The sequence below is a fragment of the Dasypus novemcinctus genome, chromosome 15 (genome assembly GCF_030445035.2).
Source record: "Dasypus novemcinctus isolate mDasNov1 chromosome 15, mDasNov1.1.hap2, whole genome shotgun sequence".
Classification (NCBI taxonomy): domain Eukaryota; kingdom Metazoa; phylum Chordata; class Mammalia; order Cingulata; family Dasypodidae; genus Dasypus; species Dasypus novemcinctus.
In genome coordinates this window covers 101,788,553-102,076,910 of record NC_080687.1, presented here as the reverse complement: position 1 = coordinate 102,076,910, position 288,358 = coordinate 101,788,553, and the positions used below count along the sequence as shown (strand labels likewise).

The 288,358-nt window shown below is 43.2% G+C and overlaps 1 protein-coding gene across 2 annotated transcripts; it reads right to left on the bottom strand.

Moving 5' to 3' along the window:
- Nucleotides 1-125,123: 125,123 nt before the first annotated feature.
- DLEU7 (deleted in lymphocytic leukemia 7) lies at nucleotides 125,124-218,718 on the bottom strand. 2 transcript variants are annotated; one of them, XR_009180742.1, is made up of 4 exons: nucleotides 218,281-218,718; nucleotides 203,759-203,968; nucleotides 172,555-172,613; nucleotides 125,124-128,955 (listed from the first exon to the last, which is right to left on the bottom strand). XR_009180742.1 is itself a non-coding variant. In XM_058276780.2 (2 exons), exons 1-2 carry the CDS (start codon nucleotides 218,716-218,718, stop codon nucleotides 203,762-203,764), a joined length of 645 nt encoding a protein of 214 aa, XP_058132763.1. In that variant the 3' UTR covers nucleotides 203,668-203,761. The 2 variants fall into 2 exon arrangements, 1 of the variants encoding a protein (XP_058132763.1); XM_058276780.2 differs by lacking the exons at nucleotides 125,124-128,955; nucleotides 172,555-172,613 and having other exon boundaries at nucleotides 203,668-203,968.
- Nucleotides 218,719-288,358: the final 69,640 nt, after the last annotated feature.

The following is a 288,358-nucleotide window of genomic DNA, read 5'->3' as shown; positions in this document are numbered from 1 at the left end:
CGAGCCTGGTGCTGCTCATGCGTCAGTGCTCTCACACCTGATTGAGTGTGCTAAGGTGTAACTGGACAAAATCCACTCTCTGCACTAGTCGTAACTTGCATTACTCTCCCTCGTCTACCCGAATGGGTTTCTGACCCACTCACCCAGCTGGGCCACGACAGAGGTGGGGCTTGAATGCAATTATCTCCCAACTCTTTGCTCCTCTCCTTTCTGTCTCAGTGTGCTCCCTTCCGTTTAAGCCAATCTCTTTACTACAGGTGAGTCTTATGCCTAAAAGGAAACTGGATTCTTGGGTGCCGAGTTCAGTCTTCAACACAGGTAGGGTAGGATTATGTGGTGTCATAAGAGCCCAGAAACCCCTCAGCTCAAAATCTCCAGAACCCTTGGCGTCCCCTGGCTTGCAGCTATGCACTCCAGTCTCGCCTCATTGTCCCCTGGCTTCTCCCCATGTGTCTGTCCCTGATCCAAACCTCCCTCTCCTTCAAGGGACACCAATCATATAGGTCAGGATCCACCCCAACCCAATTTGGCCCCATCTAAGTGGCTGCATCCGCAAAGGCCCTCTCCTAAGTAACGTCACATTCACAGACACAGACTTGAACGTGTCTTTTTGGGGACACAGTTTAACCCATTACAATCAGGTTCCCATCTTCCTATCCTATGGAGGGGCTGTGTTTGCCAGTAGCTTGAAGGGGAGGAAGCCGGCACAGCCAGACCCGAGAGGATGGGGAAACTGGACAATTCGCTTCCAAGGAATTGAGAGTTGCCTGTCTTAGTTGGACTCTCAGATTCTGGAGTTAAGTGTACATCCAGAGAATCAGAACCTCCCAAAAAACGTGATTATCAATCAGTGGTTTGGGCCAAGGGGGCACTTCCCAGATGGATATTCTATTTCCTTCCTGCCAGAGCTGGATATTTATATTTCTATAAATATATATGTTCTTTTTTTTTTTTTTTTTAAGTGTAATTCCCTGTGTCCTAAGGAGGGGTGAAAACAAATTAAAACCTCTGCCTGCCAGGGAAGTCACGGACACACTCTCAGCGGTGTCCCCAGCCCTACGCCCCCGCCTCCTCTTGTGCTGTTTCCATTTCACAACCCGGGGAGATGTTGAGTCTAATGAAAAGGCCTGACCAGACCTTAAACACAGAAGCTGGGAGCGAGCAGGCCAGGTGCTAATCGAGGCAGGGCCCCTCCCCCAGGTGGACAGATGCCACACTCAGACAGTCCACACTGCTCTCCCTGCTCCACACCAAGTGGGGTAGGGGCGCTCCTCTACTGACCCCAACCTGAGCAGTTCTGGGCACCCCAGGAGACCGGCCATGATGGACCTCTGCCCTGCTCATTGGACCCCTTGTGCTGGGTAAGTGATGAAGCGGTCATTTGCTGAGCGTTTCCGCTGTGCCTGAGCCTGTGTTCCCACGGTGCACCACGTCGCAGCTTGCTTCATTGATTTTGGTACAAGGAGCAGGGTGCATGGGGAAGTGTGGAGTGGCTTGACTTCTCGGCTTTTCCTTTCATTTGTGTTCCTTTAGTACAGGAGCATCTTAGGTAACACAGGACTCATGCCTTTGTGGGCCAAGCAGAGGGGTCACCCTGCCCTACCACCTGGTAAAGGTACCAAGCAATGGCTGGGGGACCTGCTGTGTGCTTTCTCCATCCTTTGGGGGAAAGGAGGGAATGAATGAGACTTTGAAAATCTCCCCCATGAAGGCCAGGGAGTTGGTGAGCTGGTTGCACCCTGAGTTCAATGAGTTGGGGCACCCCCTGCCTGGCTTCCAGTCCCCTGGTCTAATTCTGAAAGCCGGCATACCCACACTCAGGCCACCCAAACTGATCTTGAGGTCTGTGTGAGGCTGGTCATTGTTCAGGAGGCCATTAGCCCTGAAGACGGGGACCCAGAGGTGACAGCAGAAGTGCGAGCTTTTACAGAGGAGATGCAGGATTGAAAGCTAGATGTGAGCAAAAGCCTGGAGAGGGTGTCCTCTCCTGACTGCCTCTGCTGTACTATGAGGGCGGGTTCACTCCCTGGTCAACCAGGCTAGTGGAAAAGCCTTGGCTGCCTGCTGTCCAAGCCCATCCTCCTGCAAACTCTCAGGCCATTAGAGTTGAGAGAGGAGGAGCGAGGCTCCAACTAAAGCTTGGAGTAAGGAGGAAGAAGCCCTGATCCTGCTGCAACAGCTCGGTGTTGGTGCGCAGATGTTGCCCCCCCTGGAGGGATTTAGCCCCTCTCCAGATTTCCCTGTTAGGATGGGGCATTAATGGTTTTATTGGAAAGGGCCCCCCTGAGTAGGATGACAAGCTGATTTTGCTCCTCTCCTGAGGGCTCCCCTGGGAGATTCAGTTGAGTGGGTTTACTCTACCCTCCCTGCTTAGGGAAGGGTCTCCCATGCTAGGGGAGTGGTTACCATGGTGACTGGCAGGGGAGCTGGGCCGGAGGGTGTTGGGTGCATGCCTGGTGGACTCTAAGAACCAAGGCGAGGTTTGGTGGTAGCCCTTCCTCTCCCCACTGTCGAGCTATGTTTCTGTGGTCACTAGAGCAAAGGGTCCCAAAGGACACCATAGACAGGATGCCCTTTGGAGAATTTTGGGAAAATATGAACTAAAGGAAAGGCCATGGCTCAACAGGGACAATCTGCCCCTGCCTGACTCCCACCCTACAATCTCCAGATCTGGGGAGTAGAGGAGGAGGCAGGGTCTGCAGATTTCCCATCTCTTCCATTTGCCCTGACTAAGGACTGTAGTCCTTGGAGAGCCTGGATCTCCATTTGAGCTACAGGTTTCTGTCACCCACACCCATGCTGGCTGGTCCCTCTGGCAAAAGGGGGGAGCAGCAGGAATATGCAGATCCCTGGGCTTCTGGACCAAGAAGTTCCCAGATGTACCCCAGCACTGCCGTCCCTTTGAAGGCAATTTCTGGCATGCTATATTGTCTTCTCAGAAATGGAATGGATCACCCAGAGCACTCAGGTTCTCCTGAGACCAGACATCTCCATCATGTCCTGGGTCCTCCTCACCCAGGCAGATACACCGCTTTCAAATGGAGTGGTACATTCAGGATCATGTCCCCCTGAGCTCCCAGAGAGTGGCCTGCCTACCTGAGCAGATGGTGGAGGACCCTCTCAACCATGATCCTGATGCAACTCCAGATGAGGACCCTTCCTTCTCAAAGTGCTGGCTCACTGATGGAGAGGCCAAGCTGAAGTCATCTGGTGTCCATTGGGTAGCAGCTGCCATTTTCTTTACCTTGGGCACAGCATACAACACGTTGGCTCTGGTGAAAATGCTCAATGGGCCAAACTGTGAGCAGTTTGGAACACTGGGACCCAAGTACCTCTGTGTACCTGGTTACTGATTCATAGGCCATCACCAATAGCACAGCAGTCTGGTCAGGTTTATGGAATGAATGTAATTAGAGAATCAAATGTTCCCCAGTGTTGGGAAGGGAACTTGGAATAATTGGTGGCATTGAAAGACACCATCTGTGTAATCCATGTTGATAAACATGGAAGGGCTTGAGTCGTGATGAACACCATTGGAATGATATAGTCAATAGGGAATGCCCTGAGCTGCTTTTCACACCTGATGAGGCTGGAGATCCTCCTGGGAGAGAGGCCAAGGACAGTGAACTGACCTTTGATAACATCTGTGAAAAAGCTGAATTTCCCATGACTGCTTCTACCACTGGGTGGATCCAGCACCTAACTGGGTGTGGAAATTCTGACACCATGAAATTATGGGCCCAGGGACATGGAATTCCTCAGTCATTAAGAGGCCCTATCTACCATGTGCCAATATGAGAGATGTAAACTACAAGCCAGAGCCCAAAACAAGTATTTAGGGGCTATTTCCAGAAGGGTTGCACCAGCACTTATGGCAAGTGGACTCTATCAGCCATTCCAAGGTATGTCCTTGGTCATGGTAGACACCTGTTCAGGATATGGCCTTGCCTTTCCAGTTGGTCATGCAGGTGAAGAACATATGGGCAATACCTTTGAAAAGTGGTTCTGCCATCCTTTGAGTAGCCAGATGACATCTCCTCTGACCAAAGATTCACTCAATGATGGTTCCAGACTCACAGTATTGGATGGCTCTTCCACAGCACCCACCACCCACTGGCAGCCGTCATTGTGGAGAACTTTAATGGCCACCTGAAAAAGGACCTTCTAAGCCTACACCTGGCACCTCTTTTATTGGATGGACTGTCTGCCCTGCTCATGCCCTATGGAAACTGAACTCAGCAGTTCTCCAGAAGGGGAAGATGACCTCTTCCCACTTCTTATCTTGGCGAGGGGGTAAGGGTCTGGCCCAAACCCAGGATTTGCAGCATATCTGCCCTTACACCCATCAGGATGAGGACTGGCTCCAAAAAGGGGAACAAGGACACACAGCCACGGTCTGAGGATCATCCTGCATTGTACCCCATTATACCCTTGGCAAGATGTTCAGGATGGAGGGAGGGTAGGCCCACCAGGTAGAGGGTGGGATGACAGAAGTGGGCCTAGAAGTGCTTACCGCACATGGCGTGACAGTCTAGTGGGCAGGAGCTGGGGTCTGACACATGCAGACTGGAGGCCGGTGGGTAATGCCTACCCCTGGTTGGTCCATCAGTCCCCTTGGGAACAGTTATAAGAGACACCCTTGTGCAATCCTGACATCGCCCACCTACAGGAAGGGGTGGAAGTGGGCCAGGAGACATGCACGAGGCTCTCAGATCAGTGGGAAAGGGGAAAGTTATAGCTCAGGAAAAAGGGCAGACAGCCTGGCAGGCCTCGGAAGGAAATAGGACAAGAAAAGTATCTCCCATGGGAGTGGTTGCACGAGCGCCCTGTCAGGTCTAGTTACTGTTCCTTTCCCCGTATTTCCTACAAATTTGACCCGACATCAACCTGGAAGGAAAATACCTCCATCCAGCTGACCTGGGCCATCAGGCAGCAGGGAGCCCGACTGACAGCTGGCACCTGCCACCTGATCCACTGCTCTCCCTCTCCTCTCTGCTGAGTCTGGTTTGACATGCAAGGAGCTGACCCTTCCTGCCTCCCATTTAAACTATCACCAGGAAGTACTTCACTTATGCCCAGTGACAGAGGTAGCACAGCCGTTGGTGGTGTACTCTTCTTCTCTACACCCTGGACAACACCTCCTGATGCAATGAAACCGGCAAATGGCTCCATCATCTTTCCACTTTATTCCACAATGCACACATGATACGCGATCTGTCGCTAACTTGACTTTCAGGCTCAGCAAAACTCATTAGACTCACTAGGCAAAGTGGTGTCTGGTAACTCCATTGCCTAATGCTTCTTCCGAGCCCAGGAAGGACACCTACGTGCTACACTAACATCTCCAGCTGTATGTGGGTTAATACCTGAGCATGTGGAACAGGCAAGCCACTGGCTGCAAAGGGTACCCGCAGGTTCTGTGGGGGACCTTTTCAGCTGGCTCCTGGGGGGTAGGGGAGTATGGAGGCAGCCGTGACTTCAGACAGGCCTGATCACCCTGCTTGGGGTAACGGTACGGAGGTGAAGCCCGCCTAACGCGCTGCAGCTGCTGGTGTTCCCCAGCCTTTACTGCCAACGCCATCGAGAGCCACGGGCCTTCCCGTTCGAGGTGGGAGGGGGGCTTATGCTGTGAAAGCTAAAGGGGAGGAGCAGGCTGAAGTCAAGGGCGGACTGCCTGGGACGTCATGGGCAAACGCTCAGCTCTCCCCACCCAGCTCCTCTTCTAGTGCGCCGATTCCATTGCACAGCGCCGAGGAGATGTGAAGTCTTATGAAAAGGCCCTGACGGGACCTGAAACCCGGAAGCTGGGAGCGAGCAGGCCAGGTGCTAATCGAGGCAAGGCCCCTCCCCCAGGTGGACAGACAGCACTCTCAAACAGTCCACGCTGCTTTTCCCCTGCTCACACCAGGCGGGTGGGGGCCCTCCATCCACTGACCCCGACCTGAGCAGTTCTGGGCACCCCAGGAGACCGGCCAAGATGGACCTCTGCCCTGCTCTCCTAGGTCCTTCGTGCTGTGTAAGTAACCAAGTGTCATTTGCCCAGAGTTTCTGCTCGGGCTGAGCCTGTGCTCCCAGGATGCACCGCCTTTTGGAAAGGGGCGTCTGAATGTTGTGCGGGGTTACTGGAAATGGGGCTAATGGAGAGGGTTTCTGTCAGTCACGGTACAGAAGATTTTAGGGTCATTCTTAGTACTTCTCCTCTGAAGGTGATTTCAGACTGTCTTGATTAAAGGGTAAGTCCTGCTTGTGTGGTCAGCTTTCTACTGTTGGGGAAATAAAAAGCATAACCTTGCAAAAATATCCAACGCGCCACTCCTGCCCCCGCTTCTGTACATCAGCCTGTGAGAACGTGGCCTTGCAGAAGAATATTGAACGAATGACTCCTGCCCCCTGCTTCTGTGATCTAACAAACCACTCCTGCCCTCCCCCTTCTGTAAATCAGCCCGCAAAATCACGGCCTTCCACCTGCATTCTGCTTCTGTAACCCCACTTGCAAAATTTCACCTACCAGTGCGTTAGCCAATGAGCAAAAGTCATGCTGATCCCACCTAAAATCCTATAAGAACCTATGAAAACTGAAAAACAGGGCTCAGAATTTGGACATTTACTCTCCTCTGGGCCCGGGTGTAGTAAATCTGTTCTTCTGCCTCTCCGAGTGCCGTCTTGGGTTTCTGCTGTGGTTCAGAACTCCTGGCTTTGCTGCAACACTATAACTTGAAAGTTCAGATTTAGTATACATTTTAAAAATCATCAAATGGTGAGGTAAAATCATGCCTTTAAAATTTTACATTATCTTAGGTGTTAATTGTAGAAATTTTGGGTATTTACAAAATAATAACATTTTTCACCATAGCTATGTTAATATGTATTGGAGTTATGCTTAGATACAGTTTTGTATCTGTTTTACTTAATATTATGTGAAGAGCATTTCCATCTTTCAATAAACATTCTTCAAAGCATGCATTTTATGACTGCAATATTTTAGAGTATAGCTAAAGCATAATTTATTAAGCCCTCCCCATTTGATTGTCTCCCATTTTTGTTACTAATATATATAAAGCCACAACTAACATCTCTGTATTTCTCTGTCCACTTCTCTAGTTCAAACGCATAATCTGAGAATACCTCAAATCATAGACTTTACTAAGCATGTAGGCATGAGCTGATCTTCCAGTATCATTTGCCAAATGCCGTCTTCTTTTAAGCCCCTATCATGTGTAGATTCCCAAGATGCCCACTACTGCCAGGATGTTGCATCATTGTTTTTATCAGCCATCTCAGCCAATGAGGAGCGGAGGTGATACTGTGACAGTGAAGCAAAAGGAAGAGAAGACAGAGATGCGTGGGCTGCCACTTACTTTGCAAAGACCAGCAGCTATTTCTTCTCATACTTGAGTCTTATCTCACCCTACCAAAGTGTTGAGCCACCCAGAAACGAGAAAGCACTTTTTAAAAGCTTGATACCAACGAGCTGCAAGGCACTTTCACCATCAGTATCACATGTAAAATGCCCAAGTTCTTTACACCTCCCACCACCAATGGCCATCATCTCTCTACTGGTTCCAAGCTGCATCACCCACTCCCTGGCACTGTGCATTTCATCGAAAACAGGGTGACATGGAAATGTAGATAACATCAGCAGGGATGGAATGGAATAAACTTTTCATCCAGCTGAAAAGTCACCCCGAGCTACTGAAATGTAATAGTCTACATCATAGTCAAGTTGTCAGAGGGGGATATTTCCCAGCTATGACCTCATAGCTGTAAAATATAAGCCGTGTAATGTATAAGGAAACCCAAGACAACTTTTCCAGGTTTTTTTTTTCTTCACCTAATAAGATTACCATATGGAAAATAACTTCAACTCGTTCTAATAATCTAATGAAAGGAATACTTAGAAATGGTCTAGAATTTGCCATTTTCGAGGGCTTACATTTCTTAGTTATTTATTTGTTATGACAGCGTGAAGCTGTATTATTGCTTATCTCCACATCAGATGCTCAGCTCCAGCCCATCCAGTTAAGGCACCGTGGGTCTTTAGTTAAGGGATCGCGGGTCTTTTCACACCTTGATGTCCAAGGATCCATCCCAAGCCGCCTAATTACTCCCCATTACAAAATGAGCCAAGCAGCAGGTGGGTTCTGGCAAGTGAACTCTCAGTCACGGCAGAGCTGTGCCGCAGCTGTCAAAGTCAGTCTGGGGCAGGCTTTAACAAAAACTATCCTTTTGACCTTTCCCCCCACACGGAATTACATCCAACTCTAATAATTCATCAAGAACTTTCGATGGCAGCTCTGTTCCTTTCTGAGGTTGCTGTAGAAATCCCTTCTACTTAAGTGTCTTTGCTTTTCTTCAGAGTAAATTCCATGACAATTTTTTCTTCTTTGCATCTGGGTTTTTTATTTAAGATTAACAAGCCTCATGGCAAAACTCACAGTCCTGCAAGCACTCGTTACTCTCAGAAGCAGCCTGTCTTCTCAGTCATGGGCATTCCCACCACTCCTGGACCGGTGCCCTCCTTGGACTTCTCTAGTGCCTCCTTAAGCACTAGCTGATTTTAGGTGACCTCCAGGGAGGAGGGCCTTTCAGTGGACCAACGTAGATGTTGGCTGGCAACACACTGTCCCCAGCAGCAAGTAATGCCCATCCCAAGCCTTGTGAAAAGCCCCACACTGTCACCAGGATTTCTACACGTGCCGGAGGGGTAAAGTCAATTTGACTTCAACTTGTATCACTACTGCATCCTTGTTCTCTGCTCGGTCTTATTCTGTTGCTTGGTCCCTGCCTTTGCCATCGGCTCCAAGGTGAAATGCAGCACATGTAGTCCATTTTCACAATTTGTGAAAAAAAAAGAAATAAGACCCCAAAAGACCATATTCATGTAAGAATTTACAAAAGGTTTGGAGAAGGGCAGGGTTTTTTCATTTTGTTTTTTTTTTAACATTTAAATATATATGTGATGCCATTTCACATGTATGTATATACATATTTTATTTTATCTTTTTAAAAAGATACATAAATCACAAAAAATGTTACATTAAAAAATATAAGAGGTTTCCATATACCCCACTCCCCCCACACACACGCCCCCCTTCCTCCCACAACAACAACTTCTTTCATTAGTGTGGTACATTCATTGCCTTTGATGAATACATTTTGGAACACTGTTACATAGCATGGATTATAGTTTACGTTGTAGTTTACACTCTCTCCTAGTCCATTCAGTGGGTTATGGCAAGAAATATAATGTCCTGCATCTGTCCCTGCAATATCATTCAGGACAACTCCAAGTCCCGAAAATGCTCCCATATCACACCTCTTTTTCCCTCTCCCTGCCTTCAGCAACTCCCGTGGCCACTGTCTCCACATCAGTGATACAATTTCTTCCATTGCTAGAGTCACAATCGTTCTATAGTAGAATACCAGTAAGCCCACTCTAATCCATATTTTATTCCTCCATCCTGAGGACCCTAGGATGGCAATGCCCACTCCACCTCTAAATCGAGAGGGGGCTTAGATTCCACATGGCTGATGGATGCAATTCTCCTGCTTACAGTTGTAGACTCTCTCAGTTCCTTGCTGTGGTGGTTCACCATCCTCACCTCCTTGTTAACTGACCTGGGTAAGTTCAACAAACTGGAGAGTTGGTGTTACAACTCTCCTAAGGCTCAGAGCCCAGGTCTCCCAGGCATACACCAACCCTAGCACCAACCACAGGTTCAGTAAAAGTGACAGAAGAGGCATGTGTAGAGAAGTCACATCTGAGTTCAACTCTATCACAATCCGGGAGCACAAATTCCAATGTAGGGTCCACTGGCAAGGCACTGAAATCCAGAGCCATCTGCCATGACCATGGGCCCTGGGTATCTCCATAGCCCTCAGGAGCACCTCTACCTGGGGTTGTATCTACTTTGGCTCTCTCTGGGATTCTGCTGAGATGTGCATAAGTGCAACCACTCTAATGAACTCCCAACTCATTTTGAAGTTTCTTAGTCATATAAACTCATTTGTCTTTACCATTTACCCTTTTATTTAAGGTCTTTTTCTAGTTGCATCATGCTGGTGCTTGGTAGTAACCCCCCCAGTGCCAGGGAGGCTCATCCCTAAGAGTTATGTCTCATGCTGGGGGTAAGGTAATGTATTTACATGCTGAGTTTGGCTTAGAGAGTAGCCACACTTGAGCAACATGGAGGCTCTCAGGAGATAACTCTTAGGCATCCTGTAGCTCTAGGCCAAGTTGAAATTTCAAGCACACAGGTTCATAAGCATAGTCATCAGTATCAAGGGCCCATCATTGGACCATCCTTCCTCACTGGTCTTTACCCTTGCACTTGAGGGATTGTTGCTATTCCATTGGAGAATGAGACAGAGCTCCCCAGGATTGGAACTCAGCATTCCCTCAGTTGTTGTGTGAAACACTACCCACTGTGTCAATACCCAACAAACATACGAACATATCTATATACCCTACATGCATGCCCTGGAGAATTCCCTCCCACCCATGTATCCCCCATCAATGACACCCCACACCAATACTCCTCCCCTGAAGAGCTGGGGTTTTACATTGCAACAATGACTGACGTTCTTTTTGTTAAATGTCTTCTGGTTCCTTTGTCATCTCTTCTCACTTTTGTCTTTAAGCATTCTCACTCTATTCCACCAACTTCTTCCATTTTTGTAGATGGAGCCATCAGCTTCCCTTCACTCTTCCCCAAACACAGAACTGGATCAGATGACCCTCTCTTTGTGCTTTCAGGGATTTCACTGAGGCTTTGCTCTTTCTTATAAAGTACATTCTTAGACAATGGCCATGCTTCACCCCACACTCCTTCTGGAGAAATGGGAGATGTCACTTATCAAGACAGAAGTTGGGTTCTCACTTGATTGCGAGTATGACCTTGATTAGAGTTCACACTGAAGAGCTACTAAATATGCATGTTACAAATTTTGGTTTGCTTTTTAGAATTTTTTTCCCTGCCCCCCCTAACTTATTCTTCCATTGGTTCAGTCCCTTATAGATAATCATTCCTTAAAAATTGAGCCAAAATCCTTTCCAGATTAGTAAACATGAGTCTAGGTAGATTCATTGGAGACTGAGCTGGATAAACTGGTGCAGAGTAAATCACTGCTCAGCTCCTCGACTGGGGATCTCACCAGCTTAGCTGCAAAGTGATTGATGGATTCAGACAGGAAAATGTGTGTTTTTGCTGCCTAGCAAAATAATGAGTAAAAATACATCACTTTTTAATGGATGTAGAAGAGGTGAACAATTCAATCTGGTTAGCAGATAAAAGGAGCAAACTCTTACATGTAATAAAAAAGCTATTGCTTTTGAAAATGATCTATTGCTTTGCTATTACCACCAAAATGAAAAGGAATGAAGACAAGCTCTATAAAGTGTTGCTGGAGTTTGGGAGGAGAGGGAAACTGAAATGACAGGGGAAGTCTCACAGGGAAAGCTCAGCCATGCTCTTTAGCCTCCCAGTAGTTATTACTAATATCTACTAAACACTTATTAGGTACTCCGTATGCATTTTCTCATTTAACCCCATGTCAGCCCATGGGGGAGGCAATATGCTTAGCTACCACTGAGGCACAGAGAGATTAAGGAACTCACCCAAGACAATCCAGCCAGCAATGGAAAGTAAATGAATAATGCATTTCTACTTAGGGTGATGGGAAAGTCCTGGTAATGGATGGTGGTGAGAATAGCACAACATTGTAAATGTGATTTATCCCACTGAATAGTATGCTTGGGAGTGGTTGAGATGGGAAAGTTTATGTTACATATTTTTGTTTTCCCATTTTAAAAAAGGGCAACTTAAGAGACAATGACAATTAAATGAAATGCATGAGTCTAGACTGGATCTAATAATGGAAGAGAAAAGACCAAAAAGAGCAGTACTGGGACATATAAAAAAAAAAATAAAAGGAATATAGCCTCTAAGTTTTACATCAATGTTAGAGTTCTTGAACTTGAAAACAGTACTTAATATGGTTACGTAAGTAAATATCCTTGTTCTTAGGAAATGTACGTAGAAGTATTATGGCAGGATGAATACAACCTACTTTCAAATGTTTAGAAAACTGATAGATAGATGGATTGATGATAGATGGATGGATAGACAATTATGCAGAAAATGTGGCAAAATGTTGAAATTGGTGAATCTGGGTATCTGGCAGGTTGGATTTCTCTGTATGGGTTTTGTATTATTTTTGCAACTTTCCTGAAGTTAGAAATTATTTCAAAATAAAAGTTTAAGGAAAAAAAAAAGAGTTCATGAAAAGCCACGCTGAAATGCCAGGGAGGAAGTGAATCTCCCTGCACTATCCCTCCAAAGCGGCTTCTGTTCCCTCCTCTCCCGGGTGTAGATCTCAAATGACATCTCTCCCACACGTGGCTCTTCCACAGCACTGTGAGCTCCTCGAGGACAGGATTCTATGCGGGCCTCTTTCCTCAGAGCCTAGGGCAGCGTATTAGTCAGCCGGAGGGGTGCTGATGCAAAATACCAGAAATCGGTTGGTTTTTATAAAGGGTGTTTATTTGGGGTAGGAGCTTACAGACACCAGGCCATAGAGCCTGAGTTACTTCCCTCACCAAAGTCTATTTCCACGTGTTGGAGCAAGATGGCTGCTGACGTCTGCGAGGGTTCAGGCTTCCTGGGCTCCTCTCTTCCCGGGCTTGCCTCTTTCTGGGCTCAGTTGCTCTGTTATCTCCACGAGGCCAGCTGTAGACTTTCAGGCAAATGGCTCGATCTCTCTCCCTGGAGCTTCTGCTGTGTCTAAGGAGCCATCTCTATTCCTCTGTGTTCACTTCCTGGACTCCAGCTCAAAACTCCAGCATCAAAATCTTCACCTCTGTCCTTTGCTATGTCTTTTATCTGTAAGTCCCCACCCACCAAGGGTGAGGACTTAACACCCTACTGACATGGCCCAATCAAAGTCCTAATCATAATTTAATCATGCCCAGGTACAGAGCAGTTTACAAACATAATCCAACATCTATTTTTGGAATTCATAACTATATCAAACTGCCACAGACAGTCTTGGGCACAAAGTTCCCAACAGATGCCCATGGAAAGAATACATTAATGCAGACAATTCAGGTTTCCCGCACCCCCTATGAAGGCAGGGGCAGCCACAGAACTTTGGCTGGGAGAGGATTGATTTTCATTGGCCTATTGCGACATTTGGGCCCTTGAGCAAATTTGAATACTAGGGTGATTTGTTGAACGTGTCTTCCCGTGGGCTTTTTATACCCTCCCTGGGCTTTCTGGAAGAATCTAAGGTTCAGCGCCCTGTTCACTCTGCCCAGGGCTCTGTGCCAGGTGCTTGGGGACTCAGCTGACCGTCGGGGGCTGGGGCAGAGCCGGCATCAGGCCCAGTCCCCACTGGCCAGCTGCCTTCCCTCACAGCCCGCCTGAGCCTCCGTCTTCCCAAGCTCTCTCTGCCCCCTCCTGTGAAATGGAGGCCGCGTTCTGTAAACACGAGCCCGACCCTGCAGCCAGAGCACTTGACATGTGTCTAGGCCAACTCAAGATGAGCGATAAGTGTGAATCACACACCAGATTTGAAGACTTAGTCTTGACAAAATGAGTGGAAGGTACCTCATTAGTATTTTTACAGTGTTTACATGTTGATATGGTCATATTTTGAACACATTGAATTTTTTTTTAAACCTACTGTTAAAATTAACTTTATCCCTTTCTTTTTTAAAAATATGAATACCAGAGAATTTTAGAAAGCTAACATGGCTCCCCAATTTTATTTCTGTGGAACAGTGCGGCTTTATATATACAACATAAGCAGATTTTTTTCTTTTTAGAGAAGCAACAAAAGCATTCTTGGAAATGAGATATTATCTGATTTTAAGATAAGAGAAAGGCTCTAAGTTAAAAAATAATCCTAATGATGATATTAATAAGAAATAACAACAACAGCCGGCATTTGCTTAAGGATTCTTGGTGCCAGGTGTTATACCAAACACTCTTTAGGCATGAACATTTTAAAAACTCATGACGGAAGTGGCCGGAGCTCAGTGGCTGAGCACCTGCTTCCTGTGAATGAGGTCCTGGGTTCAATCCCCGGTGCCTCCTAAAAACAAACAAAATTCGTGACACCCTTTGGAGTGGACCCTATAGCTATCCCATTTTACAGACAAAGAAACGATGGTGCAGGCAGAAATGACAAGTCACTGCTTACGGAGCAGCTGACGGGCATCAGCCCAGGTCCTTTGCTTCCCAGGAGGAGTCTGGACAGAAATCATCCTGTGGCAGCCAGCGGCTGGTGTGACTCTGAATACATGGAGGGGGGCAGAGGCTGGCACGTCAAAGGAACGTTTGTCTTGTGTGACATCACTCTAGTTTGCTGGCCAAGCCTTTCTGGCTTGCAGTGGGGAGATGTCGGTGTCAGCTGGTGAGCGACTCTGACTCCAGGGCCTGCCCTGACAGCTTCCAAGCTCATCGGCCTCGGAGCCAGGCCTTCCTGCATGGGTCTCTGGAGGAGTTTGCACTTCCTACAGAGTGGCTGAGGGACAGAGTGTAAAACTCCCATTGCAGTGGACCCCACAGAGTTAACAGCCATCCTTCAGGAAGAGGAGAGAGAATGGAGAAGAGGGAGAAATTGTTCCTCCAAACAGGTTTTTGGGAAAAATTAGATAAGTTATGCCAAGGCCCTGGTCCCAATGTCTGGACTATAGTAAGTGCTCAATAAATATCTGTTCCTTTCTTTTCTGTTTTCTCACTAAAAATGTAAAGTTTAGGGTCTGCTAGTAATTTTGGTAAATATTACATGATTCAGTGCATTCATTCTCAAATGCAAACAGACTATTCAAGCATATACTATTTAGCTGAAATCAGGTGAGAAGCCAGGAAGTACATTCATTCCTTTTCTCAGTTATATTATTGCTGTGTGAAATAGCCTCATTGTCATAATTTCCTACATAAAACAAAAAACAAAAAACATGCTTATGTTTTTCTCTCCCTATTCCTGTCCACTCTTTTTTTCTGGAGTAAAATTTGAAGCAAACCCCAGACATAAATTTCACTTATAAATAATTCACTACGTATTGATAACATGGAAAGATTTAAAAATAACACCTTATCGTTATTACACCTAGAATTTTTTTTTTTTAAATTTATTTTAATTCCCCTCCCCTCCCCCGGTTGTCTGTTTTCTGTGTCTTTTTGCTGCGTCTTGTTTCTTTGTCCGCTTCTGTTGTCGTCAGCGGCACGGGAAGTGTGGGCGGCGCCATTCCTCGGCAGGCTGCTCCCTCCTTCGCGCTGGGCGGCTTTCCTTATGGGTGCACTCCTTGCGCGTGGGGCTCCCCTATGCGGGGGACACCCCTGTGTGGCATGGCACTCCTTGCGCGCATCAGCACTGCGCATGGGCCAGCTCCACGCGGGTCAAGGAGGCCCGGGGCTTGAACCGCGGGCCTCCCATGTGGTAGACGGACGCCCTAACCACTGGGCCAAAGTCCATTTCCATACACCTAGAATATTAATAAAAATGCCTATTTTTCCAGTTCCCCTTATTGCCTTGAAAATGTCTTCTTACAGTTAATTGGTTTGTTTGGGTTACGTCCTTTCCTTTTAAATTCCATTTTCCTTACCCTCTCTCCTCTTTGCCTATTCTAGAAAATATTTAAAGGATCTTTCAATAATACGTATAGGACAGTGAGACAAATTAATTCCAAAGTAAGTGAAAAAAACATGACAAAGTGTGAATACAAGTATAAAGGAGAGGTGGCATCAAACTTGTGATAGGGCAGAAGACATTAGTTTTGAATTGGCATGAGTTTTTTTCCCAGGCACCAGATATTGCCTTCTGAGCTTCCTAGCAGGCATTGCAAAGATTGCTCGTGTGTGTCTGTGGACCTCAAGCATTGATAAGCACGACCACACGGGGGACAGTGGGTGACCAGAAAAACCACGTCTTCCAGAGAAGCTATGAACTACAAGAGCACTGAATTTCACAAGGATTTCTAAAACTTACATTCTGCATATTCTAATGCTACTTCTTTTAATCAGTCTCCTTAGAGCATGACATTTCTTTAAGTTCAATGGTAAATTCATGCCTGGGTCCCTGGAGCAGCTGCCTGGCTATTCTCCTTGGAGCAGCTCCCTGCCTCTACTAATCAGCTGCTTTATCCTGAAGGTCTCTGCCAGCTGATTTTCCTAAGTGACTGCTTTCTCCACTGCTCTCTGCCTCAAGGCTTTTCAATAGCTCCTGTTGCAATGTCAAGTGCAGGTTCAAATTTCTCTGCTTTAGGGAGGCTTCTCATCTTAATCTTCCAGTTTCTAGGAAGCCGAGGGAAGAAAGAGTTTAAAGAAGAAAGATTTGCTCAAGGGTATCAAACATTTCAGAGGGGTAGAGGAAAATGAACTCCTAGAGAAACCCATGGGTTTGGTGACTAGGAAATAATGGAGTGATCATTAAAAGAATAGTTCTGAAAAACGGCTGGGTGTGAGACTATACTTAAATTTAGGACCATCTTGTTTTAGTGCTTAAATGCTTTTGCTTGTTTCACGTGAGCATTAACTTTGTGATCCCAATACCTGGGCTCCAGTCCCATAGTACATTGCACCCATTACCTAAGCTCACCATGCCTCAGTTTCCTCATCTCTAAAATGGGGATAATGTAACAGCACCTCAATGGGAGGCACCACTGGGAAGACTGAAGGTAAGTTTGAGCTATTCATCCTTCTGGGTAGAGGGCCATGCCTCTTTGCACCTAACGCTGCAATACTTAATGTTTGCCACAAATGTGTCCTTTGTATTTTTCAAGTATTTTCTTCTGCCTCTTTCAAGTGAGTGTCTAAAAAAACATTTTTAAAGAATAAAGCAAGAGAAACAGTAGCTAGGATTAGTTCTTTCAATTTAAAAATGTAGGAAATATAGTCTGAGAGAGTTACAATTTGATTTAATAGAACCCTTAAAATGCATAAAATGCACACAATTAGATATGCTGAAAAGATTACTGGCAGAGAAGAATTGTGGGAAAATGGTGGAGTAGGAAACTCTAGGCATAAGTCACTCTACCAAAACAACTACCAAACTGTTTTGAATCAACTATTTTGAAACTCTGGCATCTAGTGGAACAGTGTTCAACATCCAAGGAGGAGTGGAAGGAAGAGGCTGGTAAGTTGTGATAAATACTAATGAATTTCAGCTTCTCTGCAGTGACTACCAACCCCCCTCCCCAAACCTCAGGGCAGGTAGCAGCGGGCCTGCAGCTTGGGCTCTGGTATCACTTGCTGTGCCAGGGTGGGACATAAAGACCCACTCCTCCAAACTCCAAGCATGTGTGGTCTAATTGCTGATCATTACTTTTACCAGATATATCAGATTGCTGGGGGCTGGCTCTGAGGAAATCCATTTTTCCAACAACACTCAGGCAAAAGCAGCAGAAGAATCTTAAAGACAGTAACTTTACTCAAAATTACAGAAAACAGTTCAAAGGCTGTATTAACCAGGTGAGTGCTGAAGTTAGAAAATACAGCTTCAAATGCCATAGAAGAAGCTCCTGGCACCATTTCTGGCCCCTGTCCTATCCCTTCTACAGCATGGGATGGAGTCATATTGCATTCCCATTTTTGGTACCTTGTCTTCTTCCAGAGGGAAAAGATACATATGTCAGTGCCCATCTATTGGGGGGAAGTTTGAGAGACTAAACTGGGGAGCATGCTTCAGCTTGCCCTCTCAGAGTTTGTCCTGAAGGCAAGGAAACTGCTTGCAGGCAACTGGGACAGTGTGAGAAACAATTAGGTTGAAATGGGACAAAGGACCATTTGCATTAAGTCACTCCAAAAAGCACACAGGAGGAGCAGAAGTCTGTTCCAAGGGAGTAGAGGTGGTGTTCACTCAAACTCCTGTGGACTGTAAGCAGGGAATGCCTCCAGGGGCTAGCCAGCATTGACCCAGGAAAAGAAGCAGACTCCTGGTTCTGACTCCACGCAGGCTTGGATAAGACAGAGAAGACACTGTACTTCCCATTGCCCGGGGCTGATCTGCTTGATAGGAGGTCTTAGCTCTGAAAGAGACTAACAGCCAAAGCAGGGGCAATTTGCAAAGACAGTTGGGTGGTGCCTTTTGCCTCGGTTTTTATTAACCTTTTGTTGGTTTTTATTAACACCTGTCATTCAAGAAAATCATGTCATATCACTAACTGAATACAAACTTAAGAGACATCCTAAGGACTAAATCCGAGTTAAGATTTTAAAGTATGAAAATGTACAGTGAGCAATAAAATATCACAAGGAAAAGAAACAGAAAATTATAGCCCATTGGAAGAAACAAGATGAAAATCCAGAAACCATCAAGGAAGAGAACCAGACTTTATATGTACCAGAGAGAGACTTTAAAATAATAATCCTCAATATGCTCATGGGATTAAAGGAAAATGCAGAGAAAAAACTAAAAGATATGAGGAAAACAATGAGTAAATATATGAATCTCTCCAGAGAAATACTGGAGTTGAAAAACATAGTAAATGAAATGAAAAATTCCATAGATGGGTTTCAACAGCAGATTGGAGATGACAGAAGAAAGAATCAGTGAACATAAAGACAAAACAACTGAAATGATTCAGGCTGAGGAGCAGAAAGATAAAGGAATGAACAGAGCCTAAGAGTTGCCTGGGACACAATATTTGCATTATGGGAGTCCCAGAAGGAAAAGAAAGATAGAAAGGCAGAAAGGGGCAGAAGGGAAATTCAAAGAAATAATGGCAGAAAGCTTCCCATGAATATGCACATTCAAGAAACTAAACAAACCCAAAGAGGACTAAACTCGAAAAGAACCACACCCAGACACATAGTAATCAAGTTGTCCAATGCTAAGGGCAAGGAGCATTCTGAAAAATGCAAGAGAAACACTAGTTATGTACAAGGGAATTCCAGTAAGATTAAGTGCCAATTTCTCATCAGAAATCATGAAGGTAGAAGGCAGTGGTATGAAATATTTATAAATGCTAAAAGAAAACAATTCTTCTAACTCATTTTAAGAGCCCAGCCTCACCCTCATATGAAAGCCAATAAAGATAACATAACAAAATAAAACTGCAGACCAAAATCCCTTATGACTATAGATGTAAAAATCCTTAATAAAATACTAACAAAGCAGATCAAACAGCACATCGAAAGAATTATACATCACATTAATGTAACCTATGGCTTATTGTTTATAACACTGTAATATTCTTGCATCAATGACAAAGGGTTACTGTGTTAATAATGGGGGGAGGGCTTGGAAAAACAATACCAAACGTACACTATAGACCATAGTTACTGGTAACAGTCTGATGATATTATCTCATAATTTGTAACAGATGTTCCACAACAATGTAGTATGTTGGTGGAGGGGTGTGTCATATGGGAATTCCACACGTGTGCATGATTATTTTGTAAGTTTACAATTTCTCTAATAAAAATATATTTAAAATATATTTTTAAAAAATTATACATCATGATCAAGTGGGATTCATTCCAGATATATAGCAGTGGTTCAACATAAGAAAATCAATTAATGTAATATACCACCACTTAACAGAACAAAGGACAAAAGACATACGATGATCTCAATTGATGTAAAAAAGTCATTTGACAAAATCCAGCACCCCATTTTGATAAAAATACTTAGGAACTAGGACTAGAAGGAAACTTCTTCAACATGATAAAGGGCATATACGAAAAACCCAGAGTTAACATCATAATCAATGGTGAAAGACTAAAAGCTTTCCCTTTAAGATCAGGAACAAGACAACTATGCCAACTGTCACCACTATTGTTCAACATTGTGCTGAAAGTTCTAGTTAGAGTAATTAGGGAAGAGAAAGAAATAAAAGGCATCCACACTGGAAAGGAAGAAGTAAAACTTTCCCTATTAGCAGATGATATGATTCTATATACAGAAACTTATTTTAAAAATCCACAACAAAGCTATTGGAACTAAGAAATGAATTCAGTAAAGTGGTGGAATACAAGATGAACATGCAAAAATCAGTAACGTTTCTATACACTAGTGAACAATCTCAAGAAGAAATCAAGAAAAAAATCCATTTACAATAGCAACTAAATGAATCAAATATCTAGGAATAATTCTAACCAAGGGTCCATGGGACTTGTGCACAGAAACCTGTAAAACATTGTTAAAAAGTAGCAAAGAAGGCCTAAATACATGGAAAGACATTCCATACCAATGGATTGTAAGACTAAAAATATGGTTAAGATGTCTGTTCTACACAAAGTGATTTACAGATTCAATGAAATACCATTCAAAATTCAAACAGCCTACTTTGCAGAAAGGGAAAACCAATCATCAAATTTATGTAGAAGGATAAGGGATCCTGAATAGCCAAAGCCATCTTGAAAAAGAACAAAGTTGGATGACTCACACTTCCCAATCTTAAAACATATTAAAAAGCAATAGTAATCAAAACAGCATGGTACTGGCACAATGACAGCTCTATAGACAAATGGAATCAAATTGAGAGTTCAGAAATCAACCCTCACATTTATGCCCAACTGATTTTGGACAAGGGTACAAAGTCCCTTCAATAGGGATGTACAAGTTCAAATTCCACAGGGTGGGCTACAAACCAGGGGCTCTGAAGAATATCCTTGATGAATTCCCAGGCATTGCTGGCTGTCTGATGTAGAGCTGGTAATTCTTTCTCTGAATGTTGAAATCATTTCCCCTTTTAAGACCTTCAACTGATTGGATAAGCCTTCACTCATTGCTGATGGCAATCTCCTTAGTTGATTGTAGATGTAGTCAGCCATCTATGCAATCAATTCATTGATTAGTAAAGTCTTAAAGTCCATGAAATGCCCTTGTATTACAATTAACCCAGTTCCTGTTTGACCAAACAGCTGGACATCATTACCTGGCTGAGTTGACTCAGTAACCTAACCATCACAGGTGCCAAGTCCCCTCAATGGGGAAAGAATAGTCTCTTCAACAAATCATGCTGGGAGAAATAGGTATCCATATGCAAAAGAAGGAAGTTGAGCCCTTACCTCATACCATATACAAAAATCAAGTCAAAATATATCATAGACCTAAAAATATAAGAACCAGAACTATAAAACTCCTAAAAGAAAATGTAGAGAAACATCTTTAGGACCTTATGTTAGGCAATGATTTCTTAGACTGTTCACCCAAGCAAAAGCAACAAAAGAAAGAAAGAAAAAAAAGGTAATTGGGACCTCATCAAAACTAAAGACGTTTGTGCCTCAAAGGACTAAAAGTAAAATGACAGCCTATCCAATTGGTGAAAATATTTGGAAACCACATATTGGATAAGGGTTTAATATCCAGAATATATAAAGAGACCCTACAACTCAACAATAAAAAGACAATCAATCCTTTTTTAAAAAAATGAGCAAAAGACTTCAATAGGTATTTCCCCAAAGAAGATATACAAGTAGCTAAAAACTACATGAAAAAGATGCTTAATATCATTAGCTATTTGGGAAATGCAAATCAAAACCACAATGAGATACCATTTCACACCCACTAGAATTGCTACTATTAAAATAAATGAAAATTACAAATGTTGAAGAAGATGTGGAGAAATAGAAACACTCATTCATTGCTGGTGGGAATGTAAATCGCTGCAGCCACTGTGAAAGACAGTTTGGCATTTCCTCAGAAAGTTATGTATAGAATTACCATAAGAACCAGCAATCCTACTTCTATGTATATACCAAAAGGGTGGCATATACATATAATGGAATATTATCCAACTGTGAAAGGAATGAAGTTCTGATACATGTGATAACATGGATGAACCTTGAAGACATCACGTTGAGTGAAAGAAGCTGACATGAAAGGACAAATATTGTATGATCTCACTGATATGAAATAATCAGAATAAGCAAACACATTGTGTCAGAATCCAGAGAACAGGTTATCAGGGGATGGAACAGGGGTAGGGAAAGGGGAATTAATGCTTAAATTGTACAGAGTTTCTATTTGCGTTGACCTTAACCTTTTGGTAATGGATGATAGTGATGGTAACATAACACTGTGAATGTAATTAATAGTGCTGAATGTGTTTTAATATTTAAATGTGGTTTAAAGGGGGAAATTTTAGATTGCATAAATAGTACTAGATAATAATTTGAAATAAACATAGGACTATTCAATACAAAGTAAGCCCTATTGTAAACCATGGACTATAGTTGATGGTACAATTATAAAAATGTTCTATCATTAATTGTAACAAAGGTACCACACTAATGCAAAGTGTTGATAATAAGGTGGTATATGGGAACCCTATTTTATACATGATTTTTCTGTAAACCTACATCTTCTCTAATAAAAAAAAAGTTGGTTCTTTGAAAAGATCCATAAAATTGACAAACTTTTACCAACCCTGACCAAAAAAAAAAGAAAGAGAAGAAAAAAATAACTAAAATCAGAAAAGAAAATGAGGACATTACTACCGATCCTATAGAAATAAAAATTACTATAAGAGAATACTATGTCTGCCAAACAATTTGAGGACCTAGATGAAACGGACAACTTTCTAACAACCCACAAACTACCTTCACTAATCAAGAAGACATAGAAGCACTTAACAAGCCAATAACCAGTAAAGAGTAAAAAAAGTTTCCCAAAGAAGAAAAGCCCATGACCAAAAGTCTTCACAGAGGAATTTTACCAAACATTACAAGAAGAATTAATGCCTCTCCTGCTAAAACTCTTCTGAAAAACTGAAGAGGAGAGAATAGACCTTAACTTAGTCTATGAGGCCAACATCACCCTCATAACAAAGTTGGATAAAGATACCATAAGAAAATAAGTAAAAATGAAAATAAAACTTAAAATGGAGGGAAGCGGATTTGGTTCAACTGATAGAGCATCTGCCTACCACTTGGGAGGTCCAGAGTTCAAACCCAGGACCTCCTTGACCCATGTGGAGCTGGCCCACACACAGTGCTACCAGGTGCAAGGAATGCTGTGCCACGTAAGGGTGTCCCCCATGTAGGGGAGCCCCATGCGCAAGGATTCCCCTCAGCGAGGAGAGCTGCCCTGTGTGAAAAAAGTGCAGCCTGCCTAGGAGTGACGCTACACACATGGAGAGGTGACACAGCAAGATGACGCAACAAAGAGAGACACAGATTCCTGGTGCCGCTGACAAGAGTACAAGCAGACACAGTACACACAGCGAATGGACTTAGAGAGCAGACAAGGGTGGGGGGGTGAGATGTGGGGAGGAAGGGGAGAGAAATAAATGAAAAATAAATCTTTTAAAAAAAAGGAATAAATGAAGCTAAATAACATAGTAGATCTGAGCAACACACTTCCATACACAATTTTGAATTCTATCACCTCGATGATGAATATGTCATCTTTGTAACTATGCAATATTTTAAAAAATTGTAACAAAGGAGATTTCAATATACCACAAGTTGAAAGCATGCCCAACATATTCTCCTAGCTTAGTGCAAAAGCCCTGTAAATTGACAGTGAACTCTGACAACAAAGTACTCTGCCAACCAGAACTTTATGAGTAAAACAGAGAAATCAATCTCTAGTACAGAAAACCTGAGTAGAAGAAGCCACCCATCTCATGCGAACTAGTTGTCATAGCAGCTGCAGTGACCACTACTTCATTTCCTAAGCATTTTTTTTTCCTTGAAAAAAGGCAGGTGGGGGGGACAAAAAAGAAATGTATTTCTTCTACACACTTGTTCTGGATTGGAAATTTCCTAATAAATGCATGTGACTTCTCTATTGTGTTCATCTCAATTCCTTATAGAAATGTTTTAAATCTATTTAGGATTTAATTATACTTGCCATCTATTACGATAGAATGAACTGCTTAGTTTTAGATTCTTTCATTGAATTACTGCCCTGGTTTCAAATAAACAGACCTACGTCCTCATAGAGTAAGCCACTACCAGTAACAGATTGGAGCGGGGGGACAGAGTGGCAGACAGGCTGTCGCTGAGCCTGAGGGAGAGCCTCTGCGTGGACCCGTCAGGGCCCGCCTGGGCCGTGTGCCGGTGGGGTTTCTGCTCTCCCCTCCGTGCTCCGCAGTTTGAGGGCGCTCTTTTCATCCCTCAGATGGAAGCTGCCTTCCCCACTCCTGAGGAGAGGAGGCCTGAGACGCTTCCGGTTAGCTCCTCCGGGAGCCTTCGTCTAATACAGAATAATTATCCTCTCCTCACGCAGTCTGGTTTGTGCAGACTCCTCAGTTTTGCTTTGTTGTTTTTTTTTAAATTTCATTCATTTTTTTTTTTTAGAATATAGCCTATAGTTTGAAGCAATTTTAGGCTTACAGAAAAGTGAGCAGAAATTACAGAGTTCCCAGTTCACCCCCCACTCTCCCCTCTCAGCTTCACCCAGATTCCCCTGTTACTAACCTCTTGCATTGGTGGGATATGTATTCCAATTGATGAACAAATATTGATATATTATTACTAATTAAAGCCTATAATTTACATTAGGGTTCATTCTTTGTGTTAGACTTTTCTGTGGGTTTGGACACATGTATAATGTCATGTTCCCACCTTTACAGTGTCATACAGAACAGTTTCACCATTCTAAAATTCCCATGTACCACCAATTCATCCCTTCTTCCCTCCTCCCAAACCCTTGGCAACCACTGATTTTTTCACTGTCTCTACCTTTTTGTATTTTCCAAAATGTCATAGAGTTGGACTCATACAACCTGCAACATTTCACTTAGCAATATACATTTAAAAGACTGCCATGTCTGTTCATACTGTGGATAATCGTTGGATAAGATTCCATTGTACCATAGTTTGTTTACCCATTCTCCCATCAAAGGGTGTCTTAGTTGCTTTCAGTTTTGTGAATTGTGAATAAAGCTGCTCTGAACACACAAGTGCAGTTTTTTTGTGTGGACATCGGTTTTCAACTCATTTGGGTCAATGCTCAGGAGTGGGAGTGCTGAAATGTATTGTAAGTTGATGCTTAGCTTTGTAAGGAACTACCAAACTGTCTTCCAAAGCGTCCTGCTTTGTGCTCCCACCAGGAACGAATGAGAGCTGCTCTTGCTCCACATCCTTGTCAGCATTTGGCATTGCCAGTGTTTTGGATTTGATCCACCATTGTTTAATTCAGGGTTTATATTAACCATCTTTCTCCTTCGCTTACATGTAAGTTGTGATTAATAAAATATTTGAGAAGATCAGATAAGCACATGGCCATTGAAATCCACCTCATTTCTATACCATGTGCTTGCTACTGGTTCCTTTGTCAAGAATGGGAGCCAGGCGGTGGTTGGAGAGCATCATCTGAAAAAATGCACCATGTTCACCGTAAGATGCAAACCCAACTTCAATATTTGGGAGACGTTCTTTGCAGCAAAATCATCCTGGTGCAATAGTACTGGTGAAAATCCTAAGAGAACCTACCTTCTTTAAAAAGACTACAGATCCTGAGTTTTCCTTAATATATCAGGGCACCATCAGTGCAAATGGTTTCACATCTGTAAAGCATTACCTTATACTTTCAAAAAGCGGTCGCCGACAAGACAGAACTCATCGATTCCTTTGTAGTTATTTGCAATGGTTCACAGAACAAGAATTCTTTGATCTCTTTCTCCTTTATGGACATCACAAACACAGGGAATTCCATCCAGCATCAAGTTCTGGTAACAGTGGAGCGTCTTCTTTGAGAGGACTAGCATGGTTAGCTTGTTCTTTAATGAATTCTAGGACAGGTCATGTCATTTTATCAGAGACCTACTGAGTGTTCTTTCTGCATCTGCTTCCAATATTATTTTTTGAAAATCTCTTTTCAATGTACAAGTTTTCGCTAAGGTTTCAACTGCTGTATGAATCTTCTCTCCCTTGCCACACAAATAAGCAGTATGATGGGAAACGTACAATAAACGAGGGCTTCGCAGGTGCCAAACCCAACGCAAACACTTTGAGGTATTCTAGACACAGTCTCATGTCCAGCTGCACAGCCTTGCTTTGTTGAAAGGTTGGGCAGCTCAGATGGTTTGAAAGTGGTTTGAAAATAATGAATTGCACAGAACACATTACAGTTCATTGCCATTGTACAGTGAACCTCTAAAGAATATATCCCTGCTCCAATTTGTGTTTCTGTCACTTGGCTCACCCCAAAATATGTGGATATTTCTCTGAAATGATGCAGAATTTTGTGGAGTGAATTAACCCTGGCATTGCTAATATTACTTGTGCAAGGATTGTAATAGTACTTAACCTCTCCTGAGCAGTTATACTGTGCTAAATGCTTTAAAAGTTTATTGTATATAATCCTCACAACAACCCAATATGGGTAAGAATTATTATCATCATCATTTCATAGAAACAAAAATGATACTTAAGAGAGTTGAGAAGATTGGGATCTTCAAGTACCATTTCCCACTAAATGGAACCATTTCTTCTTGGAGAATTTGGTAATCCAATCTGGAACAGGAAACATACATAATGAGTCTGGAAAGTCTCTTCATACCAGATAGTAAAGGAGCCAGCAAAGCCTAGTAACGTTAGGGTGACCAGCTCGCCCTGGTTTCCCGGTTTTAAAAGTGAAAATCATGTGTCCTGGAACCCCTTATTTGAGCATAAATATAAATAATAATTACTTTGACTTGAGATACATCAAATACACATAAATCTATGAGTTCATAATCATACTAAAAGCAAAACAAAACTGCTAAACGACTAATTGGTCACCACCATTGGAGCATGCTAAAGAATCAACTTGTTATTTTGAAAATCAAACATTCATTTAGAGTTTCTTAAATGGACAGTGCCACTGGGTATCTGAATAGTAGATGAGGGGAAGTTTATTTTTATAGAATTATGCAGACTTGAAGAAGAAAGATATATTTGGAATATCACTATTTTGCAAGTAATAAGAGTATTTTATTACTCCAGGGGGCACATCCATCCCTGGTAAAGAAACTCTCTTAACACTTAAGAATCTTCAAAGGAAAATCTGTCCCACTCTTTTAGTTTGTCTAAAAGATGAAACTTAATCTCCATCATTTCATGACTCTGCCATTTGCTTAAGCATTTTCTACACCAATGCAGAGTTAAGTAGTTGATTCCTTCCTGATTCTCAGTGGAACTCTATCTAAATATACAATGCCTCAAGCCATAAAGGGATGGATGGGGAGGAGGTGGGAAGGTGTCTAGTCCTTGTTTGCCATCCAACCATGCTGCATCTGCCACTGTATCCTCATATGATCCCATCTGATGAGAAGTCAGTTGGATCGTTCTGCACCCCTCTTGAGGACTCTCCAGGTCGAGGACTCTCCAGGTCCACTGCCTTCTGAGAGCATGGCAAACATTTGGATGTTCTTCTTCACCACTGAGGCAGTCTCAGGACCCCAGTGTCCAGATCTGCTGGGTGGCCAGAGCCTACCTAGCACCGCTCCATCCATGCAGAGTGTGAAGAGATTATGAAGCCTTCCAGCTTTTCCAGGTTCCACCCAGGAAACCAGACACAGGGCTCCTCTCTCAGATCTCCGAGTTTACTGAGGGCACCGCTGTTCTCCCCCATGTGGATTTTGACCCCAGGAAAGAGAGTGTAATAACCCTTCTCAGAACTCCCTAGCTCTGCTTTCTTTTTATTCTCTCTCCCTCTCCAAGCCCATGGAATTTTTATCTAGTATCCTGTGGACAGAGAAGCTTACTCTGTCTGATCATGCAATCTTTCAAGTCTTTTTGTCTCACATCTGGACCTCAGATTTGGAAGTGCAAGAGCTAAGAATGCACATTTTATTTTGTTCTCTGCAGTCAGCTGTGGCCTCCCTTTAGGCAATACCTTCTCCATTTCTAGCTGGCTAAACAGAGGAGGGTCAAGGGTTAACAGGGGAATATTTGAAAAAGACACATTAAAACACTATCTCCCCACATGGGGATAGTAATTATACTGGATGGGCTGGAGCAGAAGTCCATAAAACCCAGAATCCTTTCTCTTACATAGCTACTTTTTAAGCAAAGTGGTCACGACTGGTTCTTTCCAGCGCAAACTATAATGGCTCATTCCATATTCTTTTCAAGTGAAACTACGCTCTTGATCTAGCTACCGCTGATTCCACCGAGGAAGCTTATTGGACACGGGCGACCACTTACGCCTTGAACATGAGGGAAGCCTATGTCTCTGAGGTAGCTGGTGATGTTGACCAGTAAGGGTGCTCCTTACTAGCTGGGTACAAACTGACCAACCAAATCCTCCCTGCAATGGTTTGCTTGAAGAACAAAGAGAAGGCAGTTCCCTTGAACTCAGGTAGCCATCCCAAAGGATGCTGAGCAACCTGCTCGTAACACTGTAGCCCACTGAATACTGCAGTGTGGGGAGTTTGGATTATAGAGATGACCACGTAGCTGATGGGATAAATTCCCACACTGCCTCATGTTCTCATATATTCTTGCATTAAATCTCCATCACTTAGGTAACCTACCATGCCTCTTCTTTGGGGCTATAAAGAAACTGAAGAGTACCACACTATTTCTCTCATTGGGTTTTGGGAACTTAATGTAAGAAAATATATAGACTTCCTAACACAGCACCTGGGGCATAGAAAATAGTAGCTGACTAAATTTAGTTGCCTTCCCTTGACAATTTCTTATTGATTCATTCATTAACCTATTTCTACTGTGTATTTCGGTTGAACCAAAGGCCCTAAAATATTTTCACTATACTCAGGAATCCTCAAAAGACTTGAGAATTATTATTTGGTGACCATGATTAAACAGGTATTGAGGAGTCACTGTTTATTTGTCACAGTGCTAAGAAACTCAGGGCAAAATTATTTTTCATTTCTTTTGTCTTGAAGTTATGAATTCTCTTAAGAGAATTTCTCAAAATTACCTGATCTCTTCCAACAGGTAATTAATGTTGCTTTTTTTAAGTTGAGGGAAAAAAAAGAGCTTTCTGATTTGTTCAGAGTGATCTCAGAGCTGGTGACCAACTGAGATCGTCTCTGTTAATTATTTCTCTGAAAGATGGGAATTCCTGGCCCAGGCACATCTGTTATCTATTCCTGCATCACAAATAGCCCCAAACTCAGCAGTTTGTAACAACAGGTATATATTATCTCACATTCCCATGGGTTACGTATCCAGGACCATCTTAGCTGGTTGGGTCTGGTGCGGGTCTCTCATGAGGTTGCATTCCAGCTGTTGATCAGGGTTGCTGTCATATCAAGGCTCAACTGAGGCTCAAGGTGCTGCTTCAAAGTCCCTCACAAGGTGGTTGGTAGGCATCAGCACCTCGCAGGCTGTTGAACCAAGAGCCTCACGCTCACACTGGCTGTTGGCCAGAGGCTTTCTTCAGTTCCTTGCCAGTTCCTTGCCACATGGATGTCTCCAGAGGGGAGCACCCAACCCTGAGGTTGGCTTTCTCCAGACTGTGTGACCCAAGAAAGAACAAGAGACAGAATGAGCCAAGACAGAAGCTGCAGAATTTGATAACCTAACATTGGAAGTGTCATACCGTCACTTCTGTTACATTTATTTCCTTAGAAGTGACTCATGAGATCCAGCCCATACTCAAGGCGAAGGGATCACACAAGGGCAGGGGTAGCAGGAGGTGGAGATCATGGGGACCATCTTGGGAAGTGCCGACCACACAGGGGACATCCAACGTTTTCCTGGAAAAAGAAGTGCTGGGTCCCGGAAACCCTGTCCCGTGCTAGGCAGCTTGGAGGTTTTTCTGGCTAAACCGAGAGTTTCAGTGTGATGACTTCAGGTTGCAAAGACAGAACTTAGAATGGAAGAAGTATCTGTAACACCACGCCCCTGCATTCAGTTTAGCACAGATAAGAGTGGCAAGTGGAAGAGAAGGCTCTTACATATGTCCATATTCATTGAGTCTCAGGCCTTTTTAAACACACTGACCGCTCAGAAAATGGTGTTATGTTTTCCAAGATTATTGTTTTGAAAAGAATCCCACTCCTTTAGACAATGGGGGTGGAGTGTATGTCCTTAGAGACCATCCATGTATCCACATTTAGGGATCTGTCGTAGAGACACAGCTGTCACAGAAAGTACTAGGAGGACCTGCATCACACAAGGGTCAGTTGCCTCAGTATTCACTGGGAGTTTGTTGGTAAATATATGTTGATGACTGAACTTTATGTTTTCTTGAAATAATTATCTCTACTGTAGCACCTATATTCATTGTATGACTACCAGCAGAAGAGACAATGAAAGGAACATTTCTTCTTTCTAAGGTCTTTGGCTCTGTGTCTTTCTTAATTTTCAAGGATCCTGAAACAAAACACAACAAACTTGGTGGCTTACAGCAACATAAATTTATTCTCTCACAGTTCTGGATGCAAGAAGTCTAAAATTAAAGTGTCAGTAGGGTCATGCCTCCTTCAAAGGCTCTAGGGAAGTCTCCTTCCTTGATTCTTCTGCCTTCTGGTGGCCGCCAACCATCTCTGGTGTTCCTTGGCTTGTGGCCACATCACTCCAATCCCCGCCTCCATCTTCATATGTCTGTCTTCCCTCTGTGTCTGTACCTCTTCTCCTCTTCTTATAGGATCCCTAGTCATACTGGATTGAAAGACCAACCTATTCCAGTAGGACGTTATTTTTACTTGATAACATCTGTAGAGGCCCTAATTTCAAATCAGGTCACATTTACAGGTACTGAACATTTCAGGACTTGAACTCATCTTTTCAGGCAGGGCACAATTCAACTCAAATCAATGACCAAGACCAACAATGCACAGAAAAGTAATACACTTAGCTGGTCCTGTGTAGGGGCAATAGACAGTAGGTCTCCACTTCCTGAAAGAGCCATGGGAAGGAATGGTGAAGACGGGTGTCAGGTGAGAAAGAACAACAGTTCCCATGGGGGACAGACACTCACACACTTACAACTTCTCTGGAGGACAATTCGGCAATGTACGTCGATATTACAACATGCTTATTATACCCTTTGACCCAGAAATTCCCCTTGTAGAAATTTACTTTAAAATATATTTGCATATGTATGAGATGATATACGTGCAAAGTTACTCACCGAAACAGTTTGTAGTAACAAAAGACTAGAAATAATATAAAGGTTCATCAATGGGGGAATGGTAAAAAAATTAACTCATGTGTGCATAACATAAACTCATATAGCTGTAAATAAAAATATGAGGAAGTTCTTTGTGTAGTAACATCTCCAAAACATGTCAAGAGTTAAAAAAAAAAAAAAAAAAAAAGCAGGTCTCTCCTGTGAGATCATTTGGTGGAAAGAGAACTTTGCAAAGTAGTGTGCCCAAGTCTGAGCAAGTTTTGACATAATTTGCCATTTGGGCCTATTTGCCTATTGAAATAGGCTAAAAGTGGTGGAGAAAGACCACTCAAAATCCACCCTGTCTTATTTTTGAAATGTTGATTGGTTGCTAAGAATATCAGTACCCCATCCTGTGGGAAGTTCAGATGTAGCATCTCCAAAGGGCTTTAGCAGGTGGAACAGCATCAGGTTGCAGAGCCAAGTACACTTAGATTGGCCAGTCAAGATTGCTTCTTGACTCAGAAGCAAACAGTTCGCTAATCATAGTGTAACCCTCTCTCACCCTGCTTCCCTGTCATCTGCCTGGAAGGGAAGCCACATATTTATTTATAGAACAAAACTCCTGTTTCTAGCTAGTGGGAGCAAAGGTCAGATTGCCAAACCATGATGTAATCAAAGGGCCAATGGTAAATGACTCTGAGGTTACACGCATGGTATAGAACTATTTGGAGGAACAGTGGAGTCTCAGGCAGTTAGAATGCCCTAAATGGCATTGACGTGGAAAGAATGTGAGCACGTTAACAAAGCTAACTTTATGGGGAATCTTTTGGCCATCACCTCAGAGGGTCCAAACAGGCTTGAAACTGGTGGCACTCAGACCCAGGACCCTTTAGAAGAAGACAATAAAAAAGGGGGAGGTAGGAGAATGGAACTTTTGTTTCTGGGAGATACAGGAGGGGATTGTCACATTCTTATCCTTTGTTTTGGGAGTCATATTTTAAGAGGCAGAAGGCAAAGAGCATGTTCCCATTGGCCCTGATGCCCCTACTGATTCTCTCTAGAAGCCTGACTTCATGGAAGTTTCCCACATTAAAGCAGGGAGGAAGGGGGAAGTGGAGAAGTGGTGTTAAAGAGGAAAGTAGAGGGCAGAGAAGGTAGTGAGCAAGCAACAGGAAGATATGGGAAGAAAGTACTGTATATTTCCTTTGAGGATATATTAGTTTCAGTTGTCAGAAACATTTTTTATAATGTCACTGTAGCAGTTTGATATGGTTATGAATTCCAAAAATAGATATTGGATTATGTGTGTAATCTGGGCTATTACTAGGAGTGATTGAGTTATAATTAGGGCTTTGATTGGGCCACATCATTAGGGCATTGAGTCCCCACCCCTTGGTGGGTGAGGACACACAGATAAAAGGCATGGCAAAGGACAGTTATGGGTTTCTGATGTGGGGGTTTTGATGTTGGCGTATGATGCTGAAATCTTAAGCTGGAGCCCCAGGAAGTCAGCATGCAGAGGAAAGAGAAGCCAGCCCAGGGGAAAGAGAGGACCTGAGCCAGGAGAAGAACACAGAGGAATAGAGACGGCTCCTTAGACATGGCAGAAACCCCAGGGAGAGAGACAGAGCCGTTCACCTGATAGTCTACAGCCGACCTTGTGGAGGAAACACAGGAGCTGAGCCCAGGAAGCCTGAACCCTCGCAGCCATCTTGCTCCAACACGTGAAAGTAGACTTTGGTGAGGGAAGTAACTTATGCTTTATGGCCTAGTATCTGTAAGCTCCTTCCCCAAATAAGTACACTTTATAAAAGCCAACCAGTTTCTGGTATTTTGTATCGGCACCCCTTGACTGACTAATACAGTCACCATTTATTTTATATCTTCTTTTTATATCTATTGAAAGATTTTATGTTTCTACATAAAGTTCAGACACACCAGTTTGAGACATGTTCCCTGATACCATGTAGTTTTTTGTGGCTATATAGAATATCTTTTTTTTTTTCTATTACAACTTAGTTACTGTTGGTTTATAATGGTATTGATTTTTGTCCATTGATTCTTTGTATACAGTTACGAATCATATTTATTTTAATAGTCTCACATTAGATTATCTTGCTTTTTAATGTAGATGCTAGCTATCTGTAAGTAATGGCAGTTTTCTCTTCCAATATTTGAACCAAAATTATTTTTTTGTCTTAATATACTGGCTTGGATCTCAGGTATAATGTTCAATGTACCTGAAGGTCCTTGTCACTATACCTGGCCTTATTCCTGCCTTTACTGGGTTTGTGGCAGTTAATTGTAGAAACACTTTATAACATAAGGTTTTTATTCTTAAATTGCTAAAATACATGTTATGGAAAAATTCCTGAATTTTACTGAGTGTATTTTGACCCACTGTTGGGAAAATCATATTATTTTCTTCTTGTGATCTGTTAACTTGCTAATTATACTGATTTTTAAAATTTTATTTATTTATTTAAATTTTTTAAGACACTTAGAATACATAAATGTTACATAAAAATATAGTGAATTTTCATATGCCTTACTCCCTATCCCTTCCATACTTAGACAACATCCTTCATTTTTTTACAATTGATGAAGCTGTTTTGGAGCATTATCACTAAGTGTAGATTAAGGTTTACATTATAGTTTAAACTCTCTCCTGCACAATTTTGTAAGTTATGATAAGATATATAATGGCCTGTATCTGTCATTGCAATGTCATTCAGGACAATTCCAAAGTCCCCAAAATGCCCCCATATTACACCTATTTTTCCCTTTCCCTGCCCTCAGAACCTCCAGTTCCTCAGAACCTCCACTGCTTCCACATCACTGATAAAAGTTCATGCATTGCTAGAATAACAATAAATCTATAGTAGAATAACACTAAGTCTACTCTAGTCCATAGTTCATTCCCCAATCCTGAGGCTTCTGGGATGGTGATGCCCACTCCACCTCTAATTGAGAGGGGACCTCTATCCCATAGCGCAGATGGAGGGAGCTGTCTTCCTTGCATTTGCAGATTCTCTCAGTTCCTTAGAATGGTCATTGTCCATCATCATCTCCTTGTTAGTTGTCTTTTATGAGTCCAGTGAACCGGAGAGTAGGTGTTGCAACTCTGTTGAGATTCAAAGCCCAGCTGGGACATGGGCAGCCCAAAGATTTTAGTCTCTTGGACATACACCTATCAACTCTAGTACTAACTATAGGTTCAAATAGAAGGGGCAGAAAAGCCATGTGTAGGGAAATCACAACTGAGTCCAATTCTGTCACACGCGGGAGCATAAATTCCAAAGTAGGGCCCATTGGTGGGGTGCCAAACTCCTGAGCTATCTACCCTGCCTATGGTGTCTGGATGTCTCCAGAGTCCTCAGGAGCCCCACTATTTAGAGTAATATCTACTTTGGTAGTTTTTGAGATCCTGCTGAGATGTGCAAAAGCATAACCTCTGGAATGACAACTCTACTCACTTTGAAGTCTCTTAGCCATATAAACTCATTAGTCTTTACCCTTTCCCCCTTTTGGTCAAGGTCTTTTTCCAGTTGCACTGCTAATTATATTATTTTTAACCAATTTTGCATTCCTGGGGTAAATCCTAATCAGTCATGATGTAATTGTTTAGTGTTCTTCTGGACTTCATTTGCTAATGTTTTGAATAGCACTATGCATCTATGTTTATAAGTGATATCCTATACATTTTTTATGATACTTTTCTAATTTTGGAATCAGGTCTTATAGAAATATTATCTGAAAAAAAAAGCATTTGCGGAGCAATATATACAACTTTCAATATTTAATACCGTATCAGCTTCTGCTCTTATCAGAGTAATGAAGGGAATTCACTCAACATTTACTGAGTGTCTTTCAAGTTCCAGGTGCCAAGTCAGGGACTGAGGTACAAAGATGACACTGAGGCACCCAGACAGAGGAATCTGTGGCTGGCTCCCTGTAAAATCTGGTTTGTCTGTGCACGCCCAAGCTGGACAGTAGGTGGGTCTGCCGGGGCCTCCGTGCATTGAAGGGCAGAACAAACCATGTGGACATAGTGAGCAGATGTGATGGACAAGCAGGGGGCAGAGGCACAGGCAGACCCAGAGGGAAGACGGCCACGCGTGACGGAGGCAGAGACGGAGGAGCGTCAGGAGCGGGGCACAAGCAGACGCCCCTACAGACGCCACAGGGAGCGGGGCCTTGCCAACACCTTGATTTCTGTCCTCTGGCCTCCAGAACTGTGAGAGGGTCAATTCTCATTGTTTGTGGTACGTTTTCATGGGAGCCACAGGAAATTGACAACCCCTTTCTCCTTAAAAAAAAAAAAATATATATATATATATATACATACATACATATCAACATTGTATTTTGTGATTGCATTGGTATAAATAGGAACATATTAATATTATATATTAAATCACCTTCACCTGAAAGTTCATTTTTTTCTTCTTCTTATTTTAAAAGAAAGTAAAACATTTTCACGTGGGAGCCCTAGCACCGCGCCTGGTGGAGCAGTTGCCTGCGGCTGCCAGCCTCAGGTCCCCTTGGAGGGCTGCCACCAGGGGAGATGACAGCAGAGCGACGCCGTTCTGGATTCACTGTGGCATCATTTACAGACCAGGCAACTTGTAGAGGTGCCGGATTATTTCCTTCTTAGGCATGTCATCAGGTCTGTTGTGTCTTTTTCCTTGCAGTACCTGGAGGCCTCTTCACTGTCTTTTTCATCCTGCTGCTTGCTCTTTGCTCCTCAAAGGTATATGAAGAGATAAAAAGCAAGATGGTGTGGATGAGCAATTCAGCAGAACGATTCAGGCCATAGGGCACCATTCTGAAATATGAGGGAGACTCACATACACTTTTCTCATGGATTATCTGAGAAACAAATGAAAATTGTCAGGGTTTTATTCAATTCATGAACATTAGTGATGGAAAAAGTCAACACAGAGTAAAACTGGCAAAACCCAAAACTGCACAGAGTGAGATTGGTGATTGCCAAATTTTGATAGGAAAAATACAGTTTTGGTAAATTTGACCCAAGAAAATTGGATTTTCTAAAATTAAAAAAAAAAACAAAAACAAAAACAGAGAAATGGATGTGGCTTAAGCAATTGGGCTCCTGCCTACCACACGGGAAGTCCCGGGTTGCGTTCCTTGTCCCTCTTGAAGAAGGTGAGCTGGCGCAACAAGATGACTCAACAAAGAGACACAAAGAGGAAAGACAATGAGAGCCACAACAAACTAGGTTTGCAGAGGTGGCACAAGTGATTGAGCACCTCTCTCCCACAAGGGAGGTCCCAGGTTTGGTTCCTGGTGCCTCCTGGAGAGGGCCAGCTGGCGGGGTCGGCAGGCACAGTGAGCTGATGCATCAAGATGACATAACAAAAGAAACATAAAGAGGAGAGACAATGAGAGACACAACAAACTAGGTTTGCAGAGGTGGCACAAGTGATTGAGCACCTCTCTCCCACAAGGGAGGTCCCAGGTTTGGTTCCTGGTGCCTCCTGGAGAAGGCCAGCTGGCGGGGTCGGCAGGCACAGTGAGCTGATGCATCAAGATGACATAACAAAAGAAACATAAAGAGGAGAGACAATGAGAGACACAACAAACTAGGTTTGCAGAGGTGGCACAAGTGATTGAGCACCTCTCTCCCACATGGGAAGTCTCAGGTTTGGTTCCTGGAGCCTCCTAAAGAGAAGACAAGCAGATGCATTGAGCGCACAGCAAATGGACACAGAGAGCAAACAGTGATCTTTAAATCTTTTTTAAAAAAGCTTTAAAAAAAAAACAAAAAATGAACAAAAGCTACAGAATAAAATTCAACCTGGGAAAAAAAATCTACAAAATATACACCAGTATAAACCAAAAGTGAGAAAATGAGAACTATAACTGCATTGCATAGAAAATCGATCACAGAATTCAAATAACGGTGCTTTCATTGTGGAAAAATGAGAAATGTGAATATAATTCTAATTAAAGTGTTTATGGTCATACACATATACTCAACACATGTTTAGAAACAAAATGATGGAATTAATTAGAACTCAGAAAGAAATAGTGGAGTCAAAATATCTGCATCCTTCTCTTAGTCAAGAGACAGAGGGTGTGGCAACTTAGAGTTATGTACCCTAGAAAAACGTGTTCTTAATCTTAGTCCATCCCTGTGAGTGTGAACCCATTGTAAAAAGGACCTTTTAATGAAGTTACTTCAGTTGAGGTGTGGCCCCAATAATCAGGATGGGTCTTAATTCTATTACCAAATGCCTTCTATGAAAGTCCAAAGAAAGAAGCCATGGGAAGAGTGAGAACCTGGAAGTCAGTGGAACCTGGAGGAGAAAAGAACAGTTGTCGCTGCCTGCATTGCCATGGGATGGAGAAGACAAGGACCACAGACCAGGAGCAGCCAACTCCAGAGGGCCACAGTCTTTGGAGAGAACACATGGCCTTTCACATCGCATTCGGGACACTTTGATTCCGGACTTCTTCACCTCAAACCGTGAGCCAATAAATCCCCATTGTTTGGGCAACCCGTTGTATGGCAGTGCTTTAGCAGCCAGGGCACTAAAACACACAGTGTCCGAACGTTTGAAGCTGTGATCAGTTATTAGAAGAATTTATTTTCAAGTCTAGCTTCCAGCAACAGAAATTTTTAAATTCAGATTTAGTTATACATGCACATATACCATTGTAACTGCATAGAAATGTTCTAGAAGGATAGCTCCAGACAGATACCTCTGGGAAGGGATGTGGGGCCACTTGAGACAAAGTTTATGAAGGTGGACTTCTGCTTTGGCTTCTGTATAAGGATGCACTTGCCCCACCAGCCAGCTAGGGCTCCCAAGAGACAGATCTTATCTTTAAAAAAAGTGTCTGGTTGACACCACTGGTTCTGCTTTTTCACCATGGCAGTGTCCAGTGGCTTCATCACTTCCTTTTAACACTTTGCACACTTATTCTGATTTTCTGTAACTGCAGCAAGTCCCCTTCAGAGTTTTTTATTTTCCTCTCTTTTGTATGCAGCATCCATCTTGATTTATGCCCAGAAAACATATAGATCTCTATGGAGTAAGTAGGGTAGGTATTATTATCCCAATTTATAAATAAGCAAGTAGAGGAAGAATTAAAAAATACTTCTACCCAAAGACCGGGATTTTGATCCACACTGCCAGCTCAGAGTTCTCTCTTTTGTCTGATGATGCTTCCAAGCCTTTAGCCTAGTAGGTGTAATACAATAAATGTGCTACTTAAAAGAAGACAATTTCAAATATCCCTGACTCAGCATCCTATGCTCCCCGTGCCAAGGGGATTCTTTGCCTGCTGCTCTCGGTCGCATCTCTCTTGCCACCCACGTCAGCCCCTGTACGTGCAGTGGCCTGGCTCTAGGGTGCATAACCAGGTGCTCGGTGAGTTTGCCTCTATTTGTGATTTAGCTAGTGAAGCTGCCAACTGCTTTTCAGCCTAGGAAAAAGTCAAAAGTCATGTTGGGTGAGATATCTTCTGTTCTTCATGGACTTAACTAGTCCCAACTAGTTAGGCAAGGCCAGTGAGCACACCTGCTTGTTCTGGCAGAAGGTAATGAAACCTCGTCCACCACAGACCGTCTTAGTCTTTATTGGTATGCAGAGCTCTGGAGAGGAGTGGACGTTTGCAGAAAGAGCCCTGGAGTGTTCTGAGCGAGAAGATTCTAGACTCTCGTTCTTTCTCAAGGACTGAAGTTTGGGGAACCTGTCCAGCTAGGGCAGAGTTGCCCAGACCACGGCACTGTCAGACGAGGATAACAGGGTTTCCAGGAAAAAAATCCCATAAGGCTAAAAGAGGGGCGCAGTGAAGACTTCTGGGCACTGAGGTGGAAGGACTGTGGCCAAGAGTGAGAGGAGCAGCAGGAAGGGCAGTGTACCCCAAGCCAGCCTTTCTAAGGGGGAGTCAAAGGAAAGAACTCTAGCCTGGGGGCCTCTGGAAGCTTGGTCTGGAGCTCTCTTGACAAGGGAAGTGGGGCTGCCCTCCTTCAAAGAGTCCTCCTGGCCTGGGCAGCTGCTAAGAACGTGAGAGGACAACACCCCCTGGCCTGGCGCTCTGCATGAGACCATCCCCAGGCAGGTGCCGTGTGCTTCAGCCTTGGACAGCATGCACTTGAACTACCGTCTGAGCCCCTCCACCTCGACCTTTCCCCTACCATCACAGAGATTTCTGCATATTCAAGAGAGAAAGAGAGTCAAGGGTATAGAATAAAACCCTGGCTAAAAGGACTGTGGAGGCTGAGCATTATACCTTAATGCTGAGTGGAGGTGGTGGTAGTGGCGGTGGGGAGGATTGTTTTTATCCAAAACTGTAAAAGTTAATATGAGCAGAAATAATTTCCTTAGCGTCTTGAGCACAGCATTCTTAGGACTTAATTAACTTCTAAGGAAAACCAATGGGGAAATTAACAGAGAAATAAGTTAGGGCTCGATTTCCGAAAATAATCTTCTGATCATATCACACCAGGTACTTCTAAGGCTTAAGGACATTCACCACATTTTAAAAGTCAGGTTGTCTGGAAACATGTGTTTCCTAGCCTGCGTTGCTAACCTTGTAGCTCCTCACCTGCGATTCCGCAGCCTAGTCCTCAGCAGGTCTGTGGGTGGAGAGGGGACTCCTAAAGGGAGGGCAGTGAAATTCCAGGTCCCCTTTGTTCAGTTTTCCATAAGAGAGACTCTCTTCCAGGCGTCTCCTCATTCAAGACTTTGCCTTTGAATAGGCCTTATGCATTACAATAACAGCGCAATAATCACGTGCTCATATAACAAGACTTTCACCTCTACAGAAGCTAAAGGGTTGCCTGAAAAAGATCCCCAGAGTCTATCTACTCCTATCCACTCACTTCACACAAGAAGAAAGATTACGGAGATACAGGGAGATGAGAAAATGAGGGGAAGAATCTATACTCTTTTGCATCTTTAGGATATAAAACAATGGGCAATGAATAGGAAATTCTAGCCCCATGGGTGATGTCCTAGCTAGAAGGCTAATTCCATGAGCCATCTGGTTTGCTTGTTGCGGTATCTCTGGACCCTTTGATCTGCTAGAAACTAAACAAATCTTGTGTTATGAATGAATGACAAACTTAGTTTAAGAGAATAACCTAAACAGATTGTGGAGATAAGCCCAAGAGGCAGGTAAATGACCCCAGGTGGGGAGCTCTCCTTGGGTTCCGTGGCAACACGGTAGCAGAGTCTGTGTCTCCACACCAAGGAGGCACTGCTCAGTCCGAGGGGACCGGAGACCTCTCGTACCCTGGTAGGAGGAACTTCTCCCAAACTGCACCTCCCGCAAGTTCAGCATGCTCAAGACCTCCAGGTGCTAAACTGGCATTTCCAGAAATCCACTAGATGGCTAGCGCCAAGCTCAAGCAGCTCGGCAGCTGAGCCCAAAGTGGTCATTCCTGCAATGCCTGTTTGCTCTCCTGCTAAGGAGCAATGATCCAGACAGAGATTATAAAAATGGAGAACGAGCAGTGGGATCTCTGTCTTGATCACATCTCCACAGTGTGTCTATCTCGGCTCAAGCAAAAACACAGCTCCCTGTGGAAGCCAAGACAAGAAAGGATGCCTGAACCTGCTCACCTCCCGTCCAGGGATTTCATCCTGCTTGCTGCTGAGTGCCCAAGCCCAATTCATGTCACCAAAAGTGATAATGAGTCATAGTTTTAGAACCAGAAGGTTTTCTCATTTTATAAGCAGGTGGACTTAGACCCAAATAAATTGAGTGTCTGGCTGCAGGATTAAGTAACTGAAGGGTTAGGAGTAGCCTAATCCCAGCCTCCTGGATGCAGAGCCCCTGCTTTGTAGATCAGTTAAGTGGTCACTTAGGTTGACTGATGCAGTGTATCTGGCCCTTGGGTGGGAGGATCTTGACATAAGCTTATGAAACTGCAGCATCCCTTCCACAGACCATGGATCATAGGAAGTCTAGTGACCTCCCAAGGATTTCTGCAAATACCTGGGTTTAGAGTCTTATACTGATCTTTGGCAACCTGCTTCTGCTGAATAGTTGTGTTTAGAAAGCCAGGATTCAAATTTCCAGTGGTATCATAAATATTATAGGATTTTTTTACATTTGGTTTGTTGGAATCATGATTCAAATACGGCCCATGCATTGCAATTAGTTGGTGTCTGTTCTTACATAAGGAGTTCTACTTCTTTCTCTTGTTATGTATTCCTTTCCATTTATCTGTTGCAACAACCGCCTCATTTGTCCGGTTAAGTTTCCCACAGTTTTGATTTTCCTGATTTCATCTTTGTAGCATTAATTAATATGCTTATTAATTCTTTAAGTGTTGTTTAATGGTGATATTCTACCTTTGCCATTACTTCTTTGTTTATTGGCAAGAATACTTCTAAAAAGAGAAACTTCTCATCAACTGGTTCTTTATTCAGATGTATATTCCTTGTAGGAAAGGCAACTTAGATGCTTAATTCCTGTCTTTAATCTATCAATTTTCATAACTGATAAGTATCCGAACATGACTAATGAGTTTAAAAAATCATTAGGGGGAGCAGCTGTGGTTCAAGCAGTTGAGTGCCTGCTTCCCACGTGGGAGGTCCCGGGTTCAGTTCCCGGCGCCTGCTAAAATCAACAACAACAACAACAAACCAACAAAACCATTAGGAGGGAGCAGATGTGGCTCAAGCAGTTGAGCATCTGCTTCCCACGTGGGAGGTCCTGGGTTCAGATCCTGGCACCTCCCAAAACAACAAACAACAAACAAACAAACAAAAATCAACTCAGGGAATCTGTTGTGGCCCAGTGGTTGAGCACTGGCTTCCCACATACAAAGTTCCGGGTTCAATCCCAGCCCTGGTACCCCCCAAAAAACATTATGAAGTCACGAATTCAAATGTATTTGGCATCTTTTAACTAATTGCAGTCTCTGTTTTTTTGGATGCAGAAATTTCCACATCTTTGGTCAGTGGGAGCCTGTTTGAGTCACATCTTCAATCATGTGGCTCATCTTGTAAATTCCTGGACTGGAATCATTCATTTCCCAAGAGGAAACTGGTATCTGGAGACCATAACTGGGGAACTAGGGATATTCTTCCTTACTAGGCTATTTGTTGTTTCTCAGTCTTTTTTAAAAAGATGAAATATATCAAGAGTTTATAATGATACTTGCAACTAAAATTCAGTGCTATAGAGTCTTAATCTTTTTGATCTTACATTTCTTTATCCATTCACCATGTTAAGAACCTAGGTTCTCCATGACATTGAAAGTGATAGAAATAGAATATCACAAAATTACTCTTGTGCTTTATCCTGCCATAAATCCACAACAGCTTTAGAATAACAGTACCCAAACTACTATCAACGCCATGATTACTGAAAACAAATTTAAGGTATTTTTAGCAGTTGTTTTTGACCATAGGGTATATTCCAATGACTGAATTTTAAGGTCACTTGGAACAGTTGTTTACTTTGTGATCAAGGACTAACTAGATACACTTTCAGATTTAGGATCATTGGCTTCATTTTATTTCCTATTTTTAAGGAATTGCTTTTAATTTTTTTTTCTTTAAATAATGATCAGAAATTAAAAGGTAAAATCCTTAGTGTTTACATCTTAGGAATACTAATTTTTTCCTCTGCCCTCTGAAAGTCTGAATACATGCAAAAGGAGGATGGCACACTGGAAAGCTGTTTCCAACCTGAGAGCACCTGATGAGTACAAAGTCCCCACTGGTTCTTTCTCTGTGTGGCTGGTGGCCCTGACTGGTCCCAAACCGTCTTACACGAGAGAAGCTTGTTTTCATTTACCAGAAGACATCCCACATGGGGTGGGCAGTTGTTGATGTTGTACGGTCAAAACATGTGTCATCAATGAAAAAGTGTCATTGACTGAGCACGGGGTGAGAGCCTGTTACATGTGCTAGATATCACTAAAGTTTCAAATGTTAATCTAAAAAATATAAGTAAATATTGCCTCCTGCTTCGTCATATAAAATTACTTTTCAAAGACTGATACCATGCCTTTATTGGTGGTTTCGGTCTCTTGTACATATTGTTTCTTAGCCCTCAATTAGGAGGCAGCTGGCGTGAGCTATGGAATTGCTTCATTATACACTGTGCACACTGGGCGGGAGTAAATTGGGAATTTAGTACTAGTTAACTTGAGTTTGCAGACATGACTCTTGCTAAATATGCATTCTGATTGATTTTAGTATAGTCAAAAAGGGTTTTTGTAATAGAAACAACTATATTAACATTTCCAGAAAACTTAATATGCCCAGGCATGGCTGTTGATGCTTTTCAAGCATTAACTTATTTAATTCCCACAGCAAACCCATGAGCGCGTTACTATTATTTTTCTTACTTTGATGATGAAAAAGTGGAAACACAAAGAGGATCTAGAGACAACTTGCTGGCTTGAATATATCAGCCAGGATAGGGTAAGCAATAATCCCCAAATCTCAGTGGCTCGACACGGCCCAGGTTTATTAACACTACATGTTCAACAGGAGTCAACAGGAAAGCTCATCATAGAAGCAGTGATGATAAAGACCTATTACAGTCACTCAGGACTCTTGACTGTGGGAAGTTCCATCTCAACCTGTGTCTCCACAATTACTCAGTCAGGAGAAATAAAACAACATGGTAAATCATTCCTGTCTTTAAACTCCTGCCTAGAAGTGACACAGCAATATTTCTGTCCACATTACATTGGCCAAAGCAAGTCATGTGACCTAACTGAAATTTAAGGTGTTGTAATAAATAGATTAGTATCGCCCCCAAAATTCATGTCCATCCCAAACCTCAGATGTTACCTTATTTGGAATAAGGATTTCTGCACATAAACTTAAGGTAAGGGTCAAGATACAATCATACTAGATTAGGGTGCTGTGGTGGTTTGGAGATGTATGTAGCTCCCCCCAAAATGTTCTTAAACCTACCCCATTCCTGTGGGTGTGAACCCCTTGTAAGCAGGACCTTTTGATGAGGGACTTTAGATAAGGAGATGCACCATGTGCCTTGCCGTGTGACAAGCTAGGGACCAAGAATTGCCAGCAGTCAGTCTCAGTACACCAGTCTTCAGGGAGAAAGAATCACCTGGATGATGCCCCAATTTGGATACTTTTCTCACCTCAAAACCACGAGCCCTTAACTTCCACTGTTTAAGCCAGCCCATTGCATGGTATTTGCTTGAGTAGCCAAGGAAACTGAAACAGGTGGGCTTCAAAACCAGTGAGCGTGTCCTTAGGAAAGACAGAAACGATGTCTCAGAGGACACAGAGGCAAGGACCATGTGAAGAGGAGGCGAGACTGAAGCCATCAGCTACAAGCCAAGGCACCCAGGGCTGCCGGATCCACCAGATGCTAGGAGGAAGCCTCCAGAAGAAACTGACCTTGCAAACACCTTGATCTTGGGCTTCTGACTCCCAGGCTGTGAGAGAATACCTTTCTGTTATTTTAAGTCACTTGGTTTGTGGTTATTTGTTAGAGCAGTCACAGGAAATTAATACCCATAGGAATGCGCAATCCTTCTATGGCCCTGGATATATTCAGAAATACATGGCAACTAGTAAGTGGAAGACTGAGAATATGGATCCATGTAGATTGCCACCCAGCTTGCCGTTTAACACTGTGCTCATATTTTGAAAATGGAAAATCTTTTCCCTTATATCATCATTTAAAATGTTAAATTGTGTCCCTTCTTTACAATAGACATAATATACATTCTCACAGCAGTACGTGAGCATGGTTTGTTCATAAATAAATTATACATATGCCTGGGATTCAGTCCACCAGAAATACGACTGAGAGGAGTGCCCAAGTGTTGAAGTTTGGAAAATCACTGCTCCAGGCCATGGAAAGGCATCAAAGGTTTTCAGCAAAAGAGGATTATGCTCACATTTGTGTTCTTACAAAAATAACTCTGGGAAGGTGGGTTGCCCAAACCGTAGCCTCACACTGCAGAGACCTGTTGATGCAGTTTTGCCATGTCCTTGTATCTGCTAAATACTATTTAGGAGCTGTTTCTTATCTTTTGTATTCCAGTTGATGAGATGATAGATTTTAAGAGATCTGTTTCTTCTTATTTTTTAGAGTAACTTGGATTTGGGTTCTTGCATTATAGTTTCATGGGGGCTGAAATACCTGACTGTAAACCACATCACTCATCTGACTTTCCCTTCTCTAAGGCTCTCCGCCAGGGCTTTGGTTAGGGGTTATCCGTGAAAACAGGGAAATCTCGTTGGGGATTTTTGCGCCCGTGACTAGCGTTAGGGGAGGGGAGGACCCCTTCCACATGATAGCTATTTTAGGGGCCATCGGTCCAGTGAGGCTTGCCTTCACACTCGTGAAAGCGAAGCTCAGTAAACAACCAGAATCACAGAATCCTCTGCTGGGTGAGCCCCCTTTCAAGGGTGTTAAATGTCTCACTTGGCCCTTTGTCTTAGTTAACTAACTTTTCAGCCCGTTTCAACACGTGGTACCTCCTAAGAGTATCCGGATCGTGCTCCATTTCGTTCTAGTCTGACACTTTGGTGTCAGTATTTTCCTCCTCCTTGTTTCCAGTTTGAGTTATGAAACCATTTCAGTTCAGTTTTAATAACCTCCTTGGCATGGCAAGCTCTAAAAGAGCTGCCAAATTTAACACGTTGAAGCCCCGTGACGAGGGCTGCAGCTCTGGCCGGGAGGAAGGGCGGTGGATTTTCTACGAACGCATCCGTTTTCCATTACAACCCGCTCTGAGTTGGTAGCCGCCTGCCAGGTGCAGCCGGTTTTCGAGTCTATGCACAATCACTTTTGATTTGGGTCTCTAAGTTTCCTTGTCTCCTGACTCACTCAGGACCTCCTGACTAAACATACTCCCTCGTGACTGATCTTTCTGCCGGAGGCGTGTAGTCCCAAGGCTCAGAAGTAACGTGAAGACTTAGCTGCAACCTGTAGGACAAAACCCTGGGCGGCAAGGCCCATGCGCTTCTGGAGGCTTCTATGACCGCCATTGAAAAATGGCTGGTCTGGTGTAGAAACAGCAGTCTTTGAAGCAGGATTCAGTCGTTCAGAAGGATCTCCACGACCTGCAGGCATGCTGCTGAGGAGGTCCACGCTCTCTAAATCTTCTCCAGGGTGAACTTTCTCCCAGCTACCCCCTGGGACATAGAGCAAATGGCCGGCCAGGGCGGAAGTCCCAGCTCCTGCCTGCCTGACCTCTTCCTTTCCTCTGAATCTGTGTTTTTATTTAAGACAATAGAACTGAATGGAAGACTTGAACATTTCCACCTCTTCAAAAAGGTTCAGTAGACCGTAGACTTCATGAGCTAGTTTGCAATATAGAAACACCTTGCTCTCCACCAGTAAAACGTGTGAAGTTCCAAATGTATAAACAAATAGAAAGGATAAAGTAGCAATATGATCACTTGCTTTATATTAAAAAAAAAGGTGACCATAAGAAACTAAATAGCTATACTCTATTACAGCAATAATATACTAAATTTGCTTTATTCAAACAAGGTGAGCCATACCTATAACCAGGGTAGTTAGAAGAAAAATAGTGCCAGGTCCAGAGCCAAAAGACTGTCCAAAGCAGGTGTATAAATTCTCATTTGGGAATGTTGCCACCCGTAATTTCCTTTGGAACCTCAGCTTAATCTTATTAAATTTCCACACAGTTCTCTGGAGGGTTGGAAACGTTTACTTGGGCTTTGGCTTCTTGCAGCACATGTGTTTGGAGCCTCTGGAAATCGAGGGGAACAGAAACCCGAGAGGCTGCAAGCCCCGTTTCCCTGCCTGGAGTAAGGGCCGCCATCTGGGCCTCTCATCACCTGCTGCTCTCAAACTTTTTCTCCTTCTACGGCAGGTGGAGGGTGATGGTCTCTGAGTGACATAGTCCCTTGGACACAGATTACGGGCTGCTGCAAAGACAGAATAAACTGTAGACTCCACCACTACCTCCCCTGCTCGGGAAAGTGCATTAGAATGCAAGGGAGTGAAAATGGTGTGGATTAGAGGGACGACTTGGAATGCCCTCATTTGGAAGCTCATTTCCTAAAAGCTTTAGTATTCTCTGTAATACTAAATTAGGTACTCGACAATTTGGTGGCCTTAATTACATGCACAATGTGGTGCAACCATCATCACCATCCATTATCAAAAATATTTTCTTCACCCAAAACAGAAAATCTGCCCCCATCAAGCAATATTTCCGTATCCCCCTCCCCCCTCCTCCCTCCTGGCACCTCACAACCGGTACCTTACTTTCCTACTGTGAAGGATGATTTGCTTATGCTAGATATTTCACAGAAGTGGGGCCATGCAATAGTTGTCCTTTGTGTCTGCCTTATTTCACTTAGCATAATGTCTTCGAGGCTCATCCGTGTTGTTGCGAGTGTCAGAATTTTTTTGCTTTCCATCACTAAGTAGTATTCCCCTGTATGGCTAGACCACATTTTGTTTGTCATTCATGTGTTGATGGACACTTATTTTTTTTCCCACCTCTTGGCTATTGTGAACAGCTACTGCTGTGGACTGGTGTATCTAACTCTTGTTGGTGTCAGTTTGGTGACTCTAAACCTCACCACCAAGAGATGCGGTTGCCTTCTGCCAAGGCAGGGCTTTGGGGTGGGAGCCGTGGAGGGGTTACCCTGTCCTCTGACCACCCGGAGCTCAGCTAGTGGGGTTCACCCTGCCTCAGGCAAGCACGGGCAGGTCCTGGCAGGCTTTCGGAATGATCGCTACAGGAGGGAGGCGGAGGGGACGGCGCGCCCAGCCACGCTACTTGTACCAGATCCATGAGCCGCTGGGCTGCCCATGCAGGTGGCTGGACCTGCCACTCTGACCCTGCCACCTCTTCTTTTTTTCTTTTCTTTACTTCTTCCGTTGCCAGTGGTCTTCAAAGAACAGGGCTTTTTACATTTCTGGGGGAAAAAAGTCACAGAATCTTTTCATTAATTAACAATCTCTGATCATGAGGTCATGTCCCCAAATGTCCCAAAATAGACTTTTGGGAGTTTTTCGAATGCAAAAGTTGATCTGGGAAACATCCTTCATTTATTTGTCCTATGTTACAATGAGCACAAATTCTTTTTGGATATTGAAAATTATTTTCAAATTTACAGAAAATGTTCACTGAACGGTTTTCCTTTTTTCCTGAAAGGAAAAAGAAAAATGTTGTAACAACAGAAAGGGGTCTTAAAAAATGAAACATCTGCTGTTGTTCCAACTTTTCTACCCTCCCTGTCCGCGATCCCGGGGGCCACCTACGGAATTCCAGTGCCTTGAATGGGAACCCTTCTGGAAGCTGGGGGTGGGAGTGAAGGGCAGCTGCTTTGGCACAACAAGGCGATGTGTCCATTCGAACAAAGGGAAAAGGAGAATGGCCTCATTATCCTGGGCATGTCCCCACGAGAGAAGAGTTTATAAGGGGTCTGGGGTAGGGGTTTGGAATCCTGGCTCTGCACAGTTCCAGGTGGTGATGGGGAGATGGAGAGAGAAGTGGGGAGGAAAGGAAGAGAAGGGACAAGACAAAAGCTGAGTTCAGGGTGCCTGCCTCAACCAGAGAACTCCACTGCAAGGAAAAGAGGAATTCTTTCTTTATATTGAAATCATTATGTTTGTGTGTGTGCACGCACATGGATACTTTCTCAGTTTATTGTTTGATATTAATGCTTTATGTATTGTCATTTAATGCCAAATGCATTAAATTTGGGGGAGGAAATTATTACATTTCTAAGAAATTAGCAACGTTACAATCATACTACTGCTACTGCAGAACAGAGGGCAAAGGAAAGACTGGATTAAAAAAATTTAGAAGTAATGACCAAAGATCATTCTAATCGTTTTATGCCTCTGGTATGGACAACTTTGCACCTGATACTCAAGTGGAAGTTCACATGAAACACACTTTCAGGAACTCTTCCACCGAGAGCTAAACTAAGAGAGGAAATTCTTCACCATTGCATCCAAAGATGATTATTCTGCTATGTTTTTTCGAAAGACCAGATGCAAAGGGGCAGCCACAGTTGTGAGAACTCAAGACGAGAGAAGTCAAGAGTCTCACAGTCTATGAACAGCAACTCTGTCCTTGGTCTGTGCAAGTCTTGCTTCTAATCAAATGAAACACAGACTAACAGACAAGTAAGTATTAGCTTGTTATCCTCACAAACCATCCTGTAATAGACCAGAGAGAGGTGCTTTTGAGTGCTTGATTGTCAGTGATGCCTGTTGGCATCTTCCAAGTAGGTAAACAGTGCAGCATGTAATGGTCAATACAGACTATAATAGCATGCGGTATTATCATTTGGGGACTACTGCTTCAAAACAGGGAGCCCCTTTCTCTATGCTAGACGCTATGCAAAGTGCAAGTCTACCATGGTTTAAGCCCCTCAAAGTACATATGCCTTTCTTTTATAATTAAAATGTATCTTGTGACACAAATCCCATTCCCAATATCCTGTTGTTTCTAGTGAGAGACTCTGAGATGGGGTGGTGGAGGGAACAGTGGGCTTTGGAATGTGACAAGCCTAGATGCAAATCCCAACTCTTAACAGAGTCATCTAGGCAAGAGATTAACCTGCTTGGAGTCTGGTTTTCCTCATTTGAGAACACAGGTACCCATCTCACAGGGTGAAGTTAGATTTGGAAACCATCTAGCAGAAACATGCCTTGCCCAGAGTAGACAGTCACGTCTTTCTTCCTCTTTCTTTCCCTTCCCGGTGTAGTTCCAGAAAGGTTGCATCATCTTGTTAGGAGTGTTAAGGGAAGGAATCTTGAAGGATTCAGCTGAGCCTCCCTGAAATATTAATGGCAGTTGTTCCAAATGCCTCCTGTTAACTACAACAACTTTCTAAGGGTCTGATGAAGTGTGGTGTGGACATGTCACCCTACCCGGGCAATGGCCCTGCTCATCAGCAGCGACGGGACCCTTAGCTGAAGAAGCTGTTAGGAGGTCATTCGGTTCCATTTCCTTGGGAGATGAAGTCAGGAAAAAGTAAGTTTTCTTGGAAATTTTGGCAATCTGGCAAATATTTCAAAAATGATGGAAGTCTTGCAATTGGCTTGGAATGACCAAGCAGCTTTACTCTGTTTTAAATATTAGGCTTCTTCATGAGATTTTGCTGAAGAATAATTTCCATGGCTCCAAAGAATTTACACGCCACTGGCCTTGTGCAGGAAAGCCACAGTTTGAGAGTGGAGAGCTCTGTTCTAGACCAGGTTCTGCTATTAATTTGCTGCAGGACCCTCTCCTGCTCGGTGGCAGTACCTTTGGTTGTAGAACAGGGGAAAGATGATGTACCTCAGGGCATCTTAAGGGGGATTTTTTTAATGCCTAAAGCATTATATAAATCATAGCCTTCATCTGAACACCCAAAGTTCATTTTGTCCTCAAGACAGATTTTTTTTTTTGGTGGTTGTTATTTAAATTATCTCAATATCGTAATTGCCTCAGTGTTCCCTCTCAAAACAAAGCTAAAACTAATTAGTTCAGTGTGGAAGAAAGAGAACATATTCTTGCTTGCATTTGTTTTTTCACCAAGTTTCCTAGTTCTTTCAGTTAAAGAAAGGGTATCTCTATTTTTATATAACTTCCTCCGCCAACTCCAAAGAAATATTTTCGTTGACCAATTCCCAAGAGTAATTAGAAAAAAATTTCCCCTAGTTCCAACTAATCAGTGTTTCTTGTGACTTCATCAATCCAATTCTACTGAAGGTGAAACAGCCTCTTAAATTAAAGCATATGAGACACGGTCTTTTTGTACCTTTTTCTCTACTAAACAAAATGTGCAAACATTAGACAAGATGAGCACTGCAAACTTATATTATGCCGTCATCATGTATCTAAATATTCTCGGAGCAAGAAAGATTTGCCACAGCAGTGCTTTATAATTAATCAAGGATGCTTGTGAACATGCATAAGCACATTGTGCAATAAATATAAATATCTGATTATTTAATAAAGTAAATGTAATAGAAGAAAGCAACAAATGCCAATTTAAAAGCTGACATTAATTACCAATGGAAACTTAATTATGAGCTATTCATTTACTGTAACCTCTGGGAGACATGATTACAATTCCAACAATCCAAAATATTGCAAGCCACTACACTCAATTTAGAAAAAGCAAATAGTGGTGATTTTAATTTTAAGCTTTTGTCTTGCTTTTAAAGCATAGCCCTCAACAAATGAGGTCACAGTAGTAGATACCTTTCCTATTTTAAGAAAATGGTGGGTAGAGTACAGTTTACAGCAAATTTCTTTAAAAGTCAGGTTTGGAGCTACAGGGAGTATGGGAAGTTCCATTTTATATGTTTGTTATAAAGATGCAATTTGTGACATTTACATTTTTTGTAGAATGACCATTTGGTTAAGGAAAAATTTTAACCCCTTGGACTGAAATAACCAGACATGGTGGTCTCTAAACTGGGGTAGAATCTCTACTGGGAAGAGAAGGGGAGGTGGAAGGGAAGAGCAGTTTCCTCTGCCCTTCATCCCCCACCTTCCCGCTCCAGCCCGTAAAGGCGGTCTCATACCTCGTCCCCCAGTGTGGGCACGTCTCCAAGACCAAAGGAATTGCTCATCTGATTGGTCAGGGCTCGACATTCACCAGCCCACATAGGCAGGGGCAGGAAGAATGGAAAGGGGCACCCTCCCCCTGTCCTCCCTGTGACCACCTGGTCCAGGCAGGGGAAGTCCCCGGAGTGGGGCCAGGCAGGTCGCTAGCATCTGATGACCTTGTGGGGATCAGTCAGTCTGTCCTGCAGGCACAGGGCATAATTCCTCTCTCCTTACAGTTGCCTAGACTTGCCTTAGTTCTCAGTCACCACCTCCCACCCAGTTTACTGGAAACTTTGCCCTTTCTGAGTCTTGAGGTACTTAGTCAGATTCATAAACTGATATTTCATTTTCATTTGTCCGGTTCTTACCATACGCTTATCAGAACCTGAATAGAGATGAGCAAGTGATGCTCAGGGAATATCCAGGGGAGAAGGGAGATGGAGGGTCCAAAAGGCAGCTAGACTTTATTTAGTTCTCAAAGTAAAGAAAACATCTGGAAGAGACGGCCAAAGCTTGCCAAAAAGGCAAAGCAAGAAGAGAAGCCCTGAGAGGGTATTTTCTCTTCCCCCATCCCAGCTCTCCATTTCTTTTCCTGATTTGTTGAGAAAATATGCACTTATTTGTGGGAAAAGTGGAGGGTAAGGGAAAAGTATCACAAAAGGAAAACAGATATCATCTGCATCCTACCAACAGGAAGAGCGAGCTGTCTGCTTGCTGCCCTCTGGTCACTGCCAAGCTATTGGCCAGTGCCACCTGGTTCTGCTTCACCTCAGCTGCAGGTTAGAGTACAGGTGTCAAAGACCTCATTAGCTCAGTTTTGCTACTCACTTGGAGAATGAAATATCCTCAAATGACTCTTAAATCCTCCCAGCACAATCCATTTCTCCAGCTGACGAGCTCAGAATTTTAGAAGTTTGGATGTCCTCCTGAGCTGTTCTGATTTGTCTTTTACAAGGGGCATATGTAAGGGCTCTGCTTTAGGCCCAGCTCTTCCTGATTTCCTTGCTCCAGGTTATTCCCACAGAACATAGTACTGATTTCATTTTAACAGAGGTTTCGGGATGGAGAGGTCCCACCATCCTTCTTTCCTACCCACAACTGAACATAAAAACAAAGTTAACAAGAAGCAATGGGTTGAACCAATTTCTTCAAAGCCCTGTCCTAAATTGCGCAAGGAAATTAGGTCTTCAAATGGTAAGACTGTTGCCTTAGTTTCCCAGTTGCAATCAAAAAGATCACAAAATGAGTTAGCCTAAGCCATAGGGATTTATCGGCTCACAGTTCTGGCCAGAAGTCAAAACTCGAGCTGTCAGCAAGGCCGTCTTACTTCCCAAAGGCTACGGCGCTCTGGGCTGGCTGCCGGCGACCCTGGGTCCTTGGCTTTTCCATCACACGGCAACGTGCGTGGTGGTGTCTTCTTTCCAGCTTCTTTCCCCTTCACGAGGCTTTTCCTTCATAAAGTCTCCAATAATGGGATTAAGGCCCCACCTCCTTCAGCCGGGACACACCTCAACTAAAAACAACCTCTTCAAAAGGTCCTGTTGACAATGAGTCCACTACACAGGAATGAATTAAGATTCGGAACAGGTTTGCTCCTGGGGCACAGAAGCCAACCTATCCCAAGAGCTGCTTGATTCTTTATGTTCTATTGCTGGCTGAAAGGCCAGTAGAGAGCATATGGCATTTCTACTTGTCCGATATTAGCACCTAGCGCAGCCGGGACCCCGGGATTTGAACTGGACCCAAAGTGCTCCAACAAGCTTGTGTGCCCGGGGGGGGGTGACTGTGCTTCCTCTTCAAAAAACCAGGAAGAACCAAAAAACCAAAAAACACTGAGCAACACAGTCTGAATCACAGAGAATAAATGCATTTTCTTATAGTACTTGAAACAATAAATCCCATTACGTTATGTAGTTTTTCTCTGACCTCTGTCTAGTTTTCTTCTTTTTCCTCCTACTCCATAAGTATCTAGATTCTTTTCCTTACTCTTGTACAAACTCCCTCTCAGGCATCTCCTTTCTCACCTTGACTCCAGTGAACGCTGCTTGCTAAGGATTCGTGGAGCCTCCCAGACTTTTCCTGAAAGGCAGGTTTGCGAAACTATTAAAGATGGACATAGTTAAGCCCCAAGATTTTCAACTCAGGCTCTGTGCCTTTGGGAGAATCTTTTCAGTCTCTGCGCCTCAGTTTCTTCATTCATATAGTTGTGACCAATTCATGAGATAATACTGGAAGGCATTTGGACATTAACCAAGGCATGCTGGTGATAAATTACCTCAGGAGATTTTGTTTGCTTGTTTCAAAATGTCTTTATTTTGCTTTGAGAGATATTGATTTAGGATAACTTTATCTTTTGAATAAGTAATACAGACATGTGTAAAATTTCAAAATGTGCAACAGGATATATTGAAAAGTATGATTTCCTTAAAATTTATCTCTCAGCCACCCCTTCCAAAAGCAATCACTGTCTCATGCCTCACTCTAAGTAAGTAGCATTCTATTGCATAATCATGCCTATTTATTTATTATCCTGTTTATGGATACCAGGTTATTTTTCAATTTTGTTATTAAAATCAGTGGTGGGCATGTTTACATATAACTGAAGATACATTCCTAGAATGGATAGTGGTGGATCGAAAGATATATGTATACTTTCTAATTAAGTGCATTGAGGTACAATTTTGGTACATTAAAAGTCACCCTGGGAGAGAGTGTAAACTACAATGTAAACTATAATCCGTGCTGTGTAGCAATGCTCCAAAATGTACTCATCAAATGCAATGAATGAACCACACTAATGAAAGAAGTTGTTGATGTGGGAGGAGTGGGGGGTGTGGGGAGTGGGGTATATGGGAACCTTTTATATTTTTTAATGTAACATTTTCTGTGATCTATGTATCTTTAAAAAAAGGTAAAAAATGAAAAAAAGTCACCCTATTTAGTGTATAGGCTATAGGTTTTGACGAATGCATGCAGTTGTGTAGCACCAACACAATCAAGACAAAATAGTTCCAACGCTTCAAGAAATTCCCTTGTGCCTCATGTGTTGGAGTTAGCTTGTACTGACTTGTGAGAGAAAATGGTTCAGCTTTCAATGATTACAGTCCTTATTTGAAATCAAATGATAGAAATGTAACAGTCAATGTATTACATTAAAAACAAAGGTAATAAGTACTAAAAAACTCATTGCTTTTAGTTATTTAACACTTTACTATCTTTGATGCTCTTGAAGTTATTTATATCTAACGTATCCGTGTTGTGGGAATACCTAATAATAATGTGCTACTGCATATTTCCTCCCTGCTTTGAGTTTGGCAGCTTGAAATTGTCCATGGTGGAAATATTCTTACCAATTGGCAAATGCTATAAATTAGAGCTTTTTTATCTGGACGGCTGGTTGTTAAACATTTAGCAGCATGCCTCTGTTCATAGCCCATTATTGTCAACTTTCCTCAACCCACCCCTCACAACCACTGTTCTGTTTCATGCTCCTTTATGACTTTGAGACTGGTTTTTTTTCACTTAACATAATGTGTTTGAGATGCATCCATGTTGTATCAGTAGTGCGTTCCTTTACTTTGCTAAGTAATGTTTCAATATATGAGTGTGCCACAGTTTGTTTACCCATTGACCTGCCGACGGACATTTGGGTTGTTTCCAGTTTGGAGTGGTTATGAGCAAAGCTGTTATAAACATTAACATACAGATTTGTATGTGGACATGGGTTTTTATTTGTCTTGTAAATACCGAGGAGTGAGATTGCTGGGTCATATGATAACTTTAACAAAATTGACAGTTTTCCAAAGAAGCAGCACCATTTTGCATTATGATCAGTAATGGAAGAGAATTCTGCAGCCTTGCTAGCACTTGGTATGGTAAGCTTTCAAATTTTAAACATTCTAGAAAGTGTATAGTGGTATCTCATTGTTGGAACAGGAGCTTTGGTCTGCCATGACCTATTGCAAGCTTCTTGGAAGTGTAAGTTTTTAACCATTGTTTGCGAGGAATTTTTTCACTGAATACATATTTATAGGTTGGCTGTTATTTTCTTTCAGCACTTTGAAGATATTATTCCACTGTTGTTTGACTTTCAATTTTTCCATTGAGGAATCAGCTGTCTTATTATTACTCCTTTGAGGGTAATAGGTCTTTTTTTTAGTATCTGTTTGAGATTTTCTTTTTGTCTCTGATCTTCAGCAGTTTTACTATTATGTGCTTGTATGTGGTTTCCTGTCCATACTTCCACTTTGATATTTCCCTCTATTTTTCAGTTCACTAACTGTGACTCACACTGCTGTTAAACTTATCCACTGAGTTTTTAAAATTTTTGTATTTTTTCATTCATATTTTCATTTGCTTATTTGTTATAATTTCCATTCTTTCTGAAATTATCCCTCTCACCTAATTCCTTATACATATTAATCACAGTTATTAGAAGTCCATGCCTAAATAAATCCAGACATGGACTTTATAATAACACAACTATGAGTTTGTTATATCATCTGATTTTTCTTTGTTTTGAGTCAAGATTTGTATTTTTACGTATCTTGTTAGTTTGATTGAGTTATGGATATTGTATATAAAAAATTGTAGGGGGCATTTAAGTTTCTGGATGATGTTATGATGTTACCTTTCACCAGATAGAATTTACTTTTGCTTTAGGAAGGCAGTTAGACTAGATGCAGATCACCTTAGTCAATCAGGGAATGAGATAATTCTTATTAAGACTTCAGTGCTTGTTAGGGCTGTTTCTCCGTGCCTTACTTACTCCTAGTTTCAATTGGGGGGAGGAGTTCCAAAGGAAATCAAGGGGTATTTACCAGGTCTCCTCTTCCTTGGTGAGCTTTGAACTCCAGTGTTCTCTACCTCTTTGTCACCAATCTGTGGAACTACTGAAAACCCTTATCATCTTTTTCCATCTTGAGGGAAAAAGTTGCCCCAAATGTCATCTCAATTCGCTTGACTTTACTCTTCTTCTGAACCTCAGCTCCCCAAATTCTCACTCCCTTTTCTGCTCTCAGACACCCTCAAACAGATGTTTAAAGTATGTCCAGTTTTCTATTTTTCTCAGTAGGAAAGTAGACCTAAAATAGTCTAGATAGTTGCTTTCGGATGCAGAACTTCATCAATATGTTTAAGAAAATTCCCAGATGATTCAAATGGGGAGTGGAGTAACAAATCATAGGCATACAGAATAAATGGCATGCATGATTCTTCATGGCCTGCCTCGTACCAACCTTTGCAACCTTCTGTTTTATGACAGTCTTTTCTCCACCCACTGTCTCCAAAACCCACATAACTCAGCTACTGTTGTGCTACGTTGCTCTCTCTTATCTTCAAGCCTTTACATCTGCCACTTAATCCTCTGCCTGGCTCACTCCTGTTCACCCTTGTCCTCATTTTAAGTGTCATCTGCTCTTCACCACACTGAGCTATGTGTCTTCCCCATCACCGTGTGAGTCAGGGTTCCTAGCTTCCCAGCAACTGCTGCCAGCTATGGAGGTCAGACCAGCTCCTCAGAGTTTCGTCAGTCTCAAGTCCTTTCATTTTCCTTCAAGATGCTTCCAATTTCTTCCTCTTCTATTCCCCCACCTCCACCTATTCCCACTCATTAAGATTGTGAGCTCCTTAAAGGAATGACTGACAGAGGTATTCAATTAATGGACACTGAGTTGAATTGAATGAAACATTTTTTCAGAAATAATAACATTGCATGAAATTAAGACTCTCCTAGAAATCTGAGATCTGCATTTAACCTAAACACAAGCTATTGTTTAATTATGGACTCTGTGCTGACTTTGTGGAGAAAGCATAATATTAGGTAGCTTTCAGTTAGTATATAATATGTGGAAATACTCTATAATAATGTGCTACTGTGTATCAGGCATTGTGTTAGGCATTTTCCATGCTGTCCCATTTAATTCTCACAACCATCCTATGTAGTAGTTACTGCTATTATTTAAGGCTCAGAGATGTTAAATAAACTTACCAACATTATATCTGGTGAGTAGCTGGGCTATGCTGCAAATCAAGGTATAACTCTAAAAACCAGGCTCTTATAACTCTATACTATACATGGGTAGGGAAATCGTGGCTCTAGAATCAGCTATACCTGGCTTTGCTCTTAGTTCCAGCTCTAATTAATGGATTGTCCTAGGACAAAGCCACTTCACATTTCAGATCCTCAGTTTCCTCATCTATACCTGAATTCAATAATTCTTTGGAAAACTTCCAAGTGAAGGGTCTGGCACAATGTCAGGTGTCTTATAGATGCTTAATAAATGTGATTAAACACACACACACAATCACATATACATTTTGTCCATGTCTTTTTTCTTGTCTCATAGTTGCCTTTCTCATAAAAATCTCTTTTTTGGACTATATTTATTTTAATTATTTACATATTATTTTCTATACTCTAGGCAGTGATGGCTGGTTTTAACTAACTTAATGTGAATTAATTTCTTACCAGTAGTGACACATTTATTGTCTTTTGCACAATTGCTTTATGTAGTTCTAGTAGAACATTACTTCAAGTATAAAATATGTCTAGTTAAGAACAAATTACCCACGCTAATAAACAAATTTGACACAGGCCATTGTTTACTGAAGTTAAAGCTGGTAATTGCTGTAAAGCCTCGAGTCATTTCATTTTTGCTGAAGACTCATATTTAAGTAATTGTGTAATGTAGTCATTCATTACTGTCAAGCTACACTTCTCTCTGCCTTTACAACAAAGAAAACAGATCAGCTCTCAGTGACTCTTCTCCAGGAGTTATTTCTCATTGAGAAAAAAAGCCAGAGAGATTTCTAAAACTCCAGGATAAAAGAAAAAATAATTAGTAATGTTCACTATATTATTCATAAACCTGCTTGAAAAGGGGTCACATTTTAGCATTTAGTATTTTAGTTTCTCCATCTAGCTTTAATTTTTCAATCACCTGGATTTTAAACAACGGCCACACAGGCATAAATTCCCTGTGTTAGTTTGAATTTTAGAGTCCGTTTAGCAATCACTTTCTACACATTCATTTGGTTTGCCCATGCAAAGGATCCCCCTGTGCCACTGAAGTGGAGAAGACACCTGCAGACCATATGGAAAACTTTTCTTATCTTATTAATACTTTCTCAGACAGGGTTTGGTTTTCTAAAGCTTGCTGATAAGAATCACTTGGTCACTTGATCCCTTGTTAGAACACACAGCTTCCCAGACCTCTCTGCTAGAGAGTCTCATTCAATGGCCCTGGGCATTTAAAGAGCTAACCAGAACCTCACCGTGTTTCTTATCTTCCCTTACATTTGAAACACACCCTATAAAGTCAAGGTGGGCTTGAGTTTGGAAAACACTGTTATAAAGACTGAATTACCTCTTAACTTGAAAAAACGGTACTTACGACACAGGCTCTTTCGTCACAGGTATGGTTCTCCATAAATCTCCTCTACAGAGCATACCACACTAAATATACCTAGCTAACACCACTGGAGAAAGAAATGGACTTAGACCAAGGGCTCTGGAGAAGGGAAGGGAAGGAGCGGTTTGGGTCCATCCCTGGAATGGCTGTTAGGACCGTGCTAAACCCCACTTAACCTGCCCAACAACAGGTGCTGTATTTTAAGGAAGGCTCTTGTTACCCTGGCTCCAACTGGCTGAAATAGGGACCTTAGGAAAACCAAGAGCAGTGACACACGTACTAGACATACAACAGGCAACTGACTCCGAAAGGGCTTGGACAGAAGTCCTGCTCACTACTAAGGGTTCCTATTGGATGGATGCATGTCAATCCAACAAAATTGTCTTTTTGTAAAGGATAAACCCCTAGGGGAAGAAAGCAAAGGCAAGATTTTGAAGTTAGACTTTATACTCAATGGTGCTGGCTTCTTGCCCTGGTTTCCTGGAGTGCAGAGCCCTTCCCTGAGGGACAGAATAGCTACAGGGATGCATCACTTACTATGCCTTCTTACCACGCCATCTTAAAATAAAGGCTCTCCCCAAAGGAATCTATCCACATCCCTTTCTTGCAAGCCTAAACAGCCTACTGAAACAGGCACATAATTCTCCAAAACTGGGCACCAGCTCCGTGTCAGTCAACACCATCAGAGAGCTGTTGGTCTTCGTAAATTCTGCTGGCACCTAGCATAAATTAGCTCCTTTGCCTTTAACCCAGAAACCCAACTGTCCTGGTGCAGGTTTATGTAATATTCAGTTTAGATCATGACCAATTTGTCATGTGCCCCATCAGGATGGATGCCAGCAATCCAATACCACTTCGCTTAGGGTTGAGATAACAGAATCCACTCTAACTAGATTGAGCACAAAGGGATTTAGTAAGAGGTGCTGAAAGCTCATATGATCACTGTGAGGGTTAAAGAAACAGACTCTGTGCTAAGTTTTTAGGACAGTTTCAAAACAGCACTGCAGAACTGGAAAATTAAGGGAATGACTTTTCGGCTCTTCCCAGCATGATCTAAAGCTAAAGGATCAGGAAGCTCCTGCTACAGCGCCTGGCTAGAGATCCATTCTGCCCTCACCTTGATCCGCACCAGCAAAGAAGATGCTTGTGACCCATCAGTCTGTGGTGCACTACCCAGAAACACCTTTTAGGTCCAAAGCATGGTCTGGAAGCTTGACCCCTACCTCTTGGGAGTATTGGCTGCAGCTCACCATTGCATCCATCCCTAGAAATTGTCCTTGGCCATTGGAAGCTGCCTAGTCCAGGGGTATGCACCCTCCCCGAGATCAGCCCACGCCACTGGCTGGCTGTTGTGGTATACAAATACCCAGTTTCCTTGCCTCATTTAGGTATCTGAAAATTAGGTGACACTGAAATTAGGCAAACCTGAAAAGCTGTCCCAGCACCAGAGTGCCTGAGAGGATCAGCTATGGCATCTGTTGTTATTGCATCTCTGTTCAGCTTCTTTCTTTTCCCATTAGAAGCAAATTAATAAGCAACAAGCTCCAAGTGACAGCCAGGGAACATGACCCACAGAGAGCTGTGGAGATGATTAATAGAATATAGTGTGCCTAGGGGGAAGAGAGACAGGCAGCCAAAAAGGGCATTGCTTAATCTATAAAATCAAAAGGAACCAAGAATGGATGGTTAGGTGACTGAGGGAAGCTGCCCCCCAAAATAGGCATGGCCCCTTGCTCAGATCCTAGACTTGAGCCAATTCTCTCATCTGGAACTCACTGACTCAAGGAGAAGCTGAATAATCAAGAAGAAGGAACCCACAAAGCATGGTAAATGCATATGGTAACAATTCCCCAGGTACTTTCCCAAAGGGACTGATAGCTATTTACTTGGGATAACTGTACACTGGGAAAAGCGAAATATCCAGACATTTCAAGGCTGGTGGACATGGTTGCCAAGTTGACAAGTTGGAGACCTGAAGCTATATGACAACCCCCCTCTTAGATTGGAGTTGTATGGAGGATAGGTAATAAATAGAGTTCTGGCCCAGATCAGTTTCACAGAGTATTTATATGGTCCACAGATCCTTGCAGGGCTATTTCTGTGGTCCCTTAGTGGGAATTTTGAGTTGGCATATCTAATAATGGGCAACCCCTCCGCATGCGTTCGTTCCTTGGCCTGTTAGCTAAGAGCTACCATAACAGAGAATGGCAAATGAAAACTTCTGAAACTGCCTCCCATTTCCTGCCAACATTGTAAACAAAGAAACAGTATGGCATCCTGGGGCAAGTGACAAGGATGAATGCCAAGACAAAATACTTTGGAGGCTTTGGCAAGTATATGAGCTCCAGAGCTTGAGAGATAACCTTGTCAGATTCAGAGATCACATATCAGGATGGTTTTTAGTGCCCTGGGCCCTGCCAGGGCATCTATTCTAAAGGAGAATAGATATGGCTCCTTGCTCACTTCCTAGACCTGAGCTTATTCTCAGACCTGGAACCCATTCACTCAAGGAGAAGATGGCTCACCAGGAAGAAGGAACTGGCAACACCCAAGTATTGTGTCTTGTACCTCCTACCACTAAGAAGTAAACGCAACATCTGATAGACGTCTCTGGGTTTTGGATGAAGCAAATTCAACACTTAGAGACCCTTCTCCAATTCATTTCTCAAGTGGCCCAGAGCAGGGGTTGGCTCAGCACAGGGCCAGTCTGCTGCTCTAGCTGCCCTGCCACTTGAGCAACATGAGAATGAACACATCTCTGGTAGAAAAAGATAATGTGTGAAGTGTATGGAAAGTCCCTACTGCCATAACATCCACACCAGGGCTCCGGAGCAAGGCAATCACCAGCTACAACAGAATGCTATATGCCATTTGAAAAAAAGGTCCTAGTATGCCCCTGGGCCCTGACCGTGGGCAACCAGGGAACCGCCTGGCCACAGATATCCATATGTTAGATCCACCAGGTTATGGCGTTGGGTGGTCCCGAGTAGTCTAATGTAAGGTGGATGTGGTACACCTGGGATCAGGCACAAGTCGCACATGCAGGTGACTCTCCATCACTTTGCACTGGTGTCTCTCAGCTCACATGGCCATATGGTAAGTCCCTTATGACCAGCTGATAGAGAAGAAAAAAGACTAAGCTTCCTCCACAGATGGGAAGCTGTCCTCAAGGACGCAATATCCACTCTGAACCAACCGTCATTACCTGGTGCTGTGACCCCGATGGGTAGAATGCATCTACCTAGGAACTAAGAGGTAGAAATAGGAGTGGTCTCCCTTATCATCACTCCCAAGTTTCCCACTTGGAGACTTGGTGCTTCCTATCCTTATCATGTTAGCTTCTATGGCTTATCATGCCAAAAGTCCAGCAAGAAATGAAAGGAGTCACCATACAGGGGGGAATAATTGGTCCTGATCATCAAGAGAAGACGGGGGCTGTTACACAAAAGGTGCAGCGAACTGTAGACTTGGAGTTCCGGTGATTCACTGATACCTTTTGCTGTTCCCCTTCCCAACCTTGACAATGAATGGGCATGGGCAGGAGCCAAAGCCTGAGAAGGGCGTGCTGGCCAAGGACCCAGCCTTTCAGGGGTGACGGTTTACTGACCCCACCCGTGAGCCGCCCAGCCAGGGGTCCTGAGAAGCCAGACCATCCGTTGTGGCCTGGAGGCCAGTCCAGCAGCGGGGGCTGCAGTTCTCTCCACAAACCTTCCTTTTACAAATAAATATTCCCAGGAAACAAGCTCAACCAGAATCCTGGAGAGTTTGTTTGCAGATGGGGTAAATATTCTGTAAGAAGCAAGACGATCCGAGCAGCGCAGCCTGCTTCCTTCATTTCCTTCTGGGGGTTGTTCCTGAGGGTACTAATAAACCGACTGTATGCATATCTTTGTCTCAGAATTTGTTTCCAGGAAACCCCACCAGGTAACTCTTGTACAGCCTCTGATTACTACAATCTAAATCACATGTGAAATGCTAGCTAGAAGGGGCTCTGGGAGATGTAGGATTTAGTCTTCCAACTGAAAACAGGCCTGAATGGGGGTAGATTCTGTGAAAAAGAAACTGATCCACAACATCTGCCATGCCAAGTAACGAAGATGCTCCTAAGAAGCCTAAGCCGTGTGTGGCTCTTCCTTCTACACCAGGAGCCGACGACTGTTCATTACTATCTCTCAGAGTGGGGAGAACGTTTGCTTCTGCCTCATTGTCTTCATTCCCTTAATTGTCACAGAGTGGTTTCTCCTTTGGAGTCAATTAATCTCTGCCAACAGGCCCCAAGTAGTAAATGGTTCAGATTCCCGCCCTGAGTCATTATCATGCCCCCTTGTGTAGGAAACTGATATTTATTGAGGAGGAACACCTTGCCAGGCACGCTGAGGTGACTTTCTGATGAATATTCATAGCAACTCAAGTTTTAGGTATCACCAACTAGAAAAACGAAGACAGAGACTTAGAAGTTAGTTGTTTTTCAGTTACATGGCAGCAGGGGCGGAATTTGCACTTGCACCTGACGCCTAAGCCCATACAATTTCCACAGGAACGTGACATCTCGCAGGGAGCGGAGAGCAAGTCTTCCATTTCAACCAGAACCTACCTGAGGTGATTTACTCGGAGAGGGTGATGAAATAAAGGGCCCTGCTTTTATTTTCCCCAAGAGACGCTTCTTTCTTGTCTGTTCGCACGGTATGGCGTTATCCTGGGCAACGGTCCATCCCGCGTTCCATGGGGCACAACGGGAAGCCTCCTGATAGGGGCGGGAGGCTGAGCACAGTTCAGCACCAGGTCTGTGAAAACAACTTGGAAGTGAGGCCCTGCTGAAAGCAGAGCAGAAGCAGTCCCTCGGTGCCTTATAAGCAGTTCTTCCAGCGCTTTACAGAGAAGACCAGTTTAAAGCCAACACGTGCAGCTGGAATGTCTTAAGCAACCTCATCGTTCCAGAGGACAAGAGGTCAGAAACCCGTGTTGGCAAATTAGGAGGCAATTTGGACCTTGTCAATTGTTTACCTGAACATATGGAAAGAGTTTTTCCCATCTCTCTGTAATCTGGTCCATGAATTACATTTATGGGGCAGCAACTAACATTTACTGAATACGTACTGTGCACCAAGCCCTGAGCTAGGCAAACCTACGGAGGCATTCTCTCGCTCACGCTGTGACTTGGGGGTTGTGATCCTGCATGTAAAGAAATTGGGACTTGGAGACATTTAGCAACTCGCCAAAGGTTTCCACACCAAGAGCCTCAGGCTGGGAACTTAATGCAGTCTCTCTGGCCTGAAGGCCGCACTTTGCCTGGTTCACCATTTAGGAAGAAAATCCAGGCAAGGCAAGTGTGGCTGAGCTGGTTTCGTCTGCAGACCTCGTATTCCACAGGACTCCTGTGCCTTGTCGAGCTCAGGAATCAAGGGTGGTTTTACAGCTTCTCCACGAAAGTGATGCATTCCCAGATGGTGCAGAGCTCTCCCAGCCAAGGACTCTTAAGAACGATGCAAATATATTCTCTCACGGAGTTCACTGAGCACACTCAGTCTTCATGCCTCAGACTGCCTGCCGGGACATCTGCAGTCGGAGAACTCACAGGGCTCTTGCACGTTCTCTCACACACATGCAGACTGTATCCCCTTCTCCCTCTCCCTCACAGCACACCTGGTAGGGCCTCCCCACAAAGACAGTTTTGTAATGTAAAAGCAGCAATTCTGAAGACAAACATAAACCATCTGGAGAGAATGACAGAAGGGAAGCTCTTAAGCAAGTAAACAGCAGAACTTGTCTCAGGAATTTTCCCTTGGGGTGAAGGAAGTAAAGGGTAGTGGCTCTCACCTGCCCTGCTCCTCTTGCCAATTGCAATTAGTTTCCAGTTGTAATGGAGGAGAGCAGGGCCTCTCTTGGGACTGCCTGGCAGGGGCAGAGGGAGGCAGGGTCTGGAAATCAAAATCAGTTGCTAGACGAACTGAATGATACAGCAGATTTCTGAATATTGAGGGAAATTGGGATGCTCCTTTGCTGAGATTCTCTCCAAATCCCAGATAATCAAGAGAAGATATAAACTTGATGCTGAGTCACGTAATTTTCCAATTGTAGGCCTAGCGAAGCTATTTGCATCTGTCCGTGTACAAATTGGCAGTTCAATATGACACATTAAAAATTATCCCACTGACTAGAAAACACCAAGATCACATCCTGCAGGGAATTTTCTAGTTGCTCTTAATAAAAATGCCCTGAAAATCCAAGTGCCTGATGGGTCCCACCAATTCAAAACCAAACAGTAAAAGGGCTTTGTTTGCATTTTCTTTTGTGTAGCCTGCCCAGAGAGAAAAGAGAAAGCCTTAGTGAAGTGAATAAAAGCAAACAAGGAGGCCAGTGAAGAAAAGTCGTTGGCAGTGAGTTTTTAGCAATCAAACGTAAGAAGCCCAAGAAGTTGCCCCGATGGTTCTCCAAGGCCAGCACGGGGAAGTGCTGTGATTCCACTATAAGGTCTTGCCCTGAGGGAGCAGGGTCAAAGAGAAGCCCGGAACTTTCCCGCAGCGGTCATCTATCCATAACACAAAAATTAAAGACAATTGCTAAATTGACCCCATCTTCAAAATGACCCCCGTTTGCGTGGGATTTGGAGAGTTCTGAGTATTGAGGAGTAAATTTGGAGAACTAATGCGCTCTCCCCCGTGCCCTGTAATGGCTCAGATGGTACCCTTCTGGGCACTGCGTGGCCCCCAACCCAGCTCCTGGGAGTGTCTTGGGCACCAAGAAGGCTAGAAGCCAACACTTAGAGTTCCTGTCTCAAAATTGCATTTGCAGAGTCCAAGAATGTCTCATATTCTAATTCCATTTCTCACAAAACAAGCCAACATCTGCCTTTTGTTATTTCTAACCGTCGTTGCTTTTGAAATATGCACAGCACGTTTTTTGAGTACAACTCTCTTTACAGAATTTGCCTGGCGGGGCCTGAGGATAGCTGGGCCATCGGTGGAAGGGTCAACCCCGTGCCATCCTCCCCTTGGAACCCACACACCAAAGGGTGTAGGACACTGCAGCATTAAAATCTCTGGGAATGACAGAAAAAAGGAAAGAAAAAAAAAAAAGACCATGAACCAGGCAATTGGTGATGAAAAGGGATCTTATATGTGAGTTTTTCAAATCAAGTTTACTTTTCAAGGTGGTTTTGATGGGATTCTTATTAAATCGTGTTATTTTTCAGTCACTATAAGCAGTGGCTGGAAACGAAGGCTTGATTTAACTCTTTCAGAAGAGGCATTCACAGCTAGCTCCCATTTTCACTTTCTAGTTTGTCTTTCCCACACACTCTTCCGTTACACAGTCGGAGCGGCATCCAGGCACGGAACAGGGTCGCATTCTCCGTGTTTCTGGAACATACCTTGTCCTATTAGCCTGGACGTCAGAGGTGTCTCCTCTGCTTAGGAAAATCTCTACATATGTGAGATTAGGTAAAGACAAAATAGCATTCTCTTTCTTTTTTCTTCTCACACATTGCCAGCGTTTTTATTCTCTCCCTGGTGACCACTGTCAAGTAAAACTAAAGTCCTTCAAAGAAGATGCAGAGCAAGTTCTCCCCCATCCCAGTGCTTTAAGAAGGAAGGAGGGAAATGCTTAGAAGGAGGAGGAGAGGGAAGGTTTGTTCAGATTCCGACCAATGGGAAGGGACGGGCGCCTTTAGGAGATGGGGAGGAAGGAATCGAGCCAAGATTCTTCGCAAGAAGACTTTGGTGAATCTTTCTAAGATACAACACAGTGGCCCCTTTATGAAGAAGAGCCCTTCGTCTAGGTCCTGTTTTTAGTATCTTTCATTCATCCAAATCAGTCCATATTCCTTTGAAACAAGTGAGCCATCATTTCCCACTGGGGTCACAGGGAAAACAAGGCCTTGGGGAACAACTGGCACAAAGGCAGCCCCCACCCTGCCTTAAATGGAGTTGTAAAGAGTTCCTTTTTTAAATTCTATTATTATCTCTTTTTAAAGATACATGGATCACACAAAATGTTACATTAAGAAATACGAGGTTCCCATATACCCCACTCCCCACACCCCCCACTCCTCCCACATCAACTTCTTTTCATTAGTGTGGTACATGCATTGCATTTGAGGAGTACATTTTGGAGCACTGCTACACCACATGGATTATAGTTTATGTTGTAGTTTACACTCTCTCCCAGTCCATTCAGTGGGTTATGGCAGGATATATAGTTCCTGCATCTGTTTTTAAAGTCTTATTGCCACTTCACACATCCGACCTAATTCAGGACACGTGGGGATCAAGGGTAGACTGTATTTTAGAAAACGGGAAAACAAATTTGGAGCTAGAAAATTAGGGTGGAAATTCTGTCTCTGCTGGTTTCTAGCTGGGTGATCTTCAAGTAGCCTAACCTCTCTGAGTCTGTGTCTTCATCCATAAGTGAGCGATATTAAAGGTTTGTAGGATTTGGTTGAGAATCAAATAACAGTGGATGAAGAGGTTGTGAGGATGCCCAATCACCCTAAAGGACTCTATGAATACAGTGTCATCATAACACCTAGCTAGGTGCTGACCACTTCCCAGCAGTCAGCTCTTCCATGGAAGCAGGAGAGTCATTGTACTGATTTTTAAAATCTTATGAAACATGGCCTCATTGTGAAGTCTGGAACAAACCAAAGCTTTTCCACTCTTTTAGTGGCAAACATGGACGACATGTTCATTTGGTCCATTTTCTTGCCAGATTAATTAGAACATAATGGACATTATGGGCTCGATTTCAGCAGCATCACTGCTTGGCACTAAAGATGTGAACATGGAAGAGAACATTGCATGGGGAGGGAAGCAGAGAAGAAACTGGAGTGGGTGGGGGCAAGGCCAGTCCTCCAGATTCATCAGTCAGTGCCTTATCAGCTATGCCTCATCTTCTACTGACCAAACCTGCACCTACACATCTTCTCCAACACAGTAAATGGCAGCTCACTCCTCCTTTGGCTCTGGCCAAAGCTCCTGGAGTCCTCTTTGATTCCTTCCTCATGCCTCCACCCTCAGTCTATCAGCAAATCCTGCTGGCGTTTCCTGAAGGAAGTACTCAGAACCCTGCCACTGCTCACCACCTCATGGTCTGCCTCCCCAGTCCAAGCTGCCGCCATTTCTCCTGAGATGATTTCAATGCCTCCAAATTGAGCTCCTTCCTCTGCTCCCACCACCTTCAGTCTCTTCTTCACGTGGCAGCCAGCAGGATCCTGTTATAACGTAAGTCGGATCGTGTCTCTCTTCTATTCCAAACCCTCCAGTGGTTCCCCCTCTTGACCTGGAAGAGAAGCCAGAGCCATATCATGACCGCTCATTTTCTCTCTGGCCTCATCTCCCACCTCTCCTCTTTCATTCCTTTGGCTTCTTCCCACAGTTCTTTAAACATGCCAGAGACCCTGTTGTCCCAGGGCTCTTGTGTGTTGCTCTCCTCTTACCTGAAGGGCACTTCTACCTGGCTGGTTGGTTTCCTTGTCTCCTTTTGGTATGTATTCAAATGTTCCTGTCTCCATGAGGTGTCTCCTGGCCGCCTTGTCTGAAACATCCTCTCCATGCCCATCCACATTTTCTATAGCTCTTTCCTGCTTTATTTTTCTCTTTGACATTTATGATTGTAATATATCACACATTTGGCTTATTCTTATTGTTTTATTTTTCTCCCCCCACCAGAATGTAATCTCTGAATTTTGTCTACAACAGTGCTTGGCACAAAGTAAATATTTTTTTTTGAGTGGAAAAAGGAAGTGACCAAAATAGTCCTGACCACAGTAGCTTAAACAGACAGAGAATATACATCTCACACAATTAGAAGTTCAAGGTTAGGCAGTCTAGGGCTCTGCAACAATGCCATCAGGGATCCAGGTTCTTTCCAGTTTTCCATTCTTGCCTCATGGTTGCCAAGTGGCTGCAGCAGCACCAGACAACATATTATCTTTACAAGTGGGAGGGAAATGGAGTGGAAAATAGGAAATGGCAGCGTATGTATTAGGAACACAAAACCCCTCCCAGAACTGTTACATGGCCACCCCTAATTGCTACAGCAAACAAAAATGGGGATCTGTCAGTGAGAAAGAAAGGGAAGTGGATCCTAGGCAGGTGGCTTGCAGTATCTGCAATAGAGCTTAGGTCTCTGTCACCTTTCAGCATCACCCTTCAGCACCAGCTCATGCTTCCATTCTTAGATAGGGTAGGGAGGAACTTACAGAGCTCCAGCCAAGGGAAGAGATGCAGGGAAAACCTCAAATCAAACTGGTGCTGGAGAGAAACTTCAGTCCCTCGCAGGGAGTAGAGCTGTGGAATGGGATATTTAAAGCACTCTGACAGCCTTGGGATGAAGCTGACCTGAGAAGATAATGGAAATCTACAGAAAGAAAGGCACATTGAGCAGAGGGAGAAAGTCCCAGTAACCTTCAGGTCTTTGCTTCCAGGTGTTCTGGAGACCTCACTGCAAGTTTTCCAAGAGGTGGTGTCAGTGATACTTTTATGGCGTGCCTTGACATAAATGAGAGACACCTGAGTTTAGACATGGCCAGCTGTACCAACTAAACCAGTGGTGCTCAACAAGGAAGTCAGCTGGGGTGTACCTCTCCATCTACCTCCCTCTACAATTACACATAAAAGTGCGGGTCTGCGGCTCTCCCTTTCCCCCCAAGCTGTGAATATTTTTAAAGTGTTTTTAAAAATCTGCCCAGGTGGTTCTGATTCCCAACCCTCTGTGCACAGGCAGGGCTCTGTTCCACCCACAGACAAGGAGAGGTCTATGAAAGTGTTGTTCTGCTATGGGGGCAGGAAGCACCAAGACCTGAGCCGTCTCCCCAAAGGTGTTCAGTGATGCTGAGGACCCCAATTTCTCCACCCCCTCAGAGGACACTCGGAGGAGCTCCTGGGCCGCCTGGAGAGACTTCCTTTTCTTCCCAACCATGAACAGAAGGTGGCCAAGAGAAGCCTCTGTGCATGCTGGTTTGGTGAGAGGGGAACAGGGTAGGAGACCTACATGCTGTGACCGAAGAATGGGAAATGGTCTAGACACCTTGAAAAGGATCTCAAACCCCATCACAAAAGGGATGATGGAAGGACCTGAGGGTTTGATTTGAGAGAGAAGATACGGCGCACCCAAAACAAGACTTCAAATATCTGAAAGACCGTCACATAGTAGGGAAAAAATGGACACGCTCGCCAAAGGACAAGGGGGAAGTTACAGGATTGTTTCCTTTTTTAATCAGCAAGAGCTTTAAGACAATGGAACAGGCTTCCTCTGGAGGAAGTGAGTCTCGTTGTGTTTAAGCAAAGCCTGAATGGTCATCTTGCAGGCGTATTGTTGAGTGGACTTTTTATTCAGTGGCGGTATAGACCAGATGGCTTCGAAGATCACTTCCAACTTTGAGATTACTTAAGTCTATGATCCCCCTTTGCCCACATAATTTAATGCCTCAGCAGTGCCTGATGGTCCACACCGCAGATTTATTTATTCCTAAATTCTCTCTCCATCTCTCTCTCACTCTTAAATGCAAATGAGGTTGCAAACACACATACTTCTCTTGAGTGCTAATGCCTCAAAAGCCTTTCTCTTCTGACTTGGTAATGACTGGGGGTGGGGAGGAGAGTAGGAGAGGCTCTAGCCCTCTCCTGTTTTAGTCACCTCTTCCAGATTAGCAAATAATCTCAGTAAAACCAATGCAGCTCTTCTCCAGGCCAGCTCCAAAACAAGTTCTCTAGCTCTTGGAAAAACAGATCCCCAAGCCCCTGATGTGAGATGCTGCTTCCACAGGTCTGAGGGAGGTTTATAAGAATGCTTCCAGGGAATTCTGATGGTTCATCAGTTAGCTGAAATTTATCCTTACCCAGAAGCCCAGGAGTCAACGGGGGAGGATTATTTTTTACCTGATCTATCAAGTTTGGATGCTTTTGTTCTTATCACTGTGTTCACCTATCCCCAGAAAGCTGCCCCTGTTCTCTATTTCAATGATTTCCTAAGTTTTCATTCCAAGTCCTCCATGTTGTTGTGGTCTTTGATAGCCAACACTCTTCTATCCCCCCAAAAAACACCCCTCTCCTAGCCCCAACAACCTCTGTATCCATTCAGCCTACTCATTTCAACAGGCTCTGTGACCCCCAGGGGGACAACTGTTCGCCCGGGATTGGAACCTGAGGTGCCTCGTTTCACAGGATGGTTTGTTTGTACGGCCTCTCCCCATCCCCTATTAGCCTCCATTTTCTCAAGTGGCACAACTGTGCCTTCCCTTTCGGGATTTCCTACATCAAGCACAAGGACTAGGCACAAACCAGGGGCTGAAGAAAGAAGGAAGGAAGAGGGAGGGTATGAAAAAAAAACTATGCTTGACCCAAGGATTGTGTCCAGTTTCGACAAAGGCTCTTGAGTCCTGTGCAAAAATGCGAGAGAAAGAATATGTTGTGAAATGGGCAGGGCGTGGGGACTCTGAGTGTTAGTCATTTTTTCTAGGGCTCATCAGAGTCATAAGGCCTCATTGTGCTGAGAGCCCAATCATCACCCTTGCCTGCCCTCAGCCTCTCCCAACATGTTTTCTCCTTTCTATACCGCTCCCCATAAAGATAGCCAGTTATCCCAACCCGAGAGTTGTCTAAAGTCATTCACTTACATTTTTTTTTTCAGTAAAAACCATGAGTACCTTGAGACAAATGGAGACAACTGTCATCACAACCACATGTGGTATTATTTACTCACGTCAGTTTGAATGATTAATGTGGAAAATGGCTGGGCAGCTGATGTGATTGAGGGCTGTGCAGGACGATTTCCCCGGGGTTTCAAACAATGCCCCCACTGTACATGGCGCGTCACAGGCACCAGGCTCCCTCCCCTCTCCACTGCCTGCCTCTCTTGGCCGGATCCTCTCCCCATGCTCCCCCCGACCAGAGACTCTGGAAGGGAAAGTGAGGACCCTTTGAACTTCAGCAGCCTGGAGGGTGTGGGGGTGAACTGTGGCCGCCATCTGGGGACATTTCTGGGGGCTCCATGGCCAGCCAGAGAGTGGATGAAACTCTTGGGGCCTTGCAAGAGGACCAGGGTTTGTTGGCCAGTCTTTGCCTCTTCCAATGAGTGGCTACATAGACAATAATGTTATAAACCAAATGATGGCTTCTTCTTTAGATAAACATCATGGAAATGGAGAGTCTGGAAGAGAACAAGTTGAGACAAATTAGTGGAGGTTTATTTTGTAGTCTTGTCAGGGCTGTAATTATCTAGACCCCTGCTGACCAAGTTTTCGTTTGATGTTTATCTTCAGGGAATAAGAAGTCTCTGAGTTCTTTTCTTTGTGGAAAGCCTGCCGGACTAGACGATTAAATCTTTTATCAGCATCCATCCTTGCCCCCTGTGCTTCTATGACAATTACTGTTACTGCTGTGAGTTTCCTGTGGAGAACTTGCTGGAATCGTGCTAATTGTGTCTTATTCAAATCTTGAAGTTGATGAGGAAACTGAGGCTCAGGGAGTTGAAATAAGCCACTCAAGGCCACACAGTAAGCAAAATGTTGAGACTGGAATCCAGGGCTGTCTGCCCCAGAACTTCTCACGTAACTGTCTGGTCCATTATCTGCTTTCATTCCATTCCTTTGGTTTTGTGGTGAGTGGAAGGATGGAGCTGGGTTATGAGGAGAGTGATACAGTCTAGCTCCTTCAGACTGCCTTTCACGGGCTGGGAATGTGAGGATGGGAGCTGGGGGATACTGGGGGGCAGTCAGGCAGGCTACCAAAGAAGACTGTGAAAAGAAACTATGGCTTTGTCATTTTGGATTACAAATCATGGCACCAACCCCAGTAATTATGGTTGAGGAAGATTCTTTTCTATGACCTCACTTCTGCTTTGAGGTAAGAGTAGCCTGGCACTTAGATACAACAGCAGATTCCCCCAAAAGGGAATACTGTGCAAGCTCCTAGAAACTTCCTGCTTGGACCCTTGTTGGGGAGTTCTCTGACACCCTAAGAGGGATCTCACACAAACACGAGGCACACAAAGGGCACATTTGGCCATGGCTGGACTCCTCTAGGCGTCCTTCATGGTTGCGTACTGTTTGTGTGGTTGTCAAGCGGCTGGCTCTCTGAGGGGATAATCCTTGTGGAGAACACGCAGGGGGTGCCACGAGAGGCTGTTTGCCCAGCACAGTCACTTCCAGCCCCTGTGTGTGACACCTGCACTAGAACTTCAGACCGGGACTTGAAATTATGTAAAGTAACTCATATTCCTGTGAACCCAAAAAAAAAAAAGCAATACTTTTCACACCAGCATTCAGCAAGAAACAGAGAAGACTATCATTCTGCTTGGGAAGAGCATAAAAATCTTCAAGCAGGGAGAAGGAGAGAGAGGGTAAAAAATTACATACAAAAAGTCACACAATAACAAAAAACAGAATGGAGAAACAGTGAATTCCTTTATGACATGGGATATTAATTCCTGTTACTAATTCCTACGATTTTTGGAATCACTCATTTTTTTAATTCCTGTTGTCTTCCTGTTTTGACTTTTGGTTCTGCATTAGTCATGTTTGACGCGGAATGATTTCATCCCACGTTGCATCCACCGTGAATGGTTTCCTCTGTGCATCCTGCTTTGGAGGGGCAGGCGTGACTATACGTACATACATAATGCGCACATATATGTGATGTGCAGGGTGTAAGGTGGATATATCTCACAGAAAGGAAAGTTATTTTGACGTTATTTCTCTTCATGGAAATGGCTTTTTAATGTCACCTGACTTGAAGACAGCCCAGTGACAGTAACTTGATGGTAATCAAAGGAGCCACGAGAATCCAGGGAAGGAGATGACCACAGTCAGGGATACCATGATCCCTTTTGATTGATGCAGCCCCATGTGCCTATGTCTGGACATGGTGTTTTTCAAGAGAAGGTCCCTGGACCAGAATCTCCCAAAGTGCTGATCGAAAGGCAGATCCCTGTTTCCCACCAAAAACCTGCTCAGTAAGGCCCTCTGTGTACCCTCTGGAGGTACAGCCAGGGATACAAATATTTTTTGAAGTAGCCCTGGGTGTGATTCTTGGGCACACTATGATTTAAAGCCACTGACTTAGAGTCGAGGTGAATCGAGCAGCCCTTTTAGAGTTCTGCACGGTCAACATTGGCTGTCAACTGCTCATCCAGCGGAGCCTTCATCAAATACCTCCTGCTCTTCAGTCTTTTTCGTTGCTGTTTGTTTCTTAGGCTTTTTAATCAGGAAACCTTCACATATGTGAAAGATAATATTCGCTCTTGGACTGAGAAGACAAGTGTGGATTCTGTAGAAGTCTTGTTTGCTTATCTTTTAGATGGAGAAGTGGGTCTAGGGTAGTGGTTCTCAAACCTGCATTTTTTTTTCTTTAGGTACCAGGGGACGGGTAATGAACCTGGGACCTAGAATGTGGGAAGCTGGCACTCCACCACTGAGTCACATCAGCTCCCCTGAGATGGTTTTATTGTTTGTTGCTTGTTGCTTTGCTTTTGTTTTAAGATGGCACTGGGGACCAAACTGAGACCTACCCTGTGGGAAGCAGACTCTCAGTCACTTGAACCACATCTGTTCCCCATATACATTTTTGCATCATGAGGAGCTCGATAAAAACACATGGTCTCAAATACACATGTGTGCACACAGACACAGACACACAGACACATGCCACCTTGTGCCTTTGCAGGTGTGGAATGGTATTGGGCCCCTAAAAGTTTGAAACAGTGATTCTGCATCTTTGAGGAACTGTTTTATTAGAGAACGTCTGTGGTCCAAACACCAAGTGGGCAGATTTGCAGGGAAAGCCTTTTCTATAATAGGGACACAAACTTGCAGCATGTGGCTTCCTTTTCATCCACACCAATCACAGGTTTCCAATCAGAGGTTCCTCGCAGACGACACTGGTCTTAAGTAAAGCAATCTCCTCATTTCAAGAGGAGATTGCCATGAGTCACAACCCCCAAAGGGCTGATGAAGGCATGTTTGAAAGATAGTGGGGTATCTTCTCAGCTGAATGCAGGAGGTATGTGTTGTTATTTTCTGATTGGTATGAAAATCCTACCATCTTCAGGATTTAACCACATAATATCTGTGGTGCCTCTGGAACCACACTTGGGACTGCTCACGTCACAACATGGAAATAATCATAAGAGATACTGTGGAAGTAAATTTTAATCAATTATTTAAATAGATTTAATTAGAAACATGGAAGATTCAGGTTTATTTTTTTCTTCTAGAATCTTTGAAAAGGGAAAAAAAACACACTTAGTCTTACCACCCAGAAATGATCATAATTAACATATTAACAGATCACCTTTTTTTCTCAATGGGTGTTATACCGTGGTCATTTTTCATTTCATTAGTAATGATGCCGCAAATGATTTAAGAGAAAGAAAACAAGATAAACAACTTTGCAAACATTTAACAATTGGTGAATCTAGGTGAAAGGTCTGCCATTCACTACACTGTTCTTTCAACTTCTTAGTAGGTTTGAAATTTTATAACATACAAGTTGGGAGAAAATGCCACTGTAAGAAGTAGAGAGGCAAAGGGATAGATTATTCTAAGCATCATGTAGTTAAGGTCTGGAACTAAAGAATTTTTAAAAAATAATTAGGTATCTATTGGACTGAAAAATTGTACTCCATTAGGACTTAGTGGAAAAAATTAATCATAGGAATATGATTTTACATTTTTATCAGTTACCAATGTAATAGATAACTATGATAGTAATGTAATAGATAACTATTGAGAGGTTTCTTATTTGTGCTCATTATCCTGCTGACAATAACAATGAGTTAAAAGAGAATAATGGTTTCAAATTTATATTATTAAATAACAATTTAATAATATAGCACAGGGGCCAAAATAATAAAGGTCAAAATACTTTCCAATAAAAGGGTCTTCCAGCTGCAAACTAAATCAAGTCAGTGGGTTGTACATACACACAAACACACCTTTTCCATAGAAATATGATTTCCCCCCAATGGTAACACTTTAAATCCTTTCTGGAACAAGATCCAAGGTAGATGGCCTATATTTTAACTAATAATCTCTCTACTTTTGTTCTAGCTGAGCAAGTTCAATTTTTAGTTTCCTAAAGAACATGTCGCATTCTTTTCTGATCTCAGCATCTCTGACTCAGCACTTCCTCAGTACAGACAGCTATAAATGAATCCTACGTGTGGTAACTTCTCTGAAAGTTGACTCAGTCACACTTTCCAGGCTTGGTGCCAAAGACCTAGGGTGAGCCTGCATCCCTGGGAAGCGTGCACGGCTCCTTAGGCCAGACTCTGCCCCCAAGTCATGGGATTGTCGTGTGTGCTTGGAGTGGAGGCAAGCTGCTGTGACAAGGAAGTCCCAGGATACCGGGGCTGAAATCGGAGGGAAATTTAGCTCTTTCTCGCTCGCCCAGATGCGAATGGTTCAGGGCTGGGGAGGATGTTGTAGACGTGGAGAGAGGGTCAATTATTTGCATATAGAAAGGCCAGGACTCAGGAATGATTTTGAGAAGGAAAAAATTGATTTATTGATGGCTGACAGACTCAGGGACTTTGTTTCAAACCCATTTTATACAGGGTGGGGAGTCAAATGGTGCTTTTATGAAAGAAAACAATTTTCTTGGTTAGTTAAGTGTCTGCCTGAGTACCAGACAGGTTGAATTCACATATCGCACGTTTCAGGTGAGCTTGACTTAGCATCTCGCCCACATTCCGTCAGTGTTACACCCTTTCTGAACGGTCAAAGCCCACAGCGCCGCTATCACTTAACTGGATTCCTAGAGACTAGGCACACTTGGAGACAGAATTAGGTGATTTTGAATTTATGCGCAGGCTGTATTATATTTCCCATTCGAGGCCAAGTGCAAGCGCCCTTAAGCTTCAGCATCGCCACCGTCAGAGTCTCCTGGACTGACTGGTACATACAGAGTTTGCATTGCTAAATGGCCCCCGGGACTGGAGGCGTTGCCGTGGTCACCAAGGGCAGGACTGCAGCCTCTCACTGTCCCTCACCCACAGGTCAGGACACAGGCAGCTGAGGTTTTCTACGAAGAGATGAACAGCCTCCCACCCAGAGCCCACATCAGGGAGGCTCTCCATTTTCAGGACAAGGCCTCCATTTCCAGATCCAAAGTGACTGCTCCAGCTCTCGTTGTTTTCCCAGACCCTGGGAAGATAGGAAGGACCTGGGGGGCATACACCCAATTTATTTTAAGGACAAGATTCAAAAGTGGCACGCGCCATTTCAGATCACGTTCCACGATGGGCCAAGACCCAGACACTGGCTTCGCCTCACTGCAAGAGAGGACAGAACGACGAGATAACCCACACCGCCATGCGCTCAGCTAAATCCGGGACGAGAGATGGGGCTGAGGGGCAGGGATCAGCCACCACCACAGCTGCCAGCTGAGGTCCTGGGACCCGGAAGGGAGCAGCCGAGACCTGGTGCGACGGCTTCCTTCTTCCATCCCTGCAGTTCAGCCTCTACTTTCAACCTCTGGGACAGAAGCATCGGGAAATCTAGAGTCAGATAGGGAAAACTTTGCTGACAAAGAATCGAGGTTTGTAAAACTCCCAAATGTGGCGTTTTTCCTGGGTGTGACAAGCTGGAGATGGCTAAAGCCCCGCGGTGCGTTTCCCGTGCCTCACCATCCCTGCCTCCCCCTTCCTCCCTCTCATTCTCTACATTTCCTTTCTGCTTTTGAAACGCTCCTTTTTGCTCTCGCTAGGTACCCAAGGAAAAAAGTCAGTGTTTGAGTGGAAAAAGAACCCGTTTTTAAGTAGACTTCACAGCGAGGCGCCGAAGGAGCGATGGTCTACCCTCGCAGCCGAAAGCCCTGCTCACAAATCTCTCTCCCTTTTAGATTTGTGAGGAACGAGGGGTTGTACTCTCTGCATGGGACTTTGCTTCTGGGCTAGGGTTGACTGCAAGTTTATTGGAATGAGTGCTGAGTTTTGTTTTGTTTTTACCGTAAGGGACATAAGCCCCAGTGCTCAGTCATGGGCTGTGAGGAAAATGCACAGGGTTTACAGAGCGCTTCTTTCCCTTCACTCAAAATTAGGTTCAACCTGAGAAGCACTGGTGATTTTTCAAATCCCGTTTTGGATGAGGTAAGTAGACATACTTGAATTCGTTAACGTCGTAGGGCAGCAGCACTGAGAAGTCCGTGAGAGAGGGAGCACAAGTCAGGGGTCACAAAACCCTGTGCTAGCCTCGGTCTTGCTACAGATGCTCTGAGCGAAAATGGGCAAATAGCCAGCATTTCTCTGCTTGGGCCCCCAGTTCCATGAATTCAGAGATCTTTACAGTTCCAGAAGAAGAACGATTTTATAGGTACCCTCTTCCGACCTCGTTAAGATAATACAGGAAGACTGAGCTGCAGTGGCTCACGTTAGGTCATCCTCCCTCCTTTGAGCCAGGGGTAACAGACCATCCCCTTCTTAAGCACTTCTCAACCCTATACCCAGCACCCTATACTATAGCACCTGCAGTGTTTGGTGCCATGTATTTTATTTATGTGCCCACTTCCCCCATGGGCTTCTTAAAAACAGAGCCCATTTCTTACCTGTGTTGTCCCTGTGTGCCTAATCTATGCTGATAACAGGTGCTTGATATTGGAAAAAAGAAAGAAAGGACATCCAAAGTCACGTAGCTGGTTCACGTCAGGGCTGGGTCAGAAGTCCAGTTCTCCTGACTCCTGATCGGTTCTTTTTATATTCCACCTCTCCCAACCCACAAGAATAATGGTCAAAGGCGATATTAAATGTAGACGGTGCTTCTGGAGCTTCTGATGCAGAAGGAGAAGAGTAACCACTCTTCACCCCATCCTCTGCCCAGGATTGCTCTGCTAGCTCAGTCTTGCGGTCCTTAAGGATGATTTTATTTTCCATACGTGCTTCTCTCTCCCATCTTCTTCATCCCCTGTCTCTGCAGGATGCAGACAGACAGATGTGCCTCAGGCCAAACTGAGGGAAAAGAGATTGCATTGGTGCCCCCAGAATGTTGATGGGGCTTTAGATGTCAAAATGCCAAGCCCACAAAATCTACTCTCCAAGATAAGGGCCGACCATTCCCAACCAGCCACGAGATACCAGGAGAGCAGAGCCTGGGCTGTCACTCACGTCTTCACACCCTGCTCAGCCTGCTTACAAGTGGAGTCCACCATTGGAATTGGCCTGCATGACGGTGCAAGGACAGATACAGGCCATTATATGTTTTGTCACAATTTACAAAATTGTAGAGGACAGAGAGTAAATTATAATCCACGGTTAGTGGCAATGCTTCAATATGGGTTCATCCATTGTAACAAATGTACCACACTAATGAAGGGTGTTGTTAATGGGGGAAAGCGTGGGCAGGCTAGGGAGGGGGGCATATGGGAATCCTTATATTTTTTATGTAATATTTCTATAATCTGAAGTGTCTTTAAAATAAATAAATATATTAATTCATTAATTCATCAGGAAAATTAAGTGGACTCCAGGCTTTTGTTGCCAGATGACTGGACAGAGAGAGCCGGCGTCTCGGGGGGGACTTGAAAGGGGCTGCTTTCAGCACACAGAGGGGGAGGAGACCACCGCGGCCAAGCAGAGGAAGGAAGGCGGCTGCGGGGCCGCCAGGACGAGCGCTTCCTGCCATTGTCTGGCCATAATGCACACATGCATCTCGTGCCAGATCCGTGCAGAAGATCTGTTTGTGGTGTGGGGGGGGGGGGCCCTCGGAGAAATGGCTTTTCAGCCACGTGAAAGTGGGGCTCGTGAGGCCCTGCCTGTGTCACAGAGACCTGCGGAGGGGGGCTGCAATCCCAGCTGTGCCTTACGCCATCTGGAGAAGAGCTTCTCGACCCACGGGCCCATCCCAGCAATTTCTGATAGAACAGTGAGCTTTACAATACAAAACACTGGTGTGTGGAACAGAACGCAGGCGAGGCACGGAGACCGTAAAGTACTGGTCCATAAATACAGAGGAACACTTGAAAGACACCGTGCCAGGGGTTCTTACGCTCTCGTCCTGACTCCCTCAGATTTGCTGATGTCCGTAGAGTGCTATTTGGGGATCTTACATTCTTCTCAGGCACTTTTATTTTTTTCCTTCTTTAGTTTTTTTTTTTTTTTAACTTTTATGTCTAAGCAGAAGGTCAAGGATATGTACAAAAATAAACATAATATAATGAAACCCTGTGCAGCCATCATCCATCTTCAGCAAGTATCAACTCATGGCCAGTCTTATTTTACCCATACCCCTATTTATTTTCCCACTCTTGTATTATCATCTCTACCAAAATATTTCATTTCAGATTTCTAAAACATAAGGGCCCCTTTTATAAATACTTTACTATTCCACTATATGCCTGAAAAAAAAATCCTGTGATATTATTGACTACCTAGCGAGTGTTCACATTTCCAGCCCTTTCCTACTGACCACGTTTTCTTTATCATTCCCCTTGACCTGCTCCAGCCCCCATCAGAGTCTAGTGTTGGCCTCGCCAGAGAGAAAACCAAGGCAGAATTCACGCAAGGGAAGAGCTCTGATGCCCTGGCCCTGTGGACCTGCCAGGAACAGACAGGGTGACCCGCAAATGGGAGACAAGCACATTGGCAGCATAGAGCAGAAGTATCTGACAAATTCCTCCTTCTGGAAGATGCCCAGAGCACCTGGGCCTGGAGCCAGGAGCTTAACAAGTTTCCATTGTGGTTGGCAGCCACAAATTTAGAAGCATACAGGGAACCTTCTTATCACGGGGAACTTTGTTCGCTGAGGTTATGTGCATTTAAAAAGCACAATCAACCTGTAGCGAGCTAAGGGATTAAACATGATTTTTCTCCACTTGCATGACCCCTCTCTCTCAGTTAAGCTGCTTATTTAGCGCTCTTAATAAATACATAGATAATTTAAACCATGTGGCAGCAAATTGAAAACATGGGTTTTTCGAACTATGTACTTTCTTTCTTGTGTTGGAACACTTCCCTCGAGAAAATCTCAGGTCTCATGATTATGGGAAAGAAAGGTCTCTATATCTTTCTGATTAAGTGTTTCATGATACATGCACATACATACATTTATCAAGTTTTTTCCTCTTTCTTGGCTAAAGTGAAACACATGCTTCTGAGAAAAGTGTTCCATCGACACTTCTTTGGAGGCTGCTTGATCTATTTGTCAACAAAACAAAATGTGAAATGATTACATTTCCATAAAAATAATTAGATTTCAAAGCAGCGTGTCATTACATACTATGTGGCATTCCATTGAACCAAGATACTATATTCTGCCTGATTGTTAGAAGGAATAGTCTACATTTATGAGTCAGTAAAGTTCCCAAAATATGTCTTTCTGTTGCTTGATTGGGAAAAATACTACCTCCTGCTTGACTACCTTGAGATTTGAATTGAACAATTTGACATGCCAGTTTTCAGATATCTATATTCATCTACTGATTGAAAATACAACCTCCACATAAAAAATCACTATTTATTTTATTATTAGGAGTCTTGATTTGAATAAAAAAACGTTCATTATGAGACAAGGTTTTTTTTTTTTTGGTAAGATTTCCCACTTTCCTTGAATTAATGAGTCACATCAGAGAATGTCTCAGCTTTTAGGAGCTCTGTTACAATTTGCTTTGGGCTTCTTTCATGTATGTCCAAAAAAGGCCCATACACAGTTGTCTGTATTCATGGGCTCATGGACACATCTGGTGTCCTCGTCCTCTCTTCTCTGTGGTCAGCGTGCTTTCCGAGACAGTTTTCACCGCAAATCCCCTGGAGGTAAGCCCTGTAGCTTCCTGTGCAATCTCCAGCTTGGGACCCTCCCCATGATCAAGCAAAGAATCTCTGACAAAATCAGATGCTAGGAGAGTTCTTGCAATCCCAATTTTGATTTGCACTGACTTTCTCCTGCTACAAATATGACCAACAGAGTAGGCTATCGGTTGACTGTTTCGGGCTTCTGCAAAAAAACACCAAAGATATTTGAAAAGGAGCAGATTCAACTAGCCCCAAAATATTCCCTAAGGTGAATTTCGACTAGTTAAAACTTTTGTTTTCTCTTGGAAGGTGGATCTCGAAAAACTTGCCTTCAGGGCCAGACTTCATGGGGACTAGAGAGCTGAGCTGTCTGATGAAACATGTGGAAGTAGGAGGCTGGCCTTTTGAGCCCATGAATTCGTAATGCGCCAGGGAGTGAGCGCCCCGCTCTGAATCAGTTCTCTGCACGCCCACTGCCTCGTCTCCTGTGGCAGGCCGTCTGATGTTGGGAATCGATGGTGTCGTTTGAAGGAGCCCGCCTGCAGACAGAAGCATGCGTGCTGGAAGCCTTTGTACTGCAGCAGTTTGGAAATCTAAATATTGCGTGTGGCTCTTGTTTCAACAATGCTCCTCTTTTTCTAATAATTTGCTGAAACTAATCGGACACAGAACATAGCTAGTCGGTGGGCAAGTTGAGATGTTTCCATTAGCTTCTGAGGCAGTACAGAGTCGAAAGACGCAAAGCCCCGGTTGCCTTTTTTAACGGCATGATTAGCAGGAGAGTCTACAAAGCGTTCTTTAACGGGAAAGGGGCTCTAGATGCACCTCCAAAAATTACTAAGAGGTTATACATGGAAATAAATAAATCATTAGTAAGATAGTCATTTCATAGATCATCTGAAGGGCTAAAAAATTAAGAAAGGTAAAGGAAGGGTTATATGTAACTATGGTACATTCCCATGTTTACTTCATTAAGACGATTACGGAAATCTTAGATTTTATTAGAAACAAACAAACAAAAAACACTATTTGTGATGACTTTTATGTTGGATCTAGTGTCATTTGTGTACCAATGAATTTTCTCTTCACTTCCTTATATTGAACTCCTGGTATTTATAAAGGAAATATAGTGCAAGGCTACATATAACAAGTGGTACATTTTGGTAGTTTGGGCATGACCAAATCCTAGGAGAACAGTACAAACCTAGTGAATGGAATGGATCTAGATTCACTCTCTAAAGCTGTGCTGTCCGATGCGGGAGGCACTGGCCATGTGTGCCTATTTAAATTTAAATTAAATAAAATTAAAACTTCGGTTCTTCAGTTGTACTAGGACTAGCCACATTTCAAGTGCTTTAATCGCTACCATATTAGACATTTCCATCATTGCAGAAAGTTCCATCAGAAAGATATGTTCGAAAGAATCCTGAAGTCACTGAGTCATTTTCCCAGTTCTCTACACTTGATCTCCATGAACACTCATTTTCTCAACTGGGAAAAATGAACAGGGGTCTCCCAACCTCTAGGGCCCTCCCAGTTCTGAGATTCTCCCCCCAAGCCCTTTCCTGATGGCGGGGGGCCATAGCTGCACGGTAATTCTCAGGAAAGTTAGGTGGAGAGGCAGGGGGCAGCGTTGTGGTCGTGGATTAAACACACTGGAACCTAAAGGACTAGAACATACTCCCGGCACGGTAAGGGCCAGTACCATAGAACACGTGAAAACTTGCTCAATTACGTTGAGTTGCCAAACGAGGGGATTGTACTGAATGACCACCAAGGCTGGATTTGCTCTGAAATTCTAAAATGCTAGTGATAAAAACACAAAACAAAAAAACAACATCTCTCACTAATAAGGCTGAATAGACCAGAATCTGGTATTTTGCACTTGATGCTGTTTTCTTTGAAAACATCTGAATTCTCCCAACACTCATCTGAGAAGGGGGAAGCATTACCATTTTCCTTCCCATGAAAAGTTTCCACAGTGGAGTCTTCACTATCCCCAGCATTTAGAAGACAAGTGAAATATTGCCAGTCAAGCAGCGGCTTTCGACATAAAGATTATTGGCCCCTTGGGTGCTGGAGTCAGCGGGAAATTTGGGTGTCTTGCAGACTTACCACGGGGGAAATCCTTTGTTTAGTATTGAAGTCGAATCTTTGCCTGGTGAACCATGAACTTGACTCCTCAATATGATGGGCAAAATAGAAACCAACTGTCTTCAGTAATTTGATGGGGAGGTTTGGGCCTAAATGGATCCACCAGTGTGGGCTTTGCTCAGCTGACAGTAAACGACTGGCTATGGAGCACTTTCCCTTGGGGAAGGCAGCCCAGACATGAGAAGACTAGGGGTAAAATTGAGGAGACGGAGCTCTAGACTCATCCCAATGATATTGTTTTATTTTTTTTAAGATTTATTTTATTTATTTCTCTCCCCTTCCCCCCGACCCCAGTTGTCTGTTTTCCGTGTCCATTTGCTGTGTGTTCTTCCTTTTGTCTGCTTCTGTTGTCAGTGGCACCAGGAATCTGTGTTTCTTTTGGTTGCATCATCTTGCTGCTCTGTGTGTGTGCGGCGCCATTCCTGGGCAGGCTGCACTTTCTTTCACACTGACCAGCCCTCCTTACGGGGTGCACTCCTTGCACATGGGGCTCCCCCATGCGGGGGACACCCCCGCGTGGCAGGGCACTCCTTGCGCACATCAGCACTGCGTATGGGCCAGCTCCACACGGGTCAAGGAGTTCTGGGGTTTGAACCGTGGACCTCCCTTGTGGTAGGCGGACGCCCTAACCACTGGGCCAAGTCCGCTTCCCCCCAGTGATGTTTCACGACCACTTTCTACATGGTAGGAGCTATACTGGAATGTGAGCCATCAGCAAGAGGCAAGAAGCTCTCCTCTAAGGGGGCATCTTTTCTACAGGCGAGTTCCCGAAGCATGTTCCATGGAACTGGAGATTCCTGGGGTGTTACACAGGCAAACAGAAGCTGTGCTTAGGTAACGGTGGGAAACTGGGCGCTAACCAAAACTAAACAATATCATTGTTTGTTGCTGCAGGAATTTCCAGAGTTTTTAAAATACCGAGAGCCTTGCAAATTTCCAAGATAAGAATATGGTGTGCAGGGAAACAGGCTTGGCCCAGTGGTTAGGGCGTCCGTCTACCACATGGGAGGTCCGCGGTTCAAACCCCAGGCCTCCTTGACCCGGGTGGAGCTGGCCCATGCGCAGTGCTGATGCACACAAGGAGTGCCCTGCCACGCAGGGGTGTCCCCCGCGTAGGGGAGCCCCACGCGCAAGGAGTGCACCCCGTAAGGAGAGCCGCCCAGTGCGAAAGAAAGTGCAGCCTGCCCAGGAATGGCGCCACCCACACTTCCCGTGCCACTGATGACAACAGAAGCGGACAAAAGAAACAAGACGCAGCAAATAGACACAGAGAACAGACAACCGGGGGAGGGGAGGGGAATTACATAAATAAAAATAAATCTTTAAAAAAAAAAAAAGAATATAAGAATATGGTGTGCAGTGTGAAATGAACTCTTCTGATGACTGTACACTTTCCCCTCCCCCCAAAGACACACTTTTTGCTGTGGGAGATTAGTGAATTGAAAATATCTTTTTGCTGGGTGATGCTACCAAGCTTACTTTTCTCAGCTAGCACGAGGGCAATGCCTAAAATATTACAGAAATATGTTATGCTGACGTTATCCTTTGATTATTAGAAAACCTGGACTTTTGCCAGATGATTCTGCAGAACTTAGATATTCCAGCCCTTATTACAATTCTTTTTCTCAAACGCCTGTCTCCCCGACAGGAAGGCCAAGGAAAAAAACTGTTGAGTAAAATTCTCTTGTCAGTCCCAAGTGGCAAGCGCTGCACAGCAGGGCCCTTTGTATAAAGAGATAGTTCCCCCAACAGCTTTGAGAAGTAAAGGATCAAAAGCACACTCCCTCCAAAAATGGCATTTGTGACAGTTAGAAGGCAGAAGGGCAGAGGTTCGCTGACTTGACAAAGCATGATTACTTTCTACAGCCCATGCAACTTTTTCTTTTTTAAGGAGGCACCAGGATTGAACCCGGGACCTCATACATGGGAAGACCTGGCTACCCCGTTCCTGAAACCGTTCTTATAAGAGACGTGCCCTGTGACCTTAAGTCCATTGCACTCACAATTTCAGAAATGTTGTCATTTAGAAAGATGAGACGGCTCAGTGAGAAAAGAGAGAAGTCTGGTGCAGCCTGGCCGAGTGTGAAACCCCCGATCACGGGGGTGGGTGGGTGCTCGGGCCTGCGGCCTGGCCACAGACACCCTGCCCGCCCCCAGGACGTCCTTCCCAACAAGGTCTGGTAGTCTGCTTAGGTTTGGCCTGGTTTGGACGCTTCACTTCTTGAAGGGCTGTGACCTGGCGCACATCACTTCCTGACCTCTGACCCGCCGTTCCTTCTCGCACAAGAACTCCTTGAGAGTGGTGGTAATTGGCAGCTACGGAGACTCTGATGAGCTGAAAGTCACAGGACGTCACTGTTCTGCTCAAAAACCCCCGTGACTCCCTTGCGGTGGCCCACGAGAAAGCCCGCCCGGAATCTGGTGCCCCGGGCTCCTCTCTGACCACGTCACCTGTTAGCTCCCCTTCCAGCCACACTGGCCTCCTGGCTTTTCCTCACATTGGCCGGGTTCAGGCCAGCCTCGGGACCTTGACCCGCTCTGGCCTTGTCCACACACTCTTTCCCCAGAAGACCACATGGTGGGGTCTTGAACTCCTGGTGTCTCAATTCAAACCTTCCGGGGCATTCTCCTGATCCTGCGCAGAATCACACTCTCCAACCCCTTTTCTCCTCCCCTGCTTTATTTTTCTCCATATTGAAGCAGGCTAGTGAGATAGGGAATTAATAGGCGGATCTGGAACCTGCCAGAGAGTCCACTGGACATCAGTACCGCCAAGGTGGCTGCTGGAGGAACCCCACCCCCGGGATTCTGCTATCCATAACAGAGACTTCCCGGGGTGCAAGGAAAAGCCCCGGATATTCCCTAGGGACTTTATCATTGCGCCCTCACAGGGAATGGATGGGTGGGGTAGTTAATCAAGACCGCAAACAGCTGGAGCCCCCCCCTGCCATTAGCACAGGGGTGGAATAATTAACAGTTTATAAAGCAGACCGGAAGGCCTGCGTGCCTCCAGCCCTGCTCTCTTGCCTCAGGACCGGTTCCTGCCCTCTGCCTGCCGCTCTCACCATGTTTCCTCTGCCACGTGTCCACTCAAGTAAACCTGGGGATTTATAACCTATAATGGGGAATTGTAACTTGTAAATCAGCCCTCTTTATCCCTTTCACCCCCTTCCTCTCTACCTGGGACTGCTGCTCTGTTATTTTCTCCCGTTTCTCCTCCCTCCCTACCTAAATAAATTACTAACCTAACTCACCTAGCATGCTCTTGAAATTCATTTCTGCAGCATAGCCAAGACCCTAAATGAAATCCGGTAACGATAGCACTTTTCACCACTTAACACACATGTATTTTACTCCTTTCTTCTATATGTTACGTGTCTTCCCTTTACTGAACAAAACTTAGGAGTATAGATTGTTTCCTCTTCGCTGCTGTATTCCAAGCTCCTGGACAGTTTCTGGCACATGGGAGAACGGGGGATCCTGAATAAGCACTTGTGAGATGAATAGGTATGAAATTAAAACACAATTGACGCTCTGTGCCTTCGGTTAAAAGAAATTGTGGGAAGAGGTAGGGATGAGGCATTGATTTGAATATGTAACATGTTCAAAACTTTATCCCACTAACTTGTGGCAAGTGTCAGAGAACCATCACACAGATTATAAAGGGGGCGTGTATTAAAAAAGAAGTTTTAGCAAAGGGAAAATGCTTTTCTCACCAAATAAAGCTCTCCAAGCAACGCTGAAGCAAGGTCGAATTAAGGAGGCACCAGTTTACAGTCGTGGGGATAAGGCAGATCCCAGCTCAGCTCACCAAGGGAAGCCAGGACCACCGGATGAGAGCTGGATGGGAGGTGGGTGCTGGAGGAGGGCGGACCATCAGCCCACAGCTTTCTTGTTGGTCACAAAGGGAGAAATACCGGAAGCGATGATGCCGCCACCTTCCTTTGCTGTCCAGGAGCCTCAGGAGACGCGATGGAAGGGAAGGTGCTCTGGCCCTGCTGCAGTCAGCTACTCGCGTCCTTTGAACTCAGCCACGGAACGTCTAGTGGAGTTACACCAGCCAGTGGAGACAGCTTACACTACGTCCTGCTGCCCCTTTCGCTCCTCCTTCTTCTCCTTTTGCCCCTAGACAACTAGATTCAAATTCTATTTAAGTAAGAGAAATAAAAAGCCAGTGTGGAGGTCTTGGGGTGGGTCAGTGGTATGAGCGAGAGCCTCCCCAACCGCCCCCCCTTGAGTGTCCTGGGGCTGCCTTGGGCACACGTTGATTTTGCGATATAAATTGTACAAGCCTCAGGGGCCTTGCTTTTTGCAAAGAGAAAGAAGGAAGAATCCAGTTGTAAAATGACCCCCGAGGAGACCAGGAGTCCCGACTCTGCCCTCCTGCCCCAGGCGTGCGATGATGAGGCAAGCTGCAGCGCCATCCTTCTCAGCCTCTGTTCATTCCTCTTGAAAGGCATCGCAAAATATCTTTCCCTCCTCCGTGGAGAGTTTATCCTGGAGAATAAGATGTCAACAAGTCTTGAGAGTAGCCGGGCGCTGGACTGCTTGGGGACTTCCATGTAAGCGACATCATTTTAAAAACCGATATGAAACTTCCAGGAAAGCAGTATAGCGTCCAAGTGCACGGGGAGGTGGGGAGGGGGCAGCTGGCCGCCACGCGGCCCCCATTCCTGCTTGCTCAGGCCAGCCGTGACAACCCCTCGCCCGGGTCTGGCAGCTTGGCTCTGGATTAGGAAGGAAGAACAATGCAACCTATTGCCTTCTGGATTTGGGCTCGCCAGTGTTGGGGGAAAATGGACCAAGTCAGGAGTCGGTGCTTCTCATTAGGTCCCGGTTGGAAGGGCAGTTCTGCAGCGGCCCCATTGACCCCCCAGACCCTGGGCTCCTGTTCTTCTTTCCCTCTTCCAGAGCAGAGGCTGCCAGTTTTTATCACCATGGACCCTCTACATTAAAAGTTGGTTATTAAGCATGCCCTGTAGCTCCAGTGGCCTTATGATTTTCATTAGCTTTATAAAATAGCCCAGTCTGACATTCCTCCCGGATGGATGGATTGGAGCTTCCAGCTGGCGAGGTTCTGGAGAGCTTGTCAGAGTCCAAGTCAGAGGTGAGGTGGATGGATCCACCAGAGGTAGTCCTAGGAAGTTCCTCTCTCAGAATCAAGGCCGAGGGGAGCAGGTGCAGCTCACAGGTGAGGTGGGTGGGTCCACCAGATGCAGTCCTGGGAAGTTCCTCTCTCAGAATCAAGGCCGAGGGGAGCAGGTACAGCTCAGAGGTGAGGTGGATGGGTCCACCAGAGGTAGTCCTGGGAAGTTCCTCTCTCAGAATCAAGGCCGAGGAGAGCAGGTGCAGCTCAGAGGTGAGGTGGATGGGTCCACCAGATGCAGTCCTGGGAAGTTCCTCTCTCAGAATCAAGGCCGAGGAGAGCAGGTGCAGCTCAGAGGTGAGGTGGACGGGTCCACCAGATGCAGTCCTGGGAAGTTCCTCTCTCAGAATCAAGGCCGAGGAGAGCAGGTGCAGCTCAGAGGTGAGGTGGACGGGTCCACCAGATGCAGTCCTGGGAAGTTCCTCTCTCAGAATCAAGGCCGAGGGGAGCAGGTGCAGCTCAGAGGTAAGGTGGACGGGTCCACCAGAGGTAGTTCTGGGAAGTTCCTCTATCAGAATCAAGGCTGAGGGGAGAAGGTGCAGCTCAGAGGTTGAGCGCCCACTTCATATGCATGACAAAAGAAAGACCCAAGGCCCAGAGTGAGGCTGCGAGATACCAGCCCTAACAGAGAGGTCAAGATCGGGCCATGCTCGAGAGAGCAATCCAAGTAGAAGTTTAAGCTCAAGGCAGGAGGGATTCTCTGGACCACAGTCTTGTCTTCTCAGGGGCTTTTAACGTGCTACCTGGATGGGTGAATAATAAGAGAAGATAAAGAGGTGATTACTAAGGCATAGGGGTTTTTATTGTTTGTTTCTGTTTTTTATTATTGTTCCTTTTCTTGAATCAGGAAAATGCTGTAATATTGATTAAAGTGATGAATGCGCAACTCTGTGATTATACCAAATGTCCTTAACTGTACACATTAGATGGGTTGCGTGGTTCATGAATACATTTCAATAAAATTGAAAAATAAGAAAGAAGCTAAGGGAAGCCAACACCTCGAGGTGTCCAGGGCCAATTTTAAGGGTGTGAGTTCTGGCCAAGGGTATGAGACCAGTGGATAGCGACCAGGTACGCCCCACAACCCCTGTAGCCAGCAGGCCAGCCTGCTCCGGACTTGGCCACTGAGTGCCAGCTGCTCTGTTTGTGGCCCTCGCTTCCAGCTTAGAATCAGCATGAACCCCACAAACCAATCCCACGGGATGCCCCACTGCCAGTAAGCCAGGCCCCGGCTCCCCTGGCCAGCAGCCTCCGGGCAGAGCACAGCTGCAAGCGTCCCTTCTCTTCCACTCTCGCCTGCCTTTGTGCCTCCACCATACACAAGCGATGAGGACTGACTCTCTTGGTACAGCAAGGTCTGAATAAACAGCCTGTTTATTTTCATTTGGGTGGTCTTTGTTTGTGATGATGATCTATAATACCCATGTGAAGAATGATTATTTAAACAAATGTCCCGGAGCTTACACAACTAAACAGTGCCCTCCTCTTCAAGTAGTGCCTTTGGAGGATGAAGATATATTCCAAGAATACATCAGGAATAATCTTAAAATATTTTTGGCAGATTTCCTCTAAGCATTGAATTTAGCACCAAGACAGGGTAGTGTAGTGGGTTCACTCTCTCTCTCGCTCTTGCTCATGTGTTTACAATTTCTCCCCCCATCTACACACACATGCACACACATGTACACACACTCAACACACCCCTATACCCCTACTGCCAGTGGTACTGTTAATCCTGTTTGCTTTGGATCCAAAATGATTTTCAATTAATTCCCTAATCGACCTACTCCCCACACACTGTTAGGTACCAAAATGATATTCTAAAGAGTGATTCCAGGTTTTTCCATCTATATATACTAGTAGAAACTCGTCACAGACTGGGCCTGTCTTTGCATTTTGTGCAGATCCAGGGGACACAGGCACATGCTAAACAAATTTTGCTGGCCCCGAGTGCTGGTCCCAAGTCGGTTCCCCACCACGCCCTTTCTCAGATGGGCGGCACTGTGAGTGAGCAAGCCACCGGGGAGCGGGACTCCATCACCTGCGAAGCAGACGGCGTGTCCCCACTCCTTCACCACACTCTCGGGACCGGCTCTCTCGTGCTTGTTTTTGTCTTACCCGTACACAATATATCACTGGCTATAGCAGAGATCAGTTCAGGGGAATGTAAAACATGTGAACAAACGTGGATGGAGAGCAATCATTTTGGCTTTCATGCTCTCGTGAATTCCTACACTTAAGTGATACTCATTCTTATGCTCATTCACCAGGTTCAGGTAGGAGAATTCTGGCTGCCAGAAAGGAACTGAGCAAGAGCGGCGCTGGCGCAGCAGAGCTCGTTCTGCGGAAGCGCAGAGCAAGCAGATGCACGTTGGAGGGTTTATGATGTACTCAGGCTGGAGAGGTGAGAGTCCATGGAAGGACAATTGGTGGAAACTGTCTATAAACAGTCCACCATAAGCACATTCAAAATGGGTAACTTGGCTTTGAAATTATAAAATCGTTGCATTGTTTGGAGTGCCCACATTCAGCCTTTGAAATTCTTGGGCCATTCCCCTAAGTGTGGAATGCTGGGAGGTTGGAAATCACTAGAAGGCTATTTGAGCAGTTTCATTCTAATTTGTCATCCTCAGCTGTTGGGGGGTGGAGGTTGTTGGGGAGGAAAGCACCCCAATCTTTCTCTGGTCTGTCTTGTGGCTCCAGAAATTTCCAGTCCTTGTTAATTATTGTTCAGAGACATGCATATTGGCTCTCTCTTTCTGTTTGCTCAAATGACTTTGGGGGCGGACTGGAAAATCAAGGGGTCCCAGAGTCTGGTGGTTGCTTCCCTGCGATTATGATCTCCTGTCTGGGATACCACAGAATAATGAGGAATGCACATTTCTCCACTGACGTCACTGACTCGGGAATGGCGGCCACTTTCTAGGGCCCCAGGCAGCTCTGGGGAGAGGTCTGTCCTGCACCTCTGCCCTGGCCTGCCCTGACTCAGGAGCCAGCACCGCTCCTCTTCTCTCTTATAGACCCCGTGCTTGTCTGCATCCGAGCTCATCCTTCATTCTAATGGCTTGTTTACCCACGGGCCTCCTAAGAGACTACAGATTCCCTAGGGCAGAGCTGTAGCTTAGCATCATTGTTTTACCAGCTGAATCAAATCAGCAATTCTCCAGTGAGACGTGACCATAAACAAAACAAAACTTGGTGCTCATCATTTCAGGGAATAAAACATATAAATAACACGTACATACACACGTACATAGATGACTGTGTGGATGACAGGCTTTCTGTTCCTTGGGGAAATTAGTTCTCTGTTTTTAGGTGTAAGGTATAAATCAGGGTAAAATAAACCACAGCGGAAGTTTGACTTAAGACCGCGTGATCAGTTTCCAATTGGCTTCTTATGAAACTCAAAGGACTTACATATAAAATCATCGCTTTAAAACTTGGCAATTTGACGCCATAGATAACGCCTTATGAATACAGTGATTGATACGGTTTTTTAAAACCTCATCCATTTCTCTAGGAATAGCTGGTTTCAGGTACCAAAACTTTCTGTTGCTTCAGAAAACTGAATACCTGGACAAAATGTAATTTTGAGTACCTGTATGAAACCTATTTTGTCATCTGTGGGTTTGATCCCCACCATTCGCGGGTTTGACTCACTTTGTTTCTCTGTACCTCATTTGAATCAGAAGACCTCTAAGGTTCCAGGCAGTTTTGGAATTTTATAATTTATTTTTATTTGCTTTATTTCATGTATGTATATATATCTCAAATATCATGAAATGTCACTCATAAATACTTCGTCATGCATTTCCTAAGAATGAGGACAGTGTTCTTCAGAATATTTCCACCATTATAGCAGAGAAAAATTAACATTAATTTTAAAATATCTGGTATGCATACCATGTTTACATTTCCCCAATTTTCCTAAAAAAATTTTTTTCCTATCCAGGATCCAATCAAGACTCACACATGGCATTTGGTTGTTTTATCTCTTTAGTTCCTTTTAACATAGTATGGTTGTCAGTTCTCCTGCCTTTGCTTTTTTAAATTTTAAATGATAATCATATTTTTTTTTTTGTAGAGTTCAGAGAAATTGTCTTCCAGAATGCCTTAATGTCTGTTTTCATATGGTTGGTTCATCTTAATTGGATTCAGCTTAAACTATTTGGTAAAAATGCTACACAAATGATACTGAAAATATTGTTCATTTTGTGTTTAAATATTCTATAATATGATAGCAGAAATTTTGGAAAATAGGAAAAGAAAAGGAAATTATCCATCACCCTAATGTCCTAATTCACACAATATTAACTTTGGATAGATTTCCAGGCTTTTCTGTGTTTTTCTTTTCAGCATGGCTTTAATTATAATGCAGATCCAATTTTGTGTTCTGATTGTTTTTGATAGAACATCACATTATAAACATTTTCACTATAAATACTAGCAATGACACTGACAAAATTAACTACCATTTATTGAGTCCTTGTCAGTCGCAGACAGCATCACGCACCTCGTACCCAGGCTCTCTCCTAAGGTTTACAACAACCCTCTCACGTAGGTCCTGTTATTATCCCCGTTTTAGAATTGAGGAAACCAAGACTCATGTCCCACTGCCGGTAAGGGGCAAAGAAGGCATTTGAACCCGAGGCGAAGCGACGCCCCTGCAGCATTCTGGCTCCTCTCGCTTTATTGGCAACGCTTTGATTCAGCCGTTTCATGAGTCTAGTGTGGGCTATCCTCTTCGAGGCTGCCCTGCTTTGTAGAATATTTTGTCAAGTCTTGGCTTTTCTTTTCATGATCACCACCTTTGAATTACGAGCACAGGCCCAACCTGGCTTCAGAGATGACTGGGTTCCGTTTGGCCCCTAAGAATTTAATTTAAACCAAAGGTGGTTTCTCAAAGCCCGTTTGCCTTCACCAAGGAGACGAAGTCTTTCCTAAGTAAATAACGGCACGGGCAAGGACAACGAGCAGAGACGAAAGAACTAGACATGCCGAAGCAGACAACCGCCAGGGGCGACGTCCTGGGGGCCGCACGTGCCCTTGGGCCGTCCCAGGCACGGCTACGGCCGGGGCACCTCTCTTCTCCGTGGCTCCGTTAGGAGCCCGGGGAACTTAAGCCTGCACAGCCATCCTGGCTGCTCAGGGATCTGATCTAAGGACACCCTGCTGATTAGAAATGTGGGGGCTGCCAAAGCCCTCGGAAGCTCGGAGTCTAATACTTCCAAGTGCGCTTTCATGTGGGTTAGAAGCCTGTTTGTCTCACGGCCTGTGGTGCCAGGCAGGGAAGGGGCAGCAGCAGCAGTCTTCGCCCGGGCAGCCTTTGTCAGGGCTCCGGGCACAGCGGGGCAGAGCCGGCTGCATCACAGCTGCAGCCACGTTAGCAGTTTAAACTTCACAAGCATGTCTTAAACGTTAGGACTCTTATCTCTCCACCAGGGCATCCCTACCTCAAAGAAAGAGCTGTTAAACACCCGCAACACACACACAATTCAGCACGCTTTGATCAAACCAAAAACAAAGCTGATTAGTCATTTTTCATTGTCTTTCTTTTGAGCTTTTCCTGTAGAGCCATCCTATGACACAGCTGGGACAGTCAACCATTTACTAACAAAGTTAAGACAACTTAACTGTCATGTTATTGAAAAATAAAAAGGAAAGGACAGGAAACAGAGAAGTTCTCCATAGTTTTACAGTTTTACGTGATTCAGAGACTGTAAACGGTGACGGTGGCTTAGCAGAGTTTCTCTTATGATGGTTTGCTTTCTTTAACAGTTGGTTTCAAGGATGGAAAACCAGGAGCTGGGATTGAGTGTGATTTTCACATTTGGTGAAAGAAAGCCCCACCCCTGGGAGGTAGTTCCGTGAGACGGTTTGTAAAGAGCTTAACGGACCTGTGTATTGCCCAGATGTATTATCTATTACCATAACGATCTGCATGGCCAACAACCAGAAGATTTTCAGTAGCATCTACCAATAGCGCGTGCATTGGGAGTGGTGGGCTAGGCAGCGAGTCAGGAGGTTCTTGGCTGGGGCTGCGCGCACGCACAGGGGTCAGCTCACTGCCCGGTCACTGAGGCTGCTCTTGGTGGCAGGGACTGGGCCAGCTTGGCTCCATTTCACTTGCCTCTCATTCTCTGGCAGTGGGAGAGGCACAAGAAATGACGTCCTAAGGCATAAGTCTATTTCAAGTTATTGTATAACATCTGTTAAATTCCATGGGACACAGCCTAGTCACGTGTGGGGCCCAGGTCCAGGGCAGAGCATATTATTCTATCCAGAGTGGGAGGGCACTGCAAAGCTACATGGCAAAGTCGTGGCTAAAGGAGGGATGAAGACGTAAGCCCATAACTTCAAAAGCCCGCAGCAGGTGGTTCTGCACCCTGTAGGGTTAAAGAGTGCATGAACTATCTGACAGCAACGGAGGGCATGTTTAACCATGACACCAGATACGCAAACAAAGTAGTTATCTGGGTGGCTGGCCTCCAAGAAGTGATTTGGCATCAAAAGGGGGCCATAAAGACTCAATATTGTCAAGGTGTCAATCCTTCCCAAATAGATCTGTAGGTTCAAGTTAGTCCCGATCAAAATTCCAACAAGGTTTCTTGTAGAAATCAATGAGCTGATTCTAAAATTATATGGAAAAGCAAAGGAAGCAGAGGCCTGAAAACAATTTTGAGGAAGAAGAACAAAATTTAATCCAAGATTTAGGTATACTGCTACAGTAAAAAAGAGAGTGTACGTTGGTGAAAAGACAGACATGTAGATAGATCAATGGAATAAAGTTGAATCCGAATTATATGCATAAATATATGGATAATTGATATTCAACTAAGGGACCAAGGAAATTCAGTAGAGGAAGGTTAGTTGGTGCTGGAGTAGTTGTACATTCATATGCAAAAATACAAACCTGGGCCCATGCCTTGCATCAGATAAAAAAAATCAATTCAAAATAAAACCTAGACATACATGCAACACATAACAATAGGGTACGTCTGAAGGAAAATAAGAAAAGTATCTCTGCAACAATGAAAAAAGCAATGATTTTTCCTTAGCTAGGACACAAAAACCATGAATCATGGAAAAAAAAAAGGTAAGTAGGACTTCATTAAAATTAAAACATTCTGCTCTTTGAAAGACATAATTAAAAAATGAAAGAGAAAAGACAAACCACAGACTGGAAGAAAATATATGTAAAGCACTTATAAAGGACTTATATCCGGAAAATAGGAGGAACACTGACAAGTTAAAAAACAAAACAAAACAAAAGAACAAAACAATAAAAGGTAAAGGTTTGGACACTTCACCAAAGAAGATATATGGGACGCATATGGAAAAAATGAAAAGATACCCGGCATCATTAGTCACTAAGAGAATGCACATGAAAACCACAATAAAGTAATACTACATATGTACTTGATGTCTAGAATTTTAAAACTGCCAAGTTCAAGAATGATAAGGATCTGGAGCAATTAGAACTCACATTTTGCTGGCGGGAATGAAAATGGTATGGCCACTTTGGAAAACAGTTTGGCAATTTCTTATAAAGTGAAACATACTTATCATAGGGATAAGCATTCCCAGTTCTAGAGAAATGAAAACGTATAGCCACAAAAAAAGCTGTATGTGGATGTTTAGATCAACTTTATTTAAAATTGCCCAAAACGAAACAACTTAAATATTCATCAACTGGAGAACGACTAAAAAAACCCTGGCACATTAGTACAATGGAATACTACTACTCCACAATAAACATGAGTGAACTAGTGATACATAGATACATAGCAACAACATGGATATGTCATGCTAAGTGAAAAAACCTGGACGTAAAATGACATTCCATTTAAACGACATGCTGAAAAAGACAAAACTATGAGGATAGATAAAGGACAGAAGAGGGATTATCCAGGGCTGGTCTGGGGAGAGAGGATTGGCTACAAAGATACACAAGAGAAATTTTGGGGTGATGGAGGAATTCTATATGGTGTCTATGCAACTCTGTATGTGTTGTTGAGAACGCACAGAATTGTTCAACTAAAAACACTGAATTTTACTGTATTTAAATGATACTTTGAGAAACATGACTTAATAAAAGGGGATGCCAGGCAAGGAAAAGGCAGCCACATGCAATCAAAAGGTGTGCTGCCGAAGCCTCCTACCCAGCCATAGAGAGAAGTCCACACATGCCCACCTTCCCTTTCTCTTCTTAGTGCCTAGCTCTTGTCAGAAGAGACATCTTAAACTAGAAGCTTCAAAAACTGAGTATTGCTTGACTTAGATTCCATTTCTAGGGATCTAGCCTAAACCATGAATCTCAAAGGACTTACCTAAAAGGGAATTATTTGCCACAAGTTTCAAAATTCTAAAAAATTGGAAATAACCTCAATACCCACCAAAACTGGGGGACAGCAGAAGGAGTGAGGATGGTAATATTAAATAAGTTTTGGTGCATCCATGCAATGGAACATTTTTAGCTATTAAAAATTTTAATGACTTGAAATATATAATTGGTAAATAGTAATTACAGAAAAACCATCAGGTAACAAAGACTATTTCTAGTATGACCCCCCTTTTTAAATGTGTGATGTGAAAGAGAGAGACAGACAGACAGATTGGAAGTGTATATATGCCAAACTGCTGGTGGTGATTATGTCTGGGTGGTAGGATTGCAGATAATTTTTAATTTTGATTTTGTTTCCTATATTTTCTGAATTTCCTATGATGAACTTATATTTCTTTGATATGAAGGGGAAAAACTATAACCTCATAAGTTATTTTTCAAAGACATCCAATAAATTTTTTTTAAAGCTGAGTAGTCAATTCCATTACATTTGGTCCTCCTGATGTCCGAAATATTGTGTAGCCTTCATTGCTTCCAAACAGTCAAAGGCTACTAATTCTAAGGGCCAGCTGAGCTCCTCAGAGAAAGTAGGCATTTCACCTTTTGGAGCCCGTGGGTTCTGTTGTATATCAGTCACATACCCATGAAGAATGTAAAGAAATTCCACCAAGAAAACCAGGGGCAGAGTTGGATTCAGGAACCAAAAAGAGATTTCCACTGTGGTAGGTGGTTGAGCAACAGATTTTTAGATCCTGCTACTGAGCTTTCACAGAAGTAAGTTGTTAAGGAAGTGTTATATTAGCAAGCACTAAACAAGGAGTCAACAGATCTGAAAGATGTGTATGACCATGGACAAGATTGTTGCCTCTCTGTATTACATGAAAGATCCAAGAGTTGAATGAGAAAGTCTCTAAGAATCCACCCTCTTCCAGAAATGTTCTGGGATGAGTGTCTGGCAGAACTCCAACTGGGGTGAATTTTGCTATTTCTTATGGGGGGACCTTGTCCATGTGCATGAGTTGATGGTCATTGAAGCTTCTGTTAGGATTGAAGGAGGAGGGGGATTATTCATGTGTTCTCTTTTCTATTATGGGGAGGACAGTCAGAGAGCATGGAAAGAAGAGCAAGCCATCTATTTCCCACCAGAGCCCTCACTTCCATTAAGAACCATTGAGAGAAAGGTCAAGGCCAGAAAATGATTAAACTTGTCCTGAGAGACTTTGTGAGACCCCCGGAGCAAGCAGTTCTACTGTAGAATCCGCGGGGCAAAGAGCCTCTCCCCACCTTTCGTGAAACACAGCACTCCTCTGGCTTCTTGGGGACCAGTGGCTTTGGGACCTATGGGAGACAGCAGCTTGGCAGAAGTGTTAGCATTTTCCAGATGGTGCCATCGGCAGAGCCCATAGCTTTCTTGCCTCAGGCATTTCACAAGCTGTGGACTTCAGCAGAGGGCTGCAAGAGAGGAGAAGGGGGATAATGGCAAGTATAAGATACTGGTGGTTGTCTGGTTTGTAAGACCATGGAAGGCACCGTTTGGGGACCTCAGAAAGAGGGAAGATTTTGAAGGGGACACTACAAATCCTGCGTGAGCAAGGAAAGAGCCCAGGGCCTAGCAGGGACTGGCAGGGCTTGGAGTCATTCAGTTACTGCTCCAGGCATCAAGGGAAGGCATCCTCCAAGAAAGAAGGGACCTTTTTACCTGAGGAGAGCAGGTCCTGCACAGATGGCTTGGGGAACCAACTCGACATTTCTTATCTGCATCTAATCTATAAACATTAAGAGCTGATGGCCCTCTGGTGCAGCTTACAATATGGCCGAGCTTCGGGATGGAGAATCTAACCTACTCTGCTTCCAGTTGGACAGGATACTTGCACGAAGCAGCCTTCTGATTTCTGCCAAATGCTGAGCACTCCACACCGCGCTTGGAGTCTGAATCGCTGCATTGCTAGAAGAATGGATTACTGGGTAAATGGTCATAAAATGGTTGAGACCAGGTTGGACAGACGGCATCAGTCTGTCTTAAGCTGTTTCCACAGGACCCAATTAAGACACACCCTAAGGATGCAGAGCGATGAATCCTACAAATCACTGAGGCTGGTACTTCTCATAGGATGGAAGCCACTGGGGAGGTCCCTAATGCAACCCACAGGAAGCACCTGGAAGAAGCCACCGAGATTTCCAGGGAGGGAAGTTTTGGCGTCTAATCTGTCATCGATGCCTGTGAAGCAGGAAACTTTAACCACTGAAGGATTTGCCTTCACGCGACCTTGGCTTTGGGGCAGCTCTGGTGGTAGAATGGGGGTGTGAGCTGTGGAGAAGGGAGGACTCTCGGTCCCCTTGGAAGGTGAAGCAGCTGTGTCTCGACGCTTCGTGAGCGCCCCTCCCTCTAGGAAGGCTGAGGTTGGTATTAGTAACTTCTGTTTCCTGAAGACAGCTTGGAGGTGTGGGAAATAAAAGAATGATATGTCCAGAGAAGAAGTAGTCCAACCTTTTCACGTCCTAGACGAGGAAATAAGCCCTCAAGAGCTGACATTTCCCCAGCCTAAAAAGCATTTGCTAGCAAGCCACGCCACGACTTAAACCTCTTGACACCCAGTTACGTGCCCCGTTAATGCTAGCTCCCTCCTGAGCCCCCGGTGCACCAGCACAGAGAAAACTACAAACACTGTGCATCCAGTCTTCAGCAATCCAAATCAGTCCTTTCTCTAGGTAGTGGTATTAGAAATAAAATAGCTGAAAAAGAAGAAGGTCGTAAGAGCAAATGCTATCGAGTGAGATGCTGATATTCAAAGAAATCTAAAACTCTGTGCCTCAGTTTCTTCATCTGTACAATTAAGACAATAAAACCTACACCATAGAGTTGTTATATGTGTTTAGCAAGTTAATACAGGTAAAACACTTAGAATAATACCCCATATAGCTTTACTTCTGTTCTGTAAAAGATGGGTGCTATCATTTTTCAAAATGTCTAAAATTTGCATTCAGAATAGTGGTGTTCTGTTTTTCTGACACAGACGTAGTTTTTCTGGAATGAGGCTCCACTTTCTCTCTGCCTCGGTCCCCTGGGCGTGGCTCACAGCTTCTGAAGAGCTTCCCTCAGAGATGGAGGGGTCCCTCCCACCCAGGCTGGCTCTGGCGCTGGAGCCCGGACACCTCAGGCTCTTTGCCTTCAGTCAGTGAAATTCAGCTCCCTGCTCTTCTCTCCCAGAGCCGGAAGGGCTGACTCCGGTGGTCACTGGAAAAGCAGAAGCCTGGGTCACCCCCGCAGCACGTCTGCTGAGTGGACGGTGGCTGGAGCTTTGGACAAGCCAGCCCTCTCCACGCCTTCGGGTGTACACCTGTGCTGGCTGGCTTCACTCAAGTTGTCTGCCTGGTCCCAGGGCGCTTGTGTTTGCAGCCGATAGATGCCTTAGGAAATACAGCGCCCAGAACTCAGGCTGAGCAAGCGGGAAAGCCGGGTCCCGCCGCTGGTGGCTGCTCTCCGGCACTGCGTTGGAGCCGGACAGCGGCGAGTTCCGGCAGGTGCTGGCAGCCGGGCTGGTAAGGGCTGAGCGGGCACGGATGAGGCACTGACAGCACATGCTGCAGTCTTCCCCGGCTCACCCGATCCTCTCACGTGCCCCTTTAAGTTCAGTCTGTCCTGTTACTGATTCTTCCCAGGGGTGGCTGGTCATAACTTAGAAAAGGAGAATGATTACAACAAAGGCACATGTGAAGAAGAGGGAACTCAGGACAAGTCTCGGGAAGCAAAGAAACCTTCGAGAGGACACAATCGTAACTGCAAAGGCACATGTCTAAGGGGCCGGGCAGGTCTCCCAAAATGAGAAGAGCAGGCCCGGTGTAAGACAATAGGGACTGGTGAGGCCTGGGGTGAGTGGGAGCACATTCCTTGTCTAAAGGCAGCAGCTGCTTCTTGGCTCAGCCAATTGTTTGCCCTTGGGACTGCACATCCATTGCTCCCAGAGCACCCAAATTTTCAAGAGAAATTGAAAATGTGGCTTTTTATGGGTCATCTTCCAATTTTCAAATGTCATCAACCAAGTTGCAATTACTTAAAATACTATGGGGGTTCATCTGTTTGAAAAACTGTTTCCATGGAAGAGGTATTGCCTGGATGTGACTGCTGAGAGATAGATAGCAGAAAGTGGAAATAAGAGAGAAAAGGGCCTTGATCCAAAACAAGGAAAAACTTTCCAATAATATTGTTCATGGAATGATCTGCAGTAGAGGGTGTGAGCTGCTCGTTTCTGGAGAGGTTTAAGTGTTGATGAGATCACTACGTGGCTGGAACTTTGTAAAGGAGGTGCAGGCATCAGGTAGACGGGGTGCTACACTTTGCATCTCTCTTTCGCTCTTGACACTCTTTGAATGGAAATCCCTCTTTCCTTCATTAACGTTTCAACGCCAGCTGGATTGGATGCGCAGAGTGAGACTTTTGGTTTTACTTACCGTGCCATGCACAAAACACATGTGTGTCTCTTCTGGTCCATTAATGTAGGATGTTATTGGGATGTCTTTTCCAAAGGAAAATGTTTCTAAGGCTGTTTATTACGATTTTATACTTCCTATCTCTTGGACTTGCCTTGCCCTGAGATGGTCTCTGTTTCCTCAAACCCACCCAGCAAGGATCAGCTTGGCTTAGCTGTATCTCTGCTGATATTATTTGCTATGGAAATAAATGCACAGACTCTGATCATTTACACATGTTCAGAAATAACAATAAGGAGAAACAAACCCTTTACTATATATTTAGAAACTGCTATAAACCTGGGCTCTGGAAGTAAAGTTTCTCTTTCTCAGGACATGTATACCAGTGACTATTGGTGTCTTCTTTGCCCTTGACAGCATTTACTATATCAGTGTAACCCCAAAACATGTGGACAATTAAGCAAAAGTAATTTGGCCAGTTAAACTAGATGCAGCAATTAATGTAATGCCCAAGAAGCCCAAACACTTTGCTTTGGCCTCCCACCAAGACACTAGACGTCCGTTGACAGCAGCGTCCGGTCCTCACGTTTCCATCGGACACCTACGGTCCATCTTGAAGAGTTGCCCATCTCTTTGGATCGGCAAAGGATGGAATTTAACCATTGTCCTGAAAATTCCTTCCCTTCCATAGAACCTGAAGAAAGAAAAGAAAGAGGCTTTAAAGCAAACTGCTTGCTTTGGCCATGAAGATAAGCCCCCGCCACTCTGGGATGCTCAGTATCTTTCATGGTTTGGAATATCTTTAGTGCTCGGCAACTGGCCAGGAGCCTTTATTAGGCTAAAGAATTGCCTTGAATGTTGTGTTTCAAATTGTTTGTTTACAAAGTCTGAACCAGGGAGAGGACTAATAATTATCCTTAGGACCTTCTGTGTGCTAGGCTTGTGCCAGGCATTTCACATATATTATTCCATTTAATCCTTACTACCATCCAGTTTATTACCACCTGAGGCAGGAGGGGCTTTACGCGCAAGGTCAGCTATCCCCTAAAGTTCATGCATTTGCTTCTGCCTGACAGAAAATAGCTGGGGGAGGGGGAAGAGCATAAAAAGCAATCCATTATAAATGTAGCTAAACCAAAGGTAAGCTTCAGGAAATCATCTGTGAACGCATCTTCTTGAGTTATACACGTTGCATTACACTGTAGGGAGACCTGAGTAAAACCATCTGTGAATTAGGCGCAAAGAGGTCCAAAGTTAATCTGTAAGTCAGAAAATCAGTAAATCCTCCAATTACAGGCCCTACTAGCTACTGACTTTGACTTTCAGCTGAGAGATTGTGCATTAGGAGATGACCTCTGGGCCACGTGTCCCCATCGAAGAACAGCCCAGCTTGGAGTGAACTTTGGGATTGTTCTTTTTCTGGATCCACACAACCTGTGTGTGGCTGCTCCAGGGACCCCTAAGAGCAAGTGCTCAAAGCATGCCTGCCTCCAAGGCCAAACTCCCCAGTCTGCGTTTGTTTTCTGTTGAATCACCATTCCCCCCAGAACCTCCCACCGAAGAGCCTCTGGGGAGGCAGGCTTCAGTTCCAGTTTCCCCCTCTGTCCCTTTCTTTCCCTGGTGCAGTGTGTTGCAAAATCCTTTTGCATCAGCATTTATGCAGTCTATAGTTTTTTACTCTCATCCAACAGGCACATTTGGATTTACTATTTCACTTGAACAGTTGGTGTTTACCGGCAGCAACGAGAACAAAATTTATAGCAGCAAATGGAAGCTGAACTCACATGCTGGCTTTCCGCTGAAGAAATTTGTGTTTGCCATTTCCTAATTGGGAAAACAATATGTCCAAGATTCTGCAGTCCTCAGCATTCTAATGTAACGATTTCCATCTGGTCAGAGGAAGAGGTTCAGAGCCTGTATCTTCTTGAATTTAATTCTACTCCAATGCAAAGATGACTGGCTTAGGAGAGTGAGGGGAAGATAGGAGAAATTCAGACTAAGTACTTTCTGAAAACGCATCTGTAACCTCCACTTATTCAAGGGATAACTTTCCTGAAGAGCAAACAGGAGGGCTAGTGAGAGAATCTGCCACGATCTTCTTAATGGAAGCCATTCTAACTAAAGCAAGATGACAGGATTATTTTGAGGTAAGAGAGGATAAAGAAAGCATGATGATTTGTGGGGTGTTCCAGTTGGAAGTAATGAGGAGTCAGAGATCCACAGAGAGACCAAGCAGTTGGAGAATAACACCCAGGCGGAGTGGTAATGAGCCGCCGTCTAACATCCCGTCCTGCCCCATCTGGCATTAAGAATTTGGCACCGGCTGTTGAAATACGAAGCTTTGTGATGGCCTCACACTCTGAAAGTAACCTTCCTCACTCATTAGCCGGGAGTCGAGGCTGGAACAAAAGAAGCATAATATTTCAAATGCTTGGCTTGCATTTTTCCATATTTTTTGGATTCAACAAATATCTTTTGAGCACTCCATTTTATGCCAAGAATGGCGGTAGGCTGGGGACATGGGGTCATAGGCACTTCCTTGGCTGTCTGTTTTAGATAATTGAATGAAGAGCATAAACTATGCATGACTGTGATAAGAAGAATAGATGTCATTGTATGGTGTATATATTTCTATTTAAGTATCAGCTAAGACTATATATATAGGCCCATTTTTGTTATAAACTCTTAATATTGAATTTAACGATTTTGGATGTTAACTGCATTGGAAAACCATTTTTAATTTCAGTTAACCTTAAAATCAAGCATTCTGAACAAATAAAGAATGTCATACTAAAAAAAAAAAAAAACAAGCGTACCACTGGTCCTAACTTTGAAGTGTTTCAGCTCAAACAGCCCACAAAGAAGTCTTCCATATGTAGCTATCTTTGTACTTTTATATGAACTTTTCCTTTATACTTTATATCCATATATTTCTTCCTGAAATGAGCATGGAAAGAAAATAGAATTCTAGAAATAGCCCTCTAGCGGCCCCTTATTCTCTGGAATACGTGTGTCCTTGGCAGGAGGAAGGTTCTAGCCGGGAACACACAATTCCTAAACAGCAATCGCAACCCCAGCATGCCCACGTCTAGAGTGAGTGCCTCGTGTGCTCTTAGCAGGCTTGCAGTTAATAGGTGCTGACGGACCCAATGCAGCAAGCTGGACTGTGAAACCATCCTCCCAAATCCTCAAGGGCAGCACCACAGGAGGACCCGGGATGAAGTTGCTTCCTGCCTCGCCCCTCCTCAGCCACACTGCAGTACACGGATGGGAAACCACCCCACTCAGCCCAGCATGTGGCCCTCGGTACAGGCAGTAGGGCGCTGGCTTGCCGCCCCCCCTATACAGACCTTGGGGTCTGTCCCAGAACTGCTGCCCCTATCCTCCACTTCCTTCATCCCCACACTTTTTTGGACCTTCAAACTGTGCAGTTACTTAGCCCAGAGAGGAGAAGGTCAACTTTGTACTCCAGCTCTTTAGCTCCACTTCTTCCCTTTCTTGCAGGGACTGGTGTAGAAAGACATTAGAATCCCATCAACTTAGGGGCCCTCCCTCACCCAGAACCACCAGCACAAATCCCTTCTCCGTGTGCCACTGCCTCTACCTTGGGTTCACCAAGCCCAAAGGCCAGGGCCGAGGGCATCGTTGCTTCCAGGGTAAAGATAACTCGAGTCTTGGGCTTCTTTGTGTTCTTCTGGTCTCTCTTCCCACTCTGGTGGTGACTTCCATCTCTTAGAGCTCAACTCCCTTTCCTGTTACATGGCTTTGGTCAGAGAAATCCAGATCTAGCCAACATGTCTTAAGAACACTGACCCTGAAAGTTCTGCTGATACTTATGCATAATAGGAGAGATCTGTCATGTTGTCTCAGTGTTGGCTAAGGCCCAAGAGCTTAGAACAAAAGTTTTTTAATGTCTGATTGTCCTGAACAGAAGTAACATGCTGAAGGAGTTCCCAAAAAGTGGTCCAGAAGCCCTGAGCCTTTCTCCCACATCTCAGGTAGATAAAGGAGACCTGTGCATTGGGGAGGAAAGTAAGGATTTCTTCAGAGGGAATTTTCAGGCTGCTAGGCTCTTTCCTCTCCCACTGACCATGCCTTCTCTTCATTTCAAGCATGTAAGAGGGGTTTCAGAGCTCACCTATGACCCCTGGGCTTTGGGGAACATGCTTAAAGGCATAAGACAACAAATCCACTATCTCACAGATCTGTAGGTGAGAAGGACAGTGGGCTCAGCCGGTTTCCCTGCCTCTGGTCTCACCAGGTTGGCATCAAGGCATTGGCAGAACTGCGATCCCTTCAGGGGACAGTCTGTTTCCAGGCTCATTCAGGTTGTCGGCAGAATTCAGTTTCATTTGGCTTTTGGAACGAGGTCCCTGGTTCCTGGCTGGTTGTCTACTGAGGGCATCTAGAGACTTCTCTCTGGCCCTTGATAGTCCAGAACTGCCGACAGTGTGTGGACTCCTTGTCCTTGACTTGAGTGGGAAAATATTTTCCACTTTAAGAGCTCAAGTCATTTGACTGGGTCCTCCCAGATATTCCAGGAAACTTTTCCATCTCAAGATCCATAACCTTTATTACATTCTCAAAGTTTATTTTTTGTCATGTAAAGTAAACCATGCATAGGTTTTGGAATTAAAGAGTGGATATCTTTTGGGGAGTCATTGTTTGAGCTAACACATATAGAGACTTGTACCTGACAAAGTCAAGGGCTGGGAAGCTAGACAGAACAGCCGGTGGCAGCTGAGTGAGACAAGGTGGGCAAGAGCTGGAGTTAGCTGCATTTCCCTTGGTGGCATTTGACAAAGGGGCTTGGCTCCTATGGGGAGGCCATGGAAAGGAGCTGGCCTTGGTTAACCTTGAATGGGGCTCCACCCAAGAGGAGCACCAAGAGGCACAAGGTAACCCCAACAGAGCAACGTTAGAGGCGATGTTCCAGAAGCCAGGGGCCGAGGGGAAGGAATAAGCAGCCAGCAAAAGGTAACACATGTGTTAGGAAAGGGAGGTGTGTCTGAGGAACTCTAAAAGTGAATCACAAGAGAAAGCATGAGCTTTCAGACAACTTCCACATCCAGAAAGCACTGTCAAATTACAGCCCGTCCTTCTCCTTGCCCTTCCTCTCTACTGCTGTTCCAAAGCTGGAAGACCCAACAGCATCATGAGACTCTAGAAGAGTAGAAAAGCAAGGTGGGGAGTAAAGAGCCCACCATGCCCTGCTTCCCTTGCAGCTTTCCCAGTCTGAGGCAGGTCTGAGCTTGGGGAGAAGGTTTGAATTGAGTGAGCCATTGAAGCTTTGATATTAGACTGTACTGGTCTTTCAAGACAATAATAATAGTTGCCTCCAGGTAAAGACTCAATGAGCGTGATGGAGAGGGAAGGAGACATTTTTCATTCTATTCCTTTTTGTGTCTTTTGAATTAGTACCATACGTATACATTACATATGTGAAAAGTAAAATTTAACAATAATTTGAAAAATTGAAAAGAGAAGAGATACTTAATTCTTAATAATAAATGGAACCAAATCTGATCTTCGCATGGCAGGGCTTTTTAAGACCTTTAATGCTTCCGAATTGAGATGACTTAATTGATCCAACTCACGCAGAACTTGGCACATAGTAGGTGTTCGGAGGAAGGTAGTTGCCTCCAACGTTGTCGTTATGACTCTTAACCCCCAGTGAATTCAGGCATATAGCTAACGCTAGATATTAGAAGATTCATTGGATTTTACCAGGATGCTGGGCACAGATGGTAAATGGAAAATGCCAGAAAGTTGATGAATCATCTGGTAAACTAGTGAAAAGGTGAATGGAGCCAGAAACAGGCCAGAGGGGGCAAGAAAACAGAGCAGATCTGGAGAACGGCAACTACACTCATTATATCATTTAACCTGCCTTTCAGTTGTCGTTGTTTCCAGAACATTGAGTGCCTTTTGTAAATTGGACTTATTCTGATCTCCATGCTGTTAAATGCTTATTAATAACAAATAGCTTGAAATCTCATTAGCTAGACTGTGGAAATTTATGATTTCTCCTCATTTTATGGTGAGGAACAGAGAGTCCATAAATCAGAAGACTTTATGGGAAGCTGTAACACCTAGCCCCAATGCCAAGTCGGAGAATCTGATAGCATAGCTATTAAAAATTAAGACCCCTGAAAAACTGCAATTTCTGCTAATAGGAATGCTCAAGGTGGCCAGACACAACGTCTCCCTTTTTGTTTTAATGCAGTTGCATCAATTCTGCTATTCTGGTATAAAGCAAGCACAGAAAATGACATTTAAAAAGCAGACAAAAGTGAAAACAAAACACAAACTGGGAAGGACTATTCCACACAGAAATCACCACCAGTGGCAAGGCACTCTTGGTATTGTTAGAATGGCTGTGGGACAGCTTAAAATTTTGCTACTCACAGTGTGGTCCCCATACAGCATCGGCATCACGCAAGAGCGTGCCGCCTCCCCCAGGGCCGACCGTGTAGAATCTCTTGTCTCACAAGATCCCCAGGTCACTCCCGTGCCCAGGGAAACAGGAGGGAGAAGCATTGATTTAAGTGTGTCAGTGTGAGTTAAGTAAAAGGAGACTAACAGATAAGCAGCATTTGCTTTATCTCAGAAATGAAAACTGGTCAGCTGTGGATTGTGCCTGAGGATAGTAAATAAATGTATCCAAAAACATAACATGGAAACACTTGTCCAAAGAAACGACCTTGAGACGGTGGAACCAATGGGAATTGAAAGACGAACGTCGATGGGAGAAGAGTGAGCTCAAAGACGGAAACTCCAAGTCTTGGCAACCGATTGAAACTATAGAACCCAGGTCTAACTGCTTCCCATTTTGTTTTGGTGACTACGAGAATGATGAAACTACTAGCTGAAGAAGGGAATCCAACTAGTGAGGTGCCAATGAAACAAAGCCGCATTAACAACCTAGGACACTGAAAACCGAGGACTTCTTCGTGAGTTTGTCCATTCTCTGACTCAGTGATTCTGTTTGCCACTATGAGTTGATCTTATTGCTTCTCCCCTCCCCACTGGAACCTTGATTTAAAACACTTCATCGGTCAAACACTCCCCATTTTTATTCATTAATGTACTTGGAATCAATGGGAGATAATGGGTGTTACCACTGGGATTGCTATAATTCCAGATGAAAACAAAGGAACTTGATCATTTCATGGGAGAATGAAATTTCCCATCTATGCATTTTGGTTAGAAAATAATGCAAAGGCTTACCTTAAGTGTAAACATGAGCAAGAATCCTCTGCTAACCAGAGTGACTGTTGCCAGGGCTGTGGGGTGAGCAGGATTGAGGAGAGTGATGGCAGCAAAACGCAGAAGGTTCACTAGTATGTCTCCCACCAGCGCATCCCTTTGAAGAACCCAGTTACAGGCCCATACTCACCTGGGATGGCTCATTCCTGCCTCGCTGGGAAGCAAACTGCAGAAACAGTCTTAACTCTTGCAGTAATTTGAGGTGGCAGAGAGAGTAATTCTTCTCAAACATTCATTACAGTGGTTTTTAGTAAAGATTTTAATCAATAAAAAGTAAGAAACCCTTTCTTAATGGAATAACTTTTATAGATATGTAGAACTAGATCAAAGAGAGGTCTGAGTTGGTATGTTTGGAAAATAATGTGACAACCGTTAAGAGAGGATGATTATTTGGGTCCCAGCTTGAACAGGCAGAGAACAACTCTTTCAATCTGTTGTCTATCTGTAGGTCTAGGTGAAACCATCTCAAATTTGAGTCATTCTTATGAATTTTCATGTATTACACTGGATGAAAATGATATTGTTATGCAATGTTAACGGGAATTAATATGGGGAAGTGGAGGTGGCTCAAGCAACTGGGCTCCCATCTGCAATATGGGAGGCCCAGGGTTCGATTCCCGGGGCCTCCTGGTAAAGGCAAGCTGGCCTGCATGGTGATTTGCCCAAGTGGAGAGCTGGCCCATGTGGCGTGCTGGCCCGCATGGCAAGCTGGTCAGAGTGGAGGGCTGGCCAGCACGGCAAGCTCGCCTGTGCAGAAAGCTGGTGCAGTGTAATGTTGCAACAAAAAGAGACACAGAGGAGAGACGATAAGAGACACTGCGGACCAGGGAGCTGAGGTGGCACAAGAGATCGAGCACCTCTCTCCCACTCCAGAAGGCCTCAGAATTGGTTCCCAATGCTGCCTAAAGAGAAGACAAGCAAACACAGAAGAATGCACAGTGAATGGACACAGAGAAAAGACAATGGGCGGGGGGGGGCGGAATGAATAAATAAATCTTTTTTAAAAATAGGAATTAATATGCAGTTTAGTTAGCAAGTTAGACCTGTTTCACATTAGACATGACTTTACAACAGACAGTTTTATAAGGAGAATGGAATGAATTGAATACAGTCACTTGAATTGAAATATCTTTTATATTCTAAATGTTCCATTGGAGCTGATGACCAACCTAGAGAAGCATGCTAGAACAGGCAGACCCCAGAAAATTAAATTCTTCTAGTTCCCCCTCTGTGCAGTAAGCACAACTCAGTGAGCTGGCCTCAAATATCTTTTCTGGTGTTTTCTTTTTCTCTTTTCTTCCTTTTTTTCTGTGTAAGTTAGCCAAACTTGTCGAGATCATTAGCAAGGGGGATTTTGGTGAACCTACTGGTTAAATTAGGGACAGATGGAGCTGGAAACATCTTTTGAGCAAGGCTTGTTTAATGTCTTGTCTCCTGCAGCCCAATGTCTCAGGAATTGTAAAAATTAAATGAAGGCAACATTGTAAAAAAGATATACATCATTATTTTTATAGTATGGCACTGACCCTTGCAAGATTATTAGAAAGTTTTGTTGTTTATTATTTTTAATTATTCTTGAAGAAAGGAGCTGTTATTTTACTTCATGGCTTAATAATTCTTAGAATAAATTCAATTCCCGTTCTACCCTAAATTCATACTATAGACATTTTGGACTTCTTTCTCATTCATTTTTTAATAGACAGGAAAAAGAAATGGTCACACTTCTTTCTATACAGTGACTCCACTTAATTTGACACAAGAAATTTTTTAAGAGGAAGGAAAGTAATTCCCTAAAGGAACTAGAAAAAAAATGAACAGATAATTATATGAAACACAGTGGAAAAGCCCTAAGTAGCAATGCCAAAGACAGCAACCAGAAAAGATTCATAGATTTGGCTATATATAAATTTATAGCATTTGTATCTTAAAGATCCCCAGAGAAAAAAACAAATGCAAATATGACAGATAAAAACCATCACCTTTAGTATGTAGAAAAGTGGGATCTGATTAAACACGGTAGCTTAAACACGCCTTTCTTCAAGTGCTACCAAAATGCCACTCAAGTGGGTTTAAAATCATAAACAAATGCAGAGAAGACCAAAGCAGACAAGAGAGGTCAAAGTATTTCTGAAAGATGGAAAGCAGATGGAAGAATCAGCACAGGTGAGAAACCTGAGCATCAAGGACCTACAAAGAAAATGCCAGTAAGAAGCAATCCCATTCCTGCAGGGCAGCATCAGAACGCTTAGGGCTGGGAAAGTTCCAGCTCCCACTGTGGAAGGCACAGTGAGACAGTATTTTAAAAGCGGGGGAAAATTCATATCGAATAATATAATTCATGTCTTCCAAGTCACTGCAACAGAAATGCAAATTTTAAAAATAATCAGACTGCAAAGGCTTAAAATATAATAATCAGCAACTGTATGCTCATTCATTCATTCACCAAATATATCCTGGGAGCCTAAACTATGTGCTTGATACTCTTCAAGGTCTCCCAGGGAAAGGAAGACATAAAACAAAGTCCCACCGCTGGAGAGCTGATGTGCTTTCCTGCAGGCCTCCGGTGGGGTAACGGGGAAGGGTCAGCAGGACCCAGGTCTTCCTTGTTTATTCGGACTCCTGACTTCTGTATGTTTCCGCTTTTGGCAAAAAGCATATCACTCTCCCCTTACGGCGGGACAAGGTGGCACATGTCCCAAACCCTGATGCCCACTGGGTGGTGAGCCAGACGGGGCTGACCTGAGCAACAATGGCGACCCAGAAAAGACCCACCTTGCAAGATGGTGGCCTGTGGCATCGTGGCCAGACATTTCTACTACAGCATGAGTGAGCAGGCTTGAGCTAAAGGGAAAGAGAGAAGAAGCTAGAATTCACGTTTGAGTGGGAAAGGACAGAAAATAAATAAGGGAACAAAGACAGCAGATGTCAGGGGGTTGTTGACGCTGGTGAAGGAAAGGAAGGGGTGGTGGGTTCCTATTTTTTGCCCTCCGGTCGTGGAAGACCCCTTCCTTCCAGCAGAAGAGACGTGAGGAAGCGGGGGAGTGCAGCCCACAGCTGCCAGGCAGGAGCAGCAAACAGGAAAGGCCTGAGAGGGAGAGGGCAGGGCTTGTCCAGAGAGCAGCAGGCAGGCCAGTGCGGCGGCCAGGGGGCACGTCAGCTGCGGGCCAGGCCACACACTTCAGCTCGTGTCCTGAGTGAGAGCAGATACACCAGAGGGCTGGAGGAGAGAGCTGGCAGAAGCTGACTTTTATCTGGAAAGGATCACTGACCACCATGTGCAAAGCAGATTTGGGGGAGCAAGGACAGGAGCAGAGAGTCAATTTTGGAAACATTGGTCATAATCTAGGCAAAAGACAATGGCAAAGGGTACAAAACAGAGGAGTCAAAAGAGACCAAGAGGTCAGATCCTGAATGTATTTGAAAGGTAAAGCCAATAGAATTTGCAAATGGCTTGGATGGGACATGTGACAGAACAAGTGGAGTCCAGGACAACCACAAGATTTGGGGTCTGAGCAGGGAAGACTGGAGTTGCCATATACGAAGACAGGAAGACTGTGGAAGGGGTGCTTTCTTTTGTTTTCCTTTGGTGGGAACACAATCAAGAGTTTGATTTTGGATCTGTTGCGTTTGAGATACTGTTTTAGTTTGCTAAACCTGCTGGGAGCAAAATACCTAAAATGGGTTGACTTTGTAATATAAATTCATTAAAGTAAAAGCTTACAGTTCCAAGACTGTGGAAATATTCCAACCGAGGAATCATCAGAGATGCTTTCTCCTCAAGGACAGCTGGTGGCAGACTCTGGGCTCCTGCCACAGGACGAGGCCAGACGGGGCTTGGCCCTGCGTGTTTCCTCCGGACTCACTCTCTCCCTGTGGCCACTCCCTGTGGCCTCTAAGGCACACGACTGGCCTCTTTCTTCTCCTCGCGTTGGGCTGCTCTGCTGATTTCAACCTCAGGTCTCTCTCTAAGCCTCTTGGGGCTTCTCTCTCTTTCTGCAGCTGTAGGTGGTCGTGGGTGCTTTCTCACGTGGCAAGGTCAGAACAGCACTGTCTTCTCTGTGTGTCTGCTCTCAGTTCTCAGTTTCTTAAGACTCGAGCCAGAGGGCAGACCCACAGCCCGGGTCACGCCTCTCTGACACAGTCCAATAAAAGAGATCTAACCAAGAGTGATCTCATTAAAAGATCCCTTAACCGAATCTAACGCAATCAAAGGGTCAATGGATTAGTTCAAAGAACATGATCCTTTCTGGGATTCACGAGACTTCCAGCTGTCCCAGGGGCCCGTTAGACCTCTGTGCCGAGGCAGTCCAGGGTTCAGAAGCCCGAGGGGGCCGCAGGGATCAGCTCTCTGGCCATCGGCACAAGAGGCTTGTTTGGAGCCATGGGGCTGGATGAGGTCACCTAGTGACCTGGACGGTGAAGAGCTGGTGGGGACTATGAGCAGGGGCTGGCTGAGAAGTCTGGGAAGGAGCAGGCAGGAGAACTGAGAGTGGAGGTGGGCTCAGCCCGGAAGGAAAACAAGGGCGAGGGTGTTTGAGACAGGGCATGAGCGGTGAGGTCAAGGCTGCTGGAGGCTGAGGACCAGCACTTGGGCGAGGAAGAAGTCTGATAGGCGCGTGTTCGAGAAAAAGATGTGAAGAGAAGTAGAAACGGCAGGTAAAGAATGCTAGCTGGAAGGCCAATTTATATTTTTTTTGCAGAAAAATGTGGTGGTAGCTGGAAAAGGAGGTGGGATTGTGGCAGATCGCGGGCCACGTCCCATCTCTCCCCTTTCGCTGTACCCTTGCCCTCCCAACACGGACGGGGTGTCGTGCCTCCTTTCCCACTGGGCTCTGCCATCTGACTTGCTTTGGCGGAACCGATGGCTGCGGGTTTCGCTCCTCGCCTCACTCGGGCTCTTGTGCTCTGCTCTCACCGTGGGAACATGCCAGGGCAAAGCTGCTTTCCGACAGAGAGCCAGGAAAGTGTTATCGATCACTCTGGCCCTGTTTATAAGCTGCTTGTTTTTTTAACTATGTTAACAAATTTCCAAGCCACTAAATATTCCTCTGCTATGTGTTTGTTGAAAGTTCTCATATCACTGGACTTCCAGGAGATAAAAAATTACACTCTGTCTGTGTGGTTTTTCTGCCACTTACATCAAATAAAAGGCTATCTTTTCACAAAATGAGGTATGCTGTAATGCAAAAGTGGGTTTGGTGGTGAAATTGCTTTTCCAAAATACCATTTCATGCATTCCGAGGACACTGATCGGCATTCTCTCAGATTCTCTCCCCAACAGTGTTGACCCATTACATTAGTATTTTGGAACAAGAACCCATTTCCAGTCCCATTAATTTTCATAAACCATTCTCAGTACTTTTTATAGTTGGTTTAAATTAAAATTTTTATTTTGAGATGATTGCAGATGCTGTTTCAAGAAATAATACAGAGAGATCTGGTCTACCCTTTATCCACTTCTCCCTAATGGTAATGTCTTGTAAAACCATATACAATATCATAGCCAGGGCACTGACGTTGACTCAATCCACTGATCTTGCTCAGAGCCCCCGTTTAACTTATACTCATTTGCAATGGATTTTAAAAGCTATATATAATATTCCATTATATACATAAATGTATCAAATTTTCTTAGTCTCCTACTGTTGAAAATTAATTGGTTTCTAGTTTTTAGTACAAAAAGTAATGCTGAAGTGTACATTACTGTATACATCTACCCTTTCTCATTAAACTCCTACAAGTGGAAATATTAGGTCAAAGAATTGACCTAATTTTAATAATTCCTACTTAATTCTTATTAATGAAATGAAATCTGGTTGGAAAAATCCTATTTATTAATTTACTAATTCTTCCCAATATACATTAACATTCCCCAGTTTATAAAAATAACAAGCAGTTTTGACTTTTGTACTATTTACTAATACAGACATCAAGACCATTACATAACATACCACCTTTTAGTGGCTTTAAACAATAATCATTCATTGTTTATATATATGTATTGTTATTTATATATGTTTGTATTGTTGATATAGATATAAAAATGTCTCTAAAGTTCTGTAATGAAATGTCAAATGGTTTTTCTGGGAGGCAAAATTATAAGACAGTCTAAAACTTTTTTTTTCTTTGTGCCTCCCTGTGTTTTCCAAGTTTTATTCACTGCATATGTACTACATTTGTGTTTATAAAATACCAACTTTTTAAAAGAAATGGGTGTTTTCAATTATGAGGTACAGATGGTCGATATGTATAATAACCAAAGTTGGGGTGGCACACAGCCCATGATTAATTGAAGAAACAGCTCCAAATCATATGTTCTTTTAAACAAACTCATACAAGACATGAAAATTCTGCTCTCTGGGCATACCTCGTTTTATTGTGCTTTGCTTTCTTGCACTTCACAGATATTACATTTTCTGCCAATGGAAGGTTTGTGGCAACTCAGCATTGATCAAGTCCCATTTTTCCAAGATGTGCTCGTTCATGTCTCTGTGTCACATTTTGGTAATTCCCTCAATATTTCAAACTTTTAAAATATTATTTTGTCTGTTATGGTCATCGGTGATCTCTGACGTTACTACTGGAACTGTTTGGGGCACCACGACTTGCGCCCAGACAAGATGGCAAACTTAATCCGTGAATGTTTGTTTGGCTGACGGCTCCACTCACCCGCCTTCCCCCATCTCGCTCCCCCTCCTCAGGCCTCCTTATTCCCTGAGACACAACAATATTGAAATCAGACCAATTAATAACCCTACAATGGCCCCTAAGAGCTCAAGTGAAAGGAAGCGTCAATCAGTGCAACCAACTTCATTGTCGACCCATTATTTCCAGTTGCCACAGGCCCTAGCCGTCAGCAGCCAGCACCCTGACCCGCCAGCGGCCAGCAACACGGAGGCAAGACCCTCCACCAGCGAGAAGATGACGGCTCGGGAAGCTCCAGAGGATGGGGAGCGATTTTTAGGACTAAAGTAATTTTTAAAGAAAGTAGGTACATTACTTTTTAGACAATGCCATTGCACACTCAACAGACTACAATACAGTGTAAACATAACTTTTATATGCACTGGGAAAGCAGAAAAACTCACGTGACTCGCTTTATTGAGATTTTTCACGGCATCGCAATGGCCTGGGACGAGAGCCGCAGTATCTCCAAGGAACTATTGTGCGTGAGAATTACTATGGCTCTCCAGCTGCTCCTTTTCAAAGTAACTATCAAACCCGGAATCTTTTTCCCACCCTCCTTATTAACTGGCTTGGTAAGCCGCGCTTGCTCTGTTCCCAATGCGCTACACTCGCGCCGCTCTCTGCCTGGGGCATCCAGGTGCACCTGGCGGGCGACCCACCATCATGCCCAGTCGTTACTGAGAAGCAGCCTTGGGAGGGGACTGCAAGCACATGCTATCACAGCCCATCCTCCTGTCCTCTTCTTTGTGAAATCTGACATGTCAAAAAACACAGTAACAAGAACAAAATTTCGAAGGCTCCTCCAATGAAGTAAAAGCACATCAGAGGGAACCACAGTTGGAATTAGAAGGCCGGCTCATGTGTGGCAGGAGAGCTGATGGCCTTGGCAATGATTTGGGGGGTTCTAGCCATCATGCTATCCTCGGTTTTGCTGTAGTAAGGAGTAACCACCAAAGCCTGTTGGCTTATCCCTCGCTCACTTAGCCATGTGCCTTCCTCCCAGGGACGTGCCGGCGCCCGGTGACCACTCAAGGCCCACATGACAAGCAGCTGCCAGCTCTACTGCTGTTGGTTGCCATGCCGGAAGGAAAGAGAGATGCTCTGAAGGGTCCCGCGCCAGCAACAGAGAGCTCAGGGACGGAACACACGCTCTGTTCTGCTGGTAATCTATTGTCGAGAACTCTTCCTACAGCCCCAGCCAGCCAGGAGACAGAGGCACATCCTACCCCAGGCAGGTACAGAACACCTGCAGCATTTTCAAGCCGCGCTCCTGTCCACAGCAGGGGTGGTTCTGGCTGATTGGTTGCAGGGGAGCCCAGGTCTGCTTAGCACAAGTCCCAGCGTGCCCACCTGCAGCAAGGAGCCACCCTGCCTCCCATGCCTGCAAAACGAAGCGTAGCAAAGGGAGATGCACCGAACCAGCAGGACCTCGTCCGCGTCCCAACCTCAGCTACCCGGCCCCGTGGCCCTGGGTGGGGCGCACCTTCCTGGACGTGATTCCCAGCATCTCCCTGCTCTGGCCTGCTTCGATTCCTTGGGACGTGCACTTGTCCGCCAGGCTCTTGGGAGGGCTAGGGGCTGTGTGGTGCTCCAGACGCCAGCTCCGGCTTCTCTTTTGTCAGGCACGTTCTCTGCGCAGGGAGCTCCTGCCCAGGGGCTCCGCCTCAGCTCCACCCGAGGCTCTTGAGAACATGGGAATTAGCCACCCATGAAGGTCAGCCCTTGTCGCTTCATTTAGTGTTTCTGTCGGGGGCTAGCAAATTTATAAAACAAGCAAGAGAAAAGAAAGGGAATCAAGTGTAAGGAGGGGCCGGGGAAGGAGGGGCTGAGGCTTTGTGCACCCAGAGCTGCTGGTCCAGCCACTGACACTGACTGGACTGCACGACTGAGCTGAACAGAGTTTGACCAATGTTTTCTCTGCTTCATTGACCAGTGGCATATTTATTTCACCAAGTCACATAAGTATTTTACCAGTCTAGGATGCAGACTCTGAATATTAGCAAGTTGCTCCTATCACTCCCGTCCATGTAGAGACGGTTGGCTTGTAGCGGTTTGGGCTGGGAACATATTCCTTTTCTCATTTATTTATCATTTAGGTTCTAAGCATTTACCCAGCATCTGCTATTACGCCCTGGGGATACAAAGATTAGCACGGCTGAGCCCTGCCTTTAAGGGGCCCTTGTCTTACAGGGGAAGCACACGCAGAAAGAAATGACAGCAGGCGACCCGAGAGCCCAGCCAGCTCCTTGGCCCACTGCGGTCCTGTGGCTGGAGGGTGGCACCAGGGGACACAGCCCTGCTGACCTCCTGGGTGCTCTTAAATTTGTACAGACGCCTGCCTGACCATCGCCCCTTTTACTGCTCCCCAAGGCAACATTCCCGTCCTTTCCCCACTCTTCCAACACCCCCACGCACCCCCTCCCTCCGCTTTCCCACAGCTTTACGCTAATCTGTGCGGGAACCAACCAGCAAGGTGGTCTCAGGGCTTGCCCCCTCCCTCCATGCATATAGTTCAGGCTTCCAGTTAACGAGAAAGGCATGTTTTTTCACTTACATTTCCCTTGAAAATACACAAGGGTTTAAATTAAGGGTAAAAATTGCATTTTCAAATCACAAAAGGTTTTGCCAAAATTCAAACCATTTGGAAAAAAAAAAAAATTGGTCAGAAGGCTTTCCAGAAGCATCAGGTTTTCCCATCTGCAGTTAGACTTGTGGATCACGAGGAAGGATGTCCTTGTTCCCAGAGCCCGCTGGGTTCGCCCTTTCTCCCTCCAGCCGTGGGTACCCGTGAGGCTGGGCAGTGGTTCCTAGGGGGGCTTTGACCTTCAACGTCCCCCTCCCTTCCTGAATCTCAACTTACCTAACTTACCTGCTGAGCTTCTTGATGACACACACCCCTCCCGACGAGGCTTCTTCTCACCAGTGGAGATGGGGAAGGCTGTGGGAGGTGGAAGTATTTATATCCTTAATCTATGATTGTGTAGGTAGAGGCAAGGCGAGGCAAGGCAGGGTCTGAGCCCTGTTACATTCTGGTAGAAGCCCAGCCACGTGGGATAAAATTCACAGCGGGCAGTGGAATGAAGATTCCACCTCTGCAGGAGAGATGAAGGGCTACGTCCTCGGAGGTCAGGCAACTGGCATTATTGCTGTGCTGAAAATAATAACTTTATGGGTTTGGTGATTTTTTTCTTTTTTTGCCTTCGTCCAAAGGAGACCAGGGAGTTTTGTGCACATGTGCTTACATATGTATGTGTATGCCTCATCACTGGGGTTTGTGAAGGTGTGAAGATGGGAGATTGGGAAATAATCTCGTGTTAGCCATGAGCGTGAGGTCTAGGTAATTTTTCGTTCTTTTTTCTTTTAAATGAATATGTATGTGATGGCCCAAGAATTAAAAGCTTCAACTAACTGCTAAGTCAATGTCAAGGTAATCCAGGATGAGGCCTGATTTCACTGCTGCTTGGAGTTGCATTATTCTTGTCTTTTCCACATGGTTCATTTGAGGGATGAGGACACTGACACTTGGGTGCTCTTGGGTCCTGCCTGTGAAGGGCTGGATGGAATGTTCTTACCATGATTCTCATGTATCTGTAGGTCCCATTTCTCTAAGCCAGTCTTCTGTCACTCACCTGAAGGGACTCTGAATTATCCCCCTGGATTTCTTCCCGCCAAACCCACAAAAACATGGAGAGCCCCCATATGCTACCCTGGGTCCTCCTTACTCAGAAGTGAACTCTTACATCTAAGCCAGACAAGCTGGCCACCCACTGCTGGAGACTCCTCCTCTTCTAGAACACAGGTGTCTTCTCCTTTGAGCCTTCTGGGCTTTGGCTTTCTGCAATGTGCTTTCAACCAGGCTCCTTGGACTTGCATGTGTATCACATCATCAGAGAAACTTGTTAAAATCAAGATGCTCCTTCCACAGGTCTGCGGTGGGGCCAGAGGTTGTACATTTCTGTCAAGCTCCCACGTGAGACAGATGCTGCTGTGGGCAGGGGGTGGGATGAGGAGCCAGTAGCCTTTGAGAGCAAGACTTAAAGTGCTCCTAACAGCTGCCGCTGTTAATATGGCACAGTCATCCTATTTCTTCTCTATGTATCTAATTCCAATCCAGTTCCATTTTCAAACATCCTCCAAAGCCCCAGCCCCATCCCATCTGGTTCCAGTCCACAGAGGTTCCAACACTTGCTTTCCATATAGCCACATGGTTAGGTGTGTAGGCTCTAGAGTTGAACTGCTTGGCTTTAAAGAAATCCGCAAATGATATTTACAGTTATTATTTCTAAGATGCTTTTCCTTCAGAATACTCAAACATCTTTCTACAACAAGAAGGATTCAGGAATGGGAGTTCAGAGCATACTAGTCATTTGTTTATTCAACCTTCATTTATAGAAGACCTACTGTGTGCCAGGTTCTGTGTTAATTGATGGGAGACAAGGAAAACAAGATACAGGCAATCCCTGCCTTCATGAAACTCATCATCCAGTCAGGGAGGAAAGGAAGTTGTATTCGTTTTCTATCCCCACTCTCACCAATTACCACAGACTTCCTGGCTTAAGACAAGACAAATTTATTACCTTATAGTCCCATAAGTTAGAAGTCTGACATGGGTCTCACCAGGCTAACGTCAAGATAGCAACCAGACTGCATTCCCTTCTGGAAGCTCTAGGTGAGAATCCCTTTCCTTGCCTCTTCCAGCTTCAAGTGGCCACCCGCGTTCCTCGGCTCATGGTCCTGTTCCAGCTGCAAAGCCAACAGCATGTCTCTCCGACCCTCCTTCTGTCATCACTTCTCCCCCTCTCCATAGCCAGGACAGTCTCAGGTTTTAAGGACTCATATGAGGAGACTGGGTCCACCCAGATAATCCAGGTTAATCTCCCCACTTCCTTTTGCCTTGTGGGGCCACGTGTTCACAGGCTCTGGGCATGAGGACATGAATGTCTTTTGGTATGTGGGGAGATGAGAGGAGACATTGTTCTGCCACCGTGGACACTGACACAATGACAACATAATGTGTTCAACCAAGGGAGCACATCCCGGGGCATTCACACTGTCATTTTAAGATGGCTAATAGTGTGGCAGGGAGTCAATGAGTGAATCCCGTGTGTGGGAGACACAGTCGGGATCTCATCGTTTTAGTGCCCAGGCCAACTTCCAACGGCCAACACTTGTATCTCTCTGGCTGAGGCTGTCTCTGGTATCCAGCATCTGCTCTACCTTTCAAATCTGCAAACCGGAAGATGCTTCCTGAGAACAGACCTTAACCAGGGGCTGGCGGGACTGGATGTACCAATACCCCACCTCCTTCACCCCTGGGGTGGGATGACTAAAACTCATGTTCCACACTGCTTCCCCCACTCCCTGTGGGATTAACCCCCGTTTCCCACAGTGAGAGCTTGCTTGCTGAATTGACCTTTGCTGGTGTGCTTTCCCAGCCTCCCTTCCCCGCTTCCTCCCTGGTGTTTTCAGGGTCACCTTCTAGATTAACTAATGGGATTGAATCCTTGACTTCACGTCTACTCCTGGAGGAACCTATCATTACATAGCATGTGTTTGAAGACTGGAGAATTTTCCATGGTGACATTCATTGTTGCATACTCAAACATAATTGCAGGTTATCATACAGAAGCCATTTGAGAATTGCACTCTAAATGTAAATACTTTAATTTTGCGTGCACCATTGTATTCAAAAGCTTACTACTGCTTTTCAAATGAAGTTTCCAACTTTTTATTAACACATTGTGGTAGTTTGAGATGATGTATGAATCCCCAAACAAGAGGTTATGTTTGTAAACAGACCTGTTCCTCTGGGTGTGATACTCTTTGATTGTATTAAATCAACTGAGATGTCTTTGATTAAATTATGTTAAGATTAGGGCTTTGATTTGACCACATAAGTAGGGTATGACTCAGGGTTCAGTCTCCTCCCCCTTGGTGGTCTGATAGAAACAAACTTTCGCTCAAGCAGACACAGAAGAAGATACATGGGAAGAGAGAGAGCTCCACATACTTGGAAGAGGAGAAAACGTTGTCATTTTTTTATCCTGTGGCCCTGACAAGAGATGAGCCATCTGCCTGCTAGTTTGCAGCTGATATAGGAAGAAGCCCTGAGAGACAAGCCCTATGCCAGCCTACAGCTGAGATCAGAAGAGGCGGAGCCCATGGAGCCTTAAGAGGAGGAAGGAAGGAGAGACCCGGCAGAGATTGCCTGCCATCTGGCTTCAACCCTTGGCAACTGACTTTGGTGAGAAAGAGGCCTTGAGCTGGACTCTTTAGGGCCCTGTAACTGTAAGCTTTTACCCCAAATAAACACCCTTTATAAAAGCCAACATATTTCTGGTACTTTGCATCAGCACCTCTTTGGCTGACTAATACACACACGTAGAGAGACCTAGAAAGATGCTTTAGTCACTTCAATATTGGAACTGATTAAATATTTTTACACCTGGTAAAAGGGAAAATAAACCCAACATGGACTAAAGAAGAGAATAATGAGTAATTGATCCTAGTGATGTTTGAGGGAAAGACAAATATAATGAGCCTTTCACACTGAAGACGTATGGACTAGAATCTGGCAAAACCGAATAAAAACACCTTTGGTAAATCGCACCTTGAGCAAACATTCCCTTTCTTCCAAAAGGGAAGCAAAGAAAGAAATGCCCATGATCCTAGCAAAACCTGGGATCCGCACTGGGAAGAGCTGGTCCTTTAGGCTGGAGACCACTCGCTCTCGCCCGCTGGCGGGAGCCCTGCCTCTGGGCTCGTGCTCCCAGGACCCTGGACATCGGTACCCCTGCATCTCTCTCTCAGGAGATGAACAGAAACTAATGAGCCTTCAGGTTTGAAAGATCGCACTGAGCCACGATTTTGAGGGGAGGAAAGAAAAATTGAGATTTACCCAACTACAGATGAGAAACAAGTCATTTAAAGAGAAAGGAGAAATGTCATAGACTAAAATAGAAGTCCCTGTTTTCGTTTCCCAGGCTGCTCAAGCAAATATGATGCAATGGTTCAGCTTAAACAATGGGAATTTATCGGCTTACTCTTCTGTGGTTGGGAAAATGTCCAAATCAAGGCACCATCAAGGCAATGCTTTGTCCCTGAAGACTGTGTCTTCAGTCCCGGCTGCCGTGATCGTTGGCCCTTAGTTTGTCACATGGCAAGGCACGTGGCATGGCAGTGTCTCTGAGCTCAGCTTCTGGCTGCTCCATCTGTGACTTTCTCTCTCTCTCTGTCTGAATTTCACACCACTAATAAGGCGTCTAGTAATAAGATTAAGACCATCTTGATTGAATCAGGTCACACCTTAATTGAAGTCACCTCATCAAAAGGTCCCACTTACAGTGGGTTCACACGCACAGGACTGGATGACACTTAAGACCATGTTTTTCTGGGGTACATACAGCTTCAAATCACCAGAGCTCCCTAGGTAGATTCCAGGAAATATTCGTCCTGTGGGATGTTAATCAGAGTTGTATGCAGAAAGGGTTCTTATGTGCAAATGAGTTAAGAGGGTAAGATGTTAGACGCTGGGTTACACGAAGTTCAACAGGGTTCTTTCCTGTAGAACTTTCTGGAGTCTTTAATAAGCTAATATGCATTGTAGATGTCCAAGAAGGGCATAAAACAGGCAACATTTCCCACAAGTACTTTCCACAGAAATTCTCCCCCATCCCCTTTTTTTTCTAAGAGGCTGATAGGACTAAGGGAAAGAGTGACAGAAGAACAGGCCCACTGTCAAGGTCAACCTTCTCAGGTCTTCTTTTGCCTTCCCCAAAGATTGCAAATTGGAAAAGTGTTTCTGTTTTCTCTGATTCATTTGCTAATAGTCATTTCTTAGAATGTTCTTGAGCTCATAAACATCTGGCTGTTAATATTTAATTTGTTTTGTAACTGTCACACATTTCCTTCAAGTGCAAAGCCTGGGATGTTAAAAACCATGACATCTGTGCATCTTCATGTTATAGCGAGACTGAAAGATATCCCTGCCCCTTTTCTCCCCTCCCTACCAGATAAGTTCAAAGGTCAGGAGCAGGGGCAAGAGGAAAGAATATTTAAAACAATGACAGCAGCTCCTTTCTCTCATTGTGTATGACCATAATTTTAAAAGCCCAGCAGGCTTGATTTGGTTAAATATGTTTGAGTACGCTTAAGAATTTCTCTTGGAAATGCAAAGATATTTCTTGGGGCAGACAGCAGGAAAATATAGGATAAGTAGACCCAGAGAGCCATGCCTCTCCCAGATTCTGCTGAGAGCTCTGCATCCCAGTGAGTATACTTAGCTCCACATAAAAGACAAGGGGAAGTCTCCTTTTTATTCCTCTGAGTGAGGCATACAACTGGAATTTCTGTGGTTCAGGACAGCGGTAGGCAGGGAGAGGCATTTCACACAGTCACAGCCACAAACCAGTATGGCGAGGGTGCTGTCAGTTCACTCAACGGCCACTTTCTCTTATGTAAAATTCTGTTTCTAATCTTTGGGAGACTTGGGTATGAGAGACGGAGCAAATAAAGGGTGTATGTATTTACCTGGGTTTCTGAGGTGGTAAGTAGATGGAGTTGGAGATGGGTAGATTTAAGAACTGAGTAACAATAATCAAAAAAAAAAAGCATTTTTTAAAAGGTGGAGAAATCCTCCCTAAAACGGAAGAGCATATTTCTCCCCACCCTGGGAATTTGTTGGACATATCAGAGCTAGTGGGGTAGGGCGTGTATTGTTGAGGTTGCTATGGCTACTGCAGGAAGGAAACTTTCTTCTAAAATCTTTACTGGCCCAAGAACAAGCCCAGGCAAGCTTGCGGTTCAGTAGCCTATGAGTACTTGCTTATTCTAAAATATTGTGATAATAATTACTAAGAATCATAAAAGGAAGAAAGAGAGGCTATTTGGTTGTGTTTCTCTTGTCTCTTTTCCTCACCGAATGCTGTTTCTCTGAATACCTGCACACCTGCCTATAAGACACTCCCAGTTTCAAAGCCAGTGTCCATTTTCCCAAATAGACAATTAAGAAACAAATATTTTTACCAATTTGAACATGAACCTATAAGCTTTTAGGGATCTAAGTGAAACAGCTAAAGTCTACTGATAGTACTCAACTTATGAATTTGCATATATAATAATTGCATAAAAACGGAAAGAAAATTACATTCACTAGTGTTTTAATTTGGAAATATTATTTTATTCTACTTGGACAGCTTACAAAACAATCCGATTCAAATGTGTCCTGTCCTCGGCAGTCAGGGATTTCGCAAGCACTAGAAAGACTTTTCTTCTTTCTTTTTTTGCACAAGCCTGCTTGTAGCACTGACAGATAAAGCTTCTACTTCCAAAAATCAAACCAATGGGTCTGCAAGTGATCGTTTGAGAGTCACTGACAAGCAGTTATGAGGAAAAGCCATGAAAGAAGATAACAATGTCTCAGAAAAAAACATAAAGAGAAGAGCAAAAACTCAAGACTCATGGAGGTAAAACAAGGAAAGACAACACTTTTCTTATTTTTATTTGAAGTTTTCTAAAGCAGGCCAGTTTCTCAGCCACCTAAGTTTTTACAACAAAGCAAATTTTAAATCAAGATGAGATGCCATAAAAGGAAATTTTTTCATGGGCCACGAGTACCTATTTTCTTTCTATCGTTCATCAGTTTTTGTTGGTGATTGCTGTGATGCCAGCATTTGGTACTGCCTTTTTAAAAAGCATGTTTATGAGACTTGAAACGATGAGGCTAAGCTGCCAAAGAGAAGACAAATTTATCACATTCAATTTCTTTGACTCTTTGTTTTCATTTAAAACCCATCCACTAGCTGAGCTAACACAGCAAGAGCAGGGAGGCTCTCTGAGCACCAGGTAAACCCCTAACGTAAATTGACTTCTGTCTCATGCCCGAGGGCGGCAGAGGCGGTGCAGCCGTGCACCAGGAGAATGCACGCAGCCGGGGTTGCGCTCAGGATTTTGGAAGGTTTCCACTCGTGCGTGCCTTGCTGTTGCCTAATTACCTGGTTACCGACACAAACAGAGAACCGCATCCTCTCCTTTCCCCAGAGGGAAGAGGTCTTAACAGCGTGCCATTGTTTAGATCGGATTCTCAACCCTGCCTGCACACCAGAATCATCTGAGGAGTTAAAAACAAAAACCAAGAAAAAATCTCTAGTTGATGCCCAGGCCTCTCCCTAGAACAAATAAAATCAAAATCTCTGAGGGTGGAGTGAGGGCGGGATAGTTTTTAAAGCTCCCCAGGTGATCCGCAGAGCGAGAGCTCGTGCTCGAGATGATGAAACATACACCAGATGTGCTCATGTCGCTACCTAAATGAGCCAATGCCTTGGAACCTCTGAAGTAGCCAGTTGGGAAATGCTCACTAGACTCTTCCAATAGCCAGCAGATTTTCGAAAGTTCTGACTAGACAGATACCTGGTGGCTGGCAGTTCCGCCCCTCCGTGCCGCCCGCCCTCTCCCGCCCCGCCTCGGACACGCCCCCCTCACCTGGGCCCTGAGCAGGTAACCACGCGCTCCTGGACTCACAGCGCCACCCAGAGGCCGGCACGGAGAGTCCCTGCCGACCCCTCGGGCCCGCTCACGAGGGGGGCACCGCCCCCCTGAACTGCGCCCCCTGCCCCGCGCACGCGCACGCGCGCGCGCACGTACTTCCTACCTTAGCTCTCCCAGCCTTTGGCTAACAGCACTAGAGGCATTCTCTTTCCGACTTAACAACTCTTCCACATTTTTCTTCTAATAAAGTCCACAATACAAAATGACAAGAACTTCCTTTTTTACCATATGATGTATCAGCCATTGCAAGAGGCACTTTATATATCATTAGGTCTCAAAACATCCTCGGAGGTCCCATTTTGCAGGTAAGGAAATTAAACCTTGGAGAGGGAAAGGAACCTGTGCCGAATCCCTCAGGTGGTAAGTAACAGCACTGGAATTCAAATTCTGACCAACGGGGCTAGCAGCTCTGCATCTGACCGCTGCCACGCACTTCTGCATAGGGCCGGCTTCCTGAGTGTGCCACGGATGTGCTCAGAAGGGCCCTGCAGACTGGTTTCATGCTCTCTGTCACTGTCTGAAAATTCTTAATTTTTTTTTTTTGACAAAGTACCCCATGTTTTCATCTTGCACTAAGTTGCACAAGTTAGGTAGCCAGTCTTGCCTTCCCCAACCCAGCCAGAAAAAAACAAAGGCCAGTCACTCATTTTCACTGGAAACCAAAAACATACTTAAACCATGACCATTGAGAGAAAAAAGAAGAGCATTAACATTTAAAATAGAATTGGGAACTTGAAGATAGATTGAAATTATCCACTCTGAAGAAGAGAGGCAAATTTTTTTTAAATGAACAAAATCTCAGGAACCTGTGGTCAAAATCAAAAGGTCTATCATACATGTCACTGGAATCCCAGAAGGAGAGGAAAAAAAGGATCAGAAAAGAATATTTAACAAAACAATGCACATGCAAAAATTTCTAATATTCGGTGAAAAGTACACATTTACAAGTTAAAGAAAGTCAATAAATGCCAATAAGGATAAATATAAAGAAAACCACACCCCTGCATATGAAAGATGAACTTTAAATATAAAGACACATATAGTTGGAAGCAAGCGAATGGAAAAATATATACCATATGCGCAGTAAGTCTAAGAAAGTTGGAGTGGCTATATTAATATCAGATGAAGTAGATTCCAAAACAAAGAACACCACACCAGTAAAAAGGCACATGTCATGATGACAAAGCAGCCAATTCATCAGAAAGACACAGTCAGAAATGTGCATGTGTCAAATAACAGAACTTGAATATACATGGAGCAAATATTGACAGAACGACAGAATTAAGGTGAGAAATGGATAATCCTGCAATCATAGTTGGAGATTTTAACACCTCTGTATTGGACATTGATAAAAGTTAGACCGAAAAAAACACATAAAGGCATAGAGAGCAAGACTATCAACCACCTTCCCACAATTGATATTTATAGAGCACTTCATCCAATAATAACAGAATATACATTCTTTCCAGGAGCATATGTTCACGGAGAGAGACCGTATGCTCGATCGTAAAGCAAGTTACAATGAATTAAACAGTAATGAAATCGTACAGACTATATTCTTTAAATTTAAAGACTATTATTCTTTAAATTAGAAATCAATAGCAGTAAGATATTTATAAAACTCCCAAATGTTTGAAAACTCAATAATACACTTCCAAATAATTAATGGATTGGACAAGACATCACTGGAAAATTAGAAAAATAATCTGAAACAGAATGAAAATGGAGATATAATATATGTAAATTTTTGATATACAGGTAAAGCCATGTTTAAAGGGAAATTAATAGCTTTAAATGTTTGTATTACCAAAGAAGAATGTTCTAAGATTGATAGTCTAAGATTCTACCTCAAGAAACTAGAAGTGGAGAATAAGTCCAAAGCAAATAGAGAAAAGAATGTAATAAAGACAAGAGCAGAAATCAATAAAGTGAAAAAAAGAAAAACAAAGCCAAAATTTGGATTTAGGGAAAACCAACAAAATTGTTCAACACCTAGTTAGACTGATCAAGAAGAAGGAAAAAAAAAAAAGAGAGAACACAAGTTTCTAACGCCAGGAATAAAAGAGGCTTACCCCTACAGACCTTATACATATTAAATAGAGAAGAACAGATTTATGCCAAAATTTTAACAATTAGGTGAAGTGGACAAATTCCTTGAAAAATACAACTTACCAAATACGGCACAGGATGCCAGTGAAACCTGAGTAGCCATATATCTTGTTTAAAATTTGACATTGCTATTAAAAAACATCTCACAAAGAAAACTTCAGGCCCACACATGGTTTCATTGGAAAATTCTGTCCAATACTAAGGGGGGGGGAAGTGCTCCAACTTCACACGAAGTGTCAGAAGATAGAGGAGAGATCACTTCCCAGTTCATTGCACTAGACCAGCAAAACCTTCATACGAAAAATTTCAAAGACTTGTTTAAAAAAAAAAAATTGCTACAGCAATATCCCTCATGCACATAAAATACAAAAAATATTTAACAAAATATTAGCAAATTTAAATCATGAAAATATTAAAAGGATAATACACTGTGACTAAATGGGGCTTATCCTAGGAATGCAGACTACTTAATTCACAACTTATCGGAGAACACCCACATGATCAATTCAATAGAATAAACACCTCTCATCCAATGAGGAATAGATGGGATCTTCTTCAATGTGATAAGAAAAAAACCAGGGAGTGGATGTGGCTCAAGCTGTTGGGCTCCCCCTCTCACATGAGAGGCTCCGGGTTCAGTTCCTAGTGCCTCCTGAAAAAAAAAGAAACAACAACAAGCAAAACCAGTGATAAAACCAGCTCAGGGATGCGGGTGTGCTTCAGTGGCTGAGTGCCAGCTTCCCTCACATGAAGGCCCGGGCTCAATCTCCAACCCCTGGTACTTAAAAAAAACCACTGGAACACCTATAGCTAAGCTCACGCTTAAGGGTGAACTAATGATGCTCCCCATCACACCAGCAATCAGAAAAAGATGCCCACTCTCACAATTCCAGTCCTACATAGTATCGGAGGTCCTTGCCAAGGAAATAAGACCACGAAAAGAAATGCAAGGCATGAAAATTGGAAAGGCTGTAATAAAACTGTCTCTTTGTGCAGATGACATGATCATTTAATAGGAAACCCTAAGGAATCTGAAAAATGATGAGGATAACTCATAAGTTAATTTAGCAAGTTGGCTGACTAAGATTCAAAATTCCATAATAATTTTTTTCAAAACTAGCAAGCAAGTATTTGGAAAAAGATATAAAAACTATTCCATTTGCAAAAGCATAAAGAAAGACGCAGGGAGCTGATGTGGCTCAGTGGTTGAGTACCAGCCTCCTGCATACATGTCAGTATTTTATCACTGACATGTACCACATTCAAGCCCCAGATCCAGTACCTAAAAAAGAAAAAGACTAAATATTTAAGAATAAATTTGACAAAAGAGCTGTAAGACCAATATAATAAAATGATAAAAATTGCTTAGAGAAGGGGTGGCGGACTTGGCCCAGTGGTTAGGGCATCTGTCTACCACATGGGAGGTCCGTGGTTCAAACCCCGGGCCTCCTTGACCCGTGTGGAGCTGGCCCACGTGCAGTGCTGATGCGTGCAAGGAGTGCGCCCCGTAAGGAGAGCCGCCCAGCGAGAAAAAAAGTGCAGCCTGCCCAGGAATGGTGCCGCACACACGGAGAGCTGACACAGCAAGATGACGCAACAAAAAGAAACACAGATTCCCGTGCCACTGACGACAACAGAAGCGGACAAAGAAGACGCAGCAAATAGACACAGAGAACAGACAACCTGGGTGGGGGAGGGGAAGGGGAGAGAAATAAATAAAATAAAATAAAAAAATCTTTTAAAAAAATTGCTTAGAGAAATTAAATCAGGCCTAGTAAGTGGAGAAATATACCATGCTCATGCATCAAAGGATGCAATAGTAGCCGTGATTCTCCCCAGCTTGATCTTAAAGCAACCCCAATCATAATTCCAGTAAGCTCTGCTGTAGGAAATGATAAACTTATTCCTCAATTTATGTGGAAATAAAAAGAACCTAGGATGTCCAAAGCAATCTTGAAATTGAAGGACAAAATTGAAGAATTATAATACTTGACTTCAAGACTCACCATAAAGCTACAGTGGGATTAGCATAAGGATTGACAAACCAATGAAACAAAATTGAGAACTCATGTGATCATTTACTTTTCAATAAAAATATCAAAGCAATCAATGGGAAAGGTAATTCTTTCCAACAAATGACGCTGAAACAACTGGATATCTATGAGGGGAAAAAAGAACTTCCATCTCTACCTCACATTTACACAGAAATTAATTTGAGATATTCAAAAACTTAAGTAGGAAGACTAAACCTACACAGCTTTTCTTTTTTAAGGAAGTACCAGGGATTGAACCCAGACTTCATATGTGGGAGGCAGGTGCTCAATCGCTGAGCTACCTCTGCTCCCTAATGAGAGCTGCTTTTTTCATTTGTTTGTTTTGTTTTCAGGAGGTACCCGGGATTGAAACCAGGACCTCAAACATGGAAGGCAGGCGCTTAACTGCTTGAGCTACATCCGCTCCTCCCTACAAAGCTTTTTTAAAAAAACATGGGAGAATATCTTCAGGACTTGTGGTAGGCAACGATTTTTAGATAAGCAAATAAAGCAATAACCAATATTGAAAAAAATTGACGACCTCATCAAAAATTAAAACTTGTTCATCAAAAGACACCATTTAAGAATGAATAGGCAAGGGAAGCAGATGTGGCTCAACTGATAGAGCGTCCGCCTACCATATGGGAGGTCCAAGGTTTGAACCCAGGGCCTCCTGACCCATGTGGTGAGCTGGCCCATGCACGGCACTGCCGCGTGCAAGGAGTGCTGTGCTACGCAGGGGCACATAGGGGAGCCCCACGCGCAAGGAGTGCACCCCACATTGAGCTGCCCCACGCGAAAAAAATTGCAACCTGCCCGAGTGGCACTGCAAACACAGAGAGCTGATGCAGCAAGATGACGCAACAAAAAGAGACACAGATTCCCGTTGCTGCTGAGAATGCAAGCAGACACAGAAGAACACAGAGCGAATGGACACAGAGAGCAGACAACGGGGGGGATGGAGGTTGGGAAGGAGAGAGAAATAAAATAGAAATAAATCTTTAAAAAAATAAAAATGAATAGGCAATCCACAGATTGCCAGAAAATATTTCTAAATGCGTATCTGAAAAAGGAGTGGTACCTAGAGTATATACCTAGCTCTTTCAAGTCGGTAATAAAAAAGACTAACACTCCAATAAAAATGAGTGAGGAGATTTGAAGGGATACCACATAAAGGAAGACATTTGAAAGGCCAATAAGTACATGAAAACGTTCTCAACGTCATTAATTTTCAAGGCAATTTAGATTAAAACCAAAAGGAAATAAGACTACCCACTTGTTAGAAGGACGCAAACATTTTTTTAAAAACCTGAAAATACCCAATGTTGACAAGGACGTGGAAGAGCCAGCACTCCTGGGCTGACGTTGCGTCTTTTGTGGACCCCTAGAAAACCCTGCCCTTGAAGCAAGCACACAAACCTACTGTAGTGGGAGGTCTTGATTAAATCGCTTTGTCAAAGGTCTTTGATTAGGTGGTGTGACCCAGTGTGGGTCTTGATCCTCTTTCTAAACCGAGGGCTAAAAGCCGCAGGCACAGAAGGAAAGCAGCAGAGACAGAAAGGGCTGGAGGCCAGAGGCTGGAATTGGTGGAGCACAGACAAGGAAAAGGGCTGGAGGACAGGGGACAGAGGAGCCACCTGCCTGATGGCCGCAGGGGAGCCTGGCAAGGAAGGAAGGCTGGAGGAGGAGGCAGACGCTCACAGGCGGCTGCCCTGGGCCCGCCACGCGCCTGATCGCCCACAGCTGCAACTTGCTGAGACAGCAGCTCTGGATGATTCCTTGATTTGGAAACTTCCACAGTCTCAGAACTGCAGGCTGTAAACCTAATAAAGTCCCATTATAAAAGCCAGCCCATTCCTGGTATATTGCTCCCAGCAGCTTTTAGCAGCTAAAACAACTCTCATATGTTGTTGATAAGAAGGTAGAAAGATACAACCCTTTTGAATACAAGGTCTTTCGGGAATGAAAATATAATCCACAAAAAGACTTAATTCAATGTTAATTGCAACTTTATCACAGTTGCCCCAAACAGGACACAACCCACATGTCCCTCAAAAGCAGAATGGATAAACAAACTGTAGTGTGCTCATACAATGGACTACTACTGAGCAAATAAGAAAGAAAGTCTGCAGATAAACACAGCAACGTGGTTTAATCTGAAGCATGTTTTGCTCAGAGAAAGAAGCCTTACACAAAAGAGCTACATATTGTATGATTTCATTTATATGAAGTTCTGGAATAGGCAAAACTAACCAGTTGTGAAAGAACACCACAAGAATGGTTTCCTCTCCTGAGAGATGGGGGATTGCTTGAGAAGAGTTACGAGGGAATTTGGGATATAAGTAATTTTCTGTAATTTGAGACTGGTTTGTGTGGGCATTTGTCAAAACTCATTAAATGGTGCACTTAGAATTTATGATTTTCATACCATGCAGATTTTACCTCTAAAAAATATTAAGTCCCTATAAATACATACTGAAGTATTTAGGGGATGTTGTACTCTTGAGTGCATCTTACTTTGATGTATATCCAAAAAGTGATTGACGGGTTGATAGAGGCATTGACAGAAGGATAGAGAGATGATAGAGCAATGCAACTTGTGAATTACAGAACCTGGGTGATGGGTTTCCACTATAAAATTATTTTTCTATATATTTAAAACTTTTTATAATAAAATGTTGGAAAAAATCTTAACAGTAACCACTGCAATTGTTTAGAGCCTAGACCCACAAAAGATTCTTTGGGGGAGGAGTATGTTGTCACTGACATTGTTTAGAACGGCCAGCACATGCTGATAATGAAAAGCAGACCGGCTTGCAGTCAGCTTCACGGTTGTTCTTAATTGCTCGACAGCACTGCGCCCACTTATTGCCTGCACTCAGGGTGGGCTAGCCTACTACTCTGCTTTCAGGCCATGGTTAGCGTCTTGAGCTGGAAAAGGATAGTGACGACAATCAAAGCCAGATCTGCCTGATCCCAAAGCTCCTTCCCCACCCTTGAACTCTTTCCACATCATCCCTGGAACTCTTTCCACATCATCCTACTATGCTGTGGATTATCCAGAGATTCCAGGGCATAATTCTTGCCTGCAAGGAGACCATAGGGTATTGGAGACCCATATAGTTTGCCGCTAACACAAGATGAGTGTTCAGATTTTCAAACCACAGCTGTTGGGAAATGCAAAGGCTTCTTGGAGAAGTGGTGTTTAGGATGTACTTTGCTGCCCCACTCAAGCCCCTTCAGTGGTTGGCCATGGTCTTCAGTTTAAGTCTAAAATGTTTAGCATGGCCTTTAAGATCCTGTGTGAACTTCCTCTGCTCTCCACTTGGGCATCTCCCAACGGACACCCCTCCAAAGATAACATACGCTCATATACGCACACACACACGTCCGGCCCACTGGGTGTCCTTCTGCCCTCCTCACCATGCCCCTTCCTGCCCCATGACGTCACCCTGGCAGTTCTCCCTGGGACAGCCTGTCCTCATTTCCTGCCCTGCTCCCCAGCTCTCCAAGCCCAACCCCACGGGTTTCCCATGGCTCCGATAAAATGCTGTTTTCTCAGGAAAGTCTTCCTTGACTCCTCAAACTGGTCTCCTCGCCTTTCTCTCTTGGAGACACGGGGCCCACCTGTAAGTACATAATTCCTATATAAATTTCACGTGGTTGAAATTATAAATGCTGTATAATCAGGAACCCTAGTTGACCCGTTCCCTAGATAACCCTGTAGCCATTTAATGAGTATTTGTTGAGTGAATTGAACTAAATGACTCCTTAGATCATCGATGAATGAAGGGCTGGACTTTAACACCCAAGTACAGGTGAGGACCATCCAGAGAGAGGCAAATGCTTGAGCCAAAACCCAGAGGAAGGACCAGTGAGAAGAGATGTAAACACATGGATGTTGGATATCTTTTAGACTTTTTTAAAAGCAGAATTTTAAAAAATAAATTCTCCAGAGGTCCTAGTTCTTGTCCTGGCCAGTAGCCAGATATGAATTGCATTTTGTAAGAAACAGGTGGATTACAGCAGCTTGGGAGCGTCTGCAAAAATTCTCACCAGCCATGTCTCCAATTAGAATTTCCAGGGAATGTTCCTTTTCTACTCTATCTCAAAACTCCAAAGAGACCAAAACTAAGATATGGTCAGATCCCTGGGAATTCCCATTTCTTATTAGTGTAATTCAATCCTACCTAATCTCTTTTGGCCAAAAGCTTAGATATATAGTAATAACTAGACTCCCTTTTCAGGGTGCAAAAAGTTTCCCACAGAAGTAATCTCGATGCCTCAAATTTCTTATTAAATCAGCAACTGGTTAACGGTAGTACATATTCAGGAAGACTAGAGAGGTGACCTGCCCCCTGTTTTTGAGACCACATAGGTCATTGACATCTGCTCTAATTTCTTTGTCCTGATGTGCTCAGCAATTTAAATGTTCCTGAAAGCTTGAAAACTTATGAAGTTTTATTCCCCCTGAAAAAGGCGTTTATACATTTTTTCCTGCGCTATTTAGGCTCCCATTTATTGATCCCTTGGCACACTCCACCCTAATAATGCACAAATAGGAAAAGGGTGGCTATTAAAACAATACCCACAACCACCTCAAATCATCATAATGTAACACTAAACCCCTCTCCCGACATCTGGAGTCCTGGAGTCAACTTTGAAATGAAGGAAATCAAGACGTCATTATAAATCCATGTCCATACAGAGATTTACAAACCATAAACATATTTCTCTCCATCTTTTGGGGTTTTCTCTGTGACTAAATCTGAATTCCAATTTCCTGGTGTGTAAAATTAGGAAATCCGACTAATGAAGTTCTCTCTACGCCCGTGACAGACAGCACACTGCTAATCACTTACAGAATCCTTCCCAGCGCGCTATCCCCGCCAGTCACCGCCAGTCAAAAGGAGCTTGCCCACCGGTTGAAACCCATTTGCTATCCTGCAATTAATGATCCTCCAGGCTTCTGAGAGCTAATCTCTGAAATCTGTGGTTCTAAAGCAGGCCTGTAACAAAGCAGTAGTCCCAGATACAGAAACACATCAACTGACAGACGTTCAGCTTGGGAACTTTCATAGATCAAACAAACAAAGCAAGCAAGCGTGAACTCCGCTGAGAACCCTTGGGGAGGACTTTGATCTTGTGCGTAAATGTGTTTCTACAACCTTTCTTGAACCTTGCCTGCTTGTAAATGGACAGCCTTCTGCACACCACATTGTGCCTTTCCATTTTCCTTCCCAGTCCTCACTTCTTCCTGGCGTCACGGAAAGCCCCAGCCCAGCCTGCCCCGCTCTGAGGCCCTTGCCTTCGGCACCGCGTGCTCCAGTCCCTCTCGCATCACCTGCCCACCCTCAACATTTCTCTCAGGGAAAGATCTAGCAAAATCTACCCAAGGTGTAGATGATGGTCAAAGTCTACCTAAGCTCATCTTAACTTATTCGTACTTTATTAGGCCCACTGTTCCAGACCAAAGGAATGGATTTCTAGAGGTACCATTATTTTGTTCTCCAATTAGAAAAGTTAGGAAGTTATTGGAAGAAGCAAAAAGGCAGAAAGATCTTCTTGGTGCCCCTTAAGTTATGTCCTGAAGACGGCTGCCTAGTCGTCCTCCTCGAATAGCCCATTTTACTTCCAGCTGAGTGTGTTCTTTAACATACCCGGATCACCTTCTATGAAGACATGGCTTATGAGCCATTTGAGTTACCAAGCCTTGTTTGGATGGTAAATACTTACTTGACCAGGCTCTTATACCAGGCTTCAGAATCTCTTAGGGTCGGTCCCAGGAACGCATGTCATCAAGTCCATGACCCCAACCCAGAGAATTCTTTATGCAAAATAAATTTGAGGACAATAGTTTTCAAGGAAAGACTCAGCAAATCTGTCTACATAAACATTCATCCTTTTCCTGTTTTACTGCTTGTTTCCCAGCAAGATTATCAACTGCTTGCAAACAGAGACAGGAGCCCCTACTTTTGAAAACCGTGAATGTAATTAACAGTACTGCAGCACTGAATTCGATATTTGAATGTGGTTTTAGGTTGTATATACATTACTGGAATCAAAATTTAAAAACAGAAACAAAAACATAAAACTGCACTACAGAAGCTATGAGCTGGAATGTAAACTATGGACTACAGCTAATAGTACCATTAAAATATTTTTCTTTCTTCAAGTGTAACAAAGTTACCACACTTATGTAAGATGACAATAATGGAGAGGTATATGGGAACCCTATATTTTCTGCATGACTTTTCTATGAACTTGCTACTTCTCTAATAAGAAATATTAAAAATCAAGGAATGGGAAGTGGCCTTGGACCAGTGGCTAGGGTGTCCGTCTACCATATGGGAGGTCCGCGGTTCAAACACCGGGCCTCCTGACCCGTGTGCAGCTGGCCCATGCGCAGTGCTGATGTGCGCGAGGAGTGTCCTGCCACGCAGGGGTGTCCCCCGCGTAAGGGAGCCCCACACGCAAGGAGTGCACCCCATAAGGAGAGCCGCCCAGTGCAAAAGAAAGTGCAGCCTGCCCAGGAACGGCGCCGCACACACGGAGAGCTGACGCAGCAAGATGACGCAAGAAACACAGATTCCCATGCCGCTGACAGCAGAAGCAGACAAAGGAGAAGATGCAGCAAATAGACGCAGAGAACAGACAACTGGGGCAGGAGGGGAGGGGAGATAAATAAATAAATAAATAAATCTTAAAAAATTCAAGGGAGTAGATGTGGCTCCTGGGTTCAGTTCCCAGTGCCTCCTTAAAAAAAAAAAAACCCAGCAAAAATAAATGAAAAAACCAACTCAGGGAGCCAGTGTGGCTTGGTGGTTGAGCACCGGCTTCCCATATACAAGATTCCAGGTTCAATCCCCGGTCCCCGGTACCTCAAAAAAACAAAACAAACAACAAGAACAACAACAAAAACCACAATACATTTTAAAAAGAATTCCCCAGAGGGTCTCTGAACTTACATTCTCAATGATTTTATCTTTTAGGCAGTGCTTTCCCAGTTAATATCATAAAAGAACACTGTCTCATTTGAGACCATGAGAACTCAATGAAAGGGACTTAGAAAAAATATTTAAATTATGTATGTATGAATTAAACAGGCATCACAAACCACAGTAGTTTATTGTCTTTTGTTCATTTTATGAACTTTTCTTCCAGTGTTTGCATGGGACAGTCAAGTGCACAGTACATGCAATAGGCAAGCACAGTATGCTCTTTGGCACATTACTGTGATTTTCTTACCTGTTTGAGCCGAAATTATTTTCTCCAAAATAATTGGATGATCCAATATTAGTGTTTTCTTTCCACACAATTTCATGAGTATACCTACTTAGTTAAGTGAATTTAAGCAATATGTGCTTTGTTCTAAGATGTTCAAAGAAATATATGTAATTTTACTTAATTTTTCTTTCCTTTATTTTCCATTAACTCTCTATTTTCTCCACTCAGAAAATAGGTAAAATTATGCTTATGCCTCTGTAGGACTGGCAGGGAAGGTGAGATGCAAAGTCTCTGTCAGGTTTTGGAATGATAGGAGTAGACAGAGTTTTCCGACACTCTGAGGAAAGAAATACAATCCGTGAACCAATAAAAGCAAGACAAAAACTTATTTACCTGTTTTTGTGTAAGAGCTTTTGGTGGAAAATCTGTGGTTCTTCTGTGTGAATGATCCTCTTTGAAATGGACAATTATGTCCCTTGCTTTTTTTTTTTTTCTTAAGTGAAAGAGACCTCAAGATGACTGAAATAACCATCCCAGGCCTTCAGGGATCAGGCAACACCTCGGCCGGGTGGAGGAGTGCCTGCTTGCTGGAGAAAGGAGCGCCCTTGCGACCCTAACCGGGAGCCACACTCAGGGCTCGGAGCGCCTGGCTTTTGCCTCGGGTAGCTTGCAGCCTTGCTTCTTCGCGGGTGAGGCCTGAAGAGACACTCCCAGCCACGAGGCGTGGAGGTGAGGCCTTCCCCGCCACTGGTGACGCGGACGGGCCATCATCTGGGTCATAGACTTGTGTAGACCAGGGCCGGCAAACTCCCTGTAACGGGCCGGAGAGTAAAGACTCAGGCTTCGTGGGCTGTGCAGCCCGCTGCGGCTCCTCAAGTCTGCTGTTGACACGCAAGCAGCTGTGGATATATGTCAACGAACGAGCCCCAACGACGCTTGTCTGCACAACGAGGCCGCCCACAGCCTGAAGTTTGCTGACCTCCAGGGGCACTACGACACCCTTCTCGTGGGTGAGGAGGGACTCTGGCGGAACCTGTTTGGAGGTTCAAGGCGTCCTGGACACATCCCCCATGGTACCCCCTCCCCATAAGGCATAGCAGCACAGAGCGACTGGTCCTTTGATTTTTCATAGTGTCTTATTCTTTCTTTCCTTTTAAATATTCCTGTGGTCAAACCATTAATTGAAACATTTAAAAAAAAAAAAAGGAAGGGAAAGAAGAGGGAGAAGGGGAGGCAGGAAGGGATGGAAGGAGGAAGGAAACAGGATCATCTAAGGAAATGGAGAGATTCTGGTAGACACGCATGTTAGAAAAAAATAAAAATATATATGTTGAGGGGAGCAGATGTGGCTCAAGTGGTTGAGCGCCTGCTTCCCATGTCCAAAGTCCCAGGTGTGATCTCCAGTACCTCCTAAAATCAAAAAACAAATAAACAAATGGAAAACACCCAACTCTCATTGGGGAGCGGCTGTAGTCAGTGGTTGAGCACCTGCTTCCAGTGTACGAGGTGCTGGGTTCAATCCCCAGTACCTCCTAAATACTTACATATATATAAATACTTATATATATAAAATTTCAAAAGGAAACCTCTGCAGTGAATGAGCTTTTGAGCAGGAAATTTGTATTGAGAAGAACTAAAAATTGAAATATGACTGAAGTCTTAGGTAAGTGAAGAACAAAGCAGGAATCCCATGAATTACACTTTCTTTCTAGAATGTTTCCAAGTCCATTTGTTGTTTCCCTACAGCAAATGTTTCTCCAGCACCTGTTATATTCCTAGCACAGTGCTGATTGCTGGGGTCACAAAAAATGAGCAATGAGGAGCAGATGTGGCTTGAGCAATTGAGTCCCTGCTTCCCACATGGGAGGTCCCGGGTTTTGTTCCCAGTTCCTCCTAAAAGCGAAAAAACAAACAGCCAGCGGACAAATGGAGAAACCAGCTCAAGGGATGGCTCAGTCGTTGAGCACCAGTTCCCACTTACAAGGTCTCGGTTCAATCCTCAAGCCCTGAACCTTGGAAAAAGGAAGAAAAAGAACAAGGTTCCTCCGTCACTTCTGAGGAGGGACCACCGAAAGGGCTCTGGCGGCTGCAGGCGGTCGGGCCGTCGGGCTCCTGTCTCCCAGCTGCCAGCCCCGGCCGCAGCTCGCCGCGTGGAGTGGGCAGCTCTCGGGAGACCTTGGCCCGCTGGCTGCTCCCTGCTCCAGGGTGCATCCTGGAAGAGACCTGGAGCCTGCAGGGAGAGGAGCGGCCTCCGAACCCTTGCTTCGTGTGACATCCGCATCAGCACCGCCATCCTCTTGGTCTGGCCACAGCCCTCCAGCTCCACCTGCCCACGGCCTCCCCAAGACACCCGTGGAGGTCCCACCCTGCAGGGATGCGAAATTTTAAAAATCCCCTCCTCTGCCTTGGATCCCATTTCAGCCCGGAGGGGCTCTCTGCTTCCTGCAGTTACCATCTCTGCGGCGCCTCAGATCCCTCCTTCTTCAGGTTCAGTTCTGCGGTACCCACTCCGGGGTTCTCTGTACAAATCCACTCTGTTAAAAGCACTGCCGTGGTGTCTGGCCCCTGGCTGGCCCTGACTGCGGAGGGTGATGAAATGCTGGCTCGCAAAGTTCCCTTGGCAAGTACATAAATTCTGCGCGTCCTGTGCAGGGAACAGGCTCAGTAAACGTTCTTGGAGGGGGGAAGCCTGGAACGAGGAAGGAAACCTTGTCTTCCTGAACGGGCACCGTGACGTCTGAAGGTGAGTGTCCACCTGCGCGTGCACCTTGGTGGGCGTGCTTGCGCCCTGCCCTCGGGCGCTTGGGCTCAGCCGCTTGGCAAGTATCCAGGCCTGAAATTAAAATGCCGCCGGAAGTCACGGCACCCCCAGGTGACGCCTGGCAGGACGCTCATCCTCCTGGTCGCTTTCTCCGACTCGCCCTGTGATGGGTATTTACAGTGGGTTGGCGCTTTCCAGATGGCAGCTGGTTTCCTGGTTCTCTCAGTCTGATTTGTAGGAAATAGAGTCTGGGTTAGAATTAGAATGGGCGGGAGGGACCAAGACTTTCATTGTTGTCATAGCTAGGCAAGTTTTGCAAATGGAAAAAAAACCCTGAAGCAATTTAATAAATACATAAAAAACGCTGAGGAAGCCAACTCTACTGTGTAGCGAGGGGCCTGGAATACCTAATGACTCCTCTGTACTAGAGAGGGGCAGAGCTATGTCCCGGGAAACTATTCCTTACCTCTGCTTCGGTTTCCTCATCTATGCAGTGCAGAAAAGAACAGTCATTACCTCTTAGGATTGTAAGGAGAAGTGAGCCCTCAGGCTGGCACCTGGTACGTAGTGAGCACTAGATAAGTATTTGCTAAAGCAAACTAACAAATACATATTTGCATATTTAATGGCAATGAATCCTAGTTAAGTATTTTATTCTGCAACCGACTTCAAGTCCGTTTGCCCATTTGAGTCTTAGCCACTCCTACAACGAAAGGGGAAAGGCTTAGGGACACAGTCCGGAGGTGACAAGGTTGCGTGGAGCCCTGCGCTGTGGTCTGACAGCCTGCTAGAGAAGGTTTTCCTCTGGACCCACGACAACCGGGTCTTACTCCTTCTTTCTGTAGTGGGTGTCGAGGGAAGAACTTAGTTTCCTTATATAACATGTAAGCTTGCAAAATTTAGTAATTTTCATTTGAATAATTAGCTTAATCAATGAAAGTACAGATAGAACCAAACATTTCCTTTTTTTATTTTTTTGCACTCTCCAGTATCAGCCATTTTTCAGCACTATGTACATAAACACTCCTTTCATCAGCATGATTTTACTTTCTCTGAAACACTTCTTTTTTGGCCCACCAGTCAGCACTGGATTTATTCCTTTAGAGTAAATCTCTCTGCTCTCACCCTGACCTCCAGAACCTTCTAAGTGAAGCAAAAGAGACGCTGCCTAGTAGTTAGAAAAGGGATGAATTTTGACATCAAAAGGATCTGTATTAAAAGCCAAGTATTTCCCACTCAGCGGCAACACTTGGGGTGGGTTACGTAACCACGGTTCCCTTCTAGTTTAAAAGAGTAATGATAGGGAAGCGATGTGGCTCAAGCGATTGGGCTCCCGTCTACCATATGGGAGGCCGTGGGTTCGGTTCCCGGAGCCTCCCGGTGAAGGCGAGCTGGCCCGCACAGGGAGCTGTTCCCAGGTGGAGAGCCGGCGCAACAAGATCATGCAACAGAAAAGAGACACAGAGGAAAGACAACAAGAGGCACGACAAACCAGGGGCTGAGGTGGCTCGAGCGATTGAGCGCCTCTCTCCCCCGTCAGAAGGTCGCAGGATTGTTTCTCAGTCTCTCTTAAAGAGAAAATGAGAAGAGAAAACAAGCAGACATGGAAGGACATGCAGCGAATGGACACGGAGAGCAGACAGAGAGCGCAAGCAACAAGGGGGCAAGGAAATAAATAAAATAAATCTTTAAAAAAAGAGTAATGATAACACCTACTTCATTCAGTTGGTAAGTGAAAAAATAAAGCATGTGAAAGCATCCAACACAGAGTAGTTACTCAGCAATATATATTTGCTATAAAATATATAGATAATAAAAAATATATAATATACATAGATAAAAATCAACATAAGCATCTACTGGTGGAAAATTAACTTTAGAATGTCCATGTAATATAACCAAAAGGGAAGGAGCAAGAGAACCAGAATGCAGTGCAGGTTGCATTTTTATTCTTTCAGAGTAGGTTACAATTCTGATTGCTTGTGATTAAACCAGTGCTTTCTGAGGTTAATTCTCAGGTTATTATTGCTCTCTCTGCCTGCAGCCTGGGCATCTGTGTTGCTGGGAGAGGTTTAATTTTGCAGCCATATCTCCTGTAAAAATGCAGTCCATGCATTCCATGTATGCTTTCAAAGCACTAAGCATCACTGAAAAGCTCTGTGTGTGCACCTGGGCGCATGCCATGCATGCATCGTCGTGGATAGTGTGTTTTAGAATCACAGAATTTGGAAGAAGCAAGGGGCAGGTGATCTCCCTCACCCCCCTCGTTTTTTAGATTCAGAAAGCTGGAAATGCTGCCACGGTGGGTCAGACGCCCATTGGTGCCAGGCAGCCAGACACGCAGCCTGGCGACGCTTCCCACCCCCTCTCCCAGCCCTGCCGAGTCCCCACGGCAGGTGGGGCTGCAGGTGCATGGGTGGTGCGTGTCAGGGCCCACCTCCAGCCTTCTCCATCTGGAGAGGAACGGGCGGGAAACTTGACTTATGCCGCTGAATGAGTTATTGTTGGAGGGCCCTGCGTGGGCGGGAGGCTCACAGGCCTCCGGTGGCCGACTCCAGAGGCACACACGCTCTCTTTATCCTCCCACGTCGTCTGACGTCACGGGCATGGCTTCCCGTTTTCCTTGCAAGTAGGCGGTGGTGACCATGGCAACTGGCACGCTCCAAAGATGCCCCGTCCGGGGGCTTTGAAAGGCCCACGGCCATCTGTATTAGACGGGCACAGCCGCGCCAGCGAGTGCCCGTGACACCCGCCTCCGCTGCTCCGCGCCACCATTTGTGTCTCATTAAACAGAAGTGAATAAGGCTCCAATAAGAAGCAGCAAATGCCACTGTTTTTGTGTGTATACAGCTGTGCTGTGAAGTAACACAGAGAGCATTGGTAGGCATCACAACTGCACATGTGTGTGCAGTTTGTTTCCTTCACTTCTTACACTGTCTCCTCTGACTCTTTTTTTTCTGTATATTTTTAAAAGCTCATGTCTAGAAATAAGTTCTTAAATTTAAAAAAAGTAGTATAAATATGACTTTTAGGCAGAAAAAGACAGAAAGGTGCACAGAGCGGTGAGGCGTGGACTCTTGTGACAGTCCTTTCTTCAGGAAGAAGATGAAGGAAGGAGAGGGGTGGAAAGGGAGCAAGCCGAAGCCGAGGAAGGAGGGACACGAGAAGAAAGAGAGAAGAAAAAGAGAAAGAGAGAGACTCGTTTCTCATCCTGCTGGTAGTACACAAGTCTGGAGGCGGTGGTGGCTGGTTACATTTGTTCAGGCTGGTCAATCTAAATTATCTTTGAAGGAATTAGCCAAATAAAACTGGGGACAGGGGAGCTGGCTGGGATTCTAACCCAGCCCCGGACAGAAACAAGCTGTTCTGTAGCTGCGGGAAACTTCAATTAATCTTCACAGGTCACAGTTCTTGATTTATTCTCCCCTAATCTGCCATGCTAGGTTTATTAGTATCCCCCCACAATGATCACAGCCTCTGAGATATTACTTTTCCTTTCTGCTACATTGGAATGTTGGGATTCCCCCACCTGCCAAGGCTGCAGGGACCGTTACTTTGTAAGCACGCAGGTCTTTACGCCAGGTCTGTGTCTTCTGATCAGCCATTTGTCATGCTTGTTACTGAAAGTGATTTCTGTGATCCTCCCCATCGTCAAGGACGATCATAGGTTGGCTGGAAGGGTGGGATGCGGAACACGGAAATATTTCTCTTTCTGAAGGTGGTTATAAAACGGGCATTTGTTATGCCTTTCGCAGGCATATCTCCAGCTCTGCAAATAAGCAGTGAGATGTCAGTAAATGTGCAGGGGCTTCCTGTCCGCCTTCCAGGCTGGGCCAGCTGCTGGGGAGGGGCGTCCGGGAACAAGAGACGCGCTCTGACTCAGACAGCGATTCACGCCCAAAAATGTGAACTCTGCCGCGGCGTCGGAAGGATCCTAGACCTTGCGCCCAAACGCGATGTGTCTCTAAGGTATTTCGTAACTGACTTGTCCCTGAGTGTTTTTGTTCATAAGTAGGATGTGTTTTTAACCACAATCAGAGGCAAGCAATGCCTTTACCGGGAAAAATCAGATAAAGGATCTAGATTTGCAAGCTTACTGCTGGCAGTTCTGGAGGAAAGGTAGGAACATTTCCAAGTTTTTCTCCAAGACTGCGATGCACATTGATCAAAGGGAGAAGATAGTTAGGGGAGATTTCTTTTGTCTGCATTTCACTCTGGTCTCGGTTGGCTCTTGCCGCCCAACAAATGTCCCCCAGGCTTAGCAGCTTGAGACAACACACATTTGCTCCGCCACAGTTTCTGGAGCCCAGGAACCCGGGGCACTTAGCTGGGCGCCTCCAGCTCCAGGAGGCCAGGGAGCTGCAGCCAAGCCTCCCCCTGGAGCTGCGGGCTCATCTTTGGGAGGAGGCCGTCCTCGCCCGTGGCCTGGTCGTCACGTCTCGGTTATCTGAGGGCACTGGGGCCGAGGGCTCGGTTCTTTCTGGCTGAGGACCTTCCCAGCTCCTCACCGTGGACGTCCCCCCAGGACTGTGGGGGGACCCCCGAGAGAAAGCGCGAGAGAGCGCCCTCCAGACAGAAGTCATAGCCGTTGGGGCAGCTGGCTCCCAGACATCCCATTCCTTTCCTTTCTCTTTGTGCTGTGAGTCATCAGGTCCCACCCACACTCAGGGGAGAGGGCTGCACCCCAGGGGGTGGGGCTCCCCGGGGCCACCGTGGGCTGCTTTCCACAGCCTTGTTACGGAAGGAACCCTGTTTAATCCAGGACGGAGAATGGCTCCACCTAGTCGCAGCGAGACAAACGCAATGATTAAATACCGGGAATTTGTCATTTCGGGGGCGCTCAACCGACCTGCAAACTCGGGTGTTGTCAGGGTCCTCTCTCTGCAGCTCCCCTGCTCTCTTCCCTCCCCTGCTCCACGTCTACACCTTCTGTTTGAAACCCAGCCTCTCAGGGGCTCTGCCGTGCTGTCGGGAAGGGAAAAGCAGCAGCCTGCTGGCTTTGGCCCACCTCGCCGCGCGGCCTTCGTCAAGCCACTGCCCTGTCGTGGTCCCAGCGGCCTTCGTCAAGCCACTGCCCTGTCGTGGTCCCAGCGGCCTTCGTCAAGCCACTACCGTGTCGTGGTCCCAGCCCTTCTGCTGAGGGAATGGGGTGACGCCAGCGGCTCTCTGTCCCCTCGGAGCTGCACAGCTCTACCGGACGAGGACCCGCGGGTGGACTCGGGGTGCGATGCCCGTGTGCCGGGGCTTCCAGGCCTGCAGAGAAGGCTCGGCGGGAGCGCGGGCTCCAAGGCACGTTCTCCGCCGCCGGGCGCGGTCCAGGCTAAGGACGCCTCCCCGCTCGGCCTTCCCCTGCGAGCCGAGCGTGCGGGCAGAGGGCAGGCGGGCAAGCTCGGCCGCCTGTCGCTGGGTCTCAGGCGCGGTTCTCTCTGATCCCCCAGGTTCACGGGAGAGAAACACCAGTGTTGGCAAGGGAGTGGGGGGGGGGGGGAAAGGGCCTCCTCTCCCCCGGTTCCCAGCACGACGGGAGGCAGGGGGCTTCCGAGCCCGTGGTGCTGCGCCCTGAGCTCCAGGCCGTTTCTGCGTCCACAGCAAGAGCTTCTCTCCTGGAGCCTATGCGGGCAGATGGCCCCTGCCTGGGCCACCGCTTCCTTGCAGCCTCAGTCCTCGGCGCCCCTGCTCTCGGAGGGCTGCCCCCTACATGCTCAGCCGGTGCCAGCCCCACCTGGTTCCACAGCAAACGGTTAGGGATGAAGATTTTTACATATAAATTTTACGCACAGAGAAGATCATTCTAGGGTTTGCTCTGCCTTTTTTTTTTTCACTTTCTTTTTTTGCCTTTATTTTTTTTTAATGTTACATGTAAAAAATATGAGGTCCCCAAAAACCTCCCCACCCCCCTCACCCCACTCCTCCCATAACCACCACCTCTTCCATCATCATGGGACATTCATTGCACTTGGTAACTACATGTCTGAGCACCGCTGCACCACATGGTCAATGGTCCACATTACAGTTTACACTCTCCCCCAGTCCACCCAGTGGGCCATGGGAGGACGTACCATATATTTTAAAAATATAGTTCATTCTTCAGCTTCCAGTTCATTTAATAAGTCGTATTTTGTTTATAAGTCTAGGAAACTTTAGCAATCACAGTTAAAGGATCTTTAAATAATACTTGGTCTCATAAACCAAGTTAAACATCTTCAAATATTTTCAATTGGGTTGGTGAATGTTTAGTGCTTTTGAGGACTTCAATAGGCTAATGAGAAAACTTCCCAGCCATTTTAGTGTTTCCTCTAAATCTAATCCTATGCATTTCTAAATAGGATGAATCTTAAGCGCTAGTAAATGTTCCAATATTGTTTACAAGTTTAGTACACATGTTCGTTAGTCGGTATAGGCTAGCCTGTGATGTGATAACAGATCAAGCTGGAAATCTTGATGGCCTGAACACTGTGGAAGAAGATCAACCAGGAAACCATTAGCATAAGCGCTTGCTCAAAAATTTGAGGCATGAGAAGACACCACAGGGGCATTACAGCTTATGGAAGGAGGGCAGAATGGTTTGTAGGCCTTCAGCAAGCTCAGCCAGTTTCAGGAATGCTCAGCCAAGGATTGTGCTCAGAAGAGGGAGGCATTGACCTTGTGGGTTAGTTGCCCCGTTTTGGGCAATTTCGACTCTATCAAGAAGGGTGGAGAGGGACGTAGAGGTGAGGGTGGTGTGCAAGAAGTGCAGGTGGGGAACGGGAAGAGAGAGACGGGGCAAGGACTCACCAGAGCCCCGCTGGAAAAGGCTCAGGCCGCCACGACCCACGGCACGACAGCGGCTCGCTTCTCCTTCCGCTCGGCACGGGCGGCCCGTCGTGCCCCATCTCCCAGGCGCACGCTTCCAAGGCCACCTTAGCCAAGAAAGGAAGGCTGGAGAAGTCCTCCCCTCGACCGTTTCCGCTCTCGTCTCATTGGCCAGAATGAACCACGGACCTCAATCTAACTGCAAGGGTGCAAGGGAGTCAGGGGGTGTCGGGAGGCCTAAGGACTATCTGGGGAACCCAAACGCTCTTCGCCACGTTATGATTTTAACTGAAACAATTCTAAGTCAATTACTGACTTCTACCTTTGAAACTCGCATTTTAAAGCTGGCCTTTTGTTCTGATAGACCAATTTCTCTTATACATTACCAAATAAACAGGGATTTCTTAACACACGAACACGAATGAGACAGTGCAGGTTCCTGGGAGAGTCCTGTATTTAGTTCTGTGCTCTCCCAGGGTTTCTGACGATGCAGTGCCCCCTCTTTGGGGATTCTTGTCTAAGATTGTATCAGAACCAAAGATTTCAGCCAGGGTGCTGACTACCTGGATTCTGCCTTTACCAGGAGCTTAATAAAAACGGACCTACAGCCCTGAAAGCCGACACGGTCCCTCTCTGTCCTGCTCTCGGAACAGCGCAGAACCCAACCCATCATCTGCCCCGACTGCTATCACTTTGGACTTTGCGTTTCTTTGATTCTGAAGCTAGACAGGTGTCTTTTTCATTTGAGTCACACACCTTTGAACTTGGTGGGAACCTGCATCCTTTTTGTGACTTTTACCAGATTTAAAACACTCCCGGGGCCAAAGACGCCATGTGCATCTCGAAGGGAAAAGAGGGAAGAGCCCAGCAAGGCAGCTTAAGGACAGAACGCCCCTGTCCACACAACGAACAGACAACAACGACACAAAGAAAATACCAGACAACTGCAGAGCTTAATGCACTCTCCTCCCTAAAACCAACAGTAGGGGTGCCTTGTAGGGGTGCGGTGGGAGAGACCTGCGACCAGCAGACACAGGGGTAACGCAAACATGAAGGAAAGCCTAAGTCTGCTAGGGTCCCAGGAAGGGCAGGGCTGGAGACATGAGGAGGCATCTGCCCAGCAACTACTGGCTTAGTGTTGGGAGAGGGAGCTAGCTGAAGGCAGAGGGCAGGGATGTGTACAGATACCGAGCTGTGGGAGCACAAACCGCCCTTCAGCAGAGCTGAGAAATGGTCCTGGAGAGGAAGGTATGAAGGACGCCTTAAGTCATAATGAGAGAGTCTGGATTCAGCCCTAAAGGTGACTGGATGCCACTAACAGAGGCGAAGCCGAGAAACAACATGATTGCATTTGCATTGTAGGAAAATCAGCCTAGTGTGATTATGGGGAGAGAGGGAGCTGGCTCAAGACTGGGAGACACATCAGAAGGCTGCTGTCATCAAGCAAGGCAGACATCAGAAATCATGCACGTGCAGATGGAAGAAGAAAATGAATCGTGGTTTAGGAGATGAAAGGGAAGCGATTCTCTGAGCAAAGAAAGAATTCTCAGAGCCCGGAGTTAGGCGCCCTAAACAGCAAGATGGAAAATAGAACTATTAGGAGATTCTGCCATCTCCAGCCAACAGAGCCCAGTGACTGTACTGAAATGCTCAGCTGGCCCCGCCCCCTTGGCCTACCTTTCACCAAGGCCAGCTCCCTGATGGGTCCTGCAGGCTGCCCTGCGCCTGGCCTGTGGCCCGTCTTTCTTCCAGGACCAGCTCAGTCCCTGAACGGCTCTGTCACGTGGAGCCAGTGCCAGCAGGACTCCAGATCCAGGGTCCAGAGCCCCCAGTGCCGACCGCGGTGGTACTACCTCCAGCCTCGTGTGGGAACTACATGAGACGATGCCTGCAAAAGGCCTGGTGCAGCAGGGGAGTTAAATGTAGCCGGCGGGGTGGAGAGGCGGGGGAGGGACCTGGGCTCCTGCCTTTGAGTCTTGGCTTCCCTCCTCCAGTTCTATGTGACCTCGAGCATTCCTTCCTCTGTGATCTAAAGATTATAACTCCACTTTATGGTACTTTTGCAAGAATTCAATGACTTAACACTTAAAAGTTGGGTAGTGCCCATAAGGGGTTAACAAGTGTTGCTATCCTTTCACCCCTACTTTCTTCCTGAAAATTAAAGATAGTTCTTCCAGAAGCTCAGTGTTTCTAAGCGCTGCTTCCAGAAGGGACAATGTGCTGCTCTGAATTTGCATCCTTGCCTTTGGGCTGTGGGAGGCAGTGAAATCACCTCCTGGCTGGAAGAGACTGGGTTACTCAGAGACTTGTGAACTGCCGATGAAAGCACGGTGAGTCAAGAGAATAATGAGCTCCAATGGGCCAAGTGGCTTTAAGTGTTGCTTAAAATGCACGTCTATAAACCCACAAGCTCTGCAATTTCTGGCACAGTTGTTATCCATCAGTATTTGCTCATTGTTCATGGAAGATCCGACAAATTGACGCGATTTATTGTCTTGCATGTGGAGGAGACTTGGGTCAATTTACCTGAGTTCTCAGGACGTCAAATGTGGATGGAGATAGAACTCTTCATAAAGTTAATGCATTCACTATTTACGACTATGGAAGGGTTAGGCGTATTAAATGGATCGTACTGCATCTTTTAATGAAGTCATGTTTTTATATAAAACTAAGAATCATTAAAGATGGGGCATTCATATGAAATGAGATCTCGTTTTACAGGGATTTGATTGACACTGCATTCGTAACCTTAGAAAAATGTTTCCAAACAGACTTGGGATAGGGAAAGAGATTCCCAAAGGGTGCAGAGGGGGGAAAAATTAAGAAAGGATGGATGGAAAAAGGAAAAGGAGGGAAGGGAAGGAGAGGGGGAGAGTGAGGGAAGGGAGAATGGAGGAGAGAGGGGGCAAGGGGACAGGAAGCAGAGGGAAGAAAAGGGGAGGCAAAGGGAAGGGAGGGGAAGGGGGGGCGATTGGAAGATACGGAAGGAATTTTGCTTTCTTTGTACTCCAGTTCCAAACTTTGACCTCTTCTGGCAATAATTAGGCACTGGTAGAGAGAGGGAAAAAGATGTAAAGGAAGAAGACAAAGGAAGAAAGATATAGCAAAGAGGAAAAATAGGAAAAATCTGGAAGGAGGAAAATGAGAAAACGTAGACTACAATAAGAAGAAATGTTTGTCAAAGTGAGGCTGGAACCAAAGTTAAGCTCAGAAAGTTTAACAAATGTATTGAACCTCTCCTGTGTGTCAGGCACTGAGCTGGGTGCTAGGAAGACGGAAGTGAAAGTGACACTGTTGTTGTGGCATCAGGGATGGGAAGAAATTAAGTGAAAGCAAAGAAAACTTGCATTTTTATTGATTATTAGAAGATTCCAGAGAGGTCAAGTGCTTTTGGTGATGAATCTCCATTTTATTACAGTAATTTCTATTGACACTACTTTTGGACTTTTTCAAGAGGTTTTTGGAATCTCCTGTTTAGTGGAAAAACATTTGGGGAAGAAACGGATGTGTGTAGCTTTGCGTCTCAGTAAGTTTCATTCCGTTCTCTGAACAGATGTCGCTTCACTAGAGTAGTGCAGCATAGAGCATACCTACTGGACTGGGCATCCACTGTACCAGTTGACCTGTGCTGACTGATTCAGGCAAAAATGACAGGACTAAGTTACCGCTGTTTAAAGAAGGATGGCATTGGCCAAATTGCTCATGACCCTCGCGGGGAGCTCTGCACGGCTGCGTGGCGGCAGCCCACTCCCTGCTCCCCATCTCCTGGGTCTGCCTAGAGGTTGTGCCATGCTTTTGATGGGCTCCATGAGTGAAACTCCCAAGGCGAACCCCAGATTCAGCTGTTCCCGATGTTTGCTTCAGATGTAGAATAATGAAAATAAAGGGCTCCTTTCCTCCTCTTGCTTCCCCATCGTTTACCAAAATGTGGGGCTCTCTCATCCTGCTTTTTAATCGCTCCCTTTGCCTTCTTTACTCTGACCTTCCCCCTTATTTTTCTTCTTTTTTTTTTTTGAGGTATCAGGGTCGGGAATTGAACCTGGGACCTTGTGTATGGGAAGCCTGGGATCTTGTGTGTAGGAAGCTGCTGAGCCACACTGGTTGCCCTGAGCTGGTTTTCTCATTTGTTTTGCTTGTTGTTTGTTTTTTCAGGAGGCACTGGGAACTGCACCCGGGACCACCCATGTGGGACGTGGGAGCTCAACCGCTTGAGCCACATGCGCTCCCGAGTGCCTTCTCTTTATGCTTGTGACACCAGGAGTTCCAACACTCTCCAGGCCTCGGATGTGGTTCTCTAATTGAAATGTTCATAAGACATCACTAGACAGCTATTAAAAAACCCCAGCAGGCAGGCCCTGCCCCCTATGACTCTGATTCAGTAAGTATGGAGCACAGCTTGAGAATCTACACGTTCAACACCTCCCCTCCGCCCCAGGTGATTCTGATATGGGTGGTGTATGGACAAAACATTGAGAAACACTAGCCAAAGGTGAGCATGATTCAGATGAGAGCTGGAATGGAGAGGGGACAGCACCATGTCCTGGTGTTCCTCCTGCGTCTGACCCCTCTTTGCCCACCACTAAAAAACGGATGGTCCCCAGTGTTCTATCCTCATCCTACACATTCTCCCTGATGCATTTTGTCTAATCTTGTGACTGGAAACAGAGCCTATACATCAAAGACTGGAATGTTTAGTCCTAGCGCAGATCTTGCTTCAAAGCTCCCAGATCCATATTTCTACCAGGGTGTCCTACAAACACATCCCACAAGACTTAACATGCTCAACACATAATTAGTAAGTTTGGGTTCTGGGTAAGATGAAATGAGCACACGTCACCCTGTCTCCCCAGCTCTAAAACTCAGTGCAGCTCTTTGAGGATCTGAAAAGTAAATAGTAGCAGGTAGATTGAGGAAGAAGAACAGAATTAAAAACAACGCTGAACGGGTGGTGAGTTTCCCATTTTTCCTCCAGTCATGCACAGCCTGGACCCAAGGCAACCAGAAACCTGAAAGTGGGAAACAAGGCGCACACAGAGAGAGCTCTGGGAAATGCGCCCCCTAGTGTTGGCCTGAGGAATGGGGAGGAGGGCTCCTGAGAGCACACCCCACTGTTTTTTCTCCTCTCTGCTCACTAGCACCCAGCCCCCAAGCAAGGCCACCAGTGTGGTGGCGAGGACAATGGGAGCTGCAGTTTCCATCAGGGCAAATACTTTCTGCCAGCCTGTGACTCGCTTTGATTTTCTTAAAAAAATCAAGGTGTGTTTTGAGGAGTAGATGTTAATTTTTGTTAGTTCAATTTATTTTCCATATCTATCACTATATTTACCACTTTTGATGTTTTTTGTTTCTGCCTATACCTCTGAATTTCCAACTGATATTATTTTACTCCAGCTTAAAGAATATCTTTCAGATTTTTTTTGAAATATGGATCTGCCATCAAAAATATTCTCTCAGCTCTTGTTTATCTTAACATGTCTTTATTTCACTTGCATTATTGAAATATATATAGTTTTGCTCTATATGAAATTCCAAGTTAGCAATTTCTTTTCTTTCTTCTCTTTAAAGATCCCATTGTCTTCTCACCTCCATTTTTTTCTTATAGGAAGTTGCCCATCATGTTTATTATTATTCCTCCTTGTATGGTATATTTTAGTTCTCTTGACGCTTTTAATCTTTGGTTTTCAGCAGTTTGATTGTGACGCGGAAAGGTATGCTTTTCTTTGCACATATCCTGCTTGGGACTCACTGAGCTTCATGGATCTGTGGGCTGGTCTTCTGGATAAAACTTAAACAACTTCCAGCTAATGTTTTTTTTCTTTTTTTCCCTGCCCCATTTTTTCTCTCCTCTCCTTCCATGTGTGTTAGACTTCTCAGTGCTAACCCATAGCTCGATGTGGCTCTGCTCATTTTTAAATGTGTTTTATTTTCAGGTTTCAGATAATATGACCCCTACTTACTTGTCTTCAAGTTCACTGATTCTTTCCTTTGTTGGTCCAATATCTTGTTAATCTCAGCCCATGATTTCAGATACTGTGTTTTTAAGTTCTAAGATTTTCTTTTGATTCTTATTACAATTTCCATATCATCCATGACAGTTCCCTATCTCTTCACCCCTTGTACTCCTATGTTCCTACAAATTCATTAGTAGCTTTATCATAAGTATGTTAAAGTCCTTTTCTGTTAATTTCAAAGTTTAATTATTTTGTGGGTCTCTTTCTATTGATTGATTTCTCTTGAATATATTCCATTTTCCCCTTATCTTTGCATGTCTAGTAAATTTTAATTTTATGCTAGATATTGTAAATGACCCATTGTAGAGATTCTGGATTTCATTATCATCCTTTGAAAGTTGTTGTTTTAAAACTTTTGTTTTAAAAGGCAGTTTAATTACTAGTAGATTAGGTTGATACATGAAGTCTAGGTTTTAGACTTTGTTAAAGTAGTTCTATTTCAGTTTGTCTATCAGCCTAGGGAGAATCTCTTAGTCTTAGATTCTAAGGCATAGATCTTCTGGGTTTTAATTTAAAACTTGAGGCATTTTTCTAACTTAATAGAACTTGAATTCCAAATCCTGCCTCTTGAAATCTCTTCTCAGCAATTTGAGCTTTCCAGCTGTTATTTCCTCCCTGGGCTTTTCAGAATCTTGTTCTATACATGTGAAGTATAAGGATCAGTCAATGATTTGAGGGGAGTTTATGTACATATTTTGGGGCTACTTTTCTGGAATTTCTCCCCTTCAGTCAATTTCATATTTCTCTGACAGCCACCGCCTCTTTCCTCTGATTCCTCATTCACATAAAACTTCCTCTGTGTCTCTAACCTCTATCTACCACACTGAGGTGGACTGGGAAATAACCTTAGGGGAAAGTTGTATAAATGTGGATCTTACCTAGTAAGGGTCAAATCACCCCAGTTTCTGCCAGCTTTAACTCATTTTCTAGTTGTTTGTTCATTTGGATAGTTTTTCTCAGCTTATCACTGTACTTGGTGGGAGAGTGCATTCACACAGTCTACTCTGCCATTGCCCTCTTTTTTGTAAGTTTCATCTGCTATCCATCTGTATTATGTTCTGGATAATTTCAGCACATATATCTTTCAATGCACTAAATCTCTCTTTCTCTAGCCTTGTTTCAGCAGCTATTTAATCTCTCAATTGGGTTTTTACTTTTCATAGTTACATTTTTAATTTCTAGAAAATCTTTTCTTCATATCAGCCTTTTCCCTCCGAAGGTTATTATTCTTTTCTTCTGTGTTTTAGCCCCCTTTTAAGCCCCTAATCATTTTAACCATGCTTATTTTATAACCTCTTTCTGGTAGTTCTATTTTCATCATACCTTGGTACTTGAATCCTATTTTATTGAATCATTTGACTTCTACTCATGGTGAGCTGTATCACGTGTTTGTGACTTTGGATTTTGAGTGTACCTTCAGCTGAGATTTATCTGTGAAGTGTTTTGTGGTCCTTGGTGATGGACATGGCCCTCCAGAGAGGGATACATGGTAATTATCCCATGTATCCCAGTGATAGCACTGTCACGGTCCCAGACACACTTTTAAGAAATTTTGAGGTTTCACAGTTCCTGTACTTCAGTGAACTTTTTCCAACAGGAATCCAGGCTGAAATGGGCAATATTGCTTGACATCTCCTTATGCTGATGGGTAGAGTTATTTCTAGTCCTCTCTTTCAATGAGGGGTTAGCCGTTTAAGAACGTTGGCAATATAGGAGGTTTTGAGACTTTTGTGGGTCTAAGAACTCAATTGCTATTCCTAAGTGGTCATTAAAACCCAAGCTTGGTAGGAGTGGGGATAAGGAATAGGGAGCTAAGGCTTAAAATGAACAGAGATTCTATTTGGAATGATGGAAATGTTTTGGTAATGGATAGTGGTGATGGTAGCACAACATTGTGAACATAATTAAAAACAGTGAAATATATATCTGATTGCGGTTGAAAGGGGAAATGTTAGGTTGCATATATGGTACTAGAATAAAATGTTTTAAAAATCCATGGAACTGCACAACACAGTTTACCCTAAATTAAACCACGCACTACAGTTGCATGGTTGTTCTATAAGCTCACAGCTTTCCTAACTAAAAAAAGGGGAGGGGGCAGTCATGTCATCAGCTACACGCGCACCACTCACGGGATTTACTTTACTGTTCAAAGAGCTTAGCTATACATTTAAACGTTGTTTTTTAACATTTAATCTACATTACTGGATGTTTTGTTAAGGGAGGGGTCTGTTATCATTTTTGTCATGATTTTGAGCAATGAAACCCTATTTTTATGTTTGTTTGTAAGTAGCTTAATCAAGTGAGGATTTTAGACAGAGGTTGTAAATTTGTGGCTTCCAGACTTGTTTGGTTGGGTTTTTTAATCTACACATTTTACACATAAATTAAGATTTCCAATTTCTCTTGAAAATTTAGAATTTTGGGCAACATTGGGTCACATTCTCACATGACAACCATCAGCTGAAGCTGGGGACTGGCTTCCCGTCTGAAATGGAATATATACTGTGGAGCTTGCCACAGTTACTGCGGCACCACAAAAACTTACAGAGTACATGTGCAACTTTCCTGGCTATTGAGCGTAGTAAAGTTTGCAACCACTACTCTAACAGGACTCTATCAAATTTGTCTGTTGGCAGCCAAGCAAATAGTTTCTTCTTCTAGAAAACCTTTTTTTTTTCTTATTCATTTCTATACTCCACTCTTAAAGTAATATTTTCCTTCTCTTACCTAACAGAATTAGAAGTCTGACTGTAGTTCACCTAGCAAACAATGATAGATCACAAAGTTCTGGGTGAGGAAGGAGCTTTCACAGTCTGCACCTTTCCATAATTCAGCCTCATCTTCTCATTTCTTCCTTTCCATGTTACTCAGCATTATCTCATTTTTCTTCACCGAAAGGGACATGATAAAATATGAATATAAAATATAAAGAATGTGCTGGGAAGCAGAAGACCTGCATTCCAGCTTCCTGACCTGCCTTTTACTAGCTGGATGACCCTAGGTATATCACTTCCAGAAAGACTGATTGACAATCCCAAATTCTCAGGTTCCATCTTGAATTCTTCATATCTCAGCTGCTGCTTCCTCTTTCTTTTCTTATATTAATAAAGAGTTTATTTCAGGGGTACATTGCTTTTGACAACTTAAAAAAAGTTAGAAAAACTGACCGGATTTCTTTCCTTGTGAAGAATAATTCCTGGATTATCTCTCTTAATCTGTACAGTAACACTATCCCAATTTTGCAAATGTTGTCAACTAATTCACTTAAAACAAACCCCGGAGTGGGCAAATAAAATATGTCTGTGGACCCGATTTGACCTATGAATCACTAATTTAGAGAAAGAAATCTTAGAAAAGGGAAGAACTGCTTTATGATATAAGCAGTTAGTAAGTTCGATATAACAAATCTTAAAAGGTTGCACTTAATTTTATGTCATTTTGCAAACCCTAATGATTTTATGTATTAATCTCTATCCTCTCATTAATCCCAATGGGAAATCAAACCATTCTCTCATTGGCATGTCTACATGAAGGTCTAGCAGGGGTAAGAGAAAGAACAGATTAGCTTAGTCCACCTAAGGTTTTTCACAGAACTGTAGATCTAGAAAGCGCCTAGAGAGCTTCTGGTCCAGAGGTGCCAAATAACGCACGTGCAGCCCCCGTCCCCCAACGTCTGGACCAGGGGTTCTCAAACTTTTTGTTCCACGGACCCCTTTGCTAGTCAGGTGAAAACCACGGACCCCTTCCTAAGTCCACACTGTACTGTGTATTAGTTAATAAATGTATCACGCCCGCACCAACACGTCCCCACAAGAATAATGTTGTGTTGTTTTGATTTCTATTCAAGCTCACGGCCCCTGGTTGAGATGGGCCCTGCCTGGCTCGACACCTCATCTTCCCGTCCTTACGGCCTCTGTTCCCTCGGATCACGATTAAGGTTTGGATTCTCACTAAATCCGACTTAACAAATAGCATTTCCAGGCTTGTATTTCTTGAACCACCAGTTTTGTGGGATATCCGTAAGTCCTAGGTGGACAGTCTGTAACACTCAGTGTTTATGACCTGGATTCACTCTGGCTAGCTGAGGTCATTATTATTATTATTATTATTATGCCAAGTGGAAGCAGAAAGCAATGCCCCACTGCACGTCGTCACCTTCTTTAATGGCAGCACCACTGCCTGCCAGTGGGCAGCGGTGGCCCATGAGACTGGGGACTGGACACCGGGGGCTCCACCGCCGCCGCGCCACGGGCAGCCAGGCGCCTGCTGCTGTGCGCTCGCCAGGAGGGGCAATTCCTCCCTTAGGTCTGGATTCCCCTTCCAAGCCTCACTTGGGAGCTCTGATTGGTTGGATCTGGGGTCACAGGTCTGCCCCTCCAAGGGGGTCCTGAGAAACATAATTTTTAGATAACAGAGGTGAGTACTTACAAGGGGGTTGGAGTGGGAAGTTGGAGAGTGAGCCCGCAACATTTGCCAACTGATCAAATGAGCCGAAGGTAAAACAGGCTGAAGGCTTTGAAGGGCTTTTAAAAATGCTAATATTATTCTGACTCTCCAAAGAGTGTTTTTTGAAAGTTATTTTATCATGGGACTTCTTGTCTCTAACCTCCCAAAACTACTGTGTTCTGTGGGGCCCAACTGGCTGGAACAGCACCTTAAATCGTTTTTACCTCAACTGTGAGTTGCTTTCTTGATGGTAACAGGTCCTTCCATGCAAAAGCCTAAGGCCCTGAGAAATTTTGAAAGATTTCTAGCAGAAGAGCAAAGCAGTTGTAGTCTTCGAGATGGTGGGCTTGGGTGCACTGCCCTGGTGGGGACCCCTGGCAGCTCTGAGCTGACCTGGGCAACATGAGCTAAACATGTGTCTGCAGGTCAAAAGTTGTTCTGTCTGCGTCCATCCCAGGTATGGGTTTCTGCCTACCATGGATTACTACTCCCTTTGCATTAGCTGTTTGTGCCCACCAAATTGTATTTCATCACGGAGTTTTTTTTAAACCTGGACTTAACTGCCTTCTCGAACACGCAGGGTCATTTTCTTTTCTACTAATGACTCACTTGTTGAGAGCTAACATCAATTTTCAGATTATTGCAAAGAACATCTACTCGTAATTTGCAACACATTATCATGTGGGAATCAGATTACAGTTAAGGATTCCCTCATAAAACAAGCTTTAACATTTACTACATTTCTGGAGAAATAAATGTGTTCTTTTCCTCGGCAAGCATGTAGTCATATGCTTTATATGGGTTTGGGGTGTGGAGAGAACCCCATCTGATGCTTGGTGTTTGCTGAGATGAAGTAAGCTCAGTCTAGAATGTAGAGTCAGCATTGGTCCGTGCCCAGAAGGAGTCCTGCAGAAATGAGATAAGACATAAAGTGGAGGGAGAAGGAGACAGCATTGGGTTGATCTCACGGAGACGGAATCTGTGGTTGTGAGAAGGAGCAGTGAACGTCTGGCCAGGCAGGCCGGGAGGATGGCCAGACGTCAGTGAGCGCGGTATCTCAAACTTCCTCTTTCAGCGCCAGTTCTTTCCTGTGTCGCCTGATGGATCTCTGTACCTCCCACCTAGAGCCAGACTCCAAAAACTGGCTTTTTTTCAAATGGGTTCCCAGTCCATCCATCTGCCCATCTATCCTTGGGTTTGTTCAGTCAATCAAACATTCTCCGATTTTCTGCCTGAGTTTCCTCCGCCAAATACTTGGGGCATTTTGCCTGCATTCCTTAATTTTTTCTAAATTGATCAGTAAATATCTACATAGTCATGATCCTCAAGCTCTTTTGGTCCCAAGACTCCGTTTTACACTCCTAATCATTACTGGGAATCCTAAAAAGCTTTTGTTTTGGTGAGTTCTATCCATCAATATTTATCCATCATTTTTGAAATGAGAAAGAAATGTTTAAAACACAAGAATACACAGTAACACATTCTACTAGTCATTAGCGAGAGAGGATGTCATCACATATCACTTATTTTCTGGAAAACTTCACTATACATGAGTGAGAGGAGAGTGAAAAAGCAAATACCAATTTAGGATTATTATGGAAACAGTTTTGACCTCACAGGCCTACAGGAATGCGCTGGGAGTCCCAGGGTGCCCAGGCACTTTGAGAACTGCTCTCCAGAGCATCTGCAAATGCCCCTGCGTCCATCCCTTGCTCCCCGCGCTGCTGCCTTGCTGGTCTTTCTAAAACACATATTTAATTGAAACCCTCCACTACCTAAAGCCCTTTTTGTGACGGCCTATCATCTACAAGATAAATCACAGACCTCAACATGGCACAGCACACAACCATAATCCAGGCCATGACCATTTTCACTTGGAAAACTCTTATCCATCCTTTAATGCTCAACTCAGGTAGCTAAGCAATTGTGTTAGTTTTCACACATGTTTTGCCTTTGATAAAAGAGAATAAAGAAAACATTTTGAGGGAGTGGATGTGGCCCAAGTGGTTGAGCACCTGCTTCCCACATGGGAGGTCCTGGGTTCAGTCCCTGGTGCCTCTTAAAAACACAACAAAAAAACAAACAACAAGCAAACAAACGAAAAAAAAAGCAACTCAAGGAAGCTGATGTGGCTCAGTGGTTGAGCGTTGGCTTCCCACATAAAAGGTCTAGGATTTAATCCCTGGCCCTGTACTTCGAAAAATAAATAAATAGACAAATGAAACATTTTGACTAAATAGTTGATGTGCAATTATGTTGAGGACTTGAAATAGATTACTTTTATTTTATGTTAGGGGTCAGAAGTTTTTGAAATATAATGCCAAATGTCCACTCTAATATTTTAATGTACGGCTCTGTAAGACATTGTGGTAGTTTGAGTCTTTTGTGGGTCCCAGAAAATTATGTTCTTAACTTAATCCATTCTTGTGGGTGTGAACTTATTGCAAAGGGGGCATTAGATTTGATTGCTTCAGTGCATCATAACCCAGTGTGGGTCTTGATCCTCTTGCTGGAGTCCTTTATTAATGGCATGAAGACAGAAAGGTAAAAAGACACAGGAACAGAGAAGAACCCACAGAAGCTGAGACAGGAAATCCCCTTTAGAGCCTCCAGAAGCTGAAAGCAACACAACCTGGAGGAGAAGGCAGGGACTGGCAGACATCGCCATGTGCAGAGGAGTGCAGGGTCCCCTGCAGCTGTCCTTGGGAAAAGAGTTTTGCCTGCAGCCTTGATGTGGAGATTTTTCTCAGTCTCAGAACTACAACCTTGTGGGTTAATAAATCCCCATCATAAAAGCCAACCCAGTGCCTTGGCAGCCTTTAACAAACTGAAACAGACAGCAACAACTTTGAACGTTTTGTTGGTCTTTCTCCATATTTATCTGAACTTTGGTTGTATGTATATACTTAGCAGTTGCTTTCTAGAATAAAAGTAAAATATCTCAATACCATATCTTTCGAGAAACCTTAACACTACTCCTTCTCCTTGGATGGTCTTCCGTAAGCTCGCAGTGTACCTGGACGTGCACCTCCATCACAGCATCTTGAGGACATAAACCATTTTCCAACAGTCTTTGTAACTTGGTCACTTGACTTTAGTGTGGTGAGCAGCATGATTCTTGGAACTTAGTAGACTCTCCAAAAATGTGTGCTAATAAATGGTTAATGAAAATCAGAAATGTAAATACGCTATCCCTTTGCCAGGGCAATACTTTCCCTAACTTCCATGCCATCCTCCGTCAGAGCTCTTCTCCCTGACATCCAAGATTCTGCACTTGGCAGTATGATACTCCTCAATAGCCATTTATCAAAGCTTCACTCATCTGTGAGTCCTTCCTCATTCTGGGCCCCCTCATCCAAATCGTGTCCAGTCCTCCTCACTTCACCTCCTCAATTTATCTCCCATCCACTTTCTCTTTCCAACCTCCCCTGCCGCAGCCTTACTTCCTTTTACCTCACCCTTAACCGCCTCATCTTCTGACAGGAACATCCCAATTCCCAGAAACTGAGCTTCTTGTGGGTAAAATGCTTATTCCTTACTGTAATCCTGGCACATGGCACAGGACACAAAAAATGTCTTTGAATAAAAACGTGAACTCCTATGCATCATAGATACTGTCTCCAGAAAAAAATGTATTTTCAAGGGAACTTCAAATCAGCTTTTACCTGTTCATAACTTTTCCATGTCTGGAGTGGATGTAGCTCAAGTGGTTGAGAGCCCGTTTCCCATGTATGAGGTCCTGGGTTCGATCCCCAGTATTTCCTAAAAAAAAAAAAAGCTTTCCATGTCTCCCCGTGACTTTACCAAATGTAGCAGATGCTATTGATGCACCTTCTCTTCCCCCTGAGTTCATCTGCAGCCAGAGGGTACAGTTCCCAGAATGCTGACTGTTTCCCATCTGAAAGTCCCGCCTCTCTCCTCTTTTCTTCTTGAGAGCTTTCTCCAGCCTCAGGAAGGCTTGATCTACAAAAGGTATAATCCAGAAATTAGAAAAAGTCCATGCCCTGGGAGCAGCCCTCAACCAGGGGGAGTGGGGGGCCATTAAGTGAAAGTTTCAGCCTCCTCCTCCTCGGGGAGCTCGATGCTAAGTCACGTTCCTGACTGAGCTCCAGGTGCCTGCCACAAGAACCACTCATTTTTAACAAACACTCCATTACTTTCCCCACCTCCCACTTGTGCTTCTTGAGATCATCTCCCAAGTAAACAATCTGAACTCACAGGATGACACTGAGTGAAACCTGAAATTCTTAGCCAGTCATTTCAATCTCCCACAGCTTGATGCTAACTTCTAGTTACGCCATCTACTCCTTACACATACTCCATTCTCAGGCTCAGCTGGAAGCTTGCTGGTTCCCATTCTGTCTCACTCCAAGTTTTGATCACTCCGCACTTTAGTGTACTTAGTAAGGCAATGAGCCCACCATGATGGGCTTAGAGCAACTGAGCTTCGCTCTTTAAGGTGGGGAAAGACCCAACCTCCCTGAAAGTATGTGGCCACTCAGAGGCCAGTGAATACACTGAGATCCTGTAAGCAAAAGACAGTATGGGTGACAGGAGGACAGCCAAGTATCTCCCACAAGCGGGTAGTAGGAAGATAAAAGTGAAAGAAAATAGATGGTCACTAAATTCAGCACAAGGTGCTGCTGAACTGAGGTGAGCAATCTGGCTTCTACACCAGTAACCCTGTGCAGGTGCCCGTCCCCATGACCTTCTCTGATCCCTGCCATTGGCCTCCCCCAATGCTGGCCCATACCATGTCCAGGTGAACACCTGGGGAGGCTTTGCTAGGGCCCTGGGTCTTAGAGAACAGGGATCACAAACTTACCATCCTTGTTTTTAAGTTTTCAACCCCTGCTTAAGAGCTCCTTGCAAAGGCCAGAAGCTCTACCTTCAATTTAGAGACCCTGCTTTTTGCTGGGCACATGGATTTTGCTTGATGTGGAGGTAGAGAGTTTCCAAATGTGCTCTGGAACTGCAGTGGGTTTTGAGATGTTAATCAAACATCCAGATAAAGTGTCTTGGATACTTTTTGGTTTATTGATGTGCTAATACTGAGTGAAGAATATTTCTGGCCCAATCATGAATTATTTTCAAGACATTAAAGATTTTTCCTAGCTGCCTACTTTCGAATATTGGTCCTCAGAGACTAAGTCCTTCTCACAGCTCCTTACAGTTCCAATGGGAGGGATGGAAACATGCAGCCAGGCATCTCACAGGGAAGTCAAACATACTGGAACCATTTGTCTATTTGCCTTCATTGAACTTGGCATTGATACTCCAGGGTTCTTGCTGCACACCTCTTACCTAGCTGGTTTCCATGCCAGAGGAGGAGGAACTTGGCATTGATTCTCCAGGGTTCTTACTTCACACCTCTCACCCAGCTGGTTTCCATGTCACAGGAGGAGGAAGTTGGGCATTTCCAAGCACATGCTCTTCAAGGGAGACCTTCGTGCCCCAGTCAGCAATGGGCATTTCCCATCACAAAGCATGTCGCACTCAGCACACAGGCTGCCACGAGGACTAGAGGGGGAAACTGAAGGTAGCTCTCAGGTGATTTGGAAGCGGAGCATGGAGGGTCCAGATTAGGCAGAAGGGAACCTTCGTATAACATGATTTTGCTTGTCCAGCTTTAAAAATAGGACGCCCATGGGCCCGAGGTTCTGGAAGAAGCATCGTTCCTGGAATTCACATGGACCCTACCCCCATCAGCAAAGCATCTCATTTTCCCCTCCTCAGTCTCCTCCTCTCCCTACAGCAAGTGCACTTGCTTCCACTTAGAAAGGACAAGATGATTACATGATTGCCCAGAAGATCCTTGCCTGTGTAAGGTGTCACACAAATACAATTTACCACGAAGCAGCACATAGTAGCAGCTCAGTAAATATTTGTTAATGAAACAAACAACCCTTGGATTCCATAGGAGGAGAAATCCAGGAAAATCAAGAATGAAGGAAAGCACTGAACAGCTCCATGGGGAGTGGCGAAGGAGCCTTCTGTGAGGTCTCCGGCCCAAGGCTGAGTTCAAATCCCAGTTCTACCACTCGGATCTCTCTGACCTCGGGCAAGTCCCATACTTTCTCTGTGCCTCAGTTTACTCATCTATGAAATGGGGGTAATAATTTTTAACTGTCACTCCCTTGTTCCCAAACCTTCAGCAATGACCTCTTTCGCCACAGAAGAGCGCCCACGGCCCTCCACCATCTAATCGCAATAGATCATTTCCGCCACTAGCTTCTCCAGCCCCACTCACTCTGGCCTTACTCTCCCTGCACACTGGGCCATGCCACCCCTCGCACAGCTCCACAGCCAGCCCAGGGGCTTCCCTCTGCTCTTCTCCACCGCCCCTTCTCTTCCTTACAAAGTCCCCTCACCCTTCACGGGCAGCCTCCAGCGAGACCTGCCCTGTGAGGCTGTCCCTCGCCTCTCCTCCCTCCCCGCCTCTCCACTCTCACTTCATCCACTGGCAGGAAGTTCAGCTGAGAGTCCACACCAGTCTCCACCTCTAGATGGTGATGCGTTAGAGCACAGCGGCTGAGTTTCAGCGACCTCATATTTCCCGCCCTGCAGCCCCATGCCTGAGCAGTCCCCTGCAGTAGATATTTGCTGACTGAGCTCTCTAGCCTCACCCCAACTCTTCTCCTGGGGCAGGCGCTAGCTAGCTCCTGAGCCACCCTATTTCCCATCTCCCAGGGCACACGGCTGGGCCACATTCCTCAGCTGTCCCTTGGAATGTGGGTAGAAATGTGGGCATGGATCCCCGGGGTCCACGACACCCTCCCATCCACACACCCCCAGTCCCTCCTTGTATCTGTGTGCACATGTGCATGTGCATATGTGTACAGAAAATTTTAAAAATAATACTAAAGCAGTGAAAGAAAAGGGTGAAGGCAAGAAAAGCAACTCCTGGCATTTCATGGAGCGATCTTGTTGTCAAGGACCCTCCTAAGATACCTAGGCTCCACGCCAACCCATTCACCACCTCTCCTGCTCCTGTGCTTCCCTCTGAGTGCAGAACAGCTCCACTGGTCTCTGTTTCCTGGGATGACTTAGGCAGCATGAAACTGTGTCACCTTTCACGTGGCCAAGAGGTGGAAATGTTATAAGTGAAAATATATTTCCTGAGAGGAAAATAGTGTGAAGGGTCCTAGCCTGGGATTTTCAGATGTGGAAACTGTACACAGAAAAATTCCCACCCAGAAATGATAAAGAGATGTAGGGTCAAGACTCCTAATAATGCTCCAAGTGTAGGTATATGGTTAGTTTTGTCGGTCTGCTTGCCTAGGTGTCCAGTTGTTTGGTCAAATGCTAATGTAGATGTTGCTGAAAGGTATTATTTGATGTGATTGGCACCTACGACCAGTTGACTTTAACTGAAGGAGATAACCCTCCATTCAGTTGAATGGCTTAAGGGTGAAAAACTGGTGTTTCCAGCAGAAGAAGAAATTCTCCCTTCAGAATTTCCAGTCTGCCAGTCTACACTATGGATTCCAGACTTGCCAGTCCCCAGAATCACAAGAGCCAATTCCTTAAAACAAATCATGTGTGTGTGTATATCCTGTTATATATACCTTTTTATACATATCCCCTTGGTTCTGTTTCTCTGGAGAACCCTTGCGGAGGGTGATCTTCTCCAACTTCTTTGTTAGGATCCTTACTGAAGACTAAAACTCAAGGACAGATATAAGCAAACAAGACCTGGGTCCTCTCTGACACCCATCCACTTGACACTCCTTGGGAAGTGGAGGCCACCCCTACGCCAACTGCATCATATTTCCAGCCATAAGCACAGAGGGGGAGCCTGGGTTCCGTCAAAGGAGAGAGTAGCAACTAAATAGTCTGCAGCAGCACGAGGTTTGTTTTCCCTTTGTATGTCTGTAAATAAACAGTTTTAATTTTGGAAAATACGCATCTGGAGTGTAGTTGTATTGCCAAACAGACAGAGCCTCATCACAATATGACAACAGTATTCAGAAAGTTGTCTGTTTTTGTGAAATGTTGCCTAAAGGGCAAGTTGGTGTCTCCGAGGTCAGTGTGTTCAGGTTAATTCCTGGGTTGGAACCATGGAAAGTCGCATTTGACCTTGGAGTCAGAGTGTGGACCCACATTTTCTGGAGCTCTTTCCTTGATTCTGCAGCTGCCCTCGCTTTCCAGCAACCCCATCTAACCTCTTAGTGCCTCAATGTCATCCCCTAGAAAATGTGATTGAGTTGAGAACCAAGAGTCCAGTCCTTAAATGTACCTCCTTTAAGAAAACACAGCTAACCAAAATTGAGCTTGACATACCAGATCAATAAGCTCTGCACAAAGCTTTGTCATGGGGTTCTTGAAAGCAGAAAATCTCACGGTACATTTAAAATAGATGTTGACTTGTTTAAAAATGCATTTAATCACATTTTCAAGAGCACAAGTGTTTCCTACAGAAAAGGACTTTTCTGAGTTAAACAGCCTGATAGTGCCTAATCAATGCATGTTGGCTTGATTTTGTGACTTAAAATATATAGGACAAAAAATATTATCATAAAAGAACTCATCATTATTATGGAAAATAATAGCATGTTCTCCCTAAAAGGGACCTTAGGAATCATTCCATCTAACTCTTCACACTGCAGATAAGGAAACAAAAATCCAGTGCGGTAAGTTACTGGCTATTTCTAATATTTTTGCATGTAGTTCCTATACAGAATTCTTCATAATTAATTGGGTAAATTGGTTTGCTCATCAAGTTACACAACTCAGAACTCAGTAGCAAGTATTCCAAGGCTTTGTTTCCCAAAGTTGGATCTACTCACCTGAAAATCTGTAAGTCCGTTGCATTACTATCTCTTTCTTTTTTAGAATAAAATGACAAGATTGAAGGCGAGAAGGAGTAAGAGTTGTGTGGGAGAGAGGTTTGTTTTTTTTGTTCCAGATCCTTTCATATTCTTTCCGTGATACAATATGGGTGTAAAGGATCCCTCTTGGGTCTATGGGGATCTGCTGGGAACCAAAATAATGTTCCCAATTTAAGAAGCTGCCCGCTGCTTTCCTTGCCATCTTTAAGGTATTTGCTGTGGAGTCTGATCGTCCTTCTTGTTCAGAGTCAACTCTGAGAAATCCTTGGTCACAAGCTAATGAAGGAAGCATGTTTGGGGAGAAGGTGGAATGCCACGGGAGGCCAGGCCATGGTGGTTCGCCTGAGGTGGGCCTAAGGGAGGGAGCAGGGGCTTGCGCCTAGGGTAGGAAGATGCCTCTGTTTCATGCAGGCTGCCTAGCCTGATGAGGTATATGCACTTATTAACGCCACTTAGGCTCAGTAGATGAAGTGAGAGGCTCCCTGAAGAGATCAGCCTTCGAAGCTGTCTCTAGGTTCCACCGCATTCTCAAGCAACCAGAACAGAGCCTTTGTGCTTATTAGGAAGTGTGCCCTTCTCGAGTTTAAAAAAAGTTATTTAGTATACTATTAGCCAACCCAAATAAAATGACTTGAGTTGTGTCCAAGGCAAATCAAGAAAGGTATTAGGTATAGCTGTCTTATAAATGGGATTGTGACTGAAATGGGGTAGTCTAGGGATATAATTGTCAATTGAAAGAAAGCTAGAGAATAATCCATGGACTGAATAACACAGTGAACCAAAGGTGGATGAGAATTGTGGTTGATGGTACAAATATAAGAATGTTCTTCTATGAACTAGAACAAATGTACATCACTATTACAAGGTGGTAAGACTAGGGAGATGCATGGGAGAGGTTCAATTAATGTAATCTTTGAATTATATTTAACCACAATATTGTAATATTCTTAAATCAATGTTAAAGAAGTACTTTAACATTGGGGGTATGGAAAAATATACCAAATGTACACTGTAGACCATAATTAGTGGTAAAGGTCTGATGATGTTCTCTCATAATCTGTAACAAATGTTCCACAACAATGTAATGTGTTGGTAATGGGGTGTTATATGGCAATTCTGCATATATGCATGATTGCTTTGTAAATTCACAACTTCTCTAATGAAAAATACATACATAAAAAGAAAGGTGTAGGAAGATGTGGTTCAAGCAATTGGGCTCCCATCTACCATATGGGAGGTCCAGGTTTCACCTCATGGTGAAGGTGAGCTCACCCACATGGAGTGCTGGCCCATGCAGAGAGCTGGCCCACATGGAGTGCTGGCCTGCATGCGCAGAGTACTGTCCTACACAGGAGTACTGCCCTGCGCAGGAGTGCTGGCCCACATAGAGAGCTGGCACAGAAAGATGATGCAACAAAAAGAAACACAGAGGAGAGACAATAAGAGACTCAGCAGATTAGGGAGCTGAGGTGGCACAAGAGCGTAATCACCTCTCTCCCACTCTATAAGTTCCCAGGATCAGTTCCCAGAGCTGCCTAATGAGAATTCAAGCAGACACAGAAGAACACACAGCGAATGGACACAGAGAGCAGACAGCAGGGTGGGAGGGGGATAAATAAAATAATTTTTTTAAAAAAGATAAAAGAAAGGTGTCAGGGCAGGATGTGGTTGCCCCACCCCCAGCTGGATGGTGTTTTTTGGACCTTGGTCTGTGATTCAACAAAGGGATGGGAGAGAGGAGGAAGGAGAACACACAAACATGAAAAGTCGAGGAAGTATTGGTACTGGGGTTTAAGTGATAAAATCCAACCTGTGGTTAAATGAACCACACTTTTCGAATCAGCATGAGTCCTATTAGGATTCAGGAGAAATTGATAGATCTGACCCCTGGGCTTGGCCAGGCCCTGCTGAAAGTGGCTTCCAGCTCCAGGCAGGGCTGGACACACTCACACTCTCTCCCACGTACACACCCCAGCACCCCAGTGCTTTCCACCCACTCCAAACCCCCCAAAGAGGAGACCATGTGGATTGTGGAGAAGGTGGGGAGTCGGACTTGGGCCTCCAGGGTCAACCTCAAGGCACCCAGAAGCAGTCAGGACAGGAGAGCAGGTGCACTGTGTGCCTGTGGGCATGTGCACTTGCTCTTGGCTACTCTAGAAACATCTGGAATCTCCCCTTACCTGTCTTTGGGGCCAGCTTCAGGAGTGGACCCAGGTTTTGTGGAGAAGCTTATTCCATTGGATGACCCTCTTTCAGAAAAAAATACAAGTTCTCACTACAATTAGGTATGAAAGCAAATATTTATTTAATGAGAGAAGAAACCACAACAAATGACAATTTCAAGGATTTGACAAATACCAAAAACAGCACAAAATCCATATAATATAGTGTATTTTTTCCCTAATGGCCTGATTCCCTTAGATGTTTTTCCATATCTTCTTGGCTGCTCTTTGATCACTTCTTCTTATGACAATGCTATTGTCTATATGGAAATTTCCATAAAGAAAGTAGAAAGATAATTCAGTCTCTGCTTTCTACTGAATCTGTATTTCCTTTTCACAACTTCTTAATGGCAATGTTTTAATTTTTTTTTTTAAGATTGTTGTCAAATTTGAGAAAACCCCTCTTAAGTTTCTTTCCCACATAGGTTATAGGATTTAAGATTATTTCAAGCTTTTGTTTTGCTACAGTAACTAATGTTATATATTCTTTAGATTGATAGCACTCATTATTCCATTGTTATAGTGCATGAGTTTTCTGGGTTTTTTTTTTTTTCAATTGATGTTGCTATTTCACCAAATCAGCAGGGAATTAAAACGTGTTCCTCAATATGTTCATATAATTCACTTCTCTTCCTTAATTGAATTGTCAGGCAATCCAAGAACCTACTCATTACTTCTTTTTGAAATTCACCCTAGAAGATCTTTCTACACAGGAAATGTATTAGCTCAATAACTATACAGAGAAGTAGCTGTCCATCAGCTAGGGGTACCCTGCTAAACTCAAACTCAACGACTCTCCAGTGCAGCCTTCCTTATCCACTTCCAAACATGTGCACAGCCGCTCCAATGCCCCTCAACACTGGGAGACATGTGACAGAGGGCAGGACAGGCCAGAAAGGGAGAGCAGTCTCCGCTGATTGCAACTTTAGTGCCATTCCTTGAAAAAACGACTGAAACATATGACCATATGAACATGTCTGCTCTGCTAGGTCCTCGGAAGAGGGCCCTCAGCTCCAGAGGGGTGAGGGTGCGGGTGCCCCTGGACAGGGGATAAGTAGTATTTAAGGGGTAATGGGTGCTCTGAGCTGTACCACCCTCAGGCCGTGAACCGTCTTTGACCCTGTTCACATCGACTCTGAGGAAGGAGGAGAGGGGCAGAGGAAGTCTTCTGGAAACAAAGGCCATTGGTCTCACTGGGCCCCACAGGCTGTGGAGCTTGTCTGTCCAGGCGTTCCAACCAGGCTGGAAGATAATTTTTCAACAGATAGAATTTATTGCCAACACTGGCTTTCTTCTAAAATTCCAAACAAAGCCTGTGGTTCTGTGGAAGGAAGTTATCTCCCCGAGCTTAGTGGCCTCAGCTTCGGGTGAAGAGAGGAGGATTTTCATGACAAGTCTTGCCCCACACTTCGCCACTAAGGGTGCTCATTCTTTTTTCTTTTTTTTTTTAATTGATTTTGTAAAAGTATTACATTAAAAAAATATGAGGTCCCATTCAACCCTACCACCCCCACCCCACCACTCCCCCCCCCCCCAGCAACCCTCACTCCCATCATCATGACTCATCCATTGCACCTGGTAAGTACATCTCTGGGCATCTCTGCACCCCATGGTCAATGGTCTACATCATGGCCCATACTCTCCCACATTCCATCCAGTGGGCCCTGGGAGGATTTACGATGTCCAGTGATTGCCCCTGAAGCACCATCCAGGGCAACTCTAAGTCCCAAAGGCGGCTCCACCTCTCATCTCTTCCTGCCATTCCCCATACCCATTAGCCACCATGTCCACTTTTCCCACTCCAATGCCACCTTTTCTCTGTGGACCTTGGATTGGTTGTGTCCATTGCACCTCTATGTCAAGAGCAGGCTCAGATTCCACATGGATACTGGATGCAATCCTCTTGCTTTCAGTTGTAGGCCCTCTAGACTCCATGGTGTGGTGGTTGTCCTTCTTCAACTCCATCTTAGCTGAGTGAGGTGAGTCCAATAAATCAGAGTGTAGGAGCTGAAGTCTGTTGGGGCTCAGGGCCGGGCTATCATATTGTCAGTCCAGATGGGGTTTACTGCCATGACAGATGGCCCTTCTTTGGAGCCGGTGTTTCTGTGTGATGGAGCTGGACTCAGATGGGATCTCTTTGCACAAGACTTTCATGCTACTTTACTGGAATTGTAGTTGGTGTTGGGGTTTAAGATATATTTAGGGGATTTGAATCTCTGGGGTGCTCATTCTTAAAGGTGGGAGAGAACACAACCATGCAAGTGCTTGTCCTGCACTGCCTCAATTTGGCACCTCCTTTTATAGATGATGTCTCTGGGGTGTGAATGTTCAATGAGATAGCTGAAGCAGACAAGGAATAGCTTCCCTTTGTTTCCTGAGGCAAAGTTAATTCATCAGCGAGAGCCTGGTTGACACCATATATTCTAGTTTGTTAAAGCTGCTCATGCAAGTACCAAGAAATGGGTTGGCTTTTATCAGTGGGAATTTATTCGTTTACAAGCTTACAGTTTTGAGGCTGAGAAAAATGTCCAAATCAAGGCATCATCAAGGCAATGTTTTCTCCCCAAAGACCAGCTGCTAGAGATCCTGGATTCCTCTGCCACATGACAAGATACATGGCGGTACCTGCTGGTCTCTCCCTTCTTTTCCGGGTTTCATTGCTTTCAGCTTCCTGCTTTCATGGTTTTCTCTCTCTTTGTCTGAATTTCATTCTCTTATAAAGGACTCCAGTAAGAGGAATAAGCCTCACCCTGTTTGAGATAGGTCACATCTTCACTTCAGATTCTTCTCACAGAAAGATGCTTCTGACAATGGGTCCACACCCACAGGAATAGATTATCTCTAAGAACATACTTTTCTGGAGTCCATACAACTTCAAACCATCACACTACACTCTTCAAATCCTTGGACAATGAGACCTTAATCATGCAACACATGGCCACATGTCAAAGACTAGAGGACAATATGGAAAAATGAAAACATTGGTACTTGAAAGGTAGGGTTATGATTTTTGAAGTTGCATTTTGATGTCATTGTAAGATTGTTACAACAAATAAAATTAAGGAAAATATAAGTAAAAGAGCAGGCAATTTGGGTGGAGAGGCATAGAAGGAAGGACCTTCACTTAGACAGTCACAAAGAGTTGGGTAGGACAGCCAAAATGTGAGATGGGAAACAGTTCTCCTTAATACCCTCCTGCTTTCTTTTCACTGGCCCATTTCTTCCTTTCATTCTGCTACCCTGCTCATTTTGCCTCACAACAGCCTCATGATGTGGCCATGACTTAGCGGTCTCATTTAACTGAGGCTCAAATGGATCGATTGGCTGAAAGTCACGATAAATGCCAAATTCAGGATTCAAACCCAGATTTACCCCAAATGTCTTTCTTACACAAACTCCTTTGAGATGTAAGGCCCACATTCGCAAGTTGACAAGTATGTGGTTATCATACACAATGCAACTATTTGGTAACAGCTAGGCTGACATGTGACCTCCATCTAAATAAGAATTGGGTGTCCTATCATCCATCAAAATCCAAACAAGATGACCCCAAGTTGTAAAGTCCTAGGCTTGTTCTTTGACTCGCCATTAATTAACCCAAAATTGGAGATACACTAGCTTATACCACCCATAGAAAATCTATAAGTACTTTCCTAGAGAAGGGAGCTGACCTGGGAAAGTCAACTTGTGGTCAATGGGCTATACTTTTTTTTTTAGGAAGATCCTCTTGGGCTCCACTGACCCTCCCCTCCGAGTCACCAGCTGTGAGACTGGGATTGTCAGAGGAAAGAAGCAAATTCATGTCACTATCATGCCCATATTGCCAGAGTCCCTTCACTGCAGTCAATCATCTTTTCTACTCTCCCAGTCAACAAATAAAGCTTGACAGTAAAGGTAAAGAGGGTAGAAATGCATAGTTTCTCACCTTTGTTCTCATCATTCCGGCCATCAGTTGTTCCTTGGAGAAGAGTAATGGAGATGATGCTGAAAACAGAGGCTAAGGTTAGATTTAGAGGACATTGTATGCCATGCTAGGCATATGAAATATATCCTGCTTGATGAATATTCTTCGACTCACACTATAATTCAGATTTTTTAAAGTTTTATTGAGGTATGATTGACATACGATAAACTATACATTTGTGTAATGCACAATTTACTTTAGATTTAAAAATAATAGAATTATCCATTTTGAACTATTAAATAATATATGTATATTATACATATTTGTGTTTCTATTAAATTCATCAATAAACAGCAAATATTATTTAAATATTCTTTTATTAACAATCTAAAATGTTAACCTATATTAAGATTATTTTTAAAGTAAGCTACAGAAGTGAGATCAGGTACATTAACTAGAAATTGAAGATAATTATTATCATTATTGGTCTCTACTCATTCGTTTTTATATTCTTATAGTTTAAAAAAAAATTTTTTTAGGCGGTACCAAGGATTGAAACTGGGGCCTCATACATGTGAAGTAGGTGCTCAAACTGAACTATACCCACTCCCCTCCTTATAGTGTTTTTTTAAAATGTGACTAATAATACAAGTTAGTCCAGATCACTTGCTAGGGTGTAATTTGCATTATGCACCAAGGAACACTTGCGGTTTAAAGATTTTAGAAACCTTTAATAGTGGAAGTACTTGTGAATCAGTCTACTAGGGTCACCGTCGTCTGTGCTGTCTTCTTTCTCAGCACACTGCCAGATGACATATTCCAGTTGGGAATGGCCACAAGACAGAGTTCTGGCCAATGGCATGTGAGTCGAAGTGAGATGTGCCTCTTCTAGGCCTGCTCACGAGCTGGACCTCCTTTGTCCCACCCCAGCTCTTCCCCCATCTTCCGGCTAAATGGAGCCATCTATGAAGACCAGCAACAGGGCAGAGCTACCAGATGGAAGGAAACTGCGTCCCTGGGAGACCACACAGAGTAGTGCCCCAGCTCCCCTCCTGACCTGCACTGTAGTGTTGCAAGAACTAACACAAGGCTTCTTAGCAGTAAGTAAATTTTTTGTGTGTAATCTAAAGTTAGGGTTGTTTGGTAAAGCAATTAGTACATTCTGGCTAATACATTGAACAAAATGTACTACAGACAGGCAGTAGGAAAATTCTGTAATGAAAAATGGAGATCCGTTGCAGGATTTGAAACAGACTTGGTTTATGATTAGCTCTGATGAGGATGTAATACCTGAACATGGAACACATTGGATGGGATCTGTTTTTTTGGGATAAACAGGGCACGGATGTGAGTCCAGAGAGTAGTTCTAGAACCTGGCTTCAGCCCAAGGGAGGCGGTTGGCAAGGGTGCTGGGATTCTGCCTGCAGGAAACTGGGGCTCAGTGCTAAGAATCCCAGCCTGGATTCCAAGGCAGGAAACTCAGTCACAGGGGAGCGGGACACCAGGGAGGAAACTCAGCCAAAGGCAATCTTGAGAGAAATCTAATCTTCTTCTGAAACTAGTAATATAATAAGGGCTCCAGACTCAGGGGCCTTGTATCACACTTTAAAGGCTCCAATCACTGAGCAACACTTACAGAAGGGGTTTTTCTTTGTAAGTTCTTATATTTAGAACAAAAAAGGCAGAAAACATTTTTGAAGAAGGAATGGGGAATGGAAAAGGAGTAGATGTTAGTCTTTTTATAGTATTTTTAAAGCACTATTGAATTTAGTTAGGTTTTGAGTTCAACAGTAATTGTCTACTTTCAGGGCCAGAAAAGATTTCCTGCTCAGATCTTTAGACATAAGAAACTAAGAAAAACTAAGTAAAACTGGACAGAGAGGCAGATTCACTTTCTTCTGAAAAATGCTGAGGACACTGAATGTCCCTTCAGTGTCACATTTTATGTCTCTTAGCTCTTTTTTTTTTTGATAAATTTGTTTATTGACTCAACAATTATTGAGCCCTGATTCTGTGTCCCAAACCCTGCCAGAATCTGAGAGGGCCACAAAAGAATTTTAAGAATGATTCACTGTCCCCCTACCTTTAGGAAAGTTTTTAATTCTGTAAATGTTTATTAAGCTCCTCTTCTGGGTTTCACTCTTTGGACTTAGGGAAAAAATAATGAAGAAGAATTTCACAGTCTAACAGATGGAGATGGAGAGTTAAGCAATGGTACAGAACACCAAATTTCAGAGTGCCATTATAATAAATAGGCGGAAGAGCTGAAATAATTTCTTCAGTTGCCATTCTGTAAGTGCTATGCCAATTTGGGGCACCAATTTTTTTTTATTTTTTTCATTTTATGCTGTTTTAAATTTCTTTTATTTTTTTTATTTGAGAAGTTGTGAGTTAACAAAATAGCCATTCATACCATATAGGATTCCCATACATCGCCCCACCACTAACTCCTTACATTGTTGTAATAGATTTCTAACAAATGATGAAGGAACATTGTCACAATATTACTGCTACTGGGACACCAACATTTTGGCAAATGTTTGTTAAGTTGACCCTCATTAATATCAATAAAGTGGTAACAGTGGAAATCATTGAAAATGACCTAAGCCACATGAAATGAAATATATGACTCCTTTAAAAAAATGGGACACATATAGACACATATAGACACAAACTCAAGAGTGCTAAAAATATAACTTTTTATATTTTTGGTTAATCAGCCTAATTTATAAAATAAATCTCATTCAGCTAGTGGAGCCTACACTGAAATTTGCAATTCCATAGGAGTTCAGGGCAGCATTGTGGGGAGGCAGGCAGTGAGGGGTTCTGATGGGAGGCCTGCACTTTGCATGGAGCAGGTACTTTGCCACCATCTGACCATGCTGGCTTCCACCGAGACAGCCAGCCTCCTGCCTAGTGCTCAGCCCATTCATCCCTCGGGCAGGGCCTCATCCAGCCTGGGGACTCTTTGCACTACATCTGGGCCATTTGTGGGCTCATGAGAAATATTTGGCTGCTCCCAAGCTGCAGTGGGGAGTGACATTCTGCGGCTGCCCAGGTCCCAGCTCAACTTCCAGGCCACTCTAGGAACTCTAGAGATGATCATGGCTTTAGAATCTCGGGTCCTCTTGGATCGCACACACCTCAAATTACAGCATCCTTCTCTCCTCGGCCAGCCTGCAGAGCAGATCCACGACATCTAAGTGCCCCTAGCTTCTCACCCACCTGGATAGGCTGCCTCTTTCTCATGGGGGTGAGAAGTCTTGCTCTTAATCTTCCCTGTTCTTCTCTGGGCTTTGGGGTTTTGAAACCCGAGAGCCAGAAGAGGCTCCCTTTCGTTTTTATTCATTTATTTATTAAGATTTATTTATTTTTCGATTTCTCTCCCCTTCCCCCCTCCCTGTTGTCTGCTCTCTGTGTCCAATCGCTGTGTGTTCTCCTGTGTCTGCTTGCATTCTTGTCAGCAGCACGGGGAATCTGTGTCTGTTTGTTGCGTCATCTTGCTGCATCAGCTATCCGTGTGTGTAGCGCCACTCCTGGGTAGGCTGCACTTTTTTCACATGGGGCAGCTCTCCAGGCAGGGTACACTCCTTGTGCATTAGGCTCCCCTAAGTGGGGGACACCCTGCGTGGCAGAGCACTCCTTGCGCCCATCAGCACTATGTGTGGGCCAGCTCCACACAGGTCAGGAGGCCCTGGGTTTGAACCATGGACTTTCCATATGGCAGGCGATGCTCTATCAGTTGAGCCAAATCTGCTTCCCTTTTGTTTAATAACAACCTTTCCCTGAGCAAACCCCAAACTGTCAGTGAGCTTCACTTGATTTGGGGTAGGGCAGCGGCCAAGATGAGAAGTAATACTAGCATCCTACTGCACTCAAACACACACATACAGAGGCACCTACATCTGAACAGCAAGGCAGCAGTCGGGGCTAACTAAACCTCCCTCTTCACCAACGTATCCATAAAACACACAGCAGAACTGACCACGTTAAGCCACCTTGCCTTGTCCCTGTCTGGATCCTTTTATTTGGTTTGTGTCATCTGCTGATCTTGTTGTCTAGTTTACTATGGTCCATATCCCACCTCCACACTACCAGGCCAGTCAACAAATGAGTTCCTACCTTCTCTTATAGCTGCTTTATTAACTAGAGAATTCTGTGCCTCTGCAATTGTACTAGTTTGACATGATCATTCAGATTCTCTAACAACTCTATTTCTTTAGCACCAGCTAGTTTCATTCCCAGTTGCTACTGCACAGAATGGGCAAACGCGGAAATGTGAGGTGCCTTGGTTCTCCTCTAAAAAGGACTGTGTGCAGTGACTACTACAAAATGTCTTCTCCTCTCCGCACTGTTACGGAGGGGAGAGGAATTACCTGTCCCTCCAATTTGGGGGCAGCAATTGAACAATTTCCTTTTTAGCTACAGTCTAGAAAAACCTTTTCCTCTCTCCTTCACTTACATAGATGCCTTTCAGCTCTGTGATTATGCTTACATTGCATTATCTTCATTCTCCCACTGCCAAAAACAGGGGTTATAGACAATCCACACCTGCAATGCCGATGTTTCGCTGCTTAACTATTCGATATCTACACAGGTGTGTGCATACACTGTAAAATATGTGCACAGTCCTCTGGAGGTCCAGAAAAGTGAATGGGTACTTTTACCTGCGGGGGGGAAGGGGGAGGTGTTGGCAAGGGGCATTGGAAGCTTCATAAAGGAAGTGACATTTGAACTGAGTTTGATGAATGAATAGAATTTCACCATCCAGGTTGCAGGAGGCCCAGGGAAAGGAGTGCTACAAACCCAAAGTAGCGAGAACAAGGCATGGAAGCTGTGGTATGAAAAACACACCAGTGACACATGGCACAGTGAGAGCACACAGTGCTTGCACCAAAAGGGTGGTGTCTGCAGCCCTGGTGAACTGGGTGTTACAAGGAAACTGAAAAGATTCAAAATAATATTCACGAAAATGCAAAGTAGAATACCAAATTTGGAAACCAAATAAGCACTCCTTCCCTTTTGGTGTCAGAAGTGTCCTTTGCTTGTATTGTAGGAGCTTTGAGCAGGGATCCCACACACACTGAGGAATAAAGAGCACTCCACGAAGTACACTTTTAAGTTACTAAATGCTACCTACACCCTCCGGCATTAAACAAACACTGGGAGCTGCTGTCACTCCTCCTTAGCTACGCTTTGATAAAGAACAAGCATCTGGGAAACGGACTTTGGCCCAGTGGTTGGGGCATCCGTCTACCATATGGGAGGTCCGCGGTTCAAACCCCGGGCCTCCTTGACCCGTGTGGAGCTGGCCCATGCGCAGTGCTGATGCGCGCAAGGAGAGCCCTGCCACGCAGGGGTGTCCCCCGCGTGGGGGGGCCCCGCGCGCAGGGAGTGCGCCCCGTGGGGAGAGCCGCCCAGCGTGAAAAGAAAGTGCAGCCTGCCCAGGAATGGCGCCTCCCACACTTCCCGTGCCGCTGACAACAACAGAAGCGGACAAAGAAACAAGACGCAACAAATAGACACCAAGAACAGACAACCAGGGGAGGGGGGGAAATTAAATAAATAAATAAATCTTAAAAAAAAAAAAAAAAAGAACAAGCATCTAAAAATATAACCACTCTCAAGGAGGATGTTTCAAGCATAGAAAGCAGAGGCTTTCCTGTAAGCCAAAACTTCTGCCCATGGCCCGCTCGTCAAATCACTTTAATGAAGACCCAAGTAATAATGCTGAGCAAAAGAGCCGAAGTGTTTGATCAGGACAAAGACTCCGCTCAATTACTTTTCCCCTCAAGTCCTCCAACTATGGAGAGAAAATAATGTGTGGTCTTGAGCGGGGAGAGGAGAGAGGGAAAAGAGCTGTCAAAGGTCCCTTGGGTTTTCTGGTTCCGGTGGTTCTGATGGTTTAGCGGGTTATTTTGGACCATATGGCCCAGGCTCCTCCATCACACTTTGAATTTCCCCATTTCTGCAGTCCGTCCAGGCAGCGACCATTAGCACGCCAGCAGCGCGGTTGACTTTCGATTTGGCGTGAATGTTTGAGGAGACTTTCTTCCCAGAAATCGGGATTGTGGGAAAGATATGGTCAGGGTGAAGGCCCCTTTCCTCCTTTCATTTTTATCTTCTTTGGCAGTACCGGGGATCGAACCCAGGACCTCAAGCAGGCGCGCAACCTCTGGCTCCCACCGCTCCACCGCTTTCTGCTGGGGCAGCGGCTCCCGCCTCTGCTTGCTCCTCAAAACTCGCCAAGAGAAGGAGAAGCCCAGCACGTCCGCCTTGTACTCAGCAGCTCTGGCGCCCAGAGGCCGGGCTCCGCGCCGCAGCGGCCGCGCCCGGGCAGCCCCGCACCAGGGCGCGCCGGGCCTTCGCGGCGGCCGAAGCCGCGCGGCGCTGCGTGTCCTGGCCTCCAGCTTTCATCTTTGCGTGTCCTTTCGGCTTCTGCTTCGTGCGCACGGGCCGGGGGGTAAGAAGGCCCGCGGCCCACGGGCAGTCACAGCCGGGACCGCCCCACCGACCGCCGCGGGCGGGCACAGAGGCGGCAGGGGCCCGCCGCGAGGAGACGCCGCATGGCCTCGCTGAGTACCTTGAACGCAGGATTTTAACGCACACGGCGAGTCCCAGAAGCGGGGCTCCACCACGGAGCGGCGGCCACGGCCCTCGGGCCCGCTCGGGGCGCCGCCGGGCCGCGGCCGCAGTTCCCTCCAGCACCGAGAGCCTCTGGCGGTTCCTGGGCAGCCTCTCCTGCCGCTGCTACCAACCGGCCGGAACGGCCTTGTCAGCTCTCACGTGCTTCCGGTTCCGGTTCCTCTCCATTTCCGGTTGGCCGAAGAGGCTCACGGTCCTCGACCTGCCCGGACGCCGCGGGCCCCAGAGGCAGGCCGGGCGCACCCCCTCGTGGGAGGCTCAGGATGTGAAACGGGACAGGGTTTTCTGGAGCCCTGGAAGGCAAGGTCAACCTGAAACCCACACTGAGCTTGTTCCCTTTCCTGGGCACGGCCCTGGCCATTGCAGTCCAGAGAGACCCCTCAGGAGCTGCAGCCCCTGGTGGTGACGACCAGCCAGCCCGGACTTCCCAGCCCCACCTTGTCAGCGAGGTCGGGGAGCCCACGGAGGAGCGGGCGGTGTGCACCTGCCATTCGGTCCCACCAGCACTGAGGAGGTCGAAAAGCGGGTCCTGACTGTTGAAAGAATTGGAGGCAAAATCAAGAGTCTGGAAACTGAGCAGCGAGCAACCCCCACATTCTTAATATCGGTGCTGCATTTGGACCTGACTGTTGCCATATTATGTAAATCGTACTATGCGAATTGAAAACAAAAGAATAAATAAATAAAAGAATACACCTTTGCAATAGATACCCAAAACTAAATGATATAGTCTCAATGGATATTCTTGATGCTTCAATGCCCTTTCAAATATGTTTAAATATTTCATTTATTTTTTGAATAGATAATATATATACATGGTACTAAACTCAAAGGTACAGAAGGGTATAGAGTAGAAAGTAACTCTCCTTCTTATCCTTCTCCCAGAGTTAACCAGTTCCCCTCCCACTACGCAACTTCTTATACTACTTATTTAGTGATCCTTCTAGATATGACCTGTCTGTAGCTATGTATATTATATATGTGCATGTATAATACACATCTTTTTTTTCACTGTTGGTACCAAGCTCACCATACTTAAAAAATATCAACAGATATTAATTAATTCTTTTTTTTTCCACTTAAATGTGTCCAAGTTATGTGCATTACTTTTTTGGATAGATATTGCCAAATTTCTCTCCACTGAGTTCGCACCAAGTTGACCTCTTACCATCAATGTATGAGATGTCTTCCTCCTCACAGATCCACGGTGTTATAAAACTTACTGATCTTTGCTAAGCTGAGATGAAATAATATTTTCTTAGAGTTGAACTTGAAATTCTCTTTTTAATGACTTAGCAAAGATTTGTCCCTTTTTCCCCATTAAGCTGTTACTTTTTCTTGTTCATTTATGAGAATTCTTTCTATACCAGGATATTCTATTACAGAAATAAATTCCATTTAAGCACTGTCGAATATGGTAGCCAGCAGCCACATATAGGCCCATCAGATCTTGAAGTGCTGTTAGTCCAAATTTCTTAGTTCAGAAAAACCAGATTTCTTAGTTCAGAAAAAGAATGGAATATATCTCTATATTTTATATTGATTATCTATTGAAATGGAAATATTTTAATTGTCAAGTTAAATAAAATATATTATTAAAATTAATTTCACCCATTTCTTTTTACTTTATAATGTGACTACTATAAAGTTAAAAGTTGCATGTGTCTTGCATTATATTTCCATTGGATTCCACTAGTGTATAATAATGTCTTTTATTTTTATATTGTCAAAATTCATCAGTCTTTTTTATGGCTTCTGAGTTTATAATATACTTAGAAAGGCCTACCCCACTATAACATTTTTAAATGTCCCATGAAGTGTCACAGTTCTTTTATGTTTTTATTATTTACAGGGAAATCTTTGATTCATCATGAAGTCATTTTGATGTAAGGTATGCGGTTGAACCTAATATTAACTTTATCCAGAAGGAACTCTGTTATTCTAATAACATTTATTGTTTAATTTCAACATTTCCCCCACCGATTTGAACTGCCACTCTTACCATATACTAAACATTCTAACACCTGATAGGGCTAGTGACATACATTATCTATTTTTTAAATGAATTTTCCCAGTTAGTCTTGCTTATTTTTTCATATGAACTTTAGGATCCTACATATAGCCCCCAAATTCTGTTGATATTTTTATAGGAACTGTATTACATGTTTAGATTAATTTAGAGAGAATTGAAAGCTTTATGATACTGAGTTTCCCTTGCCAAGAATATAATATACTTTTCCATTTAGTCAAGTGCTCTTTTGTATCCATCAGTGGCACGGTAAAGATTTCTTCATATGGAACTTGCACATCTGATAAAAATTTATTTCTTAAATATTTTCTTATTGTCATTAAAAATGAAATATTTTCTTCTGTTATACCTTGGTACTTTAATATATGACAGATAATGTTTTTATATGTCAATTCTATACCCAGGATCTACCTATTATCCCCTATTGTTTATAATAGGTTTTGAGTTGGATCACTTTTTATTGCAACTAGCATATTAATTTAATAATCTGCAATTATTATTTGCCTTTTTCTTTGTCAATTTTTGTATATTTTATTTATTTTTCTTGTGTAATTACATTGTCTATATCTTTTAGAACAATGTTTATCAGTAGTGGTGATAGTGGCTATCCTTGTCTTATTCCTGGCTTCAATAAATATTTCTGGGGTTTCCCATTAAACATGTGCTGGGCTTTAGGTTGAGATTAAAATATTTCATTACATTAAGGATATATCTATCACTATTTATTGAGTGCTTTTTTAAAAAAAGAATGGATGCTGGATTTTATCAAATATCAAGATCTGGGAACACAGCTTGTAATTTATTTGTGTGATTTTAAAATGTATTAATAGATTTCCTGATACTGAACTATCCTTGCATTCCTGGAATAAGTTCCATTTGGTCATGGTGTGTGAGTCTTTTCAGGGGGGGTGCTACTGAAATTTTTATTAGTGTTTTATATTCATAATTTTTGCAGAATACTCCTACATGACATTGTTTATTATTTTGGTTTTCTTCTTTGTGGACACCAACACCAGTTTTATATATGTTTATTTTATCCCTATTCTAAATCTATCCTTTTTCTCTAATCCTTTTAAACGTCTTGCCTGTTTATTTCTCTTTGCTCACCTTTGTCCAAGCCTGCCTGCTTCATCCCTAGCCTTACTTTCGGCAGTGCCTGATCACTATTGTGCAAATTCCAATTTAACCTTCATTTGTGATACTTTTGTTTTTCTCCTTATGTCTTCCCTTAATTCTGCCAGCTAGTGTTTGATCTACTTCCATTGTTTTATCATTGTGTCCCCTAAAATTGCATATAGGTGATTATTTCAATCACTTTTAAATAATCAAGGAATATATTTAATCATAATTTTTGTCTGCCACATGAGACGAAAATTGACTCATTGACTGCCATTTAATTTCCCTCTTTCTTCTTTTTTTCCCCTTCTTTAAACATTTTTGTGTAGATGGCTGAGCTAATGTCTTTTTGATTACTCAACTGTGAATGAGAGAAGTTTTCCTGAACCAACTGTTTTTAAAAGACTTTTTTAAAGGATAGGGATATGGCCCCTGTTCGAGCTAGCAGGAGGTTTTCTTATGGAAAAGGATTGCATTTAGAAATGTAGAAGTGGATTCTTTTAGCCCTTGCTTTCCCCAGGCCAGTCGATATCAGCGTCTTTGAGCCATTCAGAAAGTAAAGTCACTTTCCTCCTCACTGCTTTGCCAGCAGCCTGCTTCCATCAAATATATGGCTTCTTTGTACAACTTCTCATTTAGTCTCACCTCTTCTTTTTCTGGAAACCTCATCAGTTTCAGGCCAAGGGAATCTCTCACTCAAGCTGGTACACCGTTATTGCTGTGGAACAGTGACTGACAAACTACAGTCCATTGACCAGCTACCTGTTTTTGTAACTAGTTTTGTGGGAACATGGCTATACCCATTTGGTTACAAATTGCCTGAGGTTGCATTTGGGCTACGAGGGCAGAGTTAAGTAGTTGTGATGGAGATCATATAGCCCACAAAGCCTGAACTATTTACTAAATGGCTGTTTAAGAAAAAGTTTGCTGACCCCTACTGTAAAAAGTTGGGTTTACATTTCAGTATGTGTCACTCAGAACTGAGCTCCTAAGACTTTCTCTCAGCTCAGCAGTCACCGGCACTTTCACTCTGGAGCTTCCTTCTTTCAATTTGGAAATATTTTCTCTCTCTTTTTTGGGGGGGGGATTTCAGTTGTTTCCTAGTTTTCCTGAGTATAGCCTTGTATTATTGTTTGTCTCATTTTCCTTGTTGCTTTTGGGTGGGTTTTTTTTCCTGAAAATCTGAGTGATCTCTGCATATTAAAATTGGAAGTTTTCAGAAGATATTCGAAGAAATTATTAGTTTTTTTTTTGCTTTTTTGTTCATTTCAGAGAGATCCTAGCATACTAAATATCTTTTTCATAGATATATGTAGATTTTTTCCTCCATAATTGAATGATTTTTACAAATCTCTTAGATATGATTTAGTTCTCAAGGGTAAAGAAAACACAAATTTAATCTGTAAGGGAAATTTCCAGTTTTATATTTTCCATTGCCCTAAATTCTTACTCACATTAAAGTAGAAAGCACAGAATAATATTTAGTACTTAATGTTCAAAAGTAACTACCAAATATATTCTATAAATATTCAAAAGTAGACAAAAGCAATCTGCTTTTAAACATCCTCATCTTTACCCTCAAACTCTTCTACCTAAATTTTATTTATTTGAATTTTAGGTATATTTAAAAATTAAACTGATGATCTTAGAAGTTTAATGTATTTGTATATTTACCAAAACCATGGTGTACAAATATCTTCGCAGTTTAATTACATTTTAAAAAGAAAAGAACTGAGATTCTAGTTGTACTTATGATATTCAGTATTTCATGTCATCTATTGAGTATTTCCTATCTGTCTTCTTCTCTGTCTTTTTTCCTCACTATTTTTAAATAATCTGCTTTTACAAAATGTAGTGCAATACTAGATGGTTTTAAGGTAAATATTTAACCTGTAAGCTAGACTGCTATCTTAAAATAAAATGTCACTTTTTGTATCTTTTGTAAAATATACATATTCTCTAGTTCATAGACTTCAGTGAATTTTTATATGAGCAGAAACATTATGAATATAATGTAATACCAGCTTCTTTAAGAGCTTACACTTACTTCTGAGAATTGGGCTTTATTCTCTTTCCTGAATTCCTGTATAGCATTTATAAACTTTTAAAGCTGGCTGCCAAAAACAAAACAAATACAAAAGAAAAGAAATTAAAAAAATAAAGAAATAAAGAAAAGAGGGATTGACCTCTCCCCTCCCTCTTCCTACCTATTCTGAAAACCAGCTTCCAGGTACCACTACCTACAAAACCTTTTACCCAGAAGCAAATTCCCTTTATGAGCATTGAGCAATTTTAAAAATTTAATGTATTACCCTTCTCAAGAGTACTGACAGTTTGATTCTAAAATTGTGTAGTCAGGTATGCCTTTTTTTAAAAAGTGTGGAAATACTTTTCAAATGGACATTTGAGGAACTTTGAAAGGCTCATGAAAGGGGAAGAAGGAGGGAAAATACATTTCAGTATGGGGCCTGGGCATCACGTAACTTAGGCATCTATTTTGCCTGGCATCTTCTTGTTCTCTGATTTGGGGGAAGCGATTAGTGCATAACAAACAGCAAGCACCATCTAGCCTAGCCGAGGAAGAGAAAACCAGTGGCTGCTTCCCAAGGGACATGACACCTGGCAAAAGGGCCTTTCTTCTGTGAAAAGCAATATTCATGTGCAAAGGCTAGAAGGCCTGAAGACAGAAAAATTGGACCATTGGATTTGGCAATTACTGCTAACCTCTAAGAAGACTTTCTGTGAATGGAGGAAGATTTGTGGTTTAGCTGTGTGGACTTATGAGGAACTCAGGTGATCAAGAAGGCAGGGTCAACATCTAACAGGGCCTTATCAGAAACAAAGAAAAGCACCTGCCTCAGTCCTAGGCTGACCCCTTCAAGCTACTCAGCCAGGTCTCCAAGGACCTCCTCATCTAAACCAAAAAGAAGCAACTTCTCTGATGGGGCCAATGCACTACTGACCAGTATCAAATATAGCATATCCACTTCCATCCAATGGGCAGCTAAGTTTTTGATACATATATATAATAGATATCAAAATATGGTATACATAGTTAAATATATGCATGTATTTGAGGTCAGGGGTCCCTGAAAGAAGAGTGTTTCTAGAAGAAATAGCTTCAACATTATCACTGTGAGTGCAGAATTCCGTATCTCTCCTGGATTCAGCTATACCCCTGTATCTACTACAGTATCTGACACACAGTAGACACCCAGTATATATCTCTGGAGAATTAATGGACGAAAGAATGAATGCAAGCAAGTCTCTGACTACAAGGTTTCAAGCTGCTGCTATCAGAGTAGGTAGGGATCAATAAATGAGCTGAGAAGTGCCCAAGGAAAAGTCAGTTTGGAGTGAGTCATGCGAAGGATAACTGATTCATAAATTGGGCTTATGAGTCAAAAGTTAAACTCTAGCACTTGGTTATAGCATAATGAGAAATTGCTGAAAGTCTGAGCATGTCTATAAATTATGAGTTTAAAATTCTTTCTTACCCTTCTGAAGAAAAAAAAAAAAATAGAAAAGGCCATGGGAATAAAAGGGGAGAATAAAGAAGCCACAAACAGAAACTGAAATAGTATCCTGGAGCACGTTTTAAATTTAATGGTGCTTCAGCAAAAATCCTGGTGTTGAGGACATTTCTTACACAGGATAAATTCCCAGTTTGTCAGTCAGTTCTACATCTAAAGAAGGTTGCCGACTTACTTGACTGACCCAAATATATGAAAACGATAATAGTCACTTGATGGGCAGGCAGACAAAGCTTGGCGAATTTTCCTTACCAACCACAAACCCCACCAGAGAGATTAATCTCTTCAGTTTTTACCTTCTACCAGATATTTTAAAAAGTAAAACCTAAGCAATTCACTTCCATATGCTTCGATTTTTTAAAAAAGAGAGTGGTTTCGCTCAATCTGTTCTAGAAAATATAGTCACCTTGGGATTTAACATTTCTTTCAGTCTGAACCAAAAGGTTTTAAGGACACTGTATGCATTTGGGGCGATAACAAAAATTGAGTAGTGGTCTAACCTATTGCATCATTTTCATTCTAAAATACTTTACGCTGGACATAATGACCCCATCAGTCAACCTATCATCTGGCTAGTTAAATGAAGTAGGAAAGTAAGCTCGGCTGGCCTCAGAGGAGTGGCAATTCAACTGCCGGAGGGGCTGAGGTTTCCTGAGAGTCTGTCCTGTCTCTTTGGGCCAGCCGCCTCAGATCTTACCTTGAGTCTCCAGAGAAAAGGCCACCGAGGGCAAGGAAGAAGCCGCTTTCCATCAAGCCTGGAACCCGAGATGGAAACACTTACCCAGGCCAATTTTTTTTTTTTTTCCTTTCTGGTGGAGCTAACGCACATGATTGTTCCTAATTAAGCAGTCTTACTTGAAAAATCCCCCCCAAACGCCAGAGGAGAACTCTCCTGAAATGCCTTTGAAACAAAGATTCATTGGGGCAGAAAGTCAGTATTCATTGAAGAAATCACAGCTGCATAAACAATATTTGTGTGCTACAGGAAGAAAATTTATAGTATTTGTCAGGAGAAAGTAAACACGCTGGCGGCTCTGGTGGTGACACAGTGTCGTACTTCTGGCCCTCTGAGCCAGCAGCTGTAAGTACAGATCAGCGAGGGAGGTGGCTTTCTCACGACGTTTAGGGGCAGGGCTCTTTTTTTTTATCTTAACTATTTTCTGTTTCCCCTTTCAAGAAGACCTTATGTTCAGACCGTCCATACTTCTGTGGACGCTGGGAAAAGGGAGGAAGACGGAATGAAGGACACTTCGCCATCCCCGTTCTCCATAACATTTTCTGGAAGAGGACAAGTTCTCCTGGAGAGAAGCTAAATTTTCTTAAAGGAATGGTTTTAAGCATTCTCTCCTGAAGCCTCTCTCCCCCAGGTTCTGGGGTTTGGCGCAGCCTTCGAGCAAAGTTTTCCAGACTTTGAATTTCATGGATAGTTAAAATAGGTTTTAAAACCAATACAGCCGTTTCCTCTTTTAATTTGCTAATGAAAGGACATTTAAGCAAAACCAAATATTTCTACAGTCCTCCCTTTCAAAAAGAGTGAACATTTTCATACCAAAAGAGTAAGGCAAGGAAAGCAAGGATAAACATCCCAAATAAAGGACAGGGCCTTACATTGTACCGGATCAGCTGCTTGGGACAACTCACCGTATTTTCCCAATGTTTTTTATTTCCCAACGGTTTGTTGTAGACTCTTGTTTGCAGCTGTCCCTGGGCCCTGAATGGCGTTTGAGAATCGGCATTAGGGGAAGGGCCACGGAGAATGGCTTGTGCAAGGCCTGTAGAAAGGGGGCGTGTTTTGTTGCACGCTGTCCACGCACAGCTTTTTAATAGTCATCCATCATTACCCAAATCTAAGCAATCCCTAAGTGTTTTAAAGGGGCCTTGGGAGAGAGTCAACTGTGCTGCATTTTTTAGTTTATTTATAAGTCTGGCAAAATTTATATTAAACATCCCAGGGTTGTACATCTTCAAAGCTCAGTGGAATTTCAAAGAGCTTAATGATGTTTTAATTGACCTTGACCCCAGAAGTTCATTTTTGGAAGACGTGTTGTCATAGAAAGGATTCTGAAAAATTTTCAGGATCACTTGTGGTGCATGCGACATGGAAGACTACCTGGGGGTTTCACGCAAGAAGGTGTTTGTGTGTGTGTGCGAGCACGGGTTCCTTTGTGCACGTCTGTGCATGTGAGTGTAGCTGGGAGCACCTGCCAGGGATAGCCTTGCTTTGGTTTGCCAGGACCCCAGGAACCTGTCACTTGTCACAGTTTTGGTCCTCTATAGGGGACACCTGAACAGGAAAGGGAAGTGCAGGTCGGAGGAGTTCAGCAGGAAATTGAATGTCAAGGGTCCGAGGAAGCATTCAGAACGGGAGGGGGCGGGAAGAGGAACCTTGGAGGAAATGTGGCCAGCGCCAGTCTCTTAGCTTGGGCGTCGGGCCACGACCGCTGGCTGTGCTGAGCAGCCTCCTGTACCCGCAGAGCGATGATTACAGCCATCCTGAGCCTTCTGTCCCAGAAGGGATGGTGGTGACGGGCATATCTGAGAGGGAAATTTGCTCCTGTAGGAAACCTTCCCTGCAGGGTTTGTGGTGGTTAGACTCTGGGAGAGAACGGACCCCAGCCACTGGGTTAGCAGCAACAGTCCTTCCCCGTCCCCAGGCCTTCTACTCCCAGCCACGTCATCTGGGAATCCAGCTCGAGAGGGAAGCACTAGCTTCCCCTGCAGGCCCTATGTGCGCTGGTTTTAGGGCCTAGAAGACTCAAGGCTAAACCAGGAATCAGAAGAGTTGAACCTGTCTCTACAGTTTTGGGACAGTCACCTCAATTCTCCATCCTCACATTTTAAAATCTGTAAAATTAAGAAAGCTGGCGAATAGTAGTCGTTTGTTTGTGTGGGTGTGGGTGGGGTTTTTTGTTATTAATTTCTATTGTTTTCAGCAGCAGAACCCTGTTTTCAATAGAAATGATATTTGGAAATCAAAATAAATAAATGACTTGGAGCTGGCCAGATGAGGTGGAGGAAGGCATGGCTCGTCTTCCAGAGTCACAGCACTGCCTCACGCCCTGTTAACACCCACTCCCTCGCCCTCGCCTCCCCACTGCTCGGAGAAAGCAGGGCTCAAGCCTGCCAGAGAAGATGGCATCCGACAGCCTTCCAGCCCTGTCCTCTCTGACCCTGGTTGGAGCAATGTTCTTAGTTGGGTGTGGACAGGCGGTCACCATCTTCAAAGATGGGTTTTAGTCTGTACATAGAGATGGAGGGCAAGACAAAATAAAGTTTTTCAAAACTAAGCACACAAACAGCAGTTGTGAAGGTCCTGCTTACATGCATCTGATGTCGATGTCACCAGAGATGTTGACAGAAAGGCATAGACTTTAGTCTACTGTGTAAAATTAAATGCCTGTAAATCCCTCGAAATTGGGATTCAAAGTGTCACTTTTCACTATTGATGATTCGTTATTGTTCTACTTTCTTTGTCTGCTCAAGCATATACCACGAAAGGGGTTGGGCTCAATAATGCGGATCTAGCTCACAGGTTTGGGGCTGAAAAAGGTCCCAGTCAAAGCGTTCTCCCTGCAGCCCGCAGCGTTCTGGAGCTGGACGCCAGCAGTTCTTGGTCCTCGCCGTGTCACAGGGCACGGCGCGAGGTGGCATCCCCTGGCCTCTCCCGTCTCTTCTGGTTCCATGGATGTTCAGTGTCTGGCTGCCCCCTCTGTGGTTTTCTCTTTCTGTCTGAATTTCATTCTGCTTATAAAGGACCCAGTAACAGGATGAATTTCCATCCCCATTGAAGTGGGCCATGCCTCAACTGAAGTAAACTCACCAAAAGGTCCTACTTACAATGGATTCACACCCACAGGAATGGACTAAGTTTAAGAACATGTTTTCCTGAGATACATACAACTTCAAACCACCACAGCTGTATGTGGCTTTATGTGCATAAATCTACAAAGATAGATACAAACTTAGTTAATAGAGGAACATCCTGACCTGAAGATACGAAACACTAAGAATGTCAAGTTTGATCCAAGCTGTGACCTGTGAAAACCAAAGACTCTGAAAAGATACAAGACCAAATAAACTATTATTTATTTTCGCTGCATAATCAACAGATATCAGCAGTCTTCAGTGTTGTGGAATGATAGTTGGATTGTGTGAAATACACACCTACTTTTGGTGCATTTTTAAAAAATGCTGTAAAGCCTTGTGAAGAAGGATAACTAAGATCCTTTGTATACTCCCTCAAATAACTAAAAAATCTCTGTAATTTGTAATTTCTTTATATCCAATATATAAACACTTTAAGGTAAATAATCGAGATCTTTGGTTTAAATATTAAAGGTACGATCCTGGAATTATATGATAAAATAAACAAATGCTATGTTTATACCAAATTTCCTTATGATTAGGTTGAAATGGAATTTCTAGATGTTTCTTTCCATGAAGGCATTGTTGTTAATCTATTTTAAAATGAAATACCAAATATCAAATTTTCACTTTGAAATAACTAATTCATATTAAATAGTCAGAACTTGCATATTTCATGTCTAGAATTATAAAATAAAACACAAAAATGGCGTTTTAAGCAATATGAGCTTTTTAAATCGAGTTGAACTTCAACATGATTTTTTTAAATTAGCCCTACACCTGGGAGAAGATATAATAAGCAGTATTTTATAGTCTGGTTATAAACCCCTGAAAATGCATTAGAAATGGAAACAGCTGGCTCTTCATCCATTTGAACTAGGTCATTGTCGCCACTCTAATCATTTTAAGGGGTCTCTTGTGAAGTGAAAATGTGGGAAATCACTTAAAAGGACAGAGTCACACTTGGAAATATTTAACTCATGATATTTGTAACATAGGCTTGGGAAAGAGGCAGCCACAGGTGGAAATTCACTCTTTCAGCCCAAGGTAAGAAAGTACTGTCAGTTTAATGATTTCATGGAGATTTTGATGGGGGTCACTTTTATCACCTAGAGCTTACTAACTTAGCAGAATTATCCAGACATGAGCACTGCCAGTAGGTTTTGCAAAAACCCTTTTATTTAGAAAATGAACTTTGAAAAGAGGAAAGTGGAATACATAGAGGTTGGTGGCATGAGTCCTGAGTTCTCCTTGACATCCCAATCCAAATTCAGTCCATTGTTGATGGAAAACTGGTCAATCCAGACCATCCATCCAATCATCTATCCATCCATCCATCTGTCCATCTATGATTTCCTCATATTTTGGAGAACTGATAGTTCCTGAAACTAAACTGAGTTTTAACTTATGTAAGAGAGCATTTCTGCAACAAACTACTAATAATAAACATAATAGTACCTAGCATATGTAATGAAATCAGAATTTTTCCAAGTCCTTTCATATCTCTCATCTCAGCTGACCCATGTTGGGGCTCTGTGCGATTAGGAATAGAAGAATTGTTAGCTCCTTGTGCAGACAAAGGGTTGAAAAGCCAGAGGGTTAGGGATGTATCTGCAGACACACTATAGTTAGTCCTAGAACAAGAGCCAGAACTCAGGTTTCCTAACTCCTGATCCCATACATACTTTCTACTTCACTTCTTTGGTTATCTTTTCACTTCAAAGAGCAAAAGAAGCAATATCACTTCTCCCATTGCCTCTTGTGAAGAGGGGACAAAAATCACCAACAACCCATAATGTTCAAAACAATGTGACCTTGTAGGAAGACCCTAAGTGTTGAAACCAGGCAGACAAGGATTTGCAGCTCAATGTCAGTACTACTGTCTGCATAAATTTGGCCAAGTTTCTTCACCTCTCTGAGCCTCAGTTTCCTCATCTATAAAAAGGGAATAATATTCTTTTCATGGGCTTGTTGCAATAATTAAATGAGATGGCTATTACGTACACATTATGCTTAGCATACAGTAAACAATTGAATAAATGAAGGCATTTTTGACTAATAAAGGTTTGCTTATAAACTGGAGAGTAAATATTGCTATATTATCAACACTGATGCAAAAGAAGTCCTGTTTGCTGACCTCTAGTGATCTACTGAGATTATATGAGAACTTCAGCCCTATTGTCAACCAGACCCCTTGGGTAACTCAAAGGCTGACCAGTAACCACAGTCTGTCAACCCAATCAAAGGCCGAAAGCATACAGTGCCCATAACATGGCCTCAGAAACCCAAGGGAATCCCTGAGACTGCTTAGACCAGGGGTTGCACACTCTAGGACTAAGTATAAATGAGAAAAGCAGGCTGGGATTTGACTATGTGGAAATGGAAAGCAAGTGTCTTCTGTAAAGATGGCAGCAGCCACTAAATTCCAGTAGACATGAAGCCCCATATAAGGGAGAGGAGGGTGAGCAGGAATTCAGAAGTAATGTTTTCTGCTTAACATTTCAAAAGAAGATGGAAATCCAGACTGTTGTGTGAAATCTCCTAATGTTTAAATATGGACAACAAAACCTCATTTTCTAGGTCCATAAAAACACTTCAACAGCACTTCTAGTGCCCACTGACCACCATTTGGGCCTCCATTGCACATATCCAAGTGGGGAAGGAAATCACTAGGCTTTGAAAGGATGCAGAATGGCTTTTCACTTCACATACCCTTGTCCATCTGCTTATATCATACCCTATTGTTTCACATCCAATCACATAAATGAGTTTTGCTGAAAATAAAATCAAATGCTGGTTATTACGTGGGTCTCCACCTACCAAGACAATAAAATAAATAAAATAAAATACAAAAATACAAAAAATATAAATAAATAATTTTTTTCACTGTCTTTTATCATCATAAGATATGTGGAAGTCCTGCTACATTCTCTAATAGAGCAGCAAGAATCCCTAGAGTGCAATGGGCAGTGTCTAGTGAAGGAGGACAGACCAATACACCAGGCCCTTGACATTGATTGCTGGACTTATGAAACTTGTTCTTGTGAAATGGAAACTTGGCTTACTATTATATATTGCCTAAGAGTTATCTCTTGAAAGCCTCTTGTTGCTCAAATTTGGCCTCTCTCAAAGCCAAACTCAGCATATAAACTACCTTCCCTTGGGCATGGGACATTACTCTCAAGGATCAACCTCTCTGGCACCAAGGGATTATTATCAATTGCCAACTAGGAATACATTTGGAAAAAGACCAAAAGTGGGAAATAATAAATACAAATGAGTTTTTATGGCTAAGGGACTTCAGAGTGAGTTGGGCAGTCATTTCAGAGGTTATGTTTATGCACTTTTCAGGAGGATCTCACTGACTACCACAGTAAACAGTGCCTCAAACAGGGGCACTCCTGAGGGCTCTAGAGACATCTAGACATTGTAGGCAGGACAGATAATCTCAGGAATTTGGCGTTCCGTCAGTGGGCCTTATCTTGGAATGTATGTTCCCCAACATAACAGAGTTAAGCTCATTTATAATCTCCCTATACATGGCTCTTCTGCCTCTTTTATTTGAACCTGTAATTAGCACTATGCTCATTAAATATATATCCCAGAGACTTATATCTTCAGTCTGTTCATATGACAGTTGAGCCCTGAATTTCAGCAGTGTTGCAACACCTACTCTCCAGTTCATTGAACTCATCCAGGACCACTAACAAAATGACATTGATGGACAACATCTGTCCCCAAAAAACAGAGTATCCACAACTGCAAGCAAGACAGTTTCATCCATCTGCCCCATGGGATCTAAGTCCCCTCTCCATCAGAAGCAAAGCCATCATCACCATCCTAAAATCTGCAAGATTGAGGAATGAACAAATTTAAGGGTGGAATGCAACTATGGACTAATGTAGACTTATTATTGTTCCAGTAATAGAAGCACTTGTAACATTGATATAGGGTCAGTGATCACCAGTTCTGAGTAGAGGGAGAGGGAAGAATAGATATAACATGGGGCATTTTGGGGACACTGGAATTGTTCTGCATGACATTGCAATGGTGGATACAGGCTACTACAAATTTTGTCAAAACCTATAAAAATGTGTGGTGCAAAGTGTAAACTACAATGTGAAATAGACCATAGTTAGTAGCAATGCTTCAATACATGCTCAACAATCATAACAAATATACTACACTAATGAAAGATATTCTCAATAGGCAAAATGTGGGAGGAAGAGGGGGTGAGGTATATGGAAATCTCCCTATATATTTTTGATTTATCATTTATGTTATCTAAAGCTTCTTTAAAAATAAAATAAAATAAATTTTTAAAAAATCAAATATCTACATCCTCGTACTAAGACAGCAGGTAAGGAAGGTGAAGGATCAGCATCTTGAATCATACTGGAAGTATACCAAAATGAAACTCCTTGTGCCATTAACCCTCATCCTTCCATGGAGTCTCCTGGTTTAATTCTGAATTAAGGTCATCTAGTCACTGTCTCTTGATGGGCTCCCTGGGAGAATCACCTCTCAGGCCCCAAGACCAAATGTGGCTAATCTGCCCCTGAAAAACTTGCTTGCCTATATCACCAAAGTTTGTGATGGTCAAGAAGCCAAAAGGCAATTTTCCACAACCTAGCACATGCATTTTGTGTACTCACCTTAGTCCCGCCTTCACAATATTTTTTACACCTGGTTCTGATTTTCTCACTTACTTATCTTTACCTTGTTGTACTATATATGTTTATGAAATCACCCCCAATTCACATTTTAGGACTGTGACATGGCAAAAACAGTTAAAAAAATGAATGTGAACTACTACTCAGCAGTGAAAAGGAGCAAGCAATAGATATATAGGCAATGGCCTAGGTGGATCTAAGGACATGGTGCTTAGTGAAAAGAGACAATTGCAAAGGTTACATCCTGTATGATCCCATTTATATAACAGTTTTACATGACAAAACTATAAAGATGGGGAGCAAACTAGTGGTTGACACAAGTCAGGGATGGGGTGGGGGGCAGGGATGCAACGGTACAGGGGTTGCATGTCTCGGTGGTGATGAAACAGTCCTATATCTACTGTGGTAGTGGTTGCAAGAATCTATAGAAGGGATCAAAGTGCAGAGAACTACATACAAATCTGAACAAATGGGCATATGCAAAAATTGAGGAAAACTGAGTAAAGCCTGTAATCTAGTTAACAGTATTGCGCCAATGTCATTTTGCAGCGTTGCTGTTGCACTACCGTCATCTAAGATGTTGCCCTTGGGGGAGTTTGGGGGAAGAGTTCACAGGTTCTCATATACTATATATTGCAACTTCCTAAGACTCTGACCTATGAATACTCTATAAATACAGTCTATCAATCTATGAATCTAGATTTCATAATAAAAAGTTCAAAGCTAAAGTACATATATCAATAGAGTTATCTGGATATATATCATAGTGCTTAAGTTATTTGATTGGCAAACTCTTTTCTTCACTAGTGATCCTGATTTGCTAAGGGCCTCCCTTCTTTTCCCAGGAACTCATTTTATTTGTAATGAACTTTTTTTTAAAACCTGTAGCCAAAAGGCATCTGGAAATATTAATAGGTCAGTTCAGAAAAGCCGTTTGGGAACTTCTTTAATTTGGAATCAGTGCTTCAAACTGCAAGTCATTCTGGAATTTCCCATTTCTATGGACCCTCGTTAATAAAGAAATCTCTTCCCTCAAATATTGTTTCAGCCTGTATTTCAATCTACTGAAATGGGTGAAGGAAAGTGAGAGGGGACACCTGGAAATTGAGTGTTTATTGACACAGGAAATTACACACAGCCACCCCCGACTGAACTGACTGGGTTTGTTATCAATTCTTTTTCTGTTATTTCCATCCTGCCTAGATCTGCTATATTGAGCAGGAAACAATGGAAACAATGGACCAACTGTATTTTGTATCTAGAATAGATGGTGACTTGCATGAGGGTTAGGCCCAAGAAACCTAGGAATGTGTATTTAGAGATGCTTAGTCTAGGTGCATTTGAAGTAGCTCTTCCCACGGGTCCCCTGAGGCTGCACTTGCTCTTGGGAAAATTTTATGACCTGATTTTGGTACATTTCCTCCAGAAGAAGAGAGGCCCTGGGAGCAGGCACACGGCAACGTTCGATGCAGCCACCCAGCAGTAGTCCCAGCCACCTTTACTTTAGAAGAGCAAAGCTATCTGCTTATTTTATGAAAAGCTCAAAGCTTTGGGTTAGAGAACAAGGAAGGATTCTTGAGTAGCTACAAAATGTGTTAATTTCACAATGTAAGGTAATAAAGGTATCATGGTACCCATCCCAATTTGGTTAGGCAAAGGGGTGAGGGCAAATCCACCAGCAAGTTGTTCTCCATTCTCTTTCTTCTCACCTTCTATCAAAACTCTTCCAAGTCAGGAAAATGGATAGAAGAGCTCTGTTCATATCTCTTCCAAGTCTGACTCCTCACCCGACGTGAATGTAAACAGTACACAGATGGTCTCCCTCCGACTCACACAGGAAACAGGTGTCTGACAAATATCAAGGAAGCTGACACGGTAAGAGAGGCAAGGGGATATATGAAAAATGGAGGGAAAGGCCCAGAAACCAACATCTGTTAACTTTATTTACGCATACAAGAATGTTAAGAGACAAGAAACAGCAATGCATAGTACAATGAACACCTGAAAAAAAGGTCAAACACACAGAGAGGGTCTGGGACAAGAATGCTGGAGAGAGACGAGAGGACACCAAAGACCAGCTTTGCCAGCTGAATGAGATGGCGTACAAAATAGCCATCCTGCTCTACCTGCACTCCCCAGCATTGGAGAATGGTGGGGAAGTTTCACGTGTGAGAGGCACTGGTCTTTTCCATTTGATCAAATCAACAAATGAACCCAACTCATCTGATGAACTCTTTGAGGTAAGCTTGTGAATAGTCCCAAGGACGCTGATTTTCCAAATTAGCCCAGTGCTTGTGATGGTAGCCCCTGGCTCAGGTGTGCGCCCTGTCCTGCCTTCTCCCCCTCTCTTCCCCCAACTGACAGATATGCTCATGCGCGCACACACACACGCACACACACACCATGCTCCAAGTTCATGCTGTAGTCCTGCACTCTCATAAATCACAGCTAGAGTGACACGTGCAGAAAGAGGGGGGAAGGAAAAGAAAGGGGTGTGCAGAGCCTCCTCTCATCTTCTATTTTTGCCACCTTTTTCTAGGATCACATGAATTTGTTTTCTGCCAGATCCCCTTACACCCCGCTGACGTTTTGTAATGCTTTTCAGGAAAAAAATTAATGAACCCATGATTACCATCAAAGCAAGAGGAACAAATTAGGGTTACTTCTGTGCTGGGAAGGATGTCAGTATTTTCTGATTTATAACTGTAAGCGTGGAGCAGTTATCAGCTTATCTCTAAGACAAGAAATTACAAACATAATTCAGCTTTAACTATTGTTTCTGTTGAGCCTGGCAGTAAACAAGTCACATCATGCAAAGGCAAACCTCCCTGGTAATGCACACCAGGCTCCAAAAGCCCAGACCTTTGCTTCTGTCACACAGCTAAGTGAAACAAGGAGTGGGCATGCTTTTTTTTTTTTTTTTTTTTTTGCTATATCCAAACTATTTGGCTAGTAGATACCCAGATGGTACGGCACACTTCTTCCCTGACTGCTGAATTAAAAGTGTCTTGAAAGTCGCGATCTGTGGGATTTATACTCCTCTCAGATAGATTTGCTAGGTAGGATCTGGCCCCGGAGCATACGTAAAATGGGGCCAACTGCGGGAGGGAATTTTAAGAGGTAAAAGACTTGATTCTTGCAGTCCTGCATCCTACTGGTGAAGCAAGTATCTGAATGGTCTCCCATTCTTCGAAAACCTTCATTTAAACAAAGGAAACAAATCCACTGTGGGGATGTGTGTCAGTGAGAGGAATAACAAAGCATCAAAAGGGGGGAAGAAAATTGACTCTGAAGAAGTGAAAGGAAATAGAACACAGCCAGAGGAACCTACAGACAGTGTCGGCATCTGTGCAGGGCGGCCATGAAAAGGCTGTGGGATCGGCTGATGTGAGAGCTTTGGAGCATCCAGCAAAGTAGAGAAGGCAACTAGGAGAACATCCAAGGGTGCAAGGAGAAGTACAGGTGCCACCTTGTCACTTGCTTGTCCAGTTCTACCTAGAAAGTGCCCAGCATGGCCCCGATTGCCACTCCATAAGCTAAGCATGTCCACCATCCAGAAAGTTCAGGGGAATTGAGAGCATGCAATAGCCTTGGAAATCCAATGGAAAAATTATCAGATAATAAGTCAACTTTTTCTCAACATTAGGAAGATGCATTCACAAACCTGCCCTCGTGCAACTCACACATTGCCCATGGTAATACATGAGCTTAAATGTAAAAACACGGCCTAATTCTGAGAAGTCCAAATTGCCCCGAACTTGCCCCAAACTAAAAGGCATTGTTATTGACTGTGGACGAAAACAGCTCACAATTTTGAAGTTGTAAAATGTGCTGTTTTTTTAAAAGCACACTTATACAGTGTTTGAGATAGGGGAACCAAGAAAAAGGACTGCAGGGCAAGTTGAGGAGGGAAGGACCACTTTCCAGAGTGGCCTGGACTGATCCACTCATTGTACCACAGGGATGGTCATCTCAAGCCACTGGATTCGTGATGTTAGGATTGTTTTTAACGTGTCTCCTGACCAAAGGGCGCTCATCACTGTAGTCCTGAAAATTGTCCTTTTCCTTTCTTTCTTGGAGTTTAAATGTTTCTGAAAGACATAAGTCTTGGGGAATTTCTGGAAGGGTCAAATCCTTTATGCAGAAAGAAAAAAAACCAGCTTCGCTGACAAACCACATGACCTGTTCGTCTTCACTCACCAAATATTGATTGAGCCCCTACTCAGCGCCAGCTACTGCTGCATTTCTGGGGAAAAAGTCATGAACAGCATTCCGGGGGCTTAAAGGCTAGGGAGGAAAGACAGGTAGGCTCATTTCCCATGCCTTCCACAATAAATTACTCCAAAACAGGTAGCTCCAAAACACAACAGCAACTGCCTCACCGTCCTGGAGGCCAGAAGTCTAAAATCAAGGTGTTGGCATCTGAAGGAACTGGGGAGAATCTTTGCCATGACTCTCTCAGTTTCTGGTGGCTGCTGGCAATGCCTTGCAGGTCCTTGGCCTATGGCCGCGTCATTCTCTTTGCGGCCGTCTCACCCCCTGCTCTTCCTCCTGTTTCCCTTTGCCTCTTTCTGATAAGGACACTTGTGACGGTGCTTAGGGCCCATCCGGGAAACCCAGCGTAATCTCCTCATCACCGGGTCCTCAACCATATACCACCCTATCAGGTAACATTCGCTCTTTTGCCATATAAGGTACTATCCACAGGTTCTGGGCATTGGACAGGGGCATATCTTTTTGGGGAGCCACCATTTAACTCACTATGGCAGGGAATAAATAAACATATTCAGTCCATTACAATAGCTATAAAGGAAAAAAGCAGGCAGAGGAAATAGGAGGAGGACATGGACACTGTTTTTCAATACGGGGGTAGAGAGGCCACTTTCACAGGGACACCTACCTGCACAGAGGAGTGAGCTGCCTGGATCTGACCATCCTTCAGGGGGAGGGAAGAGGAGTGCAACGCCTTAAGATAAGTTGTGTTTGAAGAGGTGAGCGTGCAAAGAGAAGAGCTTCGTCAGAACAGAAGCATGGCAAGAGGTGGGTCAGAAAGGCAGCAGGGGCCAGATTCTGCAAGTCTGATAGGGTGAGGTACGAATTTGAATTGATTCTGAGTAAGAAGGGAAGCCATTAGGAGGTTTAGGGCAGAGAAGTAACAGCCTCTGACTAACATGTTCAAAGATGCACTGTGGCTGCTGTGCGAAGAAGAGGGAGAAGGGAGCAAAACCCCGACCATTTAGAAAAAGGCTGCAATATTCTGGGCATGAGATGACAGCAGTGAGGGCTCAGGTAGTGGCCATGGAAGTGGTGAGAACTATCTGATCTGAGATATATTTTGAAGGTAGAGCCTATGGGACTTTACAACCAGGAGAAGGTAGGAGATGACGTGCAAATCTTATTGCCTGGGTGACTGGGAGGATAAGGTTCCCATCTACTGCGATTTGGAAGACGGGAGAGAGGAGGGTTTGAGGATCAGAAATTCCATGTTGGATGTTATATTTGAGATGGCTTTTAGACAGCCAAGTGGAGATGTTCTGTAGTCAGCTGGCTACAGGAAACAAGTCCAGGTGAAAGATGTAGACTTGGGCATCATCAGCGAACAGCTGGTGTTTAAAATTACCAAGGAGTAAGTGCTGATGGAGAAGAGGACCAAAGACTGAAGCTCTCCAAAGTTAAGAAGTCAGGGAGAAGTGGGGAGCCAGGAAGGAGGTCTGTGGAGTGATTCAGGGAAGAAGTAAAAGCAGGAAAGCATGCTGATGTGGAAACCAAAATAAGAAAGTGACTCAAGCAGGGGTCTAACCAGCTGTGTGACAAGCTGCTGGGGGGTTATTTACTATGAAATTTATCAGTGGGGTGGTCTACTGACCGCCTTGACAACAGCAGTTTGTGTGATTCAAAAGGGAATCAGAGGGAGTGGATGTGACTCCAGCAGTTGATCACCCACCTCCCACACGAGAGGTCCCAGGTTCGGTTCCCTGTGCTGCCTAAAGAAAAAAAAAAACAAAGAGCTGGCAACAAACAAAAACGAGAAGACAATGTGCAAAAACAGACAAGGGAGCCATCTGGAGGAAAGGAGAGGAATCAGAGAAAAGGAATGGTAAACAACTGGTCTGGACAGTTATTGCAATGAATTTTGCTGTTAAGAGGAGCAGAAAAATGGGGTAGAATCTGGAAGAGTATTTTTTAAAGATTAGAGATACTATGACATAGTATTATGTTGACCAAAACGACCCAACTGAGAAACAAATCCTAGTAAGGCAGGCAAGGGAATGAGTGCAAGAGAGAAGGCTGTCAGGCAGCCAGAGAGAAAGGGATTCCTTGCATGAACGGCTGACCGGCCTGGGGCAGGAGCAGGGCAAGTCCACCTGATAACAGACTCAGAGTAAATGCAAGGCTGGTAGGTCTGCTAGGGGGGAGGCGAACACACTCTTCTGGTGGATTTTATTTTCCCTGTGCAATCAGAAGCAAGGCCATCAGCTTCGAATAAGGATGGAGAAGAATAAAGTGTGCAAAAGTGTGGAACAGCCCCCCTCAGTGAGTGAACTGTCTAGACAGCACTGAATTGCCCAGGACTACACTATCCCATAGAACTATAATTCAAACCACATGTCATTGTCAATTTCCTGGTAGCCGCATTTAAAAAGTCCAAAGAAACAGGCAAACTTAATTTCAATATTATATTCTGTTGAGCCCAACATATCCAAAATGTCATTTCAACATGTAATTAGTATTAAAAATTATTGATAGGTTACATTTTTTTAAATGTGCGGAGTGTTCAAAAGTCAGTGGGCATTTTACACTTTCAGCACATCTCAATTCAGACTAGCCACATTTTACGGGCTCAGCAGTGGCCGCCATATTGGACAGCACAAGTCTAGGAAATGAAATTGACTAATGCACAACACTGAGGGCCCTCTTCAGCCCGGTAGTCTTGAATTTAAGTGAGAATGGCATGGCTGTGTGCTTGCCTCCAGCCACATTCAGAACTCAAGTGCAGATGTGAAGCCACCAGGGAGTTGCTCTGGACCAGGAATGGAGTGTTGCCAGTAGCATGCAACCAAAGGAGAAAGGGGGAAGGGAATCAGTGGCACATACAGTAAAATGATTCTACAGATTGAATATAAGATTCAGTCACAGAAGTAAGGATTGGTGGGGCAGGGAAGGGAATGGAAAAGGGATAGGATCAATGATGGTTCTAACAGGATCAAAGAACTTTTAGAACTGCAAACGTATACAGTATAGAAAAATGTAGAGAATAAATTCTGCCCTCCGCAAGGAGATCTTGATGGCAGTTATACTAATAGCCATACTCTAAGAGATAGGCTGGTCTAGAAAGGGCTCACAGAGAAATGCCATGTAAATTGGGCTTTGAAGGATGAGTAGGATTTTAATTAGTCTATGGGAAGCACTTCCTTCAAAGAGCAGGGAAGATACACAGGCACAGAAAGAAAAACAAAAATAGTGAGTATTTCTAAGGGTAAGGGTAGGGGGAAAAAAGCTTAATTTTCATTGTGAGAACGACTAGCTACAATGGAGAGGCAATCTATAGCTAATGAGAGCTCTTTAGAAAAGGATCTTGGGATAACTTTCCTGGGGAAGAAAGACCTCATACAAAAAAAGTGAGCTCCCCCAGATCATTTTTCCTTGGTGTGAGAGAACTAAATGCCAAGAACTGTTCAAGAAACTGAAGGCCCGGCCCCACCCCACACCCACACAGCTTTCATCTCCCCTCTTTCTCATCTGTGGAAATGCTCAGTTACATCATTAGAGAAGTAGTACATTTCCCTTTCATCCTCAGATTCTGGAAGAAAATATTTAGAATCAGCAGGATTAAATAATAAACAATTTCTCTTAGTTTACAGAGCAGAAAGAATATGTGGGATTAAACCAGCTTTGATTCCTATAAACACTTTTTTCTAATAGTAGATTGCCTCTTACCACACAATCCTAGTGGACAACTCTTCCAGAAGACAAGCTGCATGTATACATTATATTCTCTCTCTCTCTCTCTCTTTTTTTTTTTCTAATTCTGGTGCCGTTTCTATTAAAATTTTAAGGGGAAAGCAGTATTTCAGTTTATTTTGGTTCTCAACACAGTCATCATTAAATAATAGGTAATTTAGTTTCTATTAAGTATGTGCAGATTAGTGTTGCCAAAAAAAAGCTTAAAAACCACCCTCTTTTCCCAGCTATAAATGTTCGGGGAAACCTGCCAGTATACCCACTCCCTCTTATTTTTCACCAGAATTTACTACTTCATTTGGAATATTTAGAAACAGAAAGAAGAGCTAGATATTTTCTCATCAGACCTTAATAATACTGTCCTTTTATTTACATATCATTGGTAATCTATAGCTCTGTATCACTATATATCAAATCAGGAGAGGAAAGCACAAAGTTTAGAAGCAACTCTTCTCCTTCTGCCCTAGTAGTCTTTTTTTTTTTTTTTTTTTTTTTTAAAGATTTATTTATTTATTCAATCTCCCCCCCTCCCCTGGTTGTCTGTTCTTGGTGTCTATTTGTTGCGTCTTGTTTCTTTGCTTTTGTTTCTTTGTCCGCTTCTGTTGTCGTCAGCGGCACGGGAAGTGTGGGCGGCGCCATTCCTGGGCAGGCTGCTCTTTCTTTTCACGCTGGGCGGCTCTCTTCACGGGCGCACTCCTTGCGCGTGGGGGCTCCCCCACGCGGGGGACACCCTTGCGTGGCACGGCACTCCTTCCGCGCATCAGTACTGCGCATGGCCAGCTCCACACGGGTCGAGGAGGCCCGGGGTTTGAACCGCGGACCTCCCATATGGTAGACGGACGCCCTAACCACTGGGCCAAAGTCCGTTTCCCTGCCCTAGTAGTCTTAATACCAGAAATGGAACCCGTAATTACTGACACATGTGGTCCCACTAGATCTAAAGATCATTCTCATCACATAAAATAAATGGTCAGTAAGTAGAACATATCAATTATCAGATACCCCATTTGTTCAAGATAATTTTAAGAATCATAGAGCTCTGATCATATATATAACCATATTAAACCTCATAGGCTTACATTAGATTAAGGTATCATAAGATCAAAACTAAGACCTAACAGGAATTAATAAATATATACATATATAATCCAATTAGCTCCACAAAGTGGAATACATTTTCATCAAAAAGTCAACAAATATGTCAGCATATTTAAAAATGTAAACTACTGCATTAAAAAATTTCGCAAACATGCTCTAATCCTGGAGGGTACAGAAGCCACCGGTCAGAGGGCTACCCGTGCTCTCCATCCCTCCTTACTGCTAATAAAAACATCCACCGTCTGCGGACTTAATCAGGAAGGGCAAATGCACAGTTCTCGTAGCGGTGCTAACTGCGTCTTTACCGTTCAGACGTCCGGAAGATTCTGTAAGATCTGTCTCAAGGAAGCACAGGCCACCACGTGTGCATCTGAAGGGAGATTGGCAAGTGCCTGAATCAGCTTCTTCACTATCGTCTTCAAACACTGGTGAGCCGCATTCAAGTCTCTGTCAAACTGCTGGCCTTCGATTTGTAGAGCCAAATGACTGCAGATATTTCTAAACTCAACACTATCCTGAAAGAACAGCAAACACAGACAAGGAATCAGAGAGGGTCTGGGGTGCACGGGTTGTGTTTTGCTTACCCAGTGTCCATGCCCTTCTCTTCTGCTGGCAGCACCCTGCTTTTGCTCGCAGGGAACTGCTCTCCTCCACTAGCAGCCTGTGTCACCACTGGACCAAGCTGATGCTAACCCACAATTCCAGGTCCCCGGAGCCAATCGGAGCTCACTGCCCTTTGGCCACACTGATTGGTCAGGTATGGATAGGTGAGGTAAGTTAGGCCAATAAGCTACAATCCCAGGATATCTACTAGAACTATTTGGAAAAAGAAGTTCTCTTTAACTGAGGTTGCTGGAAAATATTTTGTCTCCATGAAGGGAGAGAATGAAAGAGAATGAAGCCAACACAGAGAAAAGCAGAACCATGAGATGAAAAGAGACTGAGTCTAATTACATTTTGCAAGCATATAAATCTAGCTGTATTTGATCAGTAAAAACAAGGATTTTTTAGCCTTCTGAGTCAATAAATACCCCTTTTTCCATGGGCCAATTTGAATTGAGTTTCCGTTCTTTGTTCCTGAAAGAGCCTCTAGTTCCTGTTCGACCATACTCACTGCATTCAAGATTCCAATACAGAATTTGTTATTTAACGCACATGCTCTCAAGAAATTCCCAATGCAAATTCAGAAAGAGCATTCCCAGACCATTTAAAAGAATGAAATGATTCAATAGATTGTTTTCTACTGAGGCAAAATTCACAAAACATTAAATTTATCATTGTAATCATTTTGAAGTATATAATTCAGCAGCATTTAATACATTCACAATGTTGTACAATCAAATCACTATCTAATTCCAGAATATTTTCATCACCAAAGACACCCATACATATTAAGCAGTAACTCCTCATTCCCCACCACCACCACCTCATCACCAGTCCCTGGCAGCCACTAACCTGCCGAACGTCCCTATGGAGTTGCCTCTTCCAGACATTTCATATAATTGGAGGCTTACAGGAGAGTTCTTTTGTGCCTGGCTTCTTTCACTTTGCATAATGTTTGCAAAGTTCATGAATATTGTAGCATGTGTCAGTACTTTATTCCTTTTTACAGTTGAATACTATTCCACAATATGGATATACCACATTTTGTTTCTCCAGTCTTCAGTTGATAAACATTTGGGAACATTCACATACATTTGTGTTTGAACATATGCTTTCCAATTCTGTTGGAGTACCTGAAAGTCATACAGTAACTCTCTATTTTAACAATTTGAGGAAATGCCTGTCTCCCACAGTAGCTGCACCATTTTACATTTCCACAACAGCAATGTGTAAGGCTCCAATTTCTCCACATCCTCAACAACATTGTTATTTATTTTTTGTTGTCATGTGTGTTTAATTATAACTATCCTAGTGGATGTTAGCAGTATCTCATTGTGGCTTGGATTTACATTTCCCAAATGGCTAATGATGTTGAGCAAATTTTCATGTGCTTATTGGCCATTTTTCTGTCTTCTTTGGAGAAATGTCTTTTAAACTCCTTTGCCCATTTTTAACTGGGCTGTTGTCAATAGATTTTTTTTTTTAAGATTTATTTTATTTATTTATCCCCCCCTTACCACTTGCTTGCTGTCTGCTCTGTGTCCATTTGCTGCACGTTCTTCTGTGGCTACTTGTCTCCCTTTGCTGTGCCAGCTCTCTGCAGACACAGGCCATCAGCTCTCCGTGGCCGTGGGCTGGCAGCGCCGCACAGGTGCGGGCCAGCCTGCCTTCACAGGGTGGCCTTGGGAAAACCTAAGGCCTCCCGTATGGTAGGCGGGAGCCCAATCATTTGAGCCACATCCACTTCCCTGTCAGTAGATTTTTAATCCCTGAATGTTTCACATTCTAAAATCCACTGCACCTAAGTTATTCCACATCAGAGAAAACGTTGAATAGTCTCTTGACTACATAGGTATAACCTCTTCAAGACTTCTGGTTCTAGCAACACGGCACACTCAGTAACCTTAAAATCCCTTGCAACTGAATTACTAGAAATTCTAAATAATAAAACACAACAAAAACCCTTTCTGCAATTTTAAGAACTAAGGGAAATCCCCAACAACCAGAAATAAAAGAAGGGCATATTACTTTAGCTGCCCTCCAGCAACCATCAAGGAAAGAAAGTTGGTTTATCTGGAACTGGGTTTTGGGAGAAGAAGAAAGTTGCCACTGTACATATGGAATCGTGGACCTTCAGAGTTGCCCACTACACCACACACACATTCTGGGAACACCCATTCTCAGAAATTAACTTAAAAATTGGAACTTGGCTGGAACTACCCATGGGGGCATGGCAAAAACAAATAAAACTATTCCAGGGGACCATGTTTCAAACTCAACTATTAAAAATAACAGTACAAAAATAGTTGCATTTAAAATGATCAGAGATGTAAAAAAAGGAATAAAAATATTTTAAGAAAAAAAGACATATTTTTAAAAAACACAAATTCTATGTCTAGAAATGATAACTATAACGACAAATTAAAAATTTTGAAGTGAGAAGTAGTAAACTAAATGGTAAATGTGAGAAAATTAGCAAGAGTGCAAAATAAAATTTAAAGACTTGGAAATATGAATGAGAGCTGGAGCAACAAGGATGACAGAATGAGGAAGTACAACAAATACATTTCCAGGAGAGATGAGAGAGGAAATGGGGGAGAGGGAATATTTAAAGAAAATAATAGATGAGAAATTTCCAGAATTGATGAAAAGCATGAATCCTTAGATTGAGGAAGTATAATAAGTCTTCAGCAGAATAACTTAGAGGAGATCCAAATCTGAATGCAGTGAAGTGAAACTTCACTTAAAAATAACCAGAGATCTCGATGCATCACCTTTTTGCATCAGCTCACCACGCCAGCTCATTGCATCAGCTTGCCATCTTACTCCTGCTCCTTAGAAGGCACTGGGAACTGAACCCGGGACCTCCTGTGTGGTAGGCAGGCACCCAACTGCCTAGACTTACTGTTTATGTATGCATGTATGAATGATATACTTCAGTAAATTGTTTTTAAGATAAAAAAAAAACTTTACTGATCCTTCTTAGGAGGTACAAGAGCAGCACAGGAGGGGTGATCAGATGTGTGGTTTAAGGACAAGGGTAGAGTAAAACTCCTTGGCTGTTGAATGATGGTGTCCCCGGTGGAAATGGGAACTACAAGGAGAAGGCTAGGTTTAACAAGGAGCTGTCTGGCTCGGTCTGAAACAGTTTTCTAGTGGGAAAATCCCACTAGAGATGTCCAGCAAGGATTTCATATTTAGTCTCAGTCTTAAAGGAAAAGTCTGAGCAGATGTAGAATTGGAGGACATCATAATTAAGGTTGAAAACTGAGACTGTGACACTGGACAATATAACTCAAAGAGTGTGTAGAGTCGAAACACAGGTAAAGAGCCTCAAGGAAAAAAAAAGACTTTACTGATCCTAAATTTGTTGATCCTATCTGTAGAAGGTAAAAATGGAGAATTAATGACATAAGCATAGATAAAGCAAGGTAAATAGAAAGCACCAAATAAGATGCTAAAATAAATCTAAAAATATCAGAAAGTATGATAAATACCTATAGATAAATTCACTTTTTAAAAGATAGTGTTTGCCAAATTGAGCCTTCAAAAATCTAGCAATATGCTGTTTAAAGCAACATTTAAAATTAAAATACAAGGTTTGAAAGTAAACAGACAGCAAATAAATACCAGGCAAGAGAAGCCAAAATAAAGCAAAAATCATTATTAAGGAAAAAATAAACTACAATTAATGAAAGGAAATATTCCCCATGAAAACAGAACAATTTTGTACTTGTATGTGCCTAATACTATAACCTCAAAATACATTCAGTCCTGGGAAGCAGATATGGCTCAACTGATAGAGCGTCCGCCTTCCCTATGGAGAGTTCAGGGCTCGATACCCAGGACCTCCTTGCCCGTGTGGTGCGCTGGCCCACACGGAGTGCTGCCACGCACAAGGAGCGCCATGCCATGAATGGTGCCCCCTGCATAGGGGTGATCCGTGTGCAAGGAGTGCGCCCCATAAGGAGAGCCACCCTGTGCAAAAAAGAGTGCAAACCCCCAGGAGTGGCGCCGCACACACGAAGAGCTGACACAGCAAGATGACGCAGCAAAAAAAGACAAATTCCTGGTGCTGCCTGACAAGAATATAAGCGGACAAAGAAGAACACACAGCAAATGGACACAGAGAGCAGACAATGGGGGTGGGGAGGAAGGGGAGAGAAATAAATAAAAATAAATCTTTTAAAAAATTACTTTAAATCCATAGAAGTCAATTATGACCCAGCTTTTTCAGAAACTGATAGATCAAACAACAAAATAGTCAGTATGGACAGAGAAGAGTGAAAAATACTATTCACAAAATTGGTTGAACAGAGATAAGCAAATATACCTTCTTCTCAAACACATATGGAATTTTATGTAGTATATCTCACAAAACACGAGGCAAGAAAATGAGAAATCAGTAACATAAAAATAACCTTCCCAGAACATGTATGACTGAAAAGCCCTTCTAAGGAATTCATGGTTCAGTGAAAAATAATTTTTAAAAAATTCTTTATACTGAACTATTATAGAAATACTATATAACAAATTCATGGGATGTAGCTAAAGTGGTACTTAGAAATGCTTATACCAATAAAAGAATAATGACTGAAAATCCATGAGTAAAAATTCAACTCTATAAATCAGGAAAAGAAAAAATAGATAATTCAAAAGAAAATCAAGGAAATAATTAGTAGTTGAATCTAAGTTTGATGAGGAACTAGAGTTTTCTTCTGAACTAATTCTGTACAGGAGAAGCTATTTTTCCCCTAAGAAAAATCCTACCAGGGAACAGACATGGTTCCAGCGGTTGAGCACCTGCCTCCCACATGGGAGGTCCCGGGTTTGGCTCCTGGTGCCTCCTAGAAACAAACAGAAACAAAGAACAAGCAAAACAAATGAAAAAACCAACTCAAGGGGGAAAATGACGTGGCTCAAGCAGTTGGGTGTACAACACAGGAGGTCCTGGGTTCAGTGCCCAGTGCCTCCTAAAGAAGATGAACAAGACAGACCTGATGCAATAGGCTGGTGTGGCAAGCTGATACAATAAGATGACACAACAAGGTAATGCAACAGAGAGACACAACAAGAAAACACAAAGAGAGACACAACAAGCCGGGAGCAGAAGTGGCACAAGTCATTGGGTGCCTCCCTCCCACATGGGCGTTCCGGGTTCAGTCCCAGTGCCTCCTAAAAAAGAAAGCGAGCATACAACAAATAGACACAGAGAGCAGACAGTGCGTATACAAACAACAGAGGAGATCAAGAAATAAATCAAATCTGAAAAAAAAAAAAAAAACTCAGGGGAGCCAAAGTGGCTCAGTGATTGGGTGCCGACTTCTCACATATGAGGTCCTGGGGTACCTCAAAAAAAAAGGAAAACCACAGACAACCTCTCACTTGGATGAGAAGGCACTGGGTTTCTGTAAAGACCTTGTTAGAGAACCATCCCCCGAGAAACAAAAGAAACGCCCATTCATTTCGATTCCGTAAACAACGGCACTGGGCCCACTGCGTGAGCTGGGGGCTGGGGGGGAAGAGGAGCTGCCCCTGGACACCCACAGGTTTATTCACAGGTTACCACATTTCTTGATTTTGGGGGGCTCTGTTTTGTTTTTTTCTTTAAAGCAGTCTCCTCTCTCTGACTTCATGGCTCATTTCTGCTCAGAGGTGTCAGAGAATCTGTCCTATAATTTGGAGAGTAACCTGTTATTGCTAAAACACGTTGCTTGGAAATGGGAAAGGAGGGGGAACATCACTCTGGACCACTTCCACAAGGTCCACATCCCGGGAACCTGGCTGCTTGCTTTGTACAATCATCCAACTCAGAGTACAAAGGGGAGGGATCAAAGCCACGTGCGAAAGGAGGTTCTAAATCGAAGGAACTGCTAAAATGTGTGCCATGTGCCCACTAGCCAGTCTACAGAGGCACTCGCCACCCAGAAATCAAAATGCTTTTAAAAGTATACTTGTGGGCCTAAAGTCTGAAGTCAATTTCAAGTTCACTGTAAAGAATCAAAGAGCGGGGAAATTATACACACAATAAAATTCAACTGCTGGGCTGTACAGGTCCCTGAGGCCATGGGTAAACTTTAGATCTCTGACAAACTTTGCAAAGTCTCTTTATTTTACTTTTTGCACTGCATTTCCTTTTAATCCTTTCTCAAATATATTAAAAGTCAAAGAAAACAAATGAATAGGAACAGGCTTTCCATGGGACACTTAAACCAGGGAAGGGGAAAATAAATCAGGTAATTGCTTCTCTTACTTTCTGGAAGATGCGAAGGCCAATTACAGACCAGAGAGTCAGGCCTCCCACCCCCTCTCCACGGATCTGGGGGAAGGTGAGGTTCACGACGTGCAGCTCCAAAACAACAGCTCATGGGCTTTGGGTAGAAAGTCAGACGATGAGCGTTGGCGACGAGTCCACGGACAGCGCTTTCCATTGAATGACAGAGTATATCCTCTCAGCAAGTCCCAGATGCTCCCAGGACTGAGGTAATATCCTACACGGCGCTTTGAACACTTGGCCAGAATCAGAACTCTCTGGCTGAGCAATCTAAAGGGAGGCCGGGGAATTTCTAAAGCCTTGTGTAACTTTAGACACTGGATATGAAATGTATCGCTACAGCGGTCCAAATTGATGGCCGACATTTTTTAAGTGCATTGAAGTACTCTCCTGTGACTCAACCTACCGGAGAGGGGTCTCGGCCTGCTTGACGGTTCAAAAGGGCATCAAGCGTCCACTCCAAGAGCGCACAGGATAAAAAGGCAATAAGACCCGATAAGCTCTGAAAAGCTTACAGCCTACCAGGGGGAACAAGCCACATAAAGCAGATATCCAAAATGTCCAGAGAAATGTGATGAAGGCCATGGTAAAAAACACAAAAACCCAACCCCATGGAAGGGCAGGCATTGATAAGCTCAGAACTGGAGCCCAGGAGTCTTTCAAAGCACTTCTGATGGGTGAAGTCTTCCTACAGGACACCTGATACGTGGTTGCCCAAAAGTTCCTGGGATACCCCCGAGAAACTCTTGTGTTTAGAAGCCAATCTATAACAGGAGACAACGTTCATTCTCAAACATTCTTCCTAATTTGGGGCTGACATCTCTGTGGTGGGTAGAATGACGGCCTTACAAAGAAGGCCACATCCAATCCCCAGAACCTGTGTTTCGGTGACCTTCCTTGGCAAGTGGGGCTTTGTAGATGTGACTAGGTGAAGGAACTGGGATGGGAGATTGCCCTGCATGGTCAGGGTGCTCCCAATCTGTGGTCAGAGGCAGATGTGGCTTTGGAAGAATGGTCAGAGAGATGCAAAGCTGCTGGCTTGGAAGACGAAAAGGGGTCTATAAGCCAAGGAAAGTGGGAGGCCTCTAGAAGCTGGAAAAGGCAAGGACATGGATTCTCCTCTAGAGCCTACAGAAGGCACCCAGCCTTGCTGACAACTTGACTGTAGCCCAATGAGACCCATTCTAGACTTCTGAGCTCCAGAACTGCCTGATGATAGATTTGCAACTTTAATCCGCTGCATTTATGATAATTTGTCATGGTGGCAATGGAAATCTAACACGGCCCCTACTGCTCCTGGTTCTACCCTATAAAGCATTCCTTTCCAGTCTCTTCCATGTCAAGGCACACAAAGAAAATGCTTATATATTTTTTGACATGTTGAAGTAAAAGGAATGGCCAGGGATTCTAGCTGCCCCAGAGTGTACATGGCAGGTAGCTAAGGAATCACCTTTTGCCACCTGTAGCAGTTTGATACGGTTATGAATTTCAAAAATAGATATTGGATTATGTTTATAATCTGGTCTGTACCTGCATCTGATTAAGTTATGATGAAGGCTTTGATTGGGCCACATCAGTAGAGCATTGAGTCCCCACCCAACAAGGGGTGGGGACTCACAGATAAAAGAAATGGCAAAGGACAGAGTTAGGGGTTTTCTGATGCTGGAGTTTTGATGTTGGAGTTTGATGCTGAAGTTTTACACTGGAGCCCCAGGAAGTCAGCATGCAGAGGAAAGAGAAGCCAGCCCTGGAAAGAGAGGAACCCTGAGCCCAGAAAGATGCAAACCCTGAGAAGAGAGGACCTGAGCCAGGAGAAGAACACAGAGGAATAGACATGGCTCCTTAGACATGTCAGAAACCCCAGGGAGAGAGACAGAGCCATTCACCAGATTGTCTACAGCTGACCTTGTGGAGAAAATAGAGGAGCTGAGCCCAAAGGAACCCAGAAAGCCTGAACCCTCACAGACATTGGCAGCCATCTTGCTCCAACATGTGGAAATAGACTTTGGTGAGGGAAGTAACTTAAGCTTTATGGCCTGGCATCTGTAAGCTCCTACCTCAAATAAATACCCTTTATAAAAGCCAGCAGGCTTCTGGTATTGTGCATCAGCACCCCTTTGGCTGACTAATATACCACCCCATGGCACACTGAGAAGCACTGATTCCAAACCATAAGTCCAGTCTTGTACCACACACTCTTCCACACCTCCTCTTCTCCATGCTAAAGATCATCAGTTACTTCAACATATGATCTGGAATCATCCATCCCTGTGATTGTAACTATGTGGACAAACCCATATGTCTCCTGGTTTAAGAATTTAACTCGAAATTTCATGGCAGTACTGAACATCCTAGAAAAGGGTGACAAATCTGGCCTGACCTTGTTCTACACATTGAATTCCGAGAGACACATTCTGAGAAGACATTACCTTTTCCAACATTCTACAAATATATCTGTGGGTAAGAACAAAACGGTCCTGGACCCATGGGATTTTCGGTAACCCCATCGTTTTGAGTTATGTCCACTTCCACTGGGTTTTTTTGTCATCTAAAATCCCTACCTCTTTTCCATATGCATAATTAAGCCATGACACCCTCCAGGACCTCTGTGTAAACTCATCTCTAACAAATTGCATTTTATCTGATTAAGCATATTGCAGAATGCCATGATTTTTAGGGACCCTGATGCTACTATTTGATGTGAGAAAAGGGTGTAGACAGGCCTGAGTTTGAATCCCATTATGCATGATCATGGAAAAGTTTCTTAATAGCACCTAGTTTCCACCTGCAGGAAATAGGAATAACAGCATTTTTTTATTGTACGGAGTTACAGTGAAAATTAAACGAGAAAATGTATGATGGTCCTTAGCATAGAGTAGGTAACTAATAAATGTCCCTTTCCCCTTTACATTATTTAATAATCTCATAGATTTGAGTGTCTATAACACACAATCATCCAAGCCACTGACTGAAAGCATAGAAGGTTGACAGGGGCAGGTTCTACAACAGCACGTCACAGCTGGAGACCCGAGCTGCCCATCACCCCTCCTTAGGGGCAGACGGCCCCCTGGGTACTTACAAAGACCTAGAGGCAGCGCTCATTCTCTCTCAAGCACTGATCTTGCTCCTTTGCTAAGCCTCCCATTTTATGTATTGAATACTCCGTTTTCTCATCTGTAACCCAGATAATAACTGCTATCACATAGAGAAGGTGTAAAGGGCAAATGAGCACATGGCTATGAAAGCGCTTTGTATCTGTAAAGCATTCCTTTAATTCAAGGTAATGGAAAAAGTACCCTGCTGGATGCTGAGAAGCCAGTAAGAATTCAAAAGAGGGAGAGGCAAGGAGGGAGAGAAGGAAAGGGAGAGAAGGATGGAAAGGTTAAGAGAGAAAGAGGGGGCCACGAGAGAAGGAGAGAGAAAATGGAAAGGCGAGGAGAAGCGGAAGGGGAAAAGCAAAGAAGAGAAAAGAAAACAAAGCCTGATAACAGCTTAGAATCTAATTGGCAAGATGAATCCTCTTTGGTAGCTTTCAGGAAAGATGTCACCAAATGAATGAAACTAAGGCTCAAAAAAAGTGGTCTGACCTTTGCAGAAGGAAACAGACGTGTGGGAAAGGCACCCGGTAGGAGGAGAGTATTTGACACTTGACACTCTAAGACAGGTGGCGTTGGGGAAGACAAGGTTTGACCGGTCATCAGGAGAGGCGATGGCTCCTGCGGTTAACAATGGCAAGCACAATCCAGACGGGGCTGAGGCTACCAGCGGCCAGTCCGAGAAGAGCGGAGCGTTGGGTTGCGTATCAAGATAGAAGCTTGTACGGAAAGCCTTCGTGTCACATAAAGCCACTGCAGACTTCCGGGCATGGGAATACCAAGGCAGACCCGTGTTTCGAGAACACGGGTCTGGCCTCTGATCCTGAGCTCCTCCTGGGCACCAGGCTCCAAGCCCGGCTTCTGTCCACCTGCCCCACGCAACGCTCACAGCACCACAGGTGAGAAGAAGCGCGGCTTGGAGAGGCTGAGGGGCTGACCTTCGTGGCTCGGCAAGTGAGCGGCAGAGAAGAAGGAACCTCTCATCAGACCATTCGTTAAGATCTCAAGGTCATTCACAGAGCTCATTACCCGGCCTGGCACTCTGAAGGAGCTGCAGAAAGAGCTGGATAAAACCCCGTGTGAGTCCTGGTGCCATCACTTACCAGCTGCAAGATTTCAAGCAAAGCCCTCAGTTCCTTGGAGCCTCATTTTCCCCTTGGAATAAATGTTTGCCAAGTCGGTGAACTCCCTATTCTCCACCCACGATTATACATAAGATCAGGATTTTTAGGTATTTTTTTCCTCCATGAAGAAATTAATTTTGTAGTTTTGTTTTTGTTGTTGTTGGCCTTTGGCATGGTTTAATCTATAGGTGATCAAAAGAAATATTAAGTGTTGACTTCTTTAGGGAAAGAGTGAACACTATAATAATATTTGTTATTGTCACGGTGGGGGTCTCTCTTCTTTCAGGCCTGAACTGTCACTTCCTTAGCCCGCAGGTATGTGGTCAGCAAGCCCCTCAGTGGAAGCACTCTCTAAGTCCATCGTTCACTCGGTGTTGACCTGCAGAGAGCAGAGGAGTCCCTGGAAGTCTCTCGGGGGCATTTTAACTCTGCTTTTATCACTAGATCCAGAAAAATGAATGCAGAGTTCATGGATCTGAGCCATTAATGCCAAGAATGGAATTCACAATGACAGAATGCAGTCAGTCAGAAAGCCTGAGGGATCCACCTGCTCATGGTGATAATGATGATGATGAAGAGATGATGACTATGATCATCAGAAAATGTAGAGAGACTTACTCTGGCCAGCTGCTGGCTGAGACATGATATGTACTATCTCAGTACTTGTGTAGAGGTTAGGGCCACTGTGCCCGCCTTACAGGTGAGGAAACTGAGGCCCAGGAAGGCTAACTAACCTGTCAAGAGTCTCTAATGCCTGTCATACCAGCCACAGGGTTTGGTTCCAGGGAGGTCCCTTCTCACGCCCCGTGGCAAGTAACAACACCGAAGAGACTTGCTGTTGGGGAGGTTTCCACATCCTCCCCAGTGACAAACACATCTTCTTTCCATTAGCAGAAACCCTGCTGGAGCCATTCCAGTGTATGAAAGCAATCTGCATGTTTTTACTGAAAGAAGATATAGAAAACTCCCTTCCAAGTCATTTGAATTAACACTAGTATTAAAGAAGTCAAGTCTGCATAACCCGCCTCCTGAAATGACAGAAAGCCATCTCCTCAAGTCTAAGTACGTTGTAATCACACTTTACAAACTAAAGGGAAATATTACCTTTTCTCCAAACAGCCAACCAAACAGCATTCCAGGATGCGTGCAAGGAAGCAAAGCTTCTGCAGAAACCGCTCCCTGCTTCTTTCCCTTCTGAAAGCACTGGCCGTCCTCAGGGGCCCTGAAACCATTTACTTCTGCTGGAACAGCAAGCTCCAGGAGTAAGACAGAGCAAGATTCCTATTTCAAGAACATTCTGGAAACTTCCAGAAAGTAGAAGCAACACATCCAGATGACTGCAAAGTTTGCTTGTGAAAAGGAAGAATCATGGCAAAGGGGATGGGCAGATGAGACAGCATCATGTGTGTTTACGAACTGAGAAGAACAGGCAGGGAGAAATTAATAGAAAATATAAGGAGAGAGGTGAGGATTGACGAAAAGATCCAGGGGCAGATGACAGAACATTTGCTCCAGGGCCCGAGAAAAAGAATTTACACTGGGGAGACTTTTTTTTTTTTAATTAAACACACACACACAGCATTTCTTTATCAGAGACAAGAAGAAGATGATGAGTAGAGATGAATTTTTTAGAGAACGTGAGAGGGTTTCATTTTTCTCTGAGAAGGGTCAAGAGGCTTGGGATTTGCATGAAGAAGGCTTGAGAAGGGCAGAAAATGTTTAGATAGATGCTCAAGGTGGCACAGGGGAAAGTCTCTTCTTAGGATTACTAAACAAAAGTGAGGCTGTGTTCAGGTAAAATGGGACCATTCTTAGGGAGGAGCAGGGGACAGGGGCTTTTACGCCTTGGTGAGTGGAGTCAGCCCCACAGACAATCATCGCCTGACAGGCGGACGCCCATCAAAGCCACCCACCCGCCCGTGACTCATCTGGGCTCCAGCCCCTGCCTCTGTCGGTCCAACGTCTACCTCTGCCTGCAAGACGAGCCACGGTCCTCAGCGCAATACCTGGGCCTTTCCCCACATCCCCCCACTTACCCCCAGGACCACTTTCTGCCTTTTGCCATGGTCAGCTCATTGCGGTTGCTCCCCGAACTCTATGCCCCTTCAATGCTTTGGGGCCTTGCCTCAGAGAGCTCCCCTGAAATTCTTTTGCCTTTGAACACTTGAAGAGCAAATGCCCCCTTTTTAAAGGCCGCCCCTTTTTAAAGAGCCCCATGATCACCCATCAGTAAAACGGGGCACGCACCCTCCCCTTCTGCCAGACTACGCTTGCCCTGCACATGCTCTCCCAACGTCACGTCGCTCTTCATAGGTCGTCACTTCTAAGAGTCACGATTTTTTTTCACATTTTAAATTCTCTGAATTCAGGGTTTAGTTTATAATCAATATGCTTAATAATTTCATTAGCAGGATATTTTGTTTCATGACGGTACAGGAAAAAAAAAGGAGCATCTTGCGCTTGCAAGCATCAGGGAAATGCAGCCGTATTCTGCTATTTAACCTTCCAAGGTGAGTGCAGAAGTGGTTCCCAGCTGGAGGCGTCCCCTCCCCACCCCCACCCCGGGGATATCTGCCCATGTCTGGAGACATTTTTGGTTGTTTCATCCTGGTGGCAGGGGTGAGGGTGCTACGGGCATGACGTTGGTAGAGGCCAGCGATGGGGCTACGCAGCCTACAATGGACCGTACCCCCGACCAAAAAATGACCCAGCGCCGGAGTCAGCGGTGCGGAGGCTGAGAAAGCCGGATGGGGAGCAACAACCCTTATCCGGGTACAGAATATGCTTTATTACTTGTCATTTTAAACACAGCCTTCACAGGGCTAGAAGGCAACCTAATACACAGCAACTTTTTGGCAATCCCTGTTTCTGGAAGAAGAGAAGAATCTCTTGAGGGGTACGAAATGCCCTCAGGCAGCCTTCCTGCCTCCTCCAGCCCTTTCTGCACTGACAGCCTCGGGCGCCGGCTCCCGTTAGCCCTGCCCGCAGGCCTCCAGGTCAGGAGGCGAAAGCCAAACAGCCCGGAGAGATTTGTGACCTCAGCCCACTCGGCTGCTTAATGGCGAGGCCAGGCCAGGAGCCAAGGACCCCGATTTCCCCAGTCGGTCCCACTCCACCTGGCAGGCCCTGCTCTGTCCCGTGGTGAACTGGCCCACACGCTCGGGGGCTTGAGAGGAAACCGTGCCCTGCGAGGGGAAGGCGGACTCAGCAGAGCGCAGCGCACTCACGCGTCCGCACCCAGCGCCCGCGCCGCGCGCACCCACTTCCGGAGGACGCAGCTGGACTCCGGGGGCCCGGAGCCGCGAGGGAAGAGAATTTATGCCCACCTCGTCGTGATTCCAGAGTGTGGGGGACCTTTAAGCGCACCTGGGTCATTTCGTCGCACGAAAGGCAGAGGGCCGTACTGAAGGCAGTGAGGGCTCTGGGGAAAGGGCTGCACTTGGGAAGGGCAGTCGGCGGGCGAGCGGGAGCGCGAGCGGGGAGGGCCACCGGCCCCACCCCTGACTCTGCACCTGTGGCATCGGAACGGCCTCTGCGGGAGCAGGAGGCGGGGTTTCCGTCCAGACGGGAGGGAGTCCCGCAAGGGTCGCGGCGAGGCCTGCCCGGCCCGTCTGTCCCGCAGTGGGGGCCGCCCAGCGGCCGAGGCCCCATCCCTGCCCCTCCGGGCTGAAGCCGGGTCCCCGGCCGCCCCCTCCCGGCCGCGCAGGGGTCCCTGCCAGGGCGGGACTCACCTTCAGGTGGACGGGGAAGGCGCGCTCCTGCAGCAGGGGCCCCAGCAGCGTCTGCTCCACGCTGACCAGCTCCGAGGTCGAGGCCACCACGCGCGCCAGCGCGCTGCGCATCGCCATCTGCGCCAGGGTGCGGGGCCCGCGGTCCCGGGGTGCCGGCAGCAGCTCCGCGCCCCCCTCGGCGCCTCGCGCTACCGCCTCCACCCCCGGGCCGCCCCCCGGCCTGCTCCCCGCCGCCCCCTCCTCGCGCCCGGGCTCAGGTTGGGCCCGCATCGGGCCCGGGCGGCGCGCTGGGGCGGCGGCCACGTGGGGCGGGTCGCGGAGACGCCCGGGGGCGCCCGGGCCGTCCCCCCAACCCCACTCCTGCTGCAGCAGCTGCAGGGTCTGCAGAGCCACCATTTGGTGGCTGATGGAGGCCACTAGGGGCGCGGGGCTGGCCATGGCCTCCGCCGGCGGCTCGGCGCGCTGGGCGGGCAGGTGCAGCTGCGAGCGAGCGCGGCGGGCGCGCGTGGGGTCGCCAGGGTCACCCTGCCTCAGCCGCCCTCCTCGCCCCCCGCCCCCTGCTCCTCTCGGCGGGTGTGGCCCGCCCGGGCCGGCCGGGGACGCGGGCTGGAGGCTGCAGGACCTGAAAGCTCAAGGCGGCTCGCAGGGACCCGAGGCCGCCCGAAGTTGGGGTCCTGCCGAGCAGCCAGCCGCTGAGCGCCGGCCCTTCCTGCCCCGGGCCGGAGAGGCAAGCTGCCGCTTTGGGCGGCGCCTCGGTCACCGGGGACACCCCCCTCCCCCCCGCAGCCCCCTTGAAGGGTGCTTTCCAAAGACCTCTGACTCCACAGAGGGGCAGGGCTTGAGACCCACCCGCAAGCCCAAGTGCGAAGAGCCGCGGGAGCGCTCACGCCGCCGGGACTGTGCTTGAACCGTTTTCGGGGAACTTCTTAGAGTACCCTTTAAGGACTCTCGCTCCCCGAAAAAAGGAAGGTGAGCTTGTGTTCTGTCCAAGTTCTGCTCTCCCTGCCTTCCTCCCTGCCACCGTGCGAGGGAGCGCCTGACCCCCGCGGCGGCCGGCGAGCCGGGGCCTGCACGGTGTGCGCGGAGCTCCCGAAGCACAGAAGGCAGCGAGGCGGTTTTTTTATGAGCCACGGGCCTGGGGACAGCTGTACAAATATTTGCTATTTTTAATGCAACCTAAGGCTGTGACTTCCTTGGTTCAGGTTAGGAGAAAGGACTGGCAGCTTTATGCTTTGATAGATGGGAAATCATTAGTGAATGATTACAGGTTAAAACAAAACAAAACAAAACAAAAAAAGACGTCAAGGAGAGTGGCCTAGAGGGCTTCCTGGAGCCCCAGCTCTTCTTCCTTCCTGGGATGGGAGCCATTTCGATAACACCAAGGCACAGGAAAGCAGCGGCACAGTGTACCCATCCAGGACAGACAGGTGGCCGCCGGAAGGCCGGGAGGAGGGGATTGGACTCTTTCTTCAGAAGGGCAAGTCCCCCGCTGGTGCTGCGGGAGGGGCCTGGAGAGGGGCTGCAGTGGGAAAGCCTCTGCCCCTCTGTTCCCCTGGAAGGGCGGCCACGGAGACATGGATGGGCGGCGCTTTAAGGCCTCTTGGCACTGCGTCGTGTGACCCCATGCAATGGTCCCAGCTCCCCAGCGAGGGCTCAGTCTCCCGCTCAGGGTTTTCCTGGCCTATAAAAACAAATCTGGATGCCAAGGCAAAGAACAGCTTTCTTAAACGAAAATGACTAGGCCAACACTAATTATAATGAAGTAAAAATGCGTGTCTGTGTATTGACAGAGTAAATCACCTGCAGGCGAGCAAATAGTTTAGTGTTGATTGGATTCTCTTGCCGTAATTTACACTCAAAATTTTTAAGAGAAAGAATTCTTCTTTATGTTTTATTTATTTTTTTATCCTCACATTTTGAAGTCCATTCGCTTCAGCAGACACTAGCAGAGAATTGCAAAAGCTAACCCCTAATTTTCACAGAGTGTGTCAGATCTCCAGGGGCGCTCCTCTTTCCAGATCCACAGGACATCCAGTTTCAGGGGCTAACCCTTCTGCGATCAAACGGCTGACTGCGAAACCTTCTTGACAGATGGAATTCCTGCCAACAACAGAATTGAAATCTCTAGACGCAGCCTGGCCTGAGGCCCCACAGTTCCACAGCCCCTCTGACTCTCAGAGCTGTGGGACCAACTGAGCTTCAGGGATAGAGGCCAGAGGACAAGGCAGAGCACTGTGGGGCCTGCGTCAGTCACAGCCTGGTTTTTCTAGTATCCTTCAGGGAGCTCTGGATCATCCAACAACCCAGAGATTTGTCTGTCCTGCTCGTGGTTCACACTGTGCTTTGCCATCTACGCAGCAACCTCCAGAAGAGGCTGTAACGCCCTGTCTGTCCCATCTCAGGAGCAAAGGTCCCCAACCCATCACCCTTCACGTCTCCTTGGCCATAATTGTGTTCCATGTCCTTGCTAAATCAACATGGTCAGGAGGAATGAGACCACACTAAACATCTTCTGTCAAACAGACTCAAATCCAGGGCCTGGGGTGGGGCTCACGCCCCCCACCCCCACCCCGAAGCACAGGGCTGCAGGGAGAATAGAGGACACTTGATACGCATCTTGGCTTTGTTACCAAGCAACAGCTAAGGCAACAGAGCGCACTGAGGCTCTGGCTGGGGCTTCTGGGTAAAGAGCAGGTGAGCTCTCCAAGCGTGTGCCTCTTTCCAGATCCCTGGAAACCCACTGTCAGATGGCTGACTGCAAGGACCTTGTGGGTGGGACCCTGAGTAGATCCAAGTGTGGGAGCGTCTGCAGTCAGCTCATGAGCCTGAGAAGGGAACCTGCCTAGGGTTGAGTCACCAATGAAGAGGGAAGGCAAGCTGCCTAGGGAGGGAGCCCAGCGGCCTGGCAGCACCATTGGAACCCACGTTCAGCAGCCCCAGAAGCAGCCTTGCCTCTGGGCTCATGCAAACCAATAAATTCTCTTTTGGCTTGAGTGGGCTTGAGTTTATGTACCTCTTGCAACAGAGAGTGTGACAATCGCAGCAAACAGCATGACTTATAAGAAAGAAGGGGTGTTAAGGCATAACCCTGAGATACTTTCCTCTTAGGCAAGACACTGCTTAAAGAGAATGCTTTTTTTTTTTTTGTCATTCAAGTAACCTTTCTATTATTTCAACAATTGCTGGGGAAAGCTCTTTAAGCAACTCTGGCCTTTCCTGACAATTGCTGGGAGCATTTAAAAAATGGACAATGGAGGGAAGTGGATGTTGCTCAAGTGATTGGGCTCCCGCCTACCACATGGGAGGTCCTGGGTTCGGTTCCTGGTGCCTTCTGGAAAAGACGAGCAAGATAGCGAGCTGGCATGAAGGGCAGGCACAGTGAGCTGACACAAGATGATGCAACAAGGAGACACAGAGGAAAAACAGAGACAACAGAGCATGAAGCTGAGACAGCTTAAGCGATTGAGGGCTTCTTTCCCACATGGGAGGTCCCAGGCTCAGTTCCCTAAAAAGAAGATGAGCAGACACAGAAAGCACACCATGAATGGACACAGAGAGCAGGCAGTGAGCACAAACAATGGGACAGGGGAGTGAGGAAATAAATAAAATAAATCTTAAAGAAAAAAAAATTGAGAAAAATAATGGACAATGGAAATCTTCTGGACCATAGGTGATGTGGGGTGGGAAAATGAAGGGGATAGAAAACTTAGTGAAGTGAGAAGCAATTTTTCCAGCCGTTAATGGACGAGGTACAGTGTTGCTGGGAAAACAAGCACTGTGACCCTTCTTTCTCCACGTGAATAAAAGGTGAGCTCTTCTGCTTTCTTGGGCGGAGCTATGGAGAGGCTGGATGCAGCTGGTTCACAGCCTTCCCCAAGGGGCTTGCAGAGCCCAGGTAATGTGAGCCCTGCTTAGATGCTTTGATACGTCTCCAAAAAGGGTCCAAGAGAATTCCAGAAATGGAGTTGTCAACTTTCAACACATCCTGGTGAAGTTCATAGGTGGGGGCAAAAAAAACCCTGACCAAAGACACCAAAGAATTATAATTCTTGCATTAAAGTTGTGACAGAGGAGAAACAGATGCTGTGGAGGATATACCAAGGTATGAAAATGTCCTGGAAAGGAGAATAGAGTGGGACTAGGAAAAAGTCTAGGCCCAGAGAAGAAACGGCCAAAAAGTTCCCTTTTAAAACATACAGTTGTAATGCTTGTATAGGCCAAGTCATAAAAACGTGCATGCAGTTTTAATGTGGGATGACTAAACATTTGATTTTTAGGGGGGAAAAAAAAAAGATGCAATAGTGCCGTGAAACCTCTGAATGGCCAAAAGCAATTGTTCACACAGGAAAAAAGACAAATGTGTTTTCTGGCTATCATATTTGCCCTGCTTGCCCAAAGCCTGTGACTCTAACTGAAGAAAAAATAAGGAATCAGGGTCGAGGGAAAGAAAAGTAAAAAAGCCTGGACCCGCTGCCTGTCCAGACACAATCGGATGCAAACTTGCTCCCCTGCAGGCAGTCTTCTCGGCATCAACAACAACGCTTTCCGGGTGCACAAATCATCTCACTTGGTTCTGTCTTAATAATCAGTTTATTTCCAGGAGGAATTCTTGATGTTGAAAGGAGGAAAAAAAATGTCTCAGTCATGGGCTTTTAAAAAGCAGATACAATGTTTTCTAATTATTGTAGTTTTGGGCAGATGATATCGTTTTCCTTTTCTTTTCTTTGTTGATTTAATGACAGTGTGGCCATGGATTTTTCATGCTGCATACACATAATTTTTAAAGGATGGCCTTCAGTAGGGTTTCCCCTCTATTTCTACTTATAATATTTAACCCCTAAAGAATATGCTTCCCCTTGGAGATAAAAAAATTTTTTAAAGCTGCTTGATTTCCTGAACTCTTTCGATTATCTGTGTAGATAAGGCTAATGGTATTGAAATGGAAAAGAGTAATAGTAGTAAAAATGAAGGATGCAATATATGTAGAAAATGTTTAGTGACTTTACCAACTAAATTCCGGGACCATTAACCTTAGTGAAAAAAACAAAGTGACCTTCTCATCACTTTTCATGATTACCCTGTATTTACAATTTCCAGTAGACACACTTTAACATGGTAGGAAAAAATGCTTGGCTTGGGTTGATATATTTAAAATTTTTAAAAAAATTTTCTTTCAATCTTCCCAATTCCTTTCCTTACCTTCATTGTCATTCTCGCATATACTTTTTCTCTAAGGATTTTTTCCATTCTTGTTCTCCAGTTTCTGTTCTGTCAGGCTTCACAATGGAACAGATATTGGAATTTAATTCACACTCATTATGGGAATTACTCCCCTCTCTCATATGTTTCAGGAGTGGGACAGGGGAAGTAGGGCCCGTGGCTCTTCTGTTTAGATTTTTGCTACTTGGTCATTATAGCAATGTTTCCATGAAGCCAGAACTTTATACTGGGAGATTCAATAAGATACTTTGCAAATCTCCTGCTCTTACACCCCGCACACAATAAGGCAAAACTAGAGCAGTTTTGAAAACTGGGTTAGTGCCTCCTCAATTTGGCTCTCTGTGTTAGGAAAACAAGAGAGACCAGCCGATGTGCATACTTTTTAACATTTGATCTTTTTAACTGCTTTTGTTTCAAAATATTATTGAGAATAATCATAAGAGTTGAAATAAGGTAAAAGATGTTCTTAAAAATAAAGATTTAATGCACGTGATTGAAGTGCATTTTATTTTCTTGGAGGAAAAAATATGAAATACCTTAAAACTTATTTTTTATAAAACATATTACATATTTTAGCACAAAGAATGTCTCCTTTAATTTTCAATCTCTGTCTCTCTAACAGTTTACTGCTTATTAATTAGCCAATGGATCCTTATTGATGTTAGTCTGACTGTAAAACACAAATGGACCAAAGAAGTAATCAAACTTCAAGCATTTGTTCAAAAAAAATCATATGTAAATTTTATTTGGTCTGTACTTCCCATTTGAAAACTGAAATCACATTCAAAAGTTTCATTAATTCCTCCATTCAAATATCTAAGCCTTCTCAGAAGCTTAAATCCAAGCCTTTGATGGGTAGATCATTTGTTAAAGAAGCATTGGAGGAATTCCTAATGGCCTACTCATTTTAGCCAAGGACAAAATATAATATGTTAATTTTAAAGCACAACTCTATTCACCAATGGCTTATTTCTTAAAGTATTATAAATATTTTTCCAATTCCAGGGTAAAATATGATACATATATATGATGGATAAAAATTTTACATTGAAATCTCTTATTTATCACAATTTACAGTAGCCTTCAAATGAAGATTTTTCCTTAGCTCCCTTAAATTTCCATACTAATGTTTTATATTTGCGAATTTAATACTCATAGTGGAGGGAATGTTTTCTAGGCACTAACAGATTGGGCTCCTACAGATGATAGAAACATCTTCCTGGAGAATCCAAGGGAATGAATTGAAAAACTATTCGAATGAAAGAAAGGTGTTTCAGGTACATAGCCAGCATGCAAAAAATAATTAGTTTTTCTACATCCCATAATAATCAATTAGAAAATATCAGAGGAAAAATAGTCCAATTCATAGTAACAACAAATCTGCAAAATAACTGGAAGTAAAACTAGCAAGAAATTTTCAAGACTTATGCCAAAAGCTATATGTAAAACAAATTCCTTAAAATTATAAAGTAATGCTAAATACAGAAAAATAGTACATTGCTGGTTGAACAGACAGAATTTTACAAAGCAATCAATTTTCCCTAACTTAATCTAGAGACTCAGTGCAACCCAAAAGAATTTTTGTGAAACTAGGCATGGCAGTTTGAAATTATTTATGAATCCCAGAAAGAGAAACATTACGGCTTGAACTAATCCATTCCTGGGCCTGTGAGCCCCACACGCCTGGATCTCCTCAGTGGGCGAGTCGTGCTGAGACTCCGCCCTCCCGCTGGGTCTGATGTAAACGGAGACACAGCGACTCAGATGGACAGAAGACAGAAAAGTAAGCCGCCGCGCTTGATGCCCTGCCTGATTGCCCACAGGTGAGCGCAGAGAGATGGTAGATTCTGGAAGGGAAGGCAGAGACCTCCGCGGAGATGGGCGGCCACCTTGCTTCACCACGTGGCAGCGAGGCCAGGGTCAACAGCAGCTGACTTGGGTGAGAAAGCATCTCTTTTGATGCCTGGATTTGGACAGTTCTTGGCTTTGAAACTGTGAGCTTTTACTCTAAATAAATCTCCATAAAAGCCAACAGATTTCTGGTCTTTTGCTCTGGCAACCCTTTGGCAAACTGAAACACTAGGCAAGAAAACACTAGCTAAGAAAATTTTGGAATAAGAACAATATGAAGGAATTTTATCAGATATTAAAACACACTATAAGCTCTAAGTAATTTTAAAAGTGTGGTAATGGTATAAAAATAGACAAAGGTCAATACAGTCAAAAACATGTTAGGATTATATTTATGTCAAATTAGTGGAAAGCAGTGAGAGGACAATTGGTGATCTACCTGGATAGACATAAAGTTAGATCTGTTTACTCCATATGCAAATATACTCCAGATAAATTAAAGAGCTAAATATAAAATATCAAACTATAAAAATGTAAAAAAAAATTGTTGGATATATTTATAATCATTAAGTAGGCTGAAGCATTTCTGAACAAAATACAGAATCTAGACATCATAAGAAAAAACTATAGACTTTCTTACATAAAATATGAAAACTTTTGTAAGATGGAAGACTCCATAATATTAAAAAATAAGTGCCTGAGAGAACATATTTGTAACATAAAATAACAAAGGATTAATATATGAATATAAAAAGAACAGCTATAATTTTTTAAATGGCATGGATTTTAATTGAAAATAGGCGAAAGATATAGAGGAAATCCAAAGTCCAATATCATATGACATGATAGTCAGCTCTGTAGCAATCAGAAAAATGCAAATTAAATCAACAGCGAGGTATCACCTCCCTAAATTGGTAAAGGGACAATGGTAAAATCAGAGGCTGAGAGAAAGCTGGGATCAGATGAAATACAGTCTTCCCAAAGAACTCTGGATTCTTTTTGGGAAAAGTGTCAATGGGGTATTTTCCTAACTTTCTATGTTGAAAAAACATTAACAGAAAAGTTGTAAGAATCGTACAAAGATTCACTGAGGTGAGGAGCCCCCGCTTCTCTAGACAGGGGGCTCGGGGTGGGGAGGCGCAGGCGTGAGAGGACGCACAGTGGCTCGAAGGACAACTGCGGAGCCGAGGCGGATGGCGCAGGTCTACTTTATTGAGGAAGTACAAGCAGTTTTATAGAGTATGAAGAGAGGGGATTGGTGGAGGGTGATTGGGCTCTGATAGGCTAGATTAGCTGTTGTTACCTTACAAGGGCATAGAAGCAGAACTCGTCTACTAGGCTGGTCAGTAGTTACTAGGGAGAGCGTAAATTTGAGAGGGCTGAGCTGGATAGCTCGCTGATAGGTGGAAGAGAGCAGCGTGTCTTTACGAGGTAGGAGGCCCTGAGGTTGACCCAGACGGAGGCGGTGCGAGGGGGCTTGCGTGAGTTTCCCCTGGGGGAGGCGTAGGTGCATACCTCGTCCCGAGGGGCCAACCAAGGGAGGCGTATTTCGTGCCTCAGACCTCGGAGGGGCCAGTTCTGAGAGCCAAACTTTTGCATGCTTGCCCTCAATTCACATTTACTTTCCATCTAGAATCTTGATCAACAGTTAGCATTTTGTCACGTTTGTTTCATTTCAATCTCTCTTTCACCAAATGATTTTTTCTCAACCTGCCTGAGTGTAAATGCAAACATCATGACCTGTAACCCATCAGTACTTTTGTATAAATCTCCTAAAAACAAGGACATGCTCTAACATAGTCAGGCACAATTACCAAATTAACAAAATTGAGCATTGATAAAAAAAATACTGTTGTCTAATATCTTCAAATTTCACCAATTTCCCTAAGAATGTCCTTTATAGCACCTTTTTATTTTCTGATATAGAATCCAATCCAAGGTCATTTATTGTTTCTAACATCCAGTGTGTTGGGTTTCCTTTAAACTGAAACTGTCCTTCTGCCTTTCTTTGCCTTTTAACACATTAATATATTTTTAAGAGTACAGGTAAGTTTGTTTATAAGTTACCCACCAATTTGGTCTTGTGTAAAATATTCCTTCCTGATTAAATGCAGGATATGCATTTTTGGCAGTGATCCTACTTAAACAATATGTTCTTCTCTGTATGTCACATCAGGAGGCACATGAGGTTACCTCATCTCATCAGTGATGAAAACTTTCGATTTCTCGTTTACAATGTCTCCCCTGCAGAGGTATCTTTTCCTGTCTATAATTAATAAATAATTGGTGGGGAGATATTTTGAGGCCATGTAATATTCAGTTTTCCAATAAACTTTGACTCCTTAGTTCTAAGGACTTTGAATTTCAAATATGGGAAGTCACTAGAGGATAATAGTGTGGTTCCAATATGTTTTTAAATTATGTTTGTGTTTAAATACTCAGTAAAAATGCTGGGAGGATCTAAACAGCAGTGGTTATTAACAGGGGGATTCTGTGTTGTGTAGGTATTTTATGCTAACAATAGACCATTGAATTTCCTGTGTAATTTTTAAAACAATTTTTTAAAAAAAGCATGAACAAGATCTGGACTCACAATGGATTTAGTTTCACAACACCCATTACTAACTGTGAAAATTGAGCAATTTATTTAATTTAATCACGTAAGGATATATACATATACACACAGCGCTCATCTCACAAAGCAACTACTGAATTCCTTTTTAAGTTTTTTTATCAAAGGTTTCCAACTGCTCTCTCTACATGGGCATCTTTCCATCAGATATGTTTTATTATTCACAGCTAAAAAAATAATCCCTTCCCTCATTACAGCTACCACTTGCTTCCATCCTCCACTTCTGAAGCAAATATCTTCAAAAATCAGCCTCATCTTCTTGTGTTTATGTCTCCCCTTCTAAGTCCGTTCCCACCTTGTGGCAATCTGCCTTCTGGTCTTCCTTCTCTCCAGCAACCCGGACTTTCCTCAAGTCTGAGCAGCCTCCTTGGACCTTTAGTGACCCTTGCCAGTCTCTTGACCATTCTATTCTTGAAAAGCTCGCCTCAGGGACTTCTGCTACCTCTGCCTATAGATTTTCTCCACCTCTTTCCTGGTCCCTCCCCGTCTTCCTTACAGGATGCTTTGTCTCTTTGACCCTTAAATGTCAGACCTCCTATGAGTTTGGACTTTGGTCCTCTCCTCTCCTCTCAGCTCCAATAATACCTGCTCAGACTAACTCTTTTGTTGAACACCTGGCCTAAAACAGTCGTGCTCTGCCATGTCATACTGTTTATTTTCTTCTTAGCACTGTGACTGTCAGGAAATCTTATTTAGTGGAGTGCTTACTTGTTTATGGTCTGTCTCCCCTATGGGATATAAGTTCAGTGAGAAAAAGATCATGTACCTTCACTGCTTCTTTCCTCAGGGCTGGGATAGCAGCACTGAATGGCATAAAATTTGATGAATGAATGAATGAGCGAGTGAATGAATGAGTGAATTCTACACATTCCTCCTGAGCCCTTTCTCTGTGCCATGACATTACTTACTGCTTTAGTTTCCTAAGCTACTGAATGTAGGTACCATGAAATAGGTGGACTTAACAATGGGAATTTATTAGCTTACAGTTTGAGGCCGGGAAAATGTCCAAATCAAAGTATCGTTAAAGTGATGCTTTCTTCCCAAAGACTGGTGCAGGGGATTCTTGCATCCTCTGCCACAAAAGGCACATGGGAAGTATCTCCCTTCTCTTCCGGGTTTCCTTTGCTCTCAACTTCTTGCGTCTCTCTCTGTCTCTGTCTCTCTCTGTCTCTCTTTGTCTGTCTGTCTGTCTCTCTCTCTCCATTCTGTTTTTAAAGGGTTCCGGTAGTAGGAAGAAGCCCCTCCTGAAGGAGGTGGGTCACACCTTAGCTGAAGTTCCCTCACTAAAGATCCTCCTTACAAAGGGTCCACACCACATGAATGCATTAAATTGAAGAACGCACCTTTCTGGGGTACATACGGCTTCAAACCACTACATTTACCATCCTCATAATGATGACTCCCCAAAATAAAGCTGTGGCTTCGCTTTCTCTCTCTGAAGCTCCATGGAGGTGGCAGATTAAGTTTGTACCCCAATTTAGACTTTTTAAAAATCTCAATCTGCATTCCTGCGATTGCAAACCCATTGTACATAAAGGTGTTAATTTTAGTTAAGGGGTGGCCTTCTTTAATTAGTTTAAGTCTTAATCTGGATTACTGGGGCGTGATAAAGATCCAGAAGCCTGAAGTCATTAAAAAATCAGAACAGCAGAAGAAAAGAGAGGATGCCACTATGTGTTGGGAAAGCCAAGGAACCCCAAGGATCTCCACCAGCCAGCACCAGGACATGGGAGCCTTTGGGAAGAAAGCAAGCTTTGCCAATATCTTGGTGTTGAACTTTCTCTGAAACCATAAAGCTAATAGATATTTATTGTTTAAGCCAACCCAGTGTGTGGTGTAGCTGCTCTAGCAAATTAAGCCAATGGGCATATGGCAGCTCTCTAGGATGTGTTTCTCCTTGGCTATCCATAAGCACCTCAGACTCAGCTTACTTGATCCTAATTTTTTTCACCTTTATGCCTGATCTTCTCCAGCTCATCATCCAGGCTCCAGACAGAAAACTGGGCGTCTTCTTTGACTCCTCCTTCTCTCTCACCTTTTCCATGACTTCACTTGATAGGATTTGTCCACCTGCCTCTAAAATCTCTCTCTAACTGCCCACATCTCTTCACTGCTTCCAACCTCCTGTTCCAGACCGTCATCACCTGTCACCCCATGTGGTAGAGGAGCTACATACCCCAGAAAAACATGTCTTAAACTTAACCCGCTCCTGTGGGTATGAATCCTTGTAAACAGGACCTTTTAATGAGGCGCCTTCAGTTACGGCGCGGCTCAGCTGACTCAGGATGGGTCTTCGTCCTGTTGTTGAAGGCCTTAGAGGGAAGGCCACAGAGAGAGAGAAAGCCAGGGAGCAGCCAGGAACTAGCTGAATGTCAGCAGAACCTGGTAGAGAAGGGAGAAGCCAGGAGAGGCTGCCTGTGCATTGCTGTGGAGGGAAAAGCCAAAGCCGAGGAGACCAGCAGCCAGCCCCAGACGCCTCTGTCTTCTGGGAGAAAGCATTGCCTTGGTGATGCCTTGATTCTGGATTTCTCCTAGCCTCAAAACCATTAGCCAAAAAATGTCCATGATTTAAGCTGACCCACTGCATGATATTTGCTTTGGCAGGCAGGAAACTAAAATACCTGGGTTGCTACTGCTCTCTCCTAACTGGTTTCTCAGCTCTTTTCTCATATACTCCTTAATCCACCTTCCAGACAGCACCGAGAGTGGTTATTTTAAAATGCAAATCCCATATAAAGACACTTCCCTCTTCTAAAAAATAAAACTCTTCACTAGCATCTCATTAGTAGAGATAAAGTACAAATTCTGTAAAGCAAATTTAAGGGCATCAAGGACTTGACCATATTCAGACTTCAGCATGGTCTCTTTATACGCCATAGGGGTGGTGGTCAGAAGCTGCATGTATCCCAGAAAAAGATGTTCTTCAGTTTAGTTCATTCCTGTGGGTATGAACCTATTGTAAGTAGGAGCTTTTGATGAGATGACTTCAGTTAAGGTGTGGCCTGTCCCAGTCAAGATGGGTCTTAATCCTATTACTGGAGTCCTTTATAAGAGAATGAGATTCTGACAGTGAGACAAAGAATGTCACAGGAAGCAAGAAACTGAAATGGAACCCAAAAGAGAAGGGAGATGCCATCAAGTGTCTTGTCACCGGCAGCCAACCCCAGAATGCCAGTCTTTGGGGAGAGCACATCACTTTGATGATGCCTTGATTTGGACCTTTTCCTGTCTCTAAGCCAAAAACAAATAAATCCCCTTTGTTGAAGCCAAACCACTTCATGGTATTCGATTGAACAGCCTAGGAAACCAAAACACGTGGCAGTGCACATGGCAACGTCTTCTCCTTTCTTTTCAGCTTCTGGCTTTTTCCCTGGGGCTTCTCCCTCTATGTCGTTTGCTTATAAGGACTTCAACCAAATTGCATTAAGGCCCATCCTCGGTCCGTTTGGGCACATCTTAACTATAACATCTTCAAAAGCCCTTTTTACAAATGGGCTCACATTTACCTACAGGGCCAGGGGTTGGGACCTGAACATGCCTTTTCCAGGGAACATGATTCAATTCCTAACAGCAAGTAATAGGCAAACAGCATTTTTTTAAGTGAACAAATGAAAAGCAGAACCTGGTTAAAGTCTAGGCTCTTGCTCTATCCATTATAACGTGATGACTCTCAAAATACCTACTGTGGTCAGGGGATCTTTTAGGAGCTTCAGAGAGGGGTCTCTTCTATGTGGTGTTAAAGTATGTTTAGACCACGGAGATGTTTCCCGTCAGATCTGCTGGCTAACCCACTTGGGGATGACAGACTTCCATGATGTCCACTTGGTGTGATGTCTGTAGTATAACAATAGCGTTTTATGGGTTTTCAAGTGCATCCATTTGGTGCCTTTTACAGAGGAAACTAAGGCTCAGATGTGCCTAAACAAAAGAACCTGAACTAGAACCCAATTCTTTGGTATCATTGTCCAGGACTCTCACTGCTTCACCATGACGAAGAAGTATTTTTGTCAATTGCACACTTACCAGTTCCCCATACTATGTAGCTCATGTCTCTAAATAACATTTCCCCCCAATCTCTAGGAAAATCACAAGAGAGAAAATGTTCTGCAAAGTTCACCAACCACAGAAAGGAACCAAAATTCATCCTAAATAGGAAACTAGAGGGAAAAAAGATGAGCTATAAGTAATATGGTTATGCTTAAGTCAGAAATCGTTGGTCATTGACTCCAGGACCACTTAGCATCAAGTTGCTGAAATCCCCTGGGCCTGTTGCCTCACTCAGGAAATGAGGGAGAATCCTTAAGATTCTGCCCTATGCTTAGATTTGCCAAATCCATCAGTAAACATTTATTATTGATTTAAGGTCTTTCATCATCAATGTATTTCATTATGATCTTCAATGACAATATTATCCCATTGATGTATTTTTAACTGTGTGTTACTGAATCGTTCAAGTAGCATGTACACTGGAGTTCCAAACACAAAAATTGAGAAAGACTGTCAGCACACCAGTGTCCAGAACAAACTATATTTATTAATGCTACCTAAAATGAAGAAAAGGTGATCCAGAGGACCTGAAATTCCTAGCAAATCAACATTTTCTAAGTGTGGAGTTACTCAGAACCTAAGTTACCATTCCCTTCCCATACGGAAGTCTCCTTTCCACTCTTGCTCCCCTTTAATGAGAACTGATCTTCAGTTTACACATGAAGCTGCTCTTGGTAGACTTGGCTCCCATGCTTCTCTCTTTTTCTGTCCACGGAATGCTTCAGTGAAGGAAAAGGCTCAGCTCTCAAGTGGATTCTCAGGATGTAACTCCAGATCTTCAAACCCAGGTCTCAGGGGAAATTCCTAAGTAAGTCTAATCGCACATTCTCAGTTTTCATTATGCATAGTGAGTGACAATGGCTGTGTTTTGTTTTGGAACAACCATTATTTAAAATATCGTTTATCTTGTGGTTCAACATTCTTTATACAGAGGCTTGCCCATGCAGCAAATTTCTGATGATGCATAGAACTTTGATATTTTGCCTTCCCAATGAACTACTGTGCTTCTTTTGAGTAGACCATGAATGGTATATAGCCTAACATTATCCCCTCTCTGCTTTGGTCATTAGGAAACTCAGAATAATGTTTTCAGCTGAAACCAGAGGACTTTTCCATTCTAGAATTTCTAATCATTTTCCCTAACTCCCCTTTTCCCCCACTTAACATTCTTATATTTGTTACATTTGTCTGAGCTTTTGGTCTTGTTTTGATGTCTTTCTGCATATTCTATTACTAGTATCCTTGGAAATTTGGGGAAGTAGGGTTAATAGATGAGTGCCCCCTGTTAGACGTCAGAGGTTTTCACTTTAAGTTTTGTCTATATAATAAACTCATTTGTTGATAGGTTTTGATAAATATGCAAAATTCTATTGAAACAGATTTATGAGACATAATAACCAGACTCCATGTCCATTGCTTCTTTGGGTGCTTTTTCTAAAAATCCGACTGCAAAAAAATTGTAAGTTTTGAGAGTACTTGAGAAAGCTGAATATGGGCAGGATATGAAATGATACCGAGGACATATTGTTGCTTCTGTTGCGCGTAACAATGGCATGGTTTTGTGAGAACATGCCCTCATATTGGAAAGTAATGCTGAATTATCTAGTAGGGAAATCACAGTGTCTGGGTTTCACTTTTAAAAACCTCAGTAAAGAGAGAAAAGAAGAAGAGGGAGAAGGAAGAGAAGAAAATAATAGGTGAAGCAAGAGGGATGAAATCTTAGTAATTCCAGAATCTGGGTAATGGGTAGTGAGGATTCCTTACACTGTTGTTCCTACTTTTGTGTACATTTTGAAGATAGTCAAAACTTTAAAAATCTACAAATAAGTGTCAAACATAAAAGTGTGATCATTATAAAAGGGAAATGCAAAGTAATGTCTTCTTAAACTCTGAGCTCAAAGTGTATGTGCTCAAGCTTGGTTCAAACAGGTGATTAGGGGTCTTTAGTGCATGCCTTGCTAGAGAGAGTCCTGCTCTCCTGAAGTGTTCAGGTGCAAGTGGGAGTTTTGGAAGTCCCAGAAATCAGAAACTAGGTCCCTCATAGAGTTGCTGTGAGGATCAAATGAGTTAAGGCAATTGATGGACTGGAAGTCTTGCTGGGACCCAAGCAGTTATCCAGAAGTCTTCTAAAATACCTTTGCATCTTCCATTTCCATGTTCAGCCTGTCAGGTTGACCTTAACTCCAGGACCAGTTCCTTTAGCCTAGACACCTGTGTATCTGGTTTCTATTGCTCCGCTCAGCAAACATGTTTTCTCTACACACATAAATTCCCACAAACACACCCAAAAATAGCCCAGAAAAGTAAGACCCTTGATGGATAAGGCTACTATGCTCAGCCTGATTTCCTTTAGAAGATAGTCTGGTGGTCCTGTGCTTGCATTGTACAGATATCTTTAATTTAATAGCTACATAAAAGAAGGAGAAGGGGGAGAAGCCCCATTTCTTTGAATCAAATTAAATATCATGCATGACATTCAAAAGAAGACAGGCCAAATACAAATAAACTTTCCTTGGCATATTAAAAGCTACTGTTAAACGCTTTCTCGGAAACAAGTTCTTTTGTGGGAAAACATGTGCTTCAACTCATGTTGAGGCATTTGCTGATAATTTATAAATATCACAGCAGCACCCATGAAATAGATTTGGGATGTTTGAACATCCTGGAAACTTTGAGTGCACCTCGGGAATAATGCACGGATTCCTGCTCAGGGATGATGGCATTGCGTGCAGGTTCTGTAGGGGCTTGAGGTGTTTTCAGTTACAAAATTTCAGCTCCAGTCTAAAATTTCCAGAAGGAGTTTGTGCTTTTGAAGACCTTGCTAAATGTTCTGCCTAAGAAAGGATGCTGTGTATTATATAACTTAAAGAGGTACCAGTCGGATAAAAGCAGAGAGATACCATTGCTAAGAAAACACAGAGGTGCACCTGGCAAAGCGTGGGGGAAGACAGGAAATTTACTGTGCTCTGAAGTACAATAAGGAGAAGAGCTTATATGTATAATGACATCCTGCTGGCCATCTCCTGACCCTTTATTCCATAGTGGGAAAACTAGGAAAAAGAAGGACAAGAGGAACCACAGAGAAGCAATCGATTTTGGTGCAAAAGAGCCCTTCTTCCTGAGAGCAAGGCTACTTTTCACACATAAACGTAGGCATGGGTTCATAGGGGATGGGCACATATATGCATTTTTTCAATGTATTACATAAATGCCAAATTATTTTTTAGCCCCATCTGCAACATCTCTGGCTTTTCAGGGCCCTGAACTCACAAAGCCTGAGGTCCAACCTATGTCTCTGGTACTGACCAGGTGTGAGATCTTGGGCAAGATAGATAATTCTCTACCCTTCACCTTCCTGGTCTGTAGCAGTTAAATTGGTACTCTCTAAGATCCCAGCCATTCTGGCTTACATTTCTTACATTCATACATTATTATTTTTAATTTTTTTATTTATTAGAGAAATTGTGGGTTTACAGAACAATCATGCATAAAATACAGGATTCCCATACACCACCCTAGTACCAACACCTTACATTGGTAGGGAACATTTGTTACAGTTGAAGATAGCAACTTTTAACTGAAGTCCATTGTTGAACTTAGGTTTCACTGTGTAGTGTAGATGCATGGATTTTAATTTTTTAAATTCTGTTACCATGTATACAGTCTTAACACTTTGTTCCCCCCTTTAATTACCTTCAGATATATATTTCAGTGCTGTTAATTGCTGTCTAAATGTTGTGCTACCATCACCACCATCCATTACCAAAACATTTCTATCATTCCAAATTGGAAGCCTGTACATTTTTTTCTTATATAATAAACTTTATTTTTAGAGGTGTTTTAGATTACAGAAATGTTACGTTTAAAGTATAGGAGAGCCCATATAACCCACCCGCTCACCCTCCCACATTTTCCGCTATTAATAACATCTTACATAGGTATGGTTCATTTGTCACAATTGATGAACAAATATTGAAGCATTGCTAGTAACCAAGATCTATAGCTTACATAATGGCTCACACTTTGCACTATTCCGTTCTATAGGTTTTGACAAAATGTTTAATGGCCTGTATCTATCATTGCAATATCACATAGAGCAATTCCAATGCCCTAAAAATGCCCCGTGGTCCACCTATTCTTCCCTCCCTCTCCCCTCAGAGCCTCTGGTAACCACTGTCTTTATATCAGTGGTACAAATTCTTCTCTTACTAGAATAATAACTAGTCTACTCTGGTCCATGGTTGCATTCCCCCTTTATGTTTCCTCATTCCTCAGTCTTGAGGATTTGAGAATGATGATACCCACTTTGCTTCCGATTGAGAGGGGGCTTAGACGTTGTGGGGCAGACGGAAGGAACTGCTTTGTTTGCACTTGTAGATGCTCTTTGTTTTTTGGGATGGGGTTTGTGCGTCATCATCATTTTGTTAGTTGTCCTGGGTTAGTCCAGTGAGCCGAAAGCAGGTGCTGGCCACAACCCTGCTGACATTCAGGGCTCAATGGCATATGAACAGAACAAAGATTTACATCTCTGGGACATAGTTAATGGATATAGTAATAATTACCAGTTCAAATAAAAAGGACTGAAGAATCACATGTAGGGAAATTATAGATGAGTCTAATTCTGTTACACTGGGGAAATAAGTTATCATATATTCCAAGATAAGGCCCACCAACAGGATGCTGATTTCATGGGACTGTGTGCCATGCCTATAGTGTCTGGACATCTCTAGAGCCCTCGGGAGCTTCCCTGTTTGAGGCTTTGTTTACAGTGGCAGTTTACGAGATCTGCCTGAGAAGTGTATGGGCATAACCTCTGAGCTGACCTCCCGACTCACGTTGAAATCTCTTAGCAGTGCAACTGTTTTGTATTTAATGTTTCCCCTTTTTGGCCAAGGTCTTTTTCCAAATGCATCACTGGTTAGCACTTGGTAGTAATCCCTTGATGCCAGGGAGGCTCATTCATAGAAGTCATGTCCCATGTCGGGGGGAATGCAGTGAGTTTATTTGCTGAGTTTGGCTTAGAGAGAGACCACATCTGAGTAAAGATTTTAGGAATTAATTCTTAGACACTAGTTATTATTAGGCTGTTTCAATTTTACAGGAATGAGGTTCACAAGCATTCATATAGAAGGCTTGGCATATTGGTCTGTTTTCTTATATTAGGCACTGTATATATACTCCAGAGATTCTTGCCACTCCTTGAGAAAGTAGCCGGAATCCCCAGGATGGGAGTTTATTTTGTTGTTTATTGTGTGGGTCTCTACCCACTGAGGTAACACTCTATGACTACTGAACCCATTCATATTTCATAGAGGAATGCTCCAGGTGCACCCCTCCCCACACATGCTCCCCACACCAGCGATCCTCCCCTGCCATAGATATTGAAAAAACATTCCCACAACTGTATTCCCAACCACAGTCCTTGGCTGCCCCAGAGGCCTGTTCTTCCTCCAGCCCTGCCCCTAGCTCCCCTGATGGCCAGCCAGGCTTACATTCACCGTCCTGCTCCGTGGCCCAGTCACATCGCGGCACCGTCACCACCCCCGCCCACCAAACCACCAGCACCCACCTAGAGATTCTGCCCAGATTGCGCATAATCCATTCTTTTATTCTTTAACTCAACAATTATTTACAGAATGTCTACTTTGTGTCAGTCCCTGTTTTGTGGATATAGCAATGAACAAAAATAGACAAAACCCATGCTTGTCTTGGAACTTATATTCTAGAAAGTTGTTTCTTTACCTTTAAGGAAATAACAATAATGAGTGCCCCAGAATGCAACATTTTTAATGCCCTTTGAGTATGGATTACATTTCTTGTTTTTTCTGATTCCTCTATTGGCAAGCGCAGCATACAGTTCACAAAAGGAGAAATACAAATGATGAACAAACACTTGACAAAAGTTAAGCCTTTCTAATAATGAAAGAAATATAAATTCAAAATTAGATACCCTGATTTTGTCTCTCAAATTATAAAATATTTTTTTAAAGGGCATTACCCTGGTTTGCTTGGGGTATGGCATAGTTTGTTAGTGGAAACATAAACTGGTAGGGTTTTGGAAGAGCAGTGTGTTCGTATGAATCAATAGTCTTAAAAACACTGGCAGTTCTTATTTGCACGGTGCTATGTTAACTGAAACTCATTCGTATCAAAACTATGTAGAGTGTCTGCATTGTTCAAGGTCCAACAATTCTACCTATCGGAAGCATTTTGAGATAATAAATAGGAATACAAAAAAAGATGAACATATATTCATTGGGGCATTATTTATAATAGAAAAAACTTGGAGATAATCCATATGTCTAACAAAAAGGAAATGATTAAGTAAATAATGGCAGTTCCATGTAATGGAACACTAAGCTCCCATAAAAATCATGTTTTCAAACAATGGCTAAAGACATTTGGAAATAATCATCATATAATAGACAATAAAAAAGGATAGGAAAATTGGATATAGGATGATCTCAATTTTATGTGCAACTTGGCAGTCAAGTTCCAAACACGTACATACATGATGCCAGTTTAAGTTAGTAAAATAACAAAGGCTCTTTCTGAGTGATGATATTATTGGTAATCTTGAATTTTTCTTCAACACTTCTCTATTTCTCCAAACTTTGTTATAAAGATGTATTTTATTTTTTTATTAGAGAAGTTGTAGGATTACAGAAAAATCATGCAGAACATACAGATTTCCAATATAACACACACACACACAATTTTCCCTATTAGAAACATTTTGCATTAATGTGGTACCTCTCACAATTGATGAAACAGTATTGTTAAAATTTTGAAATTATATTATTTAATGTATTACATAGTATACATTAAGGTTCACTGACTGGGTTGTACAGTCCTATTGTTTTTTTAAAAATTTTCATTCTAGTAGTATACATACAACCTAAATTTTCCCCCTTTTAACGCATTCAGAAATACATAATTTTAGTAGTGTTAATTATATTTACGATGTTGTGCTGCAGTAACCATCATCCTTTATCAAAACTTTCTCATCATCCCACACAGAAATTCTATACTATTTAAGTATTAGTGCCCCATTTTCTACCCCCACTACCTCCTGGGAAACTGTGTCCTAGTTTCTGATTCTGAATTTGCTCATTCTAACATTTCATATTGGTGAGATCATACAATATTTCTCCTTTGTGGCTTATTTCACTCACCATTATGTTTTCAAGTTTCACCCATGTTGTCGCATGTATCAAAACGTCATTCCTTTTTACAGCTGAATAATATTCCATTGTGTTTGTATATCACATTTTGTTTATCCATTCATCTGTTGATGGACATTTGGGTTGCTTCAATCTTTTGTCAATTGTGAATAATGCTGCAAGAAGCATTGTTGTGCAAATATCTCTCTCAGTCCCAGTTTTCAATTTTGGGGGATATATATATATATATCAATAGATGTGGGATCACTGGGTCATATGGTAATTTTATACTTAACTATCAGGGGAACTGCCAAATTGTTTTCCACAGTGGCTGCACGATTTTACAATCCCAAAAAAAACGAACCAGTGTTCCTATTTCCCCACATCTTCTCAAGCACTTGTTATTTTCTTTTTAAAAAATAGTAACCTTCTAGCAGGCATGAGATGGTATGTCACTATGGTTTTGATTTTCATTTCCCTCATGGCTAATGATGTTGAGTCTCTTATGTGCTTTGTGGCCATTCGTCTATCTTATTCAGAGAAATGTCTATTCAAGTCCATTGCCCAATTTTAATTGGGTTATTTGACTTTTTGTTGTTAGGTTGAAGAATTTCTTTATATATCCTGGTTATTAAACCTTTATGAAATATGTGATTTCCAAATATTTTCTCCCATTCTATAAGTTGCCTTATTACTTTCATGATGAAGTTCTTTGATGCCCAAATATTTTTAAATTTGATGAGGTCCAATTTATCAGTTTTTGTTTTGTTGCTCGTGGTTTTGATGTGAAGTATAAGAAACCATTACATAACACAGGGTCTAGAAGATTCTTCCTATATTTTCTTCTTGGTGTTTTATAGTTGTGGATAATATATTTAGGTTTTTTATCCACTTTGAGTTTATTTTTGCATGTGTGTGAAATAGAAGTCCACCTTCATTCTTTAACATGTGGATATCTAGTTTCCCAGCACCATTCATTAAAAAGTTTATTCTTTCCATATTAAGTCAATTTGGCACCCTTGTCAAAATCAGTTGGTCATGGATATGTTTATTTCTGAACTCTCAAGTTGATTCCTTTGGCCTATATGTCTACCCTTGTGCCAGTACCATGATGGTTTTGTTGTTGTTGTTTGGTTTGGGTTTTTTTGTGTTTTGTTTTTATTTTTGTTTTTAGAGGAACCAGGGACAGACCCGGGACCTCCCATGTAAGAAGCAGGCACTCAACCATTTGAGCCTCATCCTCTCCCCCATTCTGTTTTGATTACAATAGGTAATAGTTAGTGATAAGTCTGATGATGTTCTTTCATAATCTGTAACAAATGTGTCACAACAATGTAAGGTGTTGGTGGAGGGGTGTTGTACGGGAATTCTGCCCATTATGCATGATTGTTTTGTAAATTCACAACTTCTCTAATAAAAAATGTATGTATATTTATTAAGGAAATGCAAATCAAAACTACAATGAGATATCTTTTCATACCTATTAGACTGGCTGCTATTAAAAAGACAGAAAACTGTAAATGCTGGTGAGGCTGTAGAGAGGTAGTAACACTTAATTCACTGTTGGTAGGAATGTAGACAGGCACTGTAGAGGACTGTCAGGCAGTTTCTAAGAAAATTGAATTTAGACTGGCTATGTGACCCAGCAATACCATTCTAGGTATACACCCAGAAGACCTGAGAACAGTGACACAAATAGATACCTGCATACTGATGCTCATAGCAGCATTATTTACAATAGTCAAAAGTTGGAAACAACCCAGGTGTCCATCAACTGAAGAAAGGATACCCAAACTGTGACATATACACATGATGAAATATTAAACAATGGTAAGAAAAATGAAGTCGTGAAGCATATGACAACATGGATGACCTGAGGACATTATGTTGAGTGACGCAAACCAGATACAAATGGACAAATGCTGTATAATTGTGCTATTTGGAACTAAATATATTGTATAAATTTGTGGACTTACTAATTAGAATATAGGTCACCAGAAAATAGAATGAGGGTAGAGAATGGAAAGCTGATAATCTCTGAAGAACTGGTTGAACAGTTATTTGTAAATTTCTGGAAGGGAAATGAAATACTGAGAGCACATCATGCTGTTTGTGACTAGCCGAGTTATTATATGGGTATGACAGTGGTTGAAAGGGAAAGGCTAAGCTCATTCGTATTACTAGAAGGAAAGCTTTAAAAAACGTAATTTGTGACTGTATAACTTAGTGAAACCTCATGTAAAATATGAATAGGGGTGATATTGCATATATAAAACTGTTTTTTACATAATATAAATACAAATAAGCTAGAGAGAAAGAAGCAGAATAGCAGCTATGTATGGCAGGAGAACCACAGAGAGCTTGAGAGACCATGAGTTTTGTTTGGTTGGTTGGTTTTTGTTCTAGTATTGTTATTGTTGCTGGAATAATGAAGATGCTCTAAGAATGTTTGGAGTGATGATTGCACAACTATGTGATTGCACCAGACACCACTGAATGTATATTTTTGATGGATGTATGCTTTATTAATGTATATCAATATACTTGATTTGTTAAAAAAAAAAAAAGAAGATATATTGTGTGATTTCAATATTTTTGAAAATTTTTAGACTTATTTTGTGACCTAACATATGCTCTTTCCTGGAGAATGGTTTGTCTGCACTAGAGAAGAATATGTATTCTGCTGCCATTAGGTGAAGTGTTCTATGTTTTTCTGTTATCTCTAGTTGGTTTATACATCATTCAGTCTTCCATTTTCCTGTGGTTCTGTCTTGATGTTCCATCCATTTATTGGTATGGATATAGTGAAGTCTCCTACTGTTGATAAAGAACAATCTATTTCTCCACTCAAATATCTCAGTAGTTACTTCATATATTTTGAGGCTTTGTTGTTAGGTGCATATGTATTTATAATTGTTAGGTCTTCTTGTTGAATTGACCCCTTTATCAGTATACAGTGTCCTTCTTTGTCCCTCATAACAGTTTTTTACTTAATATTTTATCTGATATTAGTATAGCTTCTCCAACTTTTTTATTACTATTTGTTGGTGTATTTTTCCATCATTTCATTTTCAACCTACTTGTATCTCTTATAAACAGCACACAACTGAGTTTTGCTTTTTAACCTATTCTGTCAATTGCTGCCTTTTGACTGGAGTGTTTAAGCTATGTACATTTAACATAAATATTTATAATTAAGGACTTATTTTGTTATTTTGCTATTTGGTCTTTCTAGGTCTTGTATCTTTTTTGTCCTTCAATTCTTCTGTTAATACCCACTTTCATATTTATTTGAATTTTTGTAATATGTCATTTTGAGTCTCTTCTCATTTCTTTCTGTATATTTTTTCAGATATTTTCTTTGTGACTACTATGGGGCTTAGATTAATAACAATCACGTTTGTTTTGATACCAAGTTAACTTCAACAGCATATATACATATACATTGTTCCTATACCCCTCCATCACCCCAACATTTTGTTGGACTTGTTATAAATTATATCTTTATATAGTGTATGTCCAAAACCATAGATTTATCATGCCTTTTTATGCATTTCCATTTTAGAACCTGTAAGCAGTAAAAAGTGGAGCTATCTACCAAAAATGCAAAGCAATGGTACCCGCATTTATAATTGCTCCTGTAATTACCTTTCCTGGAAGTCTTTATTACTTTATGCTGCTTCACTCCAGAGTCTACTGTCCTTTCCTTTCAGTCTGAAGAACTACCTTTAGCATTGTTTTTAGGACAATTCAAGTGGTGATAAACTCCCTCAAATTTTCTTATCTGGGAACATCTTATTTGCTCCCTCATTTTTGAAAGATAATCTTGTTGTATATAATATTCTTGCTTGGCAATTGTTTTCTTTCAACAACACTTTAAATATTTTGTTCCACTGCCTTCTTGCCATCATGGTTTCTGATAAGAACCAAGCCCTTTATTTTATTGGGATTCACTTGTACATTGCATGTTGCTTTTCTCTTGCAACTTGAAGGACTCTCTCCTTGTGCTTGGCATTTAACACTTTGAATACTATGTGTCTCAGCATGGTTCTCTTTGAGTTTATCCTGTTTGAAGTTCATTGGGATTCTTGGGTGTGCTTATTCATGTCATTTGTTAAATTTGGGTAGTTTTCTGTCATTATTACTTTGAATATTCCTTCTGTGCTCCTTTCTCTTTTTTCTCCCCGTCAGACTCCCGTAATGTGTATATTAGTATGCTGCATGGTGTCCCACAGTTCTCTTAGACTCTGTTAGCTCTTTTTATTCTTTTTTCTTTCAAAGGATTTTGATTGCACTACATCAGTGAGGCATGAGCCAGACTGGTTCTCCACACACTTGCAGGGTCTTATATAAACAGAGACACAGAGCGACAGAGAAAGGAAGCCACCATTCTGATCCTGCCATATGAGAGAGAGGACTGCAGGAAAACAGAGAAGTCCCAAGAGGCTAAGAATAGCCCCAGCGTCTGAAACCAGCAAAGCACAGAGTCATGGAAAGAGGCCTCTGAGGGTCTGGGCCCACAGAGCAGCTCAAGACTGCAGAGACAAGCCCTGACGTATGCCTCATCGTCCAGAACCAAATGCCAGGAGGCGGTGAGCTTTGAGGGGAAGGCAGGCACCTCAGCATAGGTCGCCTGCCATCTTGCTTCACCACGTGGCAGGATACCGGGATCACCAGGAGCTGAGACTGGTGAGAAAGCATCTCTGATGGTGCCTTGATTTGGACATTTCACAGCCTTGGAACTGTAAGATTTTTCCCTTAATAAAATTCCAATTATAAAATTCAACCCATTTCTGGTACTTTGCATTTGCAGCCCTGTGGCAAACTAAGACAGCCCTATACCCAGTTCTCCCTATTGTTAAAATCTTATTTTAGTATGGTACATTATCATACTAATGAATGACTATAGATTCATCATTATTAACTAAATTCCATAGTTTATTCAGATTTCCTTAGTTTTTAATCTATTATGGTTTCTCTAGTTTAGGATCCCATCTAAGAAACCATTATTACTTTTTGCTGTCATGTTCCCTCCAGCAGCTCTAGTCTATGACAGTTTTTTCATGTTTTCCCTATTTTTAATGACTTTAACAATTTTGAGGAGTACTATTTAGGAATTTTGTGGAATGTCTCAAGCTTTTCTCATGGGGTTATCAGTTTTTGAGAAGAAGATCACAAGGTAAATGCCATTTTCATCTTATCAGTGTGCTATTGATGGATACATAGATGTGAGTTAACACTGATGATATCTACTTCACTCTGTGTGTGTGTGTGTTTCTCCACTTTGAAGTTGCTACCCCTGCCCTTTTCATACTGCACCTTCTGGAAGAAATTCACTATGCCGAGCACATGCTTTAGAGATAGGAGGTTATGCCCTATACCTCCTTGAAGGGGAAATATCTATTTTATTGGGGTTCTTTTTTTAAAGGAAGTTTGTCTGTTTTCCATTTATTTATATTATTATAGACTCAGAGATATTTATTTTGTACCTTTGGGTTATAATCCAGTACTACATTTTTTATTTTGTTGGTCAAATTATTCCAGCTTTGGTTATTGGGAGCTCTTTCAGCTGGCTCCAATGTTCCTTCAACATACTATCATCATTTTATTTTTGAGCACTTCCTTATTTTCTGACACTAAAAGATGCTCCAGTAGCCCCACTTCATTTATTGGAGAATGGTGTTTGAAAGGGAGTGCTAAGTGATGCGTGTGCACATTATTAGCAGAGTATCATCGTTTCTAGGATCTCTCAGCAGAGAGCACTAGGAAATATCTGTGTGTGTACTAACCAGTGTGGGTACATGTATCAATAAATAGCTCTACATATAGCCATCTGTATCTACATTAAGATAAACTTGAGTTCATTCTGATGTCTCCAACTCAAATCCAGTACATTGCTAGTTCTAGTCTTCCACATCTGTGTATCTGTAAACACCCACTCAAAAAGTCAGAGACCTGCCTCCTACCACGTACCTTTTTATTCAATCCATTATACATGTACAGTGGTTTCAGACTTGTTAACCCATGCCCCTGTGGGAAGCGACTTTACCAACTAGAGTGCAGTGCTTATGTACAGTTCCTTTTGTCTTTAATCTGTCTTCTCATCTCCAGATTTACTTAAGACACCCCTTTTTATCCCCCATCTCTTTAAGAGAGATTATGTCATGTACCTGTAATACAGTTAGATTCATTTTTCACAGTGTACATTCTACCCACAGGTTTTTTGTTTTTGTTTGTTTGTTTTAGGAGGTACCAGGGATTGAACCCAGGATTTCCTACATGGGGAGCAGGCACTCAGCCACTTGAGTTATATCTGCTCCCCATCCCATGGTTTTCTTTTCCTTTTCTTTGTCTTTTGTTGTTGTTGTTCTTTCTCCTTTAATGATTAACTCTGGGTAATTTTTGTTGGCTTCTTTTCAAGTTAACTTACACTTTCTTCTGCTATGTCCACTTTGAATGAATTCTTTCTTTCTGATATTGTATTTTTTTAGGTTTTCGCATTTCAAAATATACTTTTTATACAGTTCTAATTTCTCTCCTGGAATTTCTAATGTCTTCTCACATGTCCACTTTTTCCACTAGATTCTTTAACAAATTTATCATAATTTGGGGCTGCTTATTCCAATATCTGGGCTATCTGTGACTCTGCTTCTTAATGACTCCTTTTTTTCTTTCTCTCTTGACTGGATAATATTTTCCTACTAAGGATTTCCCTCTCCTCCCGCCCCTTTTTTTTTCCATATGCTATTCATTTAGTATAAAAGAACATTAAAGAGTAAGGTGAATAATATTCACCCCAAAAAATGGTGTGGCCCTTACTCTCTCAGTCCTCTCCGATTGGCGGAAAGAGTCGATCTGATCTACAGTTGGGCTGGGACTTTAGTTAGGGTTAGTTCCTGACTAATTTCAATGTTTTAAGAGTAGGATCAAGACTTCTCTTTCACCATATATTGGAATCTTAACACCAGCAAGGCTCTGGAAGTTTCTCTAACCTCACAGGCCATCCCTTAACTGTCCAGACTGTGGGAAACTTCAGGTTTCACAACTCAGCCACCAGCTTTCAGGGTTGTTGGGCATGCGCTTTGCTCTCCACCCCTGCCTGCACATCTCAGAGCCGTAGGAGACGTTTTCCACTCTGATGGCCCTCCCCAGACTCTCGGCAGGCAGTGATAACCGGCTCTGCAAGGCTGGGGATGCCTCAGGGTGGGGCACATCGCTCTGTCCTCGTGTTTCACCCCTGCATTCCGTTCCACAGGGGCTGCCTTGTTCTCGGTGAAAGCCCCTGCTTCTCAGGGGAGGACTGCTTTGAGCTTTCTGGCGCTGCCCTTTAATGGGCTGCTTCTTTGCAATCAATGAAGGTCAAACGCCTTGGAGACTCCCTCTCCTATCTCCTGCCTTGCTCCTCGTTTTCAGCAAACCACTTTCTTAGACTTGGGAAGACCTGATGTGCCTCTGCGGAATGTTTTTCAGCTCTCCTTTCTGGCACCAGCTTTCAGCAGAATGCTGCTGGGCATGCCGTAGAGACTCAGTGGAATTGACTAAACTCTGTTCCGGGGCATTTTGTGATTCTCGTCTCTCGTGCCAGCCCACACACAACCATGAAAATGTGTTTAAAGATGGACTTCCGCCTCTTCTACGATCCTCCTAACATGGCCCTAGGATGAAGGCAGCTGAAGGACTTCTTTCTCCTAGAAAGGGCTTGAGCCTTTTTGATAATTAATTTCGTTTTTGCCTCCTCAGTTCTCTGACAGGTTTAAAACAAGCAAACGAATCAAACTGTGGTTTTTTGTAGCATCTCCAGCCTGTTCTCATTATTGAGATAAGAGCAACAGTCTCTTGCAACTTTCTGCATCATATATCAAAGTTAAGTCCAGTCGCTTATTAGGTTTTTTTTGCTAGTTACTTTTTTATTTTTAGAGAAAATGTGTGTTTTATGCAGAAAAATCATGCTTAAAATACAGAGTTTCCATATATCCCCTATTATTAACATGTTGCATCAGTGTGGCACATTTGCTACAATTCATGAACGACCATTTTTTACAATTGCAACTATTAACCACAGTCCCTTGTTCACAAGGGTTATTGTAAACAACCCATTGAAAACAACCTATTGGGTTGCCTTTTTGTATTGTACAGTCCTATTTTAAAAAATTTTTATCCTAGTAACACATATGCAACCTAAAATTTCTCCTTTACTTTCACATACATAATCCAGTGCTGCTAATTATATTCACAGTTTTGTGCTACCAACACCACCATCCATTACCAAAACTTTACAATTAACCCAAATGGAAACCATGTACAATTTTACAATCAATTCCCCATTCCCTACCACTAATGCTGTTCCTGGTAACTTATATTCTATAGTCTAACTCTATGATTTTGTTTATTCTAATTATTTCCTATCAGCGAAGTCATACAATATTTGTTCTTTTACATGTGGCTTATTTCACTCAACATATCTTTGTTCATGCAAATTGTTGCTTATATCAGGATTTCATTCCTTTTTACAGCTGAGTAATATTCCATTGTATGTATATACCGTATTTTATTTATCCATTCATCAGTCCATGGACACTTGGGTTGCCTCCATCTTTGGGCAATTGTGAATAATGGGAAGTGGGATTGCCAGGTCATATGGTAATTCTATACTTAACTTTCCAAAGAACTGCCCAACTGACTTCCTCAGTGCCTACCACCATTTTACATCCCCACCGACAATGAATAAGTATTCTTATTTCTCCACATCCTCTCCAACACTTCTAATTTTCTGGTGTTTTCGGGTTTTTTTTAATGGTTGTCACTCTAGTGAGTGTGAAATGGTATCTCATTGTGGTTTTGACTTGCAATTCTCTACCAGCTAGTGATGTTGAGAATATTTTCATGTGCATTTTGGCGATTTGTATATCCTCATTGGAGAAATGGCTATTCAAATCTTTTGCCCATTTTTTGAATGGGTTGTTTGCCTTTATGTTGAATTGTAGGGTTTCTTTATGTATTCTGCATATTAAACCCTTATCCTATATGTGGTTCCCAAATATTTTCCCCTATTGTGTAGGCTGCCTTTTCACTTTCTTGAAGAAAATAAGGTTTTTTTTGTTTTGTTTTGTTTCATTTTGTTGAAGAGGTCCCATTTATCTATTTTTTTCTTTTGTTGCTAGTGCTTTGGATGTAAAATCTAAGAAACCATTGCTTAATGCAAGATACTAAAGCTGCTTCCATACATTTTTTTTCTGGGAGCTTTATAGTCCTGCTTCTTATATTTAGGTATTTAATCCATTTTGAGTTAATTTCTAATATGGTGTGAGGGATGGGTGAAATTTCATTCTTTATACAATTATTGTTCCAGCACCATTTGTTAAAGAGACTATTTTTTCCCAATTTTGGGGCTTGGCAACTTTGTCAAAAATCAATTGGCCATAGATATGAGAGTCTATTTCTGAATTCTAAATAAGATCCCATTGGTCTATATATCTATTCTTGTGCCAGTACCATGCTATTTTGACCACTGTAGCTTTGCAATAAGCTTTAAAGTCAGGAAGTTTGAGTCCTCCAACTTCATTCTTCTTTTTCAAGGTGGTTTTGGCTATTTGGGGTCCCTTATCCTTCCAAATAATTTGATGATTGGCTTTTCCACTTTCTCAAAGAAGGCAGTTGGAATTTTGATTGGGATTGCTTTGGATCTATAAATCGTTTTGGATAGAAGTGACATCTTATCTATATTTAGTCCTTCAATCCATGGTCACAGATTTCATTTATTTAGGTCTTCTTTGATTTTTTAAAGCAATGCTTTGTTTTCTATGTACAAGTCATTTAAATCTGTGGTTACATTTATTCCTAGGTTCCTAGGTATTTGATTCTTTTATTTGCTACTGTGGGCTTTTTTGCTTCTTTTTAATTTTTTTATTCCTTTGGTATTTTTTTTTTAATTTGCTATTGTAAATACATTTTTCTTGATTTATTCTGCTGATTATTCATTACTACTGTATAGAAATAGGACCACAACTGATTTTGTGTGTTGACCTAGTTATCAGCCACTTTGCTGAATTCATTTATTAGCCCTAGGAGATTTGTTGTGGATTTCTTAGGATTTTCTGTATATAAGATGATGTCTTCTGAAAATAGTGAAAGATTTAATTCTTCCTTTCCAATTTGGATGCCTTTTATTTCTTTTTCTTGCCTGATTACTCTGGCTAGAATCTCCAGTACAATATTGAATAACGGTGGTGATAGTGGACATTCTTGTCTTGTTCCAGATCTTAGATCTGAAAGCTTTCAGTCTTTCAGTGTTGATTGTAAGGATAGTTGTGGGCTTTCATATATGTCCTCTAACATGTTGAGGAAGTTCCCTTCTATTCCTATTTTTCTGTGTGCTTTATCAAGAAAGGATGCTGGATTTTGGTTAATCCCTGCTTAGTTGTGTATAATTCTTTCAATATACTGTTGGATTTGATATGCTAGGATTTTGTCAATGATTTTTGTATCTATATTCATAAGAGGAATGGGTCAGTCATTTTCTTGTAATATCCTTACCTATTTGCTACTGTTGTGCTGTTGGCCTCACAGAATGAGTTAGGTAGTATTTTTTCCTCTCTGATTTTTTGGAAGAATTTGAGCAGGATTGGTATTAATTCTGATTGGAATGTTTGGAAGAATTCACCCACAGGCATCTGGTCTTGGGATTTTCTTTCTTGGGAGGTTTCTGATTACTGATTCAATCTCTTTACTTCTAATTGGTCTGTTGAGATCTTCTCTTTCTCTTAGAGTCAGTGTAGGTTGTTTGTGTGTTTCTAGGAATTTGTGCATTTCATCTAGGTTCTCTAATTTGTCGGCATACAAGTTGTTCATAGTATCCTCTTACGATCCCTTTTATTTTTGAGGCTTCAGTAGTCATGCCTCACTCCCGTTTCTCATTTTATTTCTTTGCATCTCCTCTTTTGTTCCCTTCTGTCAGTCTAGTCAAGGTTTTAACACTTTATTTATTTTCTCAGGGAACCAACTTTTGGTCCTGTTAATTCTCTTTATTGTTTTTCTAATCTCTATTTCACTTATTTCTGCTCTAATCTTTTGTTATTGCTTTCCTTCTGCTTCCTGTGGGATTATTTCACTTTTCTTTTTCTAGTTTCTCCAGGTTTGCAGTTAGGTCTTTGATTTTAGCTCATTCTTCTTTTATAATGTAGAATTTAGGACTACAAAATTCCCTGCACTGCCTTTGCTTAATCCACTAAATTTTGATATGTTGTGTTCTTGTTTTCATTCCTCTCAAGATACTGATTTCCCTTGCAATTTCTTCCCGGACTTTCCACTTGCCTCAGATTTCAAGATAAGTGACCCTTCCCCTGCTTCAGGCCTCCTAGATACTTGCCTTGGGTCTCTAGATAAGTGACTCTCCACCTATCCCAGGTCTCTAGAAATGTGATTCTTCACATGCCTCGGATTTCCCTTTCTCCTACCTCAGTATCCTTCTTTGTCTCTCATAACAGATTTGCATTTAACGTCTATTTGTCTGATTTTAGCAAAGCTACCCCAGCTCTCTTTTGGTTACTGATTGCATGGAATATCTTTTTCTGAACTTTCACTTTTAACCTATTTTTGTCTTTGGGTCTAAGGTGAGTCTCTTACAAATAGTATATAGTTGGATCATGCTTTTTCAACATTCTGCCCACCTGTGTCTTTGGATGGAGAGCAATCCATTGATAGTCTGTTGTTACTGCAAAGGCAGTACTCACCTCAGTCATTTTATCCTTAGGTGTTTATGTATAATTTTTTTTCCTGTTCATCATTGCACTTGTTTGTGTACACTTTTGTTTTTAAATACTAGATTACAAAAATGTTACATAAAAGCATAGGGGATTCTTACATGCCCTGCTCCCTACCCCTCCCACATTCACCCCCATTAACAACACCCTTCATTAGTGTGGTACGTTTGCTACAACTGATGAACACATCTTGGAGCATTGCCATTAAGCATATAGTTTACACTATAGTTTACACTCTTTCCCATGCACTTTTGTAAATTATGACAAGATATTTAATGGCCTGTATCCACCATTGCAGTGTCATTCAGGACAATGCCCAAGTTCTGAAAATGCCCCAAATTACCCTTTTTTCCCTTTCCCTCCCCTCAGAACCTCCAGTGGTCATGGCCTCTCTTTTTCTTTATCACAACCTCCTTTTCTGCATGGTTGATCTCTTGATATATCTGTTCCCTTTTGCATTTCCATTTCTGTATATTTTTAAAGTAATTTCTGTGTGATTACCCTAGGATTTATATTACACAACTGTAGCAGTTGATATCATTGATGAATTCCAAAAGGAAATACAGGATTATGTTTGTAAACTGGTCTTTTCTCTCGGCATATTAGAGCGTATCGGATTCAGAGGTTTCCTTAGTCAAGTAAACCTCCTGTGACAGTCACGGACATGGCAAAGGACCAAGGTGAGGTTTTTAATGCTGGAGTTTTGATGTTTGAGTTTGATGTTTGAGTTTGATGCTGAAGTCTTAAGCTGAAGCCCCGGAAAGTAAGAGGAAAGAGAAGCAAGCCCTGGGAAGAGAGGAACTCTGAGTCTGGAAAAAAAACAAGACCTGGTAAGAAAGGAACCCAGGAAGCCTGAACCCTGGCAGAGGTCGGCAGCCATCTTGCTCCAGCACGTGGAACTAGACCTTGGTCTATTTGGGAAGTAACTTAGGCTCTATGGCCTGGTGTCTGTAAGCTCCTACCCCACATAAATACGCTTTATAAAAACCAACCCATTTCTGGTATTTTGCATCAGCACTCCTTTGGCTGATTAATACAACTTACATCTATAACTACTAATTGGAAAAGATAACAACTTAGCTTTGATGGCACACACATTCTCTGTTTCCATATCCCTCTGTTTCCCATCTTTAGGTTGTTTTAGTCCCACATTACCTCCTTATATTTTGCATGTCCATTATCAGCAAATAAGACTTTTTCTTGTTCAATTATATTCTTATTCTTAGATGAATTAAAGAATAGAGTTGTATATTGAGGATAAAGTACTATTGGGTTTTGCAGTTACCCTTGTATTTACTCTTACAGATGATCTTCATTTCTTCACCTTACTCTAAGCCACTCTCTCCTGTCTTTCAACTGGAAGAACTCCCTTTATTAATTCTTGTAAGCAGGTCTTTTGGTGATGAGCTTTCTTTTGTTTATGTATATCTGTGCACCTGATTCCTGCCCTGGACATGTGATACAACTTTTTTTTTTAAGAGGTACCGGGAATTGAACCAGGTACTTTATACATGGGAAGCAGGTGCTCAACCACTGAGCTACAACTGCTCCCCAGCAGTATAATTTTTATGATTGCCCTTTTATGTGCAGTTGTTTCACCCCTAGGAGAAAGCTTCTTCCTTCTGTTCCTTCTCTGGGACTCCTGACCTGTTCTACATTTTGTGTGTGCGCAGAATTTTCTACCAGCCCCTATGCTTTGTTTAGCTGTCCTCCCTACCTCACTGTCCCCTCTCCTTATGTGTTTCAGTGCTGGGACCTGCCTTGCCTTACAGCAGTCAGTTCCTGCCCTTCTCCGTTTTTTCCAGGAGGCTTTTCTGCCTCTCTTACTTCCCCATTAGGGTACCCCGTCCCAGGGAGCCAGCCAGATTGGCTCAATCCAGAAGGTTTGGTTTGCATTAGGTAGTCTAGCAAACAGATTGGATTAGGTGGGCATCCCTCTTGCCACCAGTCCTGCCTTGGTCTCTCTCTCACCTGGGGGCCCTTTGGTAGGGGGCACTCCCCAGGGACATGGTTCTCTCCTGGGTCTCTGTGGACTTGAGTCCTGGATATGCGTGGAGCTCTACCTCTGCTGTGACTGGCTCTTTGGTCTGCATCCACGGCAGGAGGGCCCCAGGCTGTGCTGCCTCTGTGCAGCTCCCACACTGCGCGGGGCTGAGCGAGAAGGGTCTGGACCGGCAGGTCCGGGTCCTAGATCTCCTGCATGTTCTTCGGCGTTTTTTATTTCTTTTTCTTCAGGTCAGCATGGATGAGGACCTTCTCCAGTGTTTCTTGTCATCCAGAGTTCCAAGCGAGTGGGGTTTATCATTTTATTAGTTGCTTCTGAGGACAGACTTTTCCCAGGATGTCTTACATCACCATGTTAAGGCTGTCACCCCATGGTTAGGTTTTATATGCTGTCCTCAGGCTATAGGTTTTGCACCTGTAAGTTACCTTAAATATGAACATTTTTCTTAGCCTCAAGACTGTAAGCTAATAAATTCCCATTGTTAAGCCAACCCATCACATGGTATCTGCTTCTAGCAGCCTGGCCAGCTGAAGCAGGTGTGACATCAGTGATAAGAGTCCTGCGACTGACAGCGCTCAGGGAGATGGATTCTTGATAGACTCTGGTATAGGAACGTCCCTGTGAGTGAGGAAGAACTATCAGGTCAAATCACTTTCAAAACTGAAGGTGTTTTCAGTATAATTCATTCATCCAGGCAGCCCTGGTGTTTTTCGCATCATGTTGGGAATTGAGAAGATGAAAATAACTAGAAAATAATATCTGCCTTCCTAAGCGAACAGTCTAATGACAGAAAGATGTGAAAAATAGAGGAATTTAATAAGTTCCACAGTAAAGACATGAACAAAGCATTCTGACATGGGGAAAAGGAAGCTCTCAACTTTGCCTGAAGATTTTAAGGGAGACTTTTTAGTGTTTTGCCAGGGAGACAAATGGCAGAGCTAATTCTCAACAGTGAGGACATTTCATTTTACTTTCTTCACTTTCTTCTCACTCCTTGTCATCTGGCTTCTGTCTCTGCAACTTTGCTGACTCTTCTCTCATGAGGAACACCAATCTGTGAACTGTTTCTCAGGCTGGATTTTCTCAACTATTGTGCCGCATCTCATGTTGCTAACCACAATCTGTTCCACTCTTCTTCTTTTTCTATTTAACAGATTCATGTTTTTGAAAGACCGCTCAACTTGCATTATGGAGGAAAGATTGTAGCAGGGACCCTGGTTAGGGTTTTATTCTTATTCTGTTAATCAAAACAAGAAATGATGAGGGCTGACCCAAGGCTTAGGGGAATCATTTCTAGAGTTACTAGGAAAACTGGCTCCTGTGACCAGTAGGTCGTGGAGCTGTGGGATATGCATAAAGCGTGACTCCACCAGACTTGAACTGGGCTCAGTATCTTAAAATCTTGATAAAGAAATGGACTCCTTTCTCAAACATTCATAGGCTTCAGGAGCTTTCAAATTGGAAGCAGACTTAAGATAATGTAATTTATTTCACCACCAATGTCCATGAGTTCCTTTTGCAGAAGGCCGGCCTTTGCTCTCCCAATCAGTTCAGCTGAGCAGAATGGCTCCCAAGTCCTCATGTCTCTAACGTTTTCTTCAGTCTTAAATAATGAAATACTATAAGCATATAGAAAAGTTAAAAAATAACAGATGCTGATGTCTTCACCTATTACATTGAGCAGATTTGAACATTTTGCTGTATTTCTTTTCTTCCCCGCATTAAAAAAATGAAATTTACAGAAATGGCTGAAGCCTCAGTCACCCCACCTTACCTTCATTCTCCCTCCTTAGCAATACCCTCTATGGAGAAATTCGTGTGCCATTAATACATGTGCTTGTGATTTTAGTATAGCTTATATGTACCAAACAATATACATTTTGGGGGTTGTTTTCAATGGATCTGCTGATTAAGGAAAGTTTTAATTCTGTGTAGAAGTAGTCCTCCAACTGGGCAAGAATACAAGTTCAGCTCTTTAACATTTGCAATCAAGTATCAACTTTGCTCCTAGTTGTACCTAAAGCATATAGACCAATTTTTAATAAGCACTCAATGAATATTAAACAAATATTGACTGATCCATATTTTTGATTCACCTGTTCTGAACTAGGCACTGGGGATACAGCAGAAAACAAATCGAATAGAAAATCCTTCACTACATGGCATTTACACAAGGGTTGGGGAAAATGAAAATATGTCGTATTGTGTAGTGTGTGTGTATGTGTGTATGTGCGTGTATGTGTGTATATATATATAATTAAATAATTGCGGGTTTACATAGGATTACCATGGCTGACTTCACGGAAAAAGGACATTTAAGAATTCAATAAAAGTCTAAGAATACCGCCACTGAAGATACTCACCAGGCTTCTATTTTAAGCTAAACTTCTGTCGGAACCTCACGCAAACACTAGAAGGAAGGGCAGATTAGATCGTCAGCCTCTGAGTCTCTGATCAATCTTAACGCCACTTAAAAGTGGGACTGGACGTCGTGTGTCTGCTGACTGAATGCAGTTGGAAACCCAAGCACTGCCCATGAAGCATTTTGCCAGAATAAGTGAATCTGAATCTAAGCAAGCCTCAGACCCACCCTGCAGGGTTATGAGAGACGCAGGGGATAGATTAATGGGTTGAATTAGGACGCAAAATCTGGCATGTGGGAAACGCTGCAGGACAAATGAGTCAGTGTCTTCAGTCAACAAATGGCTGAAGGAGGGGAAGGGAGAACTTTTATAGATGAGAAGAGATTTAAGACTCATATTAACCAAATGCAATGTGGGAGCCTTGTTTTATGATTTCAGCAGAACTGAAAAATACTTATTTCCAAGGAAATCAGGAAAATTTGAAGATGGATTGGATATTAGATGACATTATAGAACTAATGTTAATTTTGTTAGGTATGATAACAGAATTGTGGATTGTTTTCAAAAATCTTTGTTAGATTTACAAAGTACTGAAGTAATAATGATGAAGTAATATGATGTCAAAAAAAGGGATAGTAGATAAAACATGATTGGCAGAATGTTGAAAATTGTTAAAATTGGATGTTGTATAAATGGGGTTCACTGTAACAGACTCTACTTTTGTGTGTTTGAGAATTTCCATAATAAAGCAACTTTGAAAATCCAGGAAATACCAACAGATAATTCATAAAAAGGCATAGTCTAAGTCAGTGTTTTTCAAGCCTTTATTATTTTTTTAATTAAGAAAAATTTCTCTTAAAAGTAGAGTATGTGAAATTCAAATATGTACAACAGGTTCACTTGGGGCTACTGTCTGAAATGGAGATGGAGCCCACTGCTCTTCCCAAGACTGGCCCTTGGAGTGACAGCACATAGAAAATTCAAATCAGTTGAGTTAAGGTAAATACCTATTTTTCACTGTCTACTAAATCAATGCTCAGTAGTCTTTTGGGACTTGCCAGACACTTTCAAGTATTAGAATTTGGAGTAGCACAATTCACAGAATTCAAAGAATCAAGAATATACTAAGCAAATCAACAGTAATTGCTCTACAATAAAATAACAGTCTCATAGTGTCCATAAAAACATGGGCAATTAATATACTATTTACTTGGTGTCCCTTCAGCACTGTCACCATTTGAGTGAATTCATCCAGTGCCCTGTGATGTTTTGTTTGTTTATAGAGAAGTTCGAGCATGTTTCAGTAAAAGCCCCTTTCTTTGCCTCCAGCATGATGTGGTCTGTTTCTCATCCACTCGCTTCTACACAGTGGCACATAATATGATGTGCTCAGTGCTCTACATTCAACAAAAAGTTCAAAGTTGGAGCAAAAGTAACTTTTACACATTGATAACAATTTACTGGCATCTCTGTGAAGTATTAATAGTCTACTAATTGGATTTCACAAAAAGTTTTTTCACCTGAAATCTATGTACCTGGCCTAATTTGTCACCTCAGATACCCATCAAAGACCTAAAGGAACTATGAGTTAGTATGCTCTAAAATTATTCTTTTGCTATAGAAACAAGAAAATAAAGTTTATCTCCATCTGTTTTGGAAGTCACTATGATAGGTGTTGTCCGTCCAATGGTCCCTGTAAAGTTACGTACCGCATTGTAGTTAACATGTAAGAAAATGTTTGCTTCCCTTTAATAAATGTTACCTTAATTTCCACTTATGTCAGAGGTAACTGCAGCACCATAATTAGTTTAGGTTTTCTGGCGCAGTTAGCCCTGCTTATTCCCTTTCCTGCTTGCTTAATTTACTTGTGTGTATGTGCCTGTTGTGGACAGTGATTGTTTTGTCTGCCCAGTCCAAATACCACCTCTTCTTCTGGTAGCAGCACTACATTCTTTTAGATAAATGCTCTTTTCTTCTCCCTTCTCCCAACTTATTATTTCAGTAAGGCATCCAATGTCTGCCCTCTCCCACCCGCAAGCCTTGGCCATGGCATTTACCCAGTGATCTCAGCTGGACCAGGCATCGTGGAACTAAGGAGCTCCATGAACTTGATATCCATGAACTTGACATCCAGCACTCCATGACCTGAGCAGGACATAATGTAAGTCTGCAGCAGAAAACAAATACAACTAGGACAGGGGACACGCAGCTCTTAGAGCTCCATGCAGGGAGCAGGGTGGATTGCACCCATAGATGACATCCATGTGCAAATTAGGTCTCCACAGTCAAAGGCAATATAAAGAAGCTGCTAAGTTTTTCTACTTGATTGCCAGTGACCTCATTGTTTTCATTGGGAGTATTACAAATTATGCATTTGTAATTCTAATTATTTCATAACAGTGGGATCATACAGTATTCGTCTTTTTGTGTCTGGCTTATTTCACGCAACATGATGTCTTCAAGGTTCATCCACATTGTCACATGTATCAGAACTTCATTCCTTTTAGTGGCTGAAGAATATTTCATTGTATGTATATACTACATTTATTTATCCATTCATCTGTTAATGGACATTTGGATTGCTTCAACCTTTTGGCAACTGTGAATAATGCCACTATGAATATTAGTGTGCAAATATCTGTTCAAGTCACTGCTTTCAGTTCTTCTGGGATAGAAGTGGGATTGCCAATTCAAAGGATAATTTTATTCTTAATTTTATGAGAAACCACCAAACTGTCTTCCACAGTAGCTACACTACTTTACATTTCTACCAACAATTAACAAGTGTTCCTGTTTCTCTATATCCACTCCAACACTTCTTATTTTTGGGGGCTTTTTTGTAGCCATTCTAGTGGGTGTGAAGTATTTCATTGTGATTTTTATTTTATTTTCCATAATGCCTAACGACATTGAACATCTTTTCATGTGCTTTTTGGCCATTGTTATATCTTCTTTGGAGAAATTTCTATTCAAGTCTATTGTCCATTTTCTAATTGGGTTTCTTTGTATTTTTGTTGTTCAGGTGTTAGATTTTATTATACACTCTGGATTTTAAGCCCTTATCAAATATGAGGTTTCCAAATAATTTCTCCCATTTTTTAAAAAGATTTATTTTTATTTATTTCTCACCCCTTCCCCTCCCCCACCCCAGTTGTCTGTTCTCTGTGTCCATTTGTTGCATGTTCTTCTTTTTTGTCTGCTTCTGTTGTTGTCAGCGGCATGGGAATCTGTGTTTCTTTTCTTGTTGCGTCATCTTGCTGCATCAACTCTCCATATGTGCGGCACCATTCCTGGGCAGGCTGCACTTTCTTTCGTGCTGAGTGGCTCTCCTTAAGGGGCACGCTTCTTGCGCATGGGGCTCTCCTATGCGGGGGACACCCCTGCATGGCTCGGCACTCCTTGTGCACATCAGCACTGCACATGGGCCAGCTGCACACGGGTCAAGGAGGCCTGGGGTTTGAACCACGGACCTCCCATGTGGTAGATGGACACCCTATCCACTGGGCCAAGTCCACTTCCCTTCTCCCATTTTGTAGGTTGTCTTTTTATTTTCATATAAAGGTATTTGATGCACATGGGTATTTTGATGAAGTCCCATTTATCTATTTTTTTTCTTTTGTTGTTCATACTTTTGGTGTGAAGTATAAGAAAACATTCCCTAACACAAAGTCCTGAAGATCCTTCCCTAGATTTTCTTCTAAGAGTTTTAAAGTTTTGCTTCATATATTTAAGTAATTGATCCATTTTTTTTAAAAAAATTATTTATTGACATATATCACTCATACATAAACAATAAGTGTATAATAATAGTTATGAACTTACAAAACAAACATATATAACATCATACAGGACTCTCATAACTCCCCCTACCACCAATAACTTGCATTGCTGTTAAACCTTTTTAATGATTAAAGAGCATTGTCAAAATATTACTACTAATTATTTTCCCCCAGCCAATCCTATTATTATTTTTATATCATTTATATATGACCATACATAAACCATTAAGTGTATAGTAAAAGCTGTGAACTTACAAAGCAAACATGCATAACATCATACAGGGGTCCCATACATTGACCCTCCACCAACACCTTGCATGAGACATTTGTTGCAAATTATGAAAGAATATTGTCAAAATATTACTACTAATCATAATCCTTATCTTACATTTGGTGTGTTTTTCCCCCAACCCACCTTATTTTTTTTTTAATATCTTTTTTACAACAGAAGTTGTAAACTTAAAAACAATCATGTACATGTGCAGAATTCCCAATCAAACACCCCTCCATCAACACACCACACTGCAATGGAATATTTGCTACAGAAAAGATAATATAGTATGATTGTTACCATATCCATAGTGTATATTTGGCTCACATTTTCCATACTGCCTCATTATCAACACTATATCTTTGGCTTAGATGCAAGAATAGTGTATTATTACAGCTAACCTCAGTCTATAGGTCACTCCAGCTGTATTTTTCCCTTGTTTCTCCACATTCCCACCACCCTGCAATAGTGATGCACATTTGCTCTAGCTCACAAAGGACACTCTTGCATCTGTACCATCAACCACAATTCTCATCCACCTCTTGGTTTACTGTGCTATTCAGATCCTAGATTACTCTCTAGCATTCTGTCAATTTTTCAACCACATCCCCATTTATAAACTAACTGTTACTCACTATGTGTTACCTTCCACTCTATACATTTCCACACTTTTACAGTAAAGCTAATTAAAACTTCTACTTACATTAAACACCAGTAGTCCATCTCAGTTCTCTGCTTATCTCCTTTAAGTATCCACCAGGTCTTAAAGATATTTAAGAATGGACTATTCTGCCCGAGCTGTGTGGGTACGAGAGGCTAGTCAAAAATCACTTGACCATACATGTGAGGGTCTACTTCTGAACCATAAATTTGGTTCCATTGGTCTATGCATCTGTCTTTATACCAGTATCATGCTGTTTTTTTTACCACTATAGCTAGGTAATATGATATAAATTCTGGAGATGAGTGTTCACTTTTCTTTTTTATGATGTTTCCTCTCTGCCACAGGTGGGGCTGAAGCCAGTCTAGGGCCGCAGGCCAATCTGGGTGAAAGAAACCAGTTCCTACCACCACTGTGGTTTTAGGTCCTGGCTTCCCCTCAGGCTGGGAGGGAGTCAACATGGTGGCCGCCGGCCTCTTTCCGACTTAGGCTAGTTCACACCCCAGCTGTTCCCAGGGTTATCTCTTAGCCAGCCAAGTTTACCAATCAGTAGCTAAAATTGGCAGCCAACCGCCTTCTCCTCCCCTGTTTCTGGGAAATGGAGCTTCCAGTTCCAGCCACAGAGCAGCTCCTGGGGCAGGTCGTGCCTCCAGAGGAGGGTAATCACCAGCGTCCGCGGCTTGGCCGGTAATTTCCCAGAGAGGCTGGCGCAGGTCCCCACAGCTTCCTCCCTGCTGGAGGTGGCACTGGGGCCTAGGCTAGAGCTGCAGTATGATCTGGATGGGAAGAAGCCGGTCCCCACCAGCACTGGGATTCTCAGTCTGCCCCGCTTCCCCCTGTGCCAGGCGCAGGGTGTAGACGTGGCTCCTGCCCTCTTTCTGACTTGGACAGGCTCAAACCTCAGCTGTTCTCAGGATTATACTGTAGCCCGCTGAATTTCCTCATCAGCAGCTGAAGTTGGTGCCTAACCATCTCTTCCTCCCCCATTTTTGGGAAGTGGAGCATTCAATTCCGGCCACAAAACAGCTCTGGAGGCAGCTTGTGCCTTCAGTGGAGGATGGGTACCCGCCTCCGTGGTGTGGAGCCTCTACTTACGAGTCTTTTCTGCAGATGGGCAGCTCCTCCTTCCATTTCTTCAAGGATGTGGCAGGATGCTCTTCTGGACTCCTGGAGACCCCAAACAGGTGCTTCAGCAGCTCCAGAGAGCTCTGGGTGTTTGCTAACTGCCCTGTAGCAGGAGCTGACTCTAGGAGCTCCTTACTCTGCCACCATCTTACTGGTTGTCCTAATTGATCCATTTTGAGTTAGCTTTTATATATATATATATAGTGGTGTGAGGTAGGGGAATATCTTCATTCTTTTGTATATGGATATCCAGCTTGCCAGCACCATTGTTGAAGAGACTATTCTTTTCCAATGGAGTGGACTTGGTACCTTTGTTAAAAAATCAATTGGCTATAGATGTCAGGGTATATTAGTCAGTCAAAGGCGGCGTGCAGATGCAGAGTACCAGAAATCTGTTGGCTTTTATAAAGGGTATTTATTTGGGGTAAAAGTTTACAGTTATAAGGCCCTAAAGAGTCCAACTCAAGGCTATTTTCACACAAAGTCTGTTGCCACAGGTTGAAGCAAGATGGCAGGTGATTTCTACCTGGTCTCTCCTTCCTTCTTCCTCTTAAGGCTCCATGGGCCGAGCTTCTTCCCAGCCCAGCTGTAGGCTGGTATAGGACTCATCTCTCTTCCTGGGGCTTTAGCTGTTTGAGCCTTCTCCTTTCTGTCGTATGGCAGGAGAGAAATGATCAAGTTTTCTCCTCTTCTATGTCTTCTTCCTTGTGAGTGTTCATTTATATCAACTCACCAAGGGAGTGGGGACTTAACAATGAGTCATGCCCTATGATATGATCAAATCAAAGTCCTAATCTTTTATCAAGTAAACTTAAAACCTTTGCATTTAATGCAAAGAATATCACACCCAGAGGAATAGAACAGTTTGCAAATGTAATTTTTTTCTCTTTTGGGTGGATTCATAAATAATATTAAATGGCCACAGCAGGTTTATGCCTGAACTAATCAGTTTGATTCCATTGGCCTACATGTCTGTCCTTGTGCCAGGACCATGTGGTTTTGATTACTGTAGCACTGTAATAAGTTTTAAAATCAGGAAGTGTGAGTCCTCCAACTTCATTATTTTTTTAATATGGTTTTGGCTATGTGGGATCCTTTATCCTTCCCATATGAATTTGATGATTGGCTTTTCCATTTCTGCAAAGGGGGATATTGAAATTTTTGTTGGGATTGTGCTGAATCTGTAAATAGCTTTGGGTAGAATTGACATCTTAATGATAAGTAGCATGCTAATCCGTGAACAGTAAATGGCCATCCATTTATTTAGAACTTCTTTGGTTTCTTTCCACAATGTTTTATAGTTTTCCAAGTCCTTTACAGCTCTGATTAAATTTATGCCTAGATATTTGATTCCTTTAGTTGCTATTATGAATGGAGATATTAATTTCCTCATCAGATTAATATCTAGCATATAAAAATGATACTGGTTTTTACATGTTGATCTTGTACCTTGACACATTGCTGAATTTTTTTATTAGCTCTAGTAGTTTTGTTGAATATTTTTCAGGATTTTCTGTAACAGTATAGGATCATGGTGTCTGCAAATATCCAGTTTGGATGCCTTTTGCTTCTTTTTCTTGCCTAATTGCTCTGGCTAAAACTTCCAGTACAGTGCTGACTAACGGTGGTGACAGTGGACATGTTTGTCTTGTCCTGATCTTATGGGTAAGGGTAAAGATTTCTTGTCCTGAATCTTATGGGTAAAACTTTCAGTCATTCACCATAGGGTAAGATGTTAGATGTGTGATTTCAATGTGTCTTTTATCATGATGAGGAGGTTTCTTTCTATACCAGTTTTCTAAGTGTTTTTATCACAGGAATTGCTGGTTTTTGTCAAATGCCTTTTCTGCATCAATTAAGATGATCATGCTTTTTTGTCCTTCATTCTATTAATATGATGTGTTACATTAATTCATCTTCTTATGTTGAACTATGCTTGCATACCTGATATAGTGTCTTGGAGCTATGCACCCCAGAAAAGCATGTTCTTAAACTTAATCCTTTCCTGTGGGTATGAACCCTTAATAGAACCTTTTGATGAGGTTACTTTGGTTAAGGAGTCATCCAAATAAATAAGAATGGGTCTTAAGCCGAATAGGAAAGATCCTACAGAGAGGGAAAAACAGAGTGAGCAGCCAGAAGCTGAAGGTCATCGGAAACCAGAAGAGAAGGCATATTCCAGGAGAGGCTGCCGTGAGCATGCCATGCGTCAGAAAAGCCAAGGATCAAAGATCTCCAGCAGCCTTCCCAGAGCACCAGAGTCTCCTCGAAGAAAGCATCGCTTTGATGATGCCGTGATTTTGAACTTTGTCTAGCCTCAAAGCCATAAGTCAATAAATTTCCATTGTTTAAACAAACCCATTATATCATATTTGCTTTAGGAAGAAGGAAAAGAAAACTCCTGGGATAAACCCCACTTGATCATGGTGTATACTTCTTTTAATGCTCTGTTGTATTTGATTTGCTAGTGTTTTGTTGAGGATTTTGCATCTGTATTCATAAGGCTTACTCATCTATAATTTTCTCTTCTTGCGGTATCTTTATCGGGCTTTGATATTAGAGTGATGTTGACCTCCATAATTAGAATTAGGATGTGTTCCCTTCTCTTCAGTTTTTTGGAAGAGGTGTTTGGTAGAATTCATCTGTGAAGGCCTCTGGTCCCAGGTTTTTCTTTGTTGGAAGCTTTTTGATTACTGATTCAATCCCTTTGTTACTGGAATGTTGAGATCTTCTATTGCTTCTTGAGTCAGCATAGTTTGTGTGTTTCTACGAATTTTCTATTTCATCTAGATTATTTAATTTGTTGTTTATAATATCCTCTGTTAATTCTTTTTATTTCTGTGGGTTTTATAGTAATATCTCTCCATTCTTTACTGATTTTCCTTTTTAAAATTTCTCCCTCATTTTTAAAGTTATTTTCACCCTAGTTTCTTTTCCTTTGTGAGTCTAGGTAAAGGTTTGCTGGTTTTATTGACCATTGCAAAGAACTAATTTTAAGTGTCATTATTTTCTGCATTGTTTTTTATTTTCTATAATTATTTATCTCTGCTATAATCTTTGCTATTTCCTTCCTTTCGCTTGCTTTGTGTTTAGTTTGCTCTTCTTTTGCTAGATCCTCCACTTGTGATGTTAGGGCTCTAATTTGCAATCTTTCTTCTTTTTTAGTGTAGGCATTTAGAGTTATAAATTTCCCTCTCTGAACTGCTTTTGCGACATCTGATATGATATGGTATGTTGTATTTTCTTTTTTATTTGCCTCAAGATATTTTCTAATATCACTTTTGATTTGCATTTGATTCATGTTCACTTAAGAATGTTGTTTAATTTCCCCATATTTGTGAATTTTCTTGTTCTCCCATTGTTAGAAAAGGTACATTGTATGATTTCAGTATTTTTTAATTTTTTTTGACGCTTGTTTTGTTCCCTAACATGATCCATATGCATTAGAGAATTTTTTGCTGCTCTTGGGTAAAGTGTTTTATATATGTCTGTTAGGTCTAGTTCATTTATAATATCATTTAAGTCTTCATTTTCCTTATTATCCTTCCGTTTAGTTGTTCTATCCATTATTGAAAGTGATGTATTGAAGTCTTCCACAATTAATGTAGAATCATACATTTCTCTTTTCAAATACCTTAATATTTGTGTCATATATTTTGGGACTCTGCCATTATGTACATGTATATTTATAATTGTCAGGTCTTCTCATTCAATCGACACCTCTTCAGTATATAGTGACCTCCTCTGTCCCTCATACAGTTTTTCACTTAAAGCCTTTTATCCGATTTTGGTATAGCTACCCAGTTCTCTTTTAGTTACTATTTGTATACTACTACTTTTTCCCTTCTTTTCACTCTTAACCTATCTGGGTCTTTGAATTAAAGGTGCCTCTTTTAAATGGTGTATAAGTTGGACCATGCTTTTTAAAATCCATTCTGTCACTCTCTGCATTTGATTAGAGTGTTTAAGCCATTTAAATTTAAAATGATTACTTAGAATGCAGGAATTTGTTCTACCATTTTGCTATTATTCTTTGTAAATCTTATACATTTTATGTTCCTCAATTCTTTTTTCAATGCCTACATTTGGAGTCCCTTCTTATTTCATTCCGTATATATTTCTTCAGATTTTTTCCTTGTGGTTAGCATGGGGCTTCAGTTTGTTATCTTAAACCTATAACAATCACATTTCATTTTATACCAGCTTAATGTCAACAACATTCACAAACACCATTCCTAATACTCTTCAATCCCCCCACCTTTTTGTTGTGCTTGTTACAAATAATATCTTTATATATTTCACATCCCAAATTGTAGATTTATCATTACTTGTCATGCATTTGCATTTTAGAACCTCTAAGAAGTAAAAAGTAGAGTTACATGCCAAACAGTACAAAATACAAAAAAGTACTTGCAATTATAATTACCCATGTGGTTCCCTGTACCAGAGATCTTTTCATTTCTTTATGCTGTCTTGATGAACTGTTTGGTGTCCTTTCATTTCAGTGTGAAGAAATCCCGTTAGCACTGTTGGTTGAGCAGGTCTAGTGGTGACAGTCTCCCTTTTGTTTATCTGGAAATGTATTAACTTCGCCTTCATTTTTTAAAGGTAATATTGTCGGATATAAAATTTTTGGTTGGCAATTGTTTTCTTTCAGCACTTTCGCTGCCTTCCTGCCTCCATTGTTTTTGATGAGAAATCAGCACCAAATCTTATTGGGACTCCCTTGCACATACCACTGTGCTTTCCTGTTGCACTTTCAGAGCTCCCTTCTTGTCCTTGGGCATCCACAGTTTGATTTCTACGGGAGCTGTTCTCTTTTATTTTATGCTGCCTGGGTTTTGTTGGGCTTCTTTAATGTGTACATTCATGTCTTTCATTAAATTTGGGATGTTTTCTGCCATTATTTCCTTTTCTATTCCTTCTGCCCTTCCTTCTTTCTTCTCCTCCTGGGACTCCCTTAAGGCATTTATTGGTATGCTTGATGGTGTCTCAGAGTTTCCCTCTGTTAGCTTTTTTTATTCCTTTTTAATATTTTCTGATCCTCAGCCCAAATGACTTTGAGTCACCAATTCTTTCTTCTGCCCTCTGAGATCTTGTAAGGAAATCTTCTAGGGAAATTTTTGTTACCATGGTCCTCAACTCCAGTATTTCTGTTTGGTTCCCTTTTAAAATTTCTACTTTTTTTTTTTTTAAGATTTATTTATTTATTTCCCCCCTTTCCCTCCTCCTGCCCTGCTGTTTTTGCTGTCTGTGTTGTCTTCTCTTCTTGTTTTCTCTCCTCTAGGATTCACTGGGGTTCAATCCTGGAGACCTCTGATGGGGAGAGAGGTTCCCTATCAATTGCACCACCTCAGTTCCTGGTTTCTGCTGTGCTTCACCTTGACTCTCCCCTTGTCTCTCTTTTTTGATGCGTCATCATCTTGCTGCCTGACTCACTCATGCGGGCACCGGTTCGCCATGCAGGCGCTCACGCAGGCACTGACTTGCCATGGGGGCTCGCCCTCTCTTCCTCTTTTTCACCAGGAGGCCCCGGGGATCGAACTCAGGTCCTCCCATATGGTAGGTGGAAGCTCTATCACTTGAGCCACATCTGCTTCCCCAAATTTCTACTTCTTATTGCGAGTCTCATATCGTTCATCCATTCTTTTACTAATATTATTTAATCATTTCTCTGTGTTTTCCTTTATCTCTTTGAGCATCTTGGGGATCATCTTTTTAAATTCTTTCTCTGGTATGTCCAAAGGCTAGTCCCCTTCAGTGTTGGTTTCTGAATTTTTATCTTGTTTCTTTGGATGGACCGTTTTTTCCTATTTCTTTGTGTGTATCATAATCTTTCATTGTACACTGTACTTTTTAATATTTTAGTGAGTTAATGTTGGGATTTAGTCCCTGAGCCATCTAGCCATCTATTCCTTAATTTTGCATTCGGTTAGTGATATGAAAGAGACTGAGTTTCAAAAGCAAACAAAATCAAACAAGGTGATACAAAAAGTACCTTTCACAGTCTTTGAAAATTTGTTTTGCACTGACTGGTGATCGCCTTCAAAGTTAGCTCTCCTATCAATAGAATTGAGAGGTATAAGGTTCTCTTTTCTTATCCCAGCCTGAATCTTATCCTTGGTTTGCACTCGTGGCCTCCCATTTACAGGAATCTTACTGTCCCCTCTATTCTCTATTACATAGACTTTCTCCCTTCCTGGGAGCTCAGTTGTATGTCTGAGTATCTGTAATCCTTTGCCTCAGGCTGCTTTGACTTAATTATTTCTTTTTTATATATAAAAAATATTTCTTTATTTTTAAAGAAGCTTTAGATTACATAAATGTTACAGCAAAAACATCAATTCCTATATACCCCAGCCCCTCCCACAATTTCCCCCATCAATATCTTTGATTGGTGTGATACATTTGCTACACTTGATGAATATATGTTGAAGCATTGCTGCTAACCATGGTCTATAATTTACATAATGGTTTACACTTTGCACTGCACCATATTATAGGTTTCAACAAAATGTATAATGGCCTGTATCCATCATTGCAATGTCATGTAGAACAACTGCAGTGTATCAAAAATGCCCATGTTACACCTATTGTTCCCTTTCCCTCCACTTAGAACCTCTGGTGACCACTGTCTTTATATCAATGTTACAATTTCTTCCATTACTGGAACAATAATAAGTCTATGTTAGTCCATAGTTGCATTCCCCCCTTATCATTCCTCAATCTTGAGGATTGGAGATGGTGATGCCTACTCTGCTTCTGATTGAGAAGGGACTTAGATCCCATGGGACAGATGGATGGAACTGTCTTGCTTGCAATTTTGGATACTCTCTGTTTTTTCGGATGAGTGTTGTCCATCATTGTCCTTATCTTAGTTGAACTGTGTGAGTCTGATGAACTGCAGAGTAGGTGTTGGTTACAACTCTGCTGAGATTCAGGATTCAAGCAGCATATGACCAGCCAAAAGATTTAAGTCTCTGGGACATATATTTAAAAGGTACAGTGCTAATTATAGAGTCTAATAAAAGGGGCAGAAGAACCGTGTGTAGGAAAACTATAAATGAGTCCAACTGGGAGGACAAACCAGAGATGAGCGTCATGCTTCAGTTTTTCATGCTGCCACTCAATCAATAGGCATCATCAAACTGGAATTCCAGCATGCTCACAGGGCTTGCTCTGCTCCCTCCAGACCAGCGACCCACCATGGGCACAGGCCAGCTCCACACCAGCCAGAGAGGGGACAGAGGGCCCGGCAAAGGTGCCGGGAGGTTCTCCTACCGTTTTTTAAGTTGTCTGTTTTTTATTCATCACTCACCCAGTTATTGCAACCATTTAACTGTTTCCAGAATGTTGAAGACAGTGTTTTGGCCAATTTTTGCTAGTTGTTCTAAGATTCTGTGGGAAATGGACCTTGAAGCATCTTTTTCTGCCATGTTGGTCAACTGGAAGTAGATTTAGTAGTGAATGATGAGGGGGTGAGAGCCAACATAGGCTCACGTGTGGTGCACAAGGAACCAGGAAAGTCTGGTGCTCAGCCTGGCATGATCAGGGAGAGTGTGAGTTTGAATGAGATGTTCAACTTTTTAAAAAATCTCTTTTCTTTTCTTAATCTTACTTAATGTTAGCCTATTACCCATTGAATGAAATTAGATATTTCTTTTCTGCATTAAGGAATTTGGACCTATTTGCCAGATATTTTTCTTATGTTCCATCTAAATGAAATAAATATGGGGAGTGGATGTGACTCAAGCAGTTGAGTGCCTGCTTCCCAGTGGGAGTCCCCAGTGCCTCCTAAAAACAAAACAAAACAAAACATAAAAATCAATTCAGGGTGACTTTGCAAAGAAAAATAAATACAGGACTTTTTTTTTTTTTTAAGGATTTGTTTATTTATTTATTTATTTCTCTCCCCTTCCCACCCCCACCCCCACCCCGGTTGTCTGTTCTCTGTGTCTATTTGCTGCATCTTCTTTGTCCGCTTCTGTTGTTGCCAGCGGCACAAGAATCTGTGTTTCCTGAATCCGTGTTTCTTTTTGTTGTGTCATCTTGCTGTATCACTTCTCCTTGTGGGTGGCGCCATTCCTGGGCAGGCTGCACTTTCTGTCGTGCTGCGCAGCTCTCCTAACGGGGCACACTCCTTGCCCGTGGGGCTCCCCTACGTGGGGGACACCCCTGCGTGGCAGGGCACTCCTTGCGTGCATCAGCACTGCGCATGGGCCAGCTCCACACGGGTCAAGGAGGCCCGGGGTTTGAACCGCAGACCTCCCATGTGGTAGGTGGACGCCCTAACCACTGGGCCCAGTCCTCCGCCAAATATAGGACTCTGTATATCCTGCCATAACCTACAGAATGGAGTGGGAGAGAGTGTACTACTTATATCATTTTTCACAAATGATTTTTTAAAAAATAAGATAAAGAATATTTTATGGTGAACCCTCAGTCAAATGCTTTTCAAGATAATGCTTTCCACATAATTTTAAGTCTTCATTTACTTGGTTGTTTATAATTTATTAGATGCAATGTCATAGCTTGTGTCATAAGGTTAAATCAAGAGTGAACAAATGTTAGTACTTTGGTGAAACTACTTCCCGCTCAGAGAGTGACTTGATTATTTTCAAAGTGTTTGCTTACAGTCTTTATCATCTGTTACCTACCTCCAAGTAAGTATGGAGTGAGCGCACCTTGGGCAGCTGGACGTGGGGCTGATCATTTGTCTCCTCGCTTTTGCCCCGTTGGTTTGATGCTTCATTGAAGTTCATGGGACACTTAATATTTTTTCAGAGAAAACTCTCCCTCTATAGAGGAAATGAAAGTAAAGAAGGCGGAAAGACATCAAGGCAGGTAGACGGAGGCCTGGAAGAGAAAAGCAGGAAGCAGAAAGGGAAATAGAAGGGCTGTAGTTTTGTAATGCAAAGCCTGAAAAGAGAAAATAAAAACAGAGTCAAGAATAAAATTTTAGAAGCTATGAAACTAAGTAACAAGGGAAATAAAATCTTAAATCTGAATTTAAAAACCATGTAATTTATAATAAAAAAAGAGCAGATTAACTCAAAAGCCTCCCGAAATCTCTGTGATGGCACAAAGGGGAGAACTGGACCAAAGTATCTCTCACGGTTATTTTCCATCTGTAAAATAAGGATGGGAAGCTGTAAAATTTCAAGTGATAGAAAATGACCTTGAAGGAGTAGTTGAAGAGCTAGTCCAATTTTATATTGGGCTGGATAAGTTAAGAACTTTCATTTCATTAAAGTGCTATGCAACAATCAGTTGACTTTAGAGATTCTGAGACCATTAGAATTCCAGCTATCCTTGGGATTTTCTCACCTTATAATTTTGGTACCAAAACCTTACAAGAGCTATCTGTGTAGAAAAAAAAAAAAAAAAAAAATCAGTGATGTTAAAAAAAAGCAATCATTCGTAAGACAAATTCCAAAGAGAGCAGCAATGTACTATGATGAAAGTGCCAAAGATATGGAAAATAAAGACAATTGTTACAAGACGCAATGGCTCTAAATGTTTGCTTTCATGTGACAGATGTTTTTAACCAAAGCTCAACGCAGGCACTTTGAGTGCACTTATGATTTTAATTTGTATTCTATCCCCTTTTCATACTGATGTCTATTTACAACATCTGGGAAGGCTCTGTAATCTGAATTTGACAGGGGAAAGCAAACAGACTGCTTTTGGAGTGTTTCCATTAAGTCCTCGTAACAGACTGTTAACAAAAATCTTAAATAGCTATTCTAATCATCAACAGCAATCTTCACAAATTAAATTAGACCCAAAGGGCCCGATTAACTTTAAAATGCCTTATAGGCATGTACTATAAATTAACCCTCCCCTTTTCCCCCTTCGGAGTAGAACTAGGATTGGTTGTTCAGTGCAAGTCAAATTCAGAGTTTAAAAAAAAAAAAGTTAGCCTGCATGTTAGACGCATAAGGACATGGTAGAGACAGGGTTTCATTTTCTTTATCAGGAAACCACACTTCTGTGCCTAGAAATTCAGTTAGGCCACAGCCAAGCTCTCCCCACTTTACGCGCAAAACAGACACTTTGAAAGAGAAGTAGGATTTTCACTGAAGGTACAGGAAACAACAGCTCCTCTAATCAGCTCAAGGAGGGCTTATTGCTAAAGAAAAGAGCCATATATCAACTGGCATTAACATTAAAAAGATGCCATCAGCAGAGGTAAAAGCTGAACTAGAATTTCTGCCGTTCAAACCCACCAATCACGAAGTAAGCTGGATTCATGATTTAGAGTATAATTACAACCACAAATCAAGGAAAAACCATTTTTAAAAATCTGCTGTTCTCTACTCTAGCCAAATCCCCTGGAAGTCTGTCCACATGTATTTCTTGAAATTTTACTCATCTCAAATCTCAGCCAACAGTTTCATCATCTGTACGTTTGGTGTAGCCTCCACTCCTCACACGTGTTGGATAGCTTCCTTCCAGCTGCAGGGAAGACATGACTTCAGCCCAAATCAATAGCAGCAGATGAGGAAATCAATTCCTACTGAAGGCTAGAAAGCAGCAGAACGACCAAAGCTACACTTCCGAGGGCTGGCTGGTTTGAGTAACAAATGTCCTTTCAACCCCCACAAACTTCCACAGCCACCGTACTGTCAACTCCTTTACCTCAGGGTGTCCTCAGATAAGTCCTACCATGACCCAGGAGTGGTTCTCTTCTCCCTACTCCTCCAGCTGCCAGATCAGGGCCAGAGGAGGAGTTCATTGCCTGCCAAATGTCATTTGTACCTTACAGACCCAAAACATTTTTCAGAAATGTGCATCTCCACCACACGTTTCAGGGGGGGATTGCGCCCATCAGGATCCCCAAAGATAGAGCTTGATTAATTCAAGCCAATGGCAGTTCCCTGGCCACTATGGTTAGACCAAGGGTGGGAACATAACGTGGGATGACATGGGCAGAATAAAATAGACGGTTTCATGCTTGAATGTAAACAAGGAAGCATGTATGGCATTGCTGCTGGTAGCCATTTTGTGAGCCTGAGGAAACCAGTCTTAGGACAAAACCTATGCTACTCTACTTTTGGGATCCAGTTATGTAGACAAATGTCCATGCTGCTTACGCCAGCCTGAGTCCGCCATCTTGATTCCTTGCCATTGAAAACACACAACAACTCAAGTGGTCTCAGGAGCAATTCGTACTCCAATATCTCCAGTTTTTTCCTAGAACTGAACTACAGTCCATATGTCTGGACCACAAAAGGCTCTAAAGAGTGGACAATATATTCAGTATTGTTCACATCCTTCAGTGCTATAGAACTGTTGTTTAAAATGGTTTATTTACCATGAAAATCCTATCCTCATGCAACTATGAAGCAGGCTATTAAGATAGGAAATCAGTAGAAGGATCTGGAACCTGGCAAGAAGTCCACATGTCGTTCAGTACCCCTAAGATGGCAGGTGGAAGACCCCAGAAGAAATCCCGTTCAGAATGAGATTCCCGCCGGAAGTCAGGGGAAGCCCCAGATGTTCCCCAAGGACTTTATCATTGGGCCCTCCTGGGGGATTGATGGGGGGGCGGGTAATCAATCAAAACAGCAAATGGCTGGGACTCCTCCCACGCCATTAGCAATGGCATGGAATAATTAGTGGTTTAAAAAGCAGGCACAAGGCCTTTTGCTCTCTCTTGCTCTCTCTGGCCTTCGCCCTCTCCCGGAGCCTGTCTGTGCCTTATTTGCCCCACTTGGATCAATACGCAAGTAAACCTGGGGACTTGTAATCTATAATGGGGAATTATAGCCTGTAAATCAGCCTCCTTTACCACTTTTCAGCCCCATCCTCTCTACCTGGGACCCATGATCTGTTATTTTCTCCCATTTCTCTTCTCACCATTCCTTAATAATTTACTGGCCTAACTAACCTGACATGCTTTTGAAATTCATTTCTGCAGCATAAGTCAAGAACATAGACAATATCTGGTTACAACTAGACTTTTCCTATTTGCCTGCCAAAAGTCATAGCTAGAGTAAATCAGGCTAAGTTCAAGCTGGAATCACTGATAAATGAATAAATGGACTTTTATTTTTTTTTAAACAAGGGAGTAAAGAGCTTATTAAGAAACAAGAAAAAGGAGAAGTACACACTGAGACCTGGGTGGGGATCATGCCACAGGGTGAGACGTGCTAAATGTACTTTTATATGAAGTTTGAGCTAAAGGTGTTGTTTTTCAGTTTATCCAGCTTAATTGCTCTCCATTTTAGATGAAACCTGGACTGGGGAAAACAAGAGACTGGAAATAAGAGACAGAACGGCATCCAAGTTTCCCAGCTCTTAGTTCAGTGACCCACTGCTGCCCTTTCCCAGTGGCATGCACAAGCGTGCTGTTGAGGTTTTGAAATAAAACTGTGAAGATGCTTTATTTAGTCAGTCTGACTTTTCACACCTGCCATATTAGCTGCTTTGGGTGGTGCTTAGTGCCGTGAAAATCTAAAGAAACATAAACCACTGGGAAAGGTTTTCAACTCCAAGGTAAGGTTCAGCATTAGTTGTCTGGTTGACAATACCTAGGCTTCTGAGTGTGCTCTAAAATAATTAGAAGTAGTCATTTAGCAACAACAAACCCCCTTCCCCCGCCTCTCTCTCTCTCTCTCTCTCTATATATATATATATATATATTTTTTTTTTTTTTTAAGAGACGTTGTGAGTTTACAAAACAATCATGCATACCATACAGGATTCTCATACATGGCCCCAGCAACACCTTACGCTATGACACATTTGTTACAAATGATGAAAAAATATCATCATACTACTGCTTTCTATAGTCCATAGCTTATTTTTTTAGAGAATTTTTTAACCTACTGTATTTCAATATAAAAATGAAGCAGAAAAGGCTTGCTGACCTCCTACTTTGTAACTGATCCATACAAATATTTCATTATGAAAATTGCTGCAAAACAAATTCGTGAAATGTGATTTTCAATATATCCCTGCACAAAAACACACAAACTGCCTTCTTTCTCCCATCCAGCCTCAAGTCTCTTATACTGTTCTCTGGCTGATTTTCCAAGCATTCTGTGACCACACACCACCCATTATTCAACCATTCCACTTTATCACCTCCTGTGCTCTCTAAAACATCTGCACTGTAGCCAGAACTTGCCACTTTCTTTTCCTTTGATATTCTGGAATATTCCTCCCTCCCAGGTCTTAATTTATATTGTTGCAGTATCTGAAATGCCCTCTCAACTCTTCTTGGCTCAGATTCTTCCATCGTCACCACGAGTCCAGCCCTTGGATAGCGCTCATCTTTGATGGCCAATTGCTGAGTAGGGTTTACTAATTATTTCGTACGGGTGGATCTTTTCTAATTGGATTATAAATGTTTACAAGTAAACTGTGATTTCTTCCACTCTTATGTTCCACAGAGCACCTCATACAGCATAAAATTCAAACATGCTGATTGATGGATGGAGAGAAATAACCTGGAGGACAGGTGGACCAGCACTCCCCACCCCCACCCACAGTGGGACAAAGCCAGAGCCTTGTTGCCACTGCCCCTGCGGGGACAGCGGCCCCTTCCAGTTAGCCTCAGGCTCTCAGGAACAGAGCGCCAGCCTTTCTCGCTCTCTTCTGCCTGGGGTGGACTCGGTGCAGATCCGTTAAGCTCTTCGTTTCTCTAGAGCTAGCAGACAGAGTCTCAAATTTCAAAGGTCCTCTGTGACCACGATAATCCCTTCTAGTCCAAGTAGGAGAGGACCTAAAGTTGTCTCAGCAAAGTTCTTGTTCTCAAAATCCCCAGGCCGTTCTTGAATGTCTTGCAGAGATATGGAGTCATCCCTAACGTCTAATCAGAATCTCTTTGGCTACAATTCAAGCCTGTTCCTTTTATCACAACCCTAAGTGGAAACAGGGACAAGGGCTTTCTTTGCTGAAAGCCATGTCCACACCACATAACTGTTTCTTAAAGATGTATTACCCACTGGCCTCTTTACTAGCTGAGGATGTGAGGCTCTGTTTCATATACCGTCTCCCTTTAAAAATAAATGTACTGAGGCAAGCCCTTTAAATGTTCAAACATACAGGAAGTACAGAGAAAGCTCGTCATGTCTGCTTTAAATATTTTACTTAAGAAAGTAATATATTACAGATATAGTTGCTTCCTTACGTACTGCTGCCTGTTGTCCCTCCCAAGAAATAGCCACTATCTTGAAGCTAAATGCACATTCTTCCTGTTTAGTTTTTAAGTCTTATCTATGCATTTTTTCTTTTTTTAAATTTTCGTTTTGAGATACATTCAAATTCACAAGACTGTTACAAAAATAATACCAGCCCCCACCCCAATAATACCAAACTCCAACATACCCCTATCCTCCCAGATACCTTAACATTTTGCCACATTTGTCATATCAATCCATCTGTCCATCTACCTATCATCTAATTATCTACCCATTTATCTACTCCTATCTATTTTTTGAACATTTAAGAGCAGGTTGCACACGTCATGTTCCTTGAACACGTACTACTTCCCCGTACGTTTCCTGAGACAAAGAATATTCACTTATGTAACCATAAGTGCAGTTATCAAGTTCAAGAACTTTAACACTGATGTAAAGCTTATGGTCTACATTCCAATTGTTTCCATAGGTCCCAATAGTGTCCCTTTGATCCGTTTTTGATTCCTCCTTTGTTAGATCCCACCCAGGACAGATTCCAGTTAACTGCCATTGTCCCTTGGTTGCTCGTTTTTCTTTTTTCAATTGTGGGACCATGTACATAACATGAACTTTCCCATCTTAACCATGGAAACCATGTAGGGGGACTAGTCACATTCGCAATTTTGTAGTGCTCCCCCCCTTCCATGACCGACAGAGTCTCCACACCCAGTCTGCATTAGCTCCCCCTTCCCTCTGCCGCGCCCCTGGCAACCTGTGCTCTGATTTCTGTCTCCGGGAGCTTGCACAGGTTAAGATTCCACCAAGTTGACAGTATAGATCAGTTTCATTTACTGGGCTTCCATTGTATGGCAGTGATTAATTTATTTCCCTTTCTTCTATTGACGGGCATTTTTCCATCAATAGTTTTCCTCTATTATAAGTTGTATATTGAATATCCTTGTACTTATTAAATTATTGCTCATATTTAAGAGTTCATCTAAGATGTATACTTAGAATTGGAATTGATGTGTAATTATAGGATATGCACATCTTGAAGTTTATTGGATATTAAAAATACTCTCAAAATTGCCAATGGAAAATTATACTGCCAGTAGAAACTTTTAAGAGATTCTCACCAGCATTTGATGCTAGTAGACTTAACATTTTTTGTAAGTCAGATGGGTGTTTACTTGGTATTAATACAGCCTGTGCGTGAATTCAAACTTATCTAATTCTGTATCCAAGTGTGCCTAGTTTCTAGAAAGCCAATGAAGTGATATAGGCCCTATAGGCTTTGAATATTCAGAAAGGATGTAGATTGAATATGTATTCAAAGTTATATCCAGACGGAATGTGGGCGATATTTTAATTCAAGCTTAGCTGGTATTCAAACAAACGGCTAAACCTTAAAAAACTAACAAAGAAAGTCTTTTCAACCCCTAAACCTCTCCTGGCCCTACCATTTGTGTCTCTTGTATAATATAACCTAAAACCCCTACTCAGGGCTTGACTTTTTGGACAGGAGTCTGCGGGCCCGGCCGGTCGCAATAAATCTTCCTTCTCAGAGATTCCTGAGTCCTAGCCTTCAACACGTGATCACTGGATCCTCTCTGCTTCCACTACATTTCCCTGTAGTTTCATTTGTCATTTCTCTGATTGCTTATGAGGTTGAGCATGTTTTCTTGTTTATTGATCTTTCTCGTTTCCTCTTTGGCTTATTGCTTGTTTGTGATGTTTACCCATTTTATCGTTCTTATTGATTTGTATGCTGCAAAAAATACATGCTCCGTTTTTCTAATCCTTTGTCAGTTATGAACATTACAGATATATTCACGCTGTCATGGCTTGTCTTTTAACATTGAGTGTCATATTTTATAGGTTTTGGGTGTTTTTTCAAAAGTAATATAGCCAAATTTACCAATCTTGCTTCTATAGTCTTTGCTTTTAGGTCTTGTTTTACATTCATGAAAGTTTTTTCATAAACACCTTGTAAACTTCTTTAAGTTTTGCTCCACTCATATTTAGGACTTAAATTCATCTGGAATTTATTTTGACATTGGTATGAAGCAGAGATCTTATTTTATATTTTTCCATGGATAGCCCATTGTGTCACTAAAAAATGTATGTAATAGTCCAACTTTTTTCCCTTGCTTGTTTTATTATCCATCATTACTAAGTTTCTTTATATACATGTGTCTATTTCTAGATAGTCTCTTCTGTTTCATTGGTTTATTTTTCTATACTTGTACTAATACTATACTATTACCATAGCTTTCTAATAATTCTTTTGGTAGGACAAGTCCTGCAAACATCTTACATTTAAAAATTGTCTTGGGTTTTTTCTTGATTCTTCCACATGAATTTTAGGAACATTTTGTCATAGTCTATGAAAAATCTATTGGCTAATTTGTGGAAGAATTGATATATTTTTTATGTTGAGTCTTCACAGCCCTAAACATGTTATTTCTCTCCATTTATTTGGCTCTATTTTTATGTCTTTGTAATGGGGAGTGGGGGTATTTTTCTCCACAAAGGTCTTTCACATCTTCAGATATTGTGAAGCTATGTTTCTATTGTTAATGGAACCTATTTTAACATTGCCTTTTCTAATTGGCTGTTTCTGTGTTTCTGAGATTTTTGTGCAGCAGAATTATATTATCTACAATAACAATAATTTTGTTCCTTTCACTACTAGCTTTCTGCCTCTAACTGCCCATTTTGCGCTCATTGCATTTAGCAGAAGCATGACAGTGCTCATTCCTGACAAGTTCCACATGTCACTAAGCGTGCTGCCAAAACTTCATCTGTGGGTACGATGCATGCTGTAGATTGTTGATGGCCACACTTTGTCAGATTAAGGAAAATTTCTTCATTTTAGTTGGCTAAGAAATATATTTTTTCATCAGAAATTGAGTTTTGAACTTTATTAGGTGCTGTGTTGCATCTTTTAAGATGATTATATGGTTCCCCTGTTGAACTGTCACATTGATGGACTTTTTGATGTTGAACCATCCTACCATTCATGAGAGGTACACTATTTGTCATCAGTGCTGGGCAGATTTACTAATTCTGATTTTGAATTTTTCATCTATATTCCTAAGTGAAGTTGATCTCTAATTTGATTCCCTCTCCTCCTGGCTTCATTTCTTTCCTTATTGTCTTTGTCCAGTTTTAGTATGTATGTCACGGCTACTAGGTTGCGCTTTTGTACACCAATGGAAATAGTATTCTGTGGATTGTACAACACTGAGGCACTGACCTAGTTTACATGAGCTTCCTGACTTTGGTTGGAGAGTTTCCTTCTTTTGGTGCCTTTTAAATAGTGTGTATAAATAGGGATTACCTCTCTTCACAAATTTGGCTAAATCCATATAAATCCGTCTGTCCTGGTATCTTCTGTGGTTTTGTTGGAAGGAGAAAGGTGGTGACCACTGATTCAAGTGACTTAACGGTTTATTGATAAACAACGCCCACAGTTCTTACAGAAATTGAGGTAATGTGGGCATTGTTTTAAGCCACGATGGTTTGGGGCAGTCAGGGTACAGTAAAAGATAACTAATACATTCCTGGAGCTAATCTCTGAGTAGCCAGGAAGGAATGGAATCTAGTTTATGAGTGGGGAGGTTGGCCTTAGAGAGTATGCAGGCAGTTCTTTTATAATAACGGGCAAAGGTGCTGGTAGGTGGGTAGATTTGGTTAGATCATGGGAACATGTGAAAGTTCTCTTCTTAGGGCCCCAATTTTGTGTGTGTGTGTCAGTCCTGCAGGAAGCAGGAACATCAACTGACAGTGAGGTTGGGGAGGGGGTTTCGGAGGTGTGAGGGAAGAAGAGATGTGGAGTGGTCATCTCAGAGTACAGAAGTGTGACTAGACAGGGGAGATAGAGTGTGGTTATTGGCCGTTACCCAGGACCCACTAGGAGTATAAAGGAAACCAGGAAACAGAGCTGTGCTTTCTTTCCAGCCAGTCACATTCCACTAAGTGGATGCAGATGAGGCCCAGGTGGAGAGCTGTAAACAAATGGAGTTGGTGTTTGCAACAAAGAGAGAGAGAGTAAGAAATTGGAGGCATGTACAAGGAAATTAATTAAATGATTTAATGGAATTTAAATTGGATAAGGTGGGAAGTAAGGGGCATGAGAAGATGAGGGACAGAAATAGAAGTCCCAGGATAAATGAACTTGGAGGCCCCAGTGGGACAAAGGAGCTTTGACATTTGGGTACTAGAAGGAGTAAAACAGAAAATCGGAGATTTGGTCAAAGGGAATGCTGAAAATTGAGAGCCTGTTTTAGCTGATAAAATGACAAAGTGTATCTCATGACAGTGGGAGTGAGTGGCTGAGATTGTAGGTGAGGAATAAAACGAACTGAGAGGGGAAGCGGATATGGCTCAGCCAGTTGGGTGCCTGCCTACCACGTGAGAGTTCCCGCATTTGGGTCCGGGTACCTTCTAAAGAAGACAAGCTAGACGTCACACCTGCCACGATGAGCAGGTGTCACAAGCCAGGAGATGCTGAGCCTGCGGGGAGCGGATGTGGCTCAGCCTAATGGGCACTCGCCTCTCATGTGGGAGGCCCTGGGTTCAGTTTCTGATGCCTCCTGGAGAAGGTGAGCAAACAATGTGAAGACAGATGAAAGAGCCATTGGGGGGCAGGGGGAGATGTTTAAAAAAAAAAATGTAAATAAATCTTAAAGAAAAAAAAAAAGAACTGAGGAGCTAAGGCCTTAAAAGGATCATGTATAGGAATATTGGCATCTTCAAGACCTATATAGGATTGTTCTAGAGAGTGAGTTTTTTCTTTCTTAAGATTTGTTTTTTATTTATTTACTGCCCCATTGTCTGCTCTCTGTGTCCATTTGCTGTGTGTTCTTCTGTGTCCTCTTGTATTCTTGTCAGTGGCACCGGGAGTCTTCGTCTTGTTTTTGTTGCGTCATCTTGCTGTGTCATCTCTCCGTGTGTGTGGTGCCATTCCTGGGCAGGCTGCATTTTTTTCGCACTGGGCAGCTCTCCTGACGGGGCACACTCCTTGCACGTGGGGCTCCCCTACATGGGCAATACCCTGTGTGGCACGGCACTCCTGCGCATGGGCCAGCTCCACATGGATCAGGAGGCCCTGGGTTTGAACCCTGGACCTCCCATGTGGTAGGCGGATGCTCTATCTGTTTGGGCCAAATAGCTCTTGAACCAGAAGCTAAAGTCTTTGAGAAATGAAGGGTGGGATGGGGGTGGCGTGTGTGACCCTTGGGTTGGTAGAGGGAAAGTGGCTGTTATGATCTGATGATACAAGATTCAAAGTTGGGTGATTTTAAGGAGGGACTGAGAATGGTCTTGAAATAACAATAAGGAGGAGAAGAACACTTATCCCTTCTTAAAACCAAGTCTGAAAAGTACAAGAGAGAAAACTACAGAGGACTTTGAGGAGAGCACAGTCTTCAAGGTGACCCAGAAGGGTTTTAGAACAAGAAGGGTGTATTCTGAGAAGAGATGGAGAGTGTGGAGGATTTAGGGCACGATGGGTCATGAGTTCCCATGGGCACACTCCAAGATTTACGAGTTGGGGAGAGGCAGGAGGTGGGGACAAACTGGTATACACATTTCAGTCCGTGCTCATGGACTTCAGTGATGGGTGAAATGCTCATTCCCATCATCCTTGAACTTTTATTAAGCCACCATATTTACTAATTGCTCTTTCATAGTTCTTCTTCTTGCTGCTTTCCAACTCAGTTCCTCATGACGATCTTCCAAATCCCGACTTCCTTGTCTGTGCTCGGTCTAGAATGTGTCTATTTAATGCATTTTTATTTCTGAGACTATATGTTTCGTTTTGAGGAGGCTAACTGGATGTATTTTTTTAAATATACCCTGGTTCTCATTTGATTTCCTCCAGTTGTGATGTCCTAATTTCTTATTGTTTATTATGAAGGTGACTTCTTATCTCTTGGGGGGCTCTGGAACACTAATTTGGATGTCACTTTCAGATTGCTCTATTATTTTCCCATTGCCTTGGGAGAATACATGTTTCTCTTGTAGATTTTGTGAGCCATGCTTCCTGCAGTCGCACTCCTCTTCCTCGTGTGTGGTGGAATTGTAGGTTGCAGGCTCATCCTGCCCACTCTTGCCCTTTTATCTAGCAATTTTGTGTTAGCCTCCACCCAATCAAAGCCAGTCTTACATTGGCAACTCAGGGCTCCTGCCCGGGGCCGTGGGAGGTCTCCGAGGTCCAGTCCCTGGTGGTGGGGAGCTTAGCACAGGGGCTGCTGCACAGCTGTCCGCCTCTTCCCCCACCCCCCACCAGCTCTCTTGCCCTGACTGCATCTCACAGAGCGAACCCACAGTCCAGGTGCCTGCAGGGGTCGAACCCCAAGTTGCCTCTTCCTGCCTCTGGACCCGGAGCCTCAGTGACTCGCAGCCCCAGCTTAATGTTTGTTATGTGTTTCTTCTCTCCTGATAGTCCATACAGACCTGTGTTTTGTTTTGCAACATCAGCTGTGTCTTTTCGATTTTTATGTCATATGTATAAATGCTATTTGTTTGGGCTTGGGTGGGTTGGGGCTTTCTGTATGAACCTGCAGTGCAATTTGACTTGAAGTGCTTTTAAAGGCAAGAGGATTCGGGGCACAAATGGATGGCATGGCCTCATGCTTAATTTAGTGGTTAACTGAATAACTAGTAGGAACTTGAGTATTGCAAAGGGGAAACAAGGAATAGCTGCTTCATTGAGGCATTCTGAGAATTCGTAGAATCTCAGCAAATTCTTGATGCTTTGGATAAAATCATCTTTGTAAGTCAAAGTAAATTATAAATAACCACCACTAAGAATTTTTTTTCCTTTCGTGATAATTGTTCTACAGCAATTGTTGTATTTTCCAGACTTGAAATAATTTACATATTCATCCAAGAACAAGAATTTACCAAGCTCTGATTATGTGCCAGGTACTGCGCTAGGAGTATGAGAACGAGAGAGGCAAAGTCCCTGCTCCGGCAGAGCTTACAGACCTGAAACGAATCTGCACCTGCAGGTACAAGCATGGAATTGCTGCTGTGACAAGCTTCTCAGTGCCCTCCTGCCCAGTCGCCCCTTTGGGGTCCCAGTGAAAACGGGACATCCTCTGAGAGCCCTCTCACCACGGGCCAATATTCTCTGGTCCAGCTCAGAGTTTTTATCACAATTTACTTACCACTTATTATTATTTTGGTTATTCACTAAAAAAAACCTCTATCCATCCTAATGACACTGTAAATTCCACTAGGTCAATATTGTGCCCTCTTTTCTTGGCTGTCATTCCCCAGCCCCTAGCACCATCCCCTGGCTACAAGCTATATCCATTCAAATATTTGCAATGCCTAGACGTTGGCCAGGAGAAAGGGGAACGTGAGAGGCAAGCTGGCTGGGGGTGGAGGACTAGCCTGGCAGAGGGAACGACTGGCGTCAAGGCCTTCAGGTTTTGTAATTCACAAAAATTGAAATTCAAGAGGAGCCATTGTGGCTCAAGCAGTTGAGCGCCTACTTCCCCCATGGGAGGTGCTGAGATTGGTTCCTGGTGCCTCCTAGGAAAAAACAGAAACAAACAACAGTAAAACAGGCGGAAACCTAAGTTGGGGGAGCCAATGTGGCTCAGGGTTGAGCACCCGCTTCCCACATACGAGGTGTCGAGTTCATCCCGGTACCTCAAAAAAAAAGTGAAAAAGCTAAACAAGATTTAAAATTCTGTTTCTCAGTCACACTACCCACATTTCAAGGGCCCCAAAGGCACATGTGACTCGTGACTACATCAACAGCACAGGTACAGAGCATTTCCCTCTTTCCAGAAAGATCCAGGGAATGATGCTGTTCAAAAAACGGGACTCTCTGAAGTGTGGAACATGGACTGGAGGGGTGATTCCATGTGCGATGAAGCCCTCACCTCTCCAATAGCAGAGCTAAGAACTTTTTGCAGAGAAAAAGAAATCGTTCAAAACTACAATCTAGTTGAAATGAATTTTGAGTTTTGAAATGGCAAAGTGAACCAGTTCAGAAAAGTAGCGATGCTTTTATACTCTTAAATTCAAGCTGCTCCAGGAAACTCTCAGAGCATTTTGAGAGAGAGTTGCAAAATTTGCACTGTTTTCTAAAAACAAATATATCAGGCGATTGATCTGGAGATAATAGGCAAAAATCTATTAGCAACTTTAACTAATTACGATCAGGTCTGTGCTTTTATGGAAACATTATACTTCTGTTTATTTGAAGTAAAATCTCTTTAGCCAGCTACCATAAATATTGGCTGGTTTTCAGAAACGATATACCTGAATTTCACATGTTTTACATTTCCTGCTGGTGACATAGCCCACACGATATTTTTCTGTAACGACAGCTGTCATGAAAGCAGACTACCTTGTATATACATGGGATTTTGATTCATGAGCTAATGGAGGCCCCCTGTTTAAAGTCATTAGCCCTGGTATGGTTTTTAGCTAAATCATGCTCAGAGTTGAAATGTTGTTGATTATGTCGCCCATGTGTTAGGCTGTAGCTGACCACATTGCTTATAGCAATGCTTTTTCAACTCATGACTAGGTTGTGAAATTGATTTAGTGAATTCTATCACCATCAAATAAAGAAAAGACATCAAATCGGTTGTATAGTACAAAAAGATTAGAGGACATCAAGCATAAGGCATGCAAGTATTGGCTCATGAAAGCTTTGTTTATTGTGCATGTGTGTGCATGTGTTTTTTAAAGATTTATTTATTCATTTATTTATTTATCTATCCCCCCCTCCCCCAGATGGTTCACTCTCTGTCTGCTCATTGTTTGCTTACCTTCTCCAGGAGGCACGGGGACTGAACCCAGGACCTCCCACATGGCAGGTGAGTGCCCAACTGCCTGAGCCACATCCGCTCCCTGTGGGCTGTGGCATCTGCTTGTTTAGGCATCTTGCTCATTGCAGCGGGGTGCAGGCATCTAGCTCATTGTGGTGGGTGCAGTGTCTTGCTCACTGTGGCAAATGCAGGCATCTGCTCATCTTCTTTTAGGAGGCACCGGGACCCGAACCTGGGACCTCCCAAGTGATAGGTGGGTGCTCTACTGGTTGAGCCACATTCACTTCCCTGTGCATATGTTTTAATGTGACTTCTAGGTCATGCTAGAAAACATATTTCTAACTGTGGAGTACAGTGGAAGTCTTTAGAGACACACAGGGCTGCTTTCAGGATTTAAGTTGCACCTGCTTTGGGTTGTTCTACCTTTTCCACTGGCTGCATGTGGATCAAAGCCCTGTTCTCAAGTGTTATTACATTGTTGCTGCATGTATCAGTCAGTCAAAGGGGTGCTGGTGCAAAATGCCAGGAATGGGTTGGTTTTTATAACGGGTATTTATTTAGGGTAGGAGTTTACAGATACCAGGCCATCAAAAAGCATAAGTTCCTTCCCTCACCAAAGTCTATTTTCACGTGTTAGAGCAAAATGACTGCCGACATCTCTGAGGGTTCAGGCTTCCTGGGTTCCTCTCTTCCTGGGGCTTGCTTTCTCTGGGTTCAGGGTTCCTCTCTTCCCAGGGCTTCCTCTTCTTCCTGGGCTCAGGGTTCCTCTCTTCCTGGGGCTTGCTTCTCTTTCCTCTGTGTGTTTACTTCCCAGGTGCCAGCTTGAGGCTTCAGCATCAAACTCCAACATCAAAACTTCCTTTGCCATGACTTTTATCTGTGATCCCCTATCCACCAAGGGGTGGGGACTCAACACCCTAATGATGTGGCCCAATCAAAGCCCTAAACATAACTTAATCATGCCCAGGTTCAGACCAGATTACAAACATAATCCAGTATCTATTTTTGGAATTCATAACCATATCAAATGGCTATGCTGCAACTCAGTCAACCCTTTACTGAATCCCATTTCACCCTTATCAGTGGCCTGAGGCCCTCCCTTCTCTGGCCTCATCTCCTATGGCTCTCCCCTTTGTTGACTCCACTTGCGCCACACAGCCTCCTCTGCTGTCTCTGAAACTTCCCATGCAAGCCGCAGCCACAGGGCCTTTGCACTGGCTCTTCCTTTTGCTTGGAACAGTCTTGCCTCAGATATTCATACAACCAACTCCTTTCTTCCTTCAAGTCTTTGCTTGAATGCTATCTTCTTACTGAGACCATTCTGAGTACTTTATTTAAAAGTACAACATAGTTTGTACTAATGAAAACTTTTTCTTTTTCCTTGCTATATATATATATATACACACATATATAGGTGTGTGTGTGTATATGATATACTATAGAATTTATTGTATCTATTGCTTGTCCATCTCCCTCTACTAGATGTAAGCTCCAGGAGGTGAGTATTTCGGTATGTTTTATTTACTGATTTATCTCAAGCAAACTAGGACAGTGCCTCCACAATATAGTCATCAATAAATACTTGTTGAATAAATTCAGATTGGTCCAGATCATGAGAGAATGAGAGAAAAAGAGAGAGAGAGAGAGAGATACCAAATGTCAAATAGAAGTTTACTTGGGATTTGTTAATGTATTCTTAGGTTATTTCCTGTTTGTGACAGTGAAGGCAGCTGGTCGACTGCAGCTCGTGGACCTGTTCCGCCGGGGGAGAGGACCTTCCTCACGCTGTCGGCATGGATACGGGTTGTCGGGGCGATTCTCTGCCTTGCTCCGGGAACCGCCACCGGGGCTGCAAACCAGCTGCGGCAAAGAGGACCGCGCTAGAAACCCACACGAACACCGGCCGGAAGAAACAGGAGACTTTATTGGGAGAGCCAGAGTGTGTAGGCTCATGCGCAATCTGCACACGAGTTCCGGGAAGAGGAAGGGAAGGGGGAATATATAGGGATATGGTAATTTAGGGGAGGCGCATGCGCCTTGGCCTTGCCCCATGACTCAGCACTCCTGACTCATCATGACTCAGCACTCCTGACTCATCATGACTCAGCACTCCTGACTCATCGTGACTCAGCACCTATGACTCAGCATTGTGATGGTATCCAGGCCCACAACCTGGCTTAGGCTCCCTACATGACAGTTTGAGATTATTAATGAATTCCAAAAAGAGAGATTAAATTATAAACTGGTCTGTTCCTCTGGGTGTGATACCCTTTGATTGTATTAGATTCAGCTGAGACGGTTTTGATTACACATGTTCAGGTTAGGGATTTGATTCAACCACATCATTAGGGTGACTCAGTTTGAGTCCCTGCCCTCCTTGTGGGCTATGTAAACGGATGCTCAGTCAAGAACACAGAAGTAGGTACACGGAAGCAGAAATGCAGGGGGAGAGAGCCCCCCATGGACACCACCCCAGAAAGAGAGATGAGCCATCTGCCTGGTAGTTTACAGCTAACCTCGTGACAAGAACAGAGCAGCTGAGCCTGGAAAGAAACGAGTCCTGGGGCGAGAGACAAGCCTTATGCCAGACTACAGCTGAGATCAGAAGAAGCTGGGACCATGGAGGAAGGCTGAACCGTCCCAGACATAACCCTCCTTCTTACTTCAACACGTGGCAACAGGGTTTGCTAAGGAAGTAACCTTGAATTGGACTCTTTTGGACCTTGTAACTGCAAGCTTTTACCCCAAATAAATACCCTTTATAAAAGCCAAAACAGATTTCTGGTACTTTGCATCGGCACCCCTTTGGCTGACTAAAACACTCTTCTTTATCCAAGACTTCTAACTCTTCTTTGAAGCAGACATTCTGTTTTATATTTTCTTCTTACAAGGCCCATTCCTCATCTGACTCCAAATAAAAGCTTCCAGTAACTTCTAGGAATTCATCCCAGAGGACTGTAGTGCAAGTTAAAAAATGATTCCCTGTTTATGATTTATGGTCTTAAGACAGCTTATCTAGGCAAAATCATCAAAACATGTGCCTCTGCTGAACTTACTTATTTATCCAACATGGAAAATGAAATAGTAAAGGAGGTGAGAAAAATAAATCTTGAAGTTGGTTGGTTTTCTACATAAAACTCAAGGAGGAAAGTAACAGGATAAATGTGATGGGCCCCAGACTTTTTTCTGGAGCCCCCCAGCTGAGTGTGTGAAGGCTTCCAGGAGGGCTGGCCTTGCCACTGCTTGGGCGGATTAAATTCTTGAGATAATTCCTGCCTCAGATTTTCCAATCGAGATAGAAGGAGGGGCTACTGATTGATCCTAATAAGTCAACATACCTTTGTGTACTTATTCCAAAATAGGAACGTTCAACTAGACACTATTATAAGGAGGATAAAAGAAGTAGTTTGTTTTTTCTAAAATTAGATTTTTATTATATAAGTCATTTCTGGAAGAAATGGTAGCAAAATCACTTTTAAGTTGTACATAGTTGCTGCGGGGATGTCATTTGTAAGTTAGGTCACAGAAGACATATCTGATTTTAGAAATAATGAAAACAACGTTGACTCCCAATAGGTGGACACCACATAAATAGCAAATCAAAATCAAACCTGCAAAACACCACAGCAAGGCAGGCCTAAAGAGTTGGCTGCCCCTTTTGATCATTGCCTTATCCTGAGCTTATTTATTGATCATACTGAATAGAATTATGTGAGGCACTACAAGCAATATTCATTTTTTCTTTTGCCCCTAAACTTGTACCTCCTTCCCCCCTAGTTCATACACAGTCTGAGAAATCTGAACATAATTTCCATTGTAAAGCTCCCTTCTACCTTGGTGTTTAACTCTGCAGCCAATGCACTGCTTCTTCTCTTGCTCATACTTCTTAATTTTTCTTATCTTAAGCCACAGTTTAAATAAACAGAAACATATCTGGACTGTTCCCTTCGATAAGGAAGATGATAAAGAGTCTGTTTCATTACAGACGTGTCACTTTTTAGTCAATTATTGCCAAAGCTATGGAAGAAATATTGCCATCTTTCAGTATAAGGCAATCTTTTCACATTTAAAATGAACTTTAAATTCTTTTCTCTTTGGTTGCTTCCCAACTCTAGGATAAGGAATGCATCTTTATTGCAAACTTTTTCAGCTCTGGTATGACCTTCATAAGAAAAACACAGATGCATTTACTCTGTCTAGAGGTTTTTTGTTTTTGTTTTTTTTAGGACTTATTTCTACTTACTTTATTTTTCTTTATCCCCTCTTTCCCCC

Excerpts from the sequence above, each read along its gene's own strand:
- DLEU7 (XM_058276780.2), bottom strand. The coding sequence starts at position 218,718 with ATGGCCAGCCCCGCGCCCCTAGTGGCCTCCATCAGCCACCAAATGGTG. Across the intron at positions 203,969-218,280 it reads CCTTCCCCGTCCACCTGAAG|GATAGTGTTGAGTTTAGAAA; the intron begins GTGAGTCCCGCC and ends CTGTTCTTTCAG.